This window comes from Dermacentor silvarum, chromosome 1 (genome assembly GCF_013339745.2).
Source record: "Dermacentor silvarum isolate Dsil-2018 chromosome 1, BIME_Dsil_1.4, whole genome shotgun sequence".
Classification (NCBI taxonomy): Eukaryota; Metazoa; Arthropoda; class Arachnida; order Ixodida; family Ixodidae; genus Dermacentor; species Dermacentor silvarum.
In genome coordinates, this window is record NC_051154.1 from 247457103 (window position 1) to 247725801 (window position 268699).

At 45.1% G+C, this 268699-nt stretch overlaps 5 protein-coding genes and 2 non-coding genes across 13 annotated transcripts in view; 3 read left to right on the forward strand and 4 right to left on the reverse strand.

Annotated features, from left to right (window-relative positions):
- Positions 1 to 266, forward strand: part of LOC119437021 (cytochrome P450 4C1-like) — a 212154-nt gene extending 211888 nt beyond the window's left edge. For all 6 annotated transcript variants that reach the window (XM_049660223.1, XM_049660228.1, XM_049660227.1 and 3 more), the window contains exon 11: positions 1 to 266. This exon is cut by the window's left edge and continues 344 nt beyond it. The gene's annotated coding sequence lies outside the window, so the exon portion shown is untranslated.
- Positions 267 to 14860: 14594 nt separating this feature from the next.
- On the forward strand, positions 14861 to 115246 carry LOC119438599 (uncharacterized). Its single transcript, XM_049660617.1, is given in 23 exon segments — positions 14861 to 15116; positions 24596 to 24705; positions 28133 to 28221; positions 43553 to 43752; positions 46819 to 46888; positions 47454 to 47580; positions 54991 to 55060; positions 55062 to 55216; positions 62261 to 62434; positions 66082 to 66148; positions 68825 to 69004; positions 73315 to 73504; positions 98176 to 98432; positions 102045 to 102154; positions 106198 to 106286; positions 108165 to 108364; positions 108550 to 108622; positions 109933 to 110059; positions 110515 to 110709; positions 111919 to 112092; positions 112362 to 112428; positions 113181 to 113360; positions 114663 to 115246. Coding segments are annotated over 23 exon segments (3375 nt in total). The 5' UTR covers positions 14861 to 14866; the 3' UTR covers positions 114884 to 115246.
- A 13287-nt stretch (positions 115247 to 128533) lies between these two features.
- Positions 128534 to 156730, forward strand: LOC119437022 (cytochrome P450 4V2). Its single transcript, XM_037704082.2, has 11 exons — positions 128534 to 128803; positions 132228 to 132337; positions 134189 to 134277; positions 135446 to 135645; positions 137541 to 137610; positions 141541 to 141667; positions 141762 to 141953; positions 143850 to 144023; positions 146530 to 146596; positions 151084 to 151263; positions 156466 to 156730. Exons 1-11 carry the CDS (start codon positions 128554 to 128556, stop codon positions 156693 to 156695), a joined length of 1689 nt encoding a protein of 562 aa, XP_037560010.1. The 5' UTR covers positions 128534 to 128553; the 3' UTR covers positions 156696 to 156730.
- Positions 156731 to 158317: 1587 nt separating this feature from the next.
- On the reverse strand, positions 158318 to 160347 carry LOC125942126 (neuropeptide-like protein 31). The gene is made up of 2 exons (XM_049660229.1): positions 160235 to 160347; positions 158318 to 158603 (listed from the first exon to the last, which is right to left on the reverse strand). Exons 1-2 carry the CDS (start codon positions 160244 to 160246, stop codon positions 158322 to 158324), a joined length of 294 nt encoding a protein of 97 aa, XP_049516186.1. The 5' UTR covers positions 160247 to 160347; the 3' UTR covers positions 158318 to 158321.
- Positions 160348 to 182568: 22221 nt separating this feature from the next.
- LOC119437900 (U2 spliceosomal RNA) lies at positions 182569 to 182750 on the reverse strand. Its single transcript, XR_005189579.1, has one exon. It is a non-coding gene; the product is annotated as a U2 spliceosomal RNA (small nuclear RNA).
- Positions 182751 to 184303: 1553 nt separating this feature from the next.
- LOC125942127 (neuropeptide-like protein 31) lies at positions 184304 to 198459 on the reverse strand. Of its 2 annotated transcripts, none has more exons than XM_049660230.1 (2): positions 198353 to 198459; positions 184304 to 184585 (listed from the first exon to the last, which is right to left on the reverse strand). In XM_049660230.1, the coding sequence occupies exons 1-2, from the start codon at positions 198362 to 198364 to the stop codon at positions 184304 to 184306; spliced, it is 294 nt and encodes a 97-aa protein (XP_049516187.1). In that variant the 5' UTR covers positions 198365 to 198459. The 2 variants fall into 2 exon arrangements, with proteins under 2 accessions (XP_049516187.1, XP_049516188.1); XM_049660231.1 differs by lacking the exon at positions 198353 to 198459 and adding an exon at positions 187253 to 187359.
- Positions 198460 to 225868: 27409 nt separating this feature from the next.
- LOC119437957 (U1 spliceosomal RNA) lies at positions 225869 to 226030 on the reverse strand. The gene has a single exon (XR_005189592.1). It is a non-coding gene; the product is annotated as a U1 spliceosomal RNA (small nuclear RNA).
- Between the last annotated feature and the right edge of the window lie 42669 nt (positions 226031 to 268699).

Here is a 268699-nt window from a genome sequence, read left to right on the forward strand (position 1 = left end):
ACGACGACAAGACACAGCCAAGGCGAGCAAGACGACCACTGGGGAACGGTAAATGTGTCTATCGCATAGAGTTACACCGATTAGCGTGCGCACGCTGCGTTTTACCGCGGTGAACCACGCTATGTAACTACCGGACGTGCAACGTTGGTCTGCGTCACCGAGTGGTAATTGCTACGTTGAGCGTTGTTTGATGAATTGCCAGAGACATTATAATGAAAAGTTGAGGCCAACCTTGGAAATAATACACATATTGTTTTGAAATTTTCTTCATTGTCTGTCTGTTCTGTATTGCTTTACACTATGTTGATACCTGCCGTAGAACCACAATGAGCGAAGTTATGAGACGGGCGTGGTTACACTTTTCATCTATCAGTACTGTCATGTGTCTGCTATTATGGCTCGTCAGAGGTACAAAATATTGGAGAATTTGGATATCTTTTCATTTGGCGGAAATTTCGCGTTCGAGTTTAACAACTGATAATAATTTTGTTGCTTAGGAACAAGCCAGTTAATTTCTACAGAGCCACGTCCGCTTCATTTTTGTCATTATGTTATTTTGGAATTCGTCGTGCAAGCTGAAAGCCCAATGATTGCGGATGAGACGCAAGCAGATACGGAAGGCAACGTCTGTGTTGATCGCGTTCTCCAGAAATTGGTTCATCATCAGGCATGCAGTACACACCTTTCGTTCTTGGTGTGCTGTCACGTGTTTGGTGGTGTGCTACTGACTTTTGCTTTTTGTAACTAGGTCCCGTCTGTCGCCGGGCAACAATTAAACTTTTTTTCGGCCATCACCTCTCAGCTACGTTCGCTAATGCATAGTCTACATCGCCTAAACACACTGCTACAAACAAAAGAAGAAAAAAGTTTTTAAGAGAGTTCTTGCAATTCGCAAGGTGGGAATCCTCGTGACACAGGGATGTAGCTACACCGAGAGACGTCAAGACGCCATAAAAATGAATAAACGCGTCAAGGGCAAGCGTTTACCGGAAGCACGAATAATAAGTTTCGCATAACGCAGCGAGTCCCGAGTTCTTGTGCAACCTTGAGTTCTGAAGCATGGCTTTAAAAAAATTACCTCGAGAGACAATATCAACGGCAGCGTGAGCGTTTGAAGTACTGACGTCACGGTGTGTGACGGCAATTAGGCCTCCTCACGCGTGACGTAGGCACCACAGCGTTGTAAGCGACGAGGAGTTTTCTCAGCCGCTCTATTGTGTTTAGTGAGCAAGGTGTGCTTTTATACCGGAGACCATGAACAAAACAAAGGAAGGTAACAGATAACGGGAAGCAAACGCATGTGAGCTGAGTCATTCCAACTTTATCGAATGCGCAATGCGAGGAACCATATGCAACGATCTCTAAAGTATTCATGCTAACGTGTGACGTAAATCTCTGCTATTTCTGCTGCGTGTTTTTTTTTCTGATAATAATAAAGAATGCGCGGGGGGTCTGGTGTACTCCGACACAAAACAGACGACTTGGCCAATAGCGGCAAGTCAGCATAAAGGGGCCCATTGCTCATACACGTAGCAAGAAAATTTTATAACTGTACGTATTACGAACATTTTGTTGAATAACAAGCGGAGCTCTCTGCAACTAAATCTTGAATCTTTGGGGCAATGCATGAAATAGCTTCTAAATACTTGAGGTATTCAGTTTTTTAATCCACTGCAAGCAAATTTTCACTCAATTTTAGCTGAGGGTCAACGCGAAACTCGGCGCATAGCCGGACATGCGCTGTCAACGAGAAGTAGATCAAGCTTCGCTTGCTCTATGGCTCTCATAAAATTTTGCGGGGAAAATACATTGAGTTTAGAGTCCAAAAGAAACACGTGGGATATGAGGCATATCGTAGTAAGGATTTTGATTACGAGGGGAAGCGTGCATCTGAATATAAGCACACGCGGCCGGGAATCGAACCCGACACATCAGCTGCGTAATGCCATATCCGCTGAGTCATCGGAACGTGTGTGATAAAAAGTTAACACGGGAGGAGCATACATCTAATGCACGCCGAAGCTAAAGAGCGTAACGATGAGAACAATATATGACTCGCGGACAACGAGAATGTATCTGAAGTATTTCTCCGTGCGAACCTGCGGAGCTCATTCATTGTCATGCCCTTGGTTAATCAGGCACCTGCTAGGTGCGCACCTTCACACACAACCTAAGCGCGCGTAGTTTCTACAGTGATAAAGCTACTGATGGTAGTAAAATGCGTTTTATCCCAGTTATAGGTTAATTGGGAAAACTTTGTTGTATTGTTCTCCGGAACGCTAGCGCCAATGAAAAGTGTTAATAGTTACTCAATAAAGTAAAAAAAATCAAATGCATTTTATTCAGACACTTCGAGATAAAGTTTTAAGTATAACACTAACGACCTTTCAAAATCTGTGTAACTATAGATCGTAGCTCACACATGTTCCTTGCAAAGTTAGAAAGTGTATATGCTGGGCAAAATAGCCTTATTCGCTGATTCACCTTGATGTAATGAAATGTCTTGTCAGGCTCCAATCATCCTCGTGCAGGAAGTCCAGGTACGTGAGACAATGTCGTACAGTCATCCAGCATATGTGAGCGGCACTCGGGAACAAGGGAATGGTGTGATGGTTAGATGACGACAGAGCTAGCAAAAGAACTTCCATAACTCTGTCGTTAACATTGGAATAGACTTGAAAGTAAGGGCATTTCCTGCGCAGCTTCAGATAAAATAACATGAGTGCCTTAATAATAATCATTTTCTTTATGAAGTAATGTAAGGTACTCTCATTGAGGGGCGGGGAGAGTGGAGTTGGGTGGCCTGTGATAAAAGAGTGCCACTTGCATTAGTTCGACTAAAAGGGTTCTTTTATACTTGATACACTTGAGAATGAAGCAGGCAAATAAAGTTCTTATAACGCTGCTAACAACAGATATCATTCCGAGGCTTCGTACACAATTAATTTGCTGAAGAGTTCATTATGCGCCCTTTGTAGGATTTAAAAACACCATGACTTGGTTTGATATTACTGCCGCCTCTGCAGGCGTCCGTGTTCATAGAATTTGGGAATAAAAAATAAGCAGATGGTTCTGCATTTGACACGCACCTCTGCAAGCACCAGGGGTCAAATTCACAAAAGGTCTCGGTTGTAAGAGCCGTTTTTTTTCTCTTCCGTGTTTTATGTCGTAAGAGCTGTTTATTATTGACTGGCTGCGTTAGCTAATGTTATCTCCGCAATCACTATCAGTCGATATATTTTCTTACAAATCACTCTAGCAGACAAACTGCTTCACGATTACCGGTCCAGATTGTTGAAAATTTATCATGTACACCGCACTAAACTGCTTACGGCACGAGAGTCTCTTTCGGTTGTGTAACTGTGTTGTTTTGTTAAATTCCTGTCACAAGGGAATTTTCGAGTGTGTTGGAGTCAATCGCGACCTAAATCGACGCACATGGAGTGCTACCACAGGGTTTCATTTTCCACCGTTCTGTATCTTTTTGTTTACCCGATTCTGTACAACTGTAGAAGTTGACGAAGCCCTGACTAAATTCACGGGTTCGTCAACTGGGATTAAAATCCTGGAGCACGGCTGGAGGCTGTTCTCGACTGGCCCAAGCTCAATAAGTTTGCACACTCAAAGCAAGAACAAAATCAAAATAACAATGAGCTAACTAAAACAAATCGCCCCTATGTGCGCTGTCTGGTGGGAACTAATTGTAATGGCGGAGCCAGCGGGTGCGGCCGCGAACCGTTAATATGGTGACAACATGTGCGCACTGCGATGTAAAATGTTTCCAGAGTCGCTGTATAGGTTGCGTCTATGCTCCCCGCAGGGAGCATTGACGGAGAGCATAACAGTGAGTGTCGCTACTTATGCTCCCTTGCCAGAATCGGGGAGCATAGACAACGTCAACGTTTCGAAACATTTAACAATGTATACTTATGAATGAATTCGAACGTCGCAAGGATTACGTGGCGGTCCGGAAAGTATATATATATATATATATATATATATATATATATATATATAAAGGGTGTTTCAGTGAACACTTTCAAAAATTCGTAAAGGTTGCCTGCAGCAGATAGCACAATTCTAGTTCATAAGCTGGTCTACTCGACGAGGCATGACATTACTTGCACAAGAACTTGAAATGCATAATGGAATAATTAAGAAAAATTCACTAATTAAGTTTTTAACTAATTACCTGATGGTCCATATTGCAATTTACAAATTGTATCTGTGGAGTTCGCCAGGCGGATCCACTTGGAAATAATTCTCAGGATGACACCAGTTTCAAGATATTAATTCCCGAACTTTGCGGAGAAATCCATTGGCGTTCCAGTTAGTTTCTTAACAAAACGTCGTTTTATGCTTTGAAGCAGAAACTTAACTGTAACGTCCATGGATTTCTCCGCAAAGTTCGGGAATTAATATCTCGAAACTGGTGTCACCCTGACAAATAATTTCAAGTAGATCCGTCTGGCAAACTCCATGGCTACAATTTGTAAATTGCAATATGGGTCATCAGGTAATTAGATAAAAATTTAATTAGTGAATTTTTTTATTTATAGATTATGCATTTCAATTTTTTGTGAAAGTAATGTCCGCCTCTTCGAGTAGACCAGCTCATTAACGAGAATTTGGCTATCGGCCTCAGGCAACCTTAAATAAATTGTGAAAGTGTTCGCTGAAACACCCTGTATATATATATATATATATATATATATATATATATATATATATATATATATATATATATATATATATACCTGGAAGACTTCTCGGCGCACATGAAACGTTCGGTGAGGCGTTGTAAATTTCTGCAGTTGGCTCATCTCGTCGAAAAACCGTTCATTGCGTTCCTTTGACATGACAACGTTCATTTCACCGGTAAACACGATATGGTTTTGTGGCTTGTGCGACTTGGGGGTTGCAGTTTACGTAGGCTTACAATAGTTTTAGAGCGAAGCAAGCGACAACCCGTACAAAAACACATGGGATAATGCTCGTCCCGTGTATCTAGGTATATGTTGTCGTTTTTTTTTTAATATCATGCGCATCAAAAGTGTGTTTTTAACTAGCAACGGCCTTATTTTTGTAAGCGAACGTGAGCTTGTGCATACATTAAAAGTCAATGTTACGTTCCGGAAGTGACTAACTATATTCTCGAGGAATGAAGGTCCTCCCACAGGGTGGAGAGGGATGGGCACACTATGAACAGACGAATAAAACGTTATCGAAACACGAAAACAAAATGATGAAGAACAAGACTGGGTAATGCAGCCTTGTCCCGTCTTCTTCGCATTTCTGGCTCTGCAGTTATGCCTCCTTGACTCGTTTCTGTTTTGCGTATATCTTTGAACAAAAGTCCCGTTCATGAAACCGAAAACGCCGGAATTTACTTGGCAATGCGCACCTTCAAAGCCGTGCAAAGCTACTTTATGAAGCAAAATATTAACGACCCAACAAGAGAAAAGAGCCCTCTCTAATGCGCATATATCTGACCACAAGAAAAGCACAGTGGAGATTTCTCTAATTAAAAAAAAACATTCCCCATATTTCTCGGCTGGTCCTTTCTTTTAAACATTTTCTCAAGTTTCCGCGAAATATATCGCGTCTCCGCTTCATGCTATTCGCTGCATTGTACTCAAAGGAAAACAGGAAATATAGCATCATTCTTCCCACCTTGTTATTCATCGCATTAAACATAAGCAACCGGAAACCTAAAAAGGCGAGACAGGAGAAGCAATCACACCCTAGTCTTTCCACAGACCACGTGAGATGTGTGGCTTTGTTTTTCATTTTCAGCCTTGGGCAGAACTTCTCAGTGCCACAATAATTCATGTCTCCATTGTTTTCTCGTACTCTTAAACTGGCGTTATTTATAGGATATCTGCAACACGGAACTTCTCATAGGTGCGAAGGTGGCTGCTGTGAGCTTATTTTACGCACACGTATTTCACGCACATACATATGCAAGAGAAATGAAATGAAAACTCGCGTCCGCACGCGGGAAACTTCTGACTTCGTTCTGAGCTAGAAAACCTGTTGGCTAACATTCTATGGCGCCGGGTGATTAGTGTATGCTCAGTCAGGGTCTTAGCACTCGAGTTCCTTGCGGCACTCTATTCATTTTAATGTTTTTTTCTTATCAGCCCCTTTCTATTGCATCCTTGCTGTCTCTACAGTGTAGGCAGTGGTCGAACACGTGAACTGACAAAGTTCAACTGCGAGCTTAAAAGGGGCATAGAAAGCGTGAAAAAAAAACTAAAACAAATGGTAAGTCAAATCACACCCACGAGCTGCTAAATTAGAGCAAAATACGGCACGATGTCAGACCTAGCAAATTTAATTTCACTTCGGGTTGCTTTCTTCAGAAGCAGCCGCTGCGTAATTGTATTTAAACCAGTATCAAAACAATCTTCGAAATCAGGACTTAATATCGCTTCAAAGCACGAGGTGCAGTCTGATGAGTCTGATGGGACGCTGCTCCCCGTGCGCAAACACTGACACGCATCTCACAAAGGAGATGAGAGAAGGCAAACAGATGAAAGGTAGCGAGGTCAACCAGAAGAACGTCCGATCTGCTACCCTAATACATGGCGGTGGATGAGGGGGGAGGGTGCGAATACAAGGAAAAGGATTATACGAAGAGGAAGGCAATGAACACTTCTCACACACAACGGGATGCCCAAAGCGACAATAGACAGGCACAGAAGTGCCAAAAATGCAAATGCTCCTCCACAATGCGGCAGATTCTACCACAGTCTTTGCAGATGGCACTGATACCACAAACGCTCTCCTAGGTTCTTCAGTCGCAATGTCTCGCATATTATCCAGGCCACACAACCCCCCGCACAACCCTCTTTTTCTTGTATGTCTTCAAGGTTAAAGTAAATATTTCTCGACTGAAGCTTGAATATTCGGCCGCACGTTCTATATTTGCCTTCCATTCCAACATTCTTCTGTAATGTTCCCTGCTAGGCCGCTCAGTGCAGATCTTCTCTGCGACGGGTTGCTTAACAGCAGCGCTATTAAGTTGTAGGGCAACTACTGAATGACTGGGTGTGAGAACGCATCAAAATTGGCGAGGCGAAAGCGCGTGCTTTCTCAAGGGCTTCCCAAGGCTTTCTCTATCCTAAAGCAGTTTTCAGCACAGTGTCGAACCGAAAGTTTTTTTGTTCCGGCCTTCGTTCTAGTTCAGCGAAAATGGTTTAGTTCTGGTTCAACTCCGGAGCGAAAAAAAAATAATCTTTTAAGCTGGTTCGAACCAGATAACGTTTGTTTGCATAACTGAAGAATATTGACACGAAGAGAGCATAAACTTATGTGGCGCAAAAACTTGACTTTGCTCCGGAGCTGCAGGAAAGACTAAAACAAAGTATGTGTGCTCTTCTTGAGGCCACCAGTAGATGCCAAAAAAGTTTTGCAGCCTAACGCAAATGTTGGAATCAACGTGAACAGAAGCTTTACTGAAGCTGCTGAATAAATCCTACACAACAAGACGAGATTCATACAATTGTTTTTAACGTTAACGCAAAGTTACGAGGAGTAAGGCGATGCGTGGTATTTGTTGAGGGAAGAGCGGTGATAAGAGCTGTGTAAGATAACCATTTTTGACAACAACCCGGGATAGCAGGGAAGAAAAGTTTTGGTTTAAAACGTCACGGAAGCACACCTGAAAAGCAATAATGCGTGAATTCTGTCCACTTACTCCAGTTTACATATGATTGTGATCAACAGCCCAGCTAGAAAGCGCTGCCTCTAAGCGCTCCAATTCCAAGCGCTCACGAGTGACATGACCTGTCGGCTTTCAGTCAGTTTCCACCGTGACCATTTCCCGACCAACCGAACGTCCTCCGCCCGTGCATACCCAAAATGAATGGATCCCTCGAGGTTCTCGCAACATGGCAGAGTGGAGAACACCGGATGACCGACCTATATGCTTCAGTTGTCGCCGCGTTGGTCAGTCATCCGACACTATCGCAACCGCTGGTCCTCGATGCCATTCTCGAACAGCCTCGCCCAAATGGAAGTTTTCGCCTTTTTCAGCCGCAAGCCGATCATTTGCAGCCGCAAACATGGCGACGTCGCTCACCGTCACCGAGCAGTCACCAGCCCCGTTCGCCGCGAAGCTGTCGCCCGTCGTCCAGGTCATCCCAGTCCCGTAGCTTATCGCCGTCTTTCCGGCATGGGCGTGTATCTCCGGAAAACTAAAAGATGCAGCTCCTGGAGGTGATGCTACATTGTCGACGTCTCCGCCAACACCTCTTACCCGGCCGACCAGACGCAATATAGTCGATGTAGAAGTTGACGGTCTATATGTCTCAGCGCTTGTTGATACTGGAGCCCATAATTTGGTAATGAGCAACAACCTTCGTTGCCGCCTGAAGAAAGCGCTTACACCTGCCGCATCTCATGTTACCCGGGTCACCGATGGAGCAACGACAATTATCCTTGGCATGTGCACGGCCCGAATAACTGCTGCTGGTTTCAACACTTCCGTTCCATTTGCTGTTCTTGAACGGTGTTCCCAGGACTTGATCTTCGGCATCGACTTATCGGACCATTCAGAACTCATTGACTGTGCTGCTGGCCTCCTCCAACTCGAGCTGCCTAATCACTACTGTCCTCCAAAATCAGCTGAGCCTCGTTTATGTTCTGTATATTTCCTAAGGTTTCCGCCTCAAGCCACCATGTCACGTCACCTTTGACGTGCTTTCCATCTGTTCCTGATGTTTAGTATGTGTGGACTTCTAACGTCTACCTTCTCCTGCTACACAAAGTTACCTTTCCTGATACTATTCCAACCATCGCTGACAACCATGTATTTCTTCTTGTTCTAAACTTTATTTCACGTACGCAAATTATCCCGAAAGGCATGTCGCTTGGCAACGCTTCTCCCATGGGCGATACCACCATCTCTGTATTGAATGTGCCTTCCTCGTCTGTAGCCACCTGCCGTCCGATCAGTTCCGCAACCTACGATCCTGGCATATTTTCAAAGACGATCGCTCATGAACTGCTTCCCGAACAGGCTGCCGATCTCTGTCGCGTCCTGGTGTCCTATCGCGACGTCTTTGAATTTGAGGATCGTCCACTGGGACAGACTTCCGTTGTGACCCATAAGATTGACACCGATGAAGCTAGTAATATATCCGCCGACGTCCTGATCGCGTGTCTCACCCATAACGGCACGTTGTCCCAGCTGAAATAGACAAGATTTTAACGAAAAGTGTAATTGAGCCCTCTTTGAGCCTTTGGACATAGCTGGTTGTCTTGCTGAAAAAGAAAAAAAAGGGTGGCAGCTGGCAATTTTTTGTCGACTACCGTTAACTGAACAAGATCACGAAAAAGACTATCTTCCCCGGATTGATGACACTCTCAATTCCCTTCACATATCCAAATACTTCTCTTCAATCGACCTCCGATCCGGTTATTGTCAGATTCCGGTTGATGAACTCGACCATGAGAAGAACGCTTTCGTAACACCCGACCGCCTTTATCATTTTCAGGTGATGCCTTTCGGACTTTGTAATGTCCCAGCAACTTTCGAAAGAATGATGGACTCTCTCCTTCGGGGCTATAAGGGGTGCACCTGCCTATGTTATCTGGACGATGTCATCGTACTTCCCCTACGTTTGAGTCACCTCAGTCGCTTGGCCGCTATTCCTGAAGTCTTTAGAAAGGCTGGTTTTCAACTTAACTCTTCTATGTGGCATTTTGGACACCGCAAAATCAAAGTTCTTGGCCACCTTGTCAGTGCTGCCGGTATACATCCTGATCCCGATAAGTTTCATGCAGTCAAGAACCTTCCTGTACCCTGCTCAGCAAAAGACATGCGCAGCTTGATAGGTTTATGGTCCTATTTCCGTCGATTTGTTAAACATTTTGCGGATATCGCCCGGCCACTGACCCACCTTCTCAATATGAACAATGTGTTCTTTTGGGGCCGTTAACAAGCCGACGCCTTCTACACCCTCATCCCCTCGTTGACAACGCCTCCGATATTAGGCCACCTTGATCCACCTGCACCAACTCAAGTTCGTACAGACGGCAGTGGCCGTGGGATAGGTGGTGTCCTCGCCCAACAGCAAAACGGAGACGAGCGCGTCATTGCCTACGCCAGTCGCCTCTTGTCTACTTCAGAGCAGAATTTTTCTATCAGCGAGCACGAGTGCCTCGCTCTTGTGTGGGCAGTGGCTAAATTTCGCCCTTACTTGTTTGGCCGCCCTGTTTCTGTCAACACGGACAGAAACAGGGCTGGATATCTTCATTGAAAGACCCAACTGGCCGCCTTGGCCGCTTTGCGCTCAGACTCCAATAGTATTCTTTTGTTGTGATATACAAGTCCGGCCGCTTATATCTGGACGCCGACTGCTTGTCTAGTCACTCAGTCGATCCTGCTAACAACGCCAAACAGGATGCCGACACTTCCCTTCTGGCCATTTCTAACGTTCGCGACATCGTTACTGAGCAGCGAAAGGACGACTATCTACGGTCCATTATCGAGCGCTTGACTTCTGTCCAATCAGATCGTTCAATCAGAATGCTTGTGCTCCATGACGACGTTCTTTACCGGCGCAACATCAGCTCTGATGGACCAGATTTACTGCTAGTTGCCCCTCGTCACCTCCCTTCTACTGTTCTTGCTGAGCTCCATGACTCACCCACTGCCGGACACCTTGGCACCTCTCGCACTTAAGACAGAATGCGACGTCGCTTCTTCTGGCCAGGCCTGTACCACTCTGTGCGACCTCGGCCAGCGGTGAAAGAGGCTATGTGCACAACCTGCTGGCCCCCTTCATCCTATCGATGTTTCCATGGAGCCTTTCTTCCGTGTCGGCATGGACCTTCTTGGCCCATTCCCCACATTCATAAAAGGGAACAATTGGATAGCCGTTGCAACAGATTACACGACGCGCTATGCGTCGTATAGTACACGAGCCCTGCCCATCATCTGTGCTACAGATGTAGCAGAGGTTTTACTTCAGGACGTGATTTTTCAACACGGCGCGCCAAGGCAGCTGCTGACAGATCGTTGCCGCTACTTCCTGTCCCAAGTTGCCGAAGACGTACTTCGTTCCTGCTCCACCGAACAAAAGCTCATATCACCCACAAGTTCATGTCATCCACAAACGAATGGACTGACTCATCTAAATCGCACCCTTACAGAGATGTTGTCTATGTACGTTTCCGCAGACCATCGGGATTGAGACAGCACTTTGACATTTGTGTACAACTTTCTTCATGTCATGATACCACCGGTTGATCACATTTCTACGTTTTATTTGTTGGCAACCCCCTCTGCCTTTTGACACCCTGCTACCTTCGGCGTCGCGAAGCACCACGGAATACGCCCAAGTCCCATTGATCGGGCTCGTATGGCTCGCCAGATCGCCTATGATCGACTTACAGTGACTCGGGCATTACAAAAGACTCGCTACGACTGTCGCCACCAGAACCTTCAGTTCTCTCCCGGCAATCTCGTTCGTCGGTGGACTCGAAGTTGCCACGTCGTCCTGTCCGAAAAACTGCGGTCATGCTATACCGGGCCCTACCAGGTAATGCGACGATTAAATGGCATAAATTACGAAATCACCCGTGTTGAAGATACGTTGTCCTCATCCCAGCTAAGAACTGACGTCGCCCACGTGTCCAGTTTAAAACCATACTGTTCATCTAGTCCACGATCATTCCAACAAGCGCCGGGATGGCGCTCCAGCCCCCAGGGGTTATGTTACGGTGCATTTGGACAAGACCGGGCGTGCAAGTAAGAGATGAAGAGGACGTGGCAGACATTCCACTGGAGCTGTGACCTTTGTACAAGCCTGCGCGTTTCCAATTAACTTTTATCCATGTAAATAGTTACATATACGTTTGTCCATCGGGCTTCCTCTTCGCAGCATTGTTATTAAAAGGCCTGCTCGAGATGTTTAAAAACCGTAGTACATTTACTTTGAAACCTGGAAAGATGTGTCAATTTACATGTGAGGTAGCCTAGTTGAGCCACAAGTGCATGCAATGCATGAATGAAGAGATGCACAGAACGTCGCCTTCATAAAGTGAAAACCTTTACTTCTTTCGTTTTGGTTTCGCTCCGAAGTGAAAAAAACTTTCGCGCTCCCGTTGAGTTGTTTTTCGTTGTTCGGTTCAGCTTCGGTTCGGCAATCTAGTCTTGAGCTTTGACATTTTTCTGCAAACGTGGCCAAATCACGTCACACAGTGGCACGTCAACCCATATATCACAGTTGCACCGGTGACGACGTCGGTCGTGAAATCTGAAATGGTTACTGCTGCAGTCGTGGGAACATCACTCTGTGTTTTAGTTCCTGCAGTATTATTTAACGTGAAATGCATAGCAGTAGCAGTAAAAGAGTGACCTACATTTGGAGCCTGCTATTAAATCGGGATCACTGCAAGTGCGAATATATGCAATGACAAGCAAGTTCGTGAGACCTCTAGTAGGTTTTAATGGCAATAGCCTTTCTTCAGAAATATGGATACAATATTTATTTTTCTGGAAAATTCATATCGACGTTTATCAAGTTTCTACTTCCAGTTTACCTTGACGTGTGTAAGAAGACAGGGCATGAGGAATGGGATTTAAAATTGATGCATCCTGTCTGTATGTTAGGGAAGCAGCCAAAGTAAACTCCTTTGACACCACACACGCACACGTTAAACACAACATTTTCTTTTTGAAAGTTGCTAAACTGCACGATAATCGCGTGTCAAGTTTGCACCTTTGTAACTCAGCAGAACAAAAAGATATCACAATTACATCTACGCTGACAAAATTGATGTATTATGCACCGATCTTCACTATACTATTCACTGCTTTTATTTAACAAATTTCGAAAGTAGTTGTAAAAGCATTCCTGGCCCTAAATTATATTTGGATTTCTATGGTAACTATAGCTTAAGTTGCTAGCTCAAATGCAACAAATTTAATTCAAACTGGTTCAGTGGTTGACTCATAAAAGCATTATGCATTTTGCAGGTATTTGAATAGGGAAATCGAAATTGGCCCCGAGATAAATCATTTCCGTCTTGCACGACAATATGGCCACAGCTGTCCGCTGTGGTCACATATATAAATATATAAATATATAAAAGAGGGCACAAGCGTAAAACTTCGACCACGGCAGGAAGTGTCGTGATGTCAACTGAATGATCCGCTGACTGGTTTTTGTCAATTGAGTTTAATAATTCACTACGAAACCCTTGTCTTGCACCTTGGAACCAACGGCATCTGACGTCTCTCTGCCTGCTAATCTCTTTCTCGGAACTCTTCGTGAACATGAAACACACTTCGGGATGAAAAGAAAAAAAGAAGCAGACGGTGGACTCTGGGTTTTTTTTTTTCGCTGTGTCTCGTCTGCAACTCTAGAGTACATGCGCCTTTTCCGTTTATTTAACAAGCTTGCCTTCCATCATGTGGTCGCAAGCTAATGTAATAAATAAAGGTAACCTGCGCAACATATTATTCAGAGAAACCACAGAAGAAGGCAGTCGTCCGGGGTTCGCTCCGCAACTCAATTAGCAAAGTGGATAGATAATTGGTTCTTTCGAGCCTACCTTTCAACAGCTTCCCTCTCACGTCAGGAACGTATGACGCGTGGGCGTCGCAATTCGGGAAACCGCCATGAGAGTGTCATAATTTGCAGAGTCTATGAAAAGCCCTGGTTGCATAAAGTCGGCTCTTTTTCCTTTTTTTTTTTATTCAAGGTGTGAGGAGTAAGCGCACGCGCATGCATAGCGTTGGTTTGTGCATTAACCGCAATTCGAGCGAGAGTGGAATATAAATACCGCTAAGCTTTGAAACAATATCCTTCAAGAGTGAAATGAACAGGTGGTAACAATGCAGTGCCTCTAACCGGTGACGGAAGTTCGTGGCTGGTTTTAAAAAAAGAGAACAAACTGGAATCCCAGAGCAAGCTTAATTGCCCGTTATGGAGTTTGACCCTGAGACTCCCTCCCTTTTCTAGACTGCTCTTAGTTATGCGTGCTTCCTTTGTCTTCGTTTGTCGTTCTCCCGTGCCAAACCTTCTCGCGCTCGCAGTGACGTCGCAACAACAAAAACACAAACAAAGGAACCATTCTCATTATCGCTGACCCTGACCAGGTAACCTGCTTGACCGCGGCCACTCAGATAGAGCCACGAACAAGTTGAGAAAAAAAGAGGGGAACACAGACGTAAACAAAGCAAAACTTGAGAATGACAGACGTCTCCTTTCCACATGAACTCAGTGTCTATTTACACCACGCTGGGCCTTTGCACAGCAAAAAAGAAGGGCGCTCCCGCTCGACTGCGTGCTCAAATCGTGCTTCTCCTCTCGTGCGCTGCAAACACCTCTCCTCTGAGTATTGCTGGAAACTGCACCGGCGACAGTGATACCGCAACCGCTTTTTAACCCGTGTCGCGCCAAGGCTTGTCCTATAGAGACTGCTCCGGACATTACCTCAGCTATCTTCGAGCGTGCTGATATTGCGAGCTGCGGAACGTCATCCAGAGTTTTACGAAGCAACGTCCTCGTCATCAACGACTGTCGCTGCTCTGCGCTTCTTAGATTATTAGCAAGGCACCTTCGCCAACGCGCAGTGCGTGTGAATTAAGGTATCTTCAGAACCCATAGTGTCTGTTTCTGGACTGTTTGGACGACATTCTGCCCTTGCGACCGATAGCTAGAAAGCTAGTTTTATTTTGCACCCAGATAGAAAGGGCCACGTGACGGTTACTTAGCTTACGTTCTCGCGTCGGTCTTCTAGAGTGACGTCGCAGAGTAAAGGAGTCTGCAGTAGCACGTGGTTCGGGTTTCTGAACACTGAGAAACAACGATCTCTCACGCTTTGGTCTTATAACAACGAGCGAGGCATGTCAGTGCTGTTTTCTCCGGAGTCTCCATCTCTGTCGTCGCAGTTCGATACTCTGCTTGGGCGAGTATCACCCTGGCTGGTCGCCTTCCTGGTATGGGCCTTCTTGGTGAGACCTCTGGCGCAGTGGCTTAAGATATGGGTGGCACTGAGGCCCATACCGGGTCCATGGGACGGCATACCCTTTTGGTTCTCCGTAAAGGCCTACTGGACCACGCGGAAGACGATAGGACTCAAGGACGCGACCGCCGGTAAGTTTAAAGTTGCTGTTTTTCTTATCGTCACTGCTAAGAAAGGTTTTTTTTTCTTCTTTTACACTGTGTGGCGTTTCCATGTGTCGGAATTCTCGTTGGCCTAAGACGCATAGCCAGCGGGGCATTGCACCAGTCGCCATTATCAATGGGTGACAGCGTGTTCCTCGTGACCGCATTACGTCCACGGCGGAAACCGTAGCGAAAGAGGGGTTATCCACGCGTTTCGTCTAACAGATGTAATCGTTCTTAAATGGAGATTGAAGTGGAGTAATAGTTGGGGGAAACACAAAAACAAAAAAAGAAATCACGAAATATTTCAGCCTTGCGATTGCAAGAAGAGTATCACTTCGTGGAACCAATATACTAGACTGCGAATAGACAGCAATGTCATTGGAATAGCTCTCACGAAATGAGTTGCATAGACTACAATCTGCAACTCCCGCTACTGGACTTGGAGTGCAATTTCAAGCACAGTAGCGAGAGATTCGTGGCTTATAGCAATTTCGTGGCTTATAGCAATAAATGTATGAAATGTCTATCGATTCTGCCTACCAGTCACTTTCAAGCAAGAACTCTGTACTACAGGTCAGAGTGCCGCAACTCGGGCCGGCCTCATTGATTTTCACTAAATAAAAATCGTCTCTCTATCTCTCTCTCTCTCTCTGTGTAAGCTCATGCATAAGACAATGAGAGCACCAATGGCGCGGAGATGGCTACTGCAAGCTATGACCACGTCCCAGCCTCAAATGAGCCTTCAGGACAGTATTTAACCTCGGACACACCTCAATTTATAAATGAGCTTGAGGTTGACTCATGCAAGCTACCTCCAACCTGAACTGATGAGAATTAATTCTGACATGTTTCTACATACGTCAAGTACATTGTACGACGCCTACCGTGCGAGAAACATCCATAACACCGACATGTTAACCTGTAGCGTCTACTTCCGGGGCTGTAAAAGCAATGAAAATAGGTATTTCCTAAAGAGCTACGATGCACATTTTTAAACACGAAAACATTTTATGCTGGCCACCACCGAAAATTTGTCCGGTGTACGTGCTAACACGCTCAGGATGAGCTTCAACGCGTTAGCGCGTCGCATAGCCATCGCGCGTTGTAGCTCATATTGAGCGTGATAGTTTGTCACGCCAGCATCATTACGCAAATCCGCAGTTGGCAATACTTTGCCTGCCTAAGGGTTACGATAGTAGGCATACAAAGATTAGAAAGGTTTGGTTTATAAAGCACTGTGCTATTCAAGACGTGTATTTGTAGCAATGAGGATATTGAGCTGTCCACTATGTTATCACTGAGTGATTTTGTGGACAACATTCCCTGCACCGTGGACACCTAGAAGAGTAGTAAAGATGGCAATGCTTCGAGGCGTCTTGCTGTCAAACTCAGTCGGCGTTCCCGGTAGGCGACAAGTGTCACCACCCAGTGGCGCCTCGGGCTCAGCTTTGTGCAGTCACATAGTGCTATGACATATAAGTTCAGCGGAATGCCGCAAGGTGGAGAAAACCTCGTGAAAGAGAATAATGGCATCTTTTCCTTTCATAACATAGTGCTACTAGCGTACAATGCAAGGCATTTCCAGATACTTGCGAATATAAGTGGCAATGCAGCGACGAATTTGGGCCTTACATTTAGCGCAGAGAAATGAGGAATTGGGACGAGTAGAATTGCGAGAATTGGAAATGATGGGACGAGTAATGACGCGATATCAATTAAGCCGGAAGTCATAGTCAAGCAACGTGTGTGTATACGTAAACGAAGGAAAGGCCTACTAAGATAGAGGGAAACATGCTTTAATGATATGCTGGAAATGTTAGCCTGGATGTTCGCCTGACATGCTACTCCAGGTGCTGGGTGATGATTATGATATATACGGTATATGATAATACAAAAAGGGAACGGAAGCAGAATTCAGCAATAATGAAACAGAGCCCTTTGGGGCTACAATGAATACAAGGTGATCCAAGGAATTTGGAAAAGTGTTATGGTGCCCGCACTTACGTTCGCAAATGCAATTCTGTCCTTTAAATCAGAAATGTTGTCGGAGTTGGAGTATAACCAGAGGGCTGTGGGCCGAATGGCTTTGGGGGCCCACGCTAAAACCACGAATGAGGCAGTGCAAGGTTATATGGGTTGGGCTTCTTTGAAGTTAAAGAAGCGCAAAGCAAAATTGGCTTTTAAGAAAGACTAAGGAACATGGATGAAAAAAAGCAAAAGAAAGCTATCGCTTTAATAAACGACTGCACATTTACGGAATTGTATTTGGGAATGTTACACATGCTACACAACCTGCTGTGTACAGTTGATGACATTTTGCACGAAATACAATACGTTATCAGTTGACATCTAGACACCAAGCACCTCTACCCACAACATAAAATGCTAACATAGTTGGAAATAGGGTTACCAGATTAGCCAACGTTGACCAAAATGGCTCCTTTTAGGAACTCTCAGCTAGGAATATATTACCCTATGAGCTTCTTGGCAAGGTGCTGGCTGTTTTCTATGTTAGGAATTTTTCCGTTCAGTGCTATCCTATTGTGCAGTGCATTTTTTCTCGTGCTGTCAAAGCTGCCTCGCATTAAAAATAGCGGAGCATCAGTACCCTAGAGAATTCAATCGCAACCCGGCTTCATTCTTGGCTACTTCTCGCAACAGTGGCCTAATAGTTGGCCTGCTTTGGGGCTAGCTTCAAGAATTTTGTAACACTTTTTTTGTACCAGGGCTTTTCGGCTACTCTAGCGCTCCTCTTTCGTCCTTCCGTTTCAGATCAGTCTGTTTTAACGCTTAATAAGTGTTTTCATGTCATGTCAACAAGGTAACGAACGTAAACCATTGACTGGTTAGACGTCTCAGAGGTATTATGATCGTAACACAAGAAATGTGCTCATATGTCTGCTAGAAGTTAAACAGCTGCGGTTAGAGATTTGGCCAGAATGTTTGATGCCACATCGTTGACTACCATTATCGCCACAAGCAATTGAGCACCACCCAGTCAAGAATTGTGCGTATCATGCGAAAGCCTCCTGAGTTGAGGCCATTGTTCGTACTTTCTTTTTCTTCTTTTTTTTCTTTTTTTTTTACTATGTCTCGCAGTCGCCACTGGCTATTTACGTCATTAAACACTAAGAAGTCCATGAAGTTCATGAAGTTTACCTTTTTAGGCCTCCAAAAAGGCAAAGTTGTTCGTTAACATCTCTGAAAAGTCGCTAACTATAGAAAGTTCTTTTGCAAAGTTACCAACGCCGGCTGAGGCTTTACAAAGCTGGCCTCGGCTTTGATTTCTAAAATGACGCCGAGTTTTGATGACTAACCAAGGATATCTTGTTTAACAAAGTTATAAGTCCATTTTTTAATTTAAAGCACAATTTTCACCGCGCTCCAGAACCGCTAAAGTAATGAGGTAGCATTCATTTACCGTTCACGTCCTCTCTCTCTCTCTCTTCCTTTGTGAGCTTCGACCGCGTTTAGTTGCCAGAACCTTGGAGCATACATTTTTTCACTGAAACAGAATTTTTGCTGTTGTTGTTGTTGTTGTTGTTGTTGTTGTCCTGTGTGTGCACTCGAGAAATTCACGCGAGCCACATTTATGCTTGCAGAAATGCTGTAATGTCCGAATTTTCCTTAGGTTAAAGTACATCACAGAGACTTTCAGAAACTGAGCAATGCTTCACTTCAGATTTGACAGGTGTCATGTGCTTCGTTTGCGCTCGCCGCGATAGCTCAATGTCTATGGCGTTGCGCTGCTGAGCTCGAGGTTGCGGCTTCGATTCCCGCCGCGTCCGCCGCATTTCCATGGGGGCGAAACGCCAGAACGCTCGCGTACATAGATTTAGATGCGTGGTCAAAGACCACCATTGAGGTCAAAATTAATCCGCAGTTCTCCACCACGGCGTGCCTCACAATCATATCGTGGTACTGGCGCGTAAAATGTAATTTCTTAATTTGTCCGCGCATTCTTTTTTTTTTCGCTACCTTTGAATTTAGATGTTCAAGATTATTCACTGACCACCATGGCTGGTGTCTGTTTTCCGCTTATTTCAACTCCCGCATGCAACAAAATAGAGCCTACTATGTATACACGTACGACTAAAAGTGTAGCGATTATGTTTTCGTAGCCTGGGCAGGCCGCCTCAAATTAAATGGTATAGCCTGCATGCTCAGGTTCTTCCAATGTCATGTATTGAAGCAATTCTGCGTTGCGGAGCTGTGCTAGAAGAAAATTTAAAACGTTTGCTGATGTCATGGTTTCTCAACTTTTGCGTGAAATTGTACGGGGACCTATGAGGCACCGATTGCTGAACGTCATTACACTGCACTCCAGAAATTCTCTGTGCTGAAGCCATAGAAACTGAGGTCATTCATCCAAGCAGAGTAAAACAGCTAGCTTTGGCTATCCTGTTTTTTCGCAAAATTGACATGTCCCGCGTGTTGCCACTATGCTGTATTTTGTATCTTTTCCGGCCTGAGATGTGATCTGGGCTGTCGAAGAGCCGAGCCGTCAAGCTTCGAGACATTTTTAATCCGTGAACTTCTCGGAAACAAAGAGCTCCCATAGTCAAAGCACTTGACCATATTTCAGTGACTGAAACCAGAATAGGGCAGTGTCCAGCCATATATCATACACCTGTATTAGGCGCCCGCTTCGAGAAGTTCCTAATCTCGGATCTTTGCCCGCCCTATTAAGGAGCTTTTGAGGGTACTTCAGTAAACCTGGATTTCATTGTTAGATTATAGGGTGCTTTCATGTGGCGAGATAAACCAAAAATATGGGGAAATGGAGACGACGAAGCCTGTCCCGTATTAACAGCTACCGCTACTAGTTAAAACCATTCCGTCGTTCTTTATAGAGATGGTTCTTGGTGCAAACAGGCTACATCAATGGGCTATATATAGAGCGGCCGCTTTTGGGACTATCCTAATATCAGAACTAATTTCTAACTACCCTTAGGACACGCGAGGTCTCAATAAATGAAAATGGTGACTGGAAACGTTTTTTGCTGCCAACGCGCTTCATTTTTCACGGTGAAGACAGCGTTCTCAAACAACGCTTCCTGTCCATATATATAGTATACCTCACGGCTACCGAAAGGAGTTCGTTGCACCTGCCCAATTTCAGCCTGTGCGGTGGATAATGTTCACGGCTTCCCTCGATTGTCTCTTGGCGCTGAGTTCCGCCCAGAGAGAAACGAGTAGGCTGCTGGGCGGAGGAAGGCGGCTGTAAATGCCGAATTAAAAAGAACAATACGAACAACAATTAGGGTTGCGAAACGTGTACAGTTATCCTGAGCGTGGAGGAGAACGCAAACAGCGCCTTCAGAACAATGGCACCGCCGGTTATTCTGCTGGTTGCTCGTAGCGCGCCCTGCGCTACAGTCAGCCTATGATATCGAAACACGTGCGCAGAAATGTGCTTTCAAGGCGATATGTGGATGGCAGTGCAGTATGGTTCGTCGCCTGAGGTGAATGGCGCTCTAAGGGGGCCTTCATCAATGAGAAGCCTTCTAAAATTATTTCATGGTGCTTTTAAGGCTTTTATCGGGCTCTCACGTGGAAATCGAGGGTCCTTCAGGACAAAAATGAGTTAACGTCACCACTTGAATCAAAACACTGCATTGCCTATTTCCGACTTGAATTGGTTACGCCAGCAAATAGCGGTGATTTTATTGGCCGAGTTTCCAGCAACCCTGATCTCTCTAGAATCTCGCATTCCGTGCATTGTTCCTGAGACGGTATCATTCATGGCAGGAGATTTAATTAAACGAATGCTACAACGAATGAACTAACGAATGCTATGGAAATCACTCTTATAAACACGCTTCATGACTGAACTTTGTGGTTCTTCAGCACTGAATATAAATACTGCCGGCCTCAGCGACACCCCTTTAACTATTAGCTGACATCTATTAAAGTGCGCTACATCTTTTGGGGTTGAGGTTTGTTTGAGATGGGCATCGACTTCGCATTGTAGAGTGTAACCGTGGCAGAGCATTTATTTACAAAGGGGGCAAACAGGTGGCTAGACATTGGCATGATCAAGCCTGCTACTCTGCATTCTTGCACGCGGTAAAGGGACGCAGCAGGAGCTTTGCCACATTTTGTCAGCCGATATCTGCCAGTGGACTCTGTGCATCACGTGTGGCATGTTGTTCATTTCTTTTCAACATGCGTGAAATTGTTGCGTCATGTTCGGTCTGCTTTCTGTCAAGATGAGCACACCAAAAATGAAACGCGTATTAAAGCTGCAGGCGATCGTTCGCGCAGCACACACACTTCACAGACTATTGATGAAGAAACTGGAAGAGTTGATGTTGCGCTACTAATTGCTACGGCTAGCCCAAATGGCTCAAGAGCGAAAGAAAAATAAATAAAATGGAAACAGCAGCGAGGTTAGTCAGAACAGAATGTGCGCTTTGCTACATATAACTCAGGCGAAATCAGTATGACGCAGTCATCTAGATGTTTATGGCTGGTCGCAGTTAAACATTCAAGAAGGGCGAGATTGGGGAGGAGGGGAATGAATGTCCTCGCCCATTTTAGCAAGCGAAATAGCAATACCAGTACAAGCAGGGATGCGCCATTTCTTGCTTACTTCTTGCACTTACTCGCTTGCAAATACACAAATTTCCCGAACACATATTCTCGTAGGCAAGCATTATCGCTAAAGTATTCGCTCGGAACAAGGAGTGCCAGTGCCGCGGTTTCTTTTCCCCCTCGAGACAAGCAGGGGAATTACGTCTTGGATCCACGCTGAGCGACCTAGTTCGAAGTGAACTGCGAAGTGCCACGGGTGCACGGTCAGTACACAGAAAAAGCGGGCCAACTATTCTAGTTCTGTCGAGGAGCACTACAGCCTTGTGCATTTCCCATGTCAACGAACTGTGAGCCTCTTTTGCCGCTTCGAAAACCATCGGACACCGGCCAGCAACACTATAAAGAGCTTGTAATTTGTCCTACCAAGGCACGTCGCCAAAGTTAACCTTAAGTCTGTGAAACCCGCCTTTGAATTTTGCGTCGGAAATATCACAAAGCCACATGTTCCTATGGTAAGAAGGGAGTAGGATATATTGAAGCAAAATAGCAGGCCATTCAAGGAGCCAGAAGAGCTTCCACGCTACGCGACGGACCCTCTACATGGTTCCTAAAGTTGACACATTCGTCAAGTTATTGACGACGGTCGACACTGAAGAGAGCAAAGACATATTTATGGAGTACGGCGGCTGAAGAAAGGTTTAGTGGGCTGTATCTCATGTCCATTCGTCGTGTGCCAGCCAGCGTCGCCGAAGTTATCTCCGTCTTTAGAGAGAGGTGTGAAGAAATCATGGTGTGAAGAAAATATTCGAAGCAAGAAAAAAATATTTTAAAAGAAAAAAAAGCAGCTGTGCCGTTATACGGCCACACTCTTAAAATCACGTAGGCAGGAGAAGGCTTGGCGTAGCACAATCATCATGCTGTCTTCTCATTAAATATTATTATGCTTCCTAAAGTCTTCAAGCGTATACGTTGTTGCATCGCTAAATAAGATAGTATAAGTATAGTTGAGCTTGAATCCTCAATTTATAGTTCTCGTTGCGTCGTTTTGTTGCATCTTTCGCCAACCTGTTGGACATCTTGCGTCTGTCTGGTGCGTTAAAAATGAAGCTGTTAACATAAATATGGTCCACAGCTACACACAATCATTTAATTCAAGTGTGATGCTTCTTCAGAAGTTTGCATTCCTATATATAATCAATTAGAAGCCATTTATGTCATAATATCAAAACCACATGAGACGTACGTACAAGAAGAGGCAAGCGCGAAGCGTTTATTAATGACTATATTTAATTTAGCTTTCCACTATGAGGCGTACAGAACGCTATGCCACCACGACCACTTAGTGGGTCTATCCCACTAAGTGGTCGTGGTTAGTAAGTGGTCGTGGCTAAGTGGTTAGATGAAATCAGAATGAAATCGAATTGCCATCAGATTATACTTGTTCTTTGTGTACTATGTTCTAGTATGTCTTTTTAATACATAAATACTAAACACACACACACAAATAGACATATATACATATATCGCATAAAACAGTTTTTTCGAACTGCTGGAGGCCTTCGGCCCCCTGCGGAAAAAAGTGGTGGCTCGGTGCCCGGCTCGTCGTAAAATCATTCAGTGCTGGATTATTAGCAAGTTACTCCATACCGCAGTGATGGAGTTTCAGTTTCAGTCAGCCCTACAGGACTCTAAATGTAAATACGCCTGCATATCTACGAGCTTATTCCTGCGCATTATTTATAGGGATGCACACTGTTTCGCTGACATGAGACACAGGAAAATCCCTTTTGTGCGCTTTTGTTTAATTTTTGTTATGTATGTTCATCAATTTCAGTGACATATGCGCTATTCTTTTTCATACCCTGAAAATTGGTGTGAGAGAGGGTTTATCAGCTAATTACTACGTCTTGCTTTATCACACTTTCGCGTAGTTTATGCTGATAAGTGGCGTGCATTACCAGCCGTATTTGGACACGTGCACGAATATTCTCTCACCGTAGACAGCATATCTGTTCGAGAGACGTTAGGAGTGTGCCCACCTGTATGCACTATTAAGCCGCAATGAAGTCTAAATTAAAAAGACAATGATACAGCTCTTTCGACTAATTGTGAAAATGAAAGGGAAAATTGTGAAAAGGAAAAGCTGTCATCTACCTGAATGTAGCCCGAAGCTGGAAAGGAAACCCACACGGATTTCTCAGAAAGAACATTTCACAGTTGAGGAAACATTCTTCCTTGCCCGTTGGTGACACAGTCAACAACGTGGGAAACGAAATTAGCTTTCCATAGTTTATCGTGTTTATTTTTTTTGTGTTTTTTGTGCATGCGTGTTTCTTTCAATCATGTTTTGTTTGACACGGCAATGTCATATAAATAACCCAAGCGGCGCGCTTATTTCGGAATTGAAGAGTCCCATAAGCACGTACACCTGTGTGTAGAGGGAATGAAAGAGTGGACAAGCAGGGAAGGTTAACCGAGGCTCCTGCACTGACGAGAGTCGATGCAAGACCGTCTGGGTGGGAAGGATCTCCGGCTAAGGTGCTGCAAAGCCTCATTTTCTGACCGCCCTAGAATAATTGACCCAATTAACAATGGTGACATCGCGCTAATTTCCCTAAATTACGAAGCAGAACACGCGACACTATTATGCGAGAAGTTACTCATACACGCAGTCCATTTAAACGACCATGGCTGAAATTATCCGCAGGATGAGAGAAGTGTTGCCGAGACCACGTTCCCGTCACTGCTCGCGACCAATTGCCAGTGATGATACCTCGACGCTCGACTGCTGGAAATGCGTCATAGAACGAGCGTTTCGCTCACAAACCCTGTAATTGATCATAATGACCTCCGTCAATTTATTCGTCGGCCATGTCACACACGCGCACGATTTTCCTGATGGACTTGTCGCCTTACTGTTTGCGCAGGTTTCCTGACCATTGTGAACGAGCTGACCCGACAGTACCAATGGAAAACGTTCAAGGTGTATCTTGGCCCGATGCCCGTCGTGATCATACATACTCCAGATGCAGCTGAGGTAACTATATACACAGTACCTCGCACAAAATATACGCTGGGAAAACAACGTGACAGCAAGCGCCTTAGGGTTGCCATCTGGCTTGTTTTCCACCGGCATAGCCAGTTTTTACCTCGCATGTACCGGCTGCCGGTGGACTCCCATGTACACCGGCACACCATTTTGACAGTTTTCTGGTTCTCTTGAAATCAGCACATGCTTCGCATCTTTTAAGCTTAGTATTTCCGTTGCCCTGGGGAGTGTGTCTGCACAAATGTGTCCTCTTTGCTGTTGAAAGATCACGGCAAGTCCTCGACTCTCAAACACCCTTGTCTTTGGTGTGCAACGCTTACTTATCTATTGTCACTGATCTTCTGCTATTATCAAGTTTACATCGCTCTGTTTGCACCCACTGCTGCTTTCCATAATCGACTGGTAAAAACGGATTGATTAAGGCATTGTGTTTGATCCTTTCACGAAGCATTTTGTGAGCTATATATCATGTAAAAGTGTTTTAATTACTATCCTTTATAATATGAATGTATATGAATGTATCTAGATACATTTTTGTATTTAAGTATGTCTAGTCTAGTACTTAATTATGTCTGCCCGTCCTGCAAGGACCACAATGTGGTCTGCAGTTTGTACTAAATAAATTATTAAGTACTCAGTTGGCCACGTATACATTACAAATAGCTGAATTGTCGCACAGGGATTATTCCTAATTCCTTAAACTGTTGACAAGCGTGAAACATTTGTGCTATCCGAAGTTGCGAGACAGAGCGGTCTATCCTTTCACTTCTCTTTTTTTTTTCTGAACTTTCCCTTATCAGCCCAAGAACTACTTCTGCTTCTTCGCGATGGGTTTTCTCCGCGGTGACACTAATGTAGCTTATGGCGTCAACTATAACACGACCAGGTCGGTCCATCTGAGCCAGATGGACACACATTGCTCGCCCTCTTGCAAGCACTCATTCCTGCCGGGGCTACAGAAACGACGTTCGACAGGGGTGTTTGCTTTGCTCGCCGGTCTTCTTTAATTTTTTAATGTTTAAAAAATTTTATATCACATTCTTCAATATTTGAATTCAAGTCGCCCAACCGCTCTGTGACTTAAAAGTGTGGCGTAAAATGAAGCGTCCGCCACACTTCCCTCTTGCCACGAGCTGATTCCGATTATTGGTTTGATCAACTCGCGATTTGGCGCATAGTCACTTCAGCAGAAGGAGCTAGACAGACCGTTTTATGGCACTGCATGGGGAAGCTTTATTTTGCGCGGACCTACTACGTAACAGGGCGATGCACAAGGAGATCTGCCTTGCGGGGCAGCGTGTGTAATCAGGTAAACTTAACGAAAAATTTGACGCATATTTTTTTGCCATTTGAAATATAGAAACACAGAAATGGGCTGTTATGAAGATTTCCTTCAAATTTCCTATGTAAGCGTAAGCCTTAAAATTTACAATTAGGAACCTAATTATTATAATTAGTTCATTTAGTGAATGGATTGTTTCGGTGTTTCTTACAAATGATGGCCGCCTGGGCAAATAATTCTCCTGCATTGGCAGTATCGGAGTAGATGCCAGAGATGGCGGGGATAGTATTTTTTTTTCATTTTCCACCGAAATTTTAGCAATGAAAGAAACTTGAAAAGAAGTAACTTAAAAGCAAACATTAATGCACTGTTCAACTCCAACTGTTGGTGTCTACGACGAAAGTCGTCGATGATATAAAGCTATGTCGTAAAAGACAACTTCAAAACTGCACTAATCTTGTATACGTGATTCTGTAAATAAAGTTTGCAGGATATTCAGGAAGTAAAGTAGCCCGCTAAAGCATTTACACTAGATAATCTTCTAAAGAAAATAGCCCATTCCCCTGATCTTTCCCATTAGTTCACAAGCGTTTGTGACGGCCAAATAATTCTTGCATCTCGATGTAATACTGCATAGAAAAGTATGAGTTATTTTTCGTATTGGTTGAAAGTGACCTGAACAGTGACCTGAATCAACTGTGAAATGCCCAATCGGGTAATCATGTTTGCGAAAGCAAGTCACTAAATAAAACTTCAGCGCACCAGAAGTTGCACCTTGAATGATATTGTGAACAAACATTAAAAAGAAATTGGAAGCAATATTTTATTTGTAACTTGTTTAGGCAGTAACCACCGTTTGTAACGCGGTCCTGTTGGGGTTGGGGGCCAAAGACCGAATTTTCTTAAGTTTTGACTGGTTGCCCGGATGATCTCATTTTGCTCTCTCAACGATACCCGGATGTTCTCGCAGGTTCTCGTTTCGTTCTCGCGCCCATTCTCGTCTCGGGTGCCCGGATAACGGCTCTGAATTTTCGTGCAACGTCTCTTGAAGGTCGCCGACAACGGCAGCAAAAATTATTTTATGCTTAAAATGAGCACAAGAAGAAGCAAGAGCCGTATTCACCGCTCTTCTCTTACGTAAAGGTGTATCTTCAGTGGCTGTCTTTCAGGCACTTGCCACTTCAGATAGTGATCGGTGTAACAACGAGCCTATCGATATGTTGATGACCCATCACGAAAGGCCGTTATATAAGAGAACGGCCCGTTTTCATGAAAAGCTCTTGCCCAGTAATTGTTCGTACGAGTTAATTTAAGCCAATCCTCAGGCTGTACCTATTATTAGTGAAGGCTACCGGTCAATTGGAAAGAGCACTTACGAACGGAAGGCTTCATGAATTTGAGCCAAGTCTTTTTTAATAACGGCCGAGGATTTCTTCACCGTCTCCAGATGGGACGCACACGTAAAGAGTCAATTTCTTCACTTAACAGAGAAGTGCGGACATATTTTCGACCGTACAGGAAATAATTTGATGCTACTTGCAATTTAGCTCGGCGCAACCACTTTCTAACGGTGCAGGGTGATACAGCCGCAAAACTTAGGACAATTCACTAATAGCTCTTACGCTAAAATGATCGCAAGAGCAAATTAGTGATGGCAGCCAGAGCACTTATGAACTAATATATTTGTCAATTGAGCCGGTTTTGTTATTATTTCACTTTCGCTAAGGCATAGCCACGGCACCGAAGAGATTCTTTTTTTTTTCTTTTTTTTTTCTGGCATGCGACGGTTCATTACATTGCTTTTCGAATATGACAGCCAGGCAACTATCATATCAGAGGAGCACTCAAACCTTGGGTGTCGGCAGGATTTCCTCTTGCCGGGGGGCGGGGGGTGGGGTGACTGCTGGTGTGGCTTGGGGGGGGGGGGGGGGCAAGTGCCCCTTTTGCACCCCCCTGCCGACGCCAATGGATCAAACTATCGAAAAGGAGAAAAAAACGTCTTTTCCCACCATTGTTTTCTTGCCTCCATTATCTTCAGTTATACTGCACGATAAAAAGAGTTCAGATAGGAGCTTTGCTCCCACATATTCAGTTACAACTGGTTCATATCCGCATCGGCGTCGCGCATTGCAGACCCTGCTGACGAGCAAAGAGAACTTCCGGAAACCCTTCGTGTACAGGTTCCTGTCAAGCTGGCTGGGCCCACACAACCTGGTGACTGCGTAAGTTGGAAAGTGCTGACGGGTTGCTAGCTTTTGCTTTGTTTGGAGAAAGTTCTTTTATTGTGCTAACTGTATGCCCGGATTAAGGGATGTGCGAAAAATTACAACGGGGGGAGTTTTCAGGGCTTTAAGTTGTTGTTATACAGTTTAATCGATGTATGTAGATCGTAAAGGGGTTAGTGCGTGGTGATTTCAACGAACTACTATCTCCGATTGTGAGATTTAGCGGATATGAGATGTTATCTTTTATTGCGAAGGTTCATGGTTATGGCAGACACCGTAAATTATGCGATAATCGTGCGTAACATATTTATTGCATAAACTTTACTAATGAGGTTTTTAGTTCTAATCGTAGCGCACATAGGCCAATGGCTCAAGGCTTTTGTTACTTAGAGGCACTCCTCAGACTAGCACCAGTTTCTAAATGTCTCTCCGCAATATTAGCAACAAAATGTACGGTTGTAACACGATGTAACGTATCTGTAAAACGCCAGTAACCCGCCGTGGTTGCTTAGTGGCTATGGTTGGTGCTGCTAAGCATGAAGTCGGGGGATCAAATCTCGGCCACAGTGGCCGCATTTCGATGGGGGCGAAATGCGAAAACATGGGTTAAATTTGGGTGCACGTGTAAGAACCCTACGTGGTCCAAATTATTCCTGAGCGACAGTTGCGCGATAAATTACCGTGCGACTGGCCGCTCGATGCACATTGCGTGTATTCCCCGACTTCTTTCACGCTCGGAAAAACCCGTTCATGCAGCACGTATTGAGCAACAGAAAGCTAGTATCGGGAGTTTTTTATATTGCTCTACAATTTTTTCATTGACACTTCGATAATTAGGACAGTGCTTCTCGAGTTAGATAATTAATTACAATTACCTAATTAAATCTCAGTAATGAAATATTACTGGCGGCTACTTCACTGTACTGGAAACAATACGCACTCGGTCTTCTTCGAGTACAGCGATTACTATTATTTTATATCTTGGTGCATTATAGTTGGGACACCCTGTATACATAAACAGACAAACCCATAGGATAAACATGTCGCAAAAGCAATAACCGTTCGCTGCAGAGCACTTGTATGATGTATAACTTCCCATTACGCACATGTCAATTGGAGTTGAATCTGATTAAAGTTTTTGGTACGTGTGTGTGTGTGTGCGTGCGTGCGTGCGTGTGCAGTAATATTTTCCATTCGCGTTTTCCTCGACTACGCCTCTAACGTATTTGTAAATGGAATTTGGAAACCAGTGTCGGGGAAGCTCTTGTGATGGCAGGTTCGCGCCTTCATGACCTTGTGAAGCAGAACAGTGTCCTGTCGAAACATGTATAACCTTCTGGTATTCACCACGTCCAGTTAAGATTTTGGAAGAGTCTGCAGCCCGTTGACGTAACCTTGACAAATATTTTCACTCTATCCTCCTTCTCCTTAAATTGAGGGTTAAATTTTAATGAGGAAGTATTCTAAACTGCACTACACAGCAGCAATGGCGCTTCGATTGGCGTATGCCGGAAAAACCCCTCTCCCATTTCAGCGCGCGCTGCGCGAGGGAGGGAGCCGCCGGAGTAGAGAGGGTATTGAAAAGCTGCCGGTTGGCTGTAGGAGGAGGAATGAGGAGGGTAACATAGCATTGGAGCGGCGCTGATTGGTTAAAACGCCACGCAGACGCTGCGTAGAACGATGCCGCAACGCTGCCTTGGGAAGCTGCGTCGCGCCACAGGAAAGTTAGGTCTAGGTAGACGCTACGGCAGCGTTGAAAGCGACACTAAGCCGAAGGAGATCTGATCAACACCGATGTCGGCGACATACGCCGCCGTGCGGTCGATGCGACGAGACCTCATCGTGTGCCCGACACTTCCCAGCAGCGGATAGGGCGTTTGGCGCATAACTAGACATATACATCCTAATACCGCTGTGTAATAGCCATTTCAATCTCTGGGAAGTCGCGAGAGCCGCCGTCGAACAATGACTGTCGTTGAAGCCAACGTTTCGACAAAGGGACGTGTCGCCTTGTCGAAACGTTAGCTTCAGCGACATTCCTTGGTCGGCTAGCACTCACCAATTCAAGCATAGATCTTCTAGTCAACGTTTGTTTTATTGGCACGTCGTGAGAGTACGTGCGTCGTGCGTGTGGCTGAACGTTACAGTTACAATCATTATTGGGTGGCGCCTCTTCTTATGCGCCGCTCTAGCATACGAACTGCTTTATCAGTCCGGGACTTTAGCTTTACCAACTCAGCAACGTTTCTTTCGTGAAAAAAAAATTTCTCATGGACGGGCCGACTCCTCCGCGAATAGTATGCTCGTTTGTACAAATAGCCTTCACCTGATCTTATGAGTCCTTCCAACATAAAAGTACCTTGTTAATACGGCCACTGTACCCGTAGTCGTTTAATGGTTCGAACACAAGAATGGTCCATAAGAACAGGTGACGGCGAATCGGTGCAGCTAAATTACAGTTAGCGAACGCGGCCAACCATTGACAAACAACCCTTACTTCCATAAAACTGTTCGTTTACAAGTCCTCCTGGGTCAAATTCAGAAATATTTTCGTTCCTAACTCCTATTTCCGGTTTGACGTTAAAAATACGTCCGCCATCACGATTGGCTGGTATATCCTCTTGCGAATAATTTTAGCGTAAGTACTTTTGTGTACATACTACTAGCTTAAGTGCCCGTGTTCGTCGCCAAGGGTGGGCACACCGGGCACGATGACACGTGCCCGTTGTGGCCACCACCTGGCCACGCCGCTGCAATTAAGCGCTTGCCTTGTCAAGGCCACGTGAGCTTTGAACACCTCTCACCATATGCTGAACATTGATAAGCAATGCCAGAGAAAAATGTCCCCAACAGTATCCTTCATCAGCAGTGGACATGCAACTGCGCGTTACACTGCAGGTGGAGATTTGTGCAAAAAAATGCACAGCGTTTTAAGAAAGGCGTGTACTGTACTGCATAGCTTGAAATATTGTTGTATGTTGGTCGTGTGTTCGGCGGAAGCGTGTTAGTTCCGCTGGAAGTACTGTAGTTACGTGGGTCCCTTGTTCGTCGCCTCGCCTCCTTTTGTGGTTGTACAGGAAAACCTGCCGATAATGGCTTATCTAAACTCCGCAACAGGTGAGCAATAAACTCTGCCCCTCAATCCGTCCGTCCCCGCTATTTTAATTTAAAGAAGTGTGTGTAAGCAGACACTTACTCCTGTGCTCCAACGTGTGGTAAAAACAGCAACACTTTGTGAATAATAAAGGCGATGCAGCATACAAAAAGCACTTGAGAAAGAGTTTTTGTGAACAGTTTGTGAGTCGAGGTGCAGCTATTGCGCTATAACGCAACTTTAATTAATCCCATGTATGCGGCAGCAGCTGTCGAAAAAGTTTGGGTCAAAATGCAGACAGTCTTGGACAAGAAACTTTGATTTCATTTTCGGCTGTAAGAAATTTCAGACGTTCTTACTGAAACTTTTGTCAACTTCCATCCATTAAGCATGGATTATAGCTTGTCTCATTAAACGATTAGCATCTTCCCTAGCGTATTTTGTGTTTTTCGTGCCTGCTCCACTTAATGGGGAATTGCAAAAAAGAAATATTGGCTCTTAAATATACACTACCTGCACATAGTCTCAGAGCAAATGTATTAAGCATGTTGGTTGCCGTATGCGGATTGATAAAAAAGCGGTCACTCGTGTGCCTAGCAAAGATCTGTGAAGCGATGGCTTGCACAATATGGTTGCTGCCTTTCCGACCTCACACGTGAACGGCACATCAGTTTCTTAGCATACAAATGGACTGAGCACATTAAGTACATAACTAAAGCAGTAATTTGCGATACGTTTATCCTATTGCGGCCCCTATCGTGCCTAAAATGAGGCTTTAGGTGCGTGTTTAATGCGCCTAAAACTTAGATATTCGGCCTAAAAGTTCGGTCTCTAGCGATGACATGCTTACTGATTTATTGTACGATGAAGAAAGGTTACGACGTGTTCCGCTAAGCCGTGGGCCTATCACGAAACCGGTACGATGTCACAAAGCGCTTGCTGCCCCGATGAAAGCACAGGGAACAGTGGGCCGATCCCGAAGGCGATGCATTGTCAAATAGTACCTCGAAGTACGAAGTACTTTGAAGCCCTATTTGACATTGTAGAAGCTCGTACGATGGTGGTGGGAAACTTGCGCGGCTGTCTGCTTTTATAAGCAACTTGTTTTATGCAACATGATGCACGCGAAGGACAGTGGTATGGTTGATAACTGTTTGCGCGTTTTATTCCTACGCCTGTCGTCTTATTGAAACAACAATTAGGACTCTCTAGACCCTTAAAGGTGGATACACGCAACAGACGCAACTGCGGATTCAATTCGCCAATCAGATATCTCGCCACTCAGTGGCAGATAATTACGTTGTCGATACGGACGCTTCTCCTGACTCACCGATCGCAGTGGCATTCTGCGATACTGACTCACGTAAAACACGTGGCACCAGGTCGACGGATTGAATCGGGAATCCGGTCCATCGAATCAATGCAACTTTACTGAAAAGGTTGAGTGTTAATATTGTGCGTTAACCCAACGCATCAATGCAGCCAATATTATGTTCAAAACGCTCATTTTCTGTTTCAGCGAAGAACCGAGTATACCTCTCTCCGAGTTGTGAGGTGAATTCGCTTATGTGCCTTGTTCTTCAAGAGGCTTGGTAAGCCACACCATGGTTATTTCACCGGCGAGTGTTCAGCTTTGACAGGAGGTTCACTGATAGTTCTGCCAGTGGTTTGGGCAGGAAAAACAGAAGCCGTCAAAGATGTCGTCAAAGATAGGAGCCGCGTTGAGCACTAGGTACGTAGCCATATATGCAGCCATTCACATACGCGTTAGGTGTTATCCTGTCGTCGAGAATAATTGCCCCAGCTGCTTCTTTTTGCGATGGAAAAATGGTAAGTAGAAAGAGCATAGGCTGCGACGTCAATTTTCTGTTACCGCCATAAGGGAGATTTGTCGTGCCTTTATACCATCCTGCCAATAAATTTGTGGCTGTAGCTTCTGCTGGTAAGTGGTTCTTGAGGGAAAGGGAAAGGTTGGCGCTATCTTCTGCAGCCCTTGAGGGAGCACGGCTCAGCGCCAATTCTTCTGCTGCTTACATTTCCAGCATGCCCTGGTGGGAAAGGGAGACAAAGTGACTGCTGCTCATAGGTATCCCACCTCTAATTTAAAAACAATAGACTACTGCCAATCATGATCGCTAATCAAGGTATAGCTATGCCGGCTAGTAATGAAAACTGTTCTTATGAAGTAAAACTTATGTGAATAGGTGCTCTGGCACCAAACTCACAAACCTTTCTGTACGTGAGGACCATTTAAAATTCCTCCGGGTGCCTTTATCTCTGTGCTTACGAATATGAGGGCATAGAAATTGGACCAAATACCGAAAATAGCAAAAAAGAAACAATGACGAATTTCAGCGCCTACAGACAGAATTGGATGAATCAGACGAGTAGTGGAAGCGTTAAGTTACCTCTGGCAATAAAGACAAAACCAGCCGACTTCAACGATTCCTCCGGCACTGACCCCCTTCACTGTGACGGCAGTTACTCCCTCGATTCCGCTTCACCGTCCCTCGCACCATCGCCCCGAACATTTTGTGAAACTCCTACAATCTTGCGCGAGCTTCCCCGACTGTCAGCAACGACGACGACGACAACGACAGCGGCAGTAAAACTGTAGTTTGGGCCAGTTGACTCAATCGAACCCTTTAAACAGTGTTAAAGCATAAAGCTTGCCTAGTTGGTTGCGCGAATTGTGTGACATATATGTGCGTCCTTGGAGCGCTATCACTGGAGCAGAGCGTGACATAGCGCCCATCGTGTCTATTTCATGTCGCGTTCCGTCTATAGCGCTGCAAAGACGCAACACTTTAAACATGACTACGTGAAAAAGAAACGGCACAGAAAACGGGGAAGAAGAAAGAGACACGTACGACAAGGAGTGGGCCAGTCCTTGTCAGATGTGTTCCTTTCTTCGTCCGAGCCTCTACGCGCAGCTTTGTTTCAAGACGGCATGACGACGATGATGGTACGATGACAACGATGGCGGCATTACAACAGTGACGGAACGACCGCGGCCCGTCGACAACGACAATGGCGACATTGGCGGCATAACGACAATGTTACGTTGACTAACATCTAGGAGCTTCTTTTTTTTTTGCAACCAAAACGCAGAGAATCACCGCTGTGCTCAAAGCTCACGTCGTCGCACTCGGATATGTTCAATCACCAGCGGCGGCGGTGGTCAAAGTATTATTTTTTAATGACCACGCCAAGTGGTGTGGCTGATACCTAGAGTGAGGATTGATACCAAGACGACACGATGACCGACAGCAGCATGACAAAGATGGCGGCGCATGGCGCATCGTCAAGAAAAACGCGAACAGAGCAAGCCAAGTTTTGGGCTATACACTGCGGCGCGCGAGGGAAATGAAAGGGATGCCAAAATACTACGAAACAGCGGAGTTGCTCACATCAATCAGACATATTTATTCGTTAGATAAATATTTACACAATTACAAAGGTATTAAGCAATGGGATGGATGTTTGAAAACTGTGATTACAGTGAAAACATTGAAATCTACAAGCTCATTCGTCGCATTGGTATACACTAAGATGGCGTAACAAGCTTCTGCCATGTGGCGATTTGTGGGCCAAGAGGCACACTATTTTTGTCCTGTTTTAGCATAAGTATATCCATAGCAGGACAATAATAATAGGCCTCTTCTGGCAATAGAAATCAGCAAGAAGGATTTCACCGCGAAACAGAAAGGAGCGTGTATACTCTATATAGTTTCACCTAACAATAACTGCATGCACACTCAAAAAGAGATTATTAAGCCCCCAACTTTAATAATCATTTTTTATTCATTTGAGTTGCGAGATGCTAGTCACACTTTTTTAAGGGAAGTAAGGACACGTAGGAAAGGTAGCGAGATCTACCAAACGAACGCCCCGTTTGCTACCCTACATGGATAAAAAGGAAAAGGCAATAGAAATGCCAAAAACTTGAGAGAGTGAACACTGCGCGCACACAAAAGGACACACAGCACAACTATATGCGATCACTCAATCCGGTGAACTTACCGTATTCGCACGAATATAATGCCATTTTTGTTCCAAATTTCCAACGTCAGAACGCGCCTTGCGTTATATGCGGGTTCGTGATGCGTGCAAGCGTAATATCTATATTTTTCGTAGAGACCGAAAGACGGCCCTCGCATTATATTCGTGGTCGAGTTATTTACGTGCAAATAGGGTGATTAACGGCAGTAGCACGCCACTTGCTTTTTGCGCCAGCGACGGACTTTACCAAGGTACAAGAATGTTCACCCCTGATAACGTCTTGAGTTCAGCCGGTTTAGCGCGATCGGCACGCTGGACGTCGTACCCAGGACGACAAAGTGATGGCACGTCACAATGCCGAAGGGGTGAGATGGGGGCAGTACTTCCTCATTGTACAAATTCCAGTGACCCCTCCTAGATGATGACATAAGCCTTTCATCATCCTCTTTTTGAAAACTAATCAATCAATCATTCTTCTCTGCTGAAACTTGCGAAACCTTCTCTTGTCACACGGAACCGGTCGACGCATTTTGCGCCTCATGCACATGGCGCCAAATGTGGGTCATACAGTAATCTGGCACTGATACCTTTGCAGTCACAGAGTTTCCAACAATAATTACTAGAGGGAACTCCGCCGCTGGAATCATTCAGCCACCATGGGAATGATGGGCGGTACACAAATTTGTCTAATATTCGTGCTTGTGGATTCAGACGTTCTGGTGGCTTTGTTTATTATACGCTTTATCTGCCTTCATTGTCCTAAATTCCAGAGCAATCTATAATTTTCTTAGTGCAGAAGGCTGCTATCACAGCACAATTGCAGCGGTTACTGCTAATTGCTGCTAATTGCAATTAGCAGCAATTAACAGCAATTGCTGCAAATTGTTAACTGTTAACTGCAATTGCTGCTAATTGCAGCGGTTCAGCCTGTCGAGGGGACAAAACAAAACGCACCAAGTGTCTGAACGCGTTAGCTAACCCGCCGTGGTCGCTCAGTGGCTATGGTGTTGGGCCGCTGAGCGCGAGGTCGCGGGATCGAATCCCGGCCACGGCGGCCGCATCTCGATGAGAGCGAAATGCGAAAACACCCGTGTACATAGATTTAGGTGCACGTTAAAGAACTCCAGGTGGTCCAAATTTCCGGAGTACCCCCCCCCCCCCCCCTATGGCGTGCCTCATAATCAGATCGTGGTTTTGGCACGTAAGACCACATAATTTATAATTTTTTTAACGTGTTAGCTTGCCCGCGAGAAGTTCATAGCAGGATACCGATTGTTGATACACGCGTCCGTGGCGTACTATTTACAATATTGTCGGCCTTTTGTGGTAGAGGCCCTGTGTTCGAATCCTGCCGTTGGGCAGTTTAATGATGTTTATTTCATTATTTATTACTTTGCTTCATTTGATTATTTATTACCTTGCGAAAAAATGATAATTTTACAAAGTCACGAAGCCATTTGAAGCCAGAAGGACGAATTTCAAGCAAATCCATGTACTACCCGTCCTTCAGATACTGGTGGAACCACCCCCCGCTTGCAGCTTCCGTAGAAACTATAGCGCAAGAGCTCCCTCTAGTAATTATTTCATGAAACCTTATGCTTGCAGTAACATGTTTGAAATCGATTCACTACCAGGAATTTCTATATTCGTTCTCCATGCTGCCGGCGTCACAAATTTAGGAAGCCTAGGTGCAGGGGAAGAAAAAAAATCAGTGTAGCACTCGATTAACAGTTTTGTGGCAAGGCATATTCCCTCTCGCATCTTAAACTGGCCCATAAATTTCTGAAGTCCTGTGGTCCTCTTAGCCACACTTTGAACAAAGTATGGCACATCTTTGAAACATGTCACCTTAACCAAGTCAGATTGTTTTTTGTTATGTATCAAGCTACTGCATCACCCTGCGAATTCTTAAATAATAATTTCAAAGCGCAGGATCTGCTTCAGATATTGAAGAACGAATGCATAAACACTCAATATGGATTTTCTGTCGATTTACGTCAGTACGTAGGAGGAAAGCAGTGTGCTTCACTTTCATCTGGCATTTCCAGCGGCTAAAGAAACTTTTTAGCGTTACATTGCCCTGTGGAATCGAAAAAAATAGTACATGTGATTGTGAAGCCCTGTAAAGTAAAAAAGGGAATTGTGGTCCATGATGCCCATTTGGCACCAACGTTCGATAGTTGTATGAGGCTATCTTGCAGCTTTTTCTATGAAACGCATAGAGGTCGTTGCGCTAACGCAGGCCGGCGCTCACATCATATACGTGACCAATAGGAAGGAAGAGTAACTCTTTGTCGGCCAGCAGGCCACGCGAATCAACTTGCACCACGTTTCACGGTAAATAACTATGAGTACTAGACTGAAAGGTTGGAAGCAACATTCGTCTAAAGCCAAGCGTTCTTTGGTACCAACTTGCGGTTTGGAATGACTGTGTTTCTCGACGATCATTCCAGAAATTGCGTAAACAAAACTGCAGAGACAATACCGGAGACTGTGCAATCAAAGGCAGTGATTTTCTGGGCCGATCCTTGCACCAGTACAGTGTCCTTGCAAGCACTTTGACGTGGCTCGTAACGCAAGCCGATCTTGTAGGCAGCGCAATCAAAGGCGTGGAAGAGTCGATCCTGATAACGCTAACGCAGAACAGTCGTTCGGGGGTAGCACGTGAACCTAGCTTCTTCGCCTCCTTCTCCGAGTTTGGCATCGGTATCTCGCCCAGTAGAAAAACACGCAGCCGCCCACACAGATGGGGCGCAGATAGGGAAAGCACGAAAAATAGATGTGATGCTAGCGTGGAGGTTTTTGGAGAAGTACTCGTGTAGCTGTACTGGTTTATGCGTGACTAATGGTGTTATCATCGTTCAATGCACCTCCAAAGTAAACTTACCAACGTCTCGATTGTGAGTGGAGATCATGTGGTTCCGTTGCGTTTTGTTTTTCTCAGTGCATACACGCCTACTTGCAATTATACCTGCAACGACTGCAGACGAGTGTCCCGTTGCAGTCGTTGACTTTGGGACCCTCGTCTGCATACTTTCTGTACCTAGTGATTGCTTGTTTAACTAATAATAAACTGAAATGAAACTGAAACGACGAGACCAGCAGCGTATCGGTATTGAGAGTGGGATGGAAGCCGTCGCGGGTATGAATATGCTCGATGATGAAGTAGCGAGAACCGTAGACTTCGTTTAAGGAACCATAAAAAGAAAACGTAATTGCTTCTCGTATCTAGCTTCTACACAATCAATGTCATCGCATGAATGACACATGACATAACGTCCACCGATGTCCACATTGTGGAGGGTCCCCATAAGATTCTTTCTTTCACACAAATTCACATCATCTTGACTTTGTGTGTTTTGTGGCCTATATTGAAGCGTATTTTTTAGAACGGACTGAACGTTTATGACATTTATGTGTCTTTGTGCCTCTTTTATCGTTCCTGTGGCATTTATATGCTTCAGTACCGCCTTCGTGTGTTTCTTTTAGGCACCGCTTCCTAAAAATAATTTTAACCATATATCAGCGCAGCAAATAAGCAAGGACAAGAACATGCGCTGTATTTGTCCCTCCCTCTGAAACCAGCCATTGACCGAATATATTGCGAAGGAACGTTCTCTAGTTGGCAATTACTTTCCTAATGTCGCGTATTTTCTTGCTTCCCTAGGCATAAACCTAAGTGTCCAACAAGATGCATTATGCATTCAACTGCTTCGCCACGCCCACAGTATTGTGAAGTTACACAATGCGTTTTGAAAGAAGAAGAGATTTCTTTAAGGAACCTTAAGGTGAAGCATAAAAAGCTATAAAGCAACGTTTCAAACAAAATGAAAAGCTTAAATATTATTATCGACTTATAGACCTCGTCGAGGATAAACTTGGAAGCAGTCGAATTCAGGTACTCATCAACTGCATTGTTGCATCAAAACTGCAGCGCTGTAGAAGTGTGCTAAAAAATGCTTACCGAAGTATTCTGACATAATGGCGCATAATCTCTTTAAATGCACCTATACTTTGGGACTTTTTTTTACAATTTATTTGATAATTATAAACAATGTTAGAAGCGTTCTTGTTCTTCGCATGTATCAAAAGCATCACATTTTTCATTTATTTTTTGAACTGACATTTATAGAAACAAAGAACCTAGTAGCAGATAAAGCAATTCAGTTTATTCGGGTGGTTTACATGAAGAAGCAGACAGCACATCTAGGACAAATCGCAGTGTTAATTTAGCTTATTTAGAAAGTTCCGCTAACCGATGGTCCCGTTACAATCATTGCTTATGGGATGCTTAATTTCTGTATCTTTTATGCTACCTTGTTGTAACCTGTTCAGTTTTGGACATTGTGTTGCTCAATGTATGTGAGGGAGGTTTTCTCATTATAGTAGATCGAATTATTGGCCAATGTATCTTGTACAATCTCTTAGACTGAAAGGAACACGCTACAATACAGTCTAAAAAGCTTTCTAATATTTCTATATTTTTCTACTTATGCTATTCTCTCGTGTAGTTGTTCTTCCATGCGTGCGCGTTTTAGCTCCAATTTTAAGATAGCGGTAACTTCAGTAGCCAAACTTCCCTTGCTGTATTGTTGATAAACAAAAATAAATGTGTCTAGTACACCCTTTCGGCAAATAATATCTGAAAACTAATGCGAGTATGATCACTTCTTCTTAATGGATACGACAACACTGCTCGCCAGCTTCAACTGTGTAATAAGGAGTGTGCACTAGAGCGAATAATTAGACAGTCAGTTTACGGACTTAGCCTATTTAGTGAACTCTACACAGCATTTTGTAGTGCTAGCAATGCCATCCTCTTCGAGTTATCAGCTCGAACAAGTGAGAAATTGCGCTGTCTCTCAAAGGCAATTTTAGCGAATCCGCTTTAATTTAAAAGAGAAAAAGAAAGGGAAAGATGTTATCTATTCTCCTCCAAGTTTAGCCACTGAAGCGCTGTCAGCCTAGCTGCGCCACAGAACAACGATACAAAACACAATGAGAAAGAAACTTAGAGGAAACTTCACTTTCGCGACACCACGGACACAAACACACACACGGATGCACCTCGAGACAACGTGTTTGACGACCTTGAGCTCTCGGTTGAGCGTTGAAAAAAAAAACTGCCGCACGTGGCGTGACAATTGGCGCTGCCCGACAACGCGCCGCACACGCAAGCACATAATGTGGGGAGAAACTTAGCGAACTTGCTGGTGGCCGACGAATGAAACGCAACCAAGGCCGCGGCTACTGTTTGCGAGAAACGGGGTGAGCGACGGGCAGGGACATTTACGGTGGCGAGAGAGCCCAGCCAGCCAGGGTCACCACCGCCGCCGCCACGGCTTCCTTAGTTTAAAGAGAAATAGAAACGCTTGAATTTGTTTTTCCGTCCCAGTTCACTCTTTCGTCAGAGAGCACGCCGCCGCGGCTTGCCCCCTTAGGCGAACATTCTCAGACCAGACTCGTGAGAGGAAAAATAACAAGGGCCAAAGCAGGGCCTCCGGCTCTTGCCGCGGCGGCGAGGAGCTCGCGACGGCCTTGAGCACACTGAGTTTTACTTTACGTGACTATACGCCACGTTAGAGTTATCTTCACTGAGGTACCACACTTACATTCACAAAGGAATTCGTATGCTAGAGCGCTTCGAAAACACAGGCGCCAGTCATCCGTGATGGCGAGCATATTATTTAGTCAAGGTGGCCCGCGAATGACCAATGCTTCTCGCAAAAAGAAATAAAGAGAAAAAAACTGCAAGAAAACTGTCATTTCGTCTCCTGCCTGATTTATTTGTTTGCTCACCCACTTAAAACGGCACTAAGGCTGCATTTAGCGCGGTGATTCTATTTCACTTCTATTCCTTTCCTTGTTTCCGCAGTGGTACGTTCTTAATGTGGCGGCAAATGTAATTTGCCGCCACAATATGAACGTAATATTGCGTGTAATATTAATTATTAGCCAACCAAAACGCTGTGCGTGTCATCATTCTATAGTTACTTTCATTCCCTAATGGATGGTGGGAAGGGTTTTTAGGCTATGCGAAAAGTATGGGATCTAAATTATAACAAGAGGAAAATATCGTTTTATCAGATTAAAATGATACATGCTGAACAACATGAAGTTGGAATGACGCTTCATTGCAGCCAGGGTCAAACATGCTGATGCGTGAAAGTACATATACTGGGAATGTTTCAGCAAAAATTTCACGTAATTCTCATGCAAATAAATAAAGCAGCGACTATTTTTCTTTGGCAGCGCGCAACCAACTCCAGTGGGAATCATGCGTACATTGTGCGATAATCAGTGAAAACGCTTCAGTTCAAGTTAACTAGTTCTGCTTTCGGGAAGATGACGCCACTGCACAATCGAGCCTTATCCTGGCTCAAAACATGTCTACTTAGATGAAATACTGAAATTATCCCCATGTCTCTGATGTTTGTCTTCAAGGTCTACCTCCAGATACATTGATATTCCACATAGTTTTGTCCCGCTCTGAGTACGCCAGCCTCTGTGAGAAGAATTATACGAAGAATGCGAATGGCCATTTTGCCACGAGTTCTCACACAGATATGCCGAAACTGGTGCTGGACTCGTGTTATTACTAAACAGGCATCACAGTTTCTTCAAATACACACTGCGAAGTGTCACTAACGATAAATAACAAGATTGTTAATTAGTAAATAGCAGTTATTTAGGAAGTTTATCTATGATTACCCGAACATTTGTGATATCCGCCCCGGCTAATATTGTGTCATAACCGAAAAAGAACAAGACAACCCTTTTATACCTGCTGCTTTGTTGATAACAATTCTAGCCGTGGTGGTGCTACAGGGCACGAAATCGCGGGCGCGGCTCCCGGCAACAGTGACCATGCACCGTTGGGGGAAACCATCGCAAAGCGCTGTATAATATAGCTGAACAAATGACTCGATAGAGATTCCGTCAGCATAGCTGGTAAACATGCAGATGTGGGCAAAATAGTCAAGCTCTTCCTTCAGATCTCCAGTATGTGGCAACCGTTTCATTTGTAAAGTCGCGCTTTCGAATTTGTGTTTGGAAACATATAGTCGCAAGAAGCCTTCCACTTTCCAGACGTAGCACGATGTCTCTCTTTATAAAGACTTTTCCGGAGAGATTTCAATGGCCTTCCCCCCCAACGCCTGAACTGCTCGACTACGCAGTGCCGACGTACTTTAATGCCGTACGAATATGCGATCGCCAAAGTGATGGCTAAAGGCAAACTGCACGCACGAAAGAGCATTCTTTTAATTCGTGCCTTGGTGGAGTTTCCGACGGGCAACAGTTCAACGGGCATCACAGCCACGCACAGGGAGCTCTTGTTAGGGACGTCTACAGGAAATGAAAATCTGTGCGCACACGGTCACTCTAGGGTGCATCTCGCAGTTGCATCCGAGGCGTTGGATGCACAAAGCATGGCGCGCTCGCTAAACGGTAGTCGGGGAAGACTGGGGTCCAAGGTTCTGTCGAGGTTTAAGCATACCTTCACTGCGACTAAAATTTCGGCAGCTGAATATACAGGGTGTCTCAGCTATCACGCCGCACGATTTAAAATGGCGTTAGGCAAAGCCAACCTAGTGCGTATTGTTTCCAGTACAGTGTAGTAGCCGCCCGTAATTTTTACGTTACTGAGATTTAATTAGGTAATCCTAATTAATTATCTAACTCGAAAAGTACTGTCCTGATGATCAAAGTGTCAATGAGAAAATTGTACAACAACATTAAAAACTCCTGATACAGCTTTTTGTTGCTGAATACGCGCTACACAAAAGTGTTTTTTCCGAGCGTGAAAGAAGCCTGCGAATACACGCGATGTGGTTCGAGCGGCCAGTCGGGCGGCAATTCTGCGTGTATTCGCGGGCTTCTTTCACACTCAGAAAAACACATTTATGTACCACGTATTGAGCAGCAGAAAGCTGCATCGGGAGTTTTTCATGTTGCTCTACAATCTTCACATTGACACTTTGATAATTAGGACAGTACTTCTCCAGTTAGATAATTAATTACGATTACCTAATTAAATCTCAGTAACGAAAAAATTACTGGTGGCTACTCCACTGCACTGGAAACAATTCGCACTAGGTTTGCTTCGCCTAACGCCCTTCCTCTTTTTTTAAATCATGCTGCGTGATGACTGGGACCCCCTGTATACCGCCTGCAGTAAATGAGAGCTAAATTTAACGCTCAGTGTTTCCTTTTTATTTACATTTTTACCAGTACCGGTGACATATGGCGATTCAAGCGGCGTTTGTTCACGCCGGCATTCCACTTTCGGGTGCTGGAGAACTACATGTGCCACTTCAACGAGAATGGCAACGTCCTCATCAAGAAACTCGAAAAGCACATCGACGAGAAGCCCAACGAGGCACTGGCAACCTTCCCGCTGATGCAGCACCTGACTCTGGACATCATCGGCCGTGAGCACTCCACTTTTATCACTGCGAAATTATAGTGGCTGCGCTTATACAGTGTGTTTCAAAGACAGGTGTCTCGGGTTAATAAAAATAGGGGCTTCGACAAAAAGAACATTTACTAACAGTATATCACCAACACAGGTAATAATGAGAAAACGTTCGGTAAATGAATGTGTAGTTAATGAATTAAGGGGGTTATTGTAATTGCTGGATTGAAGTTAGTCAGTATACTGAAAGCAGAACCATTTTCTTGAAGTTTTGCGGTTAGCAGCCGTTCCCCGAAACACGCACTCAGAATGACCAGTGAAGTGCATTGCTGCTTCAACTAATAGTTCTCCGTACTTTATTTTTCAGCATTGCGGACTCGTATAAAGTGGAATAGCAACGTATTTTGCTGGAAACTTTTAGTAGTTAATTTTCGAAGCTAATGGAATGGCACGGTTTCAATCGAAAGATTTTGCTCAGAGTAGTGGCAGAGAAATTATGCAATTATAATAGGTCCCCTACGGTCATCAATGCGGAAGTTAATTAGTAAGTCTTGTTATTTACTAATTGCACTGGCGATTATCCCGCAATTATAATGTTTACCAAGTTTTTTTAATTATATATCTTCAGCCACTGTGAAGCATTGTCGCTACAGTTATGAATTGCCTCGAGTCCCCTTTCTTTATTAACTTGAAGGCTGCAATCGCAAAAACACGCGGTATGTGCAATAAAGATTTGTTGAATAATAATATTATTCGTCAATCGATCAATCAATCATTTATTTACTGTGCCCAAGAATAACTATCAGGTCCTAGTGCTGGCGCACGCTTACATTAAAAAAAAAGTTATAAAAAACAGCAGGTGAATGTAAGCAAAAAAAAAAGAACGAATACAAAAAACAATCTTAAAACAAGAGTGTACATACAGCAAGGCACAAAGTGAGTACAAAAGAAAAAGAGGAGAAGGGCTGGTGAACTATGTGTGAAACTATGACACGACAACGCAAAGCTTGGAAAAGAACAATGACAGCGAGTTATGAAAAGTATCGAGATCATGAAAATGAGAGTTATAACGACTCTTACTCTGTGGATGGTTGGGCGTTGGTGATGACAGGCAGGAGCATGGAAAGGTCTATGTTCTCTTGTGACCTTGTGCGGAATACGAAGCATGATACAACTGAGGAGTTCTGGGCAGGTGAATTATACCATGAAGAAGTTTGAAAAGAAACAGAAGTTCAGCGCGATTACGTCGGCAGCGAAGTAGTGGAAATGACAATAATTCAACAGTGCTAGAACAAGGTCCACTGTCCGTGTTAGCAAAGCGGTGACAACGTGTACTTAGAAACGTTTTTTGCACCCGATCTATAATGACCCTGTTGGACCTAGAAATGCAACTCCAGACAACCTATTATTATTATTATTATTATTATTATTATTATTATTATTATTATTATTATTATTATTATTATTATTATTATTATTATTATTATTATTATTATTATTATTTCCACTTCAGAGAACGAATGGCACTGACACACAGCTGTCCTCCATCATAAGTAATACTTCAAGAAGGTTGTTTGGTTACTCGGCATACTGGAAGATATTTAGATATAAATGTTTAGAACCATATGGGGAGAATTCACAAAGTTTTTCGGTCGTAACTGTGCTTCTCCACTAACAGGCTACCTTCGCTAATGATGAGTCCAGTATGACGATTTACATCCATCTGCTCTTGCAAAAAAAAAAAAGACATGTTAGCGTAAGAAGTTTTTTTGTGAATGCGGGCCTTTATTCTTATCACCTGTTAGAAGGATTCTAAAAACAAATAGTGCTTCCGAAATCACGCGCCTTGTTGACGAGCATAGCCTCCTTTCAAGGAGAGTCGCTAGCCGCTGGTCGTAACCATCATGTTTCCTACAATTAGCGCATTGACTTCTTCGGGGTCTCCCCAGTAAGGTTTAAAATAAAGGTTTCTGCAATGCAGAATGTCTCACGACAGTGAAGTGTAACCACCGCCATCTTAGGAGCAGCATGAAAAAGTGGTAGCGCATAGGACGGAATAGAATATGAATCGTTCCCTACATACTCCCTTATGACATAATTAAGTTGGGTAATTTCGCCCTGCGGATCCTGCCCGATGTGCGTCTTTGTGTCAGAAACATTAGGGGGGTTCAGACTTGAACATCTTCGCAACGCTAATAGAAGACCGCGATATCAATACAAAGCCAAATGTAATATCTCAGTCAGAAGAAAGAACCTTTAACTGTTTTCCTTAATTATCCAAGCATATGCACAAGAGCAAAAAAAAAACTTCTGCTGAGAGTACCCCAGATGGCGCGGCCGGCTTTCACAGGTAAACTAGGGTCAAGCGCTTGATTCACATCTGCAGGCAACAAGCTGCAGAGGCTGCCACTTTTCTTCCATTCCGTCGGCGGCACAAATCAGTCACACATAAAATGGTGTTCTCGCTCTTTGAATTGAGTTGTTAGGTTTAACGACCCGAAACTGGAAAGTGGGTTTTGTGGGGTGCCGTAGTGAAGTACTCCGGATTAATTTTTAACAAACTGTGCCTCTTTAGCATGAACCGGAATCGCATCAGACGAGCGTTTTTGCATTCCGCCTCCATCATAAAAGCGGCCTCCGCGGCCAGGAAACGAGCCTGCGACCTCGTGCTCACCGGCACACTGGCAGTCACTGAGCCACCAAGGCGGGTCTTTTAAGTCTGGCGCCATTGGGTGTTCGAGGAAGCGTGGCGAACGTAGACTATTGCGTATGTTCAATAGCTAAAATAATGGTTATTCGCCGCTGACAACGTCATTAACTAATTACATAACAAATACCAACTTGCGTGAGAGGACGACGCATCAGTTTTATTGTTGTAGTCGTCGTCGTCGTTGTTGTAAAAGTTGGGTCTAACTTCAGTGCAATATATTTGTGAGAAAAATACGGGAACCTAACCCTCGTAGAACTCACTGTCCATAGTTTCACATAAGTATCCTTGACCCAGTTATTTGAAATGTCCGCGCTTTGCTTTTTAGGACCGTCATTTCACACACGAACACGGCGAAAACGGTTTCTTTCACAGGAGTTTCCATGGGAACAGTCCTGGGCATGCAGACTGACACAGGGAACCCCTTCGGGAAAAACCTCAACAGGTAATATGCTTTCTGATCATATAACTGTGCCAAAGAGAGGAAACTCAAAAGCCTAAGGCAGCCCTCAAGACGACACAATAACGGCCACTCAGTCAGCCAAAAAGTGCTCAATCGGGAAAAAAACTGCTAAACGTCTAGCATCGGTTTCCACATCCATATTCTACAAGTAACATCAATGTACACATTCAAACACCTAGAAGTTTGCGTTAGTAATTCTTTTTTCCGAACGAAGGACCAAATTAGGAATGCTTTTCATTCGCAAGTGATGCTTGTCATCTGTCGGCAGCATTCCGTCTTATGTCCAACGTAAGAATTGGCTGACATCTACTCTTACAAACAGTTCTAGCGTTCTGGCGAGCAGTTCTAAGATTTTTTGTGAGCACTGCTCCAAAAGTGCTACTCATCATTCAGTTACTTGGTTTTTTTTAAGTCTGATTCTTTAAGATTGACGTCTTCCCAAAATTGCATGCTTCTCTAATTTAACAACCCCTAATAATACCTCAGCAAATAACAACCACGGAAGTGTAGATATCATCTTATAGGAGTCATTTTGTATTATTTTCAGATTGTCCTTTATGATCGTCTTGCGGGGCTTCAGGCCATGGATGTGGATACAGCAAATATACGACCTCACGTACGAAGGAAAAGTTTTCAGGGAGACCCTTCTTGACATGGAGAAATTTAGCATGTCGGTGAGTTGGCCTACAGCGGGTTTCATTTTCTATTATTTGATTTTCGATCGAATAATTTACTCTTAAAATCGCGAGCAGCATAGATCCTTACTCGGCCTGTGAAGATGGGTAATGTTAAAAGACCGAATCCACTATAGAGCGCAATGACAGAGCTAATGTAGCTAATTAAATTATTAACCAATTCACCTTTAATTATTCTCTTTAGGATACACGTTGAAACTGCCAATTGGAGCTGAGAAGTAGAGAAGTCATGTCTGCTTAATGGATGTCGTATGACTAGTACCACTTCCTAGATCACCACCATCATCAGCCTATATTTATGTCAACTGCCGGGCGAAGGCCTATGTCTGCGATCTCCAATTACCCCTGTCTTGCGCTAGCTGATTCCAACATGCACCTGCCAGTTCCCTAATTTCATTGCCCCAGCTAATTATCTGCCATCTCCGACTGACCTTCTCTTACCTGGGCACTCATTTTGTTACTCTAATGGTTCACTGGTTATCTACCCTACGCATTACATGGCCTGTCCAGTTCCATTTTTTTCGGTTAATGTCAACTAGAATATTGGCTATACCCATTTTCTCTCTGATCCACACCGTTTTCTTCCTATCTCTTAACGTTACACCTAACAATTTTTGCTCCATTGCTCTTTGCGCGGTCCTTAACTTGTTCTCGAGCTTCTTTGTTAACCTGCAAATTTCTGTCCCATATGGTAGCACCGGTAGAATGCAATGATTGCACACTTTTCTTTGCAACGACAGTGGGACAGCGGGAAGCTCCCAGTCAGGATTTGGTAATGACTGCTGTATGAACTCCAATCTATTTGTACTCTTCTATAACTTTCCTTCTCATGATCAGTGCCCTCTGTGAGTAACTGACCAAGATAAACATACTCCTCTACAGACTTTAGAGGCTGACTGGCGATCCTGAATTCTTTTTCTCTCGCCATTCTATTGAAAATTATTTCTGTCTTCTACATAATAATCTTCATCCCCACTCTTAAACTCTCTCGGTTAAGGTCCTCAATCATTTGTTGCAATTCGTCCCCAGTGTTGCTGAACAGGACAGTGTCATCTGCAAACCAAAAGTTACTGAGATATTCGCCGTTGATCATCGCTCCTAAGCATTCCCAGGCTCATAGAGCTCATAGATTGAATACTTCTTCTAAGCATGCAATGAATAGCATAGGAGAGATTGTGTCTCCTTGCCTTACCCCTTTCTTGATAGGTAATTTTCTACATTTCTTGTCGAGAACTATGGTAGCTCTGGAATCTTTATAGATATTCCCCAAGATATTTCCCAAGATATGCCTTCTGTACTCCTTGATTACTCAGTGCATTTATGACTGCTGGCATCTCTACTGAATCAAATGCCTTTTTATAATCTATGCAAGCCATGTATAGAGGTTGATTTTACTCCACATATTTCTACGTTACCTGATTGATAACATGGATTTGATCGATTGTAGGATATCCATTCCTGAATCCAGCCTATCCTATTGGTTGATTGAAGTCAAGCGTTTCCTTGATTCTATTGGAAATTACCTTGGTGAATATTTTATTTGCTGAAACAATATTTTTATTGCTGAAAGCAAGCTAATGGGCCTATAATTCTTCAATTCTTTAACGTCTCCCTTTTTATAGAAAACTGTAATGTTGGCATTCTTCCAGCTCTCTGGTACACTTAAAGTCGTGAGGCATTCGTATAGGCTCCGTACAGTGAACAGAGGGCGCTACAACCGAATATGGCAAAACGCCGTGCAGCGCCAATGGTGGTAGGAATGTGAAACACTGAGACGGCCGCTCCGAGCCCCGCGGCAGCGACTGAACGTGTTTCAACGCGCGCGTGACGTTCAAAATGTCGCGTGTGTTGTTTTGCGGCTTTAAGCCGATAAGCTGTATTGAAAAAACTTTCGTGCGCCTATACTCGACAAAGGAGACAAGCTGTATGTGGCGGACCACGTTTACGACGTGAAGGAGACCGACGACGCCGACTTGAAGGCGTCGTCGGTCACTCTCAGCAAGGGAAACAAGTGTACGACGTTTCCTTGCAGGTAGGGAGAACATGCATGCATTTTTATATCAGCAAGTGGTTTTGACGCATAAGCGGAAGCGCACACGCTACCACGACTTATTGGAGGAAAATCTGTGGTGCAAGTTAAACGAAGACGAAGAACACACAAACAGGACGTGAGCTTGCGGCGCATTGCAACTAGCTCAAACCAAGATTATGCTACCGCGACGTTTCTTAAATGAGAACAGTCCCAAATCAACATTCGGTGATTACACGTCGTTTTTGCTACGTTGCCAGGTATTCCGCTGCATGGTCACAGAAATGTCCAACTGCAGCTCTGCTATTTACAGTATTTCGTTCATTTCGTGGCCGACGTGCGCAGAAACGCATTTTTGCAAATCTATAAATGAAGCGTTTCTAGGTGTTGATTTTTCCTTTATTGGCTACTCCGCCGTTCACGAAGTGTTTGGAGCAGATCCTGCTCGGTCTGCTTCGGCATCCACGGCGAGCGGTCATTCTCCCCGAAGAAAAGAAGAGGAGCATGATTGCGAATACTACGCAGTTCATACTGACGACACAGTGCCCTACGCATGCAGCCGCAAGCAAGGGCGCACATGCTGTAACCGAATGACGAGGCGGTAAACGAGGCAAACACGCCACAAAGCGCTTACGAGAGAGAGAGCAGTCTCACGGTGGGCGCCACTTGGTGAAGGCCTTTAAAGTTTAGATGTTACACGCACCATCACTACCCCCAAAATCAACGCAAACCGAGTTTACTTACATCGCTGAAAACATCATAAAAAAACGCAATTTAACATTCAACTACCGGACTGCAAGCATGCAAGCAAATCAACAGATTCGCATGCAGCCTACAAGAGCATTTGAGGCGCAAATTCGCGCGTAAAATTTCGGGCTACGCAAGCTTGCTGTGCAAAACGTGCTCCATACACTTCCAACCGCGCTAAACACACAAATACAGTTGCAGAACCTCAAGCAGCTATAGACTTGGCTAGACCTTAAAGCATATAGTTACATTGACACTAGGAAAACGCTGTTTTTAGAATTACTTAACTCTTCGAACAGCAACAATCCATCTTTTTCGTCGTTCTTGCTCCCACGGGCGGCCAGGAAATCGGTACAATTTCACGCCAGGCTGGCCTTCGTGGCTGTGGCAATTTTTTACGCAGCAGTAGCGGCACTTGTTCTTCTTCCTTTTCCGTACGCTTTCAGTCGATGGATTAGAATTAGTCGAGCTGAAGGATGACATTGTCTCAACGCCCGAAAAGACCGAACAGCACCATCGAAGCCGCGCCTACGAATACCCCCGCGCGCTTTGGCCGTCTCATTATTGTTGGCGGCGCTGCGACAGATGTCGCAGCAATCGCAGCAAACTTCACTGAGCGGAGCCTATAAAGGGCCGCAAGCTTTTCAAGCAGGATATCTCCTCCATCTTTGATTAAATCGACTGTTATTCTATCTGCTCTCGCCACTTTTCCCCGGGTCATGTCTTGCAAATCCCTTCTAACTTCATCCCTAGTTATAGAAGAAGCCTCTATATGCTATCATCACTATACTTAGAACGAAGGTAGCGTGGCTGCTCTGGGTAAAGTGAGTACTCTGGGTACTTCCCAGATTTCAGTCCGCAAACTGTGCTACGAAATACATTGGTGCTCTATTTAATAGTTTCTTAAAAACCTCCAACAGCTAGTGGCGTTATAACCGGAACGCCGCAAATACACGGATATCTAGAAAAAGGAACTAGTCTTAGGATTTCTGCTAAGCAGACGTGACTTTACTACTGCTCGACTTTAATTTAGCAATTTTAGCGTGTGTCTTCAAGATAATATTTAAAATGTTGTTAAACAAATATTTTAGTTAGCTGCCTGGATATTACAATTTCTCGTGCATATAATTTTTGCCTTTTCCCGAAATTCACCTGAAAGCGCGATGAACATTAAAGGTAAAGAGTGGGGCTCGGTGCACGTGAGTCGGAGATTCCCAAAAATAGCCAAAAATCAGTTCCATAAATTTTTGGAGCATGTACGCCGCAGTCCCAGTAACTTCCTCAATCAAATAAAGTTTTTGCTTCATATTTTCCCTTCACTAGCTACTCGTTCACGAAGGATTTTGTTCAGCGCGTCTTAATATTCGCTGTGGTAAAATTATTTTAATAATCCTCTAAAGCAGGGGCACAACGCGCCCAGGAGGCCTTCGTGAGCCCTAATATCATTTTTATAGTGCTCATTGCTTGTGGTAGCTTTATACTTTCCCCGCCTTCTTGTCTAGGACGATACAGACGTACCAGAAAAAGACATCCAGTGTTGCTTTGTCGAAACTGGCATGCTACGAGCACATGAAACCGTTCTTCAGTAGAGCGGGTTTATTCGAACTGCTAGAAGCGTTTTTCAAATGCCACATAGGGGTCCTGGAAAACCCGTTGGGCCTACTGACAGTGATAAAAACGTCCATGAATGTTATCTAGAGCCAAGAAAAATAAAATCTAAAGCAAAGAATGCAGGGGTGAGCACTATTATTACTTCACCCCTCTATAAGTTCACTTCCTTGGCAATGGCTGCCAGGCGGTTTGGAGTCTCGCTCACCCAGAAAAGTAGAAATCAAACAAGAATAAATAAAACCAAGGCGAAAGCCCATATTCATTCTACAAGCACGTCAAGATAAAGTGCTCTGCTAGCCACACGACTCGCACCAAAGGGCACAGGCCGTACTTGGTATGCAAGTTGTGGAGGCTTTGTAGGAATTCAGGGCACCAACTGCTGTGAATGTGCCTATGAAACCTACGTGGCGGCCCACGTGGACTACTATAAGTGCCCCACTTTCAATCAATCGTGTTATTTTGGGGGGTTGCCTGACTTTGCCCACTCTACCTGTCTCATTTTGCCCAAGAATAGGGGCAAAATGAGACACCTCCGGCTTTTTAAAAGCAAGTTTTATTACTTATGTTAATTGCAGCGCCACAATTTTCACTAACAAAGAAGGCAATGACCAAAGGAACAATGTGATTGCAAGCACAGCTTTCAACGGCGGGACACAGCACACAGCGAAAAAAACACAGGACAAAGCGCTGTTCTGTGGTTCTTTCGCTGTGTCCTGTGGTGCGCTATTTAAAGCTGTTGTTTAACAAGATGTACCAACCAGCCCAAATGAACACGCTGTTAATATAATCTCATTTCTCGAATTCATAAATATAAACAAAAAATCAGTATCAAATAAAAAATTTATGTCTCATTTTGCCCCGTCTTACCCTACGACTTGCAGCTGCAAAAATATCCTCTAGTTTTGGTAGTTTTTTGTTGAGATAGCAAATATAACGGCACTCTACAGCGACCGTGCGTAGGCGTCATGTTCCATATGTATATATATATATATATATATATATATATATATATATACACGTGTCACGGACACCTACAACCCGCTTTGGACGGCGAAAGGAAGAAATGCCGCTATAGCAATAACATTAGGCATGGTTACCCCCCCCCCCGCCTTTGGAAAAAGGAGCTTCAGCATGGTAGGTTCGCTTGCAAAAGGTCACGGGTAACTGCATGACGTCAAGCTCCCTGCTGGTTTTTGTGAGCGAATGTTTACTGCACTGAATTAGTGAGCGAATGTTTACTGCACTCTTTACTGTCCACAAAATTACTAGATGAATTTCGTGTAGTATTATAATACTGTGCTATCACTGTCAATACCTCGCCTTTGAGGCAAAGCTGTGAGTTTTTTTCTGAGGTTGCCAGAAACATACCAGCGAAGCGAGTTTTCGCTAGGCTTTTGTCGCGACACAATAGATATGCATGAGGAACAGGTTGTGTTTGATGTTAAAGTCAAGTTAAACTTTTACTTAACAAGTGATTGGGCGAAAGTTCACCTTGGCTTGTTTAAATCGTGGAACATGTGCACAGCGCTGCGTCTCATAGACATGATGATTTCAGTGGGCATTCAGCAACCTTGCGTTATCCGGGAAGGGCTAGGCAGATAAAATGACAAAGCGGGCCCACGAACACACCGACATGCATCATTTATTACTCTGTTCAGCCATGACATCCACACACATCTTGAAGAAACTTCCCGCTCAGTGATTTATGACAATATTGTTTAGCAATACAGCGAAAATATTGATTCTGTATGCAATAGCCTGAACAAAAATTCAGACTTTCTTTTAACTAACCGAAAGATGTGGAAGCTTTGTTTCATTTACTCCGGCTAGGTGTTGCCTAAACTAGCCACTTCCAACGTAAAACTGGGTGCACCGAATCCTAATGGTGTGTTTGGGGTGAATCAGATAAGGACATTTCACGTATGCTATGTCTGCTTTATGTCCAGCAGAGGCTAGAACTGTGCGTCAAGTTTGCAATTAGGAGTCATACGCTTGCTTTAGAGGCTATTCTCGGACGGTAGCCTTATACGAACACTTAAATTGGGGGCATTATGTGCTGTGGGTAACTCATCCAACTCATCTAACCATTTGATCGAGAGCGGTCGTACGAGTGATGTCTAAGACGGGCGCCAAAGTTTTGACAGGGAGACTCGTCTTCCTCAAGGATTTTTGTCTTCGTCAGGCCAACAACAATAAGATGCTGCCATGACGGAGAAGACGGAGAACTTGTCCCGTTCTGAAAACGTTGGCTCCATTCTGAGTCATTCCTTGACCGGCCAGTGTTGATCAGGGCCCGTATTCACAAAAAGCACTTACGCTAGAATTGTTCGCGAGAGAAAATTCCAGCCAATACTGATGTTGGACGCAAGTGTTCTTTGCCAATGGTAAAGAACACTTACGATCGACAAGATTGGTTAATTCTGCCTCAGAATTCGCTATCTTCTTGTGAAAGTTTGTCTTGTTTGTATCATAGAACTACTGGTTTCTTTCTTATTTACCCGCTGCGTGTAACTTAGGAGCCGTTATGGCTGAGCTCGAGGTCGCGGGTTCGATCCCGGCCACGGCGGCGGCATTTCGATATGAGAGGAATGGAAGAATGCTCGTGTAACTAGATTTAGGTGCACTTTAAAAAGCACCAGGGGCATAAAATTAATCCAGAGTCTCTCACTACGGTGTGCCTCATGATGTGATCGTGGTTTACGGCACGTAAAACTCCATAATTTAATTGTTTAATGTTTGTTTCTCATTTGCTTCAGGTCCATCAGTTCAAATAATATTGGGACTCAGAGCATCTAGCTTATGTAGAAGCAAAATGCAGTACAACTGCAGTAAAATTATAATTACAACTAAATGGTAAGAACTGTAGCCATGTATTCGCAAACTTTTCCTAACTGAAGCCAATTTAGCATTGTGTGCAACATATAAGACACTCTACTCAGCCTGTTGTAAGAACGCCCCACTGTTTTCACACCAACGTGTCGTTTTCGTTTGTTTCCATGCAGGTGATGCAACAGCGTAAAGAGAAACTGCAAGAGATGGAACTGAACAACGAAGCTGATGGTGATGGTGAGGGCTAATGGTGATGAGCAAGATGAGGAGGGCGAGGCTTACAGCAAACCCATCGGAAAGGAGTCCATCGTCCTCGACTACCTGCTGAAGAAGCATCTCGAAGAGAGCAGTTATACCATCGACGAGGTCAAGAAGGACATAGACACCATAATATTCGGAGTACGTTGTGAGATTTTTTTTTCTTCTTTATAAGCTATACATCTGTAAAATAGAACACCTGTGGCAGATCGCGCAATAGCACTTCATCAGGACCGGTATACACGAGACGTTTTTACGCTATAATTTTTGTCAAAACAAATTACAGCCAGTCCTGATGCCGGACGTATTATTACCGAAGGCAGCCAGCCAATGGCCCGGAGCATCTACGAACGAGCAGCTTTGTGAATTTCGGCCCCTGGATTGCTTGAAACGGGCACATTACTTGCAACACTATATAACAGCGGCCTAGCAAGGGATGTCGCTGTAGCTAGCGGTTTGTCAAAGATGAGTGCTGACAAGGGCGATAAGGACAACTACCCGGTTCATTGTGTTAACTCTTCAGATGAGCGTTGACTAGCGTGAAGTATCCCGAAATTATGCCTATGGGTTTTATTCGCATGTAGTAACACCATCAGTGCTTTCCTACATTTATCATCATCAAAAGCTCTCCGCGCGGCTCTAGATACCCCTATGCCGATCTAGAAATTGCGATGATAAATGAAATGATGCGCACAGGACATACGACACTTAACCCGCACATGGCACAACAAAGTGTCTCATTGAAACCGGTGTATCGCAGAAAAATTAAAAGCGTTTTCGTAGCACGAGACGCACAGGCGGCACCAGTCTACGCTTTAAGTATAGATGTTCTAGTTCAAGGTGTGAACCCTAAGGTACATTTAGTACCTTAAGGTTCTGACGCAAAGAGTTTGCAGTCAGGGTTCAGACTGCAAAGAAATTGCAGTTGTGGATTGAGTGCGCTACGTCGTTTCACAGATTGCACGCAAGGCACCGTGATGATCCTGCCTGCTTAGTTTTACACAAAAAGTTGTTTGTATATGCAACGTGCAGACGAGTACGGTGCAGACGGTATGTTACTGAAGAAGTATGTTGAAGGTACCGAGTCGGTGGGCATTAGGGTGAATGGTAAAGCGGTCCCGTCCTAGCAAAACAGAAAGTGATATGATCGTGTGGTACGGAACAGCGGTTATGTCCAATCCCAACCTAGAGGGCTCTCAGACAGCGGACAATGATGATCCGGTTGACATTACCATATATATATATATATATATATATATATATATATATATATATATAGTAACTGGATTTGTCAATGGGTCAAGCGTAATTAGCAAAATGAGAAGCACAACTTCGCAGTTAGGTTTATTTATCCCAACAGAATTGTGGTCGGTGTGACCGAAACTGTTGGGTAAATATACACCCAAGATAATCCCGCAGTTGTGCTTCTCATTTTATACATATATATATATATATATATATATATATATATATATATATATATATATATATATATATATAGGTTACTTTAACGCTTGGAGGCTAGTGACGCACGAGCTGTGTCATCGCACTGGAGATCCTAGGACACTGAACACGACCCCACTAGCTTATTCGGAGTTAGTGTGTTCTAGGTCCATGCTTTATAACAATTATGTTCATTCTTTTCATCTTTTTTGCCCTTCGTCAATGCTTCGCATGAAGCCACGTCCCCGCTATTGCTGAGATCGGCCACGTACTCCGTGGGATGGATGACAAGAAAGCAATAGAATAGAGGAAAAACAATGCTTGCGTAATACAGCACCTAAAGTCGGGATCAGAATTAGGCTGTGCTAATATTCGGGGAAATTTAACACCCCTACATATTATCATCATCATCAGCCTATATTTGTGTCCACTGCAGGACGAAGGCCTCTCCCTGCGATCTCCAATTACCCCTGTCTTGCGCAAGCTGATTCCAACTAGCGCCTGCAAATTTCCTAACTTCATCACCCCACCTAGTTTTCTGCCGTCCTCGACTGCACTTCCCTATCATTGGTATCCCGTCTGTAACTCTAATGGTCCAACGGTTATCCATCCTATGATTGCCCATCGCCTACATATTATGAGCCCTTTAAAGGGGTCATCACACGAAACTTTCGAGCATAAATTATGCACTACATGTTAAAACGTACGAGTCCCATAGAAAGCTAGCGAAATTTGAGTACGTTCGCTGAAGTATAAAATTTCTATTTGAATTTTTAATGTCGCAGTTGAACCGTAACGCACTCTGGCGTCACTGAGGGGTGACGAAGTGAATGGACACCCCCGGAAACGGCGCCCTCTGGTAACAGAAGCCGGTCTCGAAAGTCATGCTTTTGGATACTGCAAATACCGGAAGTGATTGGAGAAGCTGGAAATACGTCATGGCTGCCATGCGTCGTTTCGCTTTTGCATGTGCATCTCGGCATGTCTCTGGCTTGTGGCTGCTTTTCATCGCGCAAGTGAAAGAATTGCGGGCACAATTCAGCAACGACGGCATTGCTACGCCATTGGGTGCTATAGCATGCGGAGAGGAGCGTCAGATGTGGTCTCTGTTTCAAAGCAGACGCCACAGCGGAGGCGTCTCAATTGCTGAAGTCACACAGCCTTACCAAAATGGCGGTTGCTGTCGATGTGAGGAGTTGAGAGGCAGTGAGTTCAAATTGGAATTTCCGGTTAAAATGTGTGCTGAGAGCTAAGTTTTTTGTGTGTATAACCACATTGAACCCACTACTTGCAGTTACAAATATAAACTGAGAACTGTTGGGCGACCGTGTCATGGCCCTTTAAGACTTTCCCTGCAGCTTTGAGCTCGGCTGGGTTCTTCGGGCACAAACGAAATCTCCTGCAGACTGTGGCTTTCAGATGTCTTCACGAAAGCATCTTGCTTCCTCATCAGAATGGCAAATAGCGCTGTCTGCAATATCCGCAACAGCGAAGATGCGGTTCACTGTCTCTTGTACTACCATCCTCAATTTCAAGTTTGAGACGACCGCTCTGCACTGTTCTTATACGACTAGACGATGAGCAACTGGTAGCCATGAAAGAGATCAAATTTGTCATTCTTCGGGCACAATGCTTTGAGAGCGCTGTTACGTTTTTCTTGGCCGAGTAGTTAGCGCGAGAGGGGCTGACTGGACGCCAGTGTTCCCCTCGCGTACACAAGGACCCTTATGCAGAAGAAGGTCTTAGGCTTGAATTGTTCTTAAGAAAATATTCCAGCCAATCCAACCGATACTATTAGCGAATTCGGCCGACCTATGACAAACATCACTTACGAACGAAAAGCTTTGGTAACATGGCCCCGGTGCTAAAATCACTAATCTTTTAGTTCGTAAATGCTGCTTGCTATTGGCAGGCCGCCTTTGTTAATATTAAGTCCAACTTCCCGATTGGCTGGCATTTGCTTTAATCAACAGTACTAGTGTGAGAACTTTATTACTGAACTGGTTATAACTGTATTACCGACCCTGTTATATGCGTCTGTTTTCTTTTTTCTTCTTCTTTTTCGTCTTCCAGCTCGCTCCTATGCCTTCTCTCAAACTAGCGTAGTCAATTAGGTGCTCCTTTGGGCCGAATCCACAAAGAATTGCTTTCGTTAGGGCAGTTTGCTATCCGTCAGCCGCCCTTCCTCATTATACAGGGTGTTTCAGCAAGAACTTTCAAAAATTCTTAAAGGTTGCCTATGGCAGATAGCACAATTTTAATTGATGAGCTGGTCTACCCGAAGAGGTGGACATTACTCGCACAAGAAACTGAAATGCGTAGTCAAATAATGAACAAAAAAATCACTAATAAAATTTTTAACTAATTGCATGATGACCATATTGCAATTTACAAATTGTAGCCGTGGAGTTTGCAAGGCGGATCCACTTGGAACGAATTCTCGTGATGACACCAGTTTGACTAATGAACTTATTGACTAATGAACTAATGAACTTGACTAATCGAATTGACTGATGAACTTATTAGTTAATTACTTAACTACACATATTGCAATTTACGAATTGTAGCCGGCGAGTTTGCAAGACCATTCCCGAACTTCGCGGAGAAATACATTTGCGTTCCAGTTAGTTTCTAACAAACCATCGCTTTATGCATTGAAGCACAAAATTAACTGGAACGCTAATGCATTTCTCCGCAAAGTTCGGGAATGGTCTTGCAAACTCGCCGGCTACAATTCGTAAGTTGCAATATGTGTAGTTAAGTATTTAACTAATAAGTTCATTAGTCAATTTTTGTTAATTAGTCGAATACGTGTTTTGATTTCTCCTGCTACTAATTTCCACCTCTTGGAATAACCTAACTCAACGATGAGAATTATGGCACCTGCCACAGGCGATTTTTAAAATCTCCGTAAAGCTTAACTTTGAACACCCGGTAGAATGCCTGGCATCTGCTCTCACGAACAATTCTAGCGTGATAGCATTTTTGTGAATGCGGGCCCTGTTTCATCACCAGACCTTTTCCCTTTTCATTCTTTCTCTCAATAGACATATTTTCATAGTCGGTCAGGTAGCTTTCCTGCATTGGTTAAGCCACAATAACAATACAATACAATACAATACAATACAAGTTTATTTCTCTTTGTGGTACAGTTTAAACACAAAGAGCGGACGCCGAGCAAAAAGCTGCTTTTTGCAGCTTGAGAAACGCCCTGCGCCCGTAGGTCACACGTTATTCAGACAGATGCCTTCTACACACAAAATGTAGAAACAGCAATACCAACGATTGCTTAAGACTACGATTTAAAATTCACTGAGACTGACTGACATACTTGCATCGGTCAAAAACATAAGCAACCCAAATAAAATATAAATCACATATCTAACATAGACACTTCTAATAAAACGTACTGGTATCAGTAGGTCAATATTACAACCATTTGTATAAATAAAGAAATGACATGTACGATACTCATAAGCTAGAACAGGTCAGAGAAATAATTACTAAATATTTTCAAACATATAAAGGTGGTTAATCAGCATGCCCTTTAGAATTTGTTCAACAAAAATGTTATTTACATGAAGAATATTAAGGTACCTCAGTAAGACATATGATGGAGACTGTTGGCGATATGTAGTGCGACAAAAAGGTTGGCACCATTGGACAGAATTTCGGGTATTGTGAGCAGGTATGGGACAGTTTAGTTTGAATAAGGACAAGAGTCTGTCATTATTACCCAGAACTGCGGTTTTGTACATGATCAGTAATTTGTAGGGATACAACTCGGTGACTTTGAGGATATAAAAAGCAGTGAAGTACGAGTGTGTGTACCATGCTACATTCGCGATAAGACGTATTGCTCGTTTTTGAGCAACTAGAATTTTTTTTTTCATTCTGTTTCGTCATTTTGCCCCATATCGTAAAACAGTAGGAAATAATTGGTAGTCTATATGTATTATATATCAAGATCTTTGCCTGTTGAGGAAGTACGTGTCTATGGCGATTTACTATACTGTTTATTCTGTTTATTCTTTAACCTTACGCTATCGACATGCACATCCCAACTAAGTGATTCAGTAAAAACCACGCCTAGGCTTTTTACAGCTGGTACGATCTCAATTTTACTATTCCCTAAAACAAGATCAAAGTTACAGTGATGTATTCTGGTTTTTCGGTCTAAACAAAATGCCTTTAGTTTTATTTGTATTAATCTTCAAGCAGTTTTTGAGTGCCCATTGCCGCAAGTATTCCAAAAGATAATTGCCTTTATTAAATACATCTTGTTCTGTTTTACCTGAAATTAACATGGTTAAGTCATCGGCGTATGCTATGATATTTACTGCAAATGTGGCAAAAAATATCATTATTGTAAAGAGGGAACAGTAGAGGCCCTAAAATGCTTCCTTGTGCTACACCGTATCGGATGGGTGCTAGTCTGAAGAATGCACGATTGTGAACAACCATCTGTTTTCGGTGTTTCAGGTGGGACTCCAATAATCTTACGCTATTTCCTCTTATTCCATAGTGTTGGAGTCTTTGTATTAGTAGGTCGTGATTTAGGAGATCAAAAGCTTTCGAAAAGTCAAGATATAACTTGAGTACTAAAGTCAATATATATAACCTGAGTACTAATTGTTTTGTTTCAAATTCATCAATTTTATTGTCCTTATGCTTCATCAATGCTGCTTCTGTGGACATTTTCTGTCGGAAACCAAATTGACAATCAGATAAGACATCATGTTTCATTAAGAACTTGTTAATTCTGATATATATTACTTTTTCTAGGCCTTTTGATAACACTGGAAGAATCGAGATTGGTCGAAAGGTAGACAAGTTTGATGCATCACCCCCTTTATGGATGGCAGTAACTTTCGCTACCTGCATTTCTTTGGGAAAAACGGCTGTACCAAGAGCAAGGTTATAAATGTGCATCATCACTGGAGCTAACAAGTCGATAACATACTTAAAAGGTTTTATTTGGAATCCATCTTTGTCTTCAGCTTGTTCGAAGATTCGAAAACACTGTAATTATCTCACTTTCTGTTGTGGGAAACATGAAAAGAGAATGTGAAACACCGGGTGCTTGATGGGCGTAGTTTGTGGGAGTGCTAGAACAACACAATGTTTCAGTAATAATAATGAAAAAATTATTAAATTCATTAGACAGGTGTTCTACACTAAGTGCAAGCCCATCCTTCGTAAGCGACGTTACAATGTTTTTAGAACGGCAGTTTAGAATTTTATTCGGACAACGTATTTCTGCGAGGGCGAAGATGTGTGGGCTATGCACAATATGAATCGTACGATATATGTGTATCACACACAGAATTGCTTGGTATTGTGTTTAATGTTTAACTGTTCCCGAATTCACAGAACATTTTTTTTTCTAAAAGCGCTTTGCTATTGGCCGGCCACCTTTGCGGATATGGTCAATGTCTCAGTTAGCTAGCACCTGATTTCATGGATAGTTTGAGTTTAGGAGTGTTTTCATTAATACAGGTTCTGCTAGTTTGGTCATCAGCATTACGTAATATTTCGGGGAAGGTGTAGGGGGTAAGAGGGGTTATTTCGAGCATAAAGGGGCTATTTCGCATAATTATAACTACCTGCAATGCAAAGTGGTTGAACTATAAACTGTCGTTCTTTTCTTCAACTCAGCGTAACAATATCAGTTCTGCGGATGTTCACAAGGTAAAGGACGTTTCTTGATGGTAAGATGACTTTGACTTCTTTTTACCGCAGGGAAATGACACGACCACATCTGCGATGAGCTGGGCTTTCTACCTTCTGGGACTCCACCCGGACAAGCAGGCCAAGGTGCACGCAGAGTTGGACGAAGTGTTCGGCACCGACCGTGACCGCGACGTCACTAAGGCTGACGTCAACCAGCTCAAATATCTTGAGTGCTGCATCAAGGTGCGCGTACAGTACCAAACTCATCCTGAGGCTACGCCTTTAAGTAATGCATATCCTATAAACCACAATGTTTCTTCAATTTCGTAAAGTGTAGCTGGATTTGTAAAGCCGTCCACAACACCATTCTGCTCTACACCTAACATTATTCTGTGATTACAATGTTTCTAAAAGAAAGCTTTGTGGCTGACGAAAGATTTGTTTTTATCAGGGAAACGCCTTTCGCGGGTGGTCGCTCTAACGTCTCAGCTAACGAGGAGGGTAGCACACGACACTGTGAGGATGAATTTATTGAGAACTGGAAATTTAGGAACATTGAACCTACAAGTCAGTGCTGCTGAAACCCGCAAGGTGGCGGAAAAGCCTTGGTTCTGGCTTTGATCCTTTGGCCAGGAAGAAATTTTCCTAAAATGCGAAGTTTGGTTGTGAGAAACGCAGGTGGGGTTTCTTTTGTAGCTCTATGCAAGGTGGATGACAGTTTTCTCCCTTTCATGAAACTTCCTCTACCTTGTGAACGTACGCAGAAAGGATATTGTTACGGTGAGGTGAAGAAAAGAATGACAGTATGTCCCAAGAAGACGAAAAGACAACACTGCCTTCCGTCTCTTCCATCTCCGTCAACATTCTGTTCGTCACCTAACCGTAACATGCGTAACAATATGCTTTTCAGAGTTTTGCGGGCAAGACATGGGCACCCATGAATCTAAGGAATCTCCTTATAGAAAATAGAGCAATGTCTACACACTAAAACAATCCCGTTACAGTTCCCGACAAAACTGATTGTTTTCAACGTGTGGTATTGATCTCAGCTATTGATCAGCCTTCTGGCGGCGCTGTGACTGAATTGGAACCGTAATTACGAACTCATTGCATCATGCCAGCCTTAATTTACACTTGAGCGCTTCTCGTTGTGGTGTAGATATTCGGCCTTCGTATCGTATATCGCAAGGAATAGCGCAATAGAGCACGGAGAAGAGAAGGACACGACGCAATGCATTGTTTTATTTGCGCTATTCCTTGCAATATGCCATCTTTGTCGGATAGCGTGAAGGTGCGACATGTCCTAAGCAAAAGGGGGAATTAAGTGAGTTCCTGAACTTACAGCTTGCATAAAGATATCCGAGACTCTTACAGACAGAGTAGGGTAGAAGAGAAGGTTGTCCGGAGAGGCTGTAGTGCGATGTCCGTGGGATGCTAAACGTGCTGATAATCGCGCATGGTGAGCTACACTAGTTCATTTATAGAGTATAGGTGTTCAACTCATTCTCAGCCGCAGTTAATAGTATGCAATGCACATTTTCTATGTCTTCGGGGGCAAAGAATAAACATGCTTATTCACTTGAGCTTTACTGGAGAGGCTTATTTACGTTTCATGACAGATCTGGGTGCTAAAAGCAATACTTTGTTTCCAAAAGTCAACATGTTGCCTTCCACTTTTTTCTCAGTTGCCACAAGTTCCTCTTTTTAATTGCATTTTATTGCGATAGCAATTATATGAACACTTCAACCGGATTTCTGCCGTCGGCGTCGCCGTGAGGTTCCGTATAAAGTCCAAGGGCGATAAAATCGTCGCCGTGCTCCGTATGCGCAAGTGAAAGCGCGCGGGGGACGCGCGCTATCACGGAGAGCGAACGCACGGCGGAAAGCAAACGCGACCGTCGCGCAAAAGGGCGTGGGGGTATGGGAGGGAGGGAGGCGGGGCGATGCTGTGCTGCTTCACCAAATGCTTATCTTGCAATCGGGCGCAAGGAGAACTGGCCACTCAATCTCCCACGCGAAAGCAAGAAAGTGGGAAGGCAGTGCGGGAGGGAGGGGGAAGGGGGCAGCTTCTCATCTGCCAACAACTTCTCCTCTGCACAACTCCTCTGCACTTTGCCCGGCGGTGGCGGTCGCCCGCACCGTCGCTTATCTCCACACGGCTCTGACTTTTGTATGCGCTGTGCATTCGCCGCTCAGTTTCCGTTCAAGCGATAGACCGCGCGAACCTTCGCCCGCTGTCGTGGCTGCCCTTGCTGCCAGCGTTTTGACAGTCGTCTGCGGTCATTCAGTGTGATCTATTCATGTTTGCTTGTGCGCGCTGACACCAGGCTTGTTAATTGAGTTAGTAAGCGAATGTGTCCAAGTTTATGCAGCCGATAAAACTACTATCCCTACTCCGAATAGCTCTCTACTAATTTGCATTGCAATTGATGCTTCGCCTTTCGGGCGCAACTGCGACATTTTTTTATTTACATAATACTGTAGGCCTTGTGGCCCAAGTAGGAGGGGAAAGGTACACTGGTAAATACACCGACGAAAATCTAGAGCCCTAATAAAATATTGCAACAAAAATGAAACCTTAAGAAAACAAACCAATTGTACTAGAACGAACAATTAGGAACGTGAGTTTCAAGTTATTCTGCAGAGTTAAGAGCAGGAAACTGCAATTTTACTAGAACGAACTATTAGGAATGTGAGTTTCAAGTTATTCTGCCGAGTTAAGATAATGAAAAAGTATGGCATCCCCTTCGTTCAAAGTTCTGGGAAAAGAACTTGCCCCTTGCACTTGCCCTTCTTTAAGGAGGGGCAAGCTGTTTGTCCTGGCAAGGTAATCAGAGAGAGTGAGAGGGTGGGAATGGCGGGCTTTTCTGGATTTAGAAAGACTTAGGTATGGCCTAGGATCTATAAAGGGGTTACGGCGTATTAGTGAGTAAAGGAATTTCAGTCGTAGTATTTTTCGCCTCGTTTGAAGGGTGTAAAATTCATTAGTGTGCAATACGTTGGTTACAGACTCTTGGAAAAATGAAAACGAATGGCTATTCTCTGTATCCTCTTAAGGGCATTACTGTTAGTTTTAGTGAATGAATCCCAAATAACGCAAGAATATTCCCGTTTAGGTCGTATAAATGTGGTATAAACTGATGACTTCACGTCAGCGGATGCATCTTTAGTCATCTAGGCGTAGTAGATAGAGTTTTCTAAAAGCAGCCGAGGGAGTGTTGGCAATATGGCTATTCCAGTTATAGCTGTTAGTAATTGTAATTCTCAGATACTTGTATTCGTTGACTTCAGTCATGGGCTCTGGGCCAATGGAGTAAGAAAAATTCATAGGTATTTTTGTTAATCATACGTGGGAGCACAGATTTGTCAGAGTTTATTTTCACCCCCTATTTTTTGCTACACTATAGAATACCGTTCAAGGCTAAATTAAGTGCTAGTTCATCATTACCTGTATCAACGTCGTTAAAAATGATACAATCGTCGGCAAACAGACAAATATTCAAGGGGCATCTATTACGTCGACTATGTCATTACAATAAATAAGTAAATGTAGTGTGCGAAGCACGCTGCCTCGAGGAATGCCAGAGGTTACCGGAAGCGGATGAGACCATTTCCCATCACTTACTACGTACTGATTTCGACCCGTTAAGTAAGCAGAGACCCAGGATTGAAGAAGCTAGGAAGACTAAGGAATTCTAATTTGAAAATTAATTTGTCGTGAGGAACTACATCGAAAGCCTTTCGATGGAAAGGCAGCCACTCGAAAGAATTGAGCAGGTGATTTAAGCACAGGGTCGAGAAACGCCAACATTGCGGTTCAATTCATTGATGGCCGTCAGCGAAAAAAAAAACAAGTAAATCTTAAACAGGCCTTTTCGCCTCTCTTGTAGGAAACTCTTCGCCTGTTTCCTTCGATACCACTCATTGGACGCCACCTGGAAGAGGACTTGGTTATTGGTAAGTTTGAAGCTTTTTTTTTTTTCATTATCCCAATGCCCCTCTGAGAAGCTCACGCAGAGGCTGCGTCCTTTCGTGTAAGTTGAAACAGTGGAAACAAAGAAACGCACACTCGCAAAGCCGCAAGAAAATTTCTCATTCCTTTAGGACCATAATTGCGACTAGAGTTGTATGCAATATACAAGTTTTTTTTTTCTTGTCATCGCAAGCTAAAACACACACTACACATGCAATCCCACGTGCAAAATTGAAGGCCGCGTAGGCTGAGCATTTGCGCGTTTAAAATAATCACGAGGACACGTGGGGTAGACAAAAAACATATATGTGCAATTGCCTCACAAGGGTGTTTTGCCGCACAAGCGTCCTCCACGTGTTTTACCTTGTGCGCCGATGTGCCAGCCGACTCAGCGTGTTTGCTTTCGTTTGGAGAAGACATTGTATGGTAATGCAGTGACGCGGTGCGAAGCCTTTCATCTTGAGACACGTCTGCATCACAAAGCGGCCAGAAAGCGTGATCGCCACGCAAACGTGTACCTGAAGGATTGCATTTGCAGAGAAGAGAGAAAACGAAGGGGCCCGCTTTCGGAAGTTACCAGTCCATCCTGTACAATTTAGCGCTACAGGCAGTATAGTTTGCTTCCTGTAAACTATATCACTGGGAGGGATTATTTTGTAAGACTTCTAGAAGGCGGTGTCCGTCTGCCTTAGAACGCCGTAACGCCTTATAAACAGACTGCGTCACGGTGAGTTTATAAGGATATAGGAAAGCAAACTCACGTGAGCAGGGAGAATTTCACATGCATGAAATTCCACTAAAAACTACCTGCGACTATGAAATAGAGAGAATGCATCAGTGAAAACTGAAGAAGGTTGGCCAAGTTGCATGCTTGGCATGCTAGTCCAGATGCTAGTGATGAAGTACAAAAGACATGCGAGGACAGGGATAAAGCGTTGCACTACAAAAACGAAAAATTTAGGTAGGCTTTCATGCTACACTTGAGCGAGACGTATACGAGAAAGCATGTGAGGAGTGCCTTTTGGTGTCTCTATATGTGGCTCACTTGTGTTTTAATTTCTTGTTTCTCCTGCTCACTGTCTATGATATACCAAGTCATCATGGTTCATTCTTAAGTGCCAATTAAGCGACCGCCGAATACGCCGCATGCCACCCACTCAAGCGCCATGTGTGGAACTTGAGCGGGTGTGTACCGCGGAGCCCGACGTGTGAGTACGACGGGGCTCTGTGCGCACCGGGCCGCGGCTCACGTAACAACCCGGTACACATAGAGACATCTTGTACTGTAGATGCGCGTTACCCAACCGTCTCGTTACTCTCCCTCTCTCTCTCTCTCTATTGGTGCCTACGCTTCACCACACACAGAGCTTCCGACCTAGCAGCGCGTCTCTCGGGCCCTTCGGTACTTCGACGGCATCTATCGCATCCTAGCATAGCAACCCAAAACGCTCGCGAGTAGTAGCCAAACGCTCCGGCCGCTGCTCGGGAGGGTCGGCCTACATCATGGTGTGGGTTTACATTGCTAGAGCAGTTAATAAGCTCCAGAACTTTGTCAGAACAGGAGCGACAAGGGTGAAAGCGACTGTTTTAGCAAATGTACAGCTGCCCAATCAGAAACCGTTCTTATACAGAGACAAAAAGCCTTATCAGCCCCGGATTGAAAAATGATCTCGAATTCACAAAGCGCCTCGTGCGGATGGGCTGTTTGCCATTGGCTAGCCACCTGCGCTAAGAATAAGTACGACGTCCCCATCTGCTGGCACCTGCGCATGCGAATAGCTTTAGGGCAAGAAAATGTTTTGTGAAAACGTACTCTGGGCCGGTATTCACAAAAAGCTCTTAGGCTAGAATTGTACGTAAGAGCAAATTTCAGCCAATCCTGATGCTGCACGAATTATTAGCGAAGGTGGCCGGCAATTGGCAAAGAGAACTAACGAACGCAAAGCTTAGTGAATTCAGCCACACATACGTATTCGCGCTCTAGGCTGCTAAATAGTTTATGTACTTAAAGCGTTCCAATTAGAAAAGCGCAAGAGCATTCGTAATTTTTCTTATTTCCAGAGGAGAACTTTGATCACGAGAAAACAAGATCCATGAGCGTGTGCATACGAAAGTCAAGCCATGGATATTAGCCGTTGACGCGTTCGACCGTTAGTTTTGAAGTAATAACTAATTATTTTCTCTAGATATAGTGCACTAGCATGGCGCGCTTTGTTCATATCTGGCTATTGCGCCACTAAACACTACACATAATCATAGATAGAGCGCCCGCGTTCTGATGAACGACAGTTAAAGACCATACGCCACTCATAATCTGATTGAAACTCTATCTTTCTCTTCAGCACGTGTTGCTGCGATTGTTAACAGTGATTCAGGACGTCAAATAGTCCTTAATATCCGCTTCACAGGACACACACCAACTATTTATTATATCAAAAGACCATAACTATGCTCGAGGTCACTCGTTTTGATCTCCAATAGCACCGTTTCACATAGACAGTACTCATTAATGTTTACTGCGCTCTACAGCTCTGTGAACTTTGAACCAACGGGCAATGAAAGCGAACGCCCGAAAAAACGGCGTCGTGTCTACAGATACTCCCCGTAACACCCATGATTTACCCGGATTACATGCTCGCGCTTTCTTCTGCCCTTTTCAGACGGATACCGAATCCCGAAAGGTGCTAACGTCTACATCAACCTGTTCAGTCTGCACCAGAACCCTAAGTACTTCAAGGACCCCCAATCATTCATTCCCGAGAGGTTCCTGACCGAAGAGTTCACCGCACGCCACCCGTATTCGTACCTACCTTTCTCTGGGGGCCCCAAGAATTGCATAGGTTTGTACTGCATTTTTACAAACAACGCGATGCAAACTTGTGCTTCTGCGGTGATGTAAAAAATTGTCGTTGCTGCCACATTACAGGGAGCAGAAAGTAACGTTCGCCGATCATTCAGCACCTATTATGACGCTCGTTCTCTCAGAAAAGTGAGTAATGGGCTCGTTGTTGGGCTGAACTAAGCCGAACGGATCACTTGGAATGACGCACACAGACTTCAGAAACACAGATTATTCATTTTTCCTCCTTCTTTCTTGATTGAAATTTAAATGCTCGAATCCAACAGGAATTTATCCTGCGCATGCAAGCTCCATTCAAGCCACTTGCAGTATACGTTGGTGGAGCGGGGCCCATCAATAATGAAATCAATTGTGTGTGTTTTTTTTTCACCAAGTCGAAATTTGATTGCATACACAAGCACAAGTTATAGTGTGCACAAGACGCCTGGATGGCCGCACGCAAACCGCTACCTTTATATAACTTCAGCAAGCAATAAGCAGGAATGAAGGTTGCTGACAGGATTGCACGTACCGTGTATAGACATTAAGGCCAACGAAGAAGGCTCCTCAGGACATAAAATGAGTGATGATACAGGCTGTCGTAGGCCACTTTCCTTCATTGAGCTTTCCATCACACTGACCTTGCATCACATAGGACTACACATAACTTAAACCACGCTCCTCTACCGCATCCGCGCAGGGTCAGCGCAAACTTCAGCTTGGCGGTTCAAGACAGGACTTAGCGCATCATCCTCGTGTGTGCACTGTTCAAGCTCTATGGGACGTTGACCGTTATTTATTAGAACGTCCTCAATTTGATACGCAACGTAAAGTTTTAATAAAATGGACAAGTGGCATTTTGTTACCGCGAGAGCATTGGATATTTACGCGGGAAATGTTTCGCTTCTCTTCAAATTCATCTGCGATATAGGTGGAGTAAAGAGAGCTAGAAGGGCGAGGTGGGGTGGATAGCGTCCGATGGACGATGCACCCCGTTGAAATTCGTTTTCGCCGTTAGTCTTGCTTGTATACGTTCTGACGAGCTTAGGTTCTACCTTGCTTAGCAAGCGGCGCTCACGCTGAGCCTGTGTCTAGCAACACTCGTCTTCCTTCTCGTACTACTCTTCTAGAAGCAAGAAATGGAAGCAATTGGTAGTTTGCATTCCCCTTGTGCAGCGTACTATTTGTGTCGTTGCAAGCCATGTTCCATGACTTTTACTATAGAGCCGAATTTTTCGGTTTCAATAATTTGGGGGCGAAGAGGAAGGCAGAAGTGCCGAGAGGAGGCATTGTGCCGGAAGCACGACATCCACGTGAGCATCACTGCCTCCTTTGTCCGATCTCTTGCTTTCCCTTTCACGCGTTGTCTTTTGATGCCGGAGCAATATGTGTGAATAAACCGTGCACATCTTGCTTTAAATTTTGAAGCCTAGGTAGATTCGGGTACAAACAGAAAGCACGCGCATGAAGCTCGCGTGCCCACGCAAATTACTCCACAAGTACGCCGTCGCATGCCTTTACCTGACATAATTAAAACTGCCAAAATGCGCTCGCGCTGGCTCAGTGTCTATGGCGCTGCGCTGCTGAGCACGATGTCGTGGGTTCGATTCCCTACCGCGGAGGGCGCATTCGGATAGCGCCGAATGCAATGATTCCTGCGTACCGAGTTTTATGGGCAAGTTATATAGCCACCGGTGGCCAAACATAATCCGTATGCCTCCTCAGCGGCGTCCCTTACTGTGCAGTTTCGGGAAGTTAAAAGCCACAATTTAATTTAAAATCGAGAAATCGTACTCTCACATTTACGTGCCCGTTACTGGCTAGCAATAGGCGAAGCTCACACCGCTTTGATGACATTGTTGTCTACTTTTTATTTGTTCGTATTTCTCTATAAACTATTTGTTTTCATGTTGCTTACTTCTACAAATCAGTACATACGCACATATCGCTCACTTACAACAGCAGGATGTATTTCCAACTTGTGGAATCAATATTGGAAAAAGGAAATGACGAAAGACAGATTGCCCATCACCGCCTATACTGTGCCCTATACTTCTACTTTTTGAAGACTGAGTGGACACCTTGGCACCTATTGTTGCGGCTGCGGTTGCAAGCCCGTGTTTGAAGATAATGCCATTGTTAGTAAACATGACAGCCAAATCAGGTGTGAGAATATAAAAGCCGCGGAGATTGTGCGCATGGGCAGCGTGTGCGTGAGTGTGCCTTCGGTTTCCCCGACCAGGAAAGAAGTCGACTTTATCACGTTGTGGTCTTCAGGAAGAAGAAAAAGCCAAATTTTCTTGTGATGTGGTTGTTCGGTTGGTTTTCATGCTAGATCGTGTTTTGCCATAAGGGGGGATTACGTGACAAGGTGTGGCATGATTGGCAATCTATCTTTCGTCCCTTTCTGTTCTTGTGTTTTCCAGGATTTAGTTTAATAATTTAAATTATGAGATTTTATGTGCGAAAACAACGATATGATTATGAGGCATGCCGTAGTAAGGGACTCCGGAATAAATTTCACCACCTGGGGTTGTGTAACGTGCATGCAATGCACGGTAAGCGGGCGTTTTTGCATTTCACGAGCGTTTTGCCCCCCCCCCCCCCCCTCGAAATTCGACCGCCGCTGCCGGGACTTGATCATGCACCCTTGGGATTAGCAGCGCAACGCCAAAGCAACGACGCCCCTACGGCGAGAGATTTATTTTACATGCTTGGGGGAGGAGGCGGAGGAGGCACATTGCTTGCTGCAGGGAGACTTAGCCTAGCAATAGTTACAGGCAATTGCCCTGCCTGCACGCCACCTCTCAACCACGATATTGTCTGAAACGCTTCACAGTCCAGCTAACAACATAAGATATAAAAAAAAAACAAGTTGACCGGGCGCGTTTTTCGAACCATGACCACTGACACAGCTCACCATTCACTTTCCAAACATGTATCACGGAGGAGCTTTAGGAGTAACCCAAGCATCTCCCTTCTAAATATCCAGTGTCCTCGCGGGAACATATCACTTACATTGGGTATGGTGCCGTCTTGTGCTTGAGTTTATCTATTAATACGTTATGTTCTGTTTCAAATTCAGGGCATTTTAATATGTAGTATTCAATGTCACCAAGAGCTTGACGTTGCACATACACCGATGATCGGCCAAGTCCCGTCTTGCACCGCCAAGCTGGAGTTTGCGCTGACCCTGTACGGATGCGATATAGAAGAGCGGCATCAGTTCAGTTAAGACCTTTAATCACACTAGGTCGATGCAGTGGAGACCACAATGAATGAAAAAGGATTAAGATGGCCATCTTCATATCTCTTTTTGCGTCCTGGGGAGCCTTTTTCGTTGGTTTGAATTGCAGTGCTTCGCGCGCCAGACTGTCAGCAGACTGTTCGCCGGTGTGGGAAGGTACACACTGGAACGCGATGGTATTTCCGACTTTCTGCAATTAGCTAGCAGCATCTAATGTACGCTTAATGCACTTGTCAAGGGTAAACCCCCGCATTAATAGTAGCAGCGCAACCTTGCTGTTCGAAAAGGGACTACACGCTGAGGCTGATAGGAATTCCGTTTTCGCAAGGTGGCTGCAATGGCGGAACTTTCACATGTCGTAGAAGACATGACTCGGTTATGTCTGGTAGCCCATTAGACATTGAGAGTAGGTATCACGTACGCCCCTGCACTAGCTGCATTCTCTTCGACAACAGAGCTGTAGGCATACAAATGGAAATATCTGTCATACATCCTGCCGAGTTGCTCTACCAACAAAGATTTTGCCTCGGCTACAGGTGTAAGGCGCTTGGTGCAATATCCACCTCCTTGCATCTCAACGTTCGCTCTTGCAAATGTGGCGCCTCAGGGATACAGACAGGAAGATCACTTCTCCAGAGATGTCGGAGGCGGACAGAATCTAGCGTCTTTGTGGCACTCAACAAGTTTGTGTATATGTACTTGGCCTACAATTTGCAAAAAAAACATTACACTGCCAGGAACCGCCGTGGTCGTATGAGAGTGTGGAATGTCAACTTACAAGCTTGGAAGTAAGTCGTCCAATTGCAATTTAGCGCTCTGTGTTTATATGTGCTGCTTCTTTTGTGCTCTGCGATTGTTGCGCTGTCAGCAAGTAAATTATTCCAACTTGCCTGGTCTTCAAGATTAGCAACAATCAATGTGACCGGCATGCTTTTTCCCACCCAACAGCGTCATAGAATGCCGTTAACAGAGGTAGTTCAAAATTATATCAGGGCCACCTCTAGAAGTAAACACTGTATGGCACAAGAGTTGATACATTCCTGATGTCGTTGCGCACTTCCCAGGCCAGCGATTCGCCCTTCTGGAATCCAAGGTGATCATGGCTAAACTATTGCTCAAGTTCTCGGTCGAGTCGACGCGCCCGCTTGACCAATTGCGAGTCAGCTACGAAGTCATCGTGAAAGCCCGCGGAGGACTGCGCGTCTGGTTTCGGAGGCGCCCTCCGGTCAGCGACAAGTGGCAGGTGTCATCAACGTGAAGACAGAGCCTTTTTCCTGCACTACGTATTTGTATATTATTTGTACCGCGTTACTACTTGTACCTCTTTTCGCACTATTCTTTGTTCCATGCTAGAATAGATGTGGCGCCAATCTAGGTTTTTTTTTGTTTTAGTTTTCCTGTGTTTGTATATATCAGGGGAATTGAATGAAATCCAATAAATCCTTTGGATGGGGAGAATGAAGGACGTCTGAGTACCTTTCTTTCCACTGTCGCCATTCACTTGCGGGTTGCTTATTTGTTTTTGCTTTCCATTCACTTTATTTCATATCACCCTGCCAGGTCGCAAACGCTAAAAGACCGATACTTGATAACTGATATTCAACGGTTTCTTTGAAATTTGTTATATTTGGCCTACCCTGATTCTCGGGCCACTGCCTATGTGCCCATTCCTAGCTAATCGACCAGTATGGGTACGCCTACTGGGACACAGGGGGTATAGAATCTTTAAATATACTTCCCTATCGGCACTGTGACACAACGGGTATTTGCGTGTGTAGCTCTCTCTGCATGTACGTCTACACCACATTCTTCCATCGACAAGTATCAAACATCGCCGACGTCTCACAGCGTGCATCCCTGAACTGGTGGTTGCATTTCGGCATGGATTGTGTACAGTGTAGTGTGCATACACAAAAACATCGCATGACATTAGAGTTTGACCTGTAAGGTGCATAAAAATGGCATGGTATTACAGATTGCATAAAACTAAAATAGGCGATTCTACTCATCGAATTAAGTTCTATGTAGCATTTAAGTAATTGATCTACGATAGCTTCGCTACACATTGTTTCCAACATTGGCTCGTTCTGCATTTTTACAGCTACAGACTCTCCTTATCTTAATGTCTTTCTTCCCTCCCTTTTCATCAGTGCAGGGTAGCCAACCAGTCTCAGCGCTAGCTAACCACCCAGAATTTCATTAATACTTTTCTTTCTCTCAATCACGGTACTAAGCGCTCCCAGAAACTCTGGCATAGTTAAAAATCGCTCAATTCAGCGCTCCCGATGTTAAGAAGCTGTGGTGGTGAAGGCTCTATTTTTAACGCAGGGATGGCCTCGAAGATCTATGCAGAAGCGAAGGAAAATAGTTTAATTAAGGAAATCCTGAGCTTTTACGTGCCAGAAACACGATCTGCTTATAAGGCACAGTATAGTGGGGGACTCCGGATTAATTTTGACCACCTGGGATTCTTTACGGGCGTTTTTGCATTTCACCGCCATCGAAATGCGACCGCTGCGGCCGGGACTTGATCCCAGGCCCTCTGACGTAGCAGCATAATGTCATAGCCACTACGCTAATAAGGTGATTGGGGAACGTAGTGCACTTCTGGTATCACATCAGGGAATGTAAATTAACCTCGAGGATGTAGGAAAGGAGGCTGCGATATACGGGACCATTTAGCATTTGTTGCAGGTCATTTTTGTCTCGAGGGTGGCCCCCGGCATTGTTCAGGAATCCAGACGAAAGTACAGTTCACCTTAACTTTTTCGGTTTTATAGGCATAGCGACACTGCCATAGAGCATCGCTCACAGTGTATTCATGAGGCAAGAATAGTAAAAAAAATACATTTTTTGCGAATACAGTTTGGCATTCATATTACTGTGCTCACCAAAACGAGTTGCTACGAAATAGCAAAATAAACTCGGTCACCGAAAACACGACCGAGTTCCTTATACCGCGTGCTTTTGCGAAGACTGTCGCAAATTATTCAAACATAGGAGATTCAAAATAAAACGATGATTTCTGCTCACAAACCATCATAGCTGTGGCGGGGATAAGAATTGGCACAGCAATCGCCAATACATGAACACGATGTTAGTAAATATCTTTTAATTATAGTAACTTGAGGGGCATGTTGTAATGGCAAAATTGAAGTTAGCCTGTACTGAAAACATAATGTTCTGCTAGAAACTTCACGCCGAGCAGCACTTTCGAGTAATACGGATGCAAATTGAGCCTTGAAATATGTTGCTCTTCAAGTTAACAGATTTCTGTACTGCCTATATTCATTTAGTTCCGGTTTTGAGTACTGATTTCTTGAAACTTGTGCAAGGCACGGAATTTCAAACAAACGGTTGGGCATTGAGTACTGGCTCGACTTCACATTCGGAATTACTACGTTCCCCCAAAGTCAATGATTAAAAAAGTTATCAAATAAAATTTTGATAACTAATAAATGTATTGGCGATTATCGTTCAAGATTTGATGTCCACCACTACTATGATGTTTGGTCACCTAAAGTTAAAATTTTGTCTAATATCCGCCATTTTTAATAATCTGAAACATCCGTCTCACAAATACGTGTTATGTGTTTCTGAACTTATTGTCATCAATATCTTTTCTAACGCTATTGAGTGTCCATATATGTTCGTGTAATAAGTTATACTCAGTTCTTCAGCACTATCCATTCAAGGACTCTGTTGTGCCTGTGGTTCTGAGCATGGTTTATTCAAGTTCGGATATGCATGATACTTTGAACGATTCAAGCAAAAGTCTGCGGTCCAAAAACGTTATTAAGGCAAATTCAATATACGGCTTCGTCGCAAATCCCTTTCTTATTTGCGTCTATTAACTTGTACGCTGATCCACTTTCGCGTGTCCATATTTACGTTCCATTGAAGAATACGAACGTTTAGTCGTTAGTCTCCTTTGAAGAAAATGATGAATCATTGTTTTAGCCCTATCGATGCTAACTATACTGCAGCTATTATCTCAGATCGCTATAAAAAATGACAACAAAAATATTGCCCTGTCATCCGCTGCGCTCATAAATAACAGCACTGCCGTGTTCTAAGAAGGTTTTACTATTTAGGCGCGAAGGCTTAACAAGCATTGTGTGACGACCTTAAATAACTGCTGAACGTGACATGCACAAGGCGTTTTTATATCGACGGCGCTGTTTGCCTTGTGTGTAGAGAAAGCAGTCGTGCCCATAGGTCGGCAAATTCACTCAGACCGACCCATGAGCCTGAGTCTGGGGGATCCCGGCTGACTAAAATTTCAGTAATTCTGAGTCTAGTTAAAACAAAACACGCATTTAACTTGTTGTTGTATTTTAATGAAATTTGCCCCAGGTAACGTTTATTTTATGGTTATTACGTTTCCAAGAGAATTCCGGGCTCCGAGACACGTTGCGTTCGATGTACATTTAGTATCGATCAGGCCGTCGCACGACACCACATGGAAACAGTTACGGAACTTCCGTTGACAACTTCGCTATAAAAAAAATAACTTAGAAGATGTTTCCAGTATAGTCGTTCAGATGCATAGGCCATTCAATCGCAAAAAAAAAGTGCAGTAACACTGGCACACCCTTCTGATGTGGTTATGAGCAGCGTCGATGCTGTATAATTCTTATTTTGCGGCTGAGGCAGGTCGTCAAACAGGTTGGGCAAGACGGCGAGGGATCGTCTCTCTATGCTATAGTTTGGGAACTGGCACAAAATAGGCAATTTGCGCACGGCTAAAGAGCCTCTGTAGTACGGTAACTTGTCGAGCGACAAAGGAGGGACACATGCGCGAGCGTTTTTACCTTTTTCACATGAGAACTTACTGAGCGACTACTTCCTGTGACTTACGCAATTTTTTACCATGCGGGAATTTTCTCACAGGTAAAGTACTTCGTGCGGCTGGCCCTAAAGGCCGCCATTTTTGGGACACGTTGAAGGCAGGCACTTGACTTGACAGGCACTTGACTTGACATGACTGATATATGTGCAGTGGCACTTTCCCAAAGCTTTTGGGTAATTTCAGAGCAGTAGTGATGTTTGAGGAACCTCTTCAAGTGGCATTATCGTGGCTGTCGCGGCCAGCAATCACTCCACGTGAGTGCAGTTTTCCATTAACAAAAAAAAAAGAATGCGCGTTGTCAAGTTTTCATCCGTTCCACTTGGCAAAGGAATGTTTGCAGATGGCGCGAGACTTCCACTTCGCATGATCCTTGGTCTTCCAGGGAACATTAAGTGCTGCATGGACGTGTCTGTAGATGCTCATCTTAAACCTGCCTACATGTTTCTTTCTTCCTTTCGACAATAAAACGCCTGCGAGACTAGGTGAAACGTTCTTCGCCTACTTTCTTGCACCTTGAGCAAAACAGAAAATGAGGAAACCTAGCCTTTAAACGCTCTGCTGGAACGCAGGCCTATAGTCTTTTTCGTGCTCTGTGAAACAGGTTGACCCATTGGATTAGGCCTCTTCACTGTATATATATGCACGAAGTGCTCTTCTAGCAGCAACCGGGCGATTCTTTCGTCGTAGTGAATAAGGGGTAAAACAAATGGTGCCCATGACGTCGCCGGCCCTTTTGAAGCCCTCCGTACGGTAAAAGTACAGCCTTAGAGATTCATTTCTATTACTCTGAGGGAACGGTCATTAAGTCAACACAATGAGTATAGCATGTATTTCCGCTTATAAAAGGCTAGCGACCGATCGTTGATTTATCTGCTCATGGATAGTGGATAAGGCAGCAGTATGGAAGCTGTTCCTTTAATTACAAGTTAAACCTGACTTATGTAAGAAAAGTTCCTACTCGCCTTACAAACGGTAGCCGCAAGAGGCAAGTCGACCGAATCAGCCTTGCTCTCCGCCACACTTTTTACCCTAGCCAGTACCCCGACCAATGTCCTTTCCGTGGTGGTCACCCAAACCTCTACCATTCTACGTGGGAATGCTCCAAACCACCCGGCTTACCTAGAATACCCAACCCCTCGCCACCCCAGTGGGAAGCCGCTCTTTCCCGCACAGCCTTCAACGACCAGCGATACCTGATCGACCGGGCCAGCCGGATATCAGCAGCAAATGGGGCCCTCTGGGACTTCGTTACAAATCATCAAATAAAGTTTTCTACTAGTACTACTACTACTACTACGACCGAATGGCATGAGGAGTTGTCGCACAGAAGGTGAAACCACTGGCTACGCTATAGCCTGCCAGTAGCCGTCTTGTTAACCATAGCCAGGGAAAGCATTCAGTCGAGCATGGCAAACTGAAACTTGAATATGCTAACGAGGAAGGCAAGCTTGTCGGCAACTGCTCATATTAGGCATGCCCTTTTAACAAGAAGGTTTCACTGTGCGGCCGGCACACAACAAAATAATAAAAGGAAATTGACGAATGTTTGCAATGCACGCTAGCGTGGTTTTGAGGTTAAAAAGCAAAGTTCCAGAATCCCAGTTGGCTCTCTTGTAAATATGGTAAATACATGTTAATATGAGACTTCAGCATCGTAACAATATATCGCACGTTGTTGCACCATTATACACCAGGGGTATATTACCAGGGCAAAGAAAAAATGTGCACTAGAACATACGAAAAGTGGCGATTTGTACAATTTAATACCAGGTTTCAGCTTTCACGGTTACGTCTGGCAAGCCCTAAACAAATAAAATGCCTTTAATTGATAAGTTACTTGCGAAATTTTTGTTTCAAACGTGAAACGGGCGTACACGTAACGTTTACCGCTCCCCGTGACAACCCGGCTTCAGCGTCACTGCCTGCGTTTTGAATGCATACGCAGCTTTTTTTCCCTAATACAGCAAGGTGACCTGTTTCGCGGTGTATTAGCCTGGTTGTGAATGTTGCAGACCATTCCCACAAAAAAATAACAGTGCATTCAATTAGTCACCGAGACAAGCAGGTAACCATTTATGTAAAGAAAGGAACAGTTATAAGCAAACTAATACCTTATACTGAAAGGAGAAGGAGGAAGCACTTTCTTTCTGGTTTCTCCATTTTATGTGTGGATATTATTAGAAATGCTACATCTTGCAGCGTGCAGTACGCGTAATAGCTAATGAATACGCCAACTGAGATGCTAATTTTATTTAATAATGAACCGAAAAATGAAAAGAAAATAATAAAGAGAAGTACCTGGTGACAGATAGGAGCTCAACAAAAAGAAAACATAAATGTGAAAGTAAAGGATCTGACGTTTAGGTTTCTAATTCTGTGAACGCACTTATATAGTAAATAAATAAACGCTAAGTTGTAATTCTGACGTTTCTTCCTTTTTTAGTCAACTGTCGACAAGTCCGGCGGAGGAGTTTAGTGTCACTGTTGTGAAAGGAAAGAAAAAGAGCCACTGACTATACTAACTGACATGTAATGCAAACGCCACAAATATGCACATAAGCGACCCACGTAAAGCTGGGAAAGATTCACAAAGATCTGCTGTACCATAGTCCATTGGACCGGCCTGATTAGGAAGCACAACAACCACACTGTTGACACTTTGAACTGACACAATGGCAGTACTTCAACCGGAGTGTAGAGTGACCCGAGCGCTGTTACACTATGTGAAGTCGACAGGACTCAGTTACGGTCTATAGTGAGCGGCGCATCGCTGTGAGTGCGCGCAGTCTTATTGCTGTCCTTCCGATATCTCTCTTTCCGTATCCATTCACTTTTCATTCTCCAGCGCCAAGCAGCAAACCGGTCGTGCCTGTGGTTGACCTCCCTGGCATTCCGTCATCGTCTCTCACTCTTTGTTTTTAAGCAGCTGCAGACAGAAGAGGAAACCAACTCAATAAACGTAGGGAAAGTATGGCGTTGTTTTGCACTTGGCTCGACTTCTTTCTATACATTCGAGTCAGTTATTTTTAATTTAGTACACTCACATGGACACATGATAAAGCTTTCTCTTAAGTACCCTCGAAAAGAGAATGTCGGCTGCAGTGCACCCAGAAACAAAATATGGCTGCACAATTAAAACAATAGGTGCGTGTTCCTCTATTTGCATGCAGAAAGCGCGACGTTAGACTACCGAGATGTGACAATTAAATTCCGGGAATGACAACAGCATTTCTTCAAAACATGGGTACAAATTCAAACCAACTTGGGAGCACAAGCAGGTAAGAAAACGTTTCGACGTGCTTGCAAACAATCTTCGGACCGAATTCGTCATTTGTTGCCTATTCGTCAAAGAGATTGTGTGTGTTCCATGCATTGATGTTGATGGAGAAATGAATCATCAAGATTTGGAGCCACGCAAGAACATGAATACATGCGTGGACATTAGCAAGAGTTGTGGTTACGAAACTACAGGGCTATGAAGAATGGCTTGCGGAGCTCTGAGGAAATGTGGGTAGAATATGCTAGGTAATCAAGACGGCTAAGAAAAACCGAGGTTGACAAGACACCTGGTTACAAGTTTCGGCGTCAGTTCCCTCAAACCGAAGGTCACATGTACAAATAATTTGAAAGACCCAAATATAAAGAAACTATACGGCCGCTTCAAGACGAGAAATAGGAAATATGGCAACGCCTTCAGAAGGAGAGTCCTTGAAGGAGAGTTCAGCTTCAGAAGGAAAGTCCTTTGAAGATGTCCAGAAGCTAGTATACAAAGGTAAAGTCATTTTTATTTCAAAGGGCCACTGCGGGAATTGTACCACCTTCTACTGTGCCCGGTCACCTACTTTACATCGCCTTTCCTGATCGTAGCCTCAACCACCATGTCACCGTGCGACGTAATGTACCCCAGTTTACGGCATCCATGCATGAGTAGGCATTTCTACTTACAAGTGGTTCATCAACGGTTTGATGAATCGTGGATCAAGAAATGCTTTATATTTACCTAGAAAGTGCTCTTTTATTATACAACAAAGCAGCTTCATCCTTTAAAATGCGCTGTATCTTAACGAAAGGTTATCCGAACATCAAAAAGATAGCAAAATAAATGTCGAACCCCAGGTAGTGAACAGTCTGTATAAGCCGTTAGTCAGGGAGAAAAATGCTCTTCAGATATATTTGCCTGTGACATCTGCATAAACGCTAGGCCGAGCTCCACAACGGGTACAAAGTCCTATTAGCGGAATATTACTAAAAACGCGTGAATGCTTCCAGCTCGAAAGTTCATAACTTTAATTAACCCCTCATAAGCTGAAGGGCTTCTGAGCCTCATGCTCCTGGGTTCTTTTGTTTAAATCATGAGTCAAACTATCCTTCCCCCCCCCCCGTCCTTTTTTTTTCTTGCTTTTACTATTGCGGAGAAGGTTCGCCTCTGACTAGGTCCCCCACTTTCTTCCTGTAACTCATGTGCAATACGGAAACACGTCATCTGGATTGTTTCACAAATATCTATTTAGATGGCAGCGCGCGGCATGACATAAAATCAGCTTTGTAACAAATTCGTTATAATACACGTGTTATAATACACGTGGCAGCATCTTGCGAGATCATCGCTGACCTGTCAAAACAAAATGCGTTCTGTTGGTGTTCCACAACCACAAGGCGTTCACAAGGAAACGCTATGTTTTAGCCCAAGACTGCAGTGGAGCTCATGAACTTACAGGGACCGATGAAACGTGACTGCGGTTTTAGCCATACGTGGGCACTGTTTCTAGCTTTGCGGCAAACGTACACAGCGACTCATTCGAGGGCGACAACGCGACTATATTAAAGCCGTCGTACATCCTCATAAGGCGCTCGGGTTTGCAGCAGACACACGAGCCGTTTCACTTCTGAGCGTTGTGTTGGAGTAGGTTAGCTGTGCCAACGTGACGTGGGTCATATCAAGGGGTTGCTCGTACTTGTAGATCGTTTTCGTTCCACGATCCGTTGTTATTCTGGTTGCGTGAGAGACCGGGCTAGTTGGTAATCCATGATACAACTTACTAGCGCGGAAAATTGAGAGACAAGGAGTACGTCGTTCTCGTGGAGAAGTAGACGTGTATGCCATTCCTTCGTCATATTTCGTTCAAGTTTTCGCGCTAATAAGTTGTATTATTGTGGTCATCAAGCATTTCTGTTAACCCCAGATAACCTGAAGGATCTTTGAGCCCAAGCTTGTTTTGTGTGACAATAAAATTTTATTATTAAAGCAAGGCTTTCCTTTGCCAACACTCCCTTCTCTTCGTTCCTGTCAGTCTGTCAGTTGGTTTCTCTCCGAGAAAAGTGGACCGATCCCAAAGTCAGTGTAATAGTACGCTTAGGCGATTCCATGGACGGTGTAATCAAAGTTATTCACTTGATGACATGATGTGTCCTCGCAAGAGTTTTACTGCGGTTTGCAACTCGATCAAATCCCGCAGGCCGAGCAATTCTGATAATCTTGTTAATGCTATTCCACTACAGTCACTCCATTGTAGCCTGTGGGCTTACAGCTTCCTTGCCTCTTCCTCCGTGTTTGGCGTCAGTGTCTCGCCAAGGGGATGTATAGCGCGACGTCTCCTACGCAGCTGAAAAGCACGAAAAAAAATTTCCGGACAAAGGACTTCTTGCCGGATGACCCGCGTCACATGGGGGTTGGGCAGGGGGTTGATAGATCACGTATTTTCCAGAGGTCATATTTTTCTTCTTGCTCTGTCTACGACACCAAAACAGGAAAGACAAGACAAACGAATGGCGCGCAACTTACAACAGGTTTATTTTATAACAGGCCTCATAAAATTAACCGGTGGAGAAAGCAATGATCAGTATGTGAAATAAATGTAAGAAATAATGGAAGGAAAACACATTGAAAGTCACGGATGCTCACAAAAGGAACTGTAAAAGATAATAATCAAGTATTCACGGCGCATTCTGCGCAATAAAAATTTGCACCTCAGTTAACACACAAATGGCATGCTGGCACAGTTTTCTCTCCCCGAGACACCAGAAAGTGCTTGTATAATTTTTCTTATATCATTATCACCGCTGCATGCGACCATCTCTGTCTCACCGAATAGCGTTGCGCATGACCATTTATTGCAACTCGCAGTAAGGTCACCTGGGGCGCTACAGCGTGAAGCTATTCCAATCTGTTTCTATTCCATTATCGTCATTAGCCCTCTGCGATTGTTCAAAAATTTTTGGAACCAAGCTCACTTCGCCTTTCTTTCAGAAGATGTCACCAAAACCGCGAAAACTCCCCATCTCACGATGACGTATATACAATGATTACACATGATTAGGCCGAACAAAGTAGAAACATTTCTTTGCGATTCTACGCTTTCTTTAAGCATTAGCCATCCGCGATTGGTCCCAATTAATTTGGGGGTGGGAGGCAAGGTCTATATGCATTGCCTTTCTCTCACGCGACGTCACAATATCGCGGAACTAACTACGTCAAGGTGATTTTATTTCGCCTTACTTCGATAAGTACAATAAGGAAAGGAAGTGGAATTATTGGAGCACATACGCACATACAAAAAGATAAGAAAATGGACCGAAAGAAGAAACAGCACATCAAAACGCAACGCACATGACATCACATCAAGCGTCCCTGCACCAAGTCATGCTCTGCAGAGCTCAACAGCCCTATCGCGCGCCATTTACACACGACCGACCTGTCCGACCGCCACCAAGTTAAACGCATATAGCCGTTCTTTGTACCCAAGACGACCGAAATTTGTTTCGCGCTTTTATATCTCCATCAATAGAATGGCATTCCAATAATTCCACAGTTCCATCAGATATATATATATATATATATATATATATATATATAGAGAGAGAGAGAGAGAGGACTAATAAGCGCTTGCAAAGAAAATTTCTCCTGCGTCTTGAATCTCACGCCTGCGTAATCGCTCAGAGCACACATCTTGGGCATATGCGCCCGGCTTCTTTTAAGAATTCCTGCTAACAAGTAAAACGCGAAAGCATTAGACATTTCAAAAGACGGCGCCGCACCAGGTGTTTGGGTGTACGCTGGTAAAACTGGAAGAACTGAGTCTAAGCTGGGAAAAATAGAGAAAGACAAGACAAGAAAATTAAGCGGAGCCTCCTAGAATGGGAGTTGTCCAAGATATGCGTAGCATTATATGGCGGTCGGCATGGTGCGGAATGCGTTATGCGTGGTAATGATGTGCGTGGGAGTTATGGTGATTTAGTATACGTTATTTATTTATATATGTGCGAGGAGTAAGAGCAGACTCAGCAGACAGATGCACATATTTACATTGCTGTACATATACATTCCGCACATGCCAACCGCCATATAATGCTGCACATATCTTCGACAGTTCCCGTAAAGGGAGGTTCCGCTTAATTTGTTTGCGCGATGCTCGGCGTGGCTTAACCAACGTGTTAATGCTGTCATAGGCAGCAAATGTGGGACGGCTGCGTGTGGATGTGTAATTAATCCACAAGTGGCCCATCCTCTCGTGGGCTTAAACACAATGGGCTTAAACTGCACATGCTCGCCATGTACTGGAAAATGGTTGTTCTGGCTTCACATTTAACTTTTACACCGACTAACCATATAATGCTACGCGGTAAAACGGTGCCACACATTCTGACACTTCCCAAGCTTGTCCCTCCTCTTAAAGCTAAGACGAACACGGCAGGTCATGTCAATTAAAGCCTGGCCATCGCGTTCGGCATTGCGTTGAAACGAAATCAAGGCGGCAATGCAGGATTCGGTACTACCTTTACACTAATGATACTGTGCGAAATTTATCCTCTGTTCGCGTAGCCAGAACTAAGTGGCCATCGAGTCCGCACCACAGGAAAATGCAAGTTTACCCTTTCAAATTTATAGACGACTTGGCGCGCGTGATAACAGCACCGACTCTGCGGTCCCAAGAAACTTCTAGTCACGTGCCTTACCTGTCACCTAAGCCCGAACAAAAGGTGCGCACTTAAATCGCTTTGATGTACGGAAAGTCTCTTTCTAGATTTTCAGATAAAATAAATGCTCATTGTGCCTCATTACTAACACTGATAATTTTTCGTATAGCTTACGGCAAACTTGACTTCTAAAATTGTTATTTTTTACAGAAGAGAAGCGTTGAAAATCTTCTGGCTTTAGTTTTCAATACCCTCCTGCTACTTATCTCCCCTCCCCTCCCCGTATTTCTTTTTTTTTACCCATTATGTTTATTTGTCTGTCAGTGGGCGAAACCGGAAGCTGTACACGCCGCGTCCCGATGAGTTGTTACGAACGCCGTTTCCGCATTAAAGCAGCCCGATCATCTAACGATTTGACCGTGGAATACCCAGTAACCCAAGTTGACGAGAAAACCGAGAAAGTGCATGAGGCCGCCATATCAGCCGCGGAAGATGGACAGTCAAACTTATTTAGCTTTGCGCTTATCACAAGAAGGCTCGCAATGACTACTTATTAAGGCTGCAATCTAATTATTTCGCCTTGTTCCACAGTAGTTAAAAATTTAATTCTGAGGTTTTACGCGCTAACTTTATGATTTAATTACGAGGCACGCCGTAGTGACGGACTCCGGAATGATTTTGATCACCTAGGTGTCTCTGATGTGCACCCAATGCACAGTACACGGTCGTTTTTGCATTTCACCCCCATCGAAAGGCAGCCGCCGCAGCCGGGTTTCGATCCCGCGCCCACGAGCTTAGCTGCGCGATGCCATAGCCACTATTCCACCACGGCGGATGTTCCACAGTAGTGAACGCCGCAATTTGTCACTGTCTGCTGCGTCCATTACTGTACTCTAATACTGCGTCCACTCATTCAAACCTTAAATACACGTAATGGTGTCTCAGGAAGCAAATAAATTCAAATAATACTAACAACTAAATCATCATATAATAATAAAAAATAAACTAGCTGAAGTGTTGCCGTTCGCACAGGCCAGCTGTAGACTGAAGCGCACCATCTTCTGCGTTGAGTCGTTTTTGAGATGCCTATACATTCTGTGCATGAAAAGATTTTAGCTTTTCAAGCGTTCCTGTGCTCCACGGATGCCAGCACTGCACTGTGTCAATTACGTACATAGCACTTTGGGCCGACGCCGAGTGCTGGCTGCCGAAAAGCACACGGAAAACGTGTGCAGGAAGGATATGACCTGACGACCTGCAGCTGGCACTTCATCACTATGAGTGCTGTATATCGGAGTAGGAGCAGCATGCTGCGACTTCTGAGCCGCCGATGCGTACGAAAGTAATCCTAGACGCCGCCTGGTTCGCGATATTCGCCCGGGACCGCCTCAAAGAAACAGGGATACGTTTCCAGCAACAGCGAGGATACCGAGTTGCACTCGCTGTTGAAGAAGACACGGAGTTGTACATGCTTAGCATGCTATATTGGGAGCGGTACGGTGCAGGACCTTAACGACGTAGTGACCTGTTTAACGAACGAAGGATTTTGGAGGTCCCGAGAGTACTTCCTTGTAAAGGCAATTGGCTCATTATTAGGAAATTTCGAATATTGGCACACTCCTAGAATATAGCCACCGTTTTACAAATCTTTCTTTTTTGCCTTTTTTTCTCCTTTCTTTTTTTTTTCTTTCTTAGAGCTCACAGTTGCAAGCACCGGTGGCTGACCATGTACGACATTCCGGTGCTCAGAGTAATGACGCAGGTTTGGTTTCTTGCCGCCCATTCCGGCACTCCGACGCGGACGACATGCAAAACAAAACAGCTTGTTCAGATTTCGGGTCACTAAAGAACCCAGCAGCGCAACACGAAACCGAACTCTTCAACTACTGTTCCCGTCGTGCTACATCGTGAGCGTTGCTTCGTACCTTAAAACCCGTTAACCAATATAATGCGACCTGAACAAGTCATAGGAATATTTGTTTTCATCTGCTAAAGCAGCCAATGTAATTAGTGTAAGCGGTCAGCGCAATCATCCAGCAAAGGCAAACAAACACACAGAAGAAAAAAAAGAAAGATCGCAAAAACACCATAGTCCGTCGCCTGCTTGACAACAGCGAATAGCACTCAAGCTGCTCTCATACAATGATCTAAGTGCATTAAGATTACGGTCCTACTCATGCTTCTAAAGCAGATGTTATCTATACAAGAGAGCACACACTGCCGCCATGTATGTCTTTTTACATCATCGCTAAGTGGCGTCAGTTGCGCGATTCACTTCCTCTGTTGAAATCTTTGTCACCTTAAACGATTGTAGCGCGTATATACGATGTGAAACACTCTTCGCACTGACGCTGAACTCCTGAAAGTTTCATAACGGTGACGTCATGCACTGGTGAGCTGTCGGTGCGCAGGCTTCGCAACGTTCGCACGTATTCGCCGAGGAAAACATCCTTGTCACCACGGCGGCTTGACGTGACTGCCAGCTCCAAAAGCTTACATGTGACGCGCACCCGCTCGTTACTCTGCGTGCCCCGCTATCTCCGGCTAAGCAGCGACGCGGTCGTTCTCCTCAGGGTAGGCGACCGCTGTGACGGTGCTACTAAGAGTCACCCTTCAACACTATTGGCTTTCTTTTTCTTTCTACCATGAACTTGATAAAAAAATGCGCTCAATAGAAGACAATACATTCCAAAACCGCGGTCGAACCAGTAACCTCGGCACTTCCCGCGGCATGCAAACAGTTATGCAAACAAGACAGAAGGTAACGTAACGATTAAGGCGAAGTAATCTAAAGTGATCAAAGAAGTGGTGTATCAGCCTGGAGCCAACGTTTCGACAAGGGGAGTTGTCGTTGAGTTGGAAGTTGCGCTGTTAAAAATAAGTACCCTTGTCGAAACTTTGGCTACAGCCTGAGACACTTCTTTGACTACTTCCCATTACTTAAACGTACTATAGTTATGCTGTCACAAGTGTTCTTCTGGGGTGCAGAATCGGCAGTTTCTGAGAGGTGAAATCTTCAACTGACCATCCGTGAGTCCGATATTTGACTCTTCGCGAGACCGTGTGCATTTAATCCTTTATTCAATTATAAACTGCTCGTGGTTCACTTCAGGATTTCTGCGACAGTCACCACCATGACAACCACTAAGCGGAGGCAGCCCTTAAGAGCTATCACTGTAAAACGGCATGTTCTTATTCTTTCCAGCTCGCACACGCTAGCTGCTCTATTTGTTCATGTAAAGAACTTCTGCCCTTTCTTTGACTAAAATATCCCCTCATCTGAGTGATTATTCACAGCTACCTGTATTGCGAAAATTTCAAATCTCTTAGTGTCTACATCAGAAGGGCGTCATTGCACGCCAACTGTCCCAACCATGGCGCTCGTTCAATATCCATTTTGTTAAAAAAATTACCACTACGTTACACGTATATAAGCATTACTTGCACAGTATTTTCCCAAAATATTTTGAGCGGTCAACGTTGGTGTGCCCATAAGTGCCATTTGAAGTTCGCGAAATGGTGCAAGGCCAGGTGCGATACAAGCATTCGTCAAAAATTGACCATTTCGTGCATTGGTTCAAACTTTCCATTTCGGTGTCTGAACATTGTGCTTTCATTATAAAAGTTTCACAGAATACTTTGTTTGTTTGTTTTTTCGACCCTTAGCACCGGGGTAAAAAATACGCAAATATAGCGTTTTCGGGAAACTTTCTATTGAAACAAAAAATATTCAAACAACACAAAAAAGCAAATTCTGTGGAAGAATGAGCGAGACAGTCGATTTCACGGCAGATTTTATTTCGCACCTGGTTTTCCACTGTTTCGTGAAATTCAAACGGCCCTCACGTGCCCAAAAGGTTTTTTCAGCTGAAAATGTATTGGGAAAATACTGTGCAACTGACGCTTATATGCGTGGATTTTTGTGTTTTTTTGCAATTTTCTTTAGAGAAATCGAGCGAAGTCGAGTGCCACGGTTAGGACAGTTGGCGCGGCATGACCCCAGTAGCTGAAGCGGCTATTTCGACAAGATGATTGGTGTTTTACATTACCCTTGTAGTTTGACAGGATGTTCAGGATTCTGCGCTGTAGTCGGCAGTAGTGGAGGTTAACGGTCGCATGATGAGGTGGCACACAAATACATGGGAAATCGCATGAATTAAATACGGAGACATTCGTTGCCCTCACTTTACGGGCAAACCAACGCACGTAAGTTGAGAAAGGCAGGCTTTCAGTCGGTGCTAGTGGCTTGTCGTTGGTTCTTGTTAATTTCTTTACTTAGTTTGGTACAATCCAATACAAAGCACAATGATTGTTAATTATCCTCGAAAGGGAAAGCAGCGCGAAAAAACACGACAAGAAGACAAGGAGGGGGACACACACCAGCGCTGACGGACAACTGAATTCTTTATTCAGAAAGGTGCACATATATACAAAAAAGAAAAACGAAAGAAAAGAAGGGTATATCACTGCGCACGGGCATAAAATAGACCCTGATTAGATTTGGATGTCCCGCGAATTATGACGGTTCCGGAGGTATGTTAGTTCTGCCTCAGACAAGGCCACAGACGGAGTGCTGACGCAAGACGCACCATTCCTTGCAATGGCAGCAGCCTGAAAGATTTGTTAATTATCCTTTTCAAATGAAAGACTGCAGTTCATTTTGGCTTGGCTCGGTTTCAGTGTTCTCTTGGCTTCTTAACTCTCAATGTTATTTATTTATTTATTTACTTATTTATTCATTCATTTATTCATTCATTCATTTTTCGCATAGCACATTATGAAGCTCGACACTTGCATCACTCAATTCCAAACTGAACGCAGTCGAATTTCACTGTGGCTCAATTCGACATAAGGGGAGTTACCACCTTTCAGGAATGATTTCCACCGATTTCTTTTGTCGCGCTTTCCGCTTTTCACAATGTCAGCTTGCTGCCCCTGTTACCATTGAGTCTGCAGAAATTGCACGTGGGACTGCGAATAAATGTCGCAGGAGCCCTTCTGACCTGACGAATTTACTGGTAGGAACTTATAAACCAATGAGCGGGCACCAACAGCCATAACCGTTGGACATATAAAGTTTATTCCTATCCTATCCACACCTACAACAACAACAAAATAGAGAAAGCAATAGCATTCTAACATTTGTTCATCAAGTTATTTTTGCCATGGTGCACACGCGTCATGAAGTATTCTCCCTGTTTTACTTACTATGAGTATAGGTTGCTAGAAAGGCACTCCTACAAAGATACGCCGGTGCTTGTTTTGACACCTAGCTTGTCGACTTTTCTTGCGCAGGGTAATTTTATGATTTTATCAGAAACCTGCGCCGGCTCGCCTTACTGATTTCGCCTTGAGAAAAGTAACATGTCATACTGTTGTTGGTTCGCATTGTTGCCTTGAGAGTTTCATTGTAATGTGTTGTTGTTTCAACTGCTATATGATGATGTCGGTCTGGGTCCACTAACCGTTCTGCTGCTATTTCTTCCAGAAAACAATGCACAAAAGTCCACAAAACTATACATATAACTGGGCCCCCTGTTCAAGAGCCAAGGAGTAGCCGGTGCTGTATTTATGCGCCAACATCTCCTTCCATAAAAAAAGAACAGTCAATACAACAACAACAACAAATTAAGAAGTCATCAGCGAACGTAATCCTTCCGCGTAAATATAGAAACAGGCTGTGAGTACAGCCTCTTCGGAAGTCAGGTCAGGACCGTGCCTGACACAACCAACGCTCAGTTTAGGGCAGTATAGCTCACGTATATTTTCAAACGTTGGCTTCAGTGATGACAATGCAAAATTACTGTTTTTGTCCTATCACATATGCCTCACTGACACTCCTGTAAGTCATGGCCGTCTAGGGCGTTCATGTCACAAGAAACAATGAAAAAGGAATGTTACTAAAAAATATCACAAGTACGCAAACCAGGAAAGCAAGTGTCAGTTCAACAGCGCTAACGTGGGACACGGCAAAGCTGAAGGCGGGAAAAAAATTACAAAAGTCTATGGGCTCTGTCATCACGAACTTTCATAAGCGAGGCCCAACAACAGAGTGCTATAGCGAGGGACGTACGACGCTCTCGGTGACGGACTGGGCTCCAAATAACAGGGTAGACGAAGTAGAGGCATCATCGCTTGGCATGAGCAAGTCCATTTACGCAAAGTCGTGTGACTTCGTACCTTCGCTTTGAATGACGGTGGCCCTGGGATGTTCACAAGAACAATACCTGGTGTCTTCCATGCGGCACGGAGCCATTCGCTCGCAAACGACTTTAATTAACAGATGACAAGCTGTTTCTCCGCTTCACGGAGGAATTCCCGCGCTACGTGCCATAAGGAAAATGACTCTCAGTTGAACAAAACACATTTCCGGCCTCAAATGCGATGAGCGTCAGAGAATGTGAGACATACGCGAGTTTCCGTTCTCACTAAAACTGACACAGGCACCTATCCGGATGAGCAAGAGCACCATCAACGAAAGTCATGGAGTCTTCACCCGTGTACGCGCTACAGACCATAATAGCGAGTGACGAGAATCTTTCCGTTCACTGTACAATGTTAAAAACGTCGAGAGAAAAAGAAATCATTAGGCACTGAGGCGCTGCGATCGCGGCTGACGTCTTCTCGTGAAATGTCGTACAACAGTAAAAGGCATATATGGCGGAGCGAAGCCATTCACGCCCTTTTACTCTGAGGCTTGATGGACACCACACTCGGGCATCAGTGTTGCTTCCTTCACGGGTGTGAACAGTTCTACCTTCGGGACACCGTGTTCAACTTCTGTGTGCGATAAACCCGAGTTAAACAGTTTACATCAGTGAGGGGAATAGTGAAACGTCTTTACCAAGAGTGCGGCTGGTTTCGTCGGCTGCGTTTGAAGGTGCTCATCGCGAAGCCTTGGTTTTCTGTAGCGCTCACGCTCAACTACTTTGTCAGCGCCCACAATGCACAAAAGCATCTTAGCTGGTTATTCGTCCGCTCGGGCCAAGTTTCAACTTCTCGGTGATACAGCTGCGTGGCTGGTGTTGTCCTACTTATTTTGGGCCCTCGTCATTCGTCCCACAATTGTGCGGCTGCGCAAGCGGAATGCATTGAGACCGCTGCCGGGACCGTGCTTCTGGTATTCGATTCGCACCTATTGGCAAAAGAGCCGATCGAATGCTGTCAAGGATGCTACGTCCGGTAAGTGCTCGTGATGCTCTTGTTGCTGTGGACCATCTTTGCGGGCGACGCTGCGCTTCGGGACGAACGCTGCTCAGTGGGAGAAAACATTGACTCCCGTGAACACCTTTCGGCCCAGCTGCCCAAATTCATTACGCTGTATCCTGATGGCTCACAGTGAACAAAGGCGTAACACTTCTGTAGGAATTGTTTCGTGATCGTGCCCGCATGTTTCTCAGTTATAGGCCTGCTGCGAAAATCTTGGTTATGATGTAGCTAATAAGTCATATTGAAAAGTCTCTGCCTGATAGTAACGTTCGAATGTAAAGCCTGCCTTTTCTATGCTTGTTTTTTTCGTGGAACATTTTGTCACCGCTATGGGCATGCTAATATTTATTTTATGTTATTAACTATTCCACACCTTTGACATTTAGGTAATTGGCACGTGCTAATTCTTATATACAAGCACTCAGGCTCAGAAACAACTGAGAGTGCTAGCGCTCGATCTGATAATACCTCCGTAAAAATAAGAGCGGCCAGCAGCGTTGCGTGTATTTACAATTTGTCTTGTGTCGCTACACGCTATCCTGAAAGACTGTGGTATAAGTAAGGATCAGAAAGCTCACTATGTTGCTCCCAATACTTGCGAGTATGTAAATAAAACAATGATTTTTGGGCGCCATTAAGCGGGAGGGAGAAGATTGTGGTTTATCCATTTTATTTATTGTGTTTATTTACAAATAAAATACCTTACAGGCCTCGGTGGTAGAATAGGACCATGGTCTAGCCTGTTAATTCGTGTTTTCTATTTTAACGATGTTTACCTTCACTCGACGCTCTCGGGGCCGTTAATGCGACACTTCCAAACCATGCGTATATACGCCCTAGACTAACACTTACTTTCACCGTCTTCCTCAAACTACAGGTCATTTTTGATGCGGAAGATTAGTACCTCCTCAAGCATAACCATTGACAATGACTAAACTTATCATTAACAAACATACAAACATATGCAGCGAACGGGCCATGAAGCCAATAAAAGCATAGGTGTAATTGAGTGTTCATTATCAAAAAGTTATCAAAAAGTTGAATTAATGATAGCGAAGGTCTTGACTCTGACAGCCTTGATGCCTTAAGGTAGCATTCCACTGTTTATTATCGGGTCGCCTGCTCCTAAAATAGCGTACTATATGCGAAGCTTGTGGTTGAAAGATTGCTCCCCATTGCTGCCATGGTCGTGGGTGGCGTTGGCTAATACTCCTAGGGCTACCTTTAGCACATCTACGCAAATACCTAAACAAGTGGACGGAAGGACAGCCGCCGCCATAGGTGAATTGGTATATTACAGGCGTCATGCGGAGGTTCTAGATTCAGCTTCCCCCCGGCGGTAACTTCTCGTCCACCTCCATTTCTTTTCACCTCTTCATTAACGCGATAGCGTTAAGGGCCCCGCGTCGCTGAAAATTCTGTGTCGGCGTGCGCCGTCGGCCGGTGTTAATTGTCCGTCAGAAGAAAATTCTCCAGAACCAACACCACGCAGGCCATCCACGCGGCGCAACGGCGTTACGGAACTAATTGAATTTCTCATAGTAAAATGCGTCGGAAAATTCGTAAAGTATGACTTACACACAACCTACTGACATGATTGCGTCGAATTGTAATTTGACTATACGAGAAAACATAATTGTGTTACGCGGAAACTCAAACACAAACGCCTTTTTCCTTGTTTAATGAGATATGAGCCATTGATGAGTCACTGCTTCCATTTCATTCCATTGTTTATAGCCTCTGCCTTACGGGGGTATGAGCCATTGCTCTGCCCTGCAGAGCCGCCGGGATCGGCCCATCACTGTTTTCTGTCGACTTTACGCCACGAAGGAATCCCGGGATCCTCGCCATAGACAGCTGCCCTTTATAAATAAATGAAGCTGGGCAGGCCATGTAAAGCGTAGGTCAGGTAACCGGTGAACCATTAGAGTTACAGAATGGATGCCAAGGGAAGAGAAGCACAGCCGACGACGGCAGAACGTTAGGTGGGGGGATGACATGAGGTAATATGCAAGCTCAAGTTGGAATCAGCTAGCTGAAGACTATCGCGTTCCATTTTTTAAAAGGCGAAGCTTAAGCGTCCTCCAAGTTTTGTTAGTAGTATAAAATTTATTGCGAACGTATCCCCCCTTAACACAATTATTCCCGTAAAAGAAATAACAGCTAACTTTCCGTATAATTTATTGGGCTTCATTGTACGTTGACTTCATACCATTCTTACTAAAAATCGACTCCCTGGATTCACTAGGTTCTATGATTCACCAGGCTCAATGATTCATCTAGCTAATCCTTTTGTTGTCATCCTTGTGAAAAATAATTTCCGGACACACAATACTTTTTCAAAGTTTTTTGAGAAGCTGCACTGGTCTCCCGGTGCAAGCAATATTCTAAGCTTTCATATCTTCTTACAAGTTACAGCAAGTGTGACTATTCCCTTCGAACATTTTTCACGCTCCTCCTATAAGAGACTTTTCCGGCCTTAGCCGCTTCACTTTGCAGAATAGAAAAGTGGCAACCATGCTCGGTCTTGTTTTTCTTCGCCATGGGTAAAAAAAAAAGGTAGACTTGTATAGTGCTTAGTAGAAATAATATTTCGACAAATACTCATCGCAATTTTGCTATAGGCACGACGACGCTGCCATTATTTTTCTCTTTTTGACCAATAATGTGAGTGTTCGGACACTCCCTGTATACTATATTCGCCGCGCTTGCTCCCCCGCGCCTCGGACACGGTCGTGAGGCCCTTTTTCTTGTATATAGTATTGTTCCACGGCTGCATCGCTAGCGCTGCAAACAATCCGAGCAGGAGTAGGAGGAAAGAACTTTATGAAGTAGGTACAAGGTTTAACGGCAGGTCTGGATGGGGCCCTCAGTCCAGGGCTCCACAATCCGAGCGGCAGGAAACTGGCTTATACAGGGTGTCCCAACTGCCATCCATCAATATTTAAAAATATGCAAATGCCGCCTAGCTGGAGAGAACCAAGGCAATGTTGTTTGCCGTCGCTTGAAAGATACTCAGATTATTTTTTTGCATTTCGCCTAATTACATAATTAACCTTAATTAATCAGTCCACTTCTCAAATATTATAATTACATGACAAGTGTCAATGTGAGAATTGTGGATGCACATGAAAAACTCCTGATACAGCTTTCTGTTGCTCAACACGTGCTACATAAAAGTGTTTTTTCGAGCGTGAAAGAAGCCCGCGAATACATGCAAAATTGCCGCGCGACTGGCCGCTCGAGGCACTTTGCGGTTTCGTATTCGTGCGCTTTCGCTGAGGCAACGTGTGGCGTGCCGCCGAGAGCGCCATCTCGTTTCTCGAGAACAAACTGCTCAGCGAAAAGGGTCAATATGCCTACAGCAAGAAGATCCCCAGCTGTTATAAACAAGCCCTTAAACACCCGTCAATAATTAAAATGCAATACTTGGCAGATGTTGAAATCTTTGCTGAGATTACTGAAGTCAGCGGAAGGTAACTAAGATACCGCTATGAGACATTCGAAAAGATCTTTGCCGGCTGCTGAGGCATCCTCCCACTCTATCAAGTTTCATTTGCGCTTTGTTAAATAATTTAAAATTTACCAGCCACACTTTCAAGAACTCATTAGTATCTGCAACAGATCTGTGCATTGCGTGCAAAGTTTGGCCTATTCCCCTTGTCCGTGAACGTTATTTGAAAATTGCCTACAGTCCTCCGGCTGCCGCCACCAAGTGCTGCTAACTACGGCGCATGCACAGCCCAGAGGACGCCATGGAAAGCGTTAAACCAACGTTTCTTAAAATTCTTATCTATGTGTGTGTTCTTTCGCAATGTTACAGCCTGATATTTCTCGATAACTATTTTCTATGCATTGGTTCCTAGAGCTCCGCATTCACTTTCCTAGTACGGACAGCCAACTTACACATTTCATACGTGTTAAGTTTCCACAATAAAGAATCTATATGCTCGTGTTTCTTACACATCTTCCACTAAACTGGCCCCGTAATTTTGGCCGACGTCTTTGTCGCTTGGCCTGAGGCACGTGCGCTTAGCTGGCACTACTTGTGGTTCTGAAAATATGGTGACAGCAATGAGGTCACAAGTAAGCGAGAGGGCTGCGAATTCGGTTATGACTGAATGACGTACGTATCTCTTTCATAAATTCATCTCTCTGGTTCACCGATGATTTTCCAAGAAAGAGACTATACAAACTGGAATAGCTTGCAAACTAATACAGCACTTTAAACTTCCTTTATGTATGGTATGTATTTAGTGTCACTTGATTTATCCTCATTTTACTATTCTTTACGGTACTGGAATGGCTGGAAACCCAATTTATTCCACCTTTTCCACGGCAAATGATTGTCAAAGGGGGGGCAGAAATGACGTAAGTGGAAGCGAACAAAAGCACAGCAATGGGAAACTCACATGACGAAATCTAAACGCCTTGCTTTCATGAAAAAGAAATCGCCGTAAAGTGGTTTTTCTAGGACCACTGTATATACAAAAGTGCAAAGTTCCGTTATCTTGACAACCCCGACGTATCGCCATGACGTCAGTGCGATGTATGAATGATTTCCCAATGAGGTTAATATCGTTCGTGGCGGAACAACAAAGCGATGATTCCCACTCTTTAAGACAAGTGTCCCCTAGCGACAGAGAAGAATTGCCCCTTATCATTCGCTTTTTCGTGTTTTTATGGCCACCACGAACGTAACGTCACGTTGAGACAAAAGACTCATTACAAGCGGCATGTACCTCATTCGTTTTTTAGCACACAGCTACAGCAGACGCGAGCCAACGGTTTCTCCGTGTAACGCGAAATACGTTCGAGTCCGACATGCATCGCTACCATGCAAGAAAAAAAAAGAAGGCGCCACATGAAAAGAACAATTTATTCTTGCCAGAACAAGGAGACCCGCTGTGAACTAGACACCGCTGAGGGGGCAAGGTTCGAGAAGCGAGAGAGGAAAGATAGGGCGCGTTCGCGCGTCAGGCAGTAAGGAGCGCGTGGGCGAGACGGAGAGGCGCAAACTCCCATAACCATGCCTCAAATGCGCCAGCACGTGCCGGAACAAAAGAAATGTCTGGGAACCAGTGCCCGGCGACAGAACCCCCACAGCGTGCGCTCCGGTGCACGCAACCGTATTTCGTAAGATAAGCGGCGTTTGCTTTGAACGCTCTGCCACTGTCTCATATGAGTAGGGTGGGGCCAAAGGGGCTGGGCAATTTAAGATGTTCATGAACCGGGCAAGACACCCACCGCAAGTAATTATAGCCATCTTCCTACTATTTTGGATACAATAAAACGCAACTGCGGAAAACGGAAGCTTGGGGGCGAACAAAAAAAAGAAGGAAAAAGTGAGAAACGACATCAGACGTTTCGAGATGAAGGAGCGGGCATTCTGTGACGGTTGCAACGGGCTTGCAACGCGTTCTCAACAAAACGTGCTGGCTAAGCGGCACCGCGACCGCCTCTTTCCCGTTGTCTCACATCTGCCCTCAGCGACTAGGCTTGCGGTGAGACGTGAGCTGGGTGCCCTAACGAGGCTAGATTTTAATTTCCCTTAGCAAACATTCGCCCTCTCCCGTTGCCTCCCTTCCACCTTGCCCCCCCCCCCCCCCGATATAGCCAAAATAAATCCACGTAAAACCTTTAAAAAGCCTGCAGCAGTTAAAGCCGTCCTGTAGAAACCACCCGAGACCGGTACAGCCGCTGGCGCTGTCGTACGCTTGTGCGTTGACGTGAAGTCTATAGACGTGCGGCTCATAGAACTGCAGCTCCTCGTAGGCCCGTGCCGTGGAAAGTGCAGACAGAAAGTGATTTGTGCCAACGCAGTCTACAGAAAAGCGTGACTATGCTCTTCACTTGATACGCTTTCTATCTGACCGACGGTGATAACCAACCCACGTTTACGGCGCTCCCTCAGCGTGAAATACCCACAAGGTTAACACGCATCGAATCACATCATGATCGGCAGCGCATTGATTCTGGGCCGCTCGCCCACGCACACTCGCTTCCAAGTACTGTGCGCGCGAGTGATCCTAGTGCTGGCAGTGTACCTTGTCTGGAAGCATGTCGTGCGGCCCTGCATCGCTTGGTTTAGGCAGTGGAAAGCACTGAGACCCATTCCCGGACCCAGTGATTTAATACCTTTCTGGCATACGGTGTCCGTATATTGGAGATGGGCGGGCAGAGTTTCGTATAAGGACGCTTCTACGGGTAAGTCTTTCGTTGGGAACGCACCCGGCTGCTCGGCCATGTTACGGTTGTTTCAGTCGCGTCTGTTCTTTGTTTGCTTTTTTTTTCTTAATCTGAGCACGTGAGGAATTCTTCAGAAGCGGAAGATTTCTGGAATGCAATAGGATGATGACACCCCTGCAAATATGCGTTAAAAAAGGCCATTTGGCTCTTATCCGTGATTTCAAGAGCATGATATACATGGACTGGACGAGAAGATGGACGTAACAAAATTAACCCTTATAGTTCAGCGCTTATCCCACTCTCTCGTTTCGTACCTGTGTCTCGCGCTCTTTTATGGACACCAATGAACTGTTCCAACATACAATTGCACGAATTAACACGGTAGTTTAGGACAGGAAGGGGGTAGCCTCTTGGAAGTGGAATAGCATGAGGTGCCCGGCAAGAGTTGAATTCGCAGCCTCTAGAAGAACGGGAGTAGGTCGTTGTTCGCGTGGCTGACCTCACGAGAACAGTGACCTGTTTGCAGTCGTGTTCGCCAACTGGGCCCATAGCTGCGTTATTCAGTGGCTTCTCGACTTCTTGAAGAAGCTATCGCGGAGATTAGGGCAAATATAGCAACTCAACAATGCATTCGCGAATTGCAAGTTATGATCACTTCTCAAGACTACATGCATCGGAAGTTATAAACAGTAATTGATAAGCTAATAACCGTTTTATTAATGCAAGCCCAACTGCCTTCACAAAACGGTTCACATTTTCGGCGTTGTGTTTAGCAGTCTTCTTCTGAATGTGTCAGGTGTTTTTACAAGCCCTGCATTTTAAGCGTGTTCTATGGGCATTGTTAATAAGCCCTTTACGAGATAGTGGCGGTGGTGGCAGCAGAAGGGGTTATCCTGGCGTGCTTGGCCGCTAACTGTTCCGCCTCAGCATATCTTACGCGATTAGAATGGGATTTCACGAAACGTTCATCAAGTCTGTGCCTCGGAGGAAGGAGATCAATAGGCATAGAACTATTTTTGCAAACCGGTTGTGCTGAACTGGTTAACCTCCCTGCCTTTCCTTCTCCACTCTTTCCTTCCTTCCTTCTTATCACTCCGGGTCTTGGAAGATGGCGTGTTGAAGACCCGTGTTCCGTAGGCCACGAAGTAGCGCTTTCCTTTCTCTTCGAACTGCGGACACAACCACATCTAGTGTTCCACATCACCCTTCTTACCGTATAAGGCACAAAGCGGGAAAATGCATCGTCCATTCTTAAATAACTATGTCTGTATGTAGGCGGAGCAACTTCTAATGCGATAATAGAGGGAAGCTTCGAGATGCCGGAATTTCCTGCATGATTTCTGGTACTATGCACTCTCACATGTATAGCCAACATGCTTTGTATCGCTGCATATTTGCTATAAGTTAGATGCATGGAAAGGCTAGGAAGCTTCGATGAATTGTGAAAACGGTGTGCGCAATATTTTGTGATGTAGAACTGTGTTCGTATTGGTGCGTATAAATTCAACACTGCTCGAATTACGTCTCTCCGTGTCGATTCAGATGTCAGAAGTGGTTAGTCGTCTTATTTTTTTTCTATACAAATGAAGAAATTGAGGCATATTTAGCCCTTACCCGCAATGGTCGGCTGGACGAACCGAAGTGGCGTGAGTGTGACAAACTTTTATTGCAGTGTATGGGGTCTTTGGGTGTTTTTGCTCGTGATGTCTCTGTCCATGTTCCGTGTCAAAATGCTGTTATGATCATGTCATTTAAAAAAAGAATGCATCTTGTCAATTAGAAAACAGAAAAAATATAGTCCGAGGCGAAAAAAAAATGACACCGCGTAAGTTCTTTGTATCCCTAGCTGAGGTCGTAGTTCGGGAGCACGAAAATCCGCCAGATGCAAAGCTCATCTCTTCCTGACTATTGTTGTTGCCTGATTTTGCCCTTTTGGCACCTCGTTTTTCTTTTTCCAGCGTGTTTTGCAGTATGAATATTGTGGCGGGAGGCATTTACCTTCAGCAGCCGGTGATTTGTAGGACAAGTTCTGATTGTGTAAAGTCCAGGTTCTATTCTTTCGAACTTGTTTCGGCATATCAAGTGTGCCCCCTTTTGCCTTTGCTACAGAGACACAGAACGTCATACAGACCAAACTTGAAAATCAGAAGACTCGCGTAGGTGTCTTTGGATGCCCTTTGCCAATTTGTGCCATTGAAGCCCTCATTCAGGGCACGACAGCGTTTCACAGCATGACTGTTTCCTTCCAGCGCAGAGCTTGACACCAGAATGCTACTAGCCACTCTAAACATTACCAAGTTTCAATGCACTTCCTGAACCACTCCCCTCACTGAGTTCTTCTTTTTTTTCTTTGCACTGATTCCCGGAATTTTTTTGTTTCCCTGCACGTCGAACTTCAAACTTCACCATACTGTAGCTGGTAGTATAAATAAGAAAACTACGGCCATATAACAACAACGAAGAAAGCACCCCACCGTTTCTTTGATCCCCAAAAAGCCTGCAGAGTGTGAACAAAGTGTTTAAAATGTCATGCGTCCCCCTTGTGAGATCTTACGCTTACTAAAGATCGAAACATGCCGAAAGTGTTTTCAAATAATTGTTTTTTTTGTTGCCAAATTAATATTCACGTTTAAAAAACGAAAATATACTGCGCAATTCGGGCATTTGTACGTTATATATCAAACCGATTCTTTTATTTTCGGTTTCACAGACACTGGCTGGGGTTACATCTATCGCTATATGTAAAAAAAAGGGAAACGACAACAATGGAGGAACATGATTTTTTGAAAGATTTTCTAAAATGTAATGTAGTCTAAGCTATTCTAATTAGGCAAGAATCTAACAAAAAAACGCTTTTTTAAACGTTTTCAACCTATCATACCTTAAATGTATTTTTATATGCGTGATACTTCTCTGTACACACAATTATCATCAACATTTTTCCCTCGGCGAGCATCATACATCACCTTCGTCCACCTGACACGGACACCTAAAAGCTACAGGCGACGATGCCATGCGCGTGTCATCTGCTACTGCAGATACCTCGCTAACTAGGACAAGCTTTGCGTCCTTTATATGCCAACATGACGATAGATGTGCGTGTGTGTTTTTGTCCTTTTTTTCTGCACGCTGTTCATTGGTGCACACAGTTGGTGGAGCAATCATATCTCTTCCCGCACCACAGTCAAAACTGAAGCGAAGTAGCCCTTCGGTACTTGCACAGCGGTGGCTAAAGAAACAGCGACACCTCGCGGAAAATGCTTATAAGAGAGCGTGCTGAATATAAAATCTTAGATGGCAGGAGGGCAGGTCATCTTTTATTAATGCGTATTTTATAAAGGTGAGAAGGCACACTAAATTGTGGAGGAGCACAAAAACACTACAACACAGGGTCACGGGTCAATGGACTGTACTGCCTAGCTGTCACAACGCGTAAAACAAAGCGATCATGTGTTGCGACTCTGGTGCAACTGTGATGTGGACAGCAAGTTCGAGGCATCCAATTAGCTCCGCCTTTCAACTTGGTATGCCGCGTGTGCCAGTCACTTTGCACAATGTCTCAGAATTTCATTCTTTATATTCCGTTATGCACGGGTTCTGAGACTTCTGTTCTGTCTCTTTTCTGTCTAGTGTTCTTTCAGATAATTTGCGACGTGTCTCAACAGTACAGGGGAACGACCTTCAAGGCCTACCTCGGGATAACACCGGTTGTGATATTGCACACTCCAGACGCTGCTCAGGTAAACGCCATTGAAAACAAATTCTCCTTCTCTTCTTCACTCCCCTCCCTCCCCCCCTCCCCGCCCATTAACCCTATACAATGCACGTACGGATAGAGGTGCGTGTAAGAGCACTTAACGCAGTGTGCGTCAATTAGTATGCCCACTTTGAAGCACAGACGACCAAGGGTCTTTGTTTCCATTTATTCAAACTTTACAGTGGGAACCTATGATATCCGGATTTAGGTTTCTTGCTTCTCAGCATACTTCACCGGAGTCGGCGGCTCTTGTGCAATAAGCATAAATTTAAGAATAGATCTTCACCTCAGAAAGTCACATTCCTCACTTACGTATTTAGAAGGGGCACTTACGGTACTCGGACGCGTCGTTGGCCGCTCATTCGCACATGATGTAAAATGAAAAAAAGAAACCTCACCTGTAGGCCACGAATGTAGTTGAAGTTCCGCAACATTTACAGTTTCAGCCTGCCTACTAGCTATACTGTACAGTTCCAAAATGCACACATTTGGCCACACAGTGACTTGCAGACCAGGACGCTGTGTGGCCAAATGTGTGCATTTTGGAACTGTACAGTTTGGCCACACAGTGACTTGCAGACCAGGACCCGTCAAACCACCGTGGGTGATGATTCAACCTTCGGTATGCGTGAACGTCCCCGGCATACTAAAGAAATCAATGGTTCCCGTTAGCGGACTACAACAACTTACTTTAGCATACATCTGGTCAGAATACCACACCTATGTTCATGTTTACACAGACGGGTCCGCGTCATCAACGGCATCGACAGCAGCTGTGGTGATACCATCCCAGCAGATGACTCGAGGTTTCATTCTAGATCATAATTCAACTTCAACCGCTGCAGAGCTTGTGGCTATACGGGAAGCGATTCGCCACATTTGCGGGGAAAGACCTCAAGAGTGGTGTATTTTCACGGACTCAAAACCCGCGCTGCAAATTTTGAGATGCTTCCTGCGCCACACCGCATATCAGGTTCTGGCACTGCAGATCGCCGAGCTACTTTCATGCGCTCAAGAAAAACACCACCGCATAGTGTTCCAATGGATCCCAGGACACTGTGGCCTCAATGGTAATGAGATGGCCGATGCTGAAGCAAAGCGCGCCCTCAGCAATGGCCTGCGAACTGTAGTGCCGTTCTCTAGACCAGACATCACATGCCTCCTGTCGAAATTAATGAGGAGTGCGACGAAAACATACTGGGCCCAGCCAGACGCTCGTCACGTTCGCCTTAAAAGGCTGGATCCCGATATGCAATTTCCTGTTCTGCGTGGAATTCCACGCCCTCATACATGCTTGATACACAGACTGCGACTAGGCGTCGCTTTCACGCGCAAATATTTGCACATCATTGGACGGACAGACTCCCCGGAATGTTCAGTGTGTGGTGTTATAGAGACTATAGACCATGTGCTCGTGGTGTGCCCTGAGTATGCACGCGAAAGACTCACACTGGCAGCCACCTTGAGGCATTTATATAATAGACCACTGTCGGAGGACCTCTTGCTAGGCGCAGGGCCACAGAGTTGTCAGACAACAGAGGCAATGCGTGCTTTTTCACGCTTCTTAGGCGACACGGACCTGGACTCACGCTTGTGATAATCATTTGTGCAATGTGCCCTTTCACCTAGTTCCTCCCATTATCATCCCCCATTGTGACCCTCTTTCTTCCCCTCCTCCCCTTCCCTTACGTAGAGTAGCAGGCCAGATGCTCCATATTCCGGCCGACCTCTCTACTTTTTCACATCAATAAACTACTTCTTCTTCTGCAGACCAGGAGAATGTACTACTATCCGGCCAGAGCGAAACAGACTTATAAATTTTCTGAAAGTTTAGCGTTTTCGGTTCAAACCGATACAAACTAACAAAATAAACTTGCAGAACAATTGCGAATTTGTTTTCCGTCAAATAGCACACACTGTACATGATCTGTGCTTGAGAAGTTTTTCCCAAGTGGTATAAAGCAACCCGGGGACAAATATACATAGGCTCAGGCAATATGCGAATTTCGTGCTCCATCGCACAGACGCAATATAGAGTTAGCCATGAAACTGGCAAGCGTTGGGACTAGAGGATGGTTGGAAAACACGCACTTGCGTCTGTTCCGGACGTAAGTTCAGCTCCATAAGCATGCAAAATCAGGCTGAATTCAGGATTGAAGGCGGTTCTCCGGAGTAATGTTGTCTGAAGGTCGACAACACTATAGAAAAGAGTTAAGCATGAGGTTGACTACTGTAGATTTTTCGTATACAGTTATTAAGCAACAAGTGTACATTTTCGCTTCCAAAATAACTAGCGAAGTTTTATATCATCTCAACTGCAGTAAACTCAACTATACTCACCGAACCTTGTCGCCAAATATGTACAGCCTCCAGCATTTTTAACTATACCGCGCGAGAACACTATAATATGGTCGTGCGTCGTGCTGAAGGGAACATCGCATTAGACGGCTCTTGCACAGGAGAGTGCTTAGTGCACTTGAGAGTACTTCTGCCGGTCTCGCTGATTATCACCGCTTAAAGGCGATAAAATGAGGCATGACAGACGCTCGCACAATATAGTTAAAAGTGCGGGAGGCTGTACGTACAAGAACTAGATTTCGTGGTTTGTACTTAGCATGGCTTCTTACTTGTTAACGACATAGAGATAGGCTTTTCTTACATTCATTACAAAAAGCTTTCTCGCCTAATAAAAGCGAGCCGCCAGATGTCAAAAGATATCTTGCTTTCGAGTTTTTACTGAGGAGGTTTCCTTTCTTTACAGAATAAATTTTACTTAGGCGCCGTACAAGTTATTCTCAAAAAAACACCAGTACCGTTTTATGTCATAGTTGCTGGAACACCCCAAGTACGCTTTCAAGTTATTGTAGTCGCTAAAAAAAAGAAAGCCTGAAAATGAAAATTTGGTCTCTGGATATACGTGAAGCAATAAAAGTGGTCCAAGTTGTCGAAAGATTACGCTGAAAATGCTGCTTTCTAGATCTGTGGTACAGCTCTGATCCATGAAGTTTCACTGAAGCGCAGCCAGTTGCAGAACCTGCATGACACGTGACCCTTTATGCCGAAACGAATTTCGTTTAAAGCGGGGTTGCGCGTTTTCGTCTTGTGCAGTCCTACAGTTCCGTCGTTCTCAACTACGAAATACTTAGTGGATAAACATGAATAAAGTTTTGGTAATTTTCTTCATCGGCTAATTCAAGAACAACAAATTGAGTATTCTGTTTTAATTCACCTAAATATTTCGCGTTTCACTAATATATAACAGTACGCGAACTGTATCATAATGGTTTATGCAGATATAAGATCAGTGTTGCAGTCATACAAACATTCTATCTAGAACCCTGCAACAGAATACTCCAATTGGTGTTTCAAAAGTTTATATGACTGGCCCTTTAGATTTAATCTGGTACCAATTTCATCTGTGTGGTTTAAAATTTCCGGTGCGATCTGTTCATGGTTACTATAAGCACAAGTGTAAGTGTCTTCACTACGACAGGGAACAGCTTCAAGTGCGGAGTAGTCAAATGTCAACAGCGGTAAAACCTTTAATCGGCAAAATTGTGCAGGAAAAAAAAAAGCTTGAAGAATTTTTCCAAAAATGAGTAAACGACGGGAACATACGAACGTAAACCGACAAGATCGCGCCGGAAACTGTAGAGCGGCACTTTACTAAACGCTTAAAGGTTTTCAACAACATTAAAACTTACGTTGCAAAATACATATAGCGCTCTTTTTAATGCAGATTCATCGCAAAAGAACAATGGCAAATAAGCGGCGGGACAAAAATTAGCTCTCCGATTTAGATGCTCACTGTAGTTCTAACCTCAACATAGTCCATCATTAGGGTGTTCATGCATCTCAGCAAGGTTCCCTTTCTTTACCGAACAATGTTTACAAAGGTGCTGCACATAAGCTTCGTTCAAAAATATTTGGGAACCTCTTTTTAAGCGCATCACGTGTTCTTCGTTCTTATTATGAGGTCTGCATTTATTTATTTTCTGTCTTTATTTCAACTTTTTTCCACATCAGACCCTGTTGACGAGCAAGACAAACCTACGTAAACCGGTGGTATACAACTTCCTTGCATCGTGGCTGGGAGACCACAATATCCTTACTGCGTAAGTATCAATAAACAAACACAATGGAAATTTTAGCTCTTATTTCGTCATTCCAATCAACTATCAATCTGTTTATTTACCTCAAAAAAGTTTGTATCTCACTTTGTATGTTCGTTCGTATGTATGTTTGGAGCGCCTGTAAGCATGACGATCTTCGCAATTCAACTAATAGTAGCTAGCAGGTGATAGCAGTGCTTACTACTGCAGAACTAAGTTCTTAAAGCTAATGAGATGCGTCTCGTGATTACCAAATTCAATGTTGTCATCACCAGAATGACCAACAGATTTGGGGAAAAAGTTTGTGTTTAACGAGCCAGATCCCTAGTGACTGAGAGACAGCAATGCGGCTACTTGTAGCGGAATGACAATTAATTAAATTGTGTGGGTTTAACGTCCCGGAACTTCAAAGTGGATGCAGTTTCTGGTGTGATGCCGTCTTGGAGAACTCCGAATTAATTTTAACCACTTGGGGTTCTTCAACGTGCACCCAAGGCACGGTACACGAGTGGTTCTTTTTCTTTTTCCCCCTTCCGCCCCATCGTAATGCGGCCGCCGCAGCCGGCCGTTCAATCCTGGACCTCGCGCTCAGCAGCGCAATGCCCCACCGTGGCGGCTGAGTAGTAGAATTTGTGATCCCTGCTCTCTGTTATTACCGCCGAAGCACTGCCTCACCAAGATTCAGTGCAGCGAGGCATAAGAAAACCAAGACGCGCCACAACGCGTGGAAATTTATTGCTCCATTTCGGCGTCCATGCAGGGGTCATCAGTGTTAGAAATTTGTAGTGATAAGGGAACGCCAATGGCGTTACACTTCGGCCCACCCCGCACCGCGGTTGACGCACGCCTGCCAATCAACCGCCGTCCGGTACAAGCACGAGGAAGCGGTGGATGACAACTACGTGTACACTGGGAAAGCCTTTATTACGATTGCAACTAACACTTCGAGCAGGCCCGCTAGCTATAGTTTACACCACTGAGGGTTGCCTCGAACAGAATAATATACGCTAGGTAAACAGAGGCTTCCACCTTACCCGCTGGGGATACGAGCGGCAAAAACGTGGCTGACTAACCACGCGCAGAAAAGGGAGTGCGGCGGTGAAGCCTTTTGCACTCGCTGGCGACCAGAGAGGCTCGGGCGATGTCAGATGGATGCCACGTGACACGCCCGATGGCGCCGACAGCGGCGCTTGCGAGTCCTCTGCGCCGCTAAAGGGGTCTCCCCTCTCCGCAAACCTACTGGTGCGCGTGCGACCGTCATGAGATGCGAGGATTCCCACAAACTCTACATTTAAGAGATTTAATTTTGCCCATCTTTCAATGAAAATTAACGGGGCAGGTCGCCGGGAAACATGCCACGCATACTAGCGAAATGGTGCAGCGGGGTGGAAAGTCATTCCCCCTCTCGTTTCCTTCCATGCAACAAACCAGGGAGGGAGGTGTTCTATTCCAACTAAACTAACATAGCACAAAGTGGTGGATAGACACAAAAACAGAACAGACAATGACGATGGGTATTATAAATTGCTTGTTAACAGGACACCAGCCCCTCGTATACGTACTCGTATAGGCGATAGTAATTAATGTATCGGCGGTTGGTCTCCCATTAATAAGCAGATGATAACAGCGTTCGTCCGTGTCTGTATTGTGTTTCTGTCTGTCCGCCACTTTGAGATAAGTTACCATAGTCAGAATACAAGAGCAACTATCCACGCAGTTGATCCTTCTAAAGTGGTTTCCGGCTGGCCCCCATGAGTGCCCTTTGTTTGCTATTTATAGAAGTCACTTATTCCTCAGATATAAAATGTGGGTGCGGAAAATTATGTTCTCGAACGTTATGCTTTCCTGACGTAAACGTCTCGCATACGTGCGCCATCGCAGCGTCGGCGACAGCTGGCGGTTCAAGCGGCGCCTCATGACGCCGGCGTTCCACTTCAAAGTCCTCGATGACTACATCAGCTCCTTCAACTACAATGGCACGCTGCTCGTGGAGCGGGTGGACAGGCTGACCGCAAAGCACCCGGGCGAACCTATACCGGCATTCCGCCTTTCCCAAAACTGCGCCCTGGATGTGACCACCAGTGAGTGCACTTCCCAGATTTCCCTTATCAATGAGCATTGCGTGCCTATCACATGTATAGAATATAGCGTGTGGTGTGGTCAAAGCAATGACACACGTCCTTCCAGCACGATACTATACGTCTCGGTGTGCAGTCAAAAACCATTTTTTCGTGTTCAAAACTCGCTTCTTCTGGCCTCCTTGCAGAAGTCCTGATGGGAGTCGACTTGGACTCGCAATTGGACACAACAGAGCCGACATTCGCCAACCATTTTAACATGTGAGTATGCGTATAGCATTGGCAGGACCCCATGTGCAATCTCGGAACAAGCATGTCGAGCCGTTTCGGTGCATCTAAAGAGGCTATTCCCCAATAAAGGCCACCAACCACCACTAACCCCCGTCTATGAATTGTGGGCGCGTGTGAACACTAACCTATAGACTATAATAGGATTCGGTTCAGAGTAATTGTGGTGGCAATCAATCAGGACATTTTGCATAGAGAGTAGAATATCGGCTAATTGATGGTGTTTCTTTAAATGCGGTAACATAATTAGAACTCCCTCAATAAATTTCTAAACTAAGCGAGGCGCGCTGCCTTGGGAGCTGGTGCACAAATGTTTAGGGTCGAGAAGGTGGCACCTGGTACGTGCTAGTGCCTGCACGCCATTTTCCTACTCAAATTAGCAATTGTGCTTATAACAATCGCCGCAATGCGTTTTCTTCCAAGCGTCCGCTGAGTGATCTCCTTTATGAACTAGAAAAAAGGGAACATTGGCCATTGAAAGGGCCAATGTTTATCCCAAGGTCATTGAAAGGGCCAATGTTTATCCCAAGGTCTTAGCCGAGAAAAAAAACGAGAAGAGAGGTAACGAAATAACAAAACACGATCGAAGCGAATCCATAGATCACCAAGGAAAACGGAGAGGAAGAAAAATGTTAAACAGTAAAACAACTCAAGGCGTAAGCACAAGCTTGTCCAATAATAAGTCTGCGGCCATGGCCAAGGTACTTTCGTGGGAGGCGTTCGTCGCCCGCTAATACACGCAATATTGCCGCGAGACTGGCCGCTCGAGGCCTTTTGCGTGAATTCGCGGGCTTCATTCGCACTCAGAGAAACACTTTTACGAAACACCTATAATGCAACAAAAAGCTGTATCGGGAGTTTTCATGTTGCTCTAGAATTTCAATTGACACTTTTAAGCTCATTATAATATTTGAGAACTTTATTAATTTGTTAGGACTAATTATATAGCTAGGTGGAATGCAAAAATAACCTGAGTATCTTCAAGCGGCCGGCAAAAATCATTATCTTGGTTCTGCCCAGCTACGTGGGATTTGCATATTTTTAATTCTTGGTGCATGAGAGCTGCGACCCCCTGTATATATAATATTACTTGAGGTGTGCGTCAGCAATATTTCTTGGTGAAATTCACATTGAGATCCAAGCTATACAGGCTTTAATATTTCTAGACACGTTATGGAGCGCGTGCGGGTGACTGAGAGAAAAAAATGCCTAAGAAACCGATAAAGGGCGCCAAACTACTTGTTTTTTTTTTCTTAATTTTTCTCTCCGCTGGTGGAACGCAGGTTGATGTTCTTGATCGGCGTACGCATCTTTCGTCCCTGGATGTGGCCCGACGCCTTGTACGAGCGGACATACGAGGGTCGGCTATACCATAAATCCATTCGGGAGATGGAAAAGTACACACTAGAGGTAAGCACAATCCATCATTAACTCTAAGCGCACGTAACCGCCCGTATTTAGAGAGATTTTCTTATGATACGACTATTCTTAATAGCAGCTGCCGTCCAAGTGTGATGTAAGACGTATTACCAGCGAAGGTCATCGGTCAGTGGCAAATATGATTTACGAATGAGCTTACCGACTTCGTGAATTCAGCCCCAGGTCTATCTGGCGCTAAGCACATTTCAGAAAAAGAACTAAAAATGGGCCAACGCAGCGCACGGTCTGCGGCTTTTGCGGCAAGATAAGGCTGACGGGAAATTGCGGCACACACAACGCGTGCGCGACGCCGTGTCTTCCAAGGAAAGGTGCCACGCTTTTGAGCAGAGTTCGCCGTGCGCCCTGTTGGTCCGTTTGCTTTTGACCCAGGGTGTGCTCGCCCTGATTCCCTCTCTCACAAAATGAAACCCATCTGCCCTCACCAGGTGTTGGAACGGCGCAAGGGAAAGCTGCAACAGATCGCCGAAGAGTTGGGAAGCGTGCCGGGTGACTATGGTGGGGAAGGAGACGACCGAGCACAGGACTCCGTCATCGTGGACCGGTTTCTGAAGGCCCACCTGCAAGACAGCCGGTACAGCATCGACGAGGTCAAGAAGGACATCGACTCCTTACTGTTCGCGGTGAGATTTTCGGGATTTTTGTATACCTCTGCATGTAAGCCTGAGACAACCTAAGGGTATACAGTGACAAATGCACCGCTGTCTGGCTCAAAGCCAGTTTGTATAGATGCGCAGGCCAACTTCGCTCGCTAGATTCCGTGACGTCACAGTGCAGGCTAACCTTTGTCGATACCGGCGTCTCCCGAACTATCTTTCGGAGCGCGCAGGCTCAGACAGTACGTGCCGTATGGTTTTGTAAGTGAAGCTTGCACTGAATCCTTAACTCATTCTGAATAGTCGCCGACTATAGTGGACTCACCAGAGGTCTTCCTTGTGCCTCCAAAACGTGAAACAATCAACGATGTAGCAAGTATTTCGAAGGGCTTAACTTTTTCTGACAGTGTGACTCACTTCACTGTGGTGGCGAAAGTCGACATATTAAGGTTGCTCAGGGAGATTGGAAGGCTTCAGTGTATAGAGCATGGTGATCATCGTGCTACTGCGATTACAGCAATCATATTTTATTCAGCAGAATTATTACACATAAATCGGCCAGCCAAGGAACGTGTCGAAAAGCTAGTCTTCCCGGAAGGACCGCGGATAGCACGCAAAGAAGTGTCAGGCATTCTTCTCACATTTCGGCGAGACAGGATTGATGGACACATGGGAACATATTTGGCGCAGAAATAGGCACTCAGGCAGAGGAATTACCGGCCATGTCTGCTAGGCTAACCCCTCCTGTAACAACATCACCACCACCACCAAAGTACCGAGGAGGAGGAGGAGGAGGAGGAATAAACTTTTATTATAGAACCCAAAATACCGACAATATTTTTTTAACGTAGGGGTGAGTGCGTCTCTCATTTCAAAGGATGTTTTCAGAATGTCTTGACCATCGCTTGATTTCCTGCTACTGACAACGTCATTAAACCACGGCAGTTTACACAAATTAGAAACCTTTTCAGATACTGTTATGAGCAAATAATTCATTTGCACTGCTTTAATACCGATCATTTGGGCAATAATGCGCATTCAAATTCATTGTCAAGTTTTTTCAGACGCTTTCAATGCAAGAATTGGCAGGGATTGCAATCTCTTTTCTCGCCATTTTTCTGTACACGAGCGTACAACTTCATTGCTTGTGTACACATTTCTTCTCGCCACTGCAGTTTAACCAAGTTACTTTTGAAAGGATTTGCAGCCGTCACCATCGAGCTTATTTTTATGCAGGGCACCGACACTACTACATCGGCAGTTGGATGGGCTTTCTACATGTTAGGGTTGCATCCTAAGGTGTTGGCAAGGGTCCACCAGGAGCTTGATGATATATTTGGCAGCGACACCGAGAGAGACATCACAGGGGACGACCTCAAGAGGATGAAATACCTGGACATCTGCTTCAAGGTTACTATTGTTCCTTGTTATCGTTCGTTCATAGCTTGAATATGGGTCTCCAGATTTCCTTTTTCTCTTTCACGGCACTCTTTAGAATAATTAAATTAAAGTAGTCCGTGAAATATTCCGAAATTAAAAGTACCCAAATGTCGGTCTTTTTATTTTTTACTTGGCATGTCGTTTTTTTTTCGTGTTCGTCAATTAAGGAAACAAATTTAGAAACAGGAAGTTGAAAGCCTAATTCTAATGGGCTTAATGAACTTCTTTCTTTTTTTTAGGAATCACTGCGGCTTTTTCCGCCTGCTCCAATCATCGGAAGAGTCTTGGACGAAGACTTGGTAGTAGGTGAGTAGTGACGGCGGCACTAGCGAATATACATTTTTTTCTCCTATTGCAACAAACCAACTCGGAATCCGAAACAATAAAACCAATTTGGCTAGATATATACCGCCATTTTCATGTCCAAAAAAACTTTATTTCCGCAAGGGCATTTCCGTCGCTTTATGACTGTAAGTCAAATCATTCATGTAAACGCTGAAAACTGGCTTGGACGTGATCGTTGCATATTGCCTTTGTAGATCTGCCGCGATAATTGTATGTTTTTCATAATATTGAAAACCGAAAGAGTCTGTACTAAACCGGCATGGCGCGAACTTTTATTTGCAACGAAATCTTGTTCTCTCGCAAGAAGCAGTGATTTAGTATAGACATTTTCATTTGAAGCAACATCACCGAGGCTATCTGCCTTTCTGTTTATCAAAATGCATGCGATGTCATCTGCTTTATCGTTCATAAAGAAATGTTTTTTGTTTTAGTTTTATCTTTATAACGAGTGTCTCGTTACTGTGCCTGTTAAAAAACTGTGCCTGATATTTTGACCACATAGCGGGATGTTACGCTTCATTCAGTCACTCGAAGCTTACTATGCCATTCAAAGACTACAGGCGAAATTCGAAAACCTTCCTCGGCTGCTTTAAAGAAAAAAAATTGCGGGTACATTTGCAATTTCTCAAAAAATTGGTGCGTCATAAAATGTTTTTGATGATAATAAACTCGCCACAAGCTTTACTGACCGTGACCTGTGCCTCTCGTTTCAGACGGATACAAAATTCCTAAGGGGGTAACGTGCTTCGTCAACATATACAGTCTCCATCGCAATCCTGAGTGCTTCAAGGACCCGGACCTGTACATACCGGAGCGTTTTCTGACGCCAGAAGTCCGAAATCGCCATCCATTCAGCTACATCCCGTTCTCTGGAGGCCCCAAAAACTGCCTAGGTAACATATCCCACGCCCTTACACTACTGCATGTTCAAATGTTGGAATACTTACGAAGGGCTTCAATGTTTTCCAACGGAAACCCCGGAAAGCTTCCGATTAGACAAGCTCTCAAGCAATGCATTAGCGGGCAAGAAACTACTGCAAGGGAGACCCTGTTATTTGACCTAGGACCCTCCGGGTACCACATCTTCAACCCCGCAGTTAATAACAGTTTTATGGATGAAATTTAGCTAATAATGCTGGAAAATTGTACATACAACTGCTGCAGACATCAGACATGTTTCTTATAATTGAGTTTATTATAACAAAGACAAAAGAAGCAAAATGGCACCCGCCGCAGTGGCTCAGTGACTGTGGCTTTCTGCTACTGAGCACAAGGACACGGGTTCGATTTCAATCCCCGACGGCCACGTTTTGAGGGGGGCGGGACGCAGAAACGCTGGTGCACTTAGATTAATGTGCCCATTGGAAAACCGCGGGTGATCAAAATTATTCCGGAGCTCTCCACTGTACGGCATCTGTCATGGCCGCAGTGTTTTCTTTGTGCCGTTTAACCCCCATCAGTCAGCCAGCCGGCAAAGAAAATTTCCATCTTTTTTCTCTATGAGGTAAGCTACCGATCAGGTTCAGCTGTATGGACCGATCAGCGTGCAAACAGCTGCCCAAGTCACGGACGATTATGTAAAGTAACATGTGGACTAACAGAAACAGTAAATGTAACGGAGGAACAGGTAACGCACCCGTACCTTGGTAAACAAATTAGAAAATAATAACATAGATGTAAACATTATTTCGACTCATGAAGGGAAAACATTATCTGCGTAGGGTTTAGTGTTCGGGGAAATCAAGAATGCTTTCACTGTATCTTTTTTTTATGTCAGTTACGTTGTACCAGCGTATATCTATGAGTTAGCATGAGTGCGAAAGACGTGAATAAGTATTAGTTTATTTTGGGTTGTGTAATACGATTTATACTGGTATCATATGGCTAAGCATACATGAGTACTTAAAACTTTTTTCTTGTGTTCGATGTATGCATTAAGGTTTTTTTTTATGTTCAATCAATAAATTGTGAAATTGCCTGGAAATTTGGTGCATGTCCTGCGGTTGCTTCTTGCCGTGCCTAGTTTCTTGGGGCAAGCGCATAGTCTAGCTGCTGCTTAGCTACTTGTTGAGCTTGTGCTAGCCTTTTGTTTTCTGTTGCATCTGTATATGATGATACCAAATGCTGAATAAGCTGAAGTGAAGGGGAACATTCTATAGCGGGTGTAAGCGTGTCGCTCTTCGTTTCTTCTGCAGGCCAACGTTTCGCGCTGCTGGAGGCCAAGACGCTTCTGGCGAAGGTTCTACGCAAGTACACGCTCGAGTCCACGAGGCCCGTAAGTGAGCTGAGGATCACGTATGAAGTGATCCTCAAGGCGAGAGGAGGACTGCGCATCTGGTTCCGAAATCGGGCTCACGCTGACCGCGCGGCCAAACTTGCTGGTTTCGAAGAGACAGAAACAAACTATGGATTATGAGAGGTGCTCTTACAGTGACGGTGCTCACATGTATATATTTTAAATGTAACTGTCAAAGTTGTCCGGATATGTATGTGTGCTGTGTGTTGTACCATGTGTGACTTGTGTATACGCGACGTGTGTCTTGCTAGTGCACACACAAGCCTTAATTCATCCGAAAGGACTGAAGAAGAAAAGCCTTCCGGGATGAAGTTCCGTGGGCAAGAACCACGTCTTACTGCTACCTGTGCCTGCACGCCCTGTATTTCAAGAATACATGGAATGAATTGTGCCCTGTTTTATATTGCGACAAGTGCGAAACGCACTTGTAATGTAAACCCTGTGATAAAATAAAATAAAGTGTTTTATGAGTAAAAATGTTGCATGAGTACCCAAATTGTGCCGCCGTTCGTGGCGGCGGTTATGTTCTAAGCCCGGGGCTAGTTGCTTTCTGTCACACAAAAAATGGTTATTAGTGGGGTATTCTGTAAGAGTCCACCTAGTGCACTGTCCCCTTCGGCTGTCGGCATTGGCTCCAGCTTCACGAGCGCGAAGGGGACAGGCTGGCACCTTCGTGCTCGTGAAGCTGGAGCCAATCGCGACAGCCGAAGTGGACAGTCCACTAGGTGGACTCTTACAGAATACCCCCTAGGTGTGCTTGAATTTAGTATCGTGCAGAAATGCGACAAGCCGCGAGGCCTCCCTTTCCACACATGCACGCGCATGCACACATCTGTTGTCATGCTACCGAAACCAGTCTGCGAGAACAAGCAGCTCATCTAAGGTCGGTAGTCTACCCAACGCAGGTGCTCATCTCAGTCGCAAGCAACGTCTTAAAGAAAATGCGAAACCCAGATGGCGTCCCTCCGAACGCGTCAAGAAACAAGCAGAAGCTGGCAGTCATTCCTTATCTAAATACGAACTCGCACGGTCTGATGGGGGTGAAATGCAAATACGGCCGTGTACCGTGCATTGGGGCACGTTAAAGAACCCCAGGTGACCAAAATTAATCCGGATTTCCTCACTATGGCGTGCCTCATAATCAAAGCGTGGTTTTGGCAAGTAAAATCATGTAATTTTTTTTTCTCGCACGGTCTGAATAAGGTAGCCAGTCAGGTCGGTATGAAGGTGAGTTTTTCGGCAAAGGAAAAGTTAAATCGTCTGTGTTGGCTGACTGAGCCTGACCATGAAAATCCAAGAGGGTGCCAAAAGAAGCACTAGAGCCCTCTCGTGCCCTGCGCAGGAGTGGTGTACAGTGTACCATTGTCATGTGGCGGAACTTACATCGGCCAGACAGAGCACTGTGTAAAGGATTGGTTTAGAGAGCTCAAACAAAATGTTGCACGGTACCGAGATAGACACCTGTCCTCACATTGTAAGGATTGGGGGTGCTCACCGCTGTTTTAAAACTGCCGCGTAATCAGCTACCACAAAGATAAATGTATGCGTAAAATTATAGAGGGGAGAGCCATAATCAGCCGATGGGTCAAGTGTATCCGCACACCATCAGTTTTGTTGTCGAAAACATTTTATTACCTTCTTAACTAGTCAGTAAGATACATATAATGCGTCACGTGGCTGGATGATGATGTATATGCGTGTATGAGCACGGGAAGTTTCAATAAACGTCATTTGCTAGAGCGTTTCCATATGTTTCTGTGTCCCTTATTCTGTCCTCGTGTTCAAAGCGTACCCCAGCACAATATCAAAACTAAAAGCGTTGTAAAATAGCTCACCGCTTAAGGATCACCTAAGACCTTATCAAGATTTCCTTTTCTGCGGTTCTGATCAGTGTAATTACCCCATTATCTCGTGTTCACTGTCACAACTGGTCAGTGGTCGTTTTCTCATGAACCATTCAGGCGCATGAACAGCGCTGTCAGTGCAAACTTTAATTTTTAATGTGTAGATTCCTCCCGTTCATATATTTCACTTGAAGGCTGTAACAATGCTCATACGACCAGCTAAGAAAAGTGAAATTCAGTCTAGCCTGCATTTCAGGCTAACACACTTTCTCAGAGGCCATTGAACGTAATGCAGATTGCAGGCGCTTCATACTTAAGGTTTCACGGGCTCTGTTTCGGAAAGCAAATTAATGTGCGTTAAATACGCACACACAAAAGGGAAGAGAGTGTTTCGGAACCTTGTGTTAACAGCATTTTTAAGTAATAGCCAAGTTCGTCCTTGCTGACGCCTCCGTTGTTCTTAGAAAAATAATGAACGTTGGTACCATTTCTCCACGATTGCGAACAATGGCTTGATTGCCTGGTCCGGAGGCACGGTCTAGCAGGAATTAAGTGTTTCTCACGCATTTACATACTCCTCCCAGCGCACCGTCACGAGGATCTGAGTTGTTACTTGGATTGCTCATTTAATGAGAAACGGAACATGTAAAAACATTTCTGTTCTTTTCAGATTCATGCTGTGGTACTTAAGGGAAACGTAAATTTCAATTACGCTCTCTATAGCTATAATATTCGAGTGTTTCTCTATTCTTGCTTTATGTGGCCTACTACAAATCTACGTTTTTTTTTTGCTTGTTTGTTGCTGTTTTTAATTCATTTTCAGGTTGGTTTCAGATTATTATTCTTTCACGGTAGAATCCGTCAGATGAAAAATGATATACAGAGAAGAGTCCCAAAGTCAAAGACAGCAACGGGACTCTTGGCTATTACAAGAAAAAAGCAAAAACAGAAGCAGTTAATCAAAAAATAAATAAAGGCTGAATATATTATATAATCATCCGCAAAATTATGCGGGACAACACATATAAACATTTACACAAAACAAAATACAACTTGGGGATAGACATACAATTACCAATACTGCATACATAGAAGTACAGTGAAACAGCGCATCTTTAGTGGAAATGCTACATAGAGAATAGAATGAACGAACTTGAGAGAGAGAAAGCTCTTTATTGAAAAAGCAGAGTGTTTAGCCAGCGTATTTACGTCTGCATACTACTCTGCAGGGAATGGGAAGAAGAAAGCCTGTAGAAGAAGGTGGGCAGAATAAAAGGGAGAAAAAATGCAGATCTTGTGATGTTATCAGCAGTAGAGTAAGTGTCCGATACAATTAATTTAGACGGTAAATGTAAAATAAGATAAACTAACAGTCTTGATGAGGCGACGTGTGTGAGTCATATAGTTTAGACAAGAAACCAGTTGACTCAACATATAAAAACAAGACGTCCACGGCTTTGCACTGTTTTGATGGGCAAGGCCCGGGACCCAGCATCCGTGTCAATGTCAAGGGGCCTTGGTCGAGCTTTTCCATGTTCATTTTACATCAATGTCGCTCATCTCTGTAAGCCGGGCACTCAAGCAAGATGTGCTCTAGAGATTCCACGGTGCTGCAGTTGTCACAACGTGGATTTGTGGTCTGGCCCATGCGAAAAAGAAGATTGTTCATGTATGCAACGTTCAGTCGAAGCCGGTGACAGAGAGTGTCCAGATTCGGTGGTACACACTGTGGTAGCCTTGATTGGTGTTCTGGGCCGATGTTGAACAAAAACTAGCAATTACCTGAAGGTGACGACTATCTTCTACGCCGTTCCTTGAGTACATAGCTCTTCGCCATAGCTGAAGCCTGACTTTTAGTGAAGAACACTTCTATAAATGTTATGTGATCATGTCTATTGCGGGCTGCCTCATCCGCCTTTTCATTACTTATTATACCGCAATGTCCTGGAAGCCACTAAAATGCTATCACATATCCAGCGTTAGATGCCAAGGGGTGTAGGTATGCTGTGTCCTGGACCAAAATGTAATTGCTGGATTTAATGATTTTCGTGCAAAGAATTTGCAATGCTGCTTTCGAGTCTGTGAAGATTGTCCATTGTTGTTGAAACGGCCGTAGTACGTACTTTAGTGCCTGTTTCAGCGCGAACAGCTCAGACAATGTTTATGACGTTACTCGCTCTAAACGCCATGAAAATGACTGGCCTGTGGAAGGAACGAAAATACCACATCAAGAGCTACGTTGTGTGGAGGAGCCGCCAGTAAACATGTGCGTTGTAGTGGAGTACTTCACGCTCATGTAGGCCAGTGCGGTTTGTAAAAAATCTGCTTGAGGCATGTTTTGCTTAGACGGTATTCCAGGGATGCACTTTCGAATGTGCGGAGGAGACAGCATCCATGGAGGGAACTGTAATGGCATGATCTGTGGCGCCTGTTTCTGGATAGTAAGTCGAATTTCGCCAACAGCTTGCCCGAATCCGGAATTTCGTTGCGTTTTGATATTACCCAGAAAATGATTCTGCTTTCAGGCCACATGTCTTATACGTACAAAGGTTGTTTCCTGAATTCGTAGCAGGTCAAGGCTTAAACAGTGGTCCTCACATACTGTCACTGTACAAGTTGACTCCTTCGGCAGGTATATAAAAACACGTGGGCTATTGTTACGTGCCGCTTTCAAGTTTTTCTTATTAGTTGGGAACAGTCGCTGCAGGATAGGAAGGCTATAGCGCAGAAGGCCATCAATATAAGCATTATGAAGCATCACCATCGACCGGCAGTTGCTACCCCACCGGGGTCCAGCAAGAATACTAATAATCTGCGACGCGCCGGGGAGTCGCCCTCGTAACATTTTCATTCCCGTATCCAGGAGAAATGCGATCGATCAAGACACCCACAAAGTGCTGTGTCCGTACGTAGGGAATGGCTCGACCCTCAAGTATCAAAGGGTATCCATCGATGCGCTTGCGAGTAAAGGCCATAGCAACGCTCTCCTCTGGTGATAGTTGTAGCCTCCGCCATGTCAGAAACGATGACATGTCGAAAAGCGCTCTCTGTAGTCGCTTCTGAGTTACTCGACGAGATCGTGACGCACTCCATATAGCGATGTCATCAGCGTAAAACGTCATATGTACCCCAGTTGGCAAGCTCTTTTGCAAGTCAACGAGGGTGATGTTGAATAGTAAAGGGCTAAGGACTGCCCTTTCCCTTATGGAATCCCGTGTACAACGGCATAGCAAGATGTCAGACCTTCAGGAGTTTCCAAGCAAAGCTGCCGTCCTTCGAGATGGTTGGGCAGCCATGTATAAAGGCGTCCTCCGATGCCTAAAGCTTCAAGGGCCTCAAGAACTGAATGGTGTAAAACAGAGTCGAAGGCGGCTTTGATGTCAAGGAACATGAGGAATGCACTATGCCCATTAGTTGGATGCTCTTCTACGGAGCAAATCAGGGATATTATATTGTCCAGTGCTGATATATTCTGCTGAAAGTCATTCATTTCATTTGGATAGATGCCTCGCATTTCAAGAAACCATGTTATTAGTTTATGAATAATTTTTCCGTTGGTTTCGCAAAACAGCTGAGCAGAGTGATAAGTCGGAAAGATACGTGGCTGGTCGGCTGTTTCCCAGGCTTGATGACAGGTACAATATTAGCAAGTTCCCATTCGGCAGGTACTTTACCACTTCTCCACGAAGTATTGTACATTTCTCGCAGTCGGAGACGGCAGTAGCGGGAAAGGTGCGCTATAGCTTGATAGCTGACTTGGTCGAGGCCGGGTGAAGACTTTTTGTTAGTATCAGCTATAGTCGCTGAAAGTTCTTCCATGGTGAAGGGGAGGTCCATAGCGTCCATAGATGTTCGCGGTGGTTGTATGTGAGCCGAAGGCACGCTGCGTGCACCGCGATGCCCAGATCCAGAAATAAGCCTACGGTATTCTTATGCAATTGGTTTCACGGTTAGTCCTTTGTGTGATGAGAGCGCGATAAAAGGGTATAACTGCTGGGCTTACATCCGCAATCGTTTGATGACGCGCCAGATACTAGCCACTTATTTAGATACATCCAGCATCGCGCAGAAATCCTTCCACCACTGCCGACATAAATTCGTGGGATAACGTCTAATTCGGCGCTGTGCACGATCGTCGAGAAGCAGGCATATCTTCAAGATCCTTAGTGCGCAGTGATTTCCGTTCTGCACGTCTTCGGATAGCGCGAAGGTGCTCAAACTCTTCAACATTAGCAGGAATACCAGGGTGCCGGTATATTGCGCGATGTTTTCTTCAGGCAATGGGCTATTGTCGGAACAAGTTCGCTGTCTCGAGTTGCAGCTGTTATACCTCGGCTAGAGGTGTCTCTAAAAGCATACCAGTCTGTGTATTTCATTTTTACTTTTAGTGAAGACATTGGTAAACCAGAAGCCGATATCAGAATCGGGTAGTGGTCACTGCCCCTTGTCTCGAAGTCCGTGCACCAGCTAAATCTTTGAACAACAGACCTTGACACAAAGGATAGATCAATGCAGCTGGTGACTCATGGCCCCTTCAGATAAGTAATTCTACCATCGTTTAATGGCTCAATGCGATGGTCCGCGAGTAAATTAGCCAGCCTATATAGTCGCCTACAGGTGCCTGTACTACCCCAGATTATGTTTTGGGCGTTAAAGTCGCTACAGATAATTTGTGAACAAGGTGTTGTTGAGATCAAATTTTCCAACCTTAGCACATCAAATACTGCTCCTGGCTCCAGTCAGGCAGGTATTAGAGTAAACGTTTGTTTGCCAATGATTGTTTTTGCACAGATGAACTCATTCGGGTTATGTGGAGAGACGAAAGTCTCGGCTACAAGTAAGTCGTGGCGGAATCCAACCAGTAGCCGTATCAGTACAGTATCAGCCGGCTACCGAACTTGATGTTTGCATGTAAATATCAAGTCCACATTTTACACTTTTTAAGCCAATGCAATCCATTCAGTAAATAAAGTAAATACATAAATTAACATCCTAATTGCAATCTTTACGGTGTGTGTTTATATTGAAACGATGAAGGGAATTGTCTTAAAAGTCTACTTTGCGTTGTTACAATGTTCTAACGTTGCGACAACGTTCCGTAAAACGTTCTAAAATACTGAATGCTTGTCTTTTAGAACACTTTCATGGAACGTCTTCTTTTCACATTTGTATTTTCACCTCAAGGAAACGTGATCTACCAAAATTAAATTCTGAGGTTTTACGGGCTGAAACCACAATCTCATTAGGAGGCACGCCGTAGTGGGGCACTCGAAATTATTTTGATCGCCTCAGGTTCTTTAATGCTCACCCAATGCACAGTACACGGGCGTTTTTTTTTTTTTTTTGCATTTCACCCCCATTGAAATGTGACCTCCGTGTCCAGGATTCGATCCCGCGACCTCGTGCTTAGAAGCACAAGGCCACTAAGCAACCACGGTAGCTTGGCATCTATTCGCCCTTGCAGTAGGCCTGACGCGTAAGAATGCCCCAGCCACAAAGCAACGCGACACATTGCATGCACACTGCTAGCATCATGTAGGGTAGGCGCAAGAAACCTCGCTCGGACGTAAGATGATAGAAACCGAGTAAAATCACTAAAACCTCAATTTCGCGATCACGCTTGACAAGTACTTTTGGACTATGCGAATCTTCAATTGACCTTTTTCGATTATGTACGAGGGGTTAACTTTCGGTATGACAAACAGCCCAACGACCCGAATGACCATCATTTAAGAAACATACTTGCCCCACTCAGTTCATGACGAGGGAGCAACCAAACCATTCACATAGTTTCGTCTGGCCGTTCTCTATAGTTCAAGCACCGATACGTATATTTTCTCACGATTAAGCTCAACCTTTCTGCTTTATTTCTCTGAAAACAGCGAGAAAAAGAGTGAGCCGGGCCATTGTAATTGGTGGCCCAATAAAGCGGATCCTCCGCGCGTCTCGTGGGTCTACTCAAGTTAAAGGAAAATGATTCAGTCAGGTTGACAGAAGGTTAATTGACCGTGGGTACATAGCTTTCCTGAACTTCTTTTAAAAACAAAAATGTTAGAATTTCTTTCTGTTTGGTGACAATGAATCAATAGAATATTTTCAATGAGACTGAATATCGCGGATCTTGCTATTGCAGGCATTGTCACCCAACTCTCGTTTTCAATGCTAATATTATGCAAACCAAATTCGCGAGTAGAGTCGTGGCTCATGTTAAGCGAATATTCGATTCTGTATACTTCCGTCGCGATAGTTAAATCAATCAATAAATCAATAAATCTTGATTGCTCCTGAAAATCTTCATAATCTTCCTGGCTAAAAGCTGCTCTGGAAGCTTGATTGGGTCCCTGAAGACCCTTACATTGGTAACATGCGATGTTCATTGTACAATTATACAGCCGAGATAATGAAATCAAACATGTCGCAATTGCAATGGATATTGGTACTTACTGAAATAACAGCTTTACAATATGAAGCACACCAAACGTTTAACGTAGTATAAATTAATTGGTCGTTTTAATATATGTACTCTAATTGCACAATAGTATCTGTAACTGAAAATAAACAGGTAAAGGTAACACGAATACAAGATTTTAAATTCAAGAGACACATCGAGCAATACTTGACAAGACAGAGCTAATATCTACTAAATCAAACAAGGTAAAATCAGCACGTGATAAGGCACAAATGCGTCCTTTCAATTATTGAAACATGAAAGCTATTGTTCGCGAAATAAATAAAAACTGTCGGCACAACTGTCGGTGTGTAGCAGTTGTTATTTCTGAAAATTCATTCAGAATGGATGGAAAGTTGAAATGAAGTGCTTGTAAATTGTAGTTAGCAAACGAGGTACGAACCATAGGCAGTTTGTCGCGTACGCGTGTTAAAGTTATAATACGCGTGCATTCGTAAGAAATTCCTTACGAATACGCAATCGTAAGGAATACTTTATAAGTGTCTAAAAAGTAAGAAGATCGTAACACCCGAAATTTGTACAAGTGCTGAATTTGTATGATTTCGTAATCTTGAAAGGCAGTTTTAGTTGAAGCCAAGTAAGGAATGTTTGCATCGTGCCGAAGAATCTTCTTTTGCAAAGGAACTTTTATTTAGGTTTCACCTACGCGACCACATCGGCAAATAAAGAGTTAGAAGGAAAACCGGTAATTGTTTTTTTTTCACGCTATGCATTTATCTTTAGAAGGCATAAAAGAAGCGGTGATGAAAATTAAATAAATAAAAAAAGACTTTTGATGGGCCTTGAGGTTAGCATTTAATGAGACCAGTGGGACTTAAGCAGCTTTAAAAAAAAACATCTTAAGCAGTGCAGTTTAAGCAAGTAGGCTTAAAACTTCTTAACATAACCACATCTACTTTGTCGTTGTGTAATCCTTTTAGAATCCGCTAGAGGAAGAGAGGTAATGTGTCGTAACCGTACCATTGTTTTTAACTGCCTCCTTAAGCCTCTTATTCTACGTGAAAGGAATTTGCGCCGTACCGGACCTATAGCGTTACACCTGACGAAGACGTCGGCCCACGTATGGTTGAAAGAATCAGTGGTTTTAGTGATTCACGCCGACGCACTAGCAAGAATTTCAAGCCAATTCCTTCTCAGGCTGACAGGGTTCACAGTGTAGCGCGACATCTTTCGCTAACCCATTTAGTAGGCACTCCAGGTGAAATCACCATGCATGAAACTGTGCCTGGTCCGGGTACCTTTAGGTATTACGCAAGTCTGGGCAATTATCCTGTGAAAAGGTTGTTTCTAAACTCCCACTTTGTTTTTCGGTCAGTCGTTCCTTAATTATTTCAACGTTGATACGATGAAATATTTACAATATGTAAGCTAAGTGATCTCCGCGGCTGTATGAAAAGCATTTTTTCGAAATTTTGCAGGCATTTTCCAACCCTGAAAAGTCACTGTTTCACTGTCGGGAACACTCACTTACCTCGAAACCTAATGCAACATGTCGTATGAGAATATGTATTATTTTACCTGTATATAATGCCTTTCTTTCCGAATCACTTTAAACTGGCTGTACTCGAGACTATTTTCTCAGTTAAAGATACTGGGATGGTGGCCATTAATTGCTGGCACAAAAATCTGTTCGCCCACCAGTGCAGTTATTGAAGTGCAGCAGCCTGAGTCACCGTTTATATTCCTTTGAATCCTCCCACGTGCTCGCTGCATTCCCTCTCTCCCTCTTTTGATCTTCTATTCCCCCTTTTTCGTACCCCCTGTGTAGGGTAGCAAACAGGACACTCGCCTTGTTGACCTGGCTGCCTTTCCTATCCTTACTTTCTCTATTTATTTGGTACCAGTATATAATTTTCATGTGTGTTTTTAATCTTACAAGTCTGACAGACGGCTTTGCACTTGCTAGTACAAGATCACATCTTTTGGTCCGCATCATTCAATACTAACACATGTGGCACATTTGCTTGCCTCGTTCATCCAGCAAAATATAAAATGGCGACATTTTATGCCCAACTTGGCATCGGAGAAGCGAGCAGCTATGAATACGTGGACTGGTTTTCGCTGGCTGTTGGCAACTAAAACTATGAACAAATAACAGCTATGCCAAGTGTTTTAGTGAACGCACGAGGCGCAACAAAACGAGCAAGTTTGCACTCCATCGTTCAAAACTTAGGCACAGCGAAACTGTCGATTCTCAAGTCTTACTGGCTGCTACTGCTAGGCATTAACTTGGTTGCTGCTAGGTCTTAACTTGGTTTAACTTAACTACGCATGTAGGGAAGGTATTCTCGAGCGAAAATTTTCGGAGGTACCTTCCCTTTCGCGACATTTCGCGTGACTAGCACTGGATGCATCGGCACCTACGAGCGACAGCGTTCGTGGCATGCCACAAACGCAGGCAGTTTAACCAAGGTTGGCACAGGGCCAAGAACACTGTTGCTTGCCAGCGCCGAACGGGTTGGAGGCTAGCCGATCGATATCTAGCGAAAGTTGACACGACTAGGCGCAGCCCCTTCTATAGCAAACTCCGAGGCCAAGCGCATGCACACTGGGCGAAAGCTATGCACAGTGTTTGGGCGACGCGCAGCAGACGACACGCCGGGATGACGTCACGGCGCATGCGCAGTAGCGCGCAACTGGCGGGTGCTCGGCGGAGCCGTGTCTGTGCTCTCCTTCCCTCTCCATAATGTCCCATGTCAAGGCAACATGTGCAAGGCACGGAGAGGAGGCGAGGCACACGCCGCTCCGCGAGGTGGTTGCTAGGCAACGCAGTGACGTCATAGCTCGGCGGGGTTTTGCGGCAGCAGGCGGCACTTTTTACGGTTAGCTAGAACAGCTTCGCTGTTAAACTTATACCAATCTTGCTGATAATTTTTACCCAAAATAAAGGAGAGGTGAGGACGTAATTTTTTTTCTTAGAATAAGAATGCAGCCGACTGCGTGTCACTAAATATGCAGAAAAATCAAGAATATATCGACAGCCTTTTAAGCATGAAACAATAAACTCACCCAATTAGCTCTTCATAAATAAAACGAAATGTTCTGGCAGCATTAAAATAACGGATTAACACTTAGAAGAAAACAACAGTTGTTTCTGTATGTGATAAAGTAGGCTCTATAAAGCGTGGTTGGCATAACCCACCAATTCGGCATAAGTTTAAAAATTAAATTATGGGGCTTTACGTGCCAAAACCAGTTCTGATTATGAGGCACGCCGTAGTGGGGGACTCCGGAAATTTGGACCACATGGGGTTCTTTAACGTGCACCTAAATCTAAGTACACGGGTGTTTTCGCATTTCGCCCCCATCGACATGCGGCCGCCGTGGCCGGGATTCGATCCCGCGACCTCGTGCTCAGCAGCCCAACACCATAGCCACTGAGCAACCACGGCGGGTAATTCGGCATAAGTCACGTATGTATGCGAACTATGTAATGATGAAATTGAATCCAACCACTACGGCGTCCGCCATAGCCCACAGTGCTGCCCAGAGGCGTAAAAGCTCATTAATCAAAAAAAAGAAATGCAAAGGGTCACCTAGGCTTGGGTACGCCGTGCAGTTGAGGACTGAAAATTGCTTTCACTCCCCCCCCCCCCGCCCCCTCTCCATTCGTTGACGTGCAATGTAAATCTCAGTAGAGGAATGATTCTACTTCTACATGTAGTGAAGTGTTCAGAGGTGATACATCTGAGTACACCTATTCGACTTACATCAATAAAGCTTTATGGACCCTTCTGAGCCTATATATATTCAAGTGCTTATAATAACAACCATAGCTGTTTTTACGCCACCTTTTATTTTTATATATTTATTCTGCCGTGAGCAGAAACACTGCTCCACTATACTGAATTAGGATTTTTGCTTTCGAGGTTGAAGATGTCTGCAAAATGTGATGTGGCGAGTTGCTAAAGGAAAGTGAATGTAGCGCAACAAAATACAAAATACTGAACTGGGACGAAGGGTACATACAGCGCCGTGGCGAGTGTTGACGCCTATTCTGAAGCTTGTCGCTGTTTCGCCTCTCCTCCAATCACGGTCTTCGTTGTATACTTGCGAGTTTAATTCTTGCGCATTGTCGTTACTTGGCAAAAACAACATTTCAGTGTTTCCCTCTTGCGTCTAAGCTGCAATCTCTGCGAGCTAGACCACTCTGGGATGTACTTGTTGCAAGCTGTCACTCTCCTCGTCACTTCGCATATCCACATTAGCGTTTTTTTTTTCTTTACGCATATGAATATTCGTCACCTAAGTCCTCTCTTTTTATGATATTCCTAGATGATATTCCAAAATTGCCTGTGCTCACGACATACTTGTCGGTGACGGCCCACTTGAAACGCTGTAGCAATTGTGGTGAAACTGGCGGGAAAATGAGGGGGAGAGGGGGGTTACAAAATTTGTATGCAGCATTTTTTATTTATTTTTGGTTGATTTGTTATGTGAACTTGGTAACGCAAAAAGCTCTAAACGGTCGCGAGCGCAAGAGGGCGACAGAACAAAAGAACTAACAGCTGTCAACTGTACGCTGTCACTGTAACAGTAACAACTGTACGCGGTCATGCTGGCAGAGTTGACGCATCTCCAATTATCATTGCACGGAACGCTTCATTGCGCAGCCCTCTTTCCTCCTACTCAATTCAATGCAAGCGGGATTCATGTTGACTGAGCCTCTACCTGTCTTCGCGCAAGAATGAACGAATGACAAGGCCAATGCCAAAATAGTGGGGGGGGGGGGGGGGTAGCCCAAATTGCTCGCACGTAGAATGCAGAACATTTACCTTGCCATCCGGCCCTAATGCAGGAAGTGCTGCTCTAACTAGGCCGACGGGATATCCAAAAATATAACACACAGCTTCAGACCCCACGTGTCGCTTGGCCTTCGAGGCACTTATAACGGACGTGGGGGGGCCCGGTCTCGCGAGATTCTTCGTTCCGAACAAAAGGCCCTCCCGTCTGCCATCCCAATTTCGGCTGGCGCGCTCGACTACATGGAGGAGGTAACTGCCGGTGTGCCCTTTGTGACAGAGGGAGGTAAAAAGCGAATGTGGCGGCAAGGCCGTGCCTTGTCAACAAGCTCGCGATCTTCACCCACTTGACGCGGTCGTCAACTTCGTAATGGTTCAGTGCCCATATAAACGCAGTGCCACGCGGCGTGAGCCTCGCTCTCGAACCGAACAGTCGCGAGGGAAACACCACGATACTCATCATTGCTGGTTACGAGAATAGGCAAAGCATCGTCCATTCACGCAATTGAACAAGCTACAAAGGAGCCTTTTTTCAGTCACGGCAACATTTTTTCGGCGCTACTGAGAAACTGATTCCTCGCTGCCATGAGCGAAGTATGTCAGTTGGCCTCAGCAAATTTGTCAGTGTGGCACCTGCCAAAAACAATTCGTTTGGAAGCATGAGCTGGCTCGGCTAGCTCTAGTCGGAGATATCGCTCGGTATAACGAGGTGTTGCTCACGCATTTTCTGAACTAATGGCTCTCCGGTGGATCTCCCACAGCTTCGTCGGAACGTCTCATCTGCACGCCTTGCTGGTTGCAGTCGCGCTGTGTCTGCTTGGACTTCTCGTGTGCTTTGTCGTTGTACCCGCCACAGCAGAGTGGATAAAAACCTGGCTGGCTCTTAGGCCGCTGCCAGGACCATGGGATGGCGTTCCTTTCTGGTTCTCCGCTGTCGCTTACTGGAACAAAAGTCGAGAGTACAGCGCTAAGGACGCCGCCGTCGGTGAGTGTTGGGCCCCACATTAAACCCAGGTTTCCTCGCGCAAGACGTTCCCTCTCTAATGCCTACCTTCGTGAATCTGCAGCCGGACATTGTGTCGCAAGATCTGGATTTTCTTTTTCGAGCTTATGTGTGCTTTCGCGCCGCTAATTTTAGCAATGCAACTTTGAGTTTCTGCCAGATTTATCGGGTGTCCTTTAATTTCTACATATCACATTTTAACACTGTTTGCGATGATGAAATACTAAAACAACAATACCGTCCGGCAACGAAATCCTATTTTAGCACTGTGGTAGTGTTGGATATGGCTCGAAGCGTTTACGGATACTACATTTGGATGCTTATTAATGTTAGCACAGACAGGAAATTCGTGACCTGGAAATGTCTAAATTCCACAGCATTGTTGCTACATATATAAAGGCACGGGCGTGAAATTTTCCTGTCTTTTGCGCTTCAATGCATAAAATGACGTTTTGTTAAGAAAGTAACTGGAACGCCAATGCATTTCTCTGCAAAGTTCGGGAAATAATATCTCCAACCTGGTGTCATCCTGAGAATTCGTTCCAAGTGGATCTGCCTGGCGAACTCCGCGGCCAGAATAAGGGAATTACAATATGGGCGATAAGGTAATTAGTTAAAACTTAACTAGTTAATTTTTGGTAATTATGTAATTATGTATTTAAATGTTTGTGCAAGTAATGTCCGCCTCTTCGAGTAGACCAGCTCATGAACTAGAATTGTGCTATCTGCCACAGGCAACCTGTGAAAATTTTTGAAACTGTTCGCTGAAACACCCTGTATGTACGCTTCTCCGCTTGAAATTTCTGGCCGTGTTATGAAAAAAAAAAAAAGCTTCGTCATTTCGAGTAGCGCCATTAAAGTGATCTAAAAAGTGAGCATTTCAACTAGGTAAAAACTTTCCAACATTCTAATTCCTAGAAAACTTTCTTCAAAGTAGTTTTTCTCCCTCGCGCTCTCTAGTCTCTACTACGAGCTTCAGAGGCAACATGAAACAGGTGTTCCCCTGCAAAAATCAGAACAGCTCGTGTTTGCTTGTGTGCCAAGTGTGTCGAATCTACATCCTCGGTACATTTCTCATCTATTGCGCGTTTTTGAGTCGCGAAATACAAAGCGTTTCTATAAATTCGCTTTTATTTCCAACTCACTGTTGTTGTAAGGGCGCTGGGTATCGATGTGCCGAATTCCTTGCCTTGGAAGCTAGCTCTCGTATGAATGGCCACATGCCTTCCGGCACGTGAGTTTCGATTGTGCAAATTTCAAAATGTGCCCTAAAGTAATTAGTAACAAAGTTAATTAGTAAACATTTATTGTGGTAACTGAGCAGTGTAGTTTATTACGCCTGTAATGCCGGCTTCTTAAAAAAATCGAGCTGCAGAAGTGGAACTGCGCTCTCTTTCAGAGATAGTTTTAACGGCGTCTTTAACGGGTAACTTTAAAGCACTCCAGCCCGTGGTGCCACTAAGTCCTGTAGAACAGCTGGCTGAGCAGTTCCGCCGATCAAAGATGCGATTGATACGAGATAAGGAAAGCCTGATTTTGCTTGTTTGCTTCTGGTATCGGCGCGTTGTTTCTTGGCAGCGGCTTTAGAGAGTTTTAGCTCAATGTGTACGGTCCCCTCCGCTCAGACTCGTTCGACGTAACAATTTCCACACAGCCACTCATGCCGACAGCAGACATCACAAAGCAGCAGTCGTTCCGCTGTCGAGAAGGGGGACCAGAACGTATACATGATGGCGCGTCCTCTCGTTTTCATTGACGTCTTGCAGCCAAGGTAACCACGCGTCGCTGACCAAGCAAGTGCCTATACTTAAATTACATTATATTTAGAAACTGTTAGCGCCTTTAATAGGCGGCGACTACTTCTCGTTACATAGAACGAATGTATGCCATCGTTGAAATAACAAGCGGGATGGAACAAAAGAAAGCTAACAAGAACGAAAAAAAATCGGACTTGAAGTCTGGTGACATAAATGCACAAAAAACAGCTCATTATGAGCGTAAAGCTATCTCGAATAAAGGCAGCAAAGGCAACTCGCAAAAAAGGTCCCGTATAAAAAACTAGAATGTAAAGTGAGCTCACATAAATAGACCGAGACAGTTCACAACTAAGGTCACATTAAACACAGTAGAACGTAAAGTCAGCTCACATAAATACACAAAGACAGTTCACAACTAAGGTCAAGTTAAACACACTAGAAGGTAATGTAAGCTCAGTTAGATGCACTAAATATTGAAAACACGAAGTCAGGTCGCAGAAAAGAACATTAATTCCGGGCACATAGTTCGACAGGTAAACGTATTTTTCATGTCACCGTCCATTTCCTGTTATCCTTTGTCCAGACATTTCCTGTTATACTGTTATCTAGCCTTTCCCTTCCATCTCTAGCAGCATATAACATATTTCATAACATGTACTACCATTCCGTTCTTCACGACATATTTATTCTATCACCGCAATATTATGTCCCATCGCATTGATTATGGCCATAAGGTAGGTATTCCATTTTGTAAAACGAAAACATTTTCTGAATCTTTCCTTCCGTGCACAGCAATGAGTGGAACCACCTTCCTGCTGACACTGCATCAATAATAATAACCAACGTTTTCTAGAAGCAATAGCCACCAGTATTTAAGTAAATCCCTTTTTGAAATTGTTTTTATTACTCACTGTATCTTGGTGTTGTTGTTTTTTGTTTTTTTTTTCCCACTCCCCTCTGTAATACATTTGGCCTTTAGGGTTAATAAATAAATAAATTTCTGATAAGGTTGGAAATTATCGATTACTGTTGGGGACAGGCACGTCTTAAAAATTGTCCAATGACAGTAGCTCTCTTCAGTGCTTGCGCGCCTGAAATGGGAACGGACCGGACCGTAAGTAACACTAGGGTAAATTAGTATTTATCTGCTTAATTTTCTCGTGATCCTCGCGGCAGAGGATGCAGGTGATCTAGTTAAGGAATAATTTTTATACGGCAACCAAAATTTCATCCAGTTCAATACGGTAACTGCTGGGCTGCCAAATAGGAAACATCAGTAACAGGGGATGCGTACAGCAAGGCATACAAGGACAGACTTTAGCGGACGAAACGATTTTATCGACTGTTCGCGATAACCACTTTGAACACACTACTACCCCCTTTGGCAATTTCGTCATTATTGCGGCTCTCCAATCTCATAAACTCCGACGAGAAAAAGAAATGCTTCAGTATGATAATTTATAAAACAAAACTACATTCTTTGTAACGTTTAGAACTTCAATTGTAGAAACTGGGCACAGACATAAGACACCCTTCTTGGCTATAATCAGGCCAATTTTTCTGCTTTGTGGAATGATGAAGTTATGGAATGGTGTGCAGACCATCACTCGTGATCGTCTAAACCATCACATGAACCCCCTCTATTTCAGGGTTATTTAGTGTCATATGTGAACTGTGCGAAACTTATAAAGGAAAGACATTCAAGGCCTACATGGGCATGCTACCCATCGTAGTTCTTCACACTCCTGAAGCAGTCGAGGTGAGCAGCACACGCAACCATGTCATGTACCCCAAACAATACGGTGCCCACATTTGTTACGGGTATCACGTCACTAGAAATTAATTATCAGCCCAGGCGGACACCATTTGGTAGAACAATCAATACAGTTCACAAACTAATTAACTTTAAATTGGTTATTTAATTATTCAACATTAATTAACTTCTTAGTTACAAATTGAAGGACATAATTTTTTATTCGAAAATGGGAGGGAATCCGCCTAAATGTATTGTTGCGTGTTTCAGCATTTGAAAACGGCCATGTAAACCGAAATAATTGGTCTCAAATTACTCGTTGAATTTACCCGATTACGCACTCAGCAGTGCGAAGCGCGGCTCGCGGAGCAACACCACTGTGATGTAGCAGGGTGGCATAAAACGGGTTATACGATGCGATAGAGCGATTCGCTTGCTTCTGCTGCTGAAGTGACTATGTGTCCAATCGTGAGTTGCGCACAGCGCCAATCGGAATAGGATCGAGGGGAAAGGTTAGTGAAACAACGTCAGCTTCATTGTACGGCACGGTTTTACGTCACGCAGCAGTCGCACAGAGAGCCGCGTTTCGAGGAATCGCGTACGTAATCCGGTAAATTGAATGAGTAATTCGGCGTCACGTATTTCGGTCTACATGGCCATTTTGCAATGTATAAACATGGAATTGGACTACTAGGGTGATTTCGCTTCTACTTTCCACTATAAATGTGTGCTGTGAAGCTGGTAATTAGGAAGGTAAATAATAATGTTAGTTTAATTATTGTTGGATTGTTTTGACTGTTCTTGAAAATGATGTCCACCTGGGCAGATTATTAATCTGTAGGAACGAAATTCAAGTAACTCTTGCCAGATTTTTTTAGTTGTGCGATGGAAAAAAAATACCCTGTATATTTTGATCCGAATTTATTCTAGAGAAACGCGTTCGCTTGACGAAGAGCATGATTTTCTCCGTGCGAAACGGCGTGTGTGTTGATTTCACGGCGATAGCTCCTCAAAAAGGGCGAGTTCACATTAGTGGCACTGTTGGCAGTGCCTCAGTATAATATCCGGTCTTCCAAGCTGGTTTTTTTTTTTTTTGGGGGGGGGGGGGGGGGGGTCATGATCTCTGCCCGTTCTTAGGAAGCTTGGAATTCCTTCATCTTTTTGTAAAATAAGCTATGCTATTTAAAGAAACACAAATACGGTTACCCTGATGCGTACGTCTTCTCCGTCTGTAAATTTCCTCTAAAACTTGTAACTTTAAACTTTCACCAACTTATGAAGGTGAAATGAATAGAAAATGTGAATGGCTACCGAGAAAGACATCTGTTAGCATTTTTGAGCGTCGTATTACCCCGATGCTCCAGTTCCGGTTTTTGTAAGCTTATTTTAGCATTCTAAGTTTGGCTTGGCAACCGAAAGCCCGCTCTTTTCTATAATAATACAAAACAAGAGCCGAATTCACAAACTGTTTCGCTTGTAAAAGCTCCTCTTCATCAGCCGGCTTTTTTGCTAATACGTTCACCATCCCAGTTCTGAAGCACCTGTTCTTACGAATTGCTATAGGGTACAAACTTCTTTCAGAATACATGCCTTGGTCCTAGATATACTGGGTCGTTTTCAAAGCCAAGATAAAATAGTGGTAAAGAAGGGAAATAAGTAACTTTATGCCGCCCGGTTCGCTTAAAACGCATTGTGTCAAAAAAAGTAAACCACTCGCGACAGTTCTAGCTGTCATTAAATTTATTGGCGCTGTTTAGTCTATATGCATCCGTAACGTTCGCTGAGTGGGAGGAACGGCAAATAGTGATATGCTGTCTCGCTCACTAACATGTACTCAAATAAGTGTTTTGTTTGCAGCCACTTCTCTCCAGCAAGGACAACTTGGCGAAGCCGGACATGTACAATTTTATAGCTGCCTGGCTTGGGCCAAACAATCTTCTGACAAGGTTGGCAACGCACCTTACGGCTGTCCATCAACGTTGAAAGTTTTGTGTGAGCTGAAGATAACTGATTAATCATTCAGACCAGACACAGGTTCCGAGTTTCCGCAATGTGACGGTTTTATTTCTCCCGATTCGTGTAAGTTGCTTGTTGTCGAGCATCAAGTCAGAGACCAACTATATCAGATAACAACTGTCTCTTAAGATAACCTAACTCTGCCTAACAGCAGTGGTGCAAGGCACTACAAATATTTATTTTATAAGCATGCCACAGGTAGAGTTCCGTGGAACAAGTCATAGATTTAAGGATCTATAGAAAAGGTACAGGTGGCGCTTGTTACAGCCTGAGGCGTTTACGTACTAAGATTTCATTCACAACTGATAATGCCATAGTTTTCTTGTTAGCAAAAGATGACACCGCTGTAATCAAATACTGGGATTGTCTAGAACACGGCCCTCGTGACACTTGATACTCTACACGACAGATCTGCTCCTTTAGACGATCACTATGACTCCTTAAAAATATGTATGTTAACTGTGGTTGCCAATCCTGTGAATTTCTGAGATATTTGTTGTCGATGTCACAATGTTTTTGTCGCGTTTAGATAATACTGTGCGTCGTGCAATAAGCGTTGAGTCATGTGCTTGTTTCATGAAGTGGAAAAAGTAGGCACTTCACAGAATACTCAAAAACGCCGTAGCGTTTGCGGTTTCGTTTGTTCATTCACTAGCACTGGTCTCTATGCGAGGTGTCAAAAAACAGGATACACCCTCTCTTGTCACAAGGAGTCATATCTGTTTCTTCCCCATTATATTCAAGAGGCTCAAGACTTCTGTTCATTCAGTAAGAAGCTTTAAAACGATATGTACTTTTCAAATCAGATGGCACACCCTTCTTTAAAAAATCTAACTGCAATTGCGTCCAATCTGTGCTCGTGCGTGGGCATGCCAATTCTGCAGTAGGGCGTGGGCACATTCCAGCCAGATCACTAACCTGTACAGCTGCAGAGCAGCACCACGTTCTGCTAAGTTTCGATTCACCTAAAACACTTGGGCTGTCAGATTTTCACTAGAGCCGGTGATTTCCATCAGCGCGTTTCTTTTCTCCACTGAATTTCTGCGGAAGAAATTTGAGTGCAAGTTCTGTCAGTTTCCTTGTCTTTTTCTGTTTCAGCCGAGGGGAGCCTTGGAGGCAAAAGCGCAAAATATTCACCCCCGCATTCCACGCACGTGTGCTCGACACCTACATGGACGTTTTCCACAGCAACAGCGAAGGTTTCGTTCACCAAATCGAACAGTTCATGCAAAGCTACCCAAATGAACCTTTCGGCTGTTTTAAGGGGCTTCAGAAATGCTTCGTGGACATCATGGCCCGTACGTATTGTATGACAGCTTCTCCGCTAAAGTATTTTCCGACTGTGCATGATGTAGTCAGGGGCGCTATAACGTAAAATGATTCCAAACTGTTTTGGTTCCAAACCCCTGACGTGAAATTTACGTAACCACCGACGCAAAAATCGGGCGGTGACCCGCAGCGTTGTCTGAACAACCCAATCAAACACTCTCCTCGTTTATATGAGGTCACCTTTGCTCGCTTTGAAAACCAATAACATTGTCTACACTCAGCGGTTTTTCTTACCTAATTGGCTGACAAGAGGCGAGGAGCACGCTCTAGTGGAGAGGGTTTCGATGGAGCCGAGCCAGCACAGGGAAAATAGATAACCGCTTAAAAAGAGTGGTGCCGGCTTCTCCGATTGGTCCGCTTCGCCTTACTTAGCTTGCGGTGGCTGGTCGAAAATCGCGGCGGCGTGCCACGGAAGGATATGAATGCCGCTAAAACGGATCCTCAACAAGGAAGAGTTGACAGAGCGATTTCGTATGCATATGGAAAGGGATCGATAACGTTTTACTGCCACGCAAAAAGGTTTATCATGCGCAAATAAATACATGCTCACCGGCAGGTGCGAGTAGCGAGGGCCTGAGCGATCGGCGGGCAGCCATCTTTGATTCCTTTCGGAACGGGGCAGTCTGTGGCTATTCAAAAAAATTTTCGGTTTTGTTCGGCATATTGATGCATTTTTTTCGCGTACACGTCACTTTGACGTGGTGAGTTTTCGCGGTTTTGTGACGTCGCATGACAGACAGGCGAAGTGGGCGTAGCAAGAAAACATTAGACCAATAGCAGAGAGCTAATGGTAAAAAGACATCGAATCAGGAATGACTATTTTTCTTTTGTGCGGTTTCATCATGCATAATCAGTTTGTACATGTTATATCAAATGGGGAGCCATCGCGGTTTTCGTGACGTCGCGTGACAGACAGGCGAAGTTGGGAGCAGCCCGAAAATGTTTTGACCAATCGTGGAGGCTGATTGCAGAAATTGGAATCAAAACAGTTTGGAATCATTTTACGTTATAACGCCCCAGTTGGGGCGAAATTTTAAAAAAATAAAGAAAAGAAGCAGGGGTTGTAATCGCACAACTAAGCGTCATGTAACGAGAGTAGGAATCTTGCAGGACATTTTTTTTTCTCCTGAAAACAGAAGATTTTTGACAAGCAGAGAAAAAGGCACGCAAGATTCCATCATACCTGTAGCTTAAGCGGATGCGTATGGCTGAGTAGAAAGTCGACGTAGTATTTCAACAGCGGCAAGCCTCGTATGTTTAAAGAGATACCAGCCTTACTACAAATTTTCTGCTAATATTTGATACAACTTCAAGTTCCTAATGTAATAACTTTCTATACTTTCAATTTCTTTCTGCTTCTTCTTTAGAACTGGCCTTTAGAAAATAGCCGATATTTTCACACACATAAAAACACAAGCATGCCTTAATGAATCCATGCATTACTATAATCCGTAACTCTATTTCCTCTGATCATCCCCTCTGCAGTGCTGCTACCTTTCTATGTGAATATACAGCATCAACCAGACAAACTGCTCAAGCTACAAAAGTTGCTCCTTTTTTTCACGTACAAGTGCATCTATCATTTATTCTTTGCGTGTTTTGCTATTGCACCGTTTTCATCAGTATAATTGCCTAAGCTATAATTTGGGGAATGTGTGTACTTGTCCCTTAACGTGCTCTACTCATCCCATTCTTTGTTTTGTTTACTTTCTTTATAAGCAATAACTTGTTTCCTTTAACATACTGAATGTTGCTATGTTCTCCTGGAAACAATTTACTTTATATGGTTTCCTTCTTTATATAAAAATTAAATGCTATATTTATACACGCAGCGTTTGCTTATTCTTACCACACGCGCATGCAGGTGTATGTATGGGAGTCGAGCTGCATACGCAACAAGACAAAAGAAACTTCTTCGGCAACTGCTTCAACCGGTGAGATTATCTTGTAGCGTGGCCAAAGTTATGAGTGCTTGGTCTTTGTCATTTTCTAGTTTTTAGCTGCGTTACGTCCTTGGAAATGTGATATTTGATACACGAATCATAAGTAAAAAGTAATATTGTCGATTAAAAGTCTTCAAAAGTGGTTTTTTTCTAAGAACTCATTCAAAGAGACGATATAAAATAGCAGTGCAAGTGCTGGCGCGATGTCCTAGCACGAACGAAAAATTAGGGCTAGAAGAAAAATAAAGTGCTGTGGGCGTATACTAATAGCCACATAAAATATGTCGCGGTATTTTTGGTATTTTTGGTCGAGCACAAATTAGTATGGCCTCTTGAGCATGAACCTCTGATTGGCCACAAATACACAGCTGTGTATCAAAAAGGATAATTCATGACTGAAGAGTGATTTGGCATTGTGCAGTCGGTGTCAAAAGTTTACAATGCGCGGAATCTTAAAAAAAGCGGAATATTTCCTGAGCATGAGATGCAGCTTGGACCTAAGATTTGCCATCCTATATAGTGGAGTGCGCGACCAACCAAGTGTACTGCATTACTGGCTGCATGCTAAAATTAGGTGGAAACGCGACCTTTTCGCGGAACACGCATTCCGAAAACCCACATCCCTAAAAGACTGGGATAGCTTATTGCTGTAAATCATTCAAATAGCAGTACTGTCCCTTTTCTCAAGGCTACAGGACGCATAGTCTGTCAAATCATTCGCGGTGGTATTTCATCTATTGCAACTTATCTCGTCCGCTATGCTACATGCTCTCACTCCATGGCGCTTAAATGCTAGCCGACTAAGAGTCACGCGAGTGAAACCCCGCAGTCCACTAGAGGACCTACTACCGCTTGCTGCAAAACTTTATCATCGCTGTGGAGATAAGGCAAAAATTATAAATAGGGCTGCGGGCACCTTCCTGACGCCGTAGTCGTATCCTGCTGAATCAGGGCAGATGGCAAGGATTTTATGTGAGCCATATAGGTTACGGCCTGGACAAGCACGACTGTCTTGTGTTGGTCCCTTGTCTCCCGTCCTGTCCCTCTTCTACTCTAAACATCCATGGCTAATCCAAAGAGGAGTGATATTCAGAGAAGATGGCGGCGCGTCTACACCATCAGATGCAAGTACAGTTGAAGTGTAAAGCCGCTTTTTTGGGAACGAGAAAACTTCGGCAAGTTTCGGCGTACTGCACCAGTTCGTAAAGTTGAAATTAATGACTTATTGCTAATGCAGTAGAAAAATGACATTATTAACCCCAATCCCCACATATGCCACAGGCTAATTCTTTTTGGTAATAAAGACATATTATTTCTAGGGGTGTGCGAACAGTGATTTTTCAGACCGAATCGAATACGAATCGAATAGTGCCTTAAGCGAATCGAATCAAATATCGAATAGTTTTTGGATATTTTTCTAATAATGAACATCCGTTATCACAATCAATATAATACGATGTTCACATCCAAGTATTCTTAAAGTTAGCAAGTTTCTGTCATTACGTATAACGTTATGAAGCATGGTTTATTAAAAGTACAAATACAGTATTAGGAGCAAACAAGTAGTTCCTTCGCATGCTCCGGGCTCTTCAGAGAGTGCAAATTATTGCTGTACTGCCTGTAAAGTATGGCTACCTAAGTAAAGTAGCCTGCTACACTGCGCAAGTTCTAATGCTTTATGTCTATATTATGCCCGTGGGTGTGAAACTTTACCTCAATGCTGCTCCAATTCTATGTTTATTTGGGCGCAGTCAACATTTTGAAATATTCTTACAGTATTAAAAATATTCGAATTTACGAATACTGACTGTTCTATTCGACGACATAATCGAATGGGACACTATTCAATTCGTCATTCGAAAGTTTTGTATATTCGCACACCCCTAATTATGTAATTCATTCAATGCTGCACTGAGCAGTAACCGCTCTTGTTTACAGCAAGGAACTTGGAGAAACAATGCGAAAAAAGCGATAAAGAGCACCTGAATTGTCTCCAATCAGCCTGTTTTTTGTGAACAGTTATGCTAGGAAATTTCAGCGCAAAGCTACTACGCGGACAAGAGACAATTTGGACACGGGACGAGCGCTGCGTCGGGGGACGAGCTCATGCGAGTATTTAATTTGCGCTGTAATTTCTAAGCTGTGAATCGGTTCCAACTGGTACAGCTTTCTATTTTCATGCACAGTACACTGCTCATCGACACCTTTATTTCACTCACAGATGCGTATAGGAACATACGTGAAATACAGCCGGCACACGCGTTATCTATAGCTTATTTGAGATCCTGTAGTCTTGTGTACTTAGGTTAGGTCATGTTAGGTTAATGTTGTGTAGCAGCCGGCGACATATACTGTACTGGCTGCCAACCTTTCCCATTTATAATAAATCAATCAATCAATAAGCCTCTTCCGCAAGTCTCTTATTCCGCGGTGATTGATGACTGAGTTCTCTGCACGCCATGACATAACCGATTCAGGCACCTTCCTATATACAACGGCCTGTGCCCATTCCCGGAAAATCTTCTCGGCAGATAGAAAATGCATATAATTAAATAAGTTCAATTCTAACCCCGCTGTACCCTCCTGAGTCTTTCTTTTTCTGTTTAATATTCTTAAAAACTTTCAAAAAATAAGTGACTTCTAATATCTAATGCAATATTGATATTACTCTCTCTATAAAACGTATAAAAAAACTAAAACGTACAAGTGTGCAATACACAGTTAGAAGTATTAACGAGTCGGTATCTCGCTAATGAACGCTTATGCAACTTTTTGTGAAGCCTAATATGACAAGAGTGGAGTAAGAGAACACCATGCGGTGTAAATTCGGGTGGCTACATACTATAACTGCTAATTCAAGATCGAAATTCTTCGACAATGCTGTGCCGAACGTGAACTACGAGTGAATATAGGTAATCTTGATGCAATGGGGGGCTTGAAAAGAGACGAAGGCTCGAAGACACATGAAATGTAAATCACAAGTCCGCGTCTTTTTTGCGCCATTGCATCAACATTAACTTATGTACGAGCTAGCACAAGCATCAGTACTACTGTAAATATAGGTGTATAATCCTGCCCATCACGTCAGAAAAGCCTGTGAGCTCTAAGAACTAGCCAGGAATATTTACTTTCGCATGTGCTATGAGTACAAGTATAGATGCAGCCTGAACAGGAAACGTCCTTTCTACAACAAATACTGACTATCGGATGTGTTTGTTCAGTGACCATTTCCTCTGAACAGCAACAATGGCAACTGCCGGAAAAACAAATCTTTCGTTTGAAACAGAGGTTGCAGCAATGACCATATTCCTGACTTAGTTAACAAATGGTACTTCAAATGTTCATTAGACATCCGCCAGTAACATGGGTCTTCACATGCGAAGACTACAATTAATACTAGTAATTTTTTGTATTCGTCCTTAAACGCAGATTAGAAGTGGCGGAGGACTCAAATGAGAAAACATCTTCAATTTCTATTTGAAATTTCATACTAATAGTACTCCCCATAATGTTTAGAAATGGCAGCTTTCGGTTGCATAGTACAATTATTGAACAGTGCACCTCGCGTGACAAAATTCATGAAACGACCATTATAAAAATTTTCTCTACGAACCTGAACAACACATACTCGCTACCTTCACTACTGGCCTTTGATTTCATATACGTATAAGCAAAGCAAATGGTCCGGCACGCACGTTCTCTGTGCAGTTCTGCTTTGACAAGCAAAAGCTATGACAGCCACTGGCACATTAAATTCGTACGTAGACATGTACGCAGCGTACTCACTTATTCCTATTTGTTCGTTTACTTCTTAGTTCATTTTCAGTCATTCTTCTTCATTTTCGTTTGTGTGGTTGCTTTCCGGTTCTATTTGTTTTTTTGTTATTTTTGACGTTCCCAATAACCTGTTCACTACCGAAGGCTGTCATACCTGACTGCTATTCGTGGTTGCCGACCTTGGCTCTGGATGCAACAAGTCTACGACATGACGAAAGAAGGAAAAGTGTTCAAGAGCACCGTGCAAAAGATGCAGATGTTCAGTTATTCGGTCAGTCCACGATTCCGCTTCAATCTTTTTTTCTTCTAGCCTGTCAACAGCAAAAGTAAACTGACGTGTGCTTCTATCGTCCATGACTGCACAGGTACTCAGAGTAAGGAAAGAATGGCTTCTCAAAAACCACTCGACAAACACGAAGGACATGAACCTGAAAAGAGATTCCACACCGTCCGAGTCCCCTTCGCTGTTCTTGGACGCCTTGCTGGCTTGGAACATCAGGGACCCCGCTTATTCCATCGAGGAAATAAAGAACGACGTTGACTCTATCATATTCGCGGTAAGCGTGTCCGCACCTGTTTCCTTTACCTTCCGTGCATTCTAAACATCACGTTTTCTCAAAGCCCAAAGTGGCGTTTAGGAAAGACGACTGGCCTCGCGGCACGATGCTTCATTTATTTTTATTCCTTGAAGGAGGGAGGGTGGGATTCGCGCAGGAAATGCTATAGGTTGATTCGATTCGATAGGTCACATATATTCACGACTTCCAGCCTTCGTAGTGGAGGGTAACGTTAATTTTTTAAATGCCAACATTATCTCAGTACATGTCTCTGACGATGTGAAGCCGATTTTTTCGTATTGTTTACAAAACACGGAAGGCTGCTCGTTAGATTGTTTGAATGCGCTTACTCTGGGTCTTTTCTAGGGTACAACGTGATGTTAAGCCCTCCATATATTCATATTTCTAGACCATAATTTTCTTTCTATTCTTCGCTTTGTGATGGCCACAATAAAGCCTTTGCGTCCGTCAGCTCTAGCGTGCGAAACCATGTTATAGCTAATTAGAGTAATAGCACAAATGACACGACAAACGGAAAGAACGGACGAACCGCTGTTACTCTTTGTTGTTATAACACCTATCAATCAGTAAGTGTTAGCACTCTTTTGAATTAATGCTCGCCATTTCCGTAAGATAATAAAACCCGAAAGTGGCTTTTTACGACGTATTTACTTATGTTTTATATAGGAAAAGAGAAAACTGAACAAGAGAAACCTGACGCAATATGCAAGTCGCTAATTTGAAGAGCTGTTCACTGAAGACACCTAAAAGAATAAGGGGAAAAAATAAATGCTTCACACTAGAATGTGAGGACAAAAATTCGCGGCGACATTTCGGCAGACATTGCCGAAACATTCGTGAAAAATGATCTTAATTATAGCAAAATAAATGTCCAGCACCTCCTTTTTGTAGCGCAACCAAAAAATAAAAACTTTAGGACTTGCATGCGAAGCATCATCGTCCGTTTTCGACCGTCTTCGAACGAAAGAAATGGGTCTGACATACTAGAACTAAGAGGCTGGTTTATAAAAGTTTTAAATTGATTACAGTGCCTTCACGCTTCTCCAGTGTATCAAACTACCACTGCATTCTTTGCCCGGGGAAAACTAGAACCACTGGTAATTTATCCGCTAACAACGCCGTCACGCGTTTCTTTTTTTTTTTCTTTTCTTCTTCTTCTGACAGTATGTCGAGTACGACCGGTTGGCGCGCTGACGGTCTTAGATGAGCACATATCATTAAATTTTTTTCCGCGCGCCTTTACTTTTCAGTGCACTGTACTTCTTATGTTGAAGTGGATTCTGGGGTTTTACGCGCCAAAACCGCGATTTGACTATGAGGCACGCCGTAGGGGGGGGGGGGGGGGGGGGGACAGACAGACAGACAATGAACTTTATTCAGGTCCTCAGGACTGACTTCGAGACGCCCTTACGGGGGCGGAGCCACCGCTCCCACGTCGGGACGGGCAGGCCGTGCCTGACCGCCGCGTCGCGGGCCCTCTGGACAGTCCGTAGCTGAGCGGCGAGGTCGGAGCTCATGAGCGCCTCCAACCGCTCTTCTTCCGTGGTGAGATGATCGTGGTCCCGTAACGAGCGACTGGGGGACTCCGGATTAATTTTGACCACCAGGGGAGGGGACCTTTAACGTGCCCCCAATGCACGGAACATGGGCGTTTTTGCATTTCACCGATACAAAAGCGGCCGCCGCTGCCGGGTTGTGATCCCGCGACCTCGTGCTTAGCAGCGCAATACCACAGCCTCTAAGCCACCGCGGTGGGTTCTTATGTTGATGTTCCAGGGGTCCAGACAGTGATTTGCCGAATTTCTCTTTCTTTTTTCCGCTTGCTCACAATACCATCTCTGCACTCGGCTTCGCTGCGCTCTGAAAACGCGACAGGGCACCGACTCAACTGCGTCGGGTGTAAGCTGGACCATCTATCTGCTGGGTCTTCACCCGTCCAAGTTGGCGAAAGTTCACGAAGAGCTGGACCGAGTTCTCGGACGAGACAAAGATGGAGTTATCAGAAGCGATGATCTTCTGCAGCTTAATTACCTCGAATGCTGCCTGAAGGTGAGTTGAGCGGTGTCAAAGACTCGATATCAATTCGGAAATGTCTAAATCTTGAACGCTTCCTCACAACAATTAGACAAAGTGCTAACCAAGGCAAGCACCTGCACATTCGTAGGATAGACTTGCTTTATTCAAAATAAAGGTTTGCAAGTTTTTCTTCACGAGTGCTACGTTATTGAGTCATTCCCAATTTTACTTGAATGACCTCACACAACTCTTCGAATGGCGTGGTTTAATTCATCACGAAGAAAAGTAAGAACAAGAAAAATATTTCGATTGAAATGTGAGTCTTTTTTCTTGCGGATAGGGCGAACGTTTGTTTTGCTCCATGTGGTTATGAGGAGGTCTTTTTAAGAAAGGGACATATTAATTGGTGAAGCCACAGATGGGTTAGAGTTGTTTGCGATTAACTGTAATACTTCCTGCCCGTCCGCACAGAAGAGTACACATGGAGTCACGTACGTGCGTTCCAAAATGGTAATATAACTTGCAGCAGTGAATATATCCTATCATAGAGGCAAATAGGGAGAAGCTGGATAAAGTGTTAATAAAACAACGTGTCACTCATGCGAATTGCACACATTTTCTCTCAATGTTAGCTGCGCACAAGTCAAAAGCGTCATTGATGCCGCTGCAGTCGTGTTGTTATGTTTTCTATCACTCACAGGAGCTTCATTAAAATAAATTCGTACGCTTAATTAGAAAATATGCGAGTTATATGATCGTGATTTCTTCTGCGTATTCTCTTAAAAGGCACCTGATTTCATGAAAACGCAACAGAAAAGAACTCCATCGCGCTTAAGTTGATGCATTTGGAGCCAACTTAGCTCAACTTCTTTCAGACTAGAAAAACCATAAGGACGCTCATAGAATGAATGCACAGTGCCCATGCACATATCTGTGGTTTAGCTTGTCTGATGGTATACATCGAGCTATTTACTGATGGAGTAATCTCGCACTCTACAGTAAGAGTTCCAAGTAATTGGATCCAGTTTTTAAGCGTCATTTTTACATGTGCATGGTCGCCATTTATTCAGCGCAAACAGCCATGGCAAGGACAGTTTTTAAGGTGAGGTGTGACTTAGGAAGGTAGTATGGAAGAATTGCAATCAGAGAAGTCATGAGCATGATGTGGTTTTTAATGTCTTCATATGGTATCAGTTATAATTGAGCTGCCTGTGAAGTTAAAAATCTTTGGAAAATACCATTTCAGCTTCTCGTTATATATCTTCTCGATTTTACGGAAATCAAAGTTTTTGTCATAATTAATAGACGCAAAGCACTCGCACTTTGCAAGAGGAATGGCATTGGTATGCTACACACTGTAACTAGAACTATGCAAGAACGTAGAAACATGACACAGAAAATGATTTTTTTTCTGTTTTTACATGGTGCAACTGCCACTTAGACATGCGTTTTATTTGTTTAATAAACTCACATCAGCTTGCGCATACTTATGCTAGTTTCAAAGTTGTACGAGGAAGCATTTAATATGCTCACAAAATTTGGTTCACATACACCGGGCAGTTCTTTTAGAGAAAGGTACGAAAATGTCCTAAAACCACATGTTGAGAAAAATGCACTAAAGTGGTGTCAAACTGCTTGATTTATCAAAACATCTCAGGATTACAATCTTTTTCGTCGTGACCATTACTGCAGTATTTCTCTCTCTTTCTGTGGTCCTTATTTTCTTGCTGTTTGGCTTCAGCTTTAGCTGGAAACTGCTTTTTTTTTTGAGCCGCCGCGAGTCTATCGATAGCGTGCACAAGGAAGTACAAAAATGTCCAGGAGTGACCCCTAGAAGTGGTTTAGTACGCTCCTACTGTAAAGGTTGCCATAAAACTTTCGATCTAGGGTCAGTCCTTGCGTTATCTCCGCTAGCACGAAAAAAGGCACGAAATATGTAGGTCCTTCACAGACGCGATGCACTCTCCGAAGATCGCACAGCGCCAAAAACAAACAAAAAAGAGGCACACGAGAAATAATGAGACTTTCCTAATGACTACTGTAAGATGCATTACATAGAAAAGGAAAGTCCCAAAACCAAAATCTAGACTTCTCTCAAACAGAAGTTGTTTTTATGGGATGAAAACTTCATACCACCTCGAGACTCGACGACAGGGCACGTCCACTTTACAGTCGACCTGACGACTTAAAGGAATTAAATAATCATCTTAGAAGCCACGCATAGCAAATTTTTATATATGTTTTAAAGATAAATACATGGGCGTAATCAAAAGAAAGGAAAATCAGAAAATCGATATTTTGGACCCAAGTATCACTCCACCTCAAGGGTAGCATGTTTAGCCCAATAAATGGCTATTCTATCTGGAGTAGCGTACAACTCCTACCTCTTTGTTTCACTTCTCGTTCCCAATTTCTCTATATTGCGGTTACGGCAGCATGATGTTACATTCACGCACTGTCTTCTTTATTGTCATGAAATAAAAAGAGATGCGGACTGGTTAATTCGGCACCGTTATTATTGTTGTTGTTTTTCTTTCAGGAGTCCCTTCGCCTTTACCCACCATTCCCGCTTTTCGGAAGGAAACTAGAACACGACATGATAATAGGTGAGAGGCGCCCATTCCCTTTACGAAGTTTTGTAGCAGTGATATTTGTGTAGCATATATTCGTTCGCAGCACTTGACTGCACATACTGCATGTGCTGCAGTCCACTGGATTGATCTGAACAAGCTTGCTTGTTAAAATTAATCACGTTTTCGGTAACTTTACGCGTCTTCAAGTTACCAAGAAAGTTTCTTAGTAAATGCTATTGGCAAGAATTACACGAGGCTGAATCACCTGAACGTTTAATCGCACTCTAAACGTCCTGAACTCCATGTCAATAAACAAGATAAGGTTTCCCTGACTGCAGTGAAAGTCAACGGGAAAACAAAGCCAATCATACTCAAAAGTTAGATTTTTCTTTCTATTATCATATATTGTTCCATAAGAACTTCTTTTCCAGCTAACGATGTTTCACGGACATTATCTAATGGTGTATCTCGCAATCAAATACCATCACTCGCATTGACCGTTCTAAAGCTTCACCGTCGCGGAAAAACGGAGAAAACATATTTACTTGAAGTCACGGTGCAAGAATAAACAGGTGGCTCAATGGCACTGTCTGTCAGCAGAGGAGAACTGACTTCAACTCTGTTCGGGCTTCCTTCTTTTGCCGGCAGTAGTGCTGCAGCATTGGGGGGTCTACAGTTACTTTACAGGAGCATATACAATAACTCTAGGGGTAACATCATTTCCTGTCGTCTGCTAGCGGCGTGAGGTCCTTCGCTCACGTATTTCGCTGCACAACAGCCGTATAACGCGCGACGTTACTTTTTATTTGGTTACTTTGGACGTTACTTTCTGCGGATTTTGTATTACTGTTTCCCGTGCTATTTGCGAGGAAAAAATTAGCGTGCAACTAGAAGCCACCTACCGAGCTCCCTCTTTGATCTTGACCTGCAGTGCGGTCATCCATCGTGCGCAACGTATTAGTTGGTGCTTTTCGGCAAGTTTTCTGCCTATGCTTGTCCAGATGTGCTTCAGCTGCGTCTCAGATGAAAATCGCTCCACCGTAGCCTCGATTGTGCGTTAGCATGCAGGCAGAGACACAGATGTCGTGATCTGAGCAGGTGATCAATGCCGTGGGCACATTTTGATTTGGATGTACGCGAACTTTCGAAGTTTTGAGTACAGCTCTTTTTTTATTTTTTTTCGTTACAAACAATTGTTATGGCTTTATTCTAGCTATCGCGTGCACCATTCAGACATTAATATTTATCCCGTTGGGAAATGTCGGTACAGTCGCGTATTTGTGTTGAATTTTCTCCCCAGCGTGCTGTGTTAGCATTCAGTAGATTCAGTAGACTAGGTGGACACTACTCGGCGTAAATAAAAGTTGAAATAGGATAACTTGCAAGATACTCTAGATACTCTAGAACAAATATTAAAAGTGCCTTCCGCGGTTAGTACCAATGTACGTCTTTGGCAGGCTTGCTAACCACGAACATCGCTGCAATCGGCAAGCGGTGGTTTCTCGCCTTATGTGCACAACTTGAAAAACTTTGCACTTTGCAATAGGTGGATAGTTTTGCATTTGTACAGAAGTTGAGCACTAGTAAACACGCTGTCTCTACAGTGCACTATCACGAGTTGCGAAGCACATTTAGGTCTCGATAGCGCTACTAAGCTTAGATATTTACGAGTATATACCTAAGCTTGCTTCCCATAGGCCCAGCCAGTCGCTTAGACTGGCACGCAGGCATATATGGGAAAATTTAATAGTCATTCTATTACGCGCGCGCACGTTTGAGGAGCCCCGTGCGCCACGCCAGCGGCTGTCGTTGACCACCTGGTAGCTTATAAAGCGGAGTCAACGCTTGTTCGTTTAACTCTAGACCCCCCCAGTGATCCGCGCCATCTGCCGAGAGAGACGTAGACCACGACCGAAAACATCGTCGGTACAGCAGCCTCGTTCAGACACCTAGTCTATTCTTCCACCGTGCTTTAAGTTTTGTTGTGACATTATCAACAGAATAGAACAAACTTACGGCGTGCCCATGAAAACCATAAAAGGAAACCGATCCAGTTGGTGAATATTCGTCACAAGAAGTGCAGCTAGCCGAGACTGGGCTTGAAAAGAGGAGGCAAAACAAGTACGAAACCCACCGTCAAACACACTCCAGAGTGCCGCTGCATTTATTTTCGAAGCCTTTTAGCTTCCGGTCGAGAAGGTAGAAAGGATATATTACCGCTTTAGTTCGATATCTATTGAGATATCCGTAGGTACGGTCCTGAAAAAAAATGTACAAGAAATCCAGAATTCATTTTTAGAGGAATTCTGGGTTATTCGTGACGCGGGCGTTCAAATGGGATAGGTTCATAAAGAGAGAGGGGGAGAGAAACGAAAGAGAGGAAACGCGGGGAGGTTAACCAGAGGCACGACCGGTTTGCTACCCTGCACTGGAGAAAGGGCATATCGGGATGAACAGAGAGAAACATGCAACAAGTAGCATTCCTCTTGAACATGTAGTCTCAATAAACACTTTTATGTATTCGAATTTGAAACACGGCATGAGTGCTTAGCCACAATGGCCTCTTGAAAGCAACTTGAGTGTTCCCTTTCATATTGCTATTCCGTGAAACACATATGGCTATTGCTTGAAGTATTTCGTTTGTAGCCTATGGGCATCGCACACTAGATTTATTTTGCCTTGCCGTTTCCTTGCGATTCAACACATACTGTGCTTAGTGTGCTACTTTTCCTTTTATTGTTTTAATGTTTACGTGTTTATGCGGCCGATAAAACTACTATTCTTACTTCGTATAGCTGTCTACTAATTTTCTATCGCAATCGATGCTTTGCCTTTCAAGCGAAACTGCGGCTTTTCTTGTCTTACTTTTCTCAATCTGTGTATTTCTCTTACAGAAATGTTTAAACCTAGTTTCGCTCATATTGCTTGTTCCCATTATGCCTCATCTATCACTGGTGCGTCAACTGCTTTTAGACTCACCTGCGTTGTAATCAAAGGTAACAATGTCGTATCGATAGCAGGTCCTCGTGACAACTTTGCTTTGGCACCTCCTCCTGTAGCACTTTAAATACCGACACACTTCTTTATCTTTGTACTGCGATGATAAACTTCAACTTTCTGACCATGGCACCTGAATTAGCTTCTAATTTGAGAAGAAAACCGAAATAGACAGCAAGTACAGTTTTTTTATTTGTTTTGTAAATAACCAATTTATATGCTCAGTAGTGTTCGCTTAGCTTTTAAAATATATGGAATCAGCGTGAAAAGCATTTTTTTAAACCTTGAAACATGAAGTCAAGATCATGCTAGCTGGACTTTACAAAATACGAAATGTCATTATTGCGCAGGTTCTTCTTTTGGGTCTGGAATAACGTGCGTGAAACATGTCAGGAACCCAACAGGACCCTTGCTAGCGCGAATGAGATAATTACTTGCGTCGCCAAGCGTGACAAGTGCCGTCTAAGTACACTCGAGCTGCTATTATGCTTTTGCCTTTCTTCAGTGTTTGCAAAACGATAGGACAGGTTACAGCGAGGTGTTTACATCAAATTATACCATTCTGAACAGCGTCTGTCGGTATTCTGTGGCAGCTTGCTCGGCGTTGGTGTTCTGTGCTTTGGTGTGCGGTAATGAAGGATTTCTAATTCATTCTAAATATTCCAGGCACTTCAGTACCTCAACTTGGAACTAAACTTATGCTCTCATATCATATCTAAAGTGAAACCCATGAATTTTGTGCTGTACTACTTTTTTCTACATTTTCTGATTTATTTTGAATTTCGTCCCCGGTCGTCCCAGCTAATTCATTCTAGTTATTCCAGACACTTCAGTAACTCAACTTGTAACTAAACTTATGCTCTGATATCCTATTATAATTAAACCCATGAATTTTGTACTGTACAATTTTTTGCTATTTTTTCTGATTTATTTTGAATTTCGTCTCCGGTCGTCTCAGGAGGTGAACCGGAAGTGCTGCGCAAGAAACATGAGTTTCACTCGATGCTCGTGCCACTAAAAAAATCGTTCCTACGAACACTACGCGCCTGGAAACAGTGGCAGTTTGAACTCCTTTCAAGTGTCCAACAACAATGCTCGTCTGACGCACCTTCTGCATACTTTGTCTCAGCTATTGTGCCAATTCATACATTCGATTATCTCCAGCATTCAAACATTAGGAGGCGACACGAGGGCACGGCAGTCGTTCGCGGAATTTGCGAGTAAGAAGTGTGTCAATTACGGAGCCTCCCGTCTTTCCGTTCTCGCCTATCTGAGTCCACTGCGCGTGCGCGCCGTCGAGAGCGCGTATTCGCGCGTCAGCCAAAAACGTCTCATGCATCCCTGTTCGGGATCAAGGTAGGATTGCGCCGAGCCGTTCGCACGGGGCACTGTTTCTGCAGCCCGTCGCTATCGTGTATTTCGGCATCCTTACGCAAGCCACGTCTTGCAGCTCTGTCCGCAGTGGCAGACCACTAGAATGCAAAAGAGGCGTCAACAGCGCTCTCTTCGTTCTTGCTCTGCAGATGGCTACCGCCTTCCCAAAGGCCTGACTTGTTTCGTCAACCTCTACAGTCTGCACAGAGACCCCAGACACTTCCGGCAGCCCGACAGCTTCTTCCCTGAGCGCTTCCTGGGCGAGGAGTTTGCGCAGCGCCATCCCTACTCCTACATCCCATTCTCGGCGGGACCCAAGAACTGCCTAGGCAAGGCGGCGTCCTTTTGTCTGTAAACGCCAACACCCTTCACTCTCTTTTTTTAAAGAGTTTGTGCATTCTATACAACTTTTTTTAGACTGTAAAAGCAATACAAACTATATACGGGGTGATTATTTTTAAGTTTTACTGAATTTTGAAGAATCGCCTGTTGCAGATAACATAATTCTAGTCCATCAGCTCGATTATTCAGAGAGGTGGACATTACTTGCCCGAGAAATCGAAACACATATTTAAATATTTCCGACAAATTCACTAATTTACTTCTTAATTAATTACTTTACGACACACATTCCAATTTACGAATTGCAGCCGGTGAGTTAGCAAGGCGTATCCACTCCGAATGAATTTCCAGATTGACACCAGTTTCCACTTATGTGCCTTCAAAATCGCAGTGAAAATGTACTGTTGTTCGAATAACTTTTTTAGGAAAACACTCTTTCATACAGTGAAGCAAAAAAATTAACTGGAAAAGCCATGCATTTTCTCCCCCATTTGGGAAAGAATATCCAGAAACCGGTTTCATCCTGGGAGTTCATTTCAAGTGGATACGTCTTGCAGATTCACCAGCTACAATTATTTATTGCAATGTATGCCGTAAAGTTAATAATCAGAAAGGTAATTAGTAATTATTTTTATTTCCCTCTCGCATAATCCAGCTCAAGGACAAAAATAATTATATCTGCCACAAGCGATATTTAAAAGTTCCATAAAACTTTATAATGACCACCCCGTATACAAGAACAAGACTCATTTATAAGTCAATTTCATTTTGCCTATAGTTGCTTGTGACCGTCGAAAAGGAGATGTTGCGAAGAGTTCATAGACAACAGCGGCCTAACGTGTTATATACGCCACAAGTCCATACGCTGTCTGCAAACATTTATCAACCTTTACAGTAAAACTGCTATAGACTTTTGCGCACTGTTAAATTTTTCTGAGGGTCCAGCAGCCGGGCAAAGACAAAGAAACATGGTTTGTCACTTATGTTCGTTTGTAGCTAACAGGGGACGTAGGTGATCTTTAGTCCCATCGTGTGGCCCTCAAGACGTCAATGGCAGCCGAATATGTACTATCGGTGTAAATTCCAACATGAACAATTCCTAAGCTACTTCACTGCGTTTTCCCCCGTTTCCAGATTCACCTGCATTTGTAACAGCGGCTTAATTCAGTCTCCAAGGCGTACACTTGGGTGGCAATGCAGGCTTATTGGTATGACAACCTGCAATTAATGCTATTGTACCGCATACAGACCAGGACGCAAGAAGGCACATGAAAGCCAACAGCACCCTTCCTAGCGCTGTGTCTTTCATCTGCCTTCTTGTGTCCAGGTCTGTATGTGCTACAACAGTACTTTATGGTACACTTGGGGCTTCTGCTCCGTGCTTAGAAACCGGCTACGAAGCCATTACGCATCACGATTTTCATGTTTCAATTTATGCTGATGATACGTCTACCTTAATTTTTCCCCAAGCAGCCGTTGAGGGCAATCTAGCGACGCTAAAGCTGCATTCACGCGGCGGATCAAACTCCGCGGACGAGCATGACATGAATAAGTGTCGCCGAATGACGCCGCACAATATGACAGCGCAGTCGAGCTGCAAGCAACGTGATTCCTTGGCGGTTCAGCCCCGTACGCACTCACCTGTGGACTGGAACCACGGCTAGGTCAGCTGGTATACCCCCCAGGTAAACGGTAATTGCATCACGAGCGCCAATTTCTCCCCTGGTGCTTGGTAGGTTACGCTTTCGAGGGAAAAAAAGAAAAAAATGAAGGCTGCTGTTATGGCAACGGTTTTGCTGATGCACGAGGGGGGGGGGGGGGGGGGGGGGCGGCCATCCCCCTCATCTGTAATGCGCTCGACAAGTGTGCGTATTTCTCGGCAGACGAAAAAGGAAACTAGCACGAGTTCCGTTTGCTGCTACATTCTGCATTATTTTAACGGCTGTCATTTTCAGCCTGTTCTTTCTGTAATGTGGCTCGTGTACTGAATAAATGCCAGCAGTACATCTGTGTTTGCTAGAATTTTACCCTATTCCGTCATAATACGTGAGCCAGCACGCCATAGCGTGTGGCTATTGCGTTTCGGCAGGAGAATAACAGGCAGTGAAATGTGCTTTATTTTGCAATTTTATTAGCAACATTTGTACAGCAAGATATATAATGCACAAAAGAATATTGCAGACCTGAGTATCTCGCATCTACAGTACAAACTGCAAATTCTACAGGCGCTTATACTAAAGCTTCTTACAACTTCTGAATAGCAAAAAGTCATGATTTTTTTTTAGTTCGCATGAGGCAATCTTACCAACGCAAATCGTTTGTCGCAGCAGTTATCTGTGATTACTCTTTAAAAAATATCATTAAGCGAGACCGGTTGAAAGACTGACGGCAGCACATTTCCTATACCCTAACACAGACGAGGTGGAGTTATCCGAGCTGGAGCTGTGGTCTGGAAAAATGGAAGTAATATAAGTTTTATGCTTACAAGGAACGCAATTGCAGGAACAAATTTCAGCACTCTTTCCACAATTCATGTACGTCAACTCTTATTATATTTTATTCTAGGACTTATGCTAAAAATGTGGCACAAAGATTTAACAATCCAAATTGTTATTTTAACTGCTACTATATTGCAATAACATGTTTGGTAATGCGGTTTTCTCAACAGCTGTCTGAAAACACTGATCAGTTTCTTACAGCTAAATTATATTCATCACTAAATTTCCTATTCACTTGTCAATAAGGCACTGACGGATTAGTTTGTTCAACCTATTTGTACACTCCTTGTCTTCCTAGTTCTGCAGAACGCCTATTACTGGAAGATAACCTTCCAAAAGGTGAAAGCCACTGGTAAACGGTCTATGAGCATTTCCTATTATAGACCAATTTGTTTTGCACAGGGAGACTTGCGGGAACACCGGAGCGCGTGCCTCGCTCAGCGCCGACATAAGCACCTTCGTACGTATTGCGCGCCAGCGCGACTTGACCCGAAGCTAAATTCGTTCGTTCTGAACAAAAACGGCTCGCCTGCTTTGTTCTCAGTTAACAACCGCGAACATCGCACATCGCAGCTGAATATTCGATAAAGAACAGACAAGCAGGCGTTTTCTTTTTTTTTTTAGCGACACATTTCGCGGGGCAACGTAAAATGCACCCGCGCCGTAGCGTGAACACGAAGGAAACGGCGCTTGCAGTGCTTTCTGCACTAGCGCAGTGCACCTTCAATTGGTCTCCGCACCTTGTGAAGCTCTAGGTGACTTGCAATGTGCTGCCATCAGTCTTTCAACCAGTCTCGCCTAATGATATTTTTTAAAGAGTAATCACAGATAATTGCTGCGACAAACGATTTGCGTTGGTAAGATTGCCTCATGCAAAGTAAAAAAAAAAACATGACTTTTTGCTATTCAGAAGTTGTAAGAAGCTTTATGTATATGCGCCTGTAGAATTTGCAGTTTTTACTGTAGATGCGAGATACTCAGGTCTGCAATATTCTTTTGTGTATTGTATATCTTGCTGTACAAATTTTGCTAATAAGATTGCAAAATAAAGCACATTTCACTGCCTGTTATTCTCCTGCCGAAACGCAATAGCCACACGCTATGGCGTGCTGGCTAACGTATCATGACGGAATAGGGTAAAATTCTAGCAAACACAGATGTACTGCTGGCATTTTTTTCAGTACACGAGCCACATTACAGAAAGAACAGGCTGAAAATGACAGCCGTTAAAATAATGCAGACTGTAGAAGCAAACGGAACTCGTGCTAGTTTCCTTTTTCGTCTGCCGTGAAAATCGCACACTCGTCGAGCACATTACAAGCAAGCGGGATGGCCGTCTCCCCCTCGCGCATCAGCAAAACCGTTGCCATAACAGCCGGCTTCTTTTTTTTTCTTTTTTTTTCCTCGAAAGCATAACCTACCAAGCACCAGGGGAGAAAATGGCGCTCGTGATGCAATTTTCATTTAGCTGGGGGGTATACCAGCTGACCTAGCCGTGGTATGCGTGAGCTCAGTCCCAGCTTATTGCATGCTGCTTCTGCAAATGCCGATGACACACATCGCCTGATACCTGCACTTCTGTCAAAACGCAACAGCCGCTGCCGGCATTGCAAAAGAACACAATGACATTCATTCTAGAAGACAAGAATTGAAATAAGAACTTGAATAAAAGCCACAAAACAGCACGTAAAACAACGCCGCCTTGCAGAAAGCTTGAAGACAACACTGCGAGCAATGATCAAGCTATATATATAAAGGGTGTTAAGCGTAATTTGAACCAAGGATTTAAAAAAAAGTGGTTAACCGCAGCGAAATGAAATCGAAGACATATGGCTTGCCCTCGTGTGGCGCTCCTTAAGAGTATTTTTTTATATTCCGCTTAAATACTTAATTAACTGAGATCAATTATGCAGTATGTTTAATATTCACTTACGGGCCAAGTGCGTTTTGTTACGTTGTACAGGGGATTCAGGAACGACCTATCCAATTTCTTCTGGCAACGTACGTAGTACATGCTGCGTGGTGATTTTTTCGGCGTTTGAAAAAAGCCCGATGTTTAATATTCACTTAAGGGCCAAGTGCGTTTTGTTACGTTGTACAGGGGATTCAGGCTATCCAATTTCTTCTGGCAACGTACGTAGTACATGCTGCGTGGTGATTTTTTCGGCGTTTGAAAAAAGCCCGCGAAATAGGAAATAAAACCACGTGACTGCGCTCATGCGCTATCCTATTGCTGCGCTCTCAACCGTGCTTCGAGCGAAAGAACCGCGCGCGCAGACCGTGGCGAAGTGAGCGGCCGCGGCTCTAGGCATCGGCTTCACAGTGCGTCAGCATCTTTGACGGTGGCGCGCAGAAAGGTAGCGCCATCGTCCCTGATAAGCGATAAGCTGACCGCGCGCATAGTCAGCCTATCGCGAAACCATAGCACCAATGCGAGTAACAAGGGTTATGCGGCGAACCTCGTGGTTATCTATTATTATATCCTTTTCAAATTATTTTATTTTCCCTTTGTTCAAAATTTACCCACCATGTTCACCATGTAAGGCCTTCTTTATTATAGGCCTTTCATGGTGAATATTGCGCCTCTAGGCTTTACATTTCCCCCATTTTCCGTGAAAAAATAGGGATAGGAAACGCGGTGTTTAGTCGGGATGTTTCAGAAACCTAAACATGCGCTATTATCATTTGCAGGTCAACGCTTCTTCATGCAAGAGGCAAAGCTGTTGCTGGCGAAGGTTTTATCCAAATTCAGCGTGGAGTCAACGAAACCTGTGGAAGAACTCAAGATCACATACGAAGTCGTTCTCAAAGCCAGGGGAAGTCTGCGTGTCTGGTTTCGCACGAGGAATGCGGCAGATGTGGAGCACTCACCACAGAATTGCACTGCACTGTCATGTCGTACTCGTGTTCCTTGTTCATAGCAATGAGAAGGAGAAAAGAACCAGAGGTACAAAAACATGCAATCTGCCGTTACCTGTTACTCTTCATGTAGCCTTCTTTTTTATCAAAACATCCGTCAAGAAAATATAGGTGTTATGAATGACTCAACACTCCTCTGCTCATTGAAAGGAACGGTGAACAGGTTTCTTCAGTACTTGCGCTATTCACAAAGGATCGTCATACATCGATGCCCACCTGTCGAATAACTGTTGAAAAAAAATATTTTGTAGCACTTACCAACGAAAAGTTTGCAACCCTTTGTGATAATATGTACTGCCCTCTTAGAAACTGAAAGCAGTAGCATTAGGCTAGGAGATCGCAGGGAGAGGCCTTCGTGCTACAGTGGTCACAAATAGGATGATGATAACTAACATCCCATGGCGACATGTTGAAACGAGGTGGCCATCATTGTTAATATTCGTCCAATTCTCGACTTCTTGGAACCAATCTCAGCTATCTCCCGTAAAACGCACTTCACACCCTGATGTAGCATATGTACAGAAGTTCCCGCATTTACGTAGTAGCATTTTAATCACTTCGAATATATTACACACGTTTATAAAAATACTATTCCTCTTGGTGCTACTCAACTGAGGGTACTGGTGAAATAGGCCAACCGATTGTTGTCGTTTAACGACCATTTGTTCACACCGAACGTGCACATCCCAAAGATCCCGTCCCAAAGAGAAAAAACTCGACACCACGGCAAACGCGAAGAAATTGTAAAGAGACACGAGGGCACAAAAAATGGAGCTATATGCTTCGAAAGCCAGCGTCCGTAAAACATGTCCTTGCGAGCAGACCATTTAAGACAAAAACAGGAAGAACCACAAGAGACGTTCTCTTCCAGTCCTTGTCTTAAGTGCTGCTGCTGACAATGGACCGTGACCTACTGGCGCAATTTGACGCCCGTAGGCAGCCTACACGAAAGTAAAACTGGCAAAAATAAAACGTGATCGCTTGACTTATTTCCATTGTCAACGCTGTTCTTAGGAGCAGCACGAAGAATGCAAACGAAATTAATTTCTCATCTCGCAGTAGGACCTTTCCCGATGCACCCTTTACATTACACCGCCGTTACACCAATGCGAACGCCTTACTGAAAAAGCTCTCTTACCTCAATTATTTCTAGCTCATTTGTGATGTAAACGACAGCTTTCTTTATTCTTTCTTTTGTAAATAGAAAAGGGCTATGCTATTCGGAAACAAGCGTTTACGGACGCGGTCGCCATACTCATGGAGGAGGTCGACATCCCCCCTGTGCCGAATGAAACAGCCTGTATTCTTCCTCCTCCTCCAACATCCGTCCTAACCGTCTACTTCCATTGTACAGTATCACCCAGTGACATACCTTTCCGGATATCATATGTACGCTTCTCGAATCACGTCGGCATTTCTTTGGCCACGCAATAGTGAATTCGTTTTACAGCGAGTTACATTTGCGTATTTCATTGCGTCTATTCCAGGAATTAAACTGTGATCGCCTGTCATCCATCTCGTGCATCGAGTGTGTTGGGTATTGGCGCATTTCAATTTTCCAGTTGTTTAAACTGCGTAAATGATATAGTCAAAGACAAGTGATTCACATTTCGCGCGTTTATTTTTGTCTAGTGCTTGTATCCGAGTCCGTAGCCGTTGTGGAGTCCGTAGCCGCCGTGTCCCAGGCCGTAGCCGCCGTGTCCCAGGCCGTAGCCGCCGTGTCCCAGGCCGTAACCGCCATATCCGTAGCCAAGGTGCGCCAGTCCAAAGCCGTGTCCGGCGTAGCCCAGTCCGTATCCCGCTCCGTGGACAAGGCCATGACCGCCATATCCAAGGACGTGACCGCCACAACCTCCGACGAAGCCAGCGCTGGTAACAGCCACAAGGAGGGCGAAAGTAGCGAGGATAGCCTGCAGATATAAGCGTGAATGACGTCTCGCCCATGATCGACGTAACATTTTTTTTTTCAAAAGAAAGCCAAGAAAGAGAAGCAAGCTAAGCAGGGTAAGGCACGAATGCCTAACTATGCGCGCGTCCGTTTTGCTACTTGCACTGGGGGAAGGGGATAAAGGGAAGCGGAGGCTGAACGGAAGAGAAGGAGCATAGGTGTGCACACACCTGAACGTGCACACTTGGTGTACACAGACAGTCGCAAAGCCCTGTCGCCCTGAGGCACTGGAGAAAGCCAAGAGTTTCGTTGTGGCTTAGAAAAGTGTTTTTCGTGTTTCGCTTTTTTTTCAAGCGTGAAAGAAAGCCCTTTACGTACGTAGCATGTGTTGAGCAACAGCAAGCTAGATCGAGAATTTTTCACGATGGAGTATATAATTTTCTAATTGACACTTTTGCTCTGAACATAATATTGCCGCACGACTGGCATCTCGAGGCACTTTGCATGTATTCGTGGGCTTCTTTCACGCTCGGAAAAACACTTTTATGTAGCACGTATTGAGCAACAGAAAGCTGTATCGGGAGTTTTTCATGTTGCTGTACAATTTTTTCAGTGACACTTTGATAATTAAGACAGTACTTTTCGAATTAGATAATTATTTACAATTACCGAATTAAATCTCAGTATTGAAAATATTGCTGGCAGCTACTCCACTGTACTGGAAACAATACACACTAGGTTTGCTTCGCGTAACGCCGTTGCTCTTCTTTTAAATCGTGCTGCGTGATAACTGGGACACCCTGTATATGCCTAGCCACATATATGCCCAGCTAGCTTTGCTCCTCGCTTTCTCTTTTCTGTGTATATGTTTTCAAATAATAATAATAATAATAATAATAATAATAATAATAATAATAATAATAATAATAATAATAATAATAATAATAATAATAATATAATAATAATATGCCTAAATACATACACCCACCGAGGTTGCTTGGCGACTAGGGCGTTGCGCTGCTAAGCACGAGGTCGTGGGATCAAATCCCAGGCCGCGGTGGCCACATTTAGATGGGGTCGCAATGCAGAAACGCCCGTGTACTGTGCTTTTGGAGCCCGTTACCATACCCCAGGGGGTCAAAATTAATCCAGAGTCCCCTTCTATGGCATGCCTCATAATCATAGTGTGGTTCTGGCACGTAAAACCCCAGAATTTAATTTTTTACATGCATATAAACACACTCTTCTAAGTTCTCCCACGTGGCCCCTCTCTACTTCTACGACATGACCGGCTTCCCAGACTTCACACATACACTTTTGTCCACTTTGACACTCCTAATGCAAACAAATATGTAGAGCCTACTCGTGCAGTTGATAAAAGACAGGTAATATGGTTCTTCTAGTGGCTCACAAAAATCCAGCTGCCGACGCACGCTACGTCTGCTCAGCGCTACAAGAATTGATAAATGCGTATGTCGTTGTTCGCGATGTTGCTCGCAGAACAATGAAATCCTTCCGGACGTTTTCGCATCGTTGCTCTGACGTATACACCTAGGTGAGGTCAAGCCCAGGAAGGTATACGTCAGCGCATGGGCACCTCGCATGCACAGAATCCTTACTGCCGCAAGGCAACCGTTCTTTGCGTGTACTTACAACTGCCTTCATGATGAGTGAATGTGACGTCTCGGCTGGTGCAGCTCTCGATTCTGTGCTCCAATAGCTCCGAGTTTCGTCTTATATACTCGAACGTCCAACCCAACCGAGTAGCCACGTTATCAGCGCGCACTGCGTAAGGTCTTATGCGCGTCATATTCCAGCACGGCCGCGAGTCAATCAGATCGCAGCTCCTGAAATTGGGCAGATCGCACTTGCGACATCCGACCAAGCAGTATCTACTCAGGCCCGCGGAGGGAGGCCATCGCCCTCCGAGGGACGCGGGTAGACCCGCAGACCGCTGACAGATCAGCTGAACCGATTATGCTTCGATCGGCTACGTGTTTCACTTACCTCCCTTCCTTCCTACAACCGTGCATTCAACGTAAAGTTAATATCAGAGCTCAAAATTTGCCTGTTGCTTTGCTTTTGCTCTTTTTTTTGCTTCCCCCCCCCCCCCCCCGCCATTACCTTTTCAAGGCGAAAGTTCAGGACTGGCACGTCAGCACCCAATGCTCGATTCCCCTTCCTCCTAATCGGTGGCCACAACTTAAAAGCTCCAGTCTGAAGCGAAAGAGCGGGGCGCACCTGATACGGTGATTTTCAGGTCACCATTTGGCTCATGCCTCGATGGTCCATCTGTTTTCTGTTTTTGTCTTTAATACCACTTTCATTTTCTTTCTCCCACAAACAACTGTTTCAGCCCATACGAAGGCTGTTCGCGAGTACAACGAACGGTCCCGCATTCCGGTTTCCTTACTGAGATTTTCTTTTTATTCGAGACGTTAACGCGGCTTGCAACGCAATGTCGCCACCGCGTTATGCCGCTTATTTGTCTATATAGGCAATCTCATCGGACTGCAAGAATCACTGCGGCAAATGGCCATGAAGAAATGTGCATGTGACCCGTCTTTTAACGGCCACTTGGGGGAAATTTCAACCACCGTTTGTTCTCGTTTGCAGAAATGGGGGTGTTAGGGTGTTTTCATTGCCAAGACAATATTTTCGTTTCCGTAAAGATGTATCGTTCCCTAAAACACCCTTTTGATGCTAAGGGTGTTATAAGCTGTCAAAGCGACCTGTTCTTTGTACATGTTGCCACCGTGCTCATAATTGGAAGTAGCTAATCGAAAGGCATTCAATAGAGTGCAATTTTATATTAACAGGTATGTGCGAGTTTGAGCTGCCCGTCAGCTGACTATATCAAAACAGGCAGTCTGTGGATTTTAATTGTTTAATTACGAAGAATATAGATGATCCCACTGGCACCAAAGTGCTAATCGAAACACCATGGTTATATAAGCCTGTTAGAAGGTACATTCCTGTTGGCAGCGTGAGCAGTGTTAGTATGCGAACGTTCCGTGCTTAAGTACGGGTTGATCTGATGTGCACATCTATAGAGTGTTCTTCAATGTGTTGTGACCATCGCCGTATCATAATGTAAATCTGAGGAATAAGAGAACTCCGCTATATGTTTCCTTGCTGGTTTTAGTGACATCTATTGTTCCATGCAGTAACGACTACGCTTTAGTGGTTCTCTTTCTCAATGGTGCTGCCTAAGGGCTATTCACTGGAATAGCAAGGTGCGTCAATGAATAGCGCGTGCATGCATGGCTTCTAAGAAATGGGTGTAATGGCGTGCTTTGCACCCTTTGCATAAAAAGGTGTGATGGCAACCCAGCGCACCTATTGAATGGGTGTTTTGGTTTGTGGAAATGCATGTTATAAATGCATGATTTAAGGGTGTTATCGACACAGTAAAACACCTTTAAGGGGTTAAACTGGTTGAGAGTACAGTTTACGCCATATGTCAAGTATTCGCTTTGTACACTCTATCATCCCCAATTGTGACCCTCTTTCTTACCCTCTTCCCCTTCCCTTACTGTAGAGTAGCAGTCCAGATGCTCCATTTTCCGGACGACCTCTCTACATTTTCCAATCATTAAACTGCTTCTTCTTCTTGTACACTCTTCTTTTTATATCTCTACATAGATGAGTCACCGTTAATTCCGTACACTCCGCTACATTTCCATCGTAAACGGGCACCGAACATATATATGCGCCAAGGGCAGTGGTGCATATCATTTGCCTAACGATTTCATGCGACGCTTCGAGGCAACCTTGAACATGAACAATGGTTCGATTGCAGATGAGTTCAGGTACCGCAACAGCATAGAACCATGCCCTAATGAAGCGGTCTGGTGCATGTCAGAATACTGAAAAATCCCTCTATGCACCCTAAGCAGAGCTGGAATTTTGCGAAACCGTGCCTCTCCTCGGTTTCCACATTCGATGCGTAAGCATTCTAGGGCTACTTCCCCCGTAAATCTGTCCGTCTGCCTGTCTGTCTGGAACGCGTGACGCGATGCGCTCCATAGGGATACATAGGGTCTATATGGGGTATACCGGGTGTTCCACGTAACTTGAGCCAAACTTTAAAAATAAGCAAACGTCACGCAGCTGGACAGAACCAAGGTAACGTTATTTGCCGTCGCTCTGAGATGCTCAGATTATTTTTATGCATTCCGCGTAATCACATAATTAGTCTTAAACCGTTTGTTGGTCACTGGGACATATATGTCCCACCTGCAACCCCAAGCGAAAGTTGCCTCAAGTGCGCAGAGGCAACTTTCATATACGTAGACACACGTAGCCCCACAGAAACAGGTAGCGCCATCTCTTAGAAGATAAAGATAAACTATAATTTTAAGTTTTTATTTGGATTGGTAGGTGGCATATCCGAAATTATCACGTGGAAAAGATTGAGGAAGCAGTAAAGTATGGACGCAGCATGAAATCAGTGAAAAGAAAACTTGGCATAGGACAAGGCAAAATGTATGCTCTGAAATATATGCAGGGTAACATCATCAGCAATTTCGATGACATAGTAAAAACAGCGGAAGAATTCTATACTGACCTATACAGTACCCAGAGCAGCCAAGCCACTTTCATTCGAAGTAGTGAGGAACCGGATACAGAGGCTCCTTCTATAACTAGCGATGAAGTTAGAAGGGCCTTGAAAGACATGACCAGGGGAAAGTTGCTGGAGAAGATGGAATAACAGTCGATTTAATAAAAGATGGAGGAGATATCATGCTTGAAAAGCTTGCGGCCCTTTATACGCAATGCCTCACATCTTCAAGTGTACCAGAGAGCTGGAAGAACGCCAACATTATACTCATTCATGGGAAGGCAGACGTTAAAGAATTGAAGAATTATAGGCCCGTTAGCTTGATTTCGGTATTCGGTATAAAATATTCACCAAGATAATTTCCAATAGAATCAGGGCAACGCTTGACTTCAGCCAACCAAGAGAACAGGCTGGCCTCAGGAAGAGATATTCTACGATGGATCATATCCATGTCATAAATCAGGTAACAGAGAAATCTGCGGAGTACAATCAACCTCTCTATATGGCTTTCATAGATTATGAAAAGGCATTTGATTCAGTAGAGATACCAGCAGTCATAGAGGCATTGCGTAATCAAGGAGTACAGGAGGCATACGTGAATATCTTGGCAAATATCTACAAGGATTGCACAGCAACTTTGGTTCTCCACAAGAAAAGTAGAAAGATACCTATCAAGAAAGGGGTCAGACAAGGAGACACAATCTCTCCAATGCTATTCACTGCATGCTTAGAAGAAGTATTCAAGCTCTTAGACTGGGAAGGCTTAGGAGTGAGGATCAATGGCGAATACCTCAGCAACCTCCGATTTGCAGATGACATTGTCCTATTCAGCAACAATGGAGACGATTTACAGCAAATGATTGAGGACCTTAACCGAGAAAGTTGGGTTGAAGATTAATATGCAGAAGACAAAGATAATGCTCAATAGCCTGGCAAGGAAACAAGAATTCGGGATCGCCAGTCAGGCTCTAGAGTCTGTAAAGGAGTATGTTTATCTAGGTCAATTACTCACAGGGGACCCTGATCATGAGAAAGAAATTTACAGGAGAATAAAATTGGGTTGGAATGCATACGGCAGGCATAGCCAAATCATAAATGGGAGCTTACCACTGTCATTGAAAAGAAAAGTGTACAATCATTGCGTTCTACCGGTGCTAACCTATGGGGCCGAAACTTGGAAGTTAACAAAGGAGCTCGAGAACAAGTTAAGGACCGCACAAAGATCGATGGAATGGAAAATGTTAGGCCTAACGTTAAGAGACAGGAAGAGAGCGGTGTGGATCAGAGAACAAACGGGGATAGCCGATATTCTAGTTGACATTAAGCGGAAGAAATGGAGCTGGGCAGGTCATGTAATGCGTAGGATGGATAACCGGTGGACCATTAAAGTCACAGAATGGATACCAAGAGAAGGGAAGCGCAGTCGAGGACGGCAGAAAACTAGGTGGGGTGATGAAGTTGGGAAATTTGCAGGCGCTAGTTGGAATCATCTAGCGCAAGACAGGTGTAAGTGGAGATCACAGGGAGAGGCCTTCGTCCTGCAGTGGACATGAATATGCTGCTGATGATGATGATGATGATGATGATGATGATGATGATGATGATTAATTGAAGTTCTTTTGCTTTTTCCTATGTTTTTTGCTGTCGTCGCTCTTCAAGCGCCTGAATTTGGTTGCTCTTGCCCCACGAATAAGTTGACCAGTAAGAGCAAGAGAGAGAGAAAAGACTTTATTCCAGGTCAGACTAAGACCATTAGATATTCCTCCGCCAGGAGGACCATGGCTTGCTGGGCGGCGAAGGCCGCCGACGCCAACCACACCCGCCAGTGGGGAGGTGGGGGGTTAGGGTAGTGAGGGGATTGTAGGGCTGCGTGGCAAGAGAAGAGGATGTGCTCTACATTTGTGTACGTAGAGGGGCAGTTGGGACATGAGGGGTCTGAGCGGTAACGATAAAGGTATAGGCGTGCTGGAGTGATCAGGTGTTGAGCTGGATGGCTCTGAGGGTGCGTACTTGGGCAGCGGAGAGACGAGGGTGTGGTGGCGGAAGCGTCTGCAATGAATGCCGGAGGTGTTTGTAGTGCTGCTTGAGAGTTTTCTTATAAAAGTGTGCCTCGTCCGCTATGGGCGGGCAAGACCAGGGGATCGTCGGCGCCCGGCTATTAATCTCGCGGGCAAGCTCATGAGCGAGCTTATTGCCGATAATCCCCGCATGACCTGGCACCCACACCACAGTGACCAAAGCAGGGGAGAGAAGGGAGAGAGCGTCAGAAAGGTCGTCATGAAGATTATCGGGAAGTCTGTTGTCGCGAAGAGCCCTGATTGCCGCCATGGAGTCCGAGCAAATGCGATACCGAGGAGAGGGACGAAGAAGGGTTAGTTCGTGCGTCGCGTGAACGATCGCGGCCAATTCAAGGGATAGAGAAGAAGTAGGAAGTGAGAAGGGGCCAGCGGTGGAAGTGATGGGAATGCCAAGGGGGGTCGGCATTGTAAAAATTACTTGTACTCCAGTAATGCAGTTAGATCAACTGTAGACAGGTGTGAGCCATTGTTTTCAGCTACCTGCAAATATGCTGAACGTAGTGGCTGAAGACGTGCAAGACTACTACAGAAACGGCATGACATACCTGTTCTTTCGGGTGAAACTGTGGAGACAGCTCATCAATGGGAGGCGCTTTCGCAAGTGTCGGTGCAGTCTAGTATATCACAAGAGAGGAAGCAAGGACTGCTAAATTATGACAGCGGTGCCAACAGACGTTCGTTTCTTCTTTTTCTCTTTTCTTTCCCACCTGTGGACGTCCTTCCATAGTATTAACACATCGGACTTGTTAACATCACTTACGGGGGGTACGGGGATTTCTTTTTTTTTTTTTTTTTCCTGTTCTCTTTCCTTTTCTTTTTTTTTTTTCGCGTGCGAATGCCGCTTTTGTCTCTGCCTCTATTTTTTCATTAAAAGCTCCGCACCAGGTTTCTGAGCTCGATGAGACGTCTTAGGACACGAACGCGTTACCGTAGCCCACATTATTTTTCTATTGGCTTTTATCACGAAATTTGCGCTTTGGGTTGTTTTTAAAACCCGCTGATGCTTCGCTTCCTCAGTGCCCGAACTGGCCCAATCAGTTCGGGCACTGGTTGGGCCAGCGTACTGCCTCTTTCGTCTTCTGTTTTCTTGCATCTTGGCGTCTTTCTTTGCGTCTTTCTTTTTTCTGGTGTGATTCTATTAAAATTTTTCTATATCACTTTTCAATTATTTGTGCTGCGTTTTTTTAATGTTGGTAATACCCACTACGTGCAAAAGGTGCCAATGGTGCTCAACAACTTTGCAGGGAACACGCACAAAGCTTGTGTGTAAAGCCTGCCAAATGCCTCTTTGCATTGCATGCTTTGAACCCTTCCACAAGAAGCCGTAATCAGGGGCCGGAAACTCCCTATACCTCCCATGGGACGCTCGCTCCCATGCCGGTACTAAAATCCCTATATAAGAAAAGTACCGCCATCCTTTGATCAACGCCGCTTCTCTCTCTCTCTCTCCTGTATCTCCGATTGGACGATGATAGCGCGCGCTTTCGCTTCTTTATATTTTTTTTTCGCCTCAGAGCCATGTTGAAAGTCATACTGCGCAGCCGCAGTCGCCGGCGGCGGCGGCGGCGCGCGCCCGGCCTGAAAGCTTTCTAGGTGCGCCACCGTCGACTTGCTTGCGCAAGCAAAAAGTAAAGAAAAAAAACAAGCGTTTTAGGAGAGGAGACGGCGGAGGAAAGAGTAGATGGCGGTACTTTTCTTATATAGGGACTTTAGCCGATACGCGGCGGCAGCGCCGCTTCCACCACTGGCGGCTGCCGGATATCCTACTGGAAATAATTCGCAAACAAAACAATGTGTCCATGACGTCACTGATGAGGTCAGAAGTTGGAGGGAGAGGGCACGCAGCCGGGAGGAGGAGAGTTGCTGCTGAAGCCCTCCTTTCCCACTTCACATGCAAGCGGACTGTGTTCGTAAAGTCCCTATATATGTGTTCGTGCTCTCTTGCAGGTCCGCTGGCCGTGCGGCGACATTGGCCAAATCGCGGAGCAGAACATGTTGAAGTTTGTCGTGTATTAGGAAGCACTTTCTTCCTACCAGGTTTACCTTGCAAGCTGCTATTCATTTTCTAAACCGCTGGAACATTGCTCGTACGCACCAGTGCCAAGCAGTTATAATGAAGAATATTTATATAGCGAACCATTGTTAATTACCAATATTCGCGGTTAATATATTACATTTCGGTATTTCGTGAAAGTAGTCGCTTTGAAAGTCCTAACTTGCGGTTACGTTTAGGGCTACACTTCAACTAGTCCACAGATATAGTGGGGGGTACGTAGCATAAAGAAAATAACTTCCTGGCCCCATCAATCGTTAATTTTGTTCGTGTGTTGTGAAGCGGATCAACTAAAACTAGCTGATTTCTCGGCCAGCCAAAACTCTTCTTTCTGGGGTTTTACGTGCCAAAACCAGTTCTGATTATGAGGCACGCCGTAGTGGAGGTCTCCGGATTAATTTTGACCACCGGGGGTTCTTTAAAGTGCACTACAACGCAAGCACACAGGCGTTTTTGCATTTCGCCTCCATAGAAATGCGGCCGCCGCGGCCGGGATTCGATCCCGCGATCTCGTGCTCAGCAGCGCAACGCCTTAACTGACTGAGCCACCCCGGCGGGTGGCCAGCCAAAACTCAACACAAGTAAAAGTTGAACGCTTTTGTTTTTATTTACACATTTGGTACTGGAAAAAGACTGACCTCCACGCAGTGCGAAAGTGACAATCTACAGAAGCAATTTTCATTCAAAACGTAAAATTTGACATAATGAGTGAAAATAGATTCCAAAAAATCCAAACCAATGCGAGAATTATTAACCACCATGGCTGGTCTTTCTTTCTTTTTTTTCTTAACCTTGGCTGTGCATGTCGACAAGGAGTGAACAAAATGTATAGCCCAAGAACACGCACTCAATCCCTTCATTACAAGTATTTCACCGGCAACAGATGGGCTGCCGTCATGACGAACGAGTCGAGCGACACTGCTGTTATGTCAGTCCACTCAGGATTGCACAGAACTGGTTTACTCAGCAAAATGAATACCTGCTCGAAAAATAGATTGAAATACTTGTGCTTACCCGTGGTCATTGGGAAACCTGAAAAACTTCGCAGAATTGGGGCGCGATCTTGTACGCGTTCCAAAATGGAACGGAGGCGTTCCGTTCCATCGAGCCGCACACGATTGGTCAATTTGAACGTCGCGGTTGAAATTGGCCAATCGTGTGCGGCTCGATGGAACGGAACGCCTCCGTTCCATTTTGGAACGCGTACAAGATCGCGCCCCTGGAGTTCGAATACCACACAGCCGCGCAACACATGTAATGCCCCGATTTAGCCATCTTCGTCTAATGCTCAATTGGTCGGCCAGGGGCGCGATCTTGTACGCGTTCCAAAATGGGACGGAGGCGTTCCGTTCCATCGAGCCGCACACGATTGGTCAATTTGAACCGCGACGTTAAAATTGACCAATCGTGTGCGGCTCGATGGAACGGAACGCCTCCGTTCCATTTTGGAACGCGTACAAGATCGCGCCCCTGGTTTCCTGCGTCTTCTGTTCGTTGCACACCTAATCAAGCTTCTTTGTCTTATCTTTCCAATCTTCACACTTGGGACGACAACCGAAGCACGGCCAAGCGCGAACTGACTTGTGATATCGCTGAGCGAGTGGCAAGGGTGAGCGGAGGCAAGCGCGACGGACGCACGATAGCAACCACTTCCCGCGCTTCGCCCGATTTAAAATTCACAAAAAGAGAAATAAAAAAATAACTTAGCATGTCCGGCAACCGCTAGGAGTACGCAAGTTCCTTGAAACCGAAACTAGCTTTACTTTCCGGGAGCTGCCATAATCACCTCAGAGCCTGAAAGTATCAAGCCCAAGGTGTACAGAGGGACAACGTATGTCCCCACCTTTGCTCAGGCCTCAAGTTATCTGTTGGACAGGTGTTGTCCCGCAGATTTTTCAGATAATCATGTTGGACAAGAACTAATCATTTTTTGCTATTCTTCCATGTGGTACAGTTCAACTGGGAAAAGGTATAGCTGAAACAATGAGTAGACTTCTCGCGCCTGACAAATGGTTAATTAATTAATCAACTTCTCAAATATTATATATTATGAGAAGTGCCAATGAGAAACTTGTAGAGCAACATGAAATACCCCCGATACAGCTTTCTGTTGCTAATGCGTGCTACAGAAAAGTGATTGTCCAAGCATGAGAGAAGCCCGCGAATACACGTAAAGTGTCTCGAGCGGCTAGTCGCGCGGTATTTTTTTTTTTTTTGTATTCGCGGGCTTTTTAAGTTAGGGCGAAATTAGGACGTAGCCCAGATGATAGCGAGATAGTCCTTTTCTCTTGTAGAAAAAATTCGCTTCTGCTTTCGAGTGCGACCGACTAGCGTAACCTATGATCCCTTCAAATCTGTCTTTTCTCTGCATGGGCAAGAACGACACCGAGTCCTATGCTATACTTGCGTCGATGTGGATTTCGGTTTTGGCACCTTCATCAAAGCGGGCGAGTACTGGTGGCGACAGCAGGTGTCGTTTCAGTTCTTCATTGCCTCGACTTGCGGTGTTTAGCACTTAAACTCAACGTCTGATTTCGTGAGAAGAGTCAGAGGCATGGCGATACGAGAGAAATCCTTGACAAAGCGCCTATAAATAACATGCTGTCTGCCTTCATGTCGACGGGCGCCGGAAAGTTCGCAATGACAGCCGTTGTGTGTGGATCAAGACAAACTCACGAATTGCTGATGACGTGGCCCAGAAATAGGAGTTCTTCGTACGCGAAGCGGCATTTGTCCGGCTTCAGGGTCAGTCCAAATTACTTGATCGCCTCTAATACTGACTTATGCCACTTAAGGTGATTGTCAAAATTCGCGGCAACGACGACGACCTCATCCAAATGGACGAGACAAGTATGCCACTTTAAGCCTGCCAAGACTGTGTCCATCACGCGCCGTAATGTTGCAGCTGCTGAGCAAAGTCCGAATGGCATAGCCTTGAACTATAAGAGGCCGTAGGGCGCGATGAAGGCGGTCTTCTGTCGATCCCTCTTGTCGGCTTCAATTTGCCACTGGCCAGTCTTGAGATCCATGGACGAAAAATTCACCGACGATTACGATGCTCCTTAATGCGAAATTTGAGCGCAGCTCTATACGTGTTTTCATTTCGCGACATAATGATTAGACCCTCTTCCTCCGCTTTCCTTTTCGCGCTCTCTTCGCTATCGCCGTCTTTCATCACCCGCTGCGCTCCGCGTTCGCTTTTTCATTTTTCCCTGTATACTCGTTCGCTCGGTTACGCCAAGGGGCAACTCCGACGCCGACGCTCAATGCAGGAACGGGCACCTATAAGAACTGCGCTCTAAAATACTTAGCATTGCAGAGCCGGTTCAACGCGTCGTCTGTCCGTAGCAGGGGCTATACGTGCGTGCTTTGTGGGTGTGTTGAGGCAGTGATAATCGACGCAGAAGCGCAGAGTTCTATTCTTGTTTTTCACTAGGACCACAGGAGACGCCTAACGACTGTTCGACGGCTGGATTATGTCGTCACGCCACATTCCATCGACTTGCTGCTTTATGACTTCTCGTTCTCACGTCGGAACATGGTTCGGTCTCTGACGTAGTGGTCGAGCGCAATAATTTTCGGTTATTATGCGATGTTTGGCAACTGGTGTTCGTCGAATCTTTGATGACGACAAAAAGCAATCCTTGTATTGTAGCAGAAGACTACTGACCTGTTGCCGTTTACACATTGGAAGGCTTGGATTGGTGTCGAATGCTAGTTCGGGAACTGTGGCTGTCGAGGTAGATGCGGCAGAATTCGAGAGGACAAACGCATTGCTGGTTTCCACAATTTCCCCGATGGATGCGATCGTCGTGCCCTTGTTGAGGTATTTGTACTCATAGCTAAATTGTCAACGTCACTTTCGCTTTTTTTCCGTCCAGTCCAGTGATTCCTCTTGCGACGCAAATTTCACGGTCGAGCAGTAGATGCTGGTCGCCCTCGACGACGCCTTCTACATCTGCGGATGTTTCGGTACGGACGTAAATGATAACTCTGGAGCGAGGCGAGATGCTGACTTGGTCTTCGAGTACGTTCTAGGCACGGTAACCGGTGGCCCTATACGGCGGTATCTCTTGGTCCGTGGACAGCTTTATCGACTTGGACCTTAAGTCAATGACTGCGCCTTGTTGGTTGAGGAAGTCCATGCTGAGTATTACGTCCCGTGATCATTGCTGCAGGATCACAAACGTTACATAGTAAATCTGGTCATCAAGTGTAACACTTGACATGCAGATTCCAGTCGGCGTTATTATGTGTCCTCCAGCTGTCCTTATTAGGGGGCCGTCCCATGGAATCTTGACTTTCTTCAATTTTGCAGCCAAGGATCCACTGATAACGGAACAGTCGGCTCCTGTGTCTTCAATGACAGCGACTTCGTGGCCGTCGAGAACACGTAGAGGTCGGTCGTTCTTTGTCTTGCATTGCAGTTTGGTCGCGGCGTCGGGTCGCGACTGCGTCTTATTGTCCCGTCGTTGCTACTTCTCGTCATCAAATCTTGTCTCGGCGGCGTTTTCTTTGCTTCAAGCCTTCGTATGGGTGGCGACGTGTTGTTGCTGCGTCGTCGATAAGGTCCTTATAGCGTGGTCGTCGGCAACGGAAGATCTTCATCATTTCGACAAACAGCAACCGCACCTCTATCGGTTGCTGTTTTTAGTTTTCCGGATTTGTAAGGGCTCACAGTTCGGGCACTGGTTAGGCGAGCGTACTGCCTCTTTCGTCTTCTGTTTTCTTGCATCTTGGCGTCTTTCCTTGCGTCTTTCTTTTTTCTCATGCGATTCTATTAAAATATTTCTGTATCACTTTTCAATTACTTATGCTGCGTTTTTAACTATAGGTATAAATAACTGGTAATATTGGTAATAACATCGAGTATCGCTCTCCCTTGTTTTTCAATGGTGTAAAATATTTAGTCTGCACATTCCGACTCAGTTTCCTATTGAGTGTCGTCGCCTGCGTTGTGCCTCTTATCTATGTCATTCCACTTTCTTTGTCTGATAAGCTGTCAGAAATGTTCGAACCTTTTATTTCGCTAGAGGATTCTGCCCACGTCGTGTTTGAACAAAAATATATTCAAACAAGGAATCTTCAATTGCAACAACAGTATGAAAAGCATTCCGCAAGAGACCGTCCGTGTACGTTTCCGTAGATGGAGCGTATCGCAGCTACAGGAGGAGCAGGAATAAACTTTTATTGTGAAACCAGCACTTTATGATGGCTGGACCTAAGCCTCCCATGAGGGGACGTCAAGGGCTGGCCTCGCCGCCGCCTCACGGGCGTGCTGGGTCACCCAGGTTTGGTCGTCGAGGGCAGAGCTCCGCAGAGCCTCACCCAACCTCGACGAAAGGGTCGTGGTGTTAATGTGTGTGTACTGTGCTGGGCACTCCCACAGCATATGCGGAAGCGTAGCCGGGTGAGTGCCACAGCACCGGCAGTTGGGGGTGCTGTAAAGTTCACGGAATATAAGGTGGAGGCGGGCGGGTGAAGGGTACGTATTTGTTTGTAGCTGACACAGGGTGGTAGCCTGCGCCCGGCTGAACTTGGGGTGAGGTGGGGGGAAGGTTAGGCGACTAAGGTAAAATGCCTTAACGAGATCGTTATAAGTAGTCAGATTGTCGCTGGTGTCCAACTCGTCTCCAGTGTCTCCGGCGCGGTTGACTAGGCCGCGCGCAATGGAGTGGGTGACCTCGTTGAGGTTGGGGAGGTGTGGGCCCTGTTGCTGTTGGTAAGTAAAGCCAAGCGTGGATAGAATCAAGCGTCCCGTTTCAGTAAGGGTGAGCCGTTCAAGCTGAGAGCGTTGTTGTGCTTCAATGAGTTCGGCAAGGGTGTTGTGAACTCCTAGTTGTTTGAAGAGTTCAGTACTGGTGTAATGCGGGAGGCCAAGTGCTTGCTTGTAGACCCCTCGTATGAGGGTGTCGAGCTTGTTTTGCTCAGCCCGGTACCAATTGAGGTACGCAGCAACGTAGGTAATGTGGTATATGACAAAGGACTGCACGAGGCGGAGAAGGCTTTCTTCTTTGAGTCCCCCTCGTCGATTGCAGATGCGTTTAAGAAGGCGTAGGGTGTTTTGGGATTGGGCGCAGATCTTGTTGAGAGCCAAGGCATTGGAGCCGATGGTAGAGATGGTGAGACCGAGGACCCGGATACTAGGGACGTGTGGTATAGGACTGCCATCTAGAAGGCGTAGGATGATAGAGTCACAGGGTCTATTATCAGATTGGTGTTTGGGAGGTCGTCTCCGCTGAATGGGCTTGTAGAGAAGAAGCTCCGATTTAGCCGGCGAACAGCGCAGTCCGGTTCCTTGGAGATAAGCTTCAACCGTGTCAATCGCCGTTTGGAGGGCTGACTCCACTTGACCATCACTGCCTCGGTACGCCCAGATGGTGATGTCATCGGCGTAGATGGTATGGTTGATATTGTCGACTCGTTGTAGTTGCTGGTCAAGGCCAATTATGACTAAGTTAAAAAGCATGGGAGAGATCACTGAACCTTGCGGGGTGCCTTTGCTGCCAAGGAGAAGCTGGTCTGATCGTAAATCCCCGGCCGAGAGGGTGGTCGTGCGATTGCAGAGGAAGTCACGGATGTAATTGTAGGATCGCTCTCCCAAGTGGAGGTGGGAGGCCTGGTTAAGGATAGCTTCATGGGAAATGCTGTCAAAGGCTTGAGTGAGGTCGAGTCCGAGGATGGCTTTCGTGTTATGGCTTGTGATGGCTTTTGCAGCTACAAGTATAGATATATTATTGCATTAGCTGTAGCAGCGCACTTAATACAGCCAGTACTTACCTCCTCGTACTTTTTTTCAAGCGAAGCTTGTATTGCCTCACAAGTGTCGGTGCCGTTGAAGGTGTGACCTCAAAAACTTGTCTCGCGCAAGGGGACGAAAACGACGGGAAAGGCTTAGAATAGATCGCTGGTGAAACACGTGAGGCACGTGCCCGTAACACGTGTAGGAAGCACCCAATCAATGGCGTGCGCGCGCAAGGAAAAGGACAAGGGAAGGAAAGGCCTGGCGTCTCGCGCGTGGCGCCGGGTCTCCTTTTCAGTGCACGCTCGGCAAACGGATGTTCCCGGTAGGGGAAGCGCCGGCTATGACCTATGACCACTGACATGCCCTGACTCGACGAGCAACATTTCCATTTTATTTTGCCTAGCAGCCTGTCACGTAACTATTTTGGGAATCCCCCTAGCGATTGCGCATGACCTTTCATGCATTCGTTACCGTGCTGGGATGGCACAAACAATGTCAACCATCTCATCATCAGAGGAGCCTGTGCTAAATCGTGCGCCACTCACAGCAGTGCATTTCCTCAGCTTCCGCGATACGTCGACATCCTTTGATAGTTTGGTATACTGGCATTACCAACGGTGAACTTCACCCGCTTCCAGCAGTTTTCAGTTCAAGTGTGATTGATTGATGGATTTTTATCGGCACAACATTGAGCTACGACAGGGTCAAAGTGCTCGGATTACATTTTTAATGTGGTCTCCGAAGAGCCAAAATCTCAACGTGCGGCAACACTGAAGGGCTATCGCAGAGACGGAAACTAGAACCTGCGACGTCATGCTCAAAATCAAAGCTAGGGATAGTTGATTATTTTTTTCATTCGATTAACGACTAATAATTCGCTATTTTAGCCTTTAAACGATTTCTATTCAGGGTTTTTTAGCGATTAATGAATTGATTGAAATTTTTGGCGGACGCAATAAAAAGGTTGAAACACAGTTATCTACTCTTGTAGAGCCCTATTTCAATGTTTGAGAGGTGTAAAGTAGCTAAAAATACGTGTATAGAGTGTGATAAAGAATTTTTATTCAATTTGTTAAAGATTAAAAATTGCGAGGGGTGCTTAGAACTTTCTAAGGATGTGAAGGCGAAAGCCTAGTTGACCCATAGCGATGTGGAATGAAGCTCTGAGCCCACGCGGCGACGTATACAAGGCGCGCGAGTGCGCTGCCGCTGTTTCCCGAAATTTATATGGGCGCCACCGCTGACATTTCCCTCCTCCTCCTCAGCACATCTGTTGCCCGTTTCCCCGGCGTTGATCGCTGAGAGACAGTATGAGAACGCTAGCACAGAATTGCATTTGCGAACGTTAGCGCGGGCGCCATTACTCCTTTCCAGATTCCGCGCACCGCCTCATATTTACTGAAGCCCCAAACTCGTCTATGTTGCATTATTGCTGCATTCCGCTTCCCCTTTATTTTATGGTGAGGTGAGTTGGAGCCAGCTGTGAAAGAAGACGACGAATGCGCGAGAAGTGGCACGAGCGCGAAGAAAGCGCGAGGCGAGCTCGCTCACTTTTCTGTACCTCACAGCGACCTTGAAACATACAGATACTTAGGCTTTCGCCTAAATAGAGTTAGCACTAGTGACCTTTGAAAATATAAACAATATAATTTCTAAAATGGCGCTTAGAGCAGTGTTAAACAAGAGAAATCGCACCAGTGAATCCCCGTACAGTACAGTTAAACAAGAAATGAGAAAAATGGCAAAACTGACCGGTGAAGTCCAACTAAAATATGCAAGAAATTGCAACATGCAAAGGGGAAAAGAAAATTACTGGTTTATGATGTTAAACCACATGGTCTTTTCTACAGATCGAAATAATGTTCATTGGCTAGGATGTTTGGGTGAAACTGACACCTTCTGTGAATGGCCACACAACCCGCAAGCGAGAATAAACGCTCGCAAGCTATAGATTTGCTGGAATCGACATGAACTCAATGGCTATGTCAAATACATGCTCCAAACATGCGCCTGCTGTGCCACGTCTTTATTGAACTGGAAGTGGCACAGCGATCAACGACTGGGTTGTTATAGCATGCCTTGAACTGCGCGGGCATTTCAAGCCTCCGGCTTCGGGCGCGCCGTAATGGCGTGCGCGGCGTGGGGGAAGACAGTGGAGGCGCTGTGCTCCACGTCACTCGGGACTCGGAAAAACAGTCGACAGTCGCTCTATCACAGCCGCACAGTCACTGCTCGCGCTCTGCCATTCCTGTACGATTTCAAAATTTTTGCGCCAATCCTGTAGAACTCTCGAACACGATTAATCAAACATGCCTAATTGAATAAGTCGATTAAATGAAAGGTGTACATCAATGAAGATTAATCGTATGGTGGGATACCTTTAATGGAATAACTGTTCATCGATATTAATAACCCTAATCATGACTCCTTAGCCGCCATGCACCGCAGCGGGTAAACATTACCCCAAGTTGCCCGTAATGGTTGTTATCTTGTTTCTATCGTTGTAAATCAACACTTTTATTCCAAACTCACTGCCTGCGGTAGCTTGGTGGCTCTGGCGTTGCACTGTTGAGCTCGAGGTCGTGGGTTTTTATCCCGGCCGCGGCGGCCGCATTCCGATCGGGACGGAATACAATAACGCTCGTGTACCATTTACTTTGGGCGCACGTTTAACAAGCTGACGTGGTCTGATTTAATTCGGAGTCCCCCACTACGGCGTGCCTCATGATCATATCGTGGTTTTGACACGTATTGCTACAGAGTTCAATATCTTTAGTTTTTTTCCCATTAATTACCTTTAGTAACCCTATAATGTGCACTGATGCACACCTCATAGCAGATGACAGGCTTTATTGACCTAGGTTGTTGTTTGTTTGTTTTGTCTGTTTTTTTTTGTGCGTCTCTGTCTGTCGGTCTCTTTGTTTATTTGTTTGTTGGAGGCCGGCTTCATTATGAAAATGCAGTCAATATTTAGTGCTCAGAAAACTGTGGCGAAAAGCAAATATCTCGAGAAAACAACATCTGTCAAGCAATTATGCGCTAGCTCTGGACTTTGAAAAAATTATGCAGATCCAATGCACATCTTGGAATCTATGTGAAGCGAAACTTTCGTGAAGCGTTTAATCAAATGCTATAAATTTGTGTATTTCCTTCCTGCATCTCTGGCCTAAAGGAAGCTGGCGCGCGCGCATGTGCTCTCGCGCAACCATGCTACGAAGTGTGACCCACCCGGCAATATTCTGAAAAAGCTTGTTGGCGTTGGCACGATAGAAGTAGACGGGCGACTGTGGCCTCTACAATTTCTTCAAGAGATATTTGTGCTTCTAACACTGATTTATTACAGCGTAAACTGTTATGGGCTCATTCCAATAGCCGTTTCGGTTCGCGATGGTGTCCGCTGCCGCCGCCGACGGCGTCCGGTGATCTTAACCGCTATCACTGGAAATGCGAAAGAAGTACTCGGTTCCCGCCGGGATCAAACCCGCGCCCGCTGCGTGGTAGCCAGATACTCTACCACTGAGCCACGTGAGCGCTTGCTATCAGGCACAGGGAAAATGCGCTTTAAACGCAGACGATCCGAGCCTCTGCCAGTATGGTGGCGCCATCTAGTTAATGCGCCTGTAAACGCAGCGTACGCAGGCGCAGACGATGAGATGCCATTCAAATGAGACGCGCAATAAAAAAACGCGATCCCCAGCCTCCGCCAGTACGATGGCGCCATCTAGTTAAGGTGCCTGCAAACGTCACAGGCCTGCGCGGCCAGGCATCATCGGGCTCAGCAGACTGCTGTGCAGAGAGCATTACAAGCCGCAGCTCACCATCGACGCCGGCCTGGCAGTTCAGATCATTCTCGTCTAAACGAGGCGAAGAGACTTTGTCGCGAAGACCCTGGTGTGCGTGGTGCCTTGAGCCGCTCCACCAGCTTACGCTGTGACTCTGCTGCGTGTGCCGCGCAGGCCTGCGACTTTTCTTCTTCTGTTAAGTTAGGCAAAAGTTGCAGAATCCGAGCAAATGCTTCACCGTTTCCGGTGGTTATTCGTGTACCAAAAAGTAATGTATCATCAGCCTATTTTTATCTCCACTGCAGGACGAAGGCCCCTCCCTGATATCTCCAATTACCCCTGTCTTGTGCCAGCTGATTCCAACTTCCACCTGCAAATTTCCTCACTTCTTCACCGGAAGTAATTTTCTGTCGTCCTAGAAGTATATATAGCTCCTCACATGTCCTTAAAATTGAAGGTGTAAATGCAAGTCGGGAATGTGCCAGTGGGGAATGTGAAAAGCTGTTCACTGACGTCACCTAAAAGAATCAGGGAAAAAATAAATGCTTTGCACTAAAATGTGAGGACAGAAATGCAGGCGACATTTCGGCAGACACTGCCGAAAAATTCGTGAAAAATAATACTAATTGTAGCTTAATAAATATCCAACGTCTCCTTCTTGTAGTGCAATCAAACATTGGGACTGGCATGCCATGCATTATCGTGCGTTTTTGACCGTCTTCGAACGAAAGAAATGGGCCTGACATGCTCGAAATTATAGGCTGATTTAGCAACATTTCAAATTATTCAGAGTGCGTTCACGCTTATCCTACATCTCAAACTACCACTGTATTCTTCGCTCCAGGAGAACTCAACTGCCGATAATTCATCCTCGAACAACCCCGTCGCACGTTTTTTTTTTTCGTTTTTTTCTGATGGGTGTCGAGTACAACCGGTTGGTGCGAACATAGCCATGGCAAGGACAGTCTTTAAGGTGAGGTGAGACTTAGAAAGGTGGTATGGAAGAATTGCAGTCAGAGGAGTCATGAGCATTATTGGACTTTTGAATGTCTTCATATGGCATCAGTTATAACTGAGATGTCTTTGAAGTTCAAAATCTTTGAAAAATCGCGTTTCAGCTTTTTGCGATACTTACTTTTGATTTTTCGCAAATCTACATGTTTTGTCATAATTAATAGTCACAGGGCAATCGCATTTCGGACAAGTAAGGGCATTCGTATGCTGCACAACTGTGACTAAAGCTATGCCAGTACGTAGAAAAATGAAACAGAACATTTTTTCTGTTTTTACATAGTGAAACTGCCGCTTAAACATGCGTTTTATTTGTTTACTAAACTCCCATCAGCTTGCGGATACTTATGCTAGTCTCACGGTTGTACTATACACTAACTGGTATGTTCAGAAAATTTGGTGCATATATATCAGGCAGCTTTTTAGAAAAAGGTAGAAAAGTGTCCTAAAATCACGTTCTGGGGAAATGCAATAAAGTGGTGTCAAACTGCTCGACTTATCATAATGTCTCAGGACTTATCATAATGTCTCATAATGTCTCAGGAACTTTTTCGTGGTGAACATTACTGTAGTCTTTCTCTCTCTTTCTGTTGTCCTTTCATTGCCGTTTTGCTTCAGCTATAGCTGGTAACTGCTTTTGTTACTTGCCGCGAGTCTATATCGATAGCGTGCGCATTGCAACACAAGAATGACCAGGACCAGGAACTACAAAATATGTAGGTCATTCACCGGCAGGAAGCACTCTTTGAAGATCGCACACTACCATAAGGAAACAAAAAAGGAACGGACGAGAGATAAAGAGTTCTCTAATGAAGGTAAGGTGCATTACATAGAAAAAGAAGGTCGCAAAACCATAACCAAGACTTCTCGCAAACACAAGTTGTTTTATGTGTTGAAAACTACATAAGATCTCCAGACTCGACGACGGGGTACGCCCACTTTATAGTCGACGTGACAACTAAAACGAAATAATCGTCTCAAGAGTCGCACATACAAACTTTTATGTATATTTATATATTTTTGAAGGCTATAGACATGGGCGTTATCAAAAGAACGTACAATCAAAAAATTGATATTTTGGACCAAGGTCTCTTTTATCTGGAGTAGCGTACAACTCCTACCTCTTTGTTTCACTTCTCGCATACACGCACTGTCGTCTTTATTGTCAAGAAATAATAAGGGTTGTTGACGGGTTAATTTGGCACCGTTATTATTATTGTTGTTTTCCTTTCAGGAGTCACTTCGTCTTTACCCACCATTTCCGCTTTTCGGAAGGAAACTAGAACATGACATGATAATATGTGAGAAGCAACCATTTCCTTTTCGTAGTTTTGTTGCAGTGATATTTGTGCAACATATGTTCGTTCACAGCACTTGACTGTTCGTACTACATGTGCTGCATTTCACTGGATTGATCTTAACAAGCTTGGTCGTTAAAGGTCAATCACGTTTTCGGTAACTTTACGCCTCTTCACGTTACCAAGAACATTTCTCAGTAAATGCTATTGGCAAGAATTACACGCGGCTGAATGACCTAAACGTTTGATCGCATTCTAGACGTTCTGAACTCCATGTCAATAAACATGATAAGGTTTGCCTGACTGCAGTGAAAGTCAACGGGAAAACAAAGCCAACCATACTCAGAAGTTACTTTTTTTTGTATTATCATATATTGTTCCATAAGAACCTCTTTTCTAGCTAACGATGTTTCACGGACATTATCTAATGGTGTATCTCGAAATCAAACACCTTGACTCGCATTGACCGTCCTAAAGCTTCACCATGGAGGAAAAATGGAGAAAACAATTTTTAGTTTAAGTTACGCTGTGGCCTAAGCGTAAATATAAAGACCGAACGGAACAAACTGATTTCGTGCCCATGAAAACCACAAAAGAAACCGATCCAGTTGGTGAATATTCGCCACGAAAAGTACAGCAAGCCGAAACAGGGCGTGAAAAGAGGGGGAAAAACAAGCACGAAACCCGCAGTAAATAGCACTCAATAGTGATACTGCATTAATTTTCCAAGTCCTTTCGCTTCCAATCGAGAATGAAGAAACCACCGCTTCAGTTTGATATCTGTTGAGACATCGGTACGTACAGACCTGAAAAAAAAATGTACGAGAAAGCCACAATTCATTTTTTGACGAATTCTGCGTTATACGTCACGCGGGCGTTCGAGCATGACAGCTTCATAGAGAGAGAGAGAGAGAGAGAAACAGAAGAGAAGAAAGGCAGGGAGGTCAGACAGACGCATGTCCGATTTGCAACCCTGCACTGGGGAAAGGGTATATAGGGATGAACAGATAGAAACATGCAAGTAGCTTTCTCCTTGAACAAGCAGACTTAGTAAACACTTTTATGCATTCTAATTTGAAAGAGAGCATGACTGTTTAGCCACTATGGCATCTTGAAAGCAATTACAATGTTCCCTTTCATATTGCTCAATGGGCTGCTCCGAGATATTCCGTGAAACACACACGGCTATTGCTTGAAGTTTTTCGTTTGTAGCATATGGCCTCGCACAAACGAGTTATTTTCTCCTTGCCGTTTCATTGTGATTTACCACATACTATGCCACTTTTCCTTTACTTATTTCTGTATACCAACACACTTTTTTATCTTTATAATGCGATGATAAACTTCAGCTTTCTGACCATGGCACCTGATTTAGTTTCTAATTTGAGAAGAAAACCGAAATAGACAGCAAGTACAGTTTTTTTATTTGTTTGTAAATAACCAAATTATATGCTCAGTAGTGTTCGCTTAGCTTTTAAAATATATGGAATCAGCGTGAAAAGCATTTTTTTAAACCATGAAACATGAAGTCAAGAACATGCTAGCAGGACTTTACAAAATAAGAAAAAATATCATCATTGCGCAGATTCTTCTTTTGGGTCTGGAATAACGTGCGTGAAACATGTCAGGAACCCAACAGGACAGCACTTAGATAATTACCTGTGTCGCCAAGCGTGAGAAGGGCCGACTAAATGTATTCGAGCCGATCTATTATGCTTTTGCCTTTCGTCAGTGTTTGCGAAAAGATAGGAGAGGTCATAGCGAGGTGTTTACATGAAATTATACAATTCTGAACGGCGTCCGTCGGTATTCTGTGGCAGCTTCCTAGCTGGATGTTTCCGTTTATCTGAAGTAACGAAAACGCGAGATAAGAATTCTTTATGGTTATGTATTTATATAATTACATAATTAAAAAACGTTCCTACCAGCACTACGCGCCTGGAAACATCCACTGTTGTAACTCCTTTCAATTGTTGAGTAACGATGCTCGTCTGACGCGTCTTCTCCAAAGTTTTCTTTTTTTCATTTTTTTGGGGGGGGAGGGGGGGGGTGTGCAGTGACAGCGGAGTACGCAGGTTTTTACAAGCATCCACTGCATTTTCTTGAACGTAGCACCGAGGGATATCGAGAACTACCGGGCATTGCTGAACTAAGGCCCCTCCATACGGTGGTGGCGCGTGGATGGAGGGGCTTTATGCGGAACGGCTGCGGAAACCACTATCCCATCAACGTCTGCGAACGAGCACGACTACTGACTAAAAGCGACGACTCGCGGACGAGGCTTCAACTACACATGGCCAATGGGCCTTGTTATCCGGCACCGCCCCCCGGATCGGCATTTTGGCAGCAGTGACAGCGGTGTACGGACGTTTTTACAAGCATCCACTGCATTTTCCAGGTTGCTCAACAGGTTTTCCAAAGTGAAGCTGTATATGGCTAGTTTCCAGCGGATTGATGTCCATAGGCTAAAAATCCCGAAGATAGTGTAATACCGGGCCTACCCGCGGCGGAGGTGAAGCAGGCTTCAAGCACACCAGCAACTTGCAAAAGTAAGTTTAATATATTGGGTTCAAATACAACCCGTATCATATATTATGCGCATAAGAACAGATACTGTGCTTTGACCCGCGTCGGTCATGTCTACGTTCACACCATATACGTGTACGCCATCCAGCGTATTCCAACTAGTGCCTACCAATCTGAGTGTCTTCTGTCTCCTGACGTCATGCTCTACATAGGCTCCTTTCCTCAAATCTGCTCTGACTGTGAAATGGGCAGTCCGCGTGATGTACGGTCTGAAGAAGAACAGCGTGCCTACCAAGTACGACGGCGTGAACAGAAAAGGGAATGGGCGCGGCGGTGGCGGAAGGAGACCACCGATGATGAGCAGGCAGCGGACGCCAAGCGAACGCGTGCTGCCCCCCAGGACCGCGAGGCGGAAAGAAATGCGAGCCGTCCATGTGGCCCCAATCCCGCAAACTTGTAACGTTTCACCGGGGCAATGGTCACTCACCACGTACACAGCTTCACTGGTCATCCCCCTTCACAAAGTGGAATGACATTGAATGTTTTGCATTGATCTGGCATAACTTGTATAATAAATTAGCCGCTGTCGCTGCTGCCCTGTGCCCTTTTTTCCTTTGTGTTGTGCTGAGTAGGTTTGCTCTACCTATCATGTCAAAAGAGTTTGCAAAGCTCTTGCAAGATTTTAAAGGAGAAATGGGGGCCGAGTGGAAAAGCACAAAACATGCTCTCGAATGAGGCACGCGCACAAACAATCGTAAAATTCGTGCAGAATTTGAATATATAAATTCTAGCTTGAATTGTGCTAGCAAAAGTCTCGCTGATGCGAACTGTCGACTTGACTTCGTTCTGAACGAGAACAAAGGTATTAAGAAGGAAAACGATGCTCTTAAACTCAGGATCCTTGCTCTCGAAAAAGATCTTGCTAACTGTCAAATAAAGATGCTAAAATCTGAGCAATACTCGCGCATTTGAAACATTGCAATCAAGGCAATAGTAAAACCAGATGATGAGAACCTTGCGCCCAACTCCTAACGAAAGTTGGCGAAGCTATCGGAGAAGCCATATCAGCCTGTGACGTCGATTTGTGTGCCACAGGGTGCAGACTAAAGATAAAGATAAACCTAACATCATTGTCCAGTTTCAACACCGCGAAAAACGTGACAAAGTTCTCAATGTCACTCGAAAAGTGATAACGAACGCTACTATCGGATCGCAGAACGACGCTTCCCATCTATGTAAATGAGCACTTGTGCCCGGCAATGAAACGAATACTGGGGATGGCAATTTCACGAAAGCGCGAAAACGGTTGGAAGTTCGTTTGGGCAAGCAATGGGAACATATTTGCCCGTCGCACGGAGACGTCACTTATCACTGCTATCTGTCGCAAAAGTGATGTGGAAAAGATTAACAGCACTTAACAATTGTATTTTAGAAGCACTCGATTATGACTATTTGCACAGCATAGCAAGTAAATTGGTTTTACAGCGAGTTACATTTGCGTATTTCATTGCGTCTATTGCAGGGATTAAACTGTGATCGCCTGTCATCCATCTCGTGCATCGAGTGTGTTGGGTATTGGCGCATTTCAATTTCCCAGTTGTTTATAAACAGCGTAAATGAAATAGTCAACGACAAGTGATTGACATTTCGCGCGTTTATTTTTGTCTAGTGCTTGTATCCGAGTCCGTAGCCGTAGTGGAGTCCGTAGCCGCCGTGTCCCAGGCCGTAGCCGCCGTGTCCCAGGCCGTAGCCGCCGTGTCCCAGGCCGTAGCCGCCATATCCGTAGCCAAGGTGCCTAAGTCCAAAGCCGTGTCCGGCGTAGCCCAGTCCGTATCCCGCTCCGTGGACAAGGCCATGACCGCCATATCCAAGGACGTGACCGCTACAACCTCCGACGAAGCCAGCGCTGGTAACAGCCACAAGGAGGGCGAAAGTAGCGAGGATAGCCTGCAGATATAAGCGTGAATCACGTCTCGCCCATGATCGACGTAACATTTTTTTTTTAAGAAAGAAAGCCAAGAGAGAAAAGCAAGCAAAGCAGGGTAAGGCACGAAGGCCTAACTATGCGCGCGTCCGTGTTGCTACTTGCACTGGGGGAAGGGGATAAAGGGAAGCGGAGGCTGAACGGAAGAGAAGGAGCATAGGTGTGCACACACCTGAACGTGCACACTTGGTGTACACAGACGGTCGCAAAGCCCTGTCGCCCTGAGTCACTCGAGAAAGCCAAGAGTTTCGTTGTGGCTTAGAAAAGTGTTTTTGGTGTTTCACATTTTTTTTCAAGCCTGAAAGAAAGCCCTTTACGTACGTAGCATGTGTAGAGCAACAGCAAGTTGGATCGAGCATTTTTCATGGATGGACTATAATTTTCTAATTTACACTTTTGCTCTTAATATAATGTTTGACAAGTTGATTAATCAATAACTAATTGTGTGATTAGTCGAAAAACAAAAAAGCAGTCTAACTTGTTTTAAGCGATGCCAGAGAATACTCGTATTACCTTTGTTGTGTACTGCTACGTGGCAGTTGCATAAAACCATTTTGGCACAACTTACGTGGGACACATGTTATACTACTGTCCAGCTGAACAGCAAGAAACTTGAACGCAAATTACATTGTTTTTCCTCGCTTATCGCCGTATTGGTGTACACTGTACTTGACGAAATGATCGTTAGCATGCTTTTTCATTACGAATGAGGCGTTGCAAACATATAGATCACTAACAGCTCAATAGTTGTGCAGCTCGCTTTTCATGCGGCACAATTATATAGCACACTACTCAGCGATGAACGCTTGACTGTGTAAATGTTCAGGGTGCGAACTTTTTCTCTTCCTTCTCCTCTTTCAAACCCCTTCTCCCCCTTCCCCAGTGCAGGGTAGCCTACCGTGCTCAGCCTGGTTAACCTCCCTGCCTTTCCCTTGTGACTTTTCTCTCTCTCTAATAAGAGGTAGCGCACCGCTGGTGACACGCAGCGGTCGACGATCCGATTTGCATGTATATGACCAGGCTGCGTTCTTCCCTGCCTTCTTTCCTCTCTCACTTTCGGTAAGGCAACCACATCAACCCCCTATACGTTGTAACTTTTCTGCTCGCTGATTGCTTTTTTACTTTTCTTTTCTTCGTAATAACAAGTCGGTCGTACGCTTCACATTTCCCACTTCATATCTCATTCCTTCATTCCTTGTCTGAGAAATTCTTGAAAATGGAATGCGTCCGAGAGAAAATGTAGCACCTACAACCTTGACCTACAAATAATGGTACATGTAGTCTGTACTGTATGAAGTCTCTTCTTATAACGTGCCTCACCCAAGCGAGTTTGCTAAACCCTATTTTTGTTCCCAGTACTATTTCACATATCGATCAATGCACTCTGACACAAAAAAAATTCAGCGGCGATTTAACGATAAATGCTATAGAGCGTGATCACTTTTAAGTTGTATGGAATTTTTAAAATCGCCTGTTGCAGATAACGTAATTCAGTCCTTGAACTGAATTATTGAGAGAGGCGAACATTAATTGCACTAGAAATCGAAACACATACTCAACTAATAACAATAAGTCACAAATTAACTTCCTGATTAATTACTTTAGTGCACATAGGACAATTTAAGAATTGTACCCGGTGACATTGCAAGACGTATCAAATTGGAATGAATTTACACATTGACACCAGTTTGGAGATTCGCGCAATCAACATCGCCGTAAAAAATACGGTCTCTTATGCATTGAAGCACAAAAGTAACCGGAACGCTCATGTATTTCGTCCGGCAGTTTGGGAAATAAAAGTTCGAAACTGGTGTCATCCTGGAAATTCATTTCAAGTGGATACGTGTTGCAAACTCGCCGGCTACAATCCGTAAATTCCAATATGTACCGTACACTAATTAATTAAGAAGTTAATCAGTGCATTTTCGTTATTGAGTTGAATGTGTTTCTATACATACATGCATATACGCATGAATACATACACCCGCCGAGGTTGATTACCCATTAGGGCGTTGCGCCGCTAAGCATGAGGTCGTGGGATAAAATCCCGGCCGCGGTGGCCGCATTTAGATGCGGTCGCAAGGCAGAAACGCCCGTGCAGTGTGCTTTTGGTGAAAGTTACCCAGGGGTTCAAAATTAATCCGGAGCCCCCTTCTACGGCATGCGTCATAATCATATTGTGGCTTTGGCACGTAAAACCCGAGAATTTAATTTTTTACATGCGTATACACACTCTTCAAAGCTCTACCACCCCCTCTCTACTTCTACGACATGACCGGCTTCCCAGACTTCACATGTACACTTTTGTCCACTTTGACACTCCTATTGCACACACATATGTAGAGCCTGCTCATGCAGTTAATAAAAGGCAGGCAATATGGTTCTTCTAGTGGCTCACAAAAATCCAGCTGCTCGGATTGCTCAGCGCTACAAGAATTTAAACATGCGTATGTCGTTGTTCGCGATGTTGCTCGCAGAACAATGAAATCCTTCCGGACGTTTTCGCATCGTTGCTCTGACGTATACACCTAGGTGAGGTCAAGTCCAGGAAAGTATACGTCAGCGCATGGGCACCTCGCATGCACAGAATCCTTACTGCCGAAAGGCAACCGTTTTTTGCATCTACTTACAACTGCCTTCATGATGAGTGAATGTGACGTCTCGGCTGGTGCTGCTCTCGACTCTGTGCTCCAATAGCTCCGAGTTCCGTCTTATATACTCGAACGTCCAACGCAACCGAGTAGCCACGTTATCAGCGCGCACTGCGTAAGGTCTTATGCGTGTCATATTCCAGCACGGCCGCGAGTCAATCAGATCGCAGCTCCTGAAATTGGCCAGATCGCACTTGCGACATCCGGCCAAGCAGTATCCACTCAGGCCCGCGGATGGAGGCATCGCCCTCCGAGGGACGCAGGTAGACCCGCAGACCGCTGACAGATCAGCTGAACCGATTATGCTTCGATTGGCTACGTGTTTCACTTACCTCCCTTCCTTCCTACCAACCGTGCATTCAGCGTGAAGCTGCTCTCTCGGCTCGAAATTTGTGTATCTTTTTTTTCCACCCCATTACCTTTTCAAGGCGAAAGTTCAGGAGTGGCACGTCAACATCAAATATTTGATTTCCCTTCCTCCTAATCGTCAGCCACGACTTGAAAGCACCAGTCGGAATGAGGGCTGAGTGGAAAAGCCCAAAAGATGTTCTCGAATGAGGCATGCGCACAAACAATCGTAAAATGCGTGCGGAATTTGAAGAAATAAAATCTAGCTTTAATTGTGCTAGCAAAAGTCTCGATGATGCGAACTGTCGACATGACTTCGTTCTGAACGAGAACAAAGGTATTAAGAAGGGAAACGATGCTCTTAAACTCAGGATCCTTGCTCTCGAAAAAGATCTTGCTGACTGTCAAAGAAAGATGCTAAAATCTGAGCAATACTCGCGCATTCGAAACATTGCAATCAAGGCAATAGTAAAAGCAGATGGTGAGAACCTTGCGCCCAACTCCTAACGAAAGTTGGCGAAGCTATCGGAGAAGCCATATCAGCCTGTGACGTCGATTTGTCTGCCACAGGGTGCAGACTAAAGATATAGATAAACCTAACATCATTGTCCAGTTTCAACGCCGCGAAAAACGTGACAAAGTTCTCAATGTCGCTCGAAAAGTGATAACGAACGCTACTATCGGATTGCAGAACGACGCTTCCCATCTATAAAAATGAGCACTTGTGCCCGGCAATGAAACGAATACTGGGGATGGCAATTTCACGAAAGCGCGAAAACGGTTGGAAGTTCGTTTGGACAAGCAATGGGAACATATTTGCCCGTCGCACGTAGACGTCACTTATCACTGCTATCTGTCACAAAAGTGATGTGGAAAAGATTAACAGCACTTAACAACTGTATTTTAGAAGCACTCGATGATGACTGTTTGAAACGCGATGTCAGCTAGTTATATGGCCCCTGAAGACATTCAGCACCTTCTCAAATCGAGAAAAAACGCCATTAAGTTGTTCAAAGCGATGCACTTAAACACACGGTCACTTCAACTAAAGAAAATGATATCAGTTAGCTGTTGGAATCATGTGGCACAAAACTTTGATCTTTTAATGTTCAAAGAAACGTGGCAGTCTAGTGAGTCAGAACATTTCATGCTGCCGGGGTTCAACGCTTTCTCTTTAAACCGCATGGAGAGTAGAGGGGGTGACATTGCCATTCTAACAACATTTGTGTCTTGTGAAGTAATAGAACAATATGCCTTATCACAAAAAACTACGGAGCCTTATGGATCAAGAAGGGTACAAATGTATTCGCTGTTCTGTATCGCCCTCCTAGCACGTCTATGGCTCATTTGCCTAACATTTTCTTATCGTCTTTTGTCACATGCAAGTTCTATCAATTATATGTTTACTGTAGGTGGGGATTTTAGTATAGATGTCTTTAAGAGCTCACATGAAGTGTCATGGCGAACGACGCATACAAATGCAGATTGCTACAATCCTACATTAGTGCAAATCGCGGGAAGCGTGACATATTTCCGACACTTGCGAACTTTGAACATACTCAAAGTATTTACTTCCATCGGTATAAACCGCCCTGGAAAATGCCATTATGACGCGCTATTTACGGAACGCAAAGGCTTAGCCACACATTACCAAGCACTCTTACCGCATATGAGCAGCAAGACATTGAAATCGGCACACTAAACACCACCAATGTAATTAATTGGTCTTCAAAGTCTGCATTTCTTAAATTGTACTGCTTTATATCATTATGTTTTCAATAAGCATAGAACTACAATGCCATTTGTCTTCTCTTGCTTTATTATGTACGAATATGATGCTATATGTAAAAAATTATTTTTCGCACAAGATTTATATTAATTATTTGTTTTCGCTTGTGTATTTACCCTGGCACTTTAATTATTCGCTTTTTGCTTGCATAATTATTCGCTTTTGCTTGTATATTTTACCCTATCACTGCTCTTATAGGGTGGATGGTGCTTAGTCAAGCTGCAGTATTCAGCAGCCTTTTCGCCGTCTCCCCTTTTAAGAGCGAAGCTGTTAAAACTAGAGGACAAACGTCCGAAGTCCGCTTAAACTCAGCTCCGTTGCCTAGCAACAACTAAGCCACAGCTGCGCACCACCTGTTCCAATCTCGCTTAGCCGCGCATGCGCCGAAGCAGTAGCGATGACGTCACCTCGCGTTGCCAAATAACCACCGGTGCAGGTGCGCGCTCGCTTCGCCCGACACGGACACGGCTCCGCCGAACATCCACCAGCTGCGCGCTAGTGCGCATGCGCCATGACGTCATCCCGGCGTTTCGTCTGCTGCGTGCCAGCCGTACACTGTGCATAACTTTCGCTCCACTTCCCATACATGTGCTCGGACTGCAAGTGATTCGCGAGGCGTTCCCACGAGGAAATGCTTACACTTCTTTTAACTTATAGCATCACTTCGTATAGCCACAACCAGCTAGGAATCGATCAGCTCCGCTGTGTCTTTAGCCTTGCGCTACTAGTGCAAGCTACACCGAATTTTTTTCACCGATGTATTTGTTTGGTTTAAATAAACACGGACCGACCGACTCACACAGTGTACTTCAATACACTGTGTAAGGACAAATAAGTTATCATCCAGACGCCTACCGATTCTGAAGCCATTTCGAAGTTCTCCCAATATGTCATTACTCTCTACCCATGCTTGCATCTTTAATTTATTCGCCTGCATCGCTAACCTGTATATTATCGATGTAATGGTCAATGGTCTACATGAGTGAATTCTACATTTTCCCCTTACCTTTATAAATTAAATTCATTCTACTTTGTCACCAACTGTCTGGTATTCGTCTATCTTTTAAGATTTTTTTTCTATTCATTTCAAGAGAGCTTCCAACTTTAAGGCGAAGCTTTCTATTTCTCACGGATTCGTCCGTGAGCGCCGAAAATGCACAGCAGGAAAGCCAACTTACACAATGGAACTATCTGCGCGACACAATAGAACAACGGCGCACGACATACGTCACCGTAGAGCACTACAGTTTACATTCGCAGTTGTATCGATAAGAACAATGGGAACTGCAACGCCACGCTACACAGAATAACTGTATATATCCGCATTGCATTACGCGCATTGTGCAATGCATTCCCGGCCGTCACCATGGGCAGACCGCGGGTGCAGCGCACGGCACAAGAGGCTGCCGTACGCGAAGGTGAGCGCGAGCGTGATCGTGCACGTAAAGCCGATCCCGTGCATCGGCAACGGCAGAGCCTCTGATCGGCTACCACAGCGATCACAAGGCAATTAATCCTGTGGCAAGTGTAGAGTCGTCTGTGAAAGTGTGAGTTTGTGCGTGTAATCAACGGCTACATTGTCTAAAATAAAAGCTATGCAACATAACAAAATGTGTCTTCATTGAACTTCAACGTTCAAAAAATACAATCCTAAACAAGCAATCAAATAACATATGCATCGTATCGGGTCGCTCAGCATTTTTTGGGTTCGTTGCGTGAACGTTGGCTTTGGACTTTGACTTTGGTTCAGTTTGCATGGGAGCAAACTTCGCGTTCAACCATCTTTCTTTAAGAAAGGGCCTTTGAATTTTTTGGCCCATTGCCAGAATAAACTGGCCATTTGTCAGTTTATTCTCCCAGGCTTACATTTACAGATCCTAACACGCTAACAAGACTGTCTTTTCAAACGTTATTCTGGTAATGCACGACCACGCATGCTCCGAAGAAGCCTGCTTATTTTAAATGCTATATTCAAGGTTTCGATGAAGCTTATTTCATAATAAAAACAACGTACAGCATGAAGGACAGGGACTGAAAGAGACTACACACACTGCGCTCGCTCAGTCTGTCCTTCGCGCTGCACGTCGTTTCTACCATGAATTACCAACTAGCCCGAGCCACCACCCTTGTTGGCTTATTTCATAATGTGCAGTACAATGACAGAAGCTTGCTAATCTAGCGAATACTTGGATGTGAACTTTGTTTCACATCAATGCTGAAATAGGCTGCGCATTATTCAAAGACTGCTCGAGAAGTATATTCGATCTTCGCTTCGATTTGTTTATTGCGATTGCAATTATATGGACACTTCAACCGGATTTCAGCCGTCGGCGTCGCCGTCGCCGTGAGGTCCATATAAAGTCCAAGGGCGATAAAATCAGTCGCCGCGCGCCGTATGCGCGGGTGAAAGCGCGCGGGGGAGGCGCGCTATCACGGAGAGCGAATTCACGGCGGAAAGCAAACGTGACCGTCGCGCGAAAGGCCGTGGGGGTATGGGCGGGAGGGAAGGAGGCGGGGCGACGCTGTGCTGAGGCACCAAATGCGTGTCTTGCAAGCGGGCGCAAGGGGAACTGGCCGCTCAATCTCCAACGCGAACGCAAGAAAGCGGGAAGGCAGCGCGGGAGGGAGGGGGGCAGCTTCTACTCTGCCAACAACTGGGCTTGTACTTTGCCCGCTTGTGGCGGTCGCCCGCACCGTCTCTTATCTCCACACGGCTCTGACCTTTGTAGGCGCTGTGCATTCGCCGCTCAGTTTCCGTTGAAGCGATAGACCGCACGAACCTTCGCCCGCTGCGGCGGCTGCGCTTGCTGCCAACGTTTTGACAGTCGGTCATTCAGTGTGATCTATTCATGTTTGCTTGTGCACGCTGACACCACGCTTGTTAATTCAGTTAGTAAGCGAATGTGTCCAATTGTATGCAGCTGATAAAACTACTATCCCTACTCCGAATAGCTCTCTACTAATTTGCTATCGCAATTGATGCTTCGCCTTTCGGGCGAAACAGTGACATTTTTTGGCTCTATTCGTTTCGTATTCGATTCGGTTACAGAAGTTACTATTCACACACCCCTATTTTTTTATACCAAACTTTTAATACCACCCAGTCACGCAGAAGTAAAGCATTAGTTTGAACGCGGGCCATCATCATCATTTTTCCTGAGCGGAATGAATCCATAGCACCAATGTGAGTAAAAAGGGTTATGCGGCGAACCTCTTGGTTATCATAAGCGTATTCTTTTCAAATTATCTTATTTTCCCTCTGTTCGAAATTTACCCTGCATGTTCACTATGTCAGGCCTTCTTTAGTATATGCTTTTCATTTGAGAATATTGCGCCACTAGGCATTGCGTTTACCACTTTTCGCGAAAAAAAAGAGGGATAGGAAACGCGGTGTTTATGCGGGATGTATTAGAACACTAAACATGCGCCATTTTCCTTTGCAGGTCAACGCTTCTACATGCAAGAGGCAAAGCTCGCTGGCGAAAGTTTTATCCAAATTCAGCGTGAAGACTAAGAAACCTGTGGAAGAACCCAAGCTCTCAAACGACGTCGTACTTAAAGCCAGGGGAAGTCTGCGTGTCTTATTTCGCACGAGGAATGCGGCAGATGTGGAGCGGCTAGTCACCACATAATTGCACTGCTCCTTGCTCACCGCAATTCAAAAGAGAAAAGAACCAGAGATATAGATACATGCAATCTGCTGTTACTTTTTTATGCGGGCTTCTTTCTTATATATCAAAACCTGTCTAAAAAATATAGGTGTTATGAATGAATAAACCGTCTTCTGCTCACTGAAAGGAACGGAGAACATTTATCTGCACTAGTTGCGCCATTAAAACAAAGGATGGTCATACATCGAAGCACACCTGTGAAACCACTCCTGAAAAAATATTTTGTAGCGCTTACCAACGAAACCTTAGCAACCCTGTGTGGTAATATTTACTGCCCACTTAGAAACTACAAGCAGTAGTGGTAGGCTAGGAGATCGCAGGGCAAGGCCTTCGTGCTACATTGGGCACAAATAAGATGATGATGATGAGATAACTGACATCTCATGGCGCAATGTCTTTAGTTTAGATGACGTAGCCATCATTATTCTCATTCGGTCTATTCCCGAATTCTTGGAACCATTCTTAGCTATCTCCCGAAAAAACACACTCTACAATCTGATGTAGCATGTACAGAAGTTGCCGCACTTACATTACACACGTCTAGAAAAATACTATTCTTCTTGGTACCAGTCAACTTGGGGCAATGGTGAAATAGGCCGACCTATTGTTTTCATTTTACGACCACTTGTTCACCCCGAACGCAGTGTCAGTGTGTATTAGGTGACTCTTTTATTGCGATAGCAATTATATGGACACTCAAAAGCAGATTTCTGCCGTCGGCGTCGCCGTCGCCGTGAGGTTCCGTATGACGTCAATGGAGATGAAATCGTCGCCGCGCGCCGAACGCTGTATGTGCGAGTGAAAGGGCGCGAGGGGCGCGCGCTTTCACGGGGAGTGAACGCACGGCGGAGAACAAACGCGCGTTCTGCGCCGTGCTCGCTTAAGGGCTGCAGAAGTAGGCGTCTCTTTCCTCCTTTACAATCACCATATATGTAGAGCAAACGCTCCTTCTTCCGACGCGCGAGAGGCCGTGGGGGAGGGGGAGGGAAGGGAGGCGACGTTTAGCTGCGGCACCAAGTGCCTATTTATATCAGAGGCTCCGGCAACAGTCACCAACGCCGCACGCATTTTGAGCGAACGCGGGCAAAAACGCCGACGGCGTCGACAACAGTTCTGCGTGTTGCCGGTGCTGCTGCATGTCCAAGTTTATACAGCTGATAAAGCTAATATCATTACTCCGTATAGCTCTCTACAAATTTGCTATCGCAATTGATGCTTCGCCTTTCAGGTGAAACTGCGACAACTTTTTTCTCAACGCTGCCGAAGTGCTAAGGCAAGAGCAGCATTAATGAACGCCTATCGCAGAGATTTTCATATCAAAATCACATCCCAAAGAGAATGAACGAGACGCCACGGCAAACGCGAAGAAAGTGTAAAGAGACAAGAGGATATAAAAAATAGAACTAGGTGCTTCGAAAGCCGGCGTCCCTAAAACAGTTAATTGCACGCAGCAACATCAAAGACAGAGAGAGGAAGAACCACAAGAGACGTTCTCTTCCTGCCCTCGTCTTAAGTGCTGCTGCTTGCCAATGGACCATGACCTACTAGCCGCACCGTCGTCCCTAGACAGTCTACATGAAAGGAAAACACGCAGAAATAAAATGTGATCGCCTGACTTCTTTCTATTATGGGCGCTTTTATTTGGAGTGGCGTGAAGAACCCAAACAAAATTTAATTTCTCAGCTCGCAATAGTATCTTTGCCGATGCACCCTTTCCCTGTTGTTACCGTGGTCTGGATGAAAATCACTTTAGCTGTCGGAGCATTACACTGCAGTTACACCAATGCGAACGCCTTACTGAAAAAGCTTTCCTACCTAAATTATTTCTAGCTCATTTGTGATGTAAACGACAGCTTTCTTGTTTCTTCCGTTGGTAAATGCAAAAGGGCTATGGTATTCGGAAACAAGCGTTTACGGACGCAGTCGCCATACTCATGGAAGGGGTCGACATCCCCACTGTGCCGAATGAAACAGCCTGTATTCTTCCTCCTCCTCCAACATCCGTCATATCCGTCTGCTTCCATTGTACAGTATCACCCAGTGACATACCTTTCCGGATATCATATGTACGCTTCTCGAATCACGTCGACATTTCTTTAGCCACGCAATAGTAAATTCGTTTTACAGCGAGTTACATTTGCGTATTTCATTGCGTCTATTGCAGGGATTAAACTGTGATCGCGTGTCATCCATCTCGTGCATCGAATGTGTTGGGTATTGGCGCATTTCAATTTTCCAGTTGTTTATAAACAGCGTAAATGATATAGTCAAAGACAAGTGATTGACATTTCGCGCGTTTATTTTTGTCTAGTGCTTGTATCCGAGTCCGTAGCCGTAGTGGAGTCCGTAGCCGCCGTGTCCCAGGCCGTAGCCGCCGTGTCCCACGCCGTAGCCGCTGTGTCCCACGCCGTAGCCGCCATATCCGTAGCCAAGGTGCCCCAGTCCAAAGCCGTGTCCGGCGTAGCCCAGTCCGTATCCCGCTCCGTGTACAAGGCCATGACCGCCGTATCCAAGGACGTGACCGCCACAACCTCCGACGAAGCCGGCGCTGGTAACAGCCACAAGGAGGGCGAAAGTAGCGAGGATAGCCTGCAGATATAAGCGTGAATGACGTCTGGACCATGATCGACGTAACATTTTTTTGTTCAAAAGAAAGCCAAGAGAGAGAAGCAAGCAAATCAGGGTAAGGCACGAAGGCCTAACTATGCGCGCGTCCGTTTTGCTACTTGCACTGGGAGAAGGGGGACAAAGGGAAGCGGAGGCTGAAAGGAAGAGACGGAGCATAGGTGCGCACACACCTGAACAACTTGGTGTAAACAGACGGTCGCAAAGCCCTGTTGCCCTGAGGCACTGGAGAAAGCCAAGAATTTCGTTGTGGCTTAGAAAAGTGTTTTTCGTGTTTCGCATTTTTTTTTCAAGCGTGAAAGAAAGCCCTTTACGTACGTAGCATGTGTTGAGCAACAGCAAGCTGGATCGAGAATCTTTCATGGCGGATTATAATTTTCTAATTTACACTTTTGCTCTTAATATAATATTTGACAAGTAGATTAATCAATAATAACGAATTATGTGATTAGTCGGAAAACAAAAAAAGCAGTCTAACTTGTTTCAAACGATGTCAAAGAATATTACCTTTGTTCTGTCCAGCTACGTGGCAGTTGCATATTTTTCCATTTTGGCACAACTTACGTGGGACACATGTTATACTACTGTCCAGCTGAACAGCAAGAAACTTGAACGCAAATTACATTGTTTTTCCTCGCTTATCGCCGTATTGGTGTACACTGTACTTGACGAAATGGTCGTTAGCATGCTTTAATTACGAATGAGGCGTGCAAACATATAGGTCACTAACAGCTCAATAGTTGTGCAGCTCGCTTTTCATGCGGCACAATTATATAGCACACTACTCAGCGATGAACGCTTGACTGTGTAAATGTTCAGGGTGCGAACTTCTCTCTTCCTTCTCCTCTTTCAAACCCCTTCTCCCCCTTCCCCAGTGCAGGGTAGCCTACCGTGCTCAGCCTGGTTAACCTCCCTGCCTTTCCCTTGTGACTTTTCTCTCTCTCTCTAATAAGAGGTAGCGCACCGCTGGTGGCACGCAGCGGTCGACGATCCGATTTGCATGTATATGACCAGGCTGCGTTCTTCCCTGCCTTCTTTCCTCTCTCACTTTCGGTAAGGCAACCACATCAACCCCCTATACGTTCTAACTTTTCTGCTCGCTGATTGCTTTTTACTTTTCTTTTCTTCGTAATAACAAGTCGGTCGTACGCTTCACATTTCCCACTTCATATCTCATTCCTTCATTCCTTGTCTGAGAAATTCTTGAAAATGGAATGCGTCAAAGAGAAAATGTAGCACCTGCAACCTTGACCTACAAAGAATGGTACATGTAGTCAGTACAGTATGAAGTCTCTTCCTAGAAAGTGCCTCACCCAAGCGAGTTTGCTAAACCCTATTTTTGTTCCCAGTACTATTTCACATATCGATCAATGCACTCTGACCCAAAAAAAATTCAGCGGCGATTTAACGATAAATGCTATAGAGCGTGATCACTTTTAAGTTCTATGGAATTTTTAAAATCGCCTGTTGCAGATAACGTAATTCAGTCCTTGAGCTGAATTACTGAGAGAGGTGAACATTATTTGCACTAGAAATCGAAACACATACACAACTAATTAACAATAAGTCACTAATTAACTTCCTGATTAATTACTTTAGTGCACATAGGACAGTTTAAGAATTGTACCCGGTGACATTGGAAGACGTATCAACTTGGAAATAATTTACAGATTGACACCAGTTTGGAGATTTGCGCAATCAACATCGCCGTAAAAATACGGTCTCTTATGCATTGAAGCACAAAAGTAACCGGAACGTTCATGTATTTCGTCCGGCACTTTGGGAAATAAAAACTCGAAACTGGTGTCATCCTGGAAATTCATTTCAAGTGGATACGTATTGCAAACTCGCCGGCTACACTCCGTAAATTCCTGTATGAACCGTACAGTAATTAATTAAGAAGTTAATCAGTGCATTTTTGTTAATGAGTTGAATATGTGTTTCTATACATACATACATACACCCATATATATGCATGAATACATACACCCGCCGAGGTTGATTACCCATTAGGGCGTTGCGCTGCTAAGCACGAGGTCGTGGGATCAAATCATGGCCGCGGTGGCCACATTTAGATGGGGTCGCAATGCAGAAACGCCCGTGTACTGTGCTTTTGGAGCCCGTTACCATACCCCAGGGGGTCAAAATTAATCCAGAGTCCCCTTCTACGGCATGCCTCATAACCATAGTGTGGTTCTGGCACGTAAAACCCCAGAATTTAATTTTTTACATGCATATAAACACACTCTTCTAAGCTCTCCCACGTGGCCCCTCTCTACTTCTACGACATGACCGGCTTCCCAGACTTCCCACATACACTTTTGTCCACTTTGACACTCCTAATGCAAACACATATGTAGAGCCTGCTCATGCAGTTGATAAAAGGCAGGTAATATGGTTCTTCTAGTGGCTCACAAAAATCCAGCTGCTCGGATTGCTCAGCGCTACAAGAATTTAAACATGCGTATGTCGTTGTTCGCGATGTTGCTCGCAGAACAATGAAATCCTTCCGGACGTTTTCGCATCGTTGCTCTGACGTATACACCTAGGTGATGTCAAGCCCAGGAAAGTATACGTCAGCGCGTGGGCACCTCACATGCGCAGAATCCTTAATGCCGAAAGGCAACCGTTTTTGCATCTACTTACAACTGCCTTCATGATGAGTGAATGTGACGTCTCGGCTGGTGCAGCTCTCGACTCTGTGCTCCAGTAGCTCCGAGTTTCGTCTTATATACTCGAACGTCCAACCCAACCGAGTAGCCACGTTATCAGCGCGCACTGCGTGATGTCTTATGCATGTCATATTCCAGCACGGCCGCGAGTCAATCAGATCACAGCTCCTGAAATTGGGCAGATCGCACTTGCGACATCCGACCAAGCAGTATCCACTCAGGCCCGCGGATGGAGGCATCGCCCTCCGAGGGACGCGGGTACACCCGCAGACGGCTGACAGATTAGCTGAACCGATTATGCTTCGATCGGTTACGTGTTTCACTTACCTCCCTTCCTTCCTACCAACCGTGCATTCAGCGTGGAGCTGCTCTCACGGCTCGAAATTTGTGTTTCGTTTGTCCACGCCGTTACCTTTTTAAGGCGAAAGTTCAGGACTGGCACGTCAAGATCAAATATTTGATTTCCCTTCCTCCTAATCGTCAGCCACGACTTGAAAGCGCCAGTCGGAAGCGAAAAAGAAGGGGGGGGGGGGGGGATTTCAGGTCACCGCTTGGCTGATGCATGCCTCGGAGGTCCATTTTTCAATGCCACCATCGTTCGCTTTCTCCCACAAACACCTGTTTCAGCCAGTTCGTATGCACAACGAACAGACCCGTATTCCGGTTTCTTTACGGAGATCTGGACCACGGTAAATTAGTGGCCGCGCAGATAACGAACAAAGTCACTCACTTATCTTAAACCGTTTCAACTGACGTGGTTTTTCTTTTTGTTCTTGTCGTTAACGCGGCTTACAAAGCAATGTCGCCACCGCGTTATGCCGTTTATTTTGTCTATATAGGCAATCTCATCGGACTGCAAGAGTCAATGCGGCAAATGGCCTTGAAGGAATCTGCATATGGTCCGTCGTTTAACGGCCACTTGAGGGAAATTTCAACCACCGTTTGTTCGCGTTTCCTTTCTTTAGTTTCCGCCATATATGAAGTATTCACTTTGTGTACTCTTCGTTTTATGTATCTACATAGATGAGCCACAGTTCATTCAATACACTCCGCTACATTTCCATCGTAAACGGGCACCTAACGTATACAGGGTGTCCCAGCTATCACGCAGCATTATTTAAAAAAGGGGAACGGCGTTACGCGAAGCAAACCTAGTGCATATTGTTTCCAGTATAGTGGAGTAGCCGCCAGTATTTTTTTTTGTTACTTAGATTTAATTAAATAATTTTTAATAATTACCTAAGTCGAGAAGTACTGCCCTAATTATCAAACTGTCAATGAGAAAATTGTAGAGCAAAATGAAAAACTCCCGATACAGCTTTCAGTTACTCAATACGTGCTACATAAATGTGTTTTTCCGAGTGTGAAAGAAGCCCCTGAATACATGCAGAATTGCCGCGCGACTGGCCGCTCGAGGCACGTTGCATGTATTCGCGGGCTTCGTTCATGCTCGGAAAAACACTTTTATGTAGCACGTATTGAGCAACAGAAAGCTGTATCGGGAGTTTTTCATGTTGCTCTACAAATTTCTCATTGACACTTTGAGAATTGGAACAGTACTTCTCGAGTTAGATAATTAATTACAATTAATAATCAATCTCAGTAACGAAAAAATTACTGGCCGCTACTCCACTATACTGGAAACAATACGCACTATAGGTTGGCTTTGCGTAACGCCGTTCCTCTTTTTTTAGATCGTGCTGCGTGATAGCTGGGACGCCCTGTATATGCGCCAAGGGCAGTGGTGCATATCTTTTGTCTAAAGCTTTACGACGAAGCTTCGAGACAACCCGGAAGGTAAACAATGGATCGACTGCTGATGAGTTCAAGCGCCAAATTAAGATGGAACCAGGCCCTAATGAAGCGGTCTGGTGCATGCCAGAATACTAAAAAATCCCTCTCTGCATCCTAAGCAGAACTGAGATATTGCGAAACCATGAATCTCCTCGGTTTCCATTTATAATGCGTTAGCATTCTAGGGATACTTCCCTCGTAAATCTATCTGTCCGTCCGTCCGTCTCTAACGCCTGACACGATGCGCTCCTTAGGTATACATGGGGTCCTACGGGGGTATAAATGAGAATACCTCATGACTACTAGTGACTACTGAGATTTATGATTATGAGTATATATAGTGGGTACTGAAGAGGTCTCAAGAGTAATTAAGTTTAATAAAGGACTAATAATTACTATGATATTATCTAAGGTCAAATAGGACTCCTTAACACTAATGAAGGGTAAGGAAGTCTAATGAAGATCAATTACGATGAAATTACTTATGCGTAATGACGATTAATTGAGACTAATTAACAATTGTGAGGTTAAGTAAAATTAGTTTAGGTTACAATAATTACAAATCAAGGCTAATTAAGCATAAGTTAATTTCAATTTTATTAACACCTAATTGATTAATGCTGATCAGGAATTAATAAGCATTATTAAAATGTCACGAGCCTAATTAGGATTAATTACAATTATATAACATAAGCCCAATCGAGATGAATACGGCTGATGAAAAATTATTCATATTAAAATACTTGACCCTAATTCAGATTAATTATGATTACATTAATTTCGCACAACAAGATTAATTTCGACTAATCAGGTTCATCAATTAGGTAAGTGCAACAGGTCACTGCGAAACTTAAGCGCATTGCGTCATCCTCGACTCAGTGAGACTCAGTGTGCGTAACTCAGCCACTTTCGTTTCGTTTCTTTCGTTTCGGCGAAGCGGGTAAGGTAGTGGGTAGCCACGACGATCCATTTATTCCGAGAAGTTGACGTTGGAAAGGGCCACAACAAGTCCATTCCCATCTGCTGGAACAGTCCGCGAGGACGTTCAATAGGCTGTAGCAATCCCGCTGGCCTTATACCTGTGGTGTCTTCCGTCACTTTCGGTATGTTTTGACATAATGGGCGACATCGGCGGTCAGATGCAGTCAGTAGTACTTCTCTTGTGCCCTCGCGAGCGTACAGCAGAACTCCAGGTGACCTGCTGTTTGATCATCACGTAGGCCATGCAGAACCTCTGGCCTAAGTGCTGAGCGCACAACGAGAATGTGGTTGGTGCGAACAGGCGAGAAGTATTTTACGAGGACGTCATTTTGCTGAGAAAACGAAGACAATTCCCGCGTCAGTTTCCGCACGGCAAAGTTTCTCTTGCCTTCCAAGAACTCCACAAGGCTCCTTAGTACTGGGTCTGCTGGTTGCTGTTCAGTGAAGTCGTCTGCGCTTATTGTTTCCATAAACATGTCGTCGTCTTGCTCGACTTGAGGCGGCGACTCAATGAGCGGGCGAGACGGGCAGTCGGCATCAGAGTACTTTCATCGGGACTTGTACACCACGGTAATATCAAATTCTTGCACTCTCAAGCACCATCGTGCAAGGCGTCCCAAAGCGCCCTTCAAGTTTGCCAGCCAGCACAAAGCGTGGTGGTCGCTTACGGCGTTGAACGGCCAACCATATAGGTAACGCCGAAATCTTGTCGTAGCCCAAATGATCAACATTCCTTTTCCATAGTAGAATAATTTGCTTCTGCTTTCGATTGCAACCGGCAAGCTTAATCTATGGCCTTTTCACATCTGTCTTTTCTCTGGGCAAGCACGACACCGAGTCCTAGGCTCCTTGCGTCGGTGTGCATTTCGGTTTTGGCGTCTTCGTCGAAGTGGGCGAGTAATCGTGGCGACTGTAGGCGTCGTTTCAGCTGTTCAAGTTCCTCGACTTGCAGCGTTTCCACCTTTAACTCGACGTCTGATTTCGTGAGAAGAGTCAGAGGCACGGCGATGCGAGAGAAGTCCGTGACAAAGCGCCTATGAAAAACCTGCGGTCTGCGTTCATGTCGACGGGAGCCAGAAAGCTCGCAATGACAGCTATGTTCGGTGGATCAGGACGGACTCATCAATTGCTGCTGACTTGGCCCAGAAATAGGAGTTCTTCGTACGCGAAGCGGCATTTTTCCGCCTTCAGGGTCAGTCCGGATGACCTGATCGCCTCTACTATTGTCTGAAGCCACCTAAGGTGATTGTCAAAATTCGCGGCAAAGACGACGACGTCATTCAAGTAGACGAAACAAGTCAGCCACTTCAAACCTTTTAATACTGTGTCCATCATGCGCTGGAACGTTGCACGTGCTGAGCGAAGTCCGAATTGCATGACCTTGAACTCGTAGAGGCCGTTGGGCGTGATGAAGGCGCTCTTCTATCGATCCCTCTTGTCGACTTCAATCAGCCAGTAGCCAGTCTTGGGATCTATCGACGAAAAATGCTTCAAATTGCAGAGCCGCTCCAACGCGACGTCTGCCCGTGGGAGGGGGTATACGTCATTTGTGATTTTGCTCAGGCGGCGATAATCGACGAAGAACTGCTGAGTTCTATCCTTCTTTTTCACTTAGACCACGTGTGATGCCCAAGGAGTGTTCGATGGCTGGATTATTTCGTTACGCTACATTTCGTCGACTTGCTGCTTTAGTGCTTCTCGTTCTCGCATCTAAACGTGGTACGTACGGGCTGTGACGGAATGGCCGAGCGCAATAATCTCAGGTTATTGTGTGATGTTTGGCAACTGGTGTTCATCGAATCTTTGATGACGACAAAAAGCAGTCCTTGTATTGTAGCGGAAGACTACTGACCTGTGGCTGTTTACACATTGGAAGGCTTGGATTGATGTCAAATGCTAATTCGGGAACTAAGGCCGTCGAGGTAGATGCGACAGAATTCGAGAGAACAATCTGATTGCTGGTTTCCATAATTTCCTCGGTGTATGCGCTCGTCGGGACCTTGTTGAGGTATTTGTACTCGTAGCTAAATTGTCAGCGTCACTTTCGCTTTTCCTCCGTCCGGTCGAGTGATTCCTCTTGCGTCAGCAAATTTCACGGTCGAGCAGTGGATGCTGGTCGTCCTCGACGATGCCTTCTGTACGTCTGCGGATGTTTCGTTGCAGACGGAAATGGTGACCATGGAGCAAAACGAGATGCTGACTTGGTCTTTGAGTACGTTCTAGGCACGGCAACCGTTGGCCTTATACGGCGGTATTGCTTGGTCCGTGGACAGCGTTATCAACTTGGACCTTAAGTCGATGACTGCGCCTTGTTAGTTGAGGAAGTCCATACCAAATATTACGTCCCGTGATCATTGTCGTAGGATCACAAACGTTGCATAGTAAATCTAGTCTAGTGTAACTAAATCTAATCTAGTGTAACTCTTGACGTGCAGATTCCAGTCGGCGTTATTATGCGTCCTCCTGCTGCCCTGATTTGGGGGCCGTCCCATGAAGTCTTGACTTTCTTTAATTTTGCGCTGAAGGATCCACTGATAACGGAATAGTCGGCTCCTGTGTCTACAAGGACGGGGACTTCGTGGCCGTCGAGAAGCACGTCGAGGTCGGTGGTTCTTTGTCTTGCATTGCAGTTAGGTCGCGGCGTCGGGTCACGACTGCTTCCTATTGTCCCGTCGTTGCTGCTTCTGGTCATCAAGTCTTGTCTCAGCGGCGTTTTCTTTGCTTCAAGTCTTCGTCTGGGTGGCGGCTTGTCGTTAATGCGTCGTCGAGAAGGTTCTTGTAACATCGTCGTCAGCAGCGGAGGATCTTCGACATTTCGACAAACAGCAAGTGCACCTACATCGGTTGCTGTTTTAGTTTTCCTGATAAGAGCTGGCAGATCGGGCTACGGGTTGAGCCAGCGTACTTCCTGCGCTGCGGCGAGAAGTAGCGGCTTGGAGACGGCAAAAGCGATGGTCGTCGAGGTATCCACTGAGTTCCTGTGAAGCTGTCGACGATGTCACGATGGTGGTCGCCCGGTTGCGCGCGAAGCGCATTGACGGCGAATCCTCGCAGACGCATCTCGCGGTATGGGCAATGACGGTAGACATGGCCAGCTTCTCCACCGTGATAGCAAAGTGGGCGGCGGACGGAAGGGGGGGGGGGGGGGGGGGGGGGCGCCAAACGTTTGTCGTCCATGGCAGGTTGCATGGGGCGACGGTCGTACTTGCGGGCTGGCTGCGGCGGCAGCAGGCGGGGAAACCGCCTGTGCAGCGGGGAGACCGGCTTACGCCGCGGTGGTTGAGGAACTCGAAGTGACTGCTGGATTTCGTCCCGGACGATGTCTGCAATCGAGGCTGCTTCCGCAGCTTCTGCAGCTCCTCTCGCACAACCAATCTGATGGTTTCACGCAGGTCTTCGGTATCTAGTGCTCCAGCTTCGGCGTAGTTCGTCCTCAGCGTACCGCGGTTGTATTGCCTATTCCGCGTCTCCAGAGTTTTCTTGATGTTGGTGGCCTCAGAAAGGAACTCTCCGAAGGTATTCTGCGGGTTCCGTATCATTCCGGTGAAAAGTTCTTGCTTAGCACCACGCATCAGGAAGCGAACTCTCTTCTCTTCGGACGTGTTGGGGTCGGCGTGACGAAAGAGTCGAGTCATCTCTTTCGTGACAACTGCGATGCTCTCGCTCGGTAGCTTTACACGAGCTTCTAGCAAAATTTCAGCGCTTTCCTTGCGTACGATGTTTGTGAAGGTCCTAAGAAAGTTGCTTCAAAACACGTCCCACATCACCAAAGTAGACTCCTGATTCTCGAACCAGATCCTAGCGGCGTCTTCCAAGTAGAAGTGGCTCACATGGAGCAGCTTGCCTCAAAGTTCCAGCTGCTGAAGGTTGAAACCCTTTGGAAAGTCTTGAGTCTGGTCTCTGCGTCGTCGGGCGAAGCTCTGCGGAAGATAGGTAGTTCCCTGGGTTGCTGCAGTAACATGGCTGCAGGTGATATTCTCAATCTGTAATTGCAGTAGCTGATTTGGTCACGATCTTCCTGGTCGTCTCAGGTAGAGGTTTGTGCTCTGGGTGCAGGTTTTGTAGCCTGCGGCTAGGTCGATGGTCCGGGGCGACGTTGGCGTTGTCTTCAGGGTTTGGGTTTGACGATGGCGTGCCGTACATAAACGCAAAAAGCACCTCCAGCAGATGTCACGTTGTAGTTATGTTGAAGAATAAGACAGTGGCACAACTGCGAGTGATGAAACTAACTCTAAATTGGGCGAACTTGTGCCCACAAAACAACTAACGCTCAAGCACAACGATAGCGACGAGTACAGGCGGCGATCGTCGAAACCTGATTCTGCGGATAAGGCTCGTCGGCTATTTATATATGGCTCAATGAACTTTCCAGCGTGATCGCCGGTGCTCGCGTAATTTCTAGAATGCACACCACTATTCGCGTCGCACACACAATCTAATTACACAAGGTTAGGTGACAACATAGGCAAAAGGTAGAAGCAGCGATAACATTCGAGAAACTTCCTTTACAGAAAGGCCCGTCTTGCGCCCAGCGACAACGTTTAACATTTGTTAGCCAGTGAAAAGCAGTCACCGAAAAAAGACAAACAACTACACCTGTCAGTATAGTGCCCACGGGTGCCTCTCGAAAGATGAAATAATGCCGGCAATTGGAATTTGCTCTGAGTCACTCGCATGGATCTTTTCTATCCGTCTTCCCGACTACACTTCTATTATTGTGTTGAGTTCCTGGCCATTTGTTTGGCACTATGCAACATTTCTATCTAAGTGTTGCATATAATAGTGCTCGCCGACTGTCTCTGTCCTTATGTGACTAGTCACAATATTTTTTCATTCCTCGTTATGTTAAAAAAATCGTTTTCTTTAGACTCCTGGACCTTGTTTACTTACGCACAATGAACTTAGTGGGTCCGTAGGTTTCTTTACACTGAACCTTATACCCTACTTAGAAGGGCCGCAGATTGGGTTTGTTGGACGGCCTATCAAAAAAAAAAGAGAGGTATTGGGCCGCCCGAAACTGCAAGTGGTAGCACTGATGGTGCTGCTGCGTCAGGGGATTGGGAAGGTTGTATGGTCTCGTGGCTGCGCCCGAATAATCGGGTCAGCTTCACCTTGGGGAAGCCTACAACCCATTTCTGACCCGGGGGGCGTCCCTGCAGTCTATAGGGTCAACCCATCACCTGGAAGCAGACGCTGAAATGGTGAACCCTGCACCGGTGATGACGTTGGCTTACTGGAACACGATCAGTGACCATTTTAGCCCGCCTGAGGTGTTGCATGAACTCACGTGGGTTTCACTGTTGATGCCAGGACATTGTCCGGCACAACTATTTTGGGAGCAACCCCAGAGAAAACAGGTTCCCAGAAGCCTGCCACGAACGTTTTCGGCACCACACCGACGTAGAGCTATACCGGCGGAGTTGCAACGCGCTACATAGCACGAGTGCTTGCAGCATTGCGCGTCCGTGCGCCTATTTTTTTTTTTTTTTTGGCTGCCGACCACTCTCGGTGGTCGGTATTTTGCGTATCCGCGTCCGTGAGCAAAAACGTGGGCTGATCCCGGCGGCAGTGCAGGGCAGGAGCAGTGGCCCGTACCCCCGTAAGGCAGAGGTTTCAAGCACTCAGTAAAGTGAAACGAAATGTGCATACATTCTTTGGAATCACGCATACAACATACAGAACAACATACGTTTCAATAAAGAACAAGCACAAAACAAGCATCCGAATCACATAATTGACGATAAGGCGCTTCTGATAACAATGCGATGCACGTAGCTCTCCCCGCATACGTTTCTCAGTACAGATTACTGTTGCGCAAGCTGCCGCGCCGACGGCAGCTTGCGACGTGGGGAGTGCCGTCTCTAGCCTTTCGTAAATGAAAGAACTAGCCCAGCAACTGATTTCATTGTTGCTGTAGCACCGCTATGGTTACGCAACGCTGCTCCCGAGGAGCAGGGTGAATACGAGGAGCGGCAAAGGGAAAAAGAAACGGCAATACGTGCTGCCAAAATTACCATTACTCGCATTCCTCTAAATTGCCCTTACTATACCATTACTCTAAAGCACTAAAGCCTTGCATATCTTCCTCAGAATTTGTAGTGGTGCTTTTCAACAGCTTCGCTGGACATCCACTTTCACAAGGCCGGGATAGCGAGTAATAATTATTTTTTCTCGAGGGACTTGCCTGCGCGATCAGGCCGCGCGCGACCCTTCGGACACGTTTCGCGACTAATCCGCTAAGGCAGGGCGCATGTGCCGTCGTGCCGCGAAAAAAGGGCGGATTGGAAGCGCCAATTTGACTGCTTTCGTCGACACGGTCATAGCCTTCAACTACCGCACTGGGTTTACTGGCGGGCTCTTCAGTTGTTTCAGATACCCCGGGACCACCAACTCCGCTTTCAGTAACGTGATGAGTCTCCTTTTTCACGTATGAAGCCGCTCTGCGCTAGGCGCCCGTTTTCAACGGGTCGCATGAAAGGCGCTTTAATTAATTACTTGTGGTGCATTCGAGACATTGGGGCATCTTACCGTAACTACGGAGGCCGACAGCTATTAAAAAGAAAAAAAAAGGATCAAAAAGCGTACCAAAAGATTATTGCGTTAGTAGTGTTAGTACTGTTTTAAAAGGAGCAATTGGAGTTGGGAAGGCCACGTAATCCGCGCAGCAAAGTAGCCAGTGGTCTATAAGAGTTACATAACGGGTGCAGAGTGACGTAACGGTGCTCGCTCTTGTCTGTTGCGTGTTTATATAGCCCTGTTGCTGATAGCAGAATTCCCCTTTAATTACATATGTGCATGAGAGCTAGCCTGCTCCTCCTTGTAGTGTTGGTGGGCAGGGTGCCAAAAAGGCCGGTAAACATCACGCTGATGTGCCTGCCCGCTCTAAGGAAAGTTACACCTTCGAGGGTGGATTGTATGTCGAAACGCCCTTTTCGCACCCCTACTTTCTGCATTCCTATTGGTGTATTCGATAGCAGAACACCCTTAGTGCACTATTTCATCAATTTCAGGGTGTTAAACGCGTGTTTCGTGAAATACATAAACCTTGTAGAATTTACAGGTGCTCGGGCACTTCAATTTCAAACAAGCAAAAAGCAAAAAGAGTGTATTTTCCAGCGGTTTACGCCAAGTCATGGTTCTAACACGTCATACGCTCACAGTATAGGCTATGGATGTCAATCTGCTAGCTCATGTGCATGGCGTATCCGATGGTTAAGTGGACAGATGTAACCTTTTCGGCTATTTCCTACCCTACCTATCACTTTTCACCAGTGGCTTCGTCCAAGTTGTTTCAGCTTGATGTTGTTTTATAAATCAGCTGCTAATAGTAGTGATTCATATCGCGTCAGCCAATCATAGTTCTTCCGGCGCATCTTTCTGGTGTACAATCAGAGCCGGTGCAATATTATGCTCAGTAATTCTTGCGCTGTTTCATGCAGTATACATTGGAATAAACATTCGCAGGTGCATGCAGAGCAGTCTTCTACCGCTAAGAACACAGTATTTATTGTGGAGGTGGCACGCCCCGTCGCAAAGTGGAAAGACACAACTACTTTGTCTTCTTCTCGCCTTGCTGCCTTTCACACCTTACTTCTAGCTTTGCTTAATTATATCACCTTTGTGCGGATTTGTAGATAAACTGAAACACGTGGCGTCAGCCTATGAGAGCAGTTAAAGCCGCTACTGCACTGTTAAGGTGCTGTATTGTTCCGTGTAGTTATGTTTGCTGAGTGGTCAGGAGTAACACTTCGGATTCGCAATCTAGTTCTACAGTTCTAATTTAGGCTATGTGGCTTGTTTATCTTTCTATTTTTTCCTGCACTTGTTTTTTCTCTCTTTCTTTTCTTTTTTTAATAAGTGTCTCTGAAAACACTTCACGATTACTTCGGCGGACGTCCAAAAGACTGGGGCAGGGATAGGATAAAAGATATCGCTGCAAAAAAATAAAATGTAATGCATTTCGGCAAAACAGACATTTGAGAAAAAATCACCCTTTTAAATGGATGCATTAGTTCGCCTAAACACTCTTTTCTATGGGTGTAAGGAGACGATTTATATGCCCGAGAAAACATCCTTAAGGCTGCAATTTTACTTAGTGCGTGGGTACTTGCATCCCGACATCGGAGAACTGTACCTTCAGAACAACGATTAAAAAAAGAGTGAAGCTACATTTATGAGCCCATAATGCTAACAGCCTGCTGCCTTCAACACTTAGTGACAGATTGAAAAGAGCACCACGACTGCGCAAAGTCCACGAAAATCATGGCAGCAGAACGAGTTTCGAGAGACCCGGGTCGTCTGGTAAACCTACCCTTCTTTTTGACCATGACCCAGATTGTCGGGCGTCAACAGGAGTAGAATAATGCAGTTGACTATATACTCTGCACTAAAGCTACCAAATCTGAGTGTTTACACCACGGGCTTCCACCGTCGAAGTGGATCATGACAACACGGAAATCTAGCCGCGTGTTCATTTGGGCTGGTTGGTACATCTTGTCACACAGATTTCTTGAACAGCGCGACATAGGACGAAGGAATGAGGCATAGGACAGAGCACTGCGAGAAAGGGCGTATGTGGCGCTGTTAAAAATACATCTGTTGTATGACAAAAAAGCTTAAGCTGTGTCGCACGAATAGCTAGAACAAGTTCGTTTGCGGAGGAGAAAGAGAGAGGCAATAGAGAGCAGAAAACTTTATAGGAACACATAACGTTTCAGTCAATCGGTCAATCAATTGTATTAATACATTGGAGGTTCATTACATCATATAAAGTATACAGACAAGGGTCCCAAAGTACAACACTGCAACAAGACCCTTGGTGGAGGTTACATAAAAATAGTACAAGGATTATATAAATATTCTCGTCTCAAATAAACGTCGTGCGGTATCTTCCTGAAGCCGGAATTGGGGTTCGTTCCTTATCTCGGTGCGAGAATTTGCATGCACTCTACGCTGCTTTTTTTGTTTAATTAATCTTTTAACCACTCCGCGGTCAAGCGCGCCTCCCATTTTCACTGTGTAGATAGCCGTAATGAGGCCGGGGAGTCTATACACGCGTGAAAGCACACACCGGCCGCTGTACGCGAGCTGAAATTGTAAAGTGGGACAAAGTTTCCACTGAAAGGAACGGCGCGGTCCCCGTTTCGGTGTGCGTGCTCGCCTTCTTATCCTGAACGAGCAGAACATCACCAAATATATATTGCTCACCCTTTGACCTTGAAAGAAACAAAAAAAGAAGAACGACAACAAGAGGACGCCAGTCTACCGGAAGTAAGTGTGGGTATTCTTTCGTGCTCCATCCCGTGCACCGTCGTTCGTGTTCGCCATTTCTGTGCTCGCCTTGAATTCATAGCACAGTGCTCATAGTTTTTATCTCCTTAGCCTCAGCACTTTGGGTTGGCCGTCGGCTGAAATCCTGCCGGTCTTTCGATGAAGTTAAAATGATTCCACGCGGCTCTTGTTTCTGGGAGCTTTGAACTCATTCGGAGGCTCGCCTCGATTACTTCTCTCGTTTGTCGAGCACGTGCGCTCATCCTTCCTAAGGATCACAAGCTATCCTTGTCATCCTTCCTATACTTCTTTTCAGGAAGCTATCACCTCGCTGCAAGTTCGCTGCACGGTTAGAGTCGTCCGTGCTTTTAACGCAAAAAAAAATAAAAAGCAAATCTGTTAATTTATTACGATATGGTAGCTCTTTCTTACTTTGTGCAATACCACTTCCCTTGAATTTAACATTAGACAAGTATAAATTCGGGTTCTCGAACCGAAATGAATACCGCTCCCGTTCGAGTTATGGTTAAAGCTGATCCGATTTCATTCCTGTTGATTTCCGGTTGCACAATTTTAGAAAAAAAGAGAAAATCACGCAAACTTCACGAACAGACACCGCAGCCCCGAGTCAATGACTGCGTTAAGTAACTGCAATCCCGCACACGCCCTTACGTGAACTGCCGTCGCGAGTAATACGACAGAACTAATGTTTATACAGGAGGAATGCTGAAGATTGGCCTTCGCTTGAGCGCCAGTGTGAACTTTTATTTAGCAGTTGTCACTTTCTCTTCTGCAAGCGGCCAAATTCGCGCACCAAGTTTCGGTTCGGGTTATCGAAGACACGGTAAAATTTGCATTTCTCCCGCGTACCTGATACGTGAGCAAGAAACAACCCTTCCAAATTATTAGTATTTCGACAGCGCGACATACAGCATGGGTTCCGACGGCCCTAGCTTTTTGTCCGGGCACTTGGGCTTGAACGCAGGCATGTAGTTACTATGCACGCTTCAAGTACGCGGAAATTTTGGGATATTTAAGAGTATTTCTGTTAATATCATCATGAAGAAAGGAAGTTTTGATGCTACCTTTAATGTGCCGCAATATAACCATTCTTTGAAGGAGGAGAGTAAGAGTGTGGATATATCCAGCGCTTAAGCAGGAAAAAGAACAACCTAGGCAGTAAGGAATGCGTTTGAACACATATTTTTGGCGCGCATATCTCGTAAATGGTGTTATAGAGTTACCCCCGTATTCTCAAAGGATCCTCGACTCAAAGCTTTTCCTCCACTTGATGGTGGTGATGATGTTTATTGTCATCCGCTTTAAAACGTAGCTGTGACAAATAGTCACCCAGCCTCCTCTATTTAATAATTTTTTTACTACGTAAATGGCCATCTGGCCTTTCACCTGTCTGATCTCGATCTTAACTTTCGTATTAAAACCTCTATCACTGTATTGTACGGTCACCTGGTCACCTTTGCTTGCAATGACTCCTGTTCTATCAATCGGTTCGCTACTTTTTTTTTCGTCAATGCTCTAAACCTCTCTTACTTGTCTGGACTGCTGACCAGTTATACGTTCCTTCTTCTTTAAATACATGAGAATGGTGATGATGATGGTTGTTGGCATCCCTTTTGAAACGAGGCGGAGACAAATGGTCACCTAGCTTGCTTGATTTATTTATTTTGGTTTTACTATAATTATCGCCATCTAGCTTTTTTCCCTATCTGATATCGATCCTAATTTTCGCATTTAAAACGTCTATCCCTATAATTCCACGTTGTGGAAGTAAAGATATTTGTGCACTTCAGCCAGCCATTTCTTTTTACCACGTTCCTTAGTCTTTCTTCGAGAATATACCATTAGTTACGCTTGCAGTGACTTCGGTTCTATCAATCTTTTCCCTGTGTGTTACACCCTCTACGGGTATGCCTGTGTGAATGTCTGATTATTTCATTACGATGTGCTGAATCGTATCCGGGCTTTTTATTTATTTATTTATTTTTTGCAGCACACACATGTCATCCTGAGACGCATATTTGCTCCGGCATGTTATTGTCCTCAGGCAGCCAGCTCGGGTCTGAAATAACAAGGCATTGCCCTTTGCGTTATCATACAGATTCTTCCTCCTGATTTCTTTCTTGCCGTTTTTGTAAATCTCCATGGTATTTTTTGTTTCCATCCGTTGCATCCAATGTACCGTCTCTGTTTCTTTCACTTGCTATTTTACGAGTCCTCGTTGCCTATTTACACTTTCTATTACCCTTTACGTGGTTGCAACTTGATTGACAGCTTCCTCCATTCCGTGACCAAGCTACGGAAGTAAAGATATTTGTGTACATTAGCCAGCCATTTCTCTTTATCCATGTTTCTTAGTCTTTATTTAAGTCTAATTTTGTTCTGCTTTTCTCTTACTTCAAAAGAAGTCCAAGCCATGTCACCTTGCACTGTATCATTTGTGGTTTTACCGTGGGCCTCCAAAGCCAGTCGGCCGACCGATCTCTGGATAATCTCCAACCCCGACAAGATGTCTAATTTAAAGCTCGTAATGGCATTTGCGAACGTTAGCGCTGGCACATTTACACTTTACAAATTCCTTGCACCACCTCGTACTTATTGTAGCCCCAAAGTGCTCTATGGGTCGTAATAGCTGCATTCCTCTTCCGTTTCATATTTATATCATCTTGTTGGACGCTTAAACACGGGTTTTTCTTCGTTTGTGTATACGCCCAGGCATTTAAATTGCTGAACTATGGGCGTGACTTCCTCTTGAATTGATACCCTGTCAATACTCGTCTCTTCATTAAAGATCATAATTCCTGATTTCTCTGTACTGAACTTAAGGCCTAGATTCGTCACTGCATTGCCACTTATAATCGCCAGTTTCTGTAAATCCCTTGCATCGTCCGCTAACAGCACTATGTCGTCCACATACATCAGCCCAGGGACCTTCTGTTGCCCATTACGCATGTAAGATAGATCAAAACATAATTCACTGTTTTCCAGTCGTCTGTCTGAGCCCTTGACATAAAGCGTGAACAACACTGGAGACGGAAGACATCCTTCATTCAGTCCTTGGTGAATTTCCACAACTTAATTGCATTCCCGGCCTTCTCATATTATTCGTACTTGGTTGTCCCTGTATATACCTTCCTCAACAGTTCCACGAAATCGCCGTCTATGCCCTAGTGCTTGAGAATATCCCATAGCTCTTCACGGTCTAAGTTGTCGCACGCTCCCGTAATATCTATAAATGCTATACATAAACGTCTATTCTGAGCCATTGAAATATCTATACATTGCGTTTATACAAAGATATTATTCTCTTGGTGTCTGGCTGGTCTGAACCCATTTTTAGTTCCCGCATTACAGTATATTATTTTTCTCCACCTCCTTCGACAGCTCTTTTTTTATGGCTTGCATTACCGTTGTATATATCACCAGCATTACTGTACGTAGCCTATACGAGTTCGCCTTATCCTTATCACCTTTGCCTTTGTAGATGAGGTTCATATTACTTTCACGCCACCCAAATAAAATTTTCATTGTTTTAATGAATTGCTCTATGGCATTAATCAGCCATGCCTTGCTTTTTGGACCCACCTGTTTGATTAGCTGTATTGGGAAATCATCAGGTCCTGTACACGTGGTATATGGGATATTTTCTTTTTGTATTTTTTTCAGTAAACCTTTCCGACGCTAAAATTTAATCCCTCAGGCTCTGTGGATACTAAAACGATGAAGCACTCCGCTCCCGTACACCTCCGTAACATGGGTACCCGGACACGAGGGACTAGAGGGGAACGAAGTGGCCCACGCCGCTGCCCGCGAGCACGTCAGCCGGGCTCGATCCCCTCGCCCCACACGCTCTCCGACCCACGGCAGAAGAGGCGGAAGCCGTACCTAACAACTATTCGGCGATATTACAACACTGCAGGCTCGACCACCGGGTGTACCCTCCACCGCACCCAAAACTCGGCAGAGAAGAACGCGTGATCCCCACACGCCTACAAAGCAATACGTACACTCACGAAACTATAATGCACCGCCTGTGTACCCGACGCTCCAAGGCTACCTCTGCCCACTCTGTAACGTTCCCGACACCCTGGCACACTTGCTCCTGGAATGCCCGTGGCATGAGGAAAGTTAAATGCAGCCGGAAACAGACGCGAGCCAAGCACCGCAAGCAAACGAAGACCACAGAGTCAAAACGTGAGAGACCAAGCTCGCCCTCGGGGACCTGGAAGACCAACGGCAACTCGTCGCCAGGGCCAAGAGGGCAGTCGAAGCCAGAGGGTTCCTGGACTAAGGAACCTTCCCACCTCAGTGGGATACCGGGCCTCGCTCGGGACACTGTTTCACTAATAAACGTTTCTTTCTCTTTCTCTGAGGCTCTGTTGCTGCTGGATCTATTTTAGTCTGAACTACGCTTTCTTTCGTGCCAAAGTTATCCCTAACAATGTCTCTGATACAACACAGCGCGTCGTCTTCTTCGAAGATATTACCGTCTTCATCCCTTATGACCGTTTGGGAATTTTCAGTTGAAGCTCCGAGTGATCTTAAATGGTTCCAGAATCTTTTTGGAGCGCAGGCCTTGCCTCTTTTGCGCGTAGGATGGATAACCAGTGGTTCATTAGAGTTACAGAATGGATACCAAGAGAAGGGAAGCGCAGTCAAGGACGGCAGAAAACTTGGTGGGGAGGTGAAGCTAGGAAATTTGTTGGCGCAAGTTGGAATCAGCCAGCGCTTCTCGCACAGATCCAGCACTAAAGAACCATTGTAATCCGTATATCCGTCTAGATTTTCCACGTGCGCATTCATATCCCCTACTAATATCACCTGGCCTGATTTTCTTTTGCGAATGTTATGCACCCAACGTTCACTTGCGCATTTAATTTTCTCTTTCCTGAGCTCACTCGCCACTATTTTTCCCCGGCACTTGTTCCATTTAAGCAGTACCTCTTCTTCGTGTAATCCCACCTTTTTGGCTTCTCGATGGTCCCTAGACGACTTCTTATGATCTTCTGTAGTTTGCTTTCTTTATTGTTCTATCACTTCGGTGATTTTCTCTTTTCATTGCAACAATTATTTAGCCCTGTTTGCCTTATCTCCTGTTGGATGACCTCTACGAGTTCCTTGTAATCCAAGACTTTTGTAGGAAAGGCTTCCACTTTCTTCTCTGCGCCTTTTGCTATTCCTGCTATTTGCTTTTCATTTAGTTTTAAGTATCCTGCTGCTGTTGCTTTCTGTCTTGCGTCGGTGTCTCTCCCAAAAGTTAAGGGTATACGCTTGTGAACGCAGCCCAGGCAATCTGTTAATTCCTGGATCATCTTTTGTCATTTGCTCTACTCGTTCGTAAACGGGTTCTGAGACTAAGGCATAGTCGATAAATCACTGCCTATTTCCGCATTACTACGTTACTTGTCCATAGCATTTATTTTCCCTGTTAGCTACTACAAGGTCCTGCTTCTCGCACAGATCCAGCACTAAAGAACCATTGTAATCCGTATATCCGTCTAGATTTTCCACGTGCGCATTCATATCCCCTACTAATATCACCTGGCCTGATTTTCTAAACTCATTATTGTCATTTTTATTACAGTGAATCGATGCTCTATTTGTATCGCTGCTATCACTACCTGTCGACAGTAAAGCTACTCCCAGCCACGTCTTTTTTCTTTCCCATGTGCAGCTAATTCATAAATGCCCCAGTTACATGTTTCTTTTACATTTTACCATTTCATATCTTGCGTAATTAGCATACCTACACCACCGCATTTCCTTGACTCTGTCATCCTGTTACATCATAGCCCAGGGCGTAGCCAGGAGGGGGGGGGGGTGCAACCCCCCCCCCCCCCGCAATTTTTTGCGCAACCCCCCCCCCCCTTACCCACCTTTTGTTCTCGTCGCTTCGCGCTGACATAATTCAAGAAACCGGTGCTACTATCACACTTTCATTTCTGGGCGCTTCCGTTTGGGTTGGTAATTTACAGCGAATCATGTCAGCATATGAAAAAAGCGGTCAGGGTGTTTGTCAAGGCTTTGACACTCTGTGAGGTTTTGGGCGAGAATGTGGCGGCCGCATTCTGAAGCAACAAATGCGGCAGCCGCATTTTAGATGAAGGCGAAAATGCTCGAGGCCCGTTTACTTAGATTTAGGAGTATATGTACTTTGGAAGGTGCACGTTAAAGACCCCAGGTGGTCGAAATTTCCGGTATACATTTCCGCCGCTTCCCTTCAGGTGCCAGTTAGGACGCCCTCGCGCAGGATCTTAGGTACGTTCACACTTGGTCTCGAAGCTGGCGGAAGCGACAAAATCTGGCAAACATCCGCCCGCCTAGGCGGCAAAACAGGCAGAAAAACAGGCGGCGAGCCAAATTGGTCTCGGACCTATTTTTTCGCCATGGCGAAACGGAAACGCGGCTCAAAGTCGTTCTGCTCGACTGGAAGCTACACTAGCATGGTAACATCTGGTCGTAAAATTGAACATGGCACCAAAGTGTAGGCTGCAATGCTGATCGACGCGATCAAGAACCACCCCTTGCTCTACGACAAGAGTGGTACTAAAACGTACTGTCAGCAATACTCGCGATAGTATTCAACGTCGCGCGACCGGAGTGCTGCAACGAAGCCTTCTAACACTTTAGCAAAGCCAGGCGAACCCACCAGCGCCGTTTCCGAGGTGTCCGCGTCTTCCGTTTATTCATTGTCCATTTCTAGAAAACAAGTAGGTAAAGTATAAAAGCCATTTCTTCTTCCACTTCCATGGCAGATAATAGTTAGACAGATTCCTCGTTGGCACTCCATAATTCTCCTCGCACGTGCACGGCATGTTGCAGAAGTCGCGGGGTGCTTTTCTCGTCGCGACGATAGATTGCGAGCGTAGGTCTCGCGTAGGACGCGCAGGCTTCGGCGAGCCCCAACACAAGGGCCAGCTCGGGTTTTAGCTTTGGTGTTCCCGTTGCCGCTTTGGTGTGCTGGAGGCGCCGACAATAAGACGAAATGATGAAATGTTATTACAACTTGTAAATAAAAGCTATTAAAGAAATATAATCACGCTTAGGCACCAACCTGTGACTCAGTGCTACCGCGCCCGTGTGAGGAGAACGCCAACGAGGAATTTACAGAAGGTCGCAGATGGCACGCGAAGTTGCGCAAAATGATCACTTTTGATGACGGGTGGGTCAATGAATGAACATACCGCTCGAAATAATGCGATAGTGAGCGCCACCACACCGACAAACGTACGCAGACTAGATGGATGTGGACGAAAGCGGCAGCGGCGGCCGCGGCGGTAGCAAAACAAATATGAACAACTTGGACATGCGCGGAAAAGATTTTCCGGCCGCTTTGGCCTTTCCGCCCACTTGCCACTTCCCAAGTGTGAACGTAGGCTTAGTCTGCGCGAGAAACGTCTCTTGTTTGCGATTGCGCCCCTACGGAAGGCTGGTAGTTACTGTTGTGTTGAATCCCAAACCAGCAATTACGGAAGGCTGGTAGTTGCTGTTGTGTTGTGGAATCCCAAACCAGCAGAGGTTTGGGAAGTGCTTGATGGCAGCAGTGGAATTCCACCGACTCGCAACAGAATGCACGAAACAGACAGCCGACAAGCATGAATTACTGCTGGGCGCAGTACAGCGTAAGTAAACTCTTGCAGGCGCTGACAGTTCTCGTCGGAGTTCACGCGTCCTGAGAAATTCATTATGTGCACTATGCACTGAACAAGACCGGAGTTCATTCCTGCATCACTAGTACACCAATAAGTCCAGATTCTGTGAGGTACAAGGCCGCTTCCTGTTTGCACCGGCGTATAAGTGAAGCCGAAATGAGTTGCACGTACTACTTAAAATGCCATATCTATGCTGTGCGGTGAAATACCCTGTACAATTCTGAATCTGTTGACGTAAAGGCAAATGACGACTCCATGCTCGCACACAGCGGAAGACACAGCGGCCCATGCACTTGCCGCAGGAAATGCAACCCTCTCGTTTAAGGGAGCAGGGCAACGAAAGCTTCGAGAAAAAAAAAGCATTACGCGTACTTGCGCGTATTTAAGTTTTCTAGCGCAAAGACTCAGCGAACAAGCTATTGCTACGGGAGTAGGTATAGCCTGGTCACACGTGCATTTTCACGTAAATAGCCGTCCTTGACTTGTGAAACGCACTTTACCCCGACGAGGACGACGCCATCTACGCTTAACGGAGATTAACAATTAATGATGTCTTCTCCGATCGGGTGGGTCGTCTCAATGATGCGTTTTCGAAGACTGGTCCATTCAGTGGTGCGATGAGAGACCGTTGATCCAAACGCCCACTGTACCTGTCGTACTTACTGTATGTTACTGAGCTTATATACTTGACTTTTTACTCAATTTCTGCACAAGCACACGCACACGCGAAGAGAGAGAGAGAGAGAGAGAGGGGGGGGGGGGGTCCCAGGTCTTTGATGTACATGTCTAGAGTCTGCTTGAACTACCGATAGTTATTATCGATCACGTCACTTAGAGGAAAGCAGACGTTTGCCACCCCCCCCCCCCCCTGTTAGACCGGTGAACCCCCCCCCCCTCCCACCCGAAAAAGATTTCTGGCTACGCCCCTGTCCTTGCCATAAAAAATTGGCAAGAACCGACGGCTGCTCCGAATCTGGTAGATGCGTTTCGGTCAGGGCGTACACGGTAAGAGCTTCGTAATTCAGTTGCGCTTGAATTTAAACCCATTTCTCTTGTTTGCGACCTCCGTGCATGTTGATGTAACACATCTTACGGTCTCTGTATTTATCCTTTGTGCGTCTTTTCTTTACCCCCTGTGGTCTAATTATGCTCCTGGCTAGTGTGCCGCTACATTCAATACTAGCTCAATATACCTTCCTCAGTGCTAGCGGCCCGCCTAAAAAAGCTACTGCCTGTCCCGAAATCGGCGCCCCATAGTGCAGCTACGTGGTCTCTAAAATATATACCGTCACGCCGTCGTGGTCCGCTCGATGCACTTCATGGTTGATGTCAATGACTGTGACTTTCAATATCACACCACTTCCTTTCAACCACTGGCACCGTGCACACTGCGATCTACGCATCCTCGGAAACTTACCGGAGTTCGTTAACCCTTTTAGCTATTTATTTCGTAATCCCCACTCCCCGCAACTTTTGTACGTCAATCACGCCTCCTATTATCACCGCCAGATGCTGCTTAGTCATTGTGCACGATAAGAGACGTTAGGAGTATTGTTGGAAAAAATTACCGCCCTTCCACTCCGTGAAGATGTTCGAACAGCGAAGCTGTGTTAGTTACACCGAGTGTTACGAGTGTTACATGAGCATGTGTTGCGCGGGATGCAATTGCGTAAATACAACTAAAGACAGATCTACAACAGGAACTTATATGGAAACGTTGCGAGGCGAGAAGAGCTATGAATTGGGCTAGTTGGTGTGCATTCATTTTTTCTTTCGCTAAGTACAGTAGGACGCCACAGGGACGAAACGGACACTGGATATGAAGCGGACACGAAGTGACACGGCGGAAAGAAAAATACCAACTGGTTTATTATCAGATCATTATACAGTATTTAAAGCACACATCGCCGTATTACGACTGCGTGAACTATGATTACAGCAGAAACACTCAGATCGCGTACTCACGTTTCTGGTTGTTATGATTCTATGTGTATGTGATTCTATGTTATGATTCTGTGTGTGTATGCAAAGAATGCATACACGCACAGAATCATAGTTCACGCAGTCGCAATACGGCGCTGTGTGCTTTAAATGCTGCATAATGATCTGACAATAAACTAGTTGGTAGTTTGCGCTCCCGTGTGTCACTTCCTGTCCGCTTCATATCCAGTGTCCGTTTCGTCCCTGTGGCGTCCTACTGTACTTAGCGCAAGAAAAAAGTTGTCGCAGTTTCACCCGAAAGGCGAAGCATCAATTGCGATAGCAAATTTGTAGAGAGCTATACGGAGTAATGATAGTAGCTTCATCAGCTGTATAAAGTTGGACATGCAGCAGCACCGGCAACACGCAGAACTGTTGTCGACGCCGTCGGCATTATGCCCGTGTTCGCACAAAACGCGTGCGGCGTTGGTGACTGTTGCCGGAGCCTCTGGGGGCGGCTCGGTTTTCGACGACATCAGAACGGGACACTCGTCGAGTTGCGTCGGAAGTCTTTACCACCTTCTCGCCTCACAACGTTTGTACATAAATACGCACTTGGTGCCGCAGCTAAACGTCGCCTCCCTTCCCTCCCCCCCCCCCCGCCCACCGCCTTTCGCGCGTCGGAAGAAGGCGCGTTAGCGCTACATATATGGTGATTGTAAAGGAGGAAAGAGACGCCTACTTCTGCAGCCCTTCAGGGAGCACGGCGCAGAACGCGCGATGTGCGTTCGCTCCCCGTGAAAGCGCGCGTCCCTCGCGCCCTTTCACTCGCACATACAGCGTCCAGAGCGCGGCGACGATTTCATCGCCGTTGACGTCATACGGAACCTCACGGCGACGGCGACGGTGACGGCGACGCCGACGGCAGAAATCTGCTTTGGAGTGTCCATATAATTGCTATCGCAATAAAAATAAATGGAGGCGAGAAGAGGGAGTGATTTCCGACGCTACTTGACTAGTGTCCAGTTCCCTTGTCGATACCTGCCGAGCCACCGCCAGAGGCATCGGCTGCAGTCACGGACACCGCGCGCGTTCGGCGCGACCGCGGGGAAACGCGGACGGCGTCGGCGGCAGCTCTACGCGTTATCCGAAAGGACGCGCCACACAGAAGCACCTTCTCTTATGGCCTCTTCTCCACGCGCCAGCGTGGCTTCTCGTTGGTAGCTTCCTCCCCCAGCACGCCTCTCCTCCTCTGCGGGTCACGTGACCTGCCCTCCCCCCGGCGTGGCTCTTTTCCTCTCCTGCATGGTCACGTGACCTGCGTGACGCCGGACACATGGCGAAGGGTCGACTAAGAACAGCTTCGCTGTTAAACGAAAGCAGGGAAGAGATTCATACGACCCCATCTCTTACAGGTATAAGTAGCGGTACAAGGTACATAGAGAAGTTATGAGGAAGAGAAGAAAAATTAAGGAGATGTACACAAAAATGCTAGAATCAAAAGCCTGTATAGCATTTATGATTAACTTAATCAGCCTAGGTGACTAGTTGTCACCGCCCTGTTTCAAAGCGGATGCTAAAAATCATCATCATCACACGGGTTGCTTGGCCTTTGCCATGACTTCATCTGAGCGGTTTCCACGGAATTCCGCTAATCTGCACTCGTTCGTCCGCGCCTACTGTCTCTCTTATCACCATTGCTACTCTGCACATGTTCGAATTCCCAGCAAAGACCAATCGACGTCTCCTCCTCGCCGTGGGAATTCCTACATAGAGCCGCGATGCCCTCCCCCCATTCTCTTTATTGCCCGCGATGCCCTCCTCCCCTTCTATTTGTTGTCATTTCCGCTATCGCCACTTTCGCCCAGTAAAGTGGTACGAACAGCGTCATAGTACTAATATGTATGTTCCAGTATCATAGGGTGTAGCCAAAGCCTTTTTGTACGGATTGAGATCGTTTGAGGTGCTTCTGCATCTCGAATATTTGTGTGTAGATTTGCTGCAACGAAAGCAGCAGTTTAATCTGCACTGAGAGAAACGTAAAATGCGCGGTTTTGAAAATGTGCGCGTGTAGATATTTAAAAGACTTTTCAGTCTATGCATCTGCATTGCAGGAATCGGAAAGCGCAGCTACTGTGAGAACGTTTAGCGAGTCGCTCTGCCAGCGTTCGCTAGCGTACCCGTAGAGCACAATAGTTTACTTGGCGACGATCCTTAATCGGCTTTTTGTAGCGACCAAAATTTCCGCGTGCACACATTTTCTAAAACAATTTATTCGTATACTCGGCAACGAAGTCGCGGTACAAACATGATGAAATTGTCCATGCGGTGTGCATGCAGTGTTCCTTAGAAGCTTCTTGAAACAAATATTCCGTGCCTGTATGCATGCCTCATAAACATTTCTCCATAGATATCGTTGCTGCCCACCGTGTGGAGCACGCGAAGTTTTGAGCTGTTTGAGCATATTTTGCATTCATATATGAGTGCCAACTTTCACAGTGCGTGCGAACTAGTGCCTCACGTGTTGTCGCGAATGGTGTGCATCATCTGACCCCGCGCGTTTGGCTGCAACGAATTAACACCCGGTGTGTGCCACCTGCACTATCCGCAACAGTAAAAAATTGCTCGGGGTCTGTTATGCTACAACTAAGACGACTTGAAGGCTCAAGCCAAGGCCAACACCACTGGCGTCAGTGTGAAGTTCTGTAGGTACGCTTGGGTCAAAATGGCGCAAGATTGGCGGAGACGTAAGTAGGCGGCGAAGAGTGGTAAACGCTTCCTCAGAGGCTTCCGACCAATTAGAAAGTGCATTGTCGCCATGGAGAAGTTGGTTGAGGGGTGCGATCACAGTAGCGAAATTGCGCGAATGAATCGTCGAAAATTGGAGCATAGTCCAATGAAGCTGCGTAGTGCTTTCATGTTAGTGGGCTTCGGGAATTCGAATACGGCACGAAGTTTAGTCTATAGGGTCGGGAATAATGCCTTCTTTGGAGACGTGGCCTAGTATAGTCAGTTTTCTAGCTGCAAATAGGCACTTTTTCAAGTTAAGCTGGAGACCAGCATTCCGGGGACAAGTCAAAACTGGATGTAAACGGCGAAGATGGGTCGTAAAATCTGGAGAAAACACGACAACGTCATCGAGGTAGCAGAGAAGAGTATGCCACTTTAGGCCGCGCAGGATGCCGTCCATCATGCATTCAAAGTTGGCGGGTGCGTTGCAGAGACCAAACGGCAGGACAGTGATTTCGTACAAGCCATCTGGTGTTACAAACGCGGTTTTTGGACAGTCAGCGTCAGCCATGGGCACCTGCCAGTAGCCAGAGCGGAGATCTATGGAGGGAAAAAACTCCGCTCCTTGTAAACAGTCAAGTGCGTCGTCTATACGTGGCAACGGGTATACATCCTTTCGAGTAATCTTGTTAAGCCTTCGATAATCAACGCAAAATCGTATGGTGCCATCTTTTTTCTTAACTAGGACGAGTGGTGATGCCCAGGGACTACTAGAAGGCTGGATGACACTGCGTTTGAGCATATCGTTCACCTGGTCATCGATAACGCGTCTTTCCCTCGCCGATACTCGATATACGGACGCTGCCGAATGGGTGGATGGCTTCCGGTGTCGATAGTGTGCGAAACGCCGGCGAGGAGATGGTGAACGGCGAGCGGAGAAGGCGGTCTCAGCGGCATGAGGAGAATCATATCTGTCCGAATAATTGCGCCGTTGTTGGAAACGTGGCGTATATGGAGGCACATTGTTGGAGACGTCCGGTGCAAGTAGGCGACGGTCACGTGCCACGTTTCCAGCACGGCCACAATAAAAACAAATCGGACGGTTGTCATCCGTGCGCCAATGGTCTTGAGGTCGTGCACGCTGTACCACTGGTCGAGCGGGAGGGAATACAGGCGGGCGTAAAGGCGGGCGAAGTGGACCGTAGGTCTGCAGTCCAGGTCTCGCAGCGACTTCGGCGTACGTCAGGGGAGCGGCAGTCGGAGCCTGATGAAACTAAGGCGGGACGTTGTCGGCTACCTGCTCCTTGATGACATATTGCAGAGCGGGCGCCAATAGAGAGCTCGACGGGCCGTGTGTAAGCGGCATCAGCGAAAGCTCACGGGCAACTTCTTCACGGACGAACTCCTTGATCTGTGCTAACAGCGAAGTGTTATCCGGGACAACAGCAAAGCTCGACATTGAAGTGGCCTGTGGAGGAGATTGGCGGGTGGCTACGCGTTGTTTGCGTAGTTCATCGAAGCTTTGGCAGAGACTGGCGAGTTCTGACACTGTTGCCGGGTTTTTCGCCAGCAGCATCTGGAAGGCGTCATCTTCAATGCCTTTTAAGATGTGCCTGATCTTCTCGGCATCAGTCATTGCGTCGTCAACGCGGTTACAGAGGTCGACAACATCTTCTATGTACTTGGTAAATGTCTCCCCGCTCTGTTGTGCACGACCACGCAACCGTTGCTCGGCGCGAAGCTTGCGAACGGCGGGGCGCCCGAATACCTCCGTTACGCTAGCTTTTAAGGCCGCCCACGTCGTGACATCTTGTTCGTGGTTTCGGTGCCACACGCTGGCGACACCGCTCAAGTAAAACGACACGTAACTCCGCTTTTGGGTGTCGTCCCAGTGGTTGTGGGTGCTCACCCGGTCATATTCAGCGAGCCAGTCTTCTACGTCATGATCTTCTGTACCACTGTAGATGGGTGGGTCGCGTCGACGTAACGGGCCAGGGCAGACCAATTTATACGAGTGCCAACTTTCACAGTGCGTCCGAACTAGTACCTCACGTGTTGTCGAGAACGGTGTGCATCATCTGATCCCGCGCGTTCGGCTGCAACGAATTAACACCCGGTGAGTGCCACCTGCGCTATGCGCAACAGTAAAAAATTGCTCGGGGTCGGTTATGCTACAACTAAGACGACTTGAAGGCGCAAGCCCTAGCGCCGCTCAGTGACACGACGACCAGCTTTTTTTTTAATTTTTTTTGGTTGAGTCATCTTCACTCCGAACCCATATTTTGCAAAGTCAGTTTTGCAAGTCATCCTTATTTCACCAAACTCGGACCATGACTCAGCACTTATTTTTGCTGAGTCATCATCACTCTGAAACCATAATTTAGTCACTTTTGCAAGTCACCATGCAAGTCACCCTTTCTATGGTATTGACTCTATCTATGGGGGGGGGGGGGGGGGGGCCCATCTCAGTTTTACTTCCATCGCACTAGCTTTGCTCTGTTACTCCAAATTTCCCATTTCCATCCCTCTTGATTTACCCTATCGCCACTTGATTCGCCTTCATTTACTGTTCATTTCCTTAGCTCACTATATTTCATCATTACTTTTCGTTTGACTCCGATCACCCAACTAAACCCATTTAATTCACCTTCAATTCACCTCTTTGTATACCCATACTTTATCATTACCATCATAACCATACTTACACCTATACCTATAATTAATTATTGGTTCTTGGACACTTTTTAGGCTTTAAGACCCATTTTCCCGCTTTTTCATGCTAATTATCATAATTAGTTCAATGACTCTCATGATCATTTATCGATAATTTATTCATCATGCAATAAAGATTGATATATAATGTTATGAGGCTTGCAATTACGTTAAGGAGTTTACAATTTTTTGTACTTATTTACGCGATTTTTTCGAACCACTTTTCCAAGCTCACCTCAAAACGATATTTCCGCCTTAAAAACGCCTACGGCGAGAGGCGATCCGGCGCACTTCGGCGATACGGCGCAGTCACGAACAGCGACATGTCTTGCCACTGCAGCACAACCACTCCGACGACCCCTCACGCCGCGTTGAGACGTCACGACTCTTGCTATCTTTTGATGTATCTATGGGCAGGGCAGGCGCGAACGCCGAGCCCCACTACCAAAAATTATATGCTCCATCTACCCCGATTAGGGGAAGTGGCGCGATTCAACCAACCGCAGTGTAATGGTGGGTCTCCGCACGGGGCTGCGACCTCAATGATCGCCGCATGCCCAGCACCAGGTAAGTATGCGGCTGCCGGCATCGGGAAGCCAGGCCATACCAAGAACACCACCATGTTTAACAACCGAACAGCTCAGTTGCAGAATAACTCAGAAGTATCTAAGCTCATTAAATGCACTTTCTTGGCCACCACCTGGCAAAAGGTCGTCGCCTTCACAATTCTGTTAATTAAGTTTCTAAATGTTTTATAAGATTAACGTACAAAAGGCAAAGACAGCCATGCATAACAGAAAACGGAGGTATTGGTAGAAGCCGTGTAAAGCGCAACGCAAGACGAACAATAAATTTGAAAACGAAAACAAGCAGGGGGTTAGGGGGTGAAGCATTACGATTGGACTAGCCGGCGAGTGAGGTAAAGCAATAAAAAAAGTAAAAGGGAAAGCCACAGACGTGTGGCTGCTGCACATGTGTTACCACGCCAAGTAGTCCGGCAGCGTTTGACAGTGTTCTTGGTTGCTCGGAACAGACGTTCAATGAGCAGAGGCTGAACAGAGTAGTGGTGCTTTGCTTCCTTACTGTGTTTTCAGGTTTCACGTTTCCTGAGCTTTATAACAGACCAATGAAACTGATTCTCTAATTGCCTGATCGATTTATTCATTCATTCATGTGTAGTTTTTAAATGTGAAGCATTTCTTGGCGAACATTTGCTACTTTGACCGTATCTGTCTACCTAGCCGCCTACCACTTTGTGCTCTCATGGTCGTTTCGTTAACTTGGTATGTACCAAAATTGACATATTAAGGGAAACTGAGACTTCCACCCAAATGTAGCAATTGCTACAATGGAAACCCAACCGGGTTCCTCGAAAGAAAGCCTCGCAGTTGAAGAAAAATTCGTCCTGGTCCTTGACTCGAACCCGGGACCACCGCCTTTCCGGGGCAGCCGCTCTACCATCTTGCCTTTGCTTCGAGTTGTCGACAAATTCGACTTCGCCCTGCCATCTGCTAGCCGCCTGGTTAGCTCAGATGGTAGAGCGGCTGCCCCGGAAAGGTGGTGGTCCCGGGTTCGAGTCCCGGACCAGGACGAATTTTTCTTAAACTGCGAGGCTTTCTTTCGAGGAACCCGGTTAGGTTTCCATTGTAGCAATTGCTACATTTGGGTGGAAGTCTCAGTTTCCCTTAATTACTTATCTCCCCCTAGCGGATTTCCGCTGAACTATTACATCAAAATAGACATACAATGACAAGAGTATATGACGAAAATAAATGATATGTCATAACATAAATATGACATGCGTGTCAAGTAGGTCATGACAATGACCCAGCGAAAAAGTTTAACACTCAAAAAGCACTCAAATGGGTTCGGACGTGGGTACTAAGTGAAGGAAACACTACAGGATGCTGGTAGAAGTAATAGTGATGAGCATGACTCGGCACAAAAGACAATGACTCAGCGAAAAAATATTAACACTCAAAAACCACTGGAATGGGTTCGGACGTACGTGCGTATTAAGTGAAGGAAACACTAAAGGTTGATGGTCGAAGTCATAGTCATGAGCATGACTAAGGCTTTCGCCTTAAGGTCTCTTAGGTGTAGCTAAAGGGACCCCTGAGGACTCATGACAAGAATGTCATGACATGCGTGTCATGTAGGTCATGAAAGAGCCGCCTAAGTATTCGTGCTCTCATGGTCGTTTCGTTAACTTGGTAGGCTATCCGCCCTCTGCTTCGCATAACATCGATTCTCACATTCTGGTGGGATGGCCAGATATGACCAGAGGTCATGCACGTTGTGACGAGTAGTCAATGATTTGTCAATGAATTGTAGAAATTAATTTCAGCTAAGGCGTTGCGCTGCTGAGCACCAGATCGCGGGATCGAATCCCGGCCGCGGCGGCAGCATTTAGATGGAGGCGAAATGCAGAAAGCACCCATGTGCTTCCATTGTAGTGCACGTTAAATAACCCCAGGTGGTCAAAATTAATCCGGAGCCCTCCACTACAGCGTGCCTCATAATCATAATTGGTTTTGGCACGTAAAATCCCAGAAAGAGAAGAAGAAGGAGAAATTAATTGCTAATGGCAGATGTAACGCGGCTGTAAAAAGGCTGAAAAGTGACTCGCTGTATATTGCGTCAAATATATCCGTATTAAAATAATGACAATGATCACTAATGTGTACTATGATAAACTGAGTTCCTAATCTATTATGTTGTGTTTTTGTATCTTATCCTGCGCACATTAATACTCATGAATTCATGCACCCTGCCACCAAGTTTTATTTCATATGTACAAGCCATATGGAGTTCGACAAACCTTTCGATAGATTATCAGTCCTACGCGAGCTACATTTAAAACAGACGTTCATCTTTCGGCGTTAAACCAAAGTTGTGAATGCAGAAGTCCAATTAGGTAAGGACAAGTTACTTAATAAATCATGCTTGTGGGTTATTACGGCAACTCAAAGAGAATGAAGTGAATAGTTTGATGTATAATGAGTACCAGTTGACTGTGCCCCCATGTGTGCGCAAATATATGGAAAACAGAAAAAAGCCGAATATTCCGTAGAGTAGATACTGCAGCATGCTACTTCTTTTGGTGGCGTTTTCCTCGGCGCTTTATGGCCCTCTATATGCAATTAAATGTACTGTAAAGGGGGTTTATTTGGGTCGTAGAGCGGCAGCAAGAAACGCAGCACCAGCAGGTAGGGCATAGCCAGAGAGCGAACTGGGTACGAGCCACACGATGGCAACGGGGCTGTTCAGCGTGCCGATCTTTGTCCTCACAATCACCCCCGGGTATGGAAGAGTAGCCATCCTGGCGACCTAGGGAGAGTGCAGTGGATCGCAGTACGGCTTGAGCCGGTCAATGTGTACTGTCTCTCGCCCGCGACGACGGAGATCGGAAGATGGCGACACGGGTTCAATCACGTAATTACTAGTTATGTTTGTGCAACCACGCGGTAGGGCCCGTGGCACTTGGGAAGGAGCTTCGACGAAAGACCAGGAGCAGCAATAGGCGGGACCCAAAGCCACACGAGGGAGTCGATGGCGAAAGGGTGAGGAGGTGCTTTGAGGTCATGACGCTGCTTTTGGCGACACTGTTGAGCGGACGTCAGTGGACGGGCAAATTGTCGGCATTTCTCGGCGTGCTGAGCGACCGTAGCAACAAGTGAGCAGTCGGCAAGGTCCGGCCGGTACGGGAGAACCGTATCAATGGTGCGGGAGAGCTGGCGGCCGTAAAGCAGAAAGAATGGTGAGAACCCGGTAGTGGCTTGGGAGGCAGTGTTAAATGCGTATGTGACGAAGGGAAGTACAACATCCCAGTTTGAATGGTCTGACGCCACATACAGTGTAGGTCTTCGACACTCCGCCGTGACCACACTGGGGGTCGGAGTGAAAAGCTGAGCATAAATCGTTTCGAAGCTGGCGGGGCACGACTAATTAAGAGACATGTGCAGCCATTATTGTGGTAGTTGCGGCGGTATAAAAGTCCGTCGCGGATGGCGAAATGCTGGGCCCGTCGGCGTAACGCTCGAGTTGCCGAAGCCGCCGGAGGGTTGGACAAAATATCGAATATTGTGAGGATCCATGAGTCTTTTTGTTGCTCCGAGCCCATGTCCATGATGTCAAGTGGGGAGATGTCATGACTGTCGGTAGGAGTACTGGCGTCTGAAGTAACTGGGAAGCGCGAGAGGGCATCGGCGTCGGAGTGTCTGCGTCCAGAGTGATAGACGACACGGATATCGTATTCCTGGAGGCGGAGGGCCCACCGAGCGAGGGGACCCGACGGGTCTTTCAGGTTAGATAACCAGCAAAGAGCGTGATGATCAATCCGTCACCACGTCAAAGGGTCGACCGTAGAGATATGGGCGAAATTTTTTGAAGGGCCCGTACTATGGCCAAGCACTCTTTTTCGGTTATTGTGTAATGGACATCAGGTTTTGTAAGGGCACGACTGGCATAAGCGACCACGTGTGCGGCATTAGTGTTCTTACGTTGTGCGAGCACGGCACCAAGGCCGAGTTCACACTGGCGTCAGTGTGAAGTTCTGTAGGTACGCTTGGGTCAAAATGGCGCAAGATTGGCGGAGACGTAAGTAGGCGGCGAAGAGTGGTAAACGCTTCCTCAGAGGCTTCCGACCAATTAGAAAGTGCATTGTCGCCTTGGAGAAGTTGGTTGAGGGGTGCGACCACAGTAGCAAAATTGCGAGTGAATCGTTGAAAATTGGAGCATAGTCCAATGAAGCTGCGTAGTGCTTTCAAGTTAGTGGGCTTCGGGAATTCGGATACGGCACGAAGTTTAGCAGGGTCGGGAAGAATGCTTTCTTTGGAGACGTGGCCTAGTATAGTCAGTTTTCTAGCTGCAAATAGGCACTTTTTCAAGTTAAGCTGGAGACCAGCATTCCGGGGACAAGTCAAAACTTGATGTAAACGGCGAAGATGGGTCGTAAAATCTGGAGAAAACACGACAACGTCAGCGAGGTAGAGAGACAAGTATGCCACTTCAGGCCGCGCAGGATGCCGTCCATCATGCGTTCAAAGGTGGCGGGTGCGTTGCAGAGACCAAACGGCAGGACAGTGATTTCGTACAAGCCATCTGGTGTTACAAACGCGTTTTTGGACAGTCAGCCATGGGCACCTGCCAGTAGCCAGAGCGGAGATCTAAGGAGGGAAAAAGCTCCGCTCCTTGTAAACAGTCAAGTGCGTCGTCTATACGTGGCAACGGGTATACATTCTTTCGAGTAATCTTGTTAAGCCTTCGATAATCAACGCAAAATCGTATGGTGTCTTTTTCTTAACTAGGACGACTGGTGATGCCCAGGGACTACTAGAAGGCTGGATGACACTGCGTTTGAGCATATCGTTCACCTGGTCATCGATAACGCGTCTTTCGCTCGCCGATACTCGATACGGACGCTGCCGAATGGGTGCATGGCTTCCGGTGTCGATAGTGTGCGAAACGCCGGCGAGGAGATGGTGAACGGCGAGCGGAGAAGGAGGTCTTAGCGGCATGAGGAGAATCATAGCTGTCCGAATACTTCCGCCGTTGTTGGAAACGTGGCGCATATGGAGGCACATTGTTGGAGACGTTCGGTGCAAGTAGGCGACGGTCACGTGCCACGTGTCCAGCACTGCCACAGTAAAAACAAATCGGACGGTTGTCATCCGTGCGCCAATGGTCTTGAGGTCGTGCAATTGCACTGTACCACTGGTCGAGCGGGAGGGGATACAGGCGGGCGTAAAGGCGGGCGAAGTGGACCGTAGGTCTGCAGTCCAGGTCTCGCAGCGACTTCGGTGTACGTCAGGGGAGCGGCAGTCGGAGCCTGATGAAACGAAGGCGGGACGTTGTCGGCTACCTGCTCCTTGATGACATATTGCAGAGCGGGCGCCAATAGAGAACTCGACGGGCCGTGTGTAAGCGGCATCAGCGAAAGCTCACGGGCAACTTCTTCACGGACGAACTCCTTGATCTGTGCTAACAGCGAAGTGTTATCCGGGGCAACAGCAAAGCTCGACATTGAAGTGGCCTGTGGAAGAGATTGGCGGGTGGCTACGCCTTGTTTGCGTAGTTCATCAAAGCTTTGGCAGAGACTGACGAGTTCTGACACTGTTGCCGGGTTTTTCGCCAGCAGCATCTGGAAGGCGTCGTCTTCAATGCCTTTTAAGATGTGCCTGACCTTCTCGGCATCAGCCATTGCGGCGTCAACGCGGTTACAGAGGTCGCGACAACATCTTCTATGTACACCCGTGAGCAAAACTATACCGACCACAGGGTTGCCGAAAAAACTGAATTTCTTCGTAATTACCAAGCATAAACTGGAATTGACGAGTACACTGAAATGTTCCCATTGCCAAGTTTGGACTGCAGTCCTCAATTTAAAGTTGCGTTCACAGGCAGAGGAAAAAATGGGCTTTATCGCGCAACCCCTGGTCCGTATACTTTTGCTCACGGGTGTAGCTGGTAAATGTCTCCCCGCTCTCTTGTGCACGACCACGCAACCGTTGCTCGGCGCGAAGCTTGCGAACGGCGGGGCGCCCGAATACCTCCGTTACGCTAGCTTTGAAGGCCGCCCACGTCTTGAGATCACGTTCGTGGTTTCGGTGCCACACGCTGGCGACACCGCTCAAGTAAAACGACACGTAACTCCGCTTTTGGGTGTCGTCCCAGTGGTTGTGGGTGGTCACCCGGTCGTATTCAGCGAGCCAGTCTTCTACGCCATGATCTTCTGTACCACTGAAGATGGGTGGGTCACGTTGACGTAACGGGCCAGGGCAGACCAAGGTAGTCACCGAGGCAGTGGGTTGTGGTTGTGGTGGTCCTTCTTCCGGCATATTGAAGACAGGCTGTAGTGTCCGGTTGCGAAGTTCTAGATTTCCGGTTGTACCCAGCACCTCCGCCAATTGTAAAGGAGGTTTATTTGGGTCGTAGAGCGGCAGCAAGAAACGCAGCACCAGCAGCTAGGGCGTAGCCAGAGAGCAAACTGGGTACGAGCCACACGATGGCAACGGGGCTGTTCAGCGTGCCGATCTGCTTCCTCACAGTACAAAAAAAAAGAAATTGCAATCTCAGGCAGTTTCCGATCTTCAGCAGTCGACCGAAAGTAGATGCTTCCTGCGCTTTATCGTTACGCGTCGTACGCGCAAAGTAATCCCAACGCATCTATTACACGCTGTGTCTGCATTTGTACATGTCGTGCAAACGTAACTTGATTTTTCTTGCAGAGTTCAATATACCATAAGTGGAACGGCGACAAGCGCCGGATTTTGCAGAGCGCTCTCCCAGCACGCCGAGTGAGTAGGCCGATCCAAGTATCGACCGGCTTATCTAAGCATTATCTGCCGCTACGCTGCGCGGTATCCACTGCTTCCATCTTCCCTTCTATAGCCACCATAACCTTGCTTTCAAAAATCGACATCGATACGCTCCGGCCACTATTCTGCCACCAGGCTAAGTTTGGCTCCTGCGCGTGCTAGGAGTGGCATTACCGCACAGCTTGTGAATGAAATGGTGGGCCTTTGCGCAGTTCTGCTCCCTACAGGGTATCGCCGACAACTTTCTGTGGCTATAAAGGGAAAGCTACGGAGGCAAAGCGCGCACAAGGAGCGCTTCTGAAAAGAGCCCTGCTTTTTAATGCACGTTAATTTATACTGAGGAAGAGAAAACAAACACCTAATTAGCAACAGTTAAAAAAGACTGAACACACCACTGAGTGTAAAAGTTTACTTATTTTGCGGCTTTTCCCTTCCGCGTCCGGGGAAACGCGAAACCATCGCACGTGGAAGCTGCGTCGATTCAGCCTCTGGTCCGAGCAACCAAAGGCACTGTCAAACGCTGCCGGACTACTTGGCGCGGTAACACATGTGCAATAGCCACGCGGCCGTAGGCTACCTCCCCCCCCCCCCCGCCCCGTTTTTTTAATTGTTTACCGTGCTCGCCAGCTAGCCCATTCGTAATGCTTAACCTCCCCCCCCCCCTCCTTTCCTTGTTTTCGTATACAAATTTATTGTTCGTCTTACTTTGCGCTTCACAAGGCTTCCACCAATACCGCCTTCTTCAGTTATTTATAATAGCATAATTGGCTTACTTTCCCTTTTGTACCTTAATTTTATACAAAATTTACAAACTCAATTTACAGAATTGCGAAGGCGAGGGCTTTTTGCCAGGTGGTGACCATTAAAGTGCCTTTAATGTTCTTCGATACTTCTGTGTTATTCTGCAACTAAGCTGTTCGCTTGCTAAATGTGGTGTCGTTCTTGGCATGGCCTGGCTAAAGCCCCTCTATATAAGAAGTAGCGACACGCTTTGAAGAATGCCGCCTCCTCCTCGTACGCTCTGTCAGAGGCGGCCGCCGCGTCGGTATTGGCCTAATGGCATCACGTGGGCCGTCGCGCCGCCGCGCGCTGGCTGCGTTTGTTTACGATCGCGCTCCATCGCCATTTTCGCCCGAGAAGCGTCTACCGACTGGCGAGGAGCACAACGATAGCGGCGAACACAGTCGGCGATCGTCGAAATCTGATCAGCGGCGAAACGCGTCGGCTTTTATACATGAGTCATCGAAGGTTCGACAGTAATCCCTGGTGCCCGCGTGTCTTCCAGAAAGTACTACACAATTCTCGACACTCAAACAATCAGATTACATAAGCGTCGGTGACAACAGACAACGGATAGACGCATCGATAACGTTCGAGAAACTTCCGATACATGCAGGTGCGTCCTGCACCGAGCGATTACGTTTAACATTTGTTAGCCGGTGAAAAGCGGTCAACGGTGAAAGATAAACAAGTGCACGTGTCTCAAGCGGTGTAGGTGGCGCCACGGTGGAGAAAGGAGCGCGAAGGAGAGGAGAAACGAGCAGGACGGTAGGCGGAGGAGGAGAGTGTCGCTACTTTTTATATTGAGGGGCTTTAGGCCTGGCTTCCCGACCACGGCAGTGTCATACTTATGCATGGGGCTCGGCCTGCGGCAATCATCGCTGCCTGGAAACTTGGTCACATGATAAGCGCGCGCTCCCGAGCAGCGTACTTCTTCAGCGTTGAACCGATGAGAGCATCGCCCAGGCGCCGCGCGTTCCGTTGTGGTAGCCAGGGCTACATCTAGCCGTCCAGCTCAACCAGAATGACGTTCCGAGAACCCCCGCCCAAGGCGCACTGCTTCACCTTCAGCGCGCCAACGGGCAGCAGCGCCGATGAAATCATCGACGCCATCGAAGAAACCGTATGGCCTGGAGGCCTTGAGACCCTCCAACACCAAGCAGGAGTAAAGTTCATCGCAGCTGTGGCGTCCGCAGCAGCCGCCGTAAAACTATCGTCCCGGGGCTCCTACGTTGTGAACGGTGCCTCGGTCCCAGTCGCTCAAGTCGGACCACGAGTCCTCTACGTTTCCGTGTTCCCCCGTACGTGGGAAACGCCACACTCGCATCCGCCCTGTCTACGTATGGAAAAGTTCTTACAATTCAAGAATCGCAGTTCAAAGGAAGACCCACAGTCGGTACCGGCGTAAGCGTCATTCGCATGGAAATGGCGAAACCCACGCCAAACTTCATGTCCGTCCAAGGTCACCACATCCTGTTTGACTACCGAGGAATCCGGAAGGTGTGGAGCGGAGGGCCACTTTGGGAAGACATGCGAAACGCCACGTTGCGAAAGGTGCGAAGTCTACGGTCACGAGACTGCCAAGTGCACGTCCCCTTGCCGCCGCTGTGCCGGGAACCACGTCACAGCGGACGGTTTCCTGCTGAGGTCCTACGCCGCTGCAGCCACATGCACCAACATCTCCGCCAGCATCGAAGACAACGACGGCCAGCCAGACTAAGACGAGCTCCCCAAAGATCTTCTTAGCGATGACCGGGCCCCCGAAGTACAAACGTCGCTAGAAGGGCCACGCAACAGCGAACTCTCCGAAGCCTCGTCTCGCTCGGAATCTTCAGACAGCTCTGAAGATGATTTCCCACCGCTCCCCTCTTCTGAGAAGAGCACCACCGAAGTCAGCGCATCAGAGGCAGACTCAAGCAAGACGACCTCTCCTCCAGAGCACGGAAAGAACCAGGCAGCAGATTCCGCAGCGCGCGAAGGCGTCGCCGCCAACGAGCCCACCGACAAGCCGCGTATTCCGGTTGGGCGAGGACACCGCCCCCAGCCCGAGCAGACGCCGTCACCTGGTACCGGGCGTGAGACGGGACACACCCAAGCCAGCGGATACTATGTGCCTCAAATAACGGACGCGTCGTTAAAGAACCCGGTAAGTAACCGACCTGCTTCCTAAGGCAGAAGCAATGGACACTGATAAACCAGATATAAAGCGAACACGCGAAATAGAAACGGACTCCAGCGGTTCGCAGAAAGATGGTAAATCTAAGGTTCCGAAAAAACTGCGCGCATCGGGTTCCGCCCATTTATCTAGGCTGTAACATGGCGACGTTTTTCGCTTCCATCATGGCGGTGGTGCATTTGCTCTCTCTGAATGTTCAAGGGTTTCGGTCCGTCGACAAAGAGACAGAGGTGTTGCATGTCGCGAGAGCGCAGGGCGTCGACGTGTTTTTCTTGCAAGAGTGCAATTTCCGGAAACGCCTCGATGTGTCGAACTTTACGGCCCGGTTTTCTGTTGATGCTTTCTTTTCGTTAATAAAGGATGTCTTGCGATGTAGGAGTGGTGTTCTTAAGCCTCCATTTTAGAAAGGGAGCCCACTGCACGTACGGTATAAGGCCGTTTCACATGGCGCGATTGGGGCAAAAAAAATCGTTCTGTCGCGCACGTCGCAGAGCGATTTTCGCTGGCAGCTTTCACATGCGTCTTTGACCGCGCGATTTCCGTCGCAGCGACGCCGAAAGTTGCTCCCTGCCCACAAAGTATCCATGCCTGCATCGTTAAATAAAAACAACATGGAAACTAGTCAAATATTACAATTTCATATTATTTTTTTGAAAACAGAATAGTACATAATTTTTAAGCCTTTAAACGCGTTGAGACTGCGATCGCTTAGTCCGCAGTTGCGGCTAGTGAAAATGCTGCACAAACCGCATAAGCGTGCGGCGTGGTGGGTGGTTTTGTTTTGTACACTACTTGTGTTGGTTGCGGTACGATGAAAGCCACAACTCTTCTCCTGCAGGAGTATTTGCCTCTCCAAAAGAAGCTACTGTTAAGTGTGCAAGTGCCTGACACAATTTGTAGCGATGAAGACGTTGACGACGCGACGATCGTGAGGGTACGTGCCGTATGTTGAAGGCGGTGTCAGCTCCCGACCTGGATAGCATGCAGCTTCTCCTTTTAAATAAATTGTGCGAGCTGGAGAAAAAAATTGTTGAAGAAGCTCCTGGGGGAGCCACAGGCGCTGGTGGGTATACGCTCTGTTAAAACATTGAAACTGGTGCGCGACATTGCTCCGCTGAGCTTCCAACACGCGGTAAAACACGAAAGTGCCTATTTCGACGGCGCTTGCTGTTACGTCACGTTGCTCCGCCCACATCGCGCCGATCGCTGCGACTCAGCGACGGAAATTCCAACATGTTGGAATCCCGTCGCGGAGAGCCTGCGACGTCGCGGCGGTCGCTGAGCGACGGAATTCGCTGTGTCGCTGTGTGAAACGGCCTTATAGACAGCCGCACGTTAGCAGTCGATTTTTGGCTACACACGAGACGGGTCAGGGCACTAGCGATATATGCACCCGCACGCCGATCCAATTCCGCAGAATTCTTCGAATCACTAGACACATTCATGCTCGAGCCTTACCCGACGTTTATCGTCGGCGATTTCAACTGTTGCCTAAACGAGGGCCGCGACACTCAAGGACCCGGACGGTCCCGCTGCTGTCGAGGTACGCGTGCATTCCGTCGGCTTGCTCAGCAGTTTCGTCTTTCCGATGCGTTGGGGCAGTTGCACGACGACGTATTCGGGCCAACTTGGGAAAGAGGCAGGTCAGCGAGCAGACTAGACAAATTTCTTTTTCCGCCTGAATTAAGCTGCTACCTAGAAAGTTGTGAAGTTCTTGCTTTTCCTGCGGGCACACCCCGCATCTCCGATCATCGTCCATTGTCGGTACGTCTGGATCTCGGTGAGACCATACCGAAAAGTGATTTATGGCGACTAGACGCCAATCTGCTCACAGATCGCGAGAGCATCGCAGCATACAGAAAGGAATTCAACAAGAGCGGACACTCCCATAGAGCCCAGCGGCCGAATTGACTGCAGCGCGCCAAGCGGTCGGCATCAATCACTTCCGTTTTCGGTTTTGGGGCGCGCATTTTGAACGATAGCTAGCACGCCGGCTGCAGTTTTTTGCTTTACCGCACACGGTCTTCGTGCGACATCGCTTTATTATTTGGTCAAAATGATTACGATCTTGTCAAGTTGCATCGAAACGGTGCCACGTGCCAAAGTAGACGCAAGTGTCACAATGTAGACGCAAGACCCCTTGTGAAACGAGGAAATATTTATTTTGCTCTATATAAAAGCTCGTTCCGCGCTTTTTGTGCGTTCATACAACGTTGTGACCCCAGGTAAGCAGTAGTTCCAGTTAAATAGAGTTTAAGGGCTCTGCGTGGAAAATGAACGCAAAAAACTACAGCGCGTAGCAGACGATCCCCGCTTCCCGCGCGCTTCGCGAGCGCGAAAAGCCAACGGGTCCGGAGCAGCAGCGGCGCGGCAGTTCACAGAAAAAGGCCCTCGCGGGAGCCGGCGCTTTGGACACTCTCCCATATTCTAGACTTTACGAGATGAAACTTCAAGGCGCCACCTTGCGTACATTTCTTCCATAAATTAAAAAGTAGCCGTTGTCATAGCCTTTGATGACGCGAAAAGTCATTAATATTGATTACGATACAAACGCAGTAGTGAAAAGTGCAAAAAGTTTGTTTCAACCAATCTTTTTTCAAATAAACGTGATTTTAACGATGGCTCAAAACACAAATGCCAACAGCACTCGAGAGCGATGCAAATGCTATGAGCACGCGTTGTGAACAAAATATTTTCATGGCCCCAAATAACAGGGAAAATGCGGCGATACGTATGCCTCTCGACTTCCATTGCATATGGCCGCTCATTACCATATTTCGCGCGGCTCGTCGGACCACAAATTATGGCGGAAAATCTCTACAATGGCGGCCCAACGCAACGTCACGCACCGTCAAATTGACGTTTACGAAACGGACCTTTCTGTGACGCTCTTCACGGGATATTCCTTCAGCCAATGAACAAGCTGACATACCGGCTGGCTATCTTGGAACGCCACCACATATTCGCGAAATTGCAGAAGTATATTGCACGGGCTTGTGCACGCTACCGTCCACTTTCTTTTTAAAGCACAAAAGTCGAAATATAGGTGCCAAGGACCACAAAAAAGTATTAGTCGATAAAATTTGTAGCTCCACGTAACGTTTCGTCATTCTGATAAAAACACAAAATTGAATTTTGCAAAACACCGTTTCCCGGCGAAAATTTCAAAACACGTGACCTCTGGACAGCTAATGAGAGTCAAGATGGCGGATAGTGCAGCAGCCATGCGTGCCGAGAATAGAGCCGCAAGTCTATACGCTTTATCGCAACGAATGGAAAGCTCAAAATAGAGAGAAAGGGTGGCGAGTTCGTCGTGGGGGCGATAGTTGTAGCATGGCTACAGTGTACTAGAAGTGTTCTAGTACGCTGTAGCATGGCACAGCCAACGAGGGAGAGAAGAATGCGACATCTTGATTTTCTCTGTTCCGAAACTGGCCGCTAGGTCTCTGGGGCGCTAGGCCCGTCGACGCTCGCGCGATAACGTTCAAATCGCGCTAGACTGTACCTTTGGTTTTTGTGCGCCATCGCAACTTATAGTCATACCGAGGAAGCGTTTGCCAAGCAGATCTTTCATGGGTAAGTGACTATATATGCTGTTGAAATGTAGCTTGTGTAGCTTCGTCAACTGCAGTTAACCTGCTTTGTGCGCGTTGGGTGGTCCGCGTCGCACTTGCCTGCAGCGCCGCGTAGCACGCTTGTGTTCGGCCTTCAACTGAGCGTTGCGTACTGCACAGCTATCGCGTGTGTTCGAGTACGATTTTGGGCACTCGACGGCCGCGCAACGTTCTTGCAACAGCTCAAATCACGTGCGCAACGAGAAATCACGCGCAGAGAGACACCCATCAACTTGGGCATGTTGAGCAAGCGACGCACCTGGGCCCCTAAGCACAACTGAGAGATCAGCAGTCGTGTACAGTTCACCAATGTTCGACATTTCCGCATCGCTACCACTGTACGTTAGACAATTACCAGCCCCGCGGCTTTGCCAAGATTACATTGATGGTATATGCTAAGCATCTATAGGCAATTTAGACCAAGTTAAATTTCGCTGCAGTTGGCCTTTAACTGTTACTAATAAGGTGTTTGTTTTCTGTTCCCCAGTCTATAATACTATCGTGGATTAAAACGCGGGGCTCTTTACAGACGCGCCCTCACTTGTGCGCGCTTTGCCTCCGTAGCTTTCCCTTCATAGCCACTGCAATTTGTCCGCGATACCCTGCAGGGAGCAGAGCTGCGCAAAGGTCCAGCATTTCAATCGCAAGGTATGCGGTAAAACCACTCCTCGCGCGCGCAGGAGCCAAACTTAGCACGGTGGCAGGATGGTGGCCGAAGCGTATCGATGTCTGTTTTTGAAAGCAAGGTTATGGTGGCTAGAAGGGAAGGAGGGAGCATTGGCTACCGCGCAGCGTAGCGGTAGATAATACTTAGATCAGCTGTCGATACTTAGGCCCGTATTCACAAACGGAACTTAAGTAGGGCGTTAATAAGAGCGGGAAAAGTACAAGTGTTAGAAAAGTTTTAGGATAGTACTTCGAAAACGACACTTAAGTATCACTTTCGAAAGTAACACTTTTCGAGTGAAGTATGTCGTCTGGTGTCGACGATACGTAAATAATTTACGTGTACGATCGGTGCAATCGTTAAAAAAAAATTGCAGCAGAGTAATGCGGATATAAATGGTGCAGTATTTGCACGTGCATTCTGCTCAGTAAAATAGAAAGAACTATTTGGTTTCGACGCTTTATTCAAACTCGTCTGGCCACAAGTTCGCAAGTAATGCATTGGTTCTAACAGCCACTGTGTGTGTGTGTGTGTGTTAGAACGCCCGCCTCGGCTGCGGGAGGCTGTGGGTTCGATTCCCACCGCCGCCGAGAACCCACTGGTTCAAAAGGGTACAAGCGTACCCCGGCCTGGCGTTCGGCTTCCTTCAGGGGTTGATACGCTTGGGAAAGGAGCCTGCGCCCTGAATTCCCGTCGAAACCAACGTGAGCACGGTGTGTGTGTGTGTTTTCAACCCGCGTGGACGATGGAAAAAAACTTTTCCGAAGAAGGTCGCGCTGAGGTCCTGGAGCACTTAAGGTGGCCTTAAGTTGCCTTAAGGAGCACTTAAGACTGCCGTAGCAGTCGGTCATCTTGCTTACTAGGCGAGAGTAGCCAAAGTCGCACTTAAGGTTGCCAATGGCTATACTTTATTTTCCGGCACTCAAGTGGCGAATAAAGTGTACCTTATGTACAATATTTGCCTATGAAAGGCGTTAAGCATCGACCGGCTACTTAAGTCATAAGTTAAGGGTAAGTTCCATTCTTGGGCCTTAGATCTGCCTACTCCTTCGGCGTGCTGGGAGAGCGCGTTGCAAATGCCGGCGCTTGTCGACGTTTTGGGCACGCGGGCGAGCGTCGCTTGCGGCCAGTCATGCTACGCCGGTTGCGCTGCGCCAGCCGAAATCCATAGAGAAATAAATTCAACCATAGCCTCCTATATTTCTGAAAAAATATCCAATATCTTTGAAAAAATATAGGAGGCTATGATTCAACTATGCGAAAGCCTTCGTCGCGCGCGCCATCGGCTGATCTCTTTGGAGCATGCGCAGAACCATCCCTAACCCGCGCGCCGCTATGAACGACTGTCTCGGCCACGTGGTCTCGGAGAAGCAGCGCGGGCGGGCGGCGTCGCGGTAAAGAGAGAAGACCTTAGACCATGGAGGAAGGAAACCCCAAGAGAGGCCCCGGCCAGCACGAAGGTGTGGCGGTAGTCACAGCTGTTTTTCGCAAAGGAGCACTGGGGCGGGTACACCAAATGTCAACCTTGTCATTGCAACCGCGCTCTTGAAGCTTTCGCTGCTGCTCTCGGTCTCTGAAAAGTGAGAGATTTTTCCGCCGGTGTCTTTTCCGCAGCACCTTTTGTTCGCGAGAAAAGCTGACTTTAGAGTGTGGTGTGTAAGCTTGAAAGTTGTGTTTTGGGTCTGCGAGTGTGAGTGTCGGCCAGCAACAGATACACTCAAGCAATCACGACGCGGGTCTTCGTTGTCTTCAACGTGCCACGGAAAAACGCAGGAGTGCGTCTGCTTCACTAAAACTGCTACAGAAGTTTTGCAGGCTTTGTTTTGACGCGCGTCAGGAGCACACACTTCCGGCGGCTCGTAACAATGCAAATACGAGACGGTCCTTTGATCGCTGTGGTTACTTGTCGCCGTGTGTTGTGTACTGTGCAGTATCCGTGAGTGCGAATAACGTTTCCTTTGCGAATAGTGAAGCTTCGAAGGAACTGCAGGGCATCCACAAAACGGCAGCACATGTCGCCTGCTATGGATTGGCGGTTTCGAAGAGTCGTGGTGACACTGCGCCGCCGACTTCAAGGTGCCGACTGAGATAATTCGTGTGTTGCAGCGTGTGTCGTAGATTGTTGCTAGCTTTAGTTGTGGCTGCGTCTTCGGATAAAGCCGGATGCCTGTTTGCCCTTCGACACCACGTCGAGACACTGCTCACGAGCTCGAAAACGCAGATTGATGCGCGCCGCCGTTGATGATCGATGTAGGATGCATAGACATTTCCAATTATCACTTTGCAAGATAGGGGCGCCTTTTGTCGATGAACAAATTGCATTCACGCATTTGGCATCCCTTTGCGCACGCAGAAGCATACTAAGTCTGGCTAGTCATGTCTAATGACGTGAAAGTCAACGTGAAACGTGAATCTCGGAAAGGCATGTCCCCGCCTGAAGGCAGTCGGCAAGTGTCCGTGACGAGTTTTAAGTGACTTACACGAGGCTGGGCATTGAACAGTGTGTGTAATCTCGCTGCTTCAGTCTGGCTAGTGCCCATCCCGCTTTCATGAACCAATGAAATGCCCAATGATTGCTATAGATTTTGGTGTAGTGAAAAAGCAATTCCATAGCAGCAGTGAAAATTACCTGTGGAAGTAATAGTAATGCGATGGGTTTTTGTGGTGATTGTCATTATGTAGCGTATGCATGGGAATGCAATCATTTCCACCCTGTGCATGTGTGTAGATAAATGGTTTATCTTCCGAGATTATGGGACAGCACCTAGCTGGTGTTGTAATTATCTTCAGTGGATATCTTACTGCACAGGCTATACCAAAACCTCTCTACCTTTATGTGCTTTTTTTACAATTGTCTTCGCTTTGCAAGGAAAGCCAAGCTTCTCTAACTAAGGTGTAAAGACTTGTGTGACTTCAGCTGAACTTGAAGCAATCAGCAGGATTCAAACACTTGTGTGAGAGTTTTACTGGTGCATGCACCCTTAGGGGCTTGTTTCTTATTGAAAACACTACCATAGCATTTTTTTCTTTCTTTATTGTTATAGCGTTGTATGCCTTAATAACATTGTTAGAAATTATAGAAGTAGTACGTCTGCAAATTTAAGAAATGTTGTTCAATGGAAGGCACATCTAAGAAATGTGGGGTCCCTGACGTAATTCCTAATGCATTTTTGTACATATTCCCAGTGGGCCTCAGTATCGCTATTATTTTTCATCGTTCTCTCGCAACAAGTATTGTTCCTTCATCTTGAAAACAAATGAAAGTCCTCCCATTTTTAAATCTGGTAAAAATGTGCTTTTGTAACTATATATAGATTGATATTCTTTACACTTTAGTCTAGTAAAATGTTAGAATACATAGTTTATTAAGCATATTGTCGAATTAATTGAATCTCATAATGCCTAAGATAAAGTTTTAAAACGGCATTTTGCATGGATTTAGTGCCATCTTGCCATTTATGGAATTCACTCATGGCCTCACTCATGTTTTTGCAATTTGGTTTATATATATATATATATATATATATATATATATCCATCAATATTTATTCTGACGACAAAATCAAATACAGGGTGGGTGTAAGTACACATTCGGAGGTCCCGAAGTAACAACTGTCGGGGGGACCTCCTAACAAGACATGAAAAGGGGGTTAGTAGGATCGTGGCAAACAGTGAGTCATGTCATATATATATACAATTTCTATATCATCGGAAATGAACGGTAAGAGAGAGAGAGAAACGTTTATTATTGAAACAGTGTCCCGAGCGAGGCCCGGTATCACCCTGAGGTGGGAAGGTTCCTGTCCAGGAACCCTCTGGCTTCGGCTGCCCTCTTGGCCCTGGCGACGAGTTGTCGTTGGTCTTCCAGGTCCCCGAGGGCGAGCTTGGCCTCCCACGTTTCAAACAGGTGGTCTTCGTTTGCTTGTGGTGCTCGGTTAGCGTCCATTTCCGGATGCATTTCGCTGTCTTCATTCCACTGGCATTCCAAGAGCAAGTGTGCCAGGGTGTCGGGAACGTTGCAGATCTAGTGGGCAGAGGTAGCTGTGGAATGTCGGGTAGAAGCGGTGCATTATAGTGCCGTGAGTGTAGGTATTACTTTGTAGGCGTCTGAGGACCACGCGGCCCCGGAAACTCTCGAGTTCACCAAATGGCCACAGAGGGCGAAAAATCAACCGCGGCGCGTTCCAGCATAAGCGCGCAAGTGGAGCTACTGTAATTTGGTCGAATACTTTAGTTTGTATTTTTTCTGCTAGGGGCGCTCAACACGACTCAATATTTGAGCTATTAAAGCACATATAATAACCGACAGACACAGTTACAGTGTCATTTTCTTACAAAATAAGCAGTCTATTGTTTTTACTGGACTTCTGTTATTAAAGTCCGTGCTTTGTTACTTGAATAAAGGTTTTGAGGCCTCACTGACATGTGATCAGCGGCAGCCCACTGGTATCGATTGCAGTCCGTGCTGTTTATCGATTCAAATTGTACGGCGGTTATATTTGCGAACGGGGTGGTCGTTTCCTTTGAGCAGCATCACGCAGGTTCATTTTAATTAGATATCAATAATACCTCAGCCAGTTTATGCGTCCAACATTCGATAGCTGCCACCAAGCGAACGTGTTTAAAGACGGTGAACTTATCAGCTGCGGCGTTTCACTGGCGGCTACGTGCACGGCTTCCGCCGTTTGTGATCTGCCGCGTCTGGCCGCGTTGCGTGTGGTTGCTCGAAAAAACGTGCTGGCCAGCACGAAAATTCATCGCTGGAACCGAGCACAGTCTGCTTGAAGACTACCCACGAAAGCGGATTAACCTTGCAGCCCCTGGGCTTGTGCGCCGGTGAGTAAAAAAGCAGTGTTTCGCATTTTCAACTTTCAATTTCTTTGCGTGCGAGGCGGACAAAGCAGATTCCTGTCGACATTTCTTAGAAGTAGAAAATAGTAATAATTATAAAGTTATTGCCCTTCCAAAGCAATTGAAACGAGGCTCTTGCTACTTTGCCAAGTTGCTAAAATTGCTAACATGAGTACAGCATAAATAATAAAGTTTTGGCTGTTTCTGCATAAATGATACACCGCGATAAATTCACTGCACATTAGTGACAAGTGTAGTTCCGGTGATACAGTTAGATTAACTGCATTTGAGACATAATAAGATGACTGTGTTTATTACTAGTATCTGGCAGAAATTGTAATTTAATCGAGACTTGACTAAGCACAGCCCACACAAGGACACCACTGAAAGAAATGCACACTCAAAACAGTGTTGTGTGTGTGTGTTTGTGCGTTTGTCTGTCATGGAGCGTTTCCTGCACTGTTCTCTGTCATACATGAATCACAAACTCACGCACACTTCCACCATAGTAATTTAGGCTCTTTTTTCTTTCGACTCCAGCCTCCAAGACGCTGCTCATATTTGGACTCATCCCTTTGGACTCCATTGTCTCTGGACATAGAAGTCAACCGTGAACGTGTCTCCACTGGAAGTAACATCAAGGGCCAGAATCCTCACAGGGTATGTTTCTGAACACTTCAACTAGAACCGTGATTTTTCTTCATTTATGGGACTAACTTTTGTTTCACCATTTTTTGCTTGCATGTGTGTCATGGCTTTGTCATTTCTCTTTTCAGGAAGACGGACAAAAGAGAGATTATGGGTCTGCAAGCTGCCCACGCTAAGCCACAAGATGCTCAACTGTCACCACAATGACAACAGGTCCTCTTGAACTACGTGCCTCACTATGAAATGTTTGGAAGTTTACCAGATAGAGAGGTGTGAGCCCTATTAGGAAAACAGCAGTCTACAGTTTTGTATCATACTGAGCGGGAATGAGAAATTTGACATACAAGCTTAGTTGCTTTTAAGGGCGCTTTATGACAATCGGAGAAGTAACATGTTGAGTCCCAACTTGTTTCTTTTGCAGTCATTATAGCCATGACGACCAGAACAGAAACAATGTAGCAAGCTCCTACTTGCTAATGCACAAACTCTGTCATCTGCTCTTTGCAAATCAATTTGACGGGCATTAGTACCACGAAGTATCACATGCTCCCTCACAACGATAATTTGTTACATGAAAATGCAAAGAATTTTAAAATGATCAAAAGCGCTTAATGCAATTTTAAGGAAATGACACTTCATGTTGACTGAAACTCATTTTATTTTTTGCTTAAAGTACCCTCAGGGCCAGGGGCTTTAAAGAGGGGAGTGGTTACAAAGTAGTAGAGTAAAACAAACAAGTGCATTGAGTTCTTGTAACATAATGATTCTCCTGATTATACAATGTTCGCTAATGTTTTGCAAAAAAGTTTGTTATCTGTGATGGCTACGATACTTGTTGGTTCCATTTCTGAGATGTACGGGGCATGAAAGAAAGACTTCGTGTTACATGAATCAATTCCTACTTTACTGCGATGATCGACGCAGTTTGAAATGCACTGAGGCCGCAGAATGAAGTCGTCATGAAGTGTGGTGTGATAGAAAATTTTATGAAATAGCAAACGATGGCCGACTTTACGGTGATTAGCTAGTGGAATGAGTGCTAGGCCAGTTTACATTGAAGTTATACTCGTACGGTTATAATTAGAAATAATGAAACGAGTATAGTTATTTTGTACTCGTTCAAGTGAAGTAATAAGATTAACGCGACTGGGATCTCGTATTGCAGATGCATATTCAAGTTTCCAGCGAATTAGTCTTGTAAAGCTGTCGTTCTAAAGTAGACGGTGCTTTGGAAAAGTTACGCCTCAAGTACCCGAGCATGTGATTAGCACTGCTAATGACGTACTCTATATTATTGGTCCAATTTAAGTTATTTATATGACATGACAAAATCTAAGGGAAAGTTAGCATGGCAAGTGCTAGGATTAGAATTAGATCTGGAAATGCGCATGATTTTACATTTGCTTACAAGAGGCTCATATACAGTTTGCATGAAATCAATAACTAGGCTAGTACTGCACCATAAGAGATAGCTAGAAAAGGCAAGCTCACACAACCGGCCAGCCTATTTCACACTTCACAAACTTGAGAAATCACTAAAAGCAAATTTTCTTTCTCTTCAAACAGCAGATGACAAAACCTGCGCACGGTGTGCTCCCAAAAATATTTTGAAATGTACTCGTAGAATAAGTTCAGCTTAACATTCAGCTAATCAACAGTGAACAGGCAAGGGAAACCTCAGCGTGGGAACTGTTCTTCGTCTCGGCCCTCACAAATATGTTTGCTTGGTGAAACGCTGGCTCCAAGCTGAGGCTTCTCTTGGTCACCTGTTACTCAACTGAAGTGTTCATCTCCTTGCAACCTCTTTGCTGTGTTTGAATACATATACCGAGATTATTTTTCACCATGAAACCACAAATTACATTTTCCAAGGATCTGTGAGCATTAATTGGGCTTGCTTATATGTTGATTTAGTGCCCTTGTTTATTCACACAATATTTCCAGAAGTCCTTGTAAGCACTGCTGTCTCCATAACGTTCCTTGGTTTCCTTACAAGTACTCTACTTGTGTCAAAGCCTTTGCTGCCGCACCTGAGCACTAAATGTGCAGCAGAAAAATATCAAGAGCAGGAAATGTGATGTAAAATTTAGCATAACGCCCCCCTCCTACACTTCGTGCCTCTCGCCAATGTGTTATGAGAGCTATGAGACATTGCAGCTCGAGCTTATCTTGCTGACAGTACATTTTTGCCGAGAAATTTTTCGTGTTCCTTTCTTTAATCTAGCTGAAATCGTCGAACGCAGAGAATCTGTGTTTCTGTATGTTGTAAACTCAGTGACGGACAACATTAAGTCCACCTGAGCTGTACGAAAATTGTGATCATGTACTGCCTCATTCACCATTGACAATAAACAATGTGAGCTTACTTGTTTGAAGTGTTTTATTGCCAGTTGAGGCCTTTCGGTCACCTGGCGACATAATGAAGATATCTGTAGTCATGTTAGAGTACAGTACACACGAATACCTCCCCGAAAGCGGTAACAAAACGCCCCAAACCAGCGAGCGAGCAGCGCGACCAGCCCTACGAACCGCTACCGTAGCGGCCATATTGCTCACTACCTAATGATGATGATATTAGTTTCGATTCTGCCAGCGCCATCTCTCGGTCGCATACTTTAGTTCACAACGCCACCGCTACGCTTATTTTCGTTGCACTGTGGAAGGTACAGTTTCCCTTCTCTAAGTTTGTATGGGTGTTCTGTGACCACGCTTTCTTCTTTGCCGAGGTTTGGGTGCGGTGGAGGGTACACGCGGCGCTCGAGCCTGTAGTGTTGCAATATCGCCGAATAGTTGTTGGGTACGGCTTCCACCTCTTCTGCCGCGGGTCGGAGGGCGTGTGGGGCGAGGGGAGCCCGGCTGACGTGCTCGCGGGCAGCGGTGTGGGCCGCTTCGTTCCCCTCTAGCCCCTCGTGTCCGGGTACCCACGTTACGCAGGTGTACGGGAGCGGAGTGCTACGTCGTTGTAGTACCTTGAGTGCATCAGCCGAGATGCGGCCCCTCGAGAAATTTCTACAGGCGGCCTGAGAGTCGGTGAAAATGACAGCTGCGTCTGTGCATGTGGTGGTGGCGAGAGCGATTGCCGCTTCTTCCGCCGTTTCCGGGTTGCGTGCCTTGACGGTTGCCGATGCTAACTCGCGGCCTCGGGAGTCTACGACGCTGAGAGCGTATGCGTTTCGATGCGGATACTTGGCCGCGTTGGTGTAGCGGGCGTCTGGGTCTTGCTTGAATCTTCGTTTGATGGCGTTAGCTCTAGCTTGCCTTCTACTAATTATGAGAAACTAATTATGAGTAAGAGAGAAAAAAATCATTTAAAAACACCACAAGTATAATCACAGTTAAAAAGAAAGAAAAAAAATTGCGTAAATCATTAGGTAACTCAAAGAAATTCAAACGAGGATAAATGGCACGTAAAACTAACGAGAAGTATCAATTTATAGGCAAAATTCAGTGACTCTATAGTTTGAACAGTACATTGCATTATAGTAAATCAGAACATCTAATTATTTCTATGTTCGTTAAATTATACTAAGTGTCAGATAAAGTGTTCATGAAATGCTCCTTCGTTCTACACTTGAATGATAATAATGTAGATGACTTCATATCAGCTGGTATGGAATTCCAAACAGAAATGCCTAAAAACGCGACGGTAAATTTCCCATAATTAGTTCTTGCTTTTGGAAGAAGATTGAGTTGTGCTGAAAATCTTGTGTTGTTATAATTTATTAGGCTAGAGCGAGTAAAACCTGGAATATTAAGATCGGTATTTATAATGCTAAACATAAGCAGTGACAGCTTATGATTAAATAACATGCGTAAAGGTAAAACATTTAGGGAACGGAATATGGGAGCAGAGGGAGATGTATGCGATTGGAATGCAATTAATCATAGTGCCTGCTTTTGCAAAACTTCTAGCTGATGAAGATGTATGATATATGTATTACCCCAAGATGACAGGCAGTATTAGAGATGACTGTGTATGTATGCGTAATATAAAGATATGAGAATGGTTTGCTGAAAAAAAGAGCGCGTTTTTATGATGGTGTGAATACCAAATGAGATTTTTTGAATAAGTGATTGAATATGGCACCGGAACTTTAGGTTCTCATCTAGAAGTACACCAAGGAATTTAATAGACGCAGATCTTCCAAGTACATTATTCTTGAAGTTCTTGAAGAATGGAATACCATAAGTGTTGTCTTAGATGGGTTAATGGATAGCTGGTTTTTTACACACCATGAATGAACATTCGCTAGGTACAGTGTTAAGTTTATCCTGCAATGCGAGTAAATTTTGATCAGATGCGAAAATAGTGTCATCGGCATACAAGAATCCAGTTAGATGCCATTTTTGTTATTTGTTCCATTATTTGTTCTAACTACTGAACAAGCTGAGCATTATTCTTAAAACTCTATATTACTTGGCTGAATTTCTAACTTTCTCTTGAATTGTTTGCAGTTTGTTAGTTTCAACTCGTTTGATTCTGCCACACTAGGCACCATCACTAACTACTTACTATTTTTACTTTACATAAGTGACCTTCCCAGAAACACAGAAAGTAGCATTTGATTGTATGTTGGCGATTGTTTTCTATATCACGAAATTAATTCTGCTTATGACTGTCAATGCCTGAATTAGTCATTTTCCCAATTTTGTGCTTTGTGTGCGGCTTGGCAGGCAGTGAATGATTTCAACAAAATTGTGATATAGTCCTTTGTAAAACATACATCACCAACTATTTCTATCTATTCAAATAACGGAATAACTTTAGACAGGGTTTTTCAATACAAGTGCTTAGGCTTGATCTTGTCTTATCATTTATCCTTGTCCAAGCAGGTTGATATTATTTGTGCTAAAGCTTTTTAAGAACTTCTATAGCTGCAGCGAATGCTAAAATCATTTACCAACAATGTTAAACTTCTCATATAAATTGGACTAATATGACCTTTTCTAGAATATGGTGGAGTTGTATATGGAATGCGCACAAGCTAGCAACATTAACAAACTGGAAGCCGTCCAGAAGGCCATTTGTCTTGTTTACAGACAACTCTACCGTTACTTTCCCGATCCAGTCACATTTTCCTTTAATTATCAATGTCTGTTAAACTTGCACTATCTGGGTTTGAAAGCTGGTCTTGTTTGTTATGCTTCACTAGCTTTGAAAGGTTAAATGAAAGCTACATTTAGACCAATACAAGAAAAAAGATAAACGTTGAGGCTATGTTTCTCAGCTTTTATTTGTTTTCTTTGCATGAAATATTCATAATTGCATTGCAAGGCCAACTAGTTTCAAAGTGGGTGCTCATTAAACATGCCATGGGGCTGCGAAGAAAGAATTAAAAAAAATTATAGTGCCATTCAACTGAGAACTTGTGCTGTCAAATCGAGAAAGACAAGAGTTTTATGTGTAAATCTGTCTTTCTCAACATAATTAAAAAGTTTAATTCAGATTGCAAATTAATTGCATCATAATAATTGTATACAAGCAAGTCTTCATTGCAGACCTTCCTGCACACATTTGCTGTTGTGACATAAGCTACCACAATTGGTCCGTTCGATTCACCTGCACCACTATGAACCACTTCACAGCGGGGCACAAGAAGTTATAAAAATTGTGCAGCTCAATTAATTTCATCGATGCAGGCACAACGCGGCACTCGAAACAAATGCCGAGGTGCAGGCACGATGCAGCCATTATGTTTTGCCCGCCTGAAGAGTGCCATTCATGTCAATTTGAGAGGTCCTAAACTGCAGGTATGGTTTGGACGTAAGCACACCTTGCGTTGCTTAGGTACAGCAGACATGTGTAAGCATGGTTTCAGTGGTGCTTACGTCCGTGTGCTTCATTGCCTGCTGCTTTGCACCAGCACGCCTGCACCATGTTTCGCCACCGTCTGTAGGGAACGTGCAGAAAAATTGTGAACCAGCCCTGCACCTTTTGTGATTCTTTTGAAATTAATCGCGTGGTTCATAGGGCACCATTACTGCACCTCGTGCACTGGTTGAGATAGTGTGAATCGAACAGACCTAGTGTCCTGGCTACTCGGGACAGTGCATGCACATTGGATACAAAGTTTGGGTTATTGCACAGCAGCAAACATGGATTGTGACCTGTGGTACCATAATGTAACACATTTTAATTACACTTCAAGAATGTGTAATCACTAGTAAAGTACAAAAATAAAAGTACAAGGTACACATGACCCTTCTAGTCGTCTTAAATGACCACTCAATTTGTTCCATGTTCAGCATTGTGTACCAGCAACCACAAGTGCAATTGCAAATACACAGTGCAAATGCAGCATCGTGTTTATACCAGATTGAGTGAGCATCAAGATGTTGCTTAGCGAAAAAAAACCTTTACACTTCTTGCCTCCTGTGTGGTCAGTGGTGGTGCAGGCCTATGTTCGAAAAAACGGAAACATTCTGCACTGCTTTAAGCGTGTAGGCATGCATGGCTCTCCATTGAAGCGTACCTTATAAAAAATAATGCGGACATGAGGATCAGTAGAATGTCAATCATGATTAATAGCCTGCACTTCATTTGCTTGATTTTTTTTCACATTGCCTGATGCATGCGTATTGTTCTTGTATATATACTTGAATAAAAAATTCAGTTGCAAGTCAGTGCTCATGTTGCGTTTTCACTGTCCTTCATGCTTTGTGCACTGTTTCTAGTCTTTCAAAAATGCAACAACTCGCCTCGCTCTCAATTCTGCTGGCCTCAGTCTGGAAGTTTAAAGTCACGCAATAGAGAAAAAACACAACGTAGCGTATCAGTGGATACAGGGCCATTGTGGTATCTACAGAAATGACCGTGCAGATGAGGCTGCCCGATCTGCTCATGATGGACTCCACTGTGCTGCTATACCCCTATCCAGAACAGACGCAGCTGCAAGGCTTCGTTCACACGCACGTGAACTTGCACAGTGCAACTCGACGGAATTTACCAACGCTCACCACCACAATTTGGATCAGAATCTACAGCTCCATCTTCCGTCGGGAATATCTAGAGCTGAAAAGACGCTCCTGTGCCGCTTGTGGCTTGGCAGGGCCTTCACGAATGCTTACTCATTTCGGATCGTAATGGCCAACAACACTACATGCGATAACTGTAGCTGCAAGGAAGCTATCGCCCACCTTCTCTGAGTGTCCTCGCTTCAGTGTGCCCAGGAAAGAACTTACAAGAGCGTTAGATAGACCTGAAAAATGCCCTTTGTCGGAGGAAAGGATCCTGGGACACTGGCCGAGACCGTCCTCAGCACAGAAGGCTTGAAAGCATTGTTGTGCTTCTTACAGTCTTAGAGACAGACTTTAAGCTGTGCCACATTCTTTTTTTTCTGTGCTTTTCTTCCCCCCCCCTTTTTTTGTAACATCTCTTTTCTATTATCTTTTATTCTCCTTTCCCCAGCACAGGGTAGCCAGCCGGTCTGAGAACTGGTTAACCTCCCTGTCTTTCCACCTATTCTTCCTTCCTTAAAGTCATCTGTTAAAATGAGAATCCAGTACACATGAAAATTGTTTGTAGTACAATAACAACGCTTTTACTGTTCAGAGCATGCAGTTTACACCTGTTGGCACAAGAAGATTTGAAAGAGATGCACAGTGTTAGTGTACAAGGTTGAACGGTCCTGTCTCGGCCATGAATACCGCAATATCATCATAAGCATGCACGGGTCTTGCACTACAAGTCAGAGACCTTCTCCAGGGCTTTCTCATTCTATTAACTGTCAGCCTCTTGCATTCATAATGTGGTTATAAATTCCTTACCTGTTTTCCCATCTAAGTTCCTGCATTTCATTCTGCTGTGTGTACCGAATTTTTTTAAGCACCTTTCTTTGAATGAAAAGGGTTACATTCATTTTGTCTCAAGGTGTTTTCTAATGTGGCAAGATTAAACATTCTGCCATGTTTTCAAACGGATCCAATGGCAAAAATATAATTTCGGCTATAAAATGTGCTCATTGAGATATGAGGCACCATGTCCCACGAAACATCAATCAGTTTTATTTTTAGATAAAAGCACATCAGTTCTTGCTTGCCAAGCTACATCTTTACACCAGTAAACACCACATGGTCTTCCAGAAAAGGTTGCACAAATATTTAAATACACGCACTCAAACTTTTTTTCTCAAGACCTATGTTTCTTTTCTTTTTTTCAGTTGCAAAATGCAAAGTAGGTAGCAAGAGCTATAGTGCATCTGCTGTTGACAGAGCTGAGCTGACATGAAGGTGAAAAGGCATACCTACACATATCAACACAATGTAAAGATATGGCTTTTTAAAGACATGTTACACTGGAAAGGTGAATTAAAGGTCGGCAGGATTCTCTGGTAATGTGGCACACACAACACAGCTAGGATACAATGCAGATTACATTGCATTTACTCATTTTCTTTCTTGGTGTTGCATGGCAGAAAAGAAAGCTGCAGCATAAGTCTGCATGCCCTAGTGTTACTTGTATAATATCATCAAAACTGATGTAACTACAATTTAGTGCTCCACCAGAGGCACCATCAGACAGCTAAGCCATTCTCGTGAGATAAGGCTTCTCGGCTTGGTCTGTACATATGTTAGCTTTGGAAATGTCCTTTCGCACAAACTTGTTACATGAACTGTGGTCAAGAAGGCAACAGAAATTTTTGGGAACTGATTTGTCCAGCCCAGTATTTTTTTTATGGTGCTGGCTTTCTTGATGCTAGTTTGAGACTTAGGAAGTTATATCTCAGCACGCAAGCTGTCAAATTACATGTATTTCAGAGGAGCTAGACATAAAAATCCATTTCATTATTCCCCACATAAAGGTCCAAAAGGCTATACATGAAAACTACGAGATAAAATTGTGTAAATCCCATGCAGCATGGAAATTGATGTTATGCAAGGTACTTTGCAGGCTACTTTGCAGGCTATGCAAAGGTGGAGCATTGCTGTCGGGCATTTCGAAATCAACACTCATGTGAAACTTGCTTTTGAATCGCTGGTCATACGGAGGCAACCAACAACCGGTGGGTGTGCTGCTGCTGGGACACCCAGATCTTTTCATGTGAACCACCTGGTTTGAGCGCAGATAGTGCGAGATTTGGATGACAATGCAACGACCACGATGGCATCACAAACACAACCACATGTCTATTGGCATTAGCTAGGTAATATACAACTTGGGCCACTGGTTTGGCATAAAAACATAAGAGTAACAACCTCCATTGTTCAAATCTTGCAATACTAACTATAACAAAAAATTTAGTGCTTTGTTGCATCTATAAAACTACATAAAAAATCACATACTAGCATAAGCATGCAAATCTACACAATAAAAAGCAGTAAATCAAGCCTGCACAAATGATGGTTGAATATTCTGGAGTCTTCCAAAGAGCCAGCATGATGTCATTAGCAATTCATCGAAGTTCTCTGACTGTCCATTCTATATAGCGGGATCGTGTGGGATCATATGGCACCTTCATCAGTAAGAGGCTTCCCAAAAATGCTGCAATGACCAGGCATCCACTGGATAATAACATCACATCTTTTTCCAATTATTGTGATCCTAGATTTCTGGTATGTTTGAAATAAACTGTTCATAATTCCCATGGGTGCAGTGTCATCTTGCAGGCTTTCAACAGCTGTTTTGGAATTAGTGCACTCTGTACGTTTACATGGGGGGTTTCCGTTCAATATATTCAATAGTGGCATGAAGAGCGGCAAGTTCTGACGTTGTAGATGTGGTCATATGCAACCTTCAGAATATAGCTTTGATCGGGCCACAACAATGACAGTGACCGTTAACTCAGTGGTGTTTCAATTCTTGTGATTTCACTGAAAGCAAAACCCCATTGATGTTGCAGTAAAACACACTTTTCAAAATGCTAAACATCTCGTTAATGGTCATGCGCTCAACAGGGTTTTATTTAGAATTATTTGTCCAGCATGCCATATATGTATTCTCCTGTTGTATTGACCAGGACAAAGACAATTTATTTGTATATGCAGATGCTTTGTAATAGCGAGGCCTGTCCTTGGAAATTCAGTAGCCAGTACAAAACACATGACTTGTGTTGCAATTAAAAAAGACGTGTTCTCGGACCATATGCCTACCACAAAGGAATGAGAAAATAACTTTGTGGTAGTGCATTTCGCACGCGTGTATGTGTATGTTGGTGTGCTGTTTCTTTTTTTCTCACTTCCTTGCCATCTCACATTGAGCAGCAAATTTGCGAAGCCTGTGGCTGGGACTTCTCCAGATGCAATTAAACTTCCTCTCTGGAGAGAGAGGGAGTGGAGCTAAATTTCAAATATGTCACAGCCACCGACAGTCCACCGTAGTCATAGCTCATATACATGCACACGTGGGCAAGAGTCTTGTACGTGTTTCAGAATGATCGACGAATGTTCATTAATTAGCTTCCCCGCAATGCAGACATGTCATGCGGTGAAGCATATTTGCCGTGCAGTGAAGCATACCGAGATTCAAAGGGCGCACTGTTCAACTGTCACGGGGCCTATAGTAATAGTTCCTTCATTACAAACGCACATAAATGTAGTCTCCGGTCATAGTACGAGCACTGAGCCATCTAATAAGTGTACCGGCATCCATTGAGAGGTGTTTCTTGCGTGGTTGTGGTGTTTTAAGCCGTACGTTGTTTCGCCCTCATGATTCCTCTCTGTTCGTGCCCTCTTTACACACCCAGGCCTTTTTACACACCCATTCGCAGACAACAATAAACCGACTAATAAGCCCAGCTATTTGCTGTAATGCATAATTGTTGTCTGCAAATTGGCTTTACTGTGTTCAAAATGTGCGATAAACATGCATTTTGAATGTGGCTTCGGTTATATGTGAAAAAGGCAGGAACTGCTTTCTGGTTATGTTCTTGGTCGGAGTGAAGGCTACATAAATATAGCCGATTGTGTAATAGCTTCACGATATCTCTGTGCTGCAGTTCTTTGATAGCGCAGTGCCAAGCATTAAAAATGCACTATATAGGAACGTCTTTTTTGCATTCAACATCTACCATTTTGACGGGGTGTTTACACCGGCCGTGAAATTCAGCAGCCGTTGTGTTTTGGCTGCCCATTTTACGTGTCCGACACTTAAGGCATGTTCGCTAGTATAGGAAATAAAGGTGGCAGTCAAGAACTACTCTGCTTTCTTTTTGAATGATCATGTCAACTGTGTTCTGACGCATGTTCTATGTTTTAGGTATACTCAGAGTTGTCAATCAGTTTATAGTTCTTTGCCTAGCTGTCATCGAAAGCTTCATAGTTCGCCCTTGTTTAATATGAAATTGACTATTTATTTATTTGCAGCGTGAAACAATGATTCAATACAAACGAGTGATTCATGCATATGGAGCGAAAAATGTTAGGCCTAACGTTAAGAGACAGGAAGAGCTAGAGGGGTGTGGATCAGAGAACAAACGGGGATAGCCGATATTCTAGTCATTAAGCGGAAAAAATGGAACTGGGCAGGCCATCTAATGCGTAGGATGGATAACCGGTGGACCATTAGAGTTACAGAATGGATACCAAGAGAAGGGAAGCGCAGTCGAGGATGGCAGAAAGCTAGGTGGGGTGATGAAGTTAGGAAATTTGCAGGCACAAGTTGGAATCAGTTAGTGCAAGACAGGGGTAATTGGAGATCACAGGGAGAGGCCTTCATCTTGCAGTGAACATATAGGCTTATGATGATGATGATCCATGCGTGTCCGCTTTTCCAACCCAGCGAGCCCACAAAGGCAGCCCTGTCGGAATAACTTATTCTTAGTTGAGAATGAACAAATGTAATTGGCGAAATGTTTTCTTTTATACTCATTTTAAAGACTCTGAGATGCCCCTTCTACTTATGGCTTAGCCAGTATGTGATATAGCTATTTGGTCAGCACAATTGGTCAGGTAATATGGCCTGGCCAACATTGGTATTACCACTTAGCCAGAAATTAATTGTGGTTTTAAATTACACCTTACTGTACAAGGTTTTGTGTAGAGCAAGTTATTACAAACATAGAAAGACCTATAATTGCATCCCTTTACAATTTTGTTATTTTTTTAATCAATACAATACTTTAACGAAATACAGTACCACACAATTAAGTGATCGACAGTGACTGAACAAGAGAATCCTTTGCCTGGAGTCAACCTTTGGACAAAGGGACTTGCCTTCATTAGGGCAACAACTGATTTCCACATAGCTGAACCACTGCATGCAAGTAGGCATCAACCTATTGTGGCAGCCCTTTAGGAAAACCTGCTAAGGTAAGGCTTGCCCTGTCACCTCTGTGGACAGCTGAAAGTATGTCATTATTGTTGCCCGTAATGTCTTGGCCATGACCAAATATTATCTGGAGGTTCTACTGTTCCACTTGCCTTTTGTATTACTATGATACAGTGTTACCTGAAAACACATCTGCCTTGATGGACAGCTTTTACACTCGCAAAGCCTTGCTCACCTTAACATACTCAGGCTTTTTAAGCACTATGTCAATTTTATGAGCTTCTTGTCGATGAGTAACTGTTCTAAGATCTGTTATATGTAAAATTCACTTATCTTTTACGGTGTTTACTTGTGCGACATCTCCCGATATTACACAGTATCTAATATTTAAGACAATAGCATAGCTGCAGTTATAGTGGACTAAGGATGAATGTATACTGACTGACGAAACTAGCCACATGAAGATATTTCACTTTTAGTACTCCCTTCATACTTTCATTTCATATTTAAGTGCTCAATGAGAGGGTTCAACATTTGAATTGATGAAACGTTAAAATATGGTCAAATACATTGGGTTATAATTATTATTGGATTGTGCCTGCATTGGAAAGAAAAGAATGAAACTGCTGCAGTATAGTAGATGGAACACCTGCCGCATAAATGAACAGTCACGAACTCAAACCCTTCCTTTTTTTTCTACAACAAAGGTTCTTTTGTAAGATCATTTCTGATGACTAACTCAGCCACGCTAGCACCTATGAGTGATATATATGACGGCTAAATTAGTATGTGGTACGTTTGGATATTTTAAGCTTGTGGTTTTTTAAATATATGCATTTGAACAGACTTAAAAAACTTATGGCTGTGCAGCTTTGCTAAGGTTCACTTTAAAAAGTTATTCCATTTCAAGGGTTCATGGCAACTCTTATTTTTAATAATCGGTATGTTGTGGCAAGATAAATGTATCAACGACCATCATCTTGCACTCATTTCTCTGCTTCCAAGTTGAAAAAGACAAAAAAAAAGAAAGAACCATGCTGACTAATAAAAATGCTTTACTTTTAGTGTGTATAACTAAACCTGTCTTCTAAACATAGTAATATCACTAAAGACTATTACAGCAAGGAGCCCTTCTGGTTGCCTGAAATTTCCGAGAACCATATCAATATGAGTGACCTTTCTTTTGTATATGTTCTAAGTGATACTTAATGAACAGAATTGTGGAAATTATTAGGCCATTGCCGATGCCATTAAGCTAATAAATTTGTCAAAAAAATATTGCTACCTGATTTGTGTGAAGCCAGTCTGCAACTACTTTTTATAAATTAGATGTATAAGAAAGGGTAATGTTATGAACCTGATAAAGGAGTCATTCTAGAAAGAATCTGGTTCATATTTGTTTGATGTTCCGAACAGGAGCCAGAAATTTCAACCATGTCATTTGCCATAGTTAATAGTGTGTGGGCATGTCCTACATACATTATTAATCTGCAACTGGCACCTTTAAATCTTCCTTCAAACATTAAAGATGCAGGTGGTTGTGTTAAGTTGTTCATTATTGCCTTTCATTGAAACCTATGGCCTAAACTCTTAAAAGTATACTTTTGTCTTAGCAAGTGACTTTGCATCGAGTTGAATTATTAAACTAGTCTACCAAAGACTTTTTTATTGTATTCTACTAAATTATCCATTGTTTCTTTTCAAAAACTACCCAAAATTTTGCACTCCATGCCTTGCATTCTTCGACTTTTGTCCTTACTGTCTAGTTTTGGAATTGCTGGCATACATTATTTCAGGGGTGCTTTCTAGGAAGATTGGTAAACTTAGTTTTCCTTCAGTTGTACAAACAATACTTACCAGGTGTGCAGCTTGTGTTCTCCTACTTGATTCTGAATTGAAATAGTTGCACATTTTGTGTGGGGTGTTTAACCCTTTCTGTGCCTTCAACAAGTTGGGTTCATCCATGCCTTTTTCGTAAAAATTGCCAAAGACGAGCTCAGCTTATAAGCAGTACTTTGCATTTTCTAGCAATACCATGAATAAGCCACGATTTGTATCAGTGCCTAATCAGGCTTTTGATTGATGGCAACGCTTCATCCATGGGACAGCAGAAGCAGAAGCAAATTTATTCTTTCTGAGAAGGTAAAACATGTTGGCAACTGGGGTTACTAAAAATTTTATACTTTGGTCACTTTTGATCATAATCAAGACATTCTCGGGTTTTACATGCCAAAACCACGTCAAGATTAGGAGGCACACCATAATATGGTACTCCGGCTTAACTTTGACCACCTGGGTTTATTTAATGTGCACCAAATGCAAAGTACACTGGTGTTTTTTGCATTTCACCCCATCGAAGGTCAGAATTTGGGGTAATAGCATGGCATGGAAGGGGTTAAAAGCACTTACTGCATGAGTGTGCACATACTGCATGAGCACATACTGCATGAGTGTGCCGAATTGGGCTGGTTAGTGCATGTTTAGAAGGGGATTAGGGATAATAAATTATTACTCTTTGTCATGTAAGAAAAATAAGAAAAAACTCATGATAAGGTTGAAAGTTCATAGTTCAAATTACGGCTATTACGGTGCCTCTAGCGGGATATAGTGTGCTCATGACGAAATATTATGAAGTGGAGATATCATGGTTGTTTCCTTAGCAGCTATGTGGTAAAGCTTCACCGAAAATTGACCGCAGGGTAATGCCCTACCTTTTCCAGGGCCTTTAGCCAGCGGTCGATTTTCTCGCCCTTTGTGGCGATTTTGTAGGTATAAACTTGGTGTGCAAAGTGTTCTGTGTTGCCGATTGCTCAGTACCAGTCATTTCCCAGTGACAATCCTAGGGATGTGTCGAATAGTCATGCAGACGCCCCTCACGTGACCGTTTTGCCGCTTCTTTCCGTGTCCCGAGGACATCCCTCGCGGACATTATGGTGACATGCTGCATACATTTTACGTAAATATGGCAGGGGCTTTCGTACAGCATTTCCCATAATGTCACTTACAGTCACAGTACACGCTGTGTGACAGATGCGTACGGGCAGAGCGCCCACACTTCAAGAACAGAGACGTTACGTACGCAAGCACGTGCGCGGAAAGGCAGCATACTCCTCATTCTAGGCCTTCCACAAAGTGCAAGTGGATTTTATTGCGATAGCAATTACATGGACACTCCAAGCGCATTTCTGCCGTCAGCGTCACCGTGAGGTTCCGTATAAGTCCAACGGCGATAAAATCGTCGCCGCATGCTGTGTGTACGAGTGAAAACGTACGAGGTTGGGCCGGCAATCCCGGCACAATGTAGCGCACGCTAGGGAGGAAGGCAGGCCGGAAGCACGCAGCGCCCATTGTTTCGTGCGTGAGGAGGTGGCGTTGGCGAGGGGCAGGGACAGGGGGGGGGGGGGGGGTTCTGCTCCATTGGCTGTGGAGTACCTGTAGTTGGCTGCTGCTTACACGGGCACCGTTATCTTCAAAGCGATCTGCGAGGGGGAGAAAGAACATGCGCCGAGTGCCAGTAGCTTCGTATGCGATGCGCTTTCGACATTTAGTTGCGTTGAAACGAGCAAAGAGACAGCGCAAAGGTCAGCGCGCTTTCTCACTCCGGCGTTTTCACAGCGAGTTTCACGGTAATCGAGCGAGATGTGTTCATGTTTACCTGTGCGTGCGAGACAGTCCTTGTGTATTTAGCTAGTAAGCGAACTTTTACAACTTATACGGCCTAAACTACTGTCCTTGCTTCGTATAGCTATCTACTAATTTGCTATCGCAATCAATGCTTCGCCTTCCAGGCAAAACTGTGACTTTTAACAGCGGAGTTGTTTAAGCTTTTGATGGCGCCGCGTAGTGCAGAAAAAATGTCGTTGATCCCTCTATATAGGAATCGGTATAGAACACGAAAGTGAAACGTGTCTTCACAGAAGTAGTGTAATGTTTATTGCACATTGATATATAATGTCTATTGGTGTTTTGTGGCTAAAGCGCCCTTAGGCGTTGATGCACCCACGCTGACGCCTGTGGCACGTCTCCTCCATCACGACTACCAACGTCGATGACCATGAGCAACCGTCGTGCATATGGAAGCTGCACTACGCTGCACACGCTATCACAACGCGAAAGACGAAGCACGTAACTGACACACTAATACAACGCGCAAGACAAAGCACGTAACTGAATCGTCACCGAGTCAAATCAGCGCGTACAGCGCGTCGTAATTGCAGCCTCCGCGATCAACTTCAGAAACATTTTCAGAGCTAATTGCGGAGGCCACGCTCCGCTGTGCTGAGTACGGTGAAACGCCACCTAGGTGGCGTTGGTAGTGCTTCTTGATGCCAGCGTCCCTTCGAATGCTGGCATCGAGGCGTCGTAGTGCTGAGACCACCGAAGCGTTCACTAGCAGCGTTTACATGAATGCGACAGAATGCGACAGTAGCGCATCACATTCCTAGCGCATCACGTGTAATGCGATGCGCTAGCGTTTACATGTAGCGCATCACCCCTGGTGCGATGGTGGCGGCACACGCACATTGAACGCAAAGCAGCGCTTGCAGACGCTTCCGGCGTCACGCCACGAAGCAGCTCGGCGAGCGCCCAGCAGATCCACAGCAAATTGTATTTCCTATAATTCCTAATGCGCTGTAATCGCGTTTACATGCATTGCGAAAGTCGACTTACGCGTCTCAATCCACCCCTGCCGGACGCATTAATGCGACGCGCTTTCCTAGCGCATTATCCCCGTTTACATGGATGCGATGCACTAGAAAATTAATGTGATGCGATGCGATGCGCCAGTTGTCGCGTTCATGGAAACGCGGCTACTGTCGGTGCGCGTTAGTGTCATATGCAGTACTTCTCTTTTCTGCTCGTAGGCGGCGGCACCGCCCCGAGCAAGAGCGCGGGTACACGGAGGAGTGTTAGATATATAAGGCGCGTCTGTGTAGCTCTCTGCAAATGCGTTTGTGGCGCAATGGGTTAAACGCTCGGCGATCTATCGTCGCGGACCGAGAGGTCGTGGGTTCGATTTCCAAATTTTGCATGTTTGTGGAACTTTTTCTTCTGGTTTCTTTCTTTGTATTATGTTCGTGTATATTCGTGTGACGTATTCCGTGACGGAAATACGTCAGTGAAGTCTTGGTGGACCCCGGCATAAAACACTTTCGTGTTAAAAAGCTGCTCCTGGTGATGACGTCACTGCGCGTGCCTAGCAACCACCTCGGGAAGCGGCGTGTGCTTCGCCTCCTCTCCGTGCCGTGCACATGTTGCCTTGACACGGGACATTAAGGAGAGGGAAGGAGAGCATGCGCACGCTATATATGCTCGGGAAAGAGAAACAGAAATTCAGAGCGAGAGAGAGAGAAATTGTAGCAGCACCAACAAGGCAACGCGCAGAGCTGTTGCCGACGCCGTTCGCATTTTGCCGCGTTTGCGCCGAACGCGCGCAGTGTCTGTGACTGCAGCAGGCTCTCTGGCAGCAGCTCGGCAGGTTCGATCAGCCACACCCCAGCAAGTGTGGAGGCGCAGCTTGGCCGTGACGTCACCGGGGAGATAAAGCTCAGAGCCACCTCGACGACAGCGGAACTCTTGTTGACTCTGAGGCGAGTACATGTAGCCTTGACATGGGACGACCAAAAAAGATCCAGACACCCAAAGAAGAAGCCGCTCATCTTGAAGTCCGTTGCGCAGCCAAGCGAGAATATGCACATCGGCAGCGAGCCAGTTCGGAATACCGTGCCCAGCAGCACTTAGCATTCCTAGCAAAACTTAGCCAAGCCTAGTAAAACATGGAAGATGCTAGGTCGATCACCAGCTCCACTGTTGGCTCCAGCCTTGCACCGCTAGTGCAAGCTGCCCACATTCTTTTTAACTGAATTTTTCAAATTAAGTTTGCGTATGAAAATTCGTAAATTACAACGCACATGAGCTGCAGACATAACAGCATTGAGTTTTCCTTCGAACATGCGAGAAAACATAATTCTGTTACGAGGAAACTCGGACAAAAGCCTCAATTGACGTCAAGTATTCATGTGTATGTCAAAAAAACGTCCGTGTGGGATAAACTTTGAGGCATGCAATCGTAAAATATCTAAGCGGAGGACAAAAGCGTGAGAAGCGTAGTGCGGCGACAATGGCTACGAGATGGCGCTAGAGTATCGCGCGTCGTCTGGGGGGTTTCCCAGCGCAGCTTCAGTGAATCGCACCCACGCGTCACTCAGCGCGCTAGCTTTCGCACCTCCAGATTAGCAAGGCAGTCGCGCCACACTTGGCTCCGTTTGCAACGTGCCGCACGAGAGCTATTGTCCGCGCCAGCCAATATACCGCGAAATGTAAGCACATATGCTGCGCTCTCAAATTTCGCATGAAGAGAATCGTAATCGTGGCGAAATTTTGAGTTGGTACTAACCAAATTCCCCGTTTGAAGGCACTTGCAGAAATCTGTTGAAGGGCGCACGTGCAGTGGTTTGAGCGCTGGCAACCAAACTATGAGTGCGCCGTGTCATCCTCATGCCACATCAGGGATGCACTGCTGGAAGATGGCGCCCTCGTATTTCCTTGCACCCTGGTGGGCGCGAAGTAAGTGCTTTTTAATTGCTAATGAGAAGCAAAGTGCAGTCTGCTGTGATTGGACAAGTAGACAAATCAAGCCAAACAAGCCCTAATATATATTCTAAAAAAATATGTGCGGAAGCATGGGAGTACTCAGAGTTGGCATACTAACTCGAAAAGCTGGGCAAACAAGTGGCAACTGCAGAGGTGCCGCCATGAGATACTCCTGTGGCCACGCAATTATCTCCATATTGCTAAAAGTAATTTTATATAACTGTAAAATATACTCTAAATATATAATGCAAAAATAAGCACTTGCAACTAGCACGTACGTTAAGATAGCGTGCGAAGTTCATTCCCTATTTCATTGAGAAAGATGAAATGGTTAAGATTTACTGTGCAGGAGAGAGTGCATTTGCGGCCACTTCAACTAGGTGGGGCACAGTATGCACAGCAAGGCTCTGGATCGTGTCGGATTGTCTTTTCATCCGAATGGATCCTCGTTGCGTCAGCGTTGCTGTTGAATCGTACTAAGAACTAAGCTTTGCCCATGCTAAATATGACAACACAGCTTTCTTAAATACAATGAACCTGTATTGTTCCACCTCCCTATACAATCACTCTTCCAGGTCTTTAATAAACACCGCTTTTAATCATGGCAGCGCCCACGCGCTTACCTGTTTCAATGCATGAGCGCTATGAACAGCGTTTCTTCTAGAGTTGGTTATAGGAACTCTATGTGGGAATGGACACTAGGCAGCAACACCCACCGTATGCAAGATTCGTCCGCTAACTGCTGGCAATTTCACACAGAGGGGGCATGTTGCACTGGGTTGTTTAATACCCCAATACTACGTCTGCACGCAAGGATTCCTTTCGTGTTTAGTTCACAATAAAGTTGGAAGTATGCGTCGTCTACGGCAACGAAAAGGTCAAAGTGGCACACCTGTCACCGTTATGATGATACAAATGGCGCCACTGTTGTATTGCAGTGAAATCTACAGCTTACATGCCGTGTAATGAAAGCCACGAAGTGCCAACTGCAATAAGCACCTTAATTTTACTTATAGCTGCTTAGATGCTGTCAATAAATAACACAATCACATGAATATTGTGTTGTCACTAGTGCCAGTCGAGGTCTCTGGGTCACCTGGCCTTATTAGAGATGAAGACATTGCTAAATGCAAATGCTGCAATAGGAGAAATGGAATAAACCAGCGGGCAATACAAATAGGACGTGGTAGCGAGTTACGAGGTGGCAAAAGAAAAAAAAAAGGGTAACCTTGAAGTAATGCAGAAAGGCCGACCATCTTGCACACAAAATTAACGAAGGCTGTGGGGGAAAGCCACACGTTACATTTTCAAGAACCAAGCTCGTTGTGGCATACAGAGACGTGGGCAAATTCCCTTATTTCTTGTTTTCTTCCATCGCCTTCTACACACGAACTTTTCCTCAACTCGCCTTGTAAACTTTTTCGTTCTCATTCACCCCAGCCTCACTGCATGATTTTCCTTGTGCCCTCCCTCATCCTCTCACACTCAGCCAGCAAGAATGTTTTGTCTGCCGCTACACTAAATTTCCTGCACTTAAATAATAGTGTGCATGGAGCAAACAATCGCCGAGTTCATACAATAACCAAATATTTTACATTACGCAAGCAGCAAAACTGAAAGAATCTGCATACTTGTGCAATTTATCAACGACAACAATGGAACAATTTATGGGTAGAGTAGCTCGTAGGTGGTTCGATGATGTACGAACATTTACAAAAGTAAACGAACAAAGATCAATCTCCCTCCCTTACCCTCCCTAACCACCACTCTCACAGATTTTCAGACTAGGATCCCCACGTCAACATATTTTTTTTTCTAACCACGTTTAAACCATTCTATTAATTCTAGTTCTGGGATGATTGCTATACCTGCCTGTCCTTATTGCCTTTAATTGCTCAACTAGATTTCTTTTTTTTCCTCACACCTGGATTGTGCTTTTCTTTTTAATGTGGTGAACATTATTATTCACTTTGGTGGCGGTTATACAAGGCGTTTTATTTTAATCACTCAGAATTTTTTTAAATCACCTGTGGCAGATGGCATAAATCTAATCACAGAGCTGTATTACTCAGATGCTGACATTACTTGCACGAGAAACCGAAATGCATAATCAACTAAATAAAAAAATTAATTTTTTATTATTTTTTGGCACACATTGCAATTTACAAATTGTAGCCACTGATTTCGCAAGGGGTACTCACATGAAACAAATTTTCAGCATGACACCAGTCTTGTGCTATTAATTGCAGAGTGGGGACAAAATACATTGGCTCGCAGTTACATTAAAAGAAAACAATGTTTCCAAGGCAGAAATTCAAGGATATTCCAGGACTTTCCAGGACCTGTCACAGGTTTTTCAAGGACTCAAAGCAGCATCCAAAGTCGGATTTCTTTACTTTAACATTTCCAAAAATGACTAGTTTTATTGCACTTACAATAAATAAATGTATATCACAATTATAATAAAAATGTCTAGCCTAGTTGATAACTTCTCAAGATCACAACACAAAATGAACGCTTACAACAGCGGCTGAGATTTCTCCAGTATAGGCTGGGTAAAGTTCACCACAAATATTAAAAATATTCAGTATATCACTATTGCACTAAAATAAAAGAAATAAATGTATATCCCAATGATGTTAATAATTTCCAGCCTTGATCCCCTTGCAAGTTCACAACAATACCAAAAAAAGTTCACAAACACAATGAATGCTCCCAACAGCTCTGTTCTCCAGTATTAACTGGGTAAGTTTACCGAACATTTCCAAACCATTCAGTGTAGTCTTGCTACACATCCATTATATTATAACAAATAGATGTATATTGCAACGTTGTAAACATGTCTTCTCTTGATCATTTCTCAAGTCCACAATGAACATTCACAACAGCTGCTCAGGCTTCTGCAGTATTAGCTGGGTTGGTTCATCAAACATTTCCAAAACATTTAGCATATCGTATTTTCCAGTGTATAAGACGGGTCTTTTTCTGAATTTTTCGTAAGTGCGTCTTATATAGAACGGTGTGACCTATGTGTTTTCTAACAGCGAAGCTGTTTAAGCCAGCTGTAATTTATGGTTAGTGTTTCGTATCAAGAAACTAGGAAGAAACAAAATAAACTTTCTTGCCACAGCGGGATTCAAACCTACGTACCGCCGGTCTCAAGGCGTGCTTCGTAACCACTAGGCTATACAGCCACGCTTGCAGAACATGCATTTATGTGAACCATATGATTGCGTTCGAGCGTCGTCGTCTTTGTCCACAGCTTGCGTGTTTGCATGCTCATGCTCTGCGAGGTGAAGAGGTTTTGCGCACTATGAAAGAAACGCATTCACGAAGTGGGTCTGCTGGACACATTGTCGGCATAGCAACACAGTGTCAGTGTTGCAAGCTGCGCTATGCAACGCGCAGTGACGGCCGTTAAGTCCGAGACGCGCGAAGAGAAATTATCATCATGAGTAATAAGATGAAAAGTTCGCGCGTACTTCTGGAAAATATTGGGCTACGATCGCCCAGCTTCGCTGTTTCAAGCGTTGCGCGACCGAGTGCAAGGTTAAGCGTTTTTTTTACATTTTTTTTCTGAAAAGCTGCCGTCAAAATCGGATCCGATGTTATGGCCACGCGAAGCGCACTGGTTGACTTAATTGCTACGGGTTCTGTGCGCGCTATCGAGGTGCCGGGTTCTCGTGATTAAGTTCTCGAGTGCCATGCAAGAAAGATGGAGCAGCAACGCAAGCTCGCTGTCAAGATACGGTGCGCGCCGCTAGCAAACTACGCAGTTGCTACGAGAGTACAGGCAGCTCCCCCCCCCCACCCTGCATCCTGGACTGCCTTCCCACGTTCCTCCCTTGGGCGCGATTCTGCTCACCGTCGCACGCTTTCACTCGCGGGGACGATGTTGTGACCTTGGACTTTATATGGAACATCGCGGCAATCACGACGGCAGAAATGCGCCTGGAGGGAAATATATGGCACCCATACACTTGCGCGTGACCCGCGTTCACGGAGCGAAACGTCAATGTAACTTTTTAAATCGCTTGCGAAATAACCAGGTGCGTCTTTATAACTTTTTTTTTCGGAAAAACTGCCGTTTTGAGGGGGTGCGTCTTATACTAAGGTGCGAATTATACACTGGGAAATACGGTAACGTTATTGCACTTATGTTATGATAAATAATATTAACAAACCCCCCCCCCCCCCCAAAGGCACTGAGCATCAGTGGTAAAGTTGCTCTCCACTATAGCTCTCTTTAGCTTCACTAGCTACAGCTCGCGCGCAAGAGTGAAAGTGGGACAAGGCAGACCGACGGGTGAGGAAAGCAGCGTAAACACAGCCAGCTGAGCAAGCACCGAAGCACGGCACGGGTCTCTCAATCCGTTCGCAGTTTGACGTG

Excerpts from the sequence above, each read along its gene's own strand:
- LOC119437022 (XM_037704082.2), top strand. The coding sequence starts at position 128,554 with ATGGCTCTCCGGTGGATCTCCCACAGCTTCGTCGGAACGTCTCATCTG. Across the intron at positions 134,278-135,445 it reads CCAAACAATCTTCTGACAAG|CCGAGGGGAGCCTTGGAGGC; the intron begins GTTGGCAACGCA and ends TTTCTGTTTCAG. Across the intron at positions 144,024-146,529 it reads ACCTCGAATGCTGCCTGAAG|GAGTCCCTTCGCCTTTACCC; the intron begins GTGAGTTGAGCG and ends TTTTTCTTTCAG.